General features: G+C 39.4%; 2 protein-coding genes across 5 annotated transcripts; both read right to left on the bottom strand.

Moving 5' to 3' along the window:
- Positions 1 to 9,709: 9,709 nt before the first annotated feature.
- CDKL5 (cyclin dependent kinase like 5) lies at positions 9,710 to 214,325 on the bottom strand. Of its 4 annotated transcripts, XM_059156573.1 has the most exons (19): positions 214,219 to 214,325; positions 135,384 to 135,607; positions 131,194 to 131,228; positions 75,452 to 75,497; positions 64,242 to 64,378; positions 60,404 to 60,524; positions 57,976 to 58,035; positions 53,620 to 53,710; positions 49,175 to 49,364; positions 43,485 to 43,565; positions 38,912 to 39,063; positions 33,004 to 33,970; positions 29,278 to 29,379; positions 28,668 to 28,773; positions 25,611 to 25,734; positions 17,808 to 17,907; positions 13,945 to 14,067; positions 12,685 to 12,804; positions 9,710 to 10,107 (listed from the first exon to the last, which is right to left on the bottom strand). In XM_059156573.1, the coding sequence occupies exons 2-19, from the start codon at positions 135,445 to 135,447 to the stop codon at positions 9,721 to 9,723; spliced, it is 3,006 nt and encodes a 1,001-aa protein (XP_059012556.1). In that variant the 5' UTR covers positions 135,448 to 135,607; positions 214,219 to 214,325; the 3' UTR covers positions 9,710 to 9,720. The 4 variants fall into 4 exon arrangements, with proteins under 4 accessions (XP_059012556.1, XP_059012558.1, XP_059012554.1 ...); XM_059156575.1 differs by lacking the exon at positions 13,945 to 14,067; XM_059156571.1 differs by lacking the exons at positions 131,194 to 131,228; positions 135,384 to 135,607; positions 214,219 to 214,325 and adding an exon at positions 93,819 to 93,995.
- Positions 101,728 to 108,114, bottom strand: LOC131820814 (gap junction alpha-1 protein-like). The gene is made up of 2 exons (XM_059156576.1): positions 107,914 to 108,114; positions 101,728 to 104,169 (listed from the first exon to the last, which is right to left on the bottom strand). Exon 2 carries the CDS (start codon positions 104,003 to 104,005, stop codon positions 103,085 to 103,087), a length of 921 nt encoding a protein of 306 aa, XP_059012559.1. The 5' UTR covers positions 104,006 to 104,169; positions 107,914 to 108,114; the 3' UTR covers positions 101,728 to 103,084.
- Positions 214,326 to 221,044: the final 6,719 nt, after the last annotated feature.

The raw sequence follows: 221,044 nt of genomic DNA, 5'->3' as shown, positions 1-221,044 counted from the left end.
CATATTTTCAAATTTTGATTAAGTTCAATTTATTCTTCTCTTTTTGTTCCTTGTGTTTTTGGTATCATACCTGAGAAACCTTTACCAAATCCAGATCACGAGGATTTACTCCTCTGTTTTCTTTCAAGAGTTTTATAGTTTAACCTCTTACATTTAGATCTTTGATCTATTTCGGGTTACTTTTTGTATGCAGTATGAGGTAGGAGCCCAACTTCATTCTCTGCATGTGGACATCCAGTTATCCCAGGGCCATTTGTTGAAAAGACTGTTCTTCCCCCACTGAATGGTCTTGGCATCCTTTCTGAGAACTCAACTGACCATAAAGGTGAGAATTTATTTCTGGATTCTTAATTCTAGTCCATTGATCTATACGTCTTTTATGCCAGGACCAGAGTTTTGATTACTGTAGCTTTGTAGTGAGTACTGAAATTGGAACATGTGAGTTCTCCAACGTTGTTTTTCTCCAAAAATGTTTTGGCTATTGAGTCCTGTGAAATTCCAAATGAATTTTTAGGATCAGTTTGTCAATTTCTGCAAAGCCAGCTGAGATTTCACATTGGAAACTGCTCTATACTCCAGAATTTAATAAACAATGACATATTGATATCCATAAGATGTTTATCTTCAGGTAACTTGTTTATAACAGCATATTAGTTACTTACTTCATTTAACTTATACCGAAGTATAAAACAAAACTTATTGAGGGACATCTGAAGCCTAATGGAATATTACTATTAAACATATGAACTACGTTTGTAGTACTATTTCTTTTGTGGGGAAAAATTTCAATTAAAAAAAATATACATAGGGGTGCCTGGGTGGCTCAGTGGGTTAAAGCCTCTGCCTTCGGCTCAGGTCATGATCTCAGGGTCCTGGGATCGAGTCCCGCATCGGGCTCCCCCCTCAGCGGGGAGCCTGCTTCCTCCTCTCTCTCTCTCTGCCTGCCTGCTTGTGATCTCTGTCAAATAAATACATTAAAAAAAAAAAAAATATATATATATATATATATATATATATAGTGTAGTAAAAACCCATTATTTTACCTTAGGTGAACATGTTTACTTTTATTCTCACCAATCCTAGAGCGTGAAAGTCTACACCTTCAGGAGATTTTTTTTTTTGTTTTAATTGCAGTAAAATATACATAACAGAGCGCAGATGTTTAAACTAAATGGAATGCTGTGAGCAAAGTAGTAGCACTAAGTATTGCCAAGATGAGAAAAATAATCGGAACTGATTTTGGTACTGAGTGTGAGAGAAGGTTACTTGGACAAAGCAAAGGTTACTTGGGCCTTTCAAAATAAATTCCGTCTCAGAGGGCAGAAGACCGCACCCCTGAGGTAAGTCTTTGAAGAGAGGCTGACAGAAGCCCATCTTTTTTGTCTACCTGGAAAGTGGGTACAGAGGCCTGCTGTAAAGGCTGTTGCTTCTGTGATCCCAAGAATAGTGCCAGGCTAGGTGCTTCTTAACACCGACAACTTTACAAGGCTGATGTGAGGATCAAATAGCATAAGTCCATCTGAAGAGTATTAATGGGCTCTCTAGAACTGGCAGTGCAGACCCAGTAACACTGCTTTTTAACTTCAAAGGGGTGCCAACTGAGGCACAAATAATAGCTAGCTACTCTTTATTTAGAACCTCTCAAGTGCTTTGCAGGTTACCATCTTACTAAATCCTCACAACCACTCTATGAAGTCGGTACTATGGTTATTTCCATTTAAAGATAAGGAAACTGAGGCACAAAAAAGTTACATAACATGCTAAGGCCACACAAGATGCAAGTGACAGAGCTAGGATTCTACTCAGACAATCGGACTCCTGATCTTGTGCAAGATCTTGGCCACTTCACGAGTCTCTGGACCTGCAGTGACCTGTTTCGACGAACTGCTCTATTCGCAGATCAGATCAACTACCACCTCCTGGGAGATGAGTGATGGTACATGAATGGCCGCACGTCACGAGCCCCACGTCCGTTTTCTACAGATGGAGACGCAGCAACTCCCTGCTCCATAGTGCTTGACGGTGTGGGCTTTACAGTGAACACACTAGGCTTTAAATCCTAGCCATGTGACCGTGGGCAAGTTAACATAAAGTGCATACACCTCAGTTTCCTCATCTATAAAATGAGGACACTACTCGCGTCACTGAACTGCTGGGACAAGTACATGTAATAACAGAAGTAAAAGCCTTGGCATTGCGCCTGGCCATAATAAGTGCTACAAATAGAAAAATTACAAGCCAACAGAGAGTTTGATTCAGTCCTGATAAAAAGTATAGTTGAAATCACAAGTTTCTGGGACGATAAGGAGAAACGCACAAGTGAAGAAGTTGGAGACGCGGTGCTTTTAACAATGCACATCACTGGGTTTTGGCTCCCATCCTTTGCTTAGAGAGATGAAGTTGAATATTTATATATTTATATATGTTATCACACAATTTAAGTCCCTTCCCAAATTAACAATAAGACCAACTAAGCGAATGACCAAAGACAAAACTGGGGGCCTAAAATGGGTCAGTAAATCGGCCCCCACCTCCAACCTGTTTTTGTACATAAAGTTTTATTGGAACACAGCCACATCCATTTACATATTGCCTGTGCTGCTTCTGTGCTACAATGGCATAGACCCTATGGCGCACAGAAGCTCAAATATTTGCTATCTGCCCCCCCCCCCAAAAAAGTTTGCCAACCCCCTACTCTAAAACATGAAGAAATACTTCATCTTTGCTTTCTCCATCACCCGGAGCAGGAGGCAGACATCTCTTCCCATCCTCCCAAACCACCAAGAGTGAGTGTCCAGTAACGTGCAAAGGAGACAACACAGCACTCAAGTATGAAAGAAACCAGTTTTCAAAAGGCCAGGAGGGGAAAAAAGCTTTATAAATAGGAGGAAAAAAAAGACTATCATCATTAAGTAACAGGATTTGCCCTGCTTTAACATTACTTTCTGTCCTTTAAACTGCTTTCAACTTCAAAGGCCCATTATCCCCCATTTGAAATCAAAAGAGTCCTTTACAAAGAGGGAACTAACATGGAGATGCTTGCTGTTCAAAAGCTAGGGACCACAATCCTTAAGATGGGGACAGCCTGCTCATCACATCAGTCAGTGCAAAATCTGCATTTTATTAAAGACATTTGGGAAGATCCATTCAAAAATACATTGTGCTCAGTAAAAATTAACCATTTCATGCTGATAATTAAGGTTACCACGGAATAGATATTTGTATAATATTTACAGCAACAATAGAAATTTTACAGAAGTTTAGAATGGAATACATGCCAGAAAAAACTTGATTAAGATGTACCAACACATGATACAAAGAGTTATATAAACACTTTACAAATGGTTCATAATTAGCTTGTGAGGAATTTAAATATTCAACACTTTAAATTCAGTTTGGATTCAAAAATTAAATAGGTTAACACCACATCACACCCTTGCCACAGTAAAAAGTATGGAATTACACTCTGTATTATGGATTATAAAGTCTGTGCAATTAAGAATTTCCACTGATTCTTCATCTACCACAAATTTGGATGTTACATCATTCTGGCTTATCCATATGTTTAATTTCATGCATGCGTAGGGTTCTCAAAATCACCCTGCCCTGTGTCATCCCAGATACCCCTTTGAACTTCCTAGAGATTGAAGAAGCTCAGAACAGTCTTCTAAGTATATACAGAATAACTACCTGAATTCGAAATGGCACAAAGCAATTCTTGGAGATAGGAATTAGGGGCAACTATTTTGTTTGGTTTTCTTGTTTCTGTTAATCAATCCAAGTTTACAGTGAAAAATTCACTTTTTGCAATCAAAGCTTACCCCTCCAGCCTGACTCAATCAGTGACCGAGGAGGAAATAAGGAGAGGGAAATAGACTGAGATGACTATACTCGATTGTGTACCTCTAGTGAAAATGGACTTTATACAAGCTTTGCTTTCCATTTTGGAAAATCTAAGCCATGGTGGAGAACTGAAAAGTTCTCCAAGAGAAAAAGCATCATTTTTTTTTTCCCCCTTGAAACTCTGAATGCTTTGTAACTAGAGCTTTTCACAACTCTGGAGATAAACACTTTAATCCCCCAACAGGGACAAAAGTCAAGGCATCTACCTTTTCTATTCCTGGGTTTCGTCTAATTAGCCCTGAAGCAGAGCACTAGGACAAGCTTGTCTGTGCCTGAAATGAAATCAGATCAGGCCTTTGGGAAAGTAAAATCCCAAACCAAAGGAAGTCCTGAGGAAATCTTAGCAGTCTGTCAAAACGGAAGGGATGGAGGAACAGATAAGGCCTCTTTCTCCCTGAAACTCTGTGCTGGAAGAGTAACAAACAAGGCAACTTCTAATCTGCATACAACATGGAAACCAATTTGTTTTTAAGATTCCAAAGGAGGATCAAAATATAACCCAAGGATCAAATGGGGTTCAGAGAGCTTAACCTTGTGGGTAATGAAGGGCCTTAGAAGTGAAGCCAGTTTCACTGCTGCAGTTCTCTGGCCCTAGAAATCCAACGTGCAGACTACTACAAATTTTTTCTGGCAAAACAAAAGACACACCTCCCTCAAATTTGGGAGTAAACAGTTACTGAGTGAAGATACAATGTAGGTCATGATTATCTTTAATATCCTATAGGAAATACACAGAAAGGTGGGCCGGCGCCTGGAGTGGAGATAGGTGGAGGCAGGACCAGGCCTAACGCTGATGAATTAACAAAGCACTAAGGGAAATGAATATTCACGTAGTAACTGACTTGGCACAAGTCTATGATCTTTTATAGTACATTCAATTAAAAAAGAATAGAATAGAATAGGGCAGTAGGCCCAGAGTTTCCTCGCCACCTTACTTCTACCACATTGTGTGTATACAGACAAACCGGGGACTCGTCCTGTCCCGGCTTCATTTTCTTACATTTACTCATGGTTTCGAAGACAGATTTTTTTTTTTTTTACCCAGCTGATGAATCAGACCTCAAGATATTCTATATCTCAGCTGGTTAAGGTACAAAATGAAGAAATCAGAACCACTTACAAGTTTTTGTTTTTGTAAGATGGTTCTTTAAGTCTCTGAGAGAAACTTCTCGTGAGATTCTGGCCCTGGAGATGAGCACTTAATACTAAGTGCAGCCCCTTTTAAAGAAACCATTTTAAAAAGTGTAAATCTGTTTTCTCTGCCTACACACTTTAATAGTGATGAACTGAAGGAGGCAAGGAAATATTTCAGTATGTTCTGACTTGGTTCAGTGTGATCATACCACATCCCCAGCTCACAAAAGTATGAGTCTGTGGATCTCAGTGCTCGCATGGAGCTCGGTATCCCACTATAATGTAGGAGGTAACGAACTTCTAGATATAAAAGCAGTGCTCTCCAGAAAAGTGTTGTGACCAGGAGAGAATATGCAGATTTCTGAGTCCCAGCGGAATGCTGGGAGTAAGTCGCAATGAGCGATTGCCCTTGCTGAAAGTTGGGTCACCACCCGGACCTAGGTGAACAGAAATGGACATAGCCTTCTACACACTTGAAAAGTAATCCTCTGGCCTTTAAAAAGAGTTGTACACTTATTGAGTCATTCTCAATACATAGCTAGAAGAAAATAAATGGCTTTTTTCCTTATTTACTCTAAAAACTAGTTTAAGAAGTGAGGATACTATGACGTTAACTAAGATAAGGGAAAGGGGGATAGCATTTCCTAGCGAAGTCCACTAATTTTCAGATTAGGAACATGCTAAACTGGCAAACTCTACAACCACAACATACTTTATAATACATGACGTGACTAGAAACTAACCGGCACAGCTCTGAGCTTAGAATTAAAGTACAACTGCATATGGCAAATCTTAAAGCAGGTTTTAAAACAGATTTAACCAAAGCGTACAGCACAAACACTCCTATAACAGCCACATCACAACCACCCGGAGAGAGTTTTTTTGCTTCTAATCGGTCTGTCAGATGCCAATATTTGTAAAGAGCTATTAAATGCCTTGAAGAAAAGACAATGACATTTTCTTCTGGGAGACACAGCTAGAAGCCATGGATGCCTTTGAGCAGTTGGTAAAAATCATGCCAATCTGCCAGGCTGCTGCTTGCTTCTAAATATAAGCCTCGTGGCTCGATGAAAGATTTTCTCAAGATGCTGACCTAGAATTGAAGTTCTCAAACACCTGTAAAGCCCCTCTGGTCTCCTCCCAAAGGATGTACCTTGTAGCAGGCCCAAGACAATGAAAACAAACAGGATTCCAGGGATTCAAAAAGAGTGGTAGAAGATTCTGGCAGAGAATGTGATACTGAAGAATTCATACCCGCCGTTTCTCCAGTAGCCTGGAGAGAACAAAGACAGAGCCGAGCTCCGCAGAGCAGTGAGCATGGAATCCAGGAGCGCAAGGTTTCTCGGTCTCCCCACCACTGACATTTGGGGCTGGATCATTCTTTGTTTGTGCAGGGATCCTGGGGATGCAGGACGTTCCGCAGCATTCCTGGCCCCTACCCCCCAGATGCCAGTAGCTCCCCCTACCACTGCCGGTTGTGACAACCAACTATGTCTCCCTACATTGCCAAATATCCCGGGGAGGGAGAACCGGCCCTGACTGAGAACCACTGCCACAGAGACAGCTCACCTGAGCTCCTCAGCACGGAGCACTTTTGATCTGGGGCCCCGAAGAGGCTAACCCTCAGACTGAGACCAAGCGAGGTTCAGTCAAAGTTCATTCAGAACTTCCGAGAAGAAAAACGAGGATGGTGGTAAAGCAAAAGTAGAAAAACAGAGAAACGGAGTTTCTTTTCAAAAGGAGATCGGCAATACTTCCGTAAAACAAAGTAACCCATAAGCCTTCATTTAGCAGTATTTTGTCCGTTAGGAAGTTAGGGCAGAGAGCAGAATGTGAACGTCGTAAAATTTCCCTTCCTAAGGAAAGTGCAGACTTTTGTGACTTTAAATCAAATCCTTCTTATCACGGATGGCAATTTTTGTGAAGTCAATGGTTCATCAACCAGAGGAAAACAGCAGTTAAAAGCTAAGAGAGGGCTCATTAGATTTGAAAGAAAACTTGACCATTCCCCTCGGCTAGCAGGAAGAGAACTATACATGCTAGAAATGCGGATTGTAGTTCACTTATTATAGCGTACTGAGGTCAATGAAAAGGCAGAATGGACGAAAGCGGAGACAAGGATAAAAAAGAGCTTTGATCCCTCAAAGACACTAGTTGAAAACACTGTAGATATTTTCTGGCTCAAATCTGGGAATGTACGAAAAGTATGTATTGACTCTTCATCAGTTAGGTTTACTTTGCTCTAGGTAGAAGGCAATTATTCTAGCCCTTCTTTGAAGAACCATCATGAATATAAATGTTCTGCAAACCTCTGAGATCCCAGTGTTAGCAAGGATGAGAACATGGGAAACCAGCCCCTGGGTGACGACGAGCCTCAAATGCCACGGCACGGCAATGTGACTGCGCAGTTCCTGAGCGCACAGCACAGTGAGAAGTCTTTCCGGAGGAAAAAAATGTAGTTTCTGGTTTGCAAGGAGGGGGGACACAAGGTACAGATCTAGTAGGAAAAAGAAGAGTTACACACCCTTTTAGAGTCATTAGTATCCAGGCAAAAACTGCTAAGGGTTCACGTCACTTAAATAACTGTGCAGCTTTGCCTGGGAAAAGCCAGAATTCAGAGCTACTTGAACAGTACTGAACTGGTTAAAGAAACAAGATATAAACGGAACCGAAGAGCATGCAAGCTATTGGTTTGAATCAAATCGTTTTAATGATAGTACCCAGTTGAGTTTCATTTTAGTGCCTATTATACTTATTAAAATCAAATAAAAAGCACCTTAAAATGACCTCTATATATAATCAATACACATCATTATAAGTAGTTATATAAAAATGTAATACGCACACAATTTAAGCTTCAAGGAAACGAAGACCTTTTCTTTATAATCTTTATAATCATCAGAGCTATAATTCTCAATGTCTTGGGGGAGGGGGAACAGTAACTCAGCACATTTCAATTATCACTCACTTGATTCAGGGGCTGATCCTCTCAGAATCCTGGGACAAGTAATAAATATTGAGAAATTACCCCTTGAAGGGGTGGGGGGTGGGTCTTTAAAAATATTATTGCTAAGAGACTACTTCCAAAAATCGAATTCTCTTAATAGATGATAGTGAGGTGGTTTCTGTCAAGAATGGCCCAGAGACACCAGGCTGTAACCCTTGTTGGCCACAGGCCTTGATGATGCTTGAGAGTAACTTGGGAGTCGAAGGAGATCAAATGAGGGAAAGAAGTCCCGTTCTGACCACATGTGTACTGATGTCCATGATAACCTTGTTATAAATGGACAGTCCCAGGAAGAAAGAGTGAGTATAGCAGTTTTCTCTACATCTGGAATTGCTTCAGGAGCCTTGTAAATATACTGCAAACAACAACAGCAGAACATTTGGAAATAGAAATGCCACACACGGATCTCCCACCCCACCAGCCAAGAGTCTGCGGCATCGTGCACAGGACTCAGGAGCACAGAGCTGGTTTGCAAGAGCTGCAGAAAGGTGCCTCTTGCAACCTCGCAACCTAGGAATGTTCACTGGCAAATCTTTGGTCTACACTCTACACTACCACTAAGGAGAAAAGCAGATTCTCTCAACAAAGACCCATGAGTAACCCTGGATCTATTCTCCCCTCAGGTGCAAGGAACGTCCCTGGATGCGAACAGGAGCCAACCGTGAAGACGGAGACGAGGCCTGCTAGAGTTCTCGCTGACCTAACCGACTTTCTTGCCTATGGGTTCGGGAGGAGATGCTGCATCTCATCTGCTACCAAGGATCGTATCTAGAGGCTACTGTGGGGGCCTACAAGTTGAGCATGGTTCCCACCGTAAGTCACACAAAGCCGCAATTCAACTCCCTTGATTAGAAGTATAATACTCACTTCATATCACAAATGTATAAAAATATGGCAGATATTGTCATAATGATACTTTCTTTAAGTGATTATATTTATAAAACAGACAGATATTTACCATATATATATATTTATATATAGAATAAAATACTCCTGATGCAATATATAAATGTTACTGTTTAGTTTTTATAGAAACTACTGTAGCTGTCCCACTGCTTCACAATGTTCCAAACAGCTCAAAATAACTTTACATTTAACATAAAAGGTATGATTAGAACAGTACAATATTAATTATAAATAAATGTTACAAATCCTATCAAATATGGAAGTTTAGAAAACAATTTAAGACATACAGTTAGTTCATCTGCTAACCCTTCAAAGGGATACTCTTGGATTACAATAAACCCCATATTTAGTTCAGGCCGGGAAAAAAAAAAAAATCTGTGGTAAGGGCATCAGTCGACATGAATTTTTCTATCCCTTGCAGTACCAGAACACATCCTGGCTTTCCCAAGTTCAACAGGGATTGCACTAAAGCTGGAATGTACAGGGGAGAACTTGGCAAGAATGTCTTCTTCCTCAATGGCACACTCTATGCATTCTCACACAAGATCCGCGGGGACTGGTGGTCCCTAAGGAACTCTTGCGGCTCTAAGATCCCTGACTACCATTTGTGGCCGTGAGGAGCCGGAGGGCCCCACACATACAATATTGCACTCACCTTCATAAAGCTGAAAATACTGGCTGACCACCCCAGCCCAGCCCACTCCCCACCCCCCACCCCTCCCATCCCCTTCCCACTGGCTTACCTACCCCGCCCACCCCCCCAGCACACATTACAAGGCTGTCTCTTTTAAATCATTCAGATTTGGCATTCGAGACCGATTTGTTCTGTTATAGGGGTGCCCATTTGGCCCACTCTTGGCACCCAGCTGTTCAGAGTAGGAAGGCCCCTCTGTGGCACTCCGGGTCACAGAGGACACGTGCCAACCAGAGTCCATCTGACCTGGCAGCTGGAGGGCTGGTCTGCCCTTAGGTGTGGGCTCCTGCCGGATGTTACTGCTCCCGCCAGAGGCCTGGCTCAGAGGGTGGATCCGAATTTCTGAGAAGGAATTTTTGGCTTGTTGAGTTGTTAAGGGCTGGAAGCGGGGGTCTGAGGAAGCCGGGTGATTTGAGGCTGAAGAGAGATGTAACAGCTTGCGCAGTGATTTTAACGGCTGGCTCTGAAAGAAAAGACGAGAGCGTATATAGGACTTAATTTAGAGTAGACTCGAAAGCTGGGAGAGATGGAGCCCAGATCGGAGATGACTGCGTGCAGCCAGTGGGGCAGGCCTGGGGAGGAGGGGCAAAGTCTAGCCTTAGCCTTATCTGTCCTTTTGTTCTTGTTCAGACAAGATCCAACAAGTTAGTTATCTTTAATGAAAAAGCCTAGAAATCTAGAGAAGTCTGGAGCTGGTGTGGTGGCTGATCAAAGGCTCAGGCACCTTCTATCGGGCTGTATCCCATCTTTACAGGGGGGAATCTCACGCTTCAGCCAGCAGGAAGCAGCAAAAGGAATACGCCTCTCCCTTTTTGAGAAATCCTCGCAACAGCTCCATATAAACCTGCCACTTATTTTTTCACCAGCCAGGACTCAGCCATTCAACCCCATCTAGCTAGCGGCAAGAGAAAACTGAAGAAATGGAATGTTTCGATTAGGTAGCAACACACTCGCCTAAAAACCACTACCTCCTTCTGTTCTGATCACCCCGATCTTCCCTTTCCCTTGACACTGTAAAATCTAAACGTTCCCTTCCTGTACTTTTACTTTTTTCGGGGTGGGGGTAAGATCTGAGCACTGAAAAGTGAACAAAGCAGAGAAAAACAAGCAAAAGCCCTACAGACTCTAATACAACAGACTCACAGGAGGCTTTGGATTCCTAACATGGGCTCACAGCTGCCCTGCCTGTCTCCTGGGTGGCTGCGGCGCAGATTCCACACATGCTGCACTGCGGAGGGGACTGCGCTTCAAGGCAGAAGGGAGGGTCCTGGCAGCCACCTACCCTGCACTCGGCAACTCTTCTCAGGTGACTGCTGAACCATGGCTCCCCCACCAGGGAAAGGGGCTCACTCCCCTCTCCTCCTCTATGTAATGTGCGATGAGGCTCACCATCAGAAGCGGCATGTGAAAACACCCTGAAATTCAGGGCCCTTGACAGGGACCCTGCACTCAAGATGTTCCCCTAGCCTCTGGCTACCAAGTCTCAAGGGCCATGCGTTTAAGGGCTTGGCAAAGTTTTAATAAAATGTTGATGATCTCAAGGCATACTACAAGATTTGAAGGATCAGAGGACTGAAATCGAAGGGAAATTGCTTGAGAATGGACTCAGAAATTGCTCCTAAGGAAGCATCTGCCATGGCTATTCCAAAGTCTGTCCACAGAAGCTCTGTGGTCCCCAGGGGAGGTGGCATAGTACAGTGTACATCCTAAGTGCTCCAAGTTATGTTTTTTGTTACTGAAACTGGTATGATAACACAATGAGATAACACAATGAGACTCCTGGTGATTTTTATAGCCCTGACCACCTGCGACTATTGAGCAATTACAATAATTTGGGTCCAGCTAGAGATATAAAGTAACCTGAAAAGAGCTTCTTAGCAAAAAGTAATGGCTATACAAGGAAGGTTCTAAAGCCCCATACTCTTTTTCATAAAACTGGGAAGAGAATATCAGGCTGTCACTCAAAGCCTTGTGCTCTTAGTTCAGATACATAGCCAACACCTTGGGTATCTGGTTCTCTACACCCTTTCTATGCCCTTCCCTCCCCTGAGCCGGTATTATGTTAAGAAGCAGAAAACATAGATGGTTGGCCAAATACAAGTGAAATCTGGGAATTCCCGTCAGTGGCTCTAAGTAATAGTTAAAGAAAGTAAACAACAAACCTATAAAAATAAACCCTCTTCGTCCAAATCACAGAAATCTGTGGCCATCTATAGGTATAAGCAATCCTACAGCTCTAAAAGCTCATCAGGTTGTCAGAAATTACAGTACAGAGGAATACTAGCTTTATAAAAATCATATCATCAAAAACAAGTTAAATTATGTCACTGTACTCACTAAGGGATACTGAAAAGATGCAATATTACAACATTTCCAATCCTAATAGTTGTCCAAAGGAGATACACCTCAGTTACCTCAAAAAATTTACTGACTCATTTTCTGTTTGTCCCCCTTATGGCAGATAAATGCAATTATATAATATTGCATAATATGCAGTTCCTAATACAACTGTTTGATTTTCTATCAAAAACTGTATCAACTTCAGAAGCTTATTCTTTCAAGAAAGGTTATGGTATCTGTCTTTCAAGGCCTAATTCGTATGCTGCCACATTTAACGAAACCTTCATCTTCCCACTACCTCTCACCCTCCCTTACATTTTATGGCATGCCTCACTTTTTACCATGAATTATGGTTATTTATAGATTTTCTCTCTCTCCCAAGACGTTAGTGTTTATGGGCTGGGATCACATCTTCATTATTCCCCTTACACCCCTCTAACACCTACCCCCTATCCTCCCCGACCCAGGGCTAGGTGAAGGCTAATGGAAGCTCACTTTTTTCCCATTTGGACATGGGTCACTGAAACAAGATTCATCTGGACTCCCAAGATGCATCTGCTATTCACAGTGAGGGTATATCCTGAGGAGGCTCCCAGCCTGGTCGTAACACTGAGGCTGAATTCCTCAACCTTGCCCTCTTCTCAAGCGAGATAGTCACTGCAGAGTCTAAGAATCTAGGAGCATTACAGGCACTACTCACTTGGGTCTGTAGATCAGAGATCTTCTCTGGACGCCACTCCTTCGGTCTGCTGCTCGGGGTGCTAGCAGAATGAATGGCTTTCTGTAATGTCAGTAGATCAGGGCCATCAGAATTGGGCACCTAGAGCAGAATATGGGCAAGGATTCAAGAAGAACCCCAATAAGCCTTACTTAGCTACGCAACCACACCCAAGAGAACAAAGGCAAATCAAAGGAAACCAAACCTCGACCCCACCCCCAATAAAAAAGGAAACCAAAACTCTCCCAATGTTCACAATGCAAGTGACGCCAGTTAAATTCTGCTTCCCTCTTAATAATTTTCCCTGTATTAGGAAAAATTGGCAGATGGCATGCAGCTTTGTTAAAACCTCAACCCGTAAAGCATTCCCATGCTGTTAGTGTCAGTCGCTGTAAGAGAGAGCAGTCAGGTTGGGCTGTACCAGAAACTGCTGTCGCATCCTCATCCGTACTGCAGTTAGGTTATGAACCAGTTCAATAAAACAAACATTTGCTCCTGCTGGGAAAATGATCCAAACACTGTATTTGGTGGTGCCCAACAAAGCCTAGCAGGCTTTCAAGGATACTGAAGTGGGAGAAGTATGGTTTGAATCATATTCCCAAGACACCACCGAGTAAATCTGGGTCTACCATTACACAGTATGAAAATCCTGGAACTTTGTACCACAACCTCCAGAGGAATGCAATTGGTACTTTCACCGATTTTGGTGAACACAGAATAATGCCAAATGCCAAGCAAAAGCCCTGGCTTTACACTAAGTGACCAGCAAAAGCTAGAGCCAGGCGAGGAAAAAGCAAATCACCGACTAAGAGAAGTGGAGCCTGCTGGCTCACTCAATTTGGCCAATTCAACTTGGTTTCACAGAATAAACTGCCAACCAAGTGTTAACAGACTTTGTGAGCCAAATGAAAAGACATGGTTAGTTATAAATGTTAATCAAATTCTCTACAGGAAATAAGGGATTTTATGAATGCCGTCTGCCCACAAGTGGCTAACCAGACAACCCAAACTAGCCTTTCACTAGTTTGTTTAAGTAGCCTTTTAGGCTTCAACTTCCTTAACTGATTCACGAAATCCAGAATGGCAAAGAATTGATATTTTAGTAACTTTATGGAACTGGCTCAGGTACTTAACTAGCACAAAGAGAATATGACCTCATGAAAATACAAGACATGCTGTGGTCATCAGTAAAACAAGTTTACTGGAGCAGTGTGCAGGGCTACCGTACATAAAAATGGGTACCATGGGTGGAGTGACTACAGGAAGCTTTTTCAAAGAAGAACTATGCTTTAAATGATTCTTTGAATTAAAAAGAGGAAAGAGGGATTTCTTGATGCTTGGATTCTCCCCGTTGGTGGAATCTGTCTGCAACATAAGATACAAATAAACTAATTGCAAAAAAAAAAAAAAAAAAGAAAAAAAAGAACAGAAAAGATAAAAGAAAGAAAGAAAAGAAAGGAAGAAAGAAAGAAAGAAGAAAAAGAAGGGTATTCTTACTGAAACTCCTAGCCCTTGGGAGCCCTGATACTGTTCAATGTTAACGGTCACTTAAGGAAACTCTGTGCTGCACCTAGAGGAGTTCTGTGTCATTTCTCACCTGGACATGGAGATGCCAACAAAGTAAATTCAAAACCTGCAAAAACGTCAATGTATATAAAGAACATGCGGTCATGATCCTTACCTATAATAGGAATGCCTAGAAACCTACGTATGTCTAGTCACACTGAGCTTAGGAGTAAGATTATTGTAAAGAATTGTGTTTAAAGAGCTACTAATGAACGTCAATCTTTTCCTAATTGCTAGAGAGGATCTCAGCGACTAAAGCACTGACCACGTGATCTGCCTATGGGGAAGAGGGGGAGAAGAGGATACAGCAAACACTTTTCAACATGGCCAACTCTTGAACCAGAAAACATCACATGGTCTACAATCATGAAAGAAGCCTGGTTCTATGCTGTTAAAGAAATATTCACTCCAGGAAAAGCATGTGGCACCATTCAGAATACAGGTTTTCAAAGTGAAAAAGCAGAAAGTTCAATCTTTAAATTGACGCACGATTACCAATTGAGATACTAACTAACTAGGGTACAATTACCAAGTTGGCAAAGTCACCATATGCTCTGAGGGCTTACGTAACTCTGGATATGGAACTGAAGCCAGATTTCCCAAGGCGGCCTCCAGATTTGCTTGAGTCAAAGCAGGCACCTTTGCAATACAGAATTATTTTTTGGCACCACTTTCCCCTGTTTTGGATAACTCAATTGTTAGAGAACTAGCAATATATATGAAGGTATTCAGATCACCTTGTATGAAGCCATTCAATTAAGATAGCCCATGGAAGGTTCCTGTTCCTACAATGGGATCCCGGGGAAGAGTTTAACTTACATCACTAAGGAAGCCACAGGAGAGTTCCCAAAAATCAGCGGCCAGAGGCTCTGGACCAGAGATGAGCCTGTGGCAGTGACTGAGCCCGGGGCCTGCTATTTAGGAGAACCTACCTCTGGCTCTCCTGACTGATCGTGTGACTTTGGGCAGGTTACAACTTGCCTGGGCAGTCCTCTATCAGTGAAATAAAGGTGTTACAACTAGATTTAGGACCCACTGAGGTTTAAAAATGTCCTGTTTCTCTACATGCACTGGGCACATATTTCTTTTCTTCCTTCTTTCTTCTTTCCTTTTTTTTTTTTTTTTTTTTTTTTGAGTTTGATGCAAAGGCCACAAAGCTTTAAATCTTTCTAAGCTGGTTTACCTAGTTTCCTTTTGCTGAGTTCTAGAAAGTGAAAAAAGGGTAACTTTAATTCTATTCCAATGCTTACTTGAAGGAGGCAGAGGTGACGTCACATTAGGCTTAGGAGCCTGAGGTCTGGCAAAATACAGAGAGCTCTTTGGAAATCTTACTCTACAAACCAAAGTCCTTAAAAATTTTTTTCTTCTAGGGTGGCTGGGTGGTTTAGGTGGTTGGGCCTCTGACTCTTGATTTTGGCTTAGGTCATGATCTCAGGGTTGCTGAGGCTGAGCTCTGCTTTGCGCTCTGGGCAGGTTGTGGAATGTATTTGGGGTTCTCTTGCTCCCTGTGCACCCTCTCTCTCTCTCTCCAAAAAAATTCTTTTTCTTTTAATTAAAAAATGCAGAGGCACAACTTTTGATTTGTGAGGCTTCAAGCACTGTGGCCTATATAGAGATATTTTGCAGTTACTTTACATATGGAAAATGAAATGTATACAAACCTTAAAGAAGTTTGAGTGGAGAGGATGTTGGAGAATAATTATTTTCTTATTTGCCCTAATCTATACTATTTGAAAATCTAAAATTTGAACCAGATCCTGAATAACAGAGTCAGTCAACATGTATACACTCAATTCATGCCCTGGTAAGCTAGGGACTCTAGGTTAAATGTTAGTCTAATGCAGACAGACATCAAAAACCAAGTCTATACACAAAACACCTTCAATTCCTTGGTTCCTGCTACTTTCTTCCACTTAATTACCCCACAGTGGCTACAGACCTGAGGTTAAAAACAAAAACAAAAACCTCAAAATAAAAATAACAAGGGTTAGGAGAGATAATCTAAGTTCAAAGTTCATGATGGATAAATATGTTCTACAGACAATGATAACAGTTTTATTATATTAGTACTTTAAATATTTTAAGCTTTTCTACTTCAATAAATCAGGTCTATTTTGTTCATCCCATCTAAATAATAAATGTAGCAATATTTGACTGAGTGGCATTTTGATGTGACATTTTGCTTTAAGGGAATTTCAGGTAGAGATATAGGCAGCTTTTTAAAAAACGTGAATGTTTCAGGAAATATGCAGCCATTAAAATGAAGATAATAAGATCAGTGTAGTAATATATATATTATAGGTATGTGTGATCGACAGATATACTATGAAAAGTCAGAATACAAAACTGTACAAGGATTATTATTATTTAAAACAAACTAAAAAAACACCTTCTTTCCACAAACATATGCATAGACTAAAAAGCTAGGAGGAAATATACCAAAATCCTAATGCTAGTTGTAATAGGGTAATAAGATCAGTGTGACAGGGATAAGATTAGAAAGGATCATTTTTTTTCTCAATTTTTCTAAAAGGAAATACATCAATTTCACAAATATGCAAGTGAAAGAATCATCTAGAAACATTATCTAGGAAGGTCTTTATTAATACTTCCAGAACATCTATGACCCTTACTTTGGGTATTACATTCTGTGCTAATCATCTATGTCATCTTTACTTACCACTGAGTCATAATCCTAGAATCTTTTTTCCTTTATAAAAAATGAGAGTCAATCATGTATGAAGGAGAAATAGAAACAAAGGCATTTAAAATAGCTGACTCAACACTGTCTGGCCCTGGAAGTACCATAAAGCAAAGGGGGAAGGCAGGCCTCACGTGGGTGAAGAGTCTCCTGCTGGCCTAGAGGCCTGGCTTTCCCCTGTTTCCTCACGTCACTAACCAGCAGGATCCTTGCTTGGGTGATTCAGTGATGTGATGTGCAGGGTGCCATGGAGCCAAACCTTGGTTCAGGCAGAGGGCTCCCAGGAGATTAGATTCGTTCCATTTCACAGTTCAGTCACAAGATAAACATGTCTTCCTACTAAAGCAAGCCCTGAAATGTCAAATACTATTCTCCTCTCTGTGATTATGCAGCCCAGAAATGCACTTGTCAACATGGCAACTGGAAAACCAGCCAGGGAAGAATAATGAATGATGGTTAGCTATAAATTTCAAGATTTAAGCATACAGCAAAACCATTTCCTAAGTTTTCACATGTGTTTAACCCCCAAAGAAAAAAACCCTGCAGCTTCATAGTTTCTACATGAATATAAATCCACATGGATGTTTACCGAGAGAGGTTGGTGCTCTCTCTCATCCAAATTAAATTTCTTCTATTCCTGGAGAGTCTGTGGAATCTAGAAAAGGCTCTGTGAGAGGAGGATAGTTGGATAGAATTTAGAAGACACATATACAATGTACGCATGTCAAATCTCAGTAAGAAAATAATTCACTTTCATTGCCACATCCAAAATGTCAAGTACCCACAGACTAATGCAGACTCGTGTGCCACTGTATCCAGAAAGTAGCCATCTACTTACTGTTTGAGATTTCTTCTTTTTCTTTTTCATTGACCTGAAAAAACCTTGTTTCTCCTTTTCCTTGAGTTGTTCGGAATGACTAATGTTTTCAGGACTTTTCCTAAATGGGAAGACATTTTTATCATATTGATCTTTCAATCTTTCTCCTGCCATTCTATGACAAGTACAATGAAAACTAAAAAATGCATGAAACCAGATTCAAACAGCCATGACAAATCAAGCACGTAGGTAAAGAGCCTCTAAAAAGCACAGGGGGGACTGAATCTATCAGCCATGGTTAATGATTAGCCTTTAGCACAGCTCACTTGAACTGGCCATTTGAGCATTATTACAAATGATCTGGTAACTGCGCCGCAGGACCACTTTCATGCTGTAGAAAACCTCAGCGCTGGAGAGTCTGAAAAGCACACAGTTTAAAGGATGGATGCCTTTTTCATGACTCTCCAAGGGAAATAGCTGAAACATTTTCAATATCTTTGTTTTTCTATTTACCTTTCTAAAACCAGCTCGAGAAGTTCATAATTAGTGGCTTGCCAAGATACTGAACATACAAAAAAAAAAAACAAAAAAACAAAAAACAAAACAGAAGAACAACGGTGCTACAGAAGCACTGTAAATAAAAGTAAAAATTGCCTCAAACTGAAAAATTCCTTCATAAAAACCTTGTATCTATTTATTGGAACTAATTTGAAAAATAGATCCAGTAACAACATGGACAAGATGAATGCTTCAATAGAAAGTACTTGTGGCAAAAAAGCTTCTAACTGAAAATAACGGACATTAAGCTTCATGCCACACCGACTCCATCAGGTATTTTAACACACATAGGAGGTATTAACAGACAGCAAACAGAAAACCGTGGCCTTATTAAGTTGATGACTCGTATGTTAACAAAGGCCCTGTATTAATTTCATTTACAGTCTTTAAAAAGCAGCTCAACCAGTGTTACTCTTCAAAAAGACACATTCCATGGGCTCTATTTTAAATTTTAACATATGACTGTGCAAAACCATTTTCTCAAATGATTGAATTCCTTCTATTAGCTATTCCCTAAAATCAAGAGCCAAACATTAAAGGTGAGAGTTCATTCATATTTGGTGATTTTAGAACACGCAATGATGATGAAGTTACTACAATATCTAAGAAAATAATGAGCAAGTAGCATTCTTGATGAAATCCATGTGGAGACAGTAAACAACTATATAAACTGTTACAGAACCACAGGCTAGAAAACACCACAAAGCTATCAAAAATAAATCATATCTTCAAAAAATTTCAAGTAATCTAAAGGAATACAAATATAATACTAAGTGAAAAACTACAAGATTCAAAACTTGCTACATAATATGATCCTAATTGTATTAAAAAAAAAAAAAAAAAAAAAAAAAGATGGGTGCCTGGGCGGTACAGTTGGTTAAGCATCTGACTCTCGGTTTCGGCTCAGGTCATGATCTCAGGTCATGGGTTTAAGCCCTGCGTCGGGCTCCATGCTCAGCAGGGAATCTGCTTGGGATTCTCTCTCCTTCTCCCTCTGCCCCTCCTGCTTGTGCTCTCCCTCTCTCTCAAATAAATAAGTAAATCTTCAAAATAAAAAGGAATATATGTGTACACACACTCACTTTTTAAAGGCAGGAATAAAACAAAATAAAATCTTAACAGTTACTATCTCTGGGTAGAAAGATTATTGGTGATTTATTATTTCTTCTTTTTAGTTTTAACATCAAACGTGTACTACAGATATATTAAAAAGGTTGTACAAACCACAGAAAATTTATTTGAAAACCTCAAAACTCAAGATCTAAGACAATAAGGGAAGAGACTGAAAAAGAAAGACAGATGGACAGACAGATTAAAAAACAGGAAAACATGACTCTGTGAAGGAGCAATGATCATTTCTTCTTTAAGTGTCTAGCCTAAAAGTTAATGGGAATACCAAGGAAGTAAAAATCGGGACTGTAGGCCCAAGTGGTCCTGAAACTCATTAGGACCTACAATCATTGACAGTTCCAAGTTCTGAAGTGAAAAGTTTCATAATACAACACAACCAATAAAAATAAGTAGCATTAGAACTCAGAATGATACATTTATGGTTTTGGAAGCTAGAAAACTTCAGATATGATGGCACAGGTAAGAACAGAAGAGTGGAAAGTTCGGGTTCTACGGAATACAGTAAATACAGTGTAGTTTGCTGGAATCACAAGAGCACAACTCTCAGAACTGAAAGGAACCTCACATAGCATCTAGGCTAACCACCAATACTATTTTTAATGCCTTATAATAACTTACAAAAGTTAAAGAACTATTTGCTTATGTTACAGCTTATGTCCTTCCATAAGGGGTCTGCACCTAACCTAGAAGCACAGCAAAGTATTCAGATAAACAGGGAAAAAAAAATTTTTTTAACCCAATCAGAATGTAAGTCTAACAAAATCTCCAAGGTCTGCTGAGGGTCAATATAAAAGTGCTTTCTGCCAATCCAGGAAATCTTTAAGGGGGACACATTCATCATGACTACAAGCTCGGGATGGGAATGGGCATTACTGTAGGAATGCTAACGCTGGCATGAGAGCAAGAGAAGGCTTTGAGACACTAATCCTATGAGGAACAGATCTGGAATGGGAAGAAAAGTCTCTATCCAGAAAGAAGAAAGTGAGGGAGCCAATGAGAAGGGTAATGAATGAGAAACAGCAGGAGGACAAAAAGCCCAGGGTTTGGAGTCCCCTGTGAGCATAAAATGCAGGAAGATCAGAGACCCTCTGTAGGGTCTTTTCAGAGACACTGGATAAACCAGAGCCCAAGGAAAGGAGGAATGATGAGGAAAACATCTTCAGACTGAGACTGAGAAGAAGCAGTGGGGCCAAGACTCAGGCAGGGAAAGATCCCAGAGACCAAAACAAAGAAGGAAATAAGTTACCCTTGAACTACAAAGATGAAAGCTACGAGTCGGGGCGCCTGGGTGGCTCAGTGGGTTAAGCCTTTGCCTTTGGCTCGGGTCATGATCTCAGGGTTTTGGGATCGAGCCCCATGTCCAGCTCTCTGCTCAGCAGGGAGCCTGCTTCCCCTTCTCTCTGCCTGCCTCTCTGCCTACTTGTGATCTCTGTCTGTCAAAAAAATAAATAAATCTTAAAAAAAAAAAAAAAAAAGACGAAAGGTACGAGTGAAGCATGAGTGTGCGTGTATCACGAAAGACACAAAAAGGAAGTCAGAGAGAGAAAGAGCGCAAGTGGGAGAGGGAGAGAGAGAGAGAAAGGGGAGACGAAGAAAGGAGAAGCTACATGGAAACATACACATACAGAGAGTTAGAGAAATAGAGGGAGAAAGCCCGCGAGATAGACTCAGAGAGAGGTAGAGGCAGAGAGAAGCCACCTGGAACATAGGCACCTTAAGAGCCGTGCGTTGTACAAAAGAATAAAGACAGAGACTAGATCTGTTACAACAGGTACTACACCATAACTTATCTCATCTGTGAATTCTGGACCCTATGATTATACCTGGTAGAGGCAGCAGATGGTCCAAGAGGAGCAGCACGAGAGAAGGACAAATGGACAATCACATCCATCTCAGGTACAAGACCTTTGAGAAGGACCACCCAGCTAGTCACCTGGCACATTATCCGGGGCCGATCAAACAGCTGGGGTGGGGGTAGGGGGTAGCAACCTCCCCTACTCTGGTATCCTCTAACACAACAGCTGTTTTATAAAGGGTTAAGAGGAAAGAGAGAATGCAAGACTCCCCTAAAAAAGGAAGGAACTAAAGTTGACTGAATGGAAGTCAACCAACACTTATGGAGTCCAGTGCATGCGGTGGGCCTGGTGTTAGAGGTGTCGGGGTTAGAGAGAAAAATAAAACAAGGAGTGAGACGTGAAGCTGCTCATAGACTCAAGGTGGGATACCCACAGGTTCGCCAGAGGGTCAGACTCTGGTGCTTCAGTACAGCAGCAGGACTCCTTCCCTGCTACCCCCCTCCCCTGGCCATGCGACTAAACTAGTCAGCTGAAGTCTAGGAAAACAATCAGTGAACCGTTTCATGAGTTCTGGTGGCAGGCGATAATGGCTGCCAATATATTCATAACTTAACCAGAAGAGAAAGCCTGGGGCTGTGTGCAGTGACAGCAATCCTTCACTTACCTTAATTACTGGGATTCCTATAAATGGTATTTTATACACTTTGCCTTTTTTTTTTTTTTTTAAAGATTTTATTTATTTATTTGACAGAGAGAAATTACAAGTACACTGAGAGGCAGGCAGAGAGAGAGAGAGAAGCAGGCTCCCTGCTGAGCAGAGAGCCCGATGCGGGACTCGATCCCAGGACCCTGAGATCATGACCTGAGCCGAAGGCAGCAGCCTAACCCACTGAGCCACCCAGGCGCCCCTACACTTTGCCTTTTTAAGGAAAGTTAAGAACAGCCTGTTTTAGAAATCTATATGCTTCATGGATATCTATACTACATATGAAACCATGAAGGCCAGAAATGATATTCCTACTGGGAGCCTGAGAAAAGACGAAAATACCCCTCTCCTCTCCCTGGCTATTATTTGGGATTTTTCTCCCTCTTCACACTGTATTGTTGCCCAGGATTACTTCTTGCCTGTCAACCTCAGTGCCAACTGCTAAAACTGTGCCTAAGAGTAGACAGGCTTTGGGGGACCTGGCTGGCCTCAGTCGGTTGAGCAACCGAATATTGATTTCAGCTCAGATCATGATCTCAGGGTCACAAGATGGAGAGCCACGTTGGGCTCCATGCTCAGCGCAGTCTGCTAGAGATTCTCTCTCCTTCTTCCCACCACCCCTCCCCCCGCTTCTGCACATGCATTCTCTGTCTCTGTCTCTAGAATAGATAAATAAGATCTTAAGGGAAAAATAAAAGAGTCAACAAGCTTATAGGGAGGGTGGAGGTGTTTTCCCATTAGTAAAGATGGATATGACTACATTAACTCTGTTTTTTGTTCTGAGATGTTCTGGCTTATCTCCCAGTTCTAGGCTGGACTCTGGATAGCTAAGATGGCCAGAATAGCCACTCTGGATGTTATACTACAGTATCAACTACTTTAAAATATGATGAAGTAAGTTAGTCTTTCCATTCCAACAATGAGTACACTCTACAAATATTCTCGTCCCAACAGAAATGGAACCACCATTATCAAGGAGAAACAGACTGCCCTTAGGCAAATGACAATTTAGGAAGAGCGACTCACTATGTTACCATAGCAAGGCTTGTTCATGTTTTTGTACGTTATCAAGCTGCATTTCTCTCAAATATACACAATATGGTGAATGAGATCTCTTGTTCAAGAAAAAAAAAATCAAGGTCAGTTCAATGAGTGACTTAGACCAAGTTAGACTGTGATGCCCAAAGGAGAAGGGTATCACGGCAGCATTAACATGAGGAGCAGTGGGAACAAAAGAACACTGAGATTCAAACTGGTAATTCGGAAACTCTCTCAAACTTCAAAATAGCATTATCAAAGTAGGGAGACTTGATGAAGGCTTGTCTAAAGTCTAACACCCCAATTATGCCTGCTAATTCTTTAAAAACAAAAACAGAAACTACAACTGTTTTCAGGTTTCTACATATAGCTTCCCTAAACAAGCTCTACTCAAACTGACTATCCAAAAGACAGAAACAATCTTGTTAATACTACCTATCCCACATTTGGATTTAGTTTTGGTCTGACCTACCTAATTTTGATAGAACTATGTTAATCTGTAATTGATTCTCTCTCTCTCTCTCTCTTGTTTTTAAGATTTTTATTTATTTATTTGACAGAGAGACAGCGAGAGAACACAAGCAGGGGGAGTGGGAGAGGGAGAAGCAGGCTTCTCGCCGAGCGGGTAGCTTGATGTGGGGCTTCATCCCAGAACCCTGGGATCACGACCTGACCCGAAGGCAGACGCTTAATGACTGAGCCACCCAGGCACCCCCATAGTTGATTCTCTTTTAAATCATCACCACTCCATTATGCAACATCCAATAGGAAAAACGATTTTTTCTCTACCTCCTTAGTCTCACAATTGAGACGCTATTCGCATGGCTTATGAAAGCCTCACTTGAAAACTGTCCAAGCTGGTAACTATAAGCTGTACCTGTGCTTCCAGGTTAACGTATAGGAGAGCTGGTCTACAGTCACATGGAAAACGAATGCAGCAAAGTTTCTCAGCGAAGGAGGTGGAGGGGAGACGTGTGGTAAGTCATAGTGAAGTTAGAGGACATCCATGATAAAAACTGCTGCAGCTAACAGTAACAAGTCACAGTGTGCCTGGCACTGCTCTCGGTGCTCCTGGAGTTTTCTCCCGTTTAATGATCATGTTAATCCTGGGAGGGAGGTAGTATTCGTAGGCCTATTTTTACAGATGAGGAAACTGAGGGGCAGGGGTTAAAGTCACACCAACAGAAGGTGACATTAATCAAGATGTCCAGGGGCGCCTGGGTGGCTCAGTGGGTTAAGCCGCTGCCTTCGGCTAAGGTCATGATCTCAGGGTCCTGGGATGGAGCCCTGCATCTGGCTCTCTGCTCAGCAGGGAGTCTGCTTCCCTCTCACTCTCTCTGCCTGCCTCTCTGCCTACTTGTGATCTCTGTCAAATAAATAAATAAAATCTTTAAAAAAAAAAAATCAAGATGTCCTATTTCCAGAGTCCAACCTCTTAGTCACTAATGTTAAAACTCTCATTTAATAAAATAAGGCAATGGATGTAAATGAAAACATTTATAGCTTTAAAAACATTGTTTTTACTACTGGTTTAAAAATAATGAAGTTATTTTTACCATAGGGCACAGAAGCACTAAAACCTTGATACAACCCTGCCAGCAGGGTGAAAACTGCACCCCTGCACAGGTTAGGAGCACTGACGGATGTAAAACCCTTCTGTGACTTCCAGCAATAAACACCAGAGTTGAAATCCGATAGAACGGCCCTATTCTAAATTCTCAATGTTATGGTGATGCGCCACTTTATTCCAAGTGGAGCGCTCGGTGGTTTTATAAAGTACACATCAATACCCCTCACATCTAGATTCTGGGCAGTCCTCTTTGGGCAGCTGAGAGTATTAGTAATTAGTATTAGTCTATGTTACTAATTTTTTTTTTTTTTAAAAGGTCCTTATTCCCCAGACAGATCTGCTGATGAGACTTAAAACTTGATGTAACTCTCCCTAAGTTTTTACTACGTATGATGCAAAGAAGATAACAAAGGACAAGCAACTGGCACATCATTTTAGCCTCTGACTACCATTATGTTTTTTGGTGGTAGCATAAAGGGTGTCCCTCCATTTCTTTCCATTCACCCTGAACGTACGTCAGATGGCACAGAGGTTAAAAACATAAGCTTTGGAGTCAGACTCTATTTAGGCCTAGATCCTGGCTCCCCCTCCCTGATAAGGGCTGCCCAGTGCCAGGCAAGTGTTCCTCCTTTCCGGGGCTACAGCTTCCGCATCGTGGAATGGGAGCTGCCCCCACCCCTAAGGCTGACCGTGAGGACCGAGTAAGCCAGCATACACCAAGTGCTCAACCAAGTGCTGTGATACGGTAACAAGAGACAGTGAAGATGGCATTCCTACCAGAAGAACACAGGGAAAGATACACTACCTAATGTGAGGCATTTAGTGACCCAGCAGATTTTTTCTTTTACATATTTAATATAAATGCTGAACTTAAAATAAACCATTACAGATAATGCCAAATCAGTTTTCCTTATCAACAATCTCTCTTGAGAAAGCAAGCAAGCTAAAAAGTGTATCCAGAATTCTTTGAAATCTCGAATCTCCAATTAGAAAAAAGGAGAATAAGAACAAATCAAAATACTCACCATGGATCGAATGCTGGTTGTCTTTTTGAGTGGTTCGTTCCAGAACTGCTCTCTGATGGTAGCGAAGAAACTCTGGTTGATACATTATTTTCATGGAAAGAATTGTCTGGACGAGGAGATGGCACTAAATAAAGAAAAAGTCAGTCACTGATGTACTTTTTGGCCGAAGCAGTTCTTAACTGGTTATACTGCATTTTCTTTCACACAAATAAAAACAAGTAAATCAAAACCTTCCTCTGCCCTTTATATAATTTTTGTGTTTTCTGAGGGTGGAGGCATTCCAGGGAACATTCTCCCTCCCCCTACTGATTATCACATTAACTTGCAAGGGTCAGTTAACATCAGGCAGTATATATTCAAAGCATAAATTGACTTGTCAGTTGATAAAATGAAGAACATTTTAGAATATTTAAAAGTATAAATAGGACAGACCCCCTTCACCGTTTTGGCATTCTCTGAAACAGGCTTTCTTACAACATAGACTCAACTATGCAAAATCTATTCTCAGTGAATAGATTTTCTGAAGTGACTCTTTTAACAATATGTGTGCTAGAATATATTAACTGTGCTGTAAGACTTATACTTCGGAGGCACAGAGTCAATTTTGTATTTTTTTAAACTACATTCCAAAGAAATTAGGTTATTTGTAAAAACAAAAAAACAAACCCCAAAAAACAAAAACATTTTTAAGTTCTCAATCCAGGAAAGAACAGAAAGATAACCACAACATAAGTGGGTAAATACCTTTTTTGCTCTTTGCTGTTACTATCTTCTTCTGTCACTTTCTTCTTCTTCTTTTTTTTTTTTTTTTTTAAATTTTATTTATTTGACAGAGAGAGAGAGTGAGCCTAAGCAAGGGAGCAGCAGGAGGACAGAGAGGGAGAAGCAGGCTCCCTGCTGAGCAGGGAGTCCCACGCAGGGCTCAATCCCAAAACCCTGGGATCATGACCTGAGCAGAAGGCAGATGCTTAACCGACTGAGTTACCCAGGTGCCCCTTTCTGTCACTTTCTAAGCTCGATCATAAATCAAAATATATTGCAAATTTCATCACAAAAGGAATATACAGGCTGAGTATCAAGATAAATGACACCATTTCATTTGCCTCTTGCCCAGTAGGACTAAAAACAGGAAGTATTCTGGAAATATCTGTCATTTCAATGATAACACTAAATCTTTACCCAGTTGGATTTAGAAGAATCACTGAAATGACAAATGTCTCCAGATGTTTCACCTGGTTAAATCTCTTCCTTCTATTTCTGGACTTTCTAAAATAAAAATGTTCTACTTGCCAAACCCTGAAGTGTATCACTTAAATGAAAAATGAGGGACTTTGCTGATACAAACTAATTTAATTCACTTGCAATCAAAACAAAATGGTCTTTCTTAATTAATCGAAACTTTGTTAACATTTTATGTTAAAGTATGTACTCCAGATCTCTATAGGAATAACACAGGTATGGTCCATTTTGGAAGTAAAACTCACAGTGACAGAAAAAAGACATTTGCTCATATACATTACAATATTTTACCTAACTTTAATCTGAATTAAAATTTTAGTCCTTTAAGATTCCAAAGTAACCACAGCATGAGAAAAAACCAGATGCACTAAAAGGCTTAATCAATGCCCTATGCTTTTTTCAAATGGGGCTGGGAAGGAACTAGTAGCCTACCTAAATCAATTCATATTTAGTCCTAAATAATACTTCTATACATTTATTTAGCTCAGGTTCCTAGTTGTCTCTCCAAATCAACAGAAGAGGAAAAGTCAAGGGATGTGGGCGAGGGTGACTGCAGAAGGTCATGATGACTCTTAGGAGGCTTTAAGAGGCTGAGCCTATGAAACACCCAGGACCTTGCCCCTACTCTGGTGGGCTTGCTGTTAGTCTCCCTACCAGGGGACAGAGTTCTGGAGGGGTTCTCCCTCTATTGCTATATAGCTCTTCAAAGGCGATGCCCTTCTCTGTCAACATCTCCTAAATCCATACAGCCTCCAAAGCCTCTGTTTTAGTTGTCGGTTAACCATCGAAGTACATTTTTAGGGCTGTGCAAGCACACTTGAAGATTTTCTTTCATTCAGTCAACAAATATTTATGCAACTGTCAGGCAGTGTGCTAGTCAATGAAGGTAAAAGAGGAAAACATGATCAAGGGCCTTGCAACCTTGTGGGAGAAAAATGTAGACAAAGAATCAACACCATGTAGTCTGTGTCATGTTAGAGGGCTAGACAAGGAACCATGGTTAGAACAGAGAAGAAAACATGTCACTTTGGGTGGAGAGGGATGATATCATACTGCAGAAGACTTCAAAGTGGAACCTTAAATGGGACAGAAACAAGCTAACCAAGCAGGGGGAGGAGTGTGTTTCAGGATGGAAGAGCAGCAGCTGGAGAGGATGGCAAAGGCCAGGGAATATCCAGAAAGTCATCTCGGGGAATCCGGATTTTGTTGTGATGTCAATGGGAAACCACCAGAGGACTGTCAGCAGGTAAGAGATGGAGGACTGGGGGCAGGCAGCAGGTTGCCTTGCTCTGGTTTTGCCTTGTAGCATTTATTATCTTTTACCACTCTACATAATTTTTATATTTAGTGTATAGTCTTCTCATTGTGAGAATGAGCGCTCTGTGAAGGTGGAGACCTCTGGCTGTCTTGTTCACTGACATGTTCTAAGCTAGACCAGCACTAGGCACACAGGTGACATCAATAAATACTTTAGGACTTAAGTGAATGAATGAGTGGGAAGGCCAGAACACAGCTTCACAATTACTCCGGAGACTGGTTTGATGGCAACCCTGGGAAACAGAGATCAGCTGGGAGGCTACTCAAAGAACCCAAGTCAGAAGTCATGAGGGCTTGAACTAAGAAAGTAGGGCCCAAAGCAGGGAGAAGTGCTGGAAGGCGACAGCACAGACAAGGATGGCGCTGACCTGAAGTCAAGGCAGGAAGTGTAGTGGAAGGCATGGGCTGGAGGTACAGGGGAGGGAGGGAGGGGCGGAGAGAGAGAGAGAGAGAGAGAGAGAGAGAGAGAGGACCCTGGTGGGCGCACAGGGCTGGGCTTACCTCGGTAGAAACTACCAACTCTCCTTGGAACAGGGTCATTGTACAGGTGTCTATTTTCTTTGGGGGCGGTGCCGTCATCAGAGTGGGGGTCATGATATGCTCCACCCTGAGACAAGAAAGAGGTTTATAAAAAGTTAACAGTAGAGCAATGATGATGTGGCCTATGAACTTAGAATAGTGTGTAACTGATCCAGAATTTACTCCAGGATCTTTTTTTTTTTTTTTGAAATAGATTTTATTTACTTGACAGAGAGACACAGTGAGAGAGGGAACACAAGCATGAGGAGTGGGAGAGGGAGAAGCAGGCCCTCCACAGAGCAGGGACCCTGATTCAGGGTTCCATCTCAGGACCCTGGGATCATGACCTGAGCTAAAGGCAGACCCTTAACGACTGAGCCACTGAGGCACCCCTATTCCAGGATCTTTTAAAGAGAAAACTCAGAATAATGGCATGAGGAAAACTAACTAACTTCTTATTAAACCAGTTTAAGTTATTTGTGGGAGACTAGGTATGAAGAAATTTTAAAGGATAGGCTGTAATGATGTCACATGACCACTCTTTATAGACAAGTTTTATCATAAAAGTTAGCAACTTGTGGAGAATTCAGACCTCAGACTTCTGCCTTGCGTGGAATGAAGTAGTGCCTTCTCTGGAAGATTCTTTACCAGAAGATCGAGCCACAGTCATCTCTGGAGGGAGCTGTTCTCCAGGCTGGAAGTCAAATTTAAAAGGATTTATAAGAGTGTCCTGTTCCTAGGGATGAAAATCACCTAAATCACCATGGGCTTTATTTGGCATAATTAGTACCTTCACCAGCTAAAATAAAAAATGTTAGTTGGCTAAAACACAAATTGTCCCATAAAAGAGTGAATCATCTGATGAATGTAAAATAATTCAAACAAATGTCACACAGATGGAAAGTGAAATTCTCATTAAAGTTAAGGCAAGCAAGGAAAGAATTACCCTGAAAATAGTTCAATTAATTATTAACAACAAAGAAAATTATCTTCCTAATATCTAGATAGTCATGGTTCTGTGCAGCACTCTAATTAGATTCTATTAGTTAATCCAAAATTTTTCTAGCAGATTTTTCCAAAAAGAACGATGCAGATCCAAAATTATTTTTCATTAAGAACTTAAATGGCAGATTCAGATGCAATCAAATGTTCTTTGGATAGATCATGGAAGAGAATCAGTACGCTTTATCATTTATCTTCAAATTCCCTAACTGCTGTAATTATATGTACTTAAAGTTTTCTTAATCTCCTCCAGTACTTGTATTTCATGTATTTTCTTAATCATGATCAGGACAGCACACATCTCAGGAGACACTGCCTATCTTTCAAGGAGGTGAGACACAAGCTAAGAGCAGCCTTGGTCCACAAGGGTGTTCACTGAGGGGAAAAGTGGCATCTTCTACCCTCGAGGAAAACAAGATTAAGGAACAAAACAACCAAGCCTTACTTAGATTTACACAGAGTCGTATCTTGAGCCTTACGTGATGTATCAAAAACATTTTATTTAAACTTTAAATAGGATTTGCTCTGTCTTTGTATCCCTCACTCCCTAAATGTACTATGAAAGAATATTCTGGACAGGAAATCGTCCAGGGTAGCCTTTCTTCTTCCTAATTTGTGATAAGATCTCATTTGAATTTTAGCATCTGCATACTTTACAAAGCCCTCTAGAAAAGTCTCCCAGAAAACAAATGATTTATACCTAACTTAAACTCTTAAGTGAAAGTGCCAGTTCGGTCCCCTTCCTCTTGAAGGTGGCCACAATATTTTGTAAGGGAGTGATTCTCACCATTTACTAATGGCTTTAGTCACTGCCATCTTTGTGCCTTTAAACTTACACTGTCTTGCAGCTTGGAACTGTACCTCCTGAACTGGACTTAAAATTCTGTAACAGTTGGGTCTGTGCTTAGCCCACAGTAACCATTTATAATTAGATTGTCTCCACCATGTTCACAGTGTTTTTTCTGGAACTCTGAGAACCAGTCCATTTGTCCTTTCTCCAAGTTGTAGCTTTTCATTTTTCTTACATCTCCTCTTTTATGCTACACTGCATGCTAGCACGCTCTACCTGGTTTTGACCTCCATCTAATGCCTACGGGCAGCTGCCAGGCTCTAGAGATCTTTCTAGGCCCTAGGGCTTCTCTCTTCTCTAGAGGGACTCCTCCAACCACTGTTTTGACTCCAATCATGGCTCCTCTGCCATGTGCCATTGCCTCTACTCTCAAGTATGCATCTCCTGCTCTTCCTCCTCTTACCTGGGCACCAACCAGTCTTTCCAACCTCATTGAGGATAGCTCTGTTTAGGGGCCCAGGGTCACTTCAGCCTCAACGGGTCAGCATGATACAGTGCAAAGAACGCTGGCCTAGGGACCTAGACACTGCCTCATGGTCCCAGCTCCACCTTGGACTATTTGGGTAAACTGGGGCAACCCACCTAACTTCTTAGATCCTTAGCACACTCATCTACAAAATGACTTTCGGCAAAAGCGACCTCAAACCTTGCATTTTTCACGGCAGCAACAAGGAACAAGTTGGAATCCCCACAGCACCCCATGCTGTTTAATGTCTCTATTAGCCTCCTCTTTCTTTTCTGCCCTTCTTTCCAGCCCTTCCTCAGGTCGACTCCACTTTCTCTCCCGGGTTAAGCCCCAGAAATCCCTTCTCAGACTCCACCTCCCCAGGGAGGCTTCCACAACCCCCGCCCGGACTAGGCTGTGCCTCTCTGTCTATGGCACAGTGGCCTCAAGCGCGGCACGGGCACACAGCCTCACAGTACCGCCACGACCGATCCCTGGCATGTGTACCCCAACATGCACTCAAGAGTACAGGGGCTACACCTTTGTCATCTTTCATCTTTCTCAGGAGAGCCCACCATGGGGCCTCACTCGGTAAATACCTAACACATCCTCATTCTTTAACCATCCAAAACTTCTCTCTACATCCTAGCTCAGAGCAAGAACTTCAGCTGCTCCCAGAGCCATTTCTAACAGCTCCATTCCTGATCTTTCCCTGTTCTCAACTCCTATTTATAGCCAGTGCCACAGTAATTTGCTTCTTAATTATTTCACTGTTATCATGTATAATTTAATGTTCCCTGAGAGAAGAGAAGTTTGTCAAGGGCAAGAACCCTACCTCAGACTCTTTCGAGTGTTCTGAGAACACCTAGCACAGAGAGAGTGTTAAAAATCACGAAAACAGCCCCCACTATCACAGAAGCAGCAACAATTAAAATGTGCTGGACACTCTCTGCCAGGCACGGGGCACGGTGCTTTATATGCCATGTTGGAAGCTTATGACACGACTCAGATGAGGAATCTGAGGCGAACAGGGATTATGTCACTTTCCCAAATTTACATCATTTGAAGCAGACTACAGAACTAGGACACAAACCCAGGTCAGCCTGGTTTCCCAACCTGAGCTCTTAGCTACTTTGCTACACTGACTGCTCTGCTACTGGCAACCTCCACCCCACCTTCAGCACCCAGCTTGCTAAACCTCCTATTACGTATTCCATCCATATTTTCTGGAGTTCTGACACAGAACTGTCTGATGAACCTATTTTCATATCTTCAAAAAGGGAAATACTTCCCCTTACATCAAACTCTTCTCTCCTTCTGACACTGGCTTATCTCTACCCTCATTTCTTTGATGCAGATGAATGTTTCATATCATGAAAATATAATTTAAAAAACATGTGTTCTGCTGTAGGAATGCTACTTCTTTTAAACAGGTTACTGTCAGCAGTTCTAGAGTTTGAAAAACCAGTAAGATGGAGGAAGCACGAGGATAAAAATATTGCCTTGAGATTTAAAAACAATCCAAAAGACTGCAAATTAACGTTTATTTTGGCCTGAAGTTAAATTTGCCTATAGTTCTAGGAAAATCAGAAATTTTTTAATTCAGTGAAAATATCGAGTAAGGTATAAGTAAAAGGGCCTGATTTGAGCAAATGTGGTATGGAAAGATTAGAGAAAATCTCTGTAAATCACACTAAGTTTTGAGAAAATTAAAAACTATCCCATATAATTGATGAACTCTGTAATAAATCAAAATAGGATCTTTCAAAAAAATATGCCAGAAAGGAATACTTAAGAAGCAGATTTCTAAAAACAATGTTTTTTGAGTTCTCTTGAATACTCAACAGTGGGCCTTCAATATTTTTTTTTAACAGATAGTCCTTCAAGTATTGCTCCCCCCCTCCCCAAAAAAGAAAGCACAACCTCCTACAGTAGGGAAAATTGCAGACTGACCCTATCCACACCCCTGCACCACCTTCCCATGATGAGCCAACAGATCCAGTCAAAGGTCCGAGCTGTACCTGAGGTGATAAGAGCTGGAGGCTGTTGGCCCTGGCCGCCATTCCTTGCCCTACGCTCAAGCTTCCGTCCAAGCCTTTGGCTCTCACTTTGTCCCGGGTCACGTACATGGAATGCCTATGTGGACGCTGCTGGGAAGAGAAGGGGCTAGTGTAGCCCAGCCCGTAAGAAAAGGATTCATGAGGTGCAGAGAGAGAATGGGAATGGCTGCTGTCCATGTGCTCAGGCAGCTTCAACTCCTCCATGGTTTTGGAATGCCTGGTTGCGGTTCGGCGTGAGTCCAGAGTGCCCTCACTTCGATTATTTCTCCCCGAGGGGCTGAGCAAAGTTCTTGTGTCACTGTGCCTGGTGGGAGTTGGGCTGGTGGGAGAGTTCAAGTCCAAGCAGCTGGATGGGAAGTACCTATTGGTATTGGACTCTGCAATTTGGGCCCTGGCTTCGGAAAGGTTGCTCACAGATTTGGAGTCACTCAACGCCCCGTGGCTTTTGGCCTTGGTCCTGTAGGAGGGACTCCTAGAGGACTGGGGAATAGTGTCAATGTAGCTATGCCGGCTCTGCTTTTCAGTGGGCTGCAGTGTCCCAGCTTTGCTCTGAGAGCTTTCCATGAATGAGTGTCGGTTCTGCTGAGATCTGCTGCTTGACTTGAGGTACTTTGTGCCTGGGCCTTCTGAAGGCTTTGGGTCAATATTGAAGTCAAACTCTGTCTTTGACTTGGCTTCTTTTGGGCTGAGAAGGTGTGGTATGTTATTGTTGGTAAGATCTTTGCTGGTAGAACCAGGCTGGCTGCTTGCTTGGTAGGTTTTGGTGTGCATGGGACTAAGAGTAGCTCCAGCAAGATTTCCGTTTAGGAAGCTTTCATTGGCAGGAAGACCTTCATCAGCCCGGGGCAAACCCACACCTAGGTTCTGGATGTCCTTGCTGTTGGATCTGTGGTGAGACTGCAAAGCAGCACTTTTGCTGGCTTGATTTCTATGTAAAAACAAAAGAAGGGTATCGGTTTCCTTCAATAGCAGACACACAAAAAGTATTGTTTAAAAAAAGACACACACCTGCACACACCCCTAAAACACCTGAAAGACTAAAAATAGTTACACATTCAAACATGTGCCAACAAATAACAAGTAACCACAAAGAATAAGCTGCTTAGATCAAGTCACTTTGCAACAAAGCAATGGTCCTGACCAAAATGATTTTGACATCCTTAAATGTTCAAGTAACTTTTTGCCAACAGGCTTTCTTAACTGATATTCTGGGAAAACATGTTTTTGCTATGTGGGTGCTCACATGAGTGTTTGTTATGGAATGCCTGGTAAGAAAAGGAGAGCTAAGCTGTAATGAACTCCTGGGAACTCTTTGAATGCTTGACGTCAGAGGCAACATGTAGACTTGAAGGTCATGATATTCACTGAACTTCTATTTTATTTGTAAAACTCACTGCCGGCTTCAGAGATACATACTCACAGCACATACAGACACCAGTTTCCTTTTGTCTTTAGTCTGTATCATCAAAGAATGGGAGTTCTTGCAATATACTCAATAAAAGAAAATGACGCTCTAAAACCAACCGTAAACTATGTTGGATGATCAATGTTTATGTTCTGGAGAAGTGGCAATACTTCTCCTTGTACCCTAAATAGGAATGTGTCTTTAACTGGATCCCAGGGATCGAGAGAGTTAATTTCTCTCCAGAAGACCTAATTTATTCTCTTCATCATCTCACACGTCATCATTCCAAACCGACTAAGGCTTTCTTTAGGATTTAAAGCTTCATTTCCTATCTGGCTTAAAATAAAAAATATAAATCCAGAGGAAAACCTTGTCCTCTATTGGAAAGCTGAAACACCTCACAGCAAGGTCAGTTTGTTCAACTGCAACTATATGAAGGACCAAACTATACTCTGAGATAGGAGAATGTTTTTAAATGAAAAATAATCTACATAATAAAAAGATCCCTTTTTATTATGCATTCAGAAAATTCTGCTGCAAATATCGCTATTGCTGAAGATGGTTTGACATGGGGGAGTTTTGTTCCCATCACACACTAACTGGAAAGAAAGTCACATTTTTTTGCCTTTTTAACAGTAATCTGTGAAATTAGGCCTTTCCATTTTCCCTGAGAATCCACTCCTCAGGCAACAAAGGTAAGGGCTCTTTTCCCATCCTCCTATCCTGCAGAATATTTAAAAAAGTATCTGATACCAAGCAAGCCTGTAACAGTTGTGGAAGGCCTCATCTTCTAAATTCAGTCACTAATCTCTCCTAGTTCAGTCACAACTGCAGCCTCAAATAAGGTCCCTTAAATACGAGCTAACTAAATAAATAGCAGGTCCTAGATCTAGAAAGAAACGCAAAGAAACAAAAGTTTCGGGGCGCCTGGGTGGCTCAGTCAGTTAAGTGTCGGACTCTTGATTTTGGAGCAGGCAGTGGCCCTCGATGGTGAAAACCGCTTGACATGGGGGTTCTGCGCTCAGCGGGTAGTCTGCCTCTTTCCCTCCCCCTCTTGCCTTCCCCCCACTTGTGTGCGTTCTCTCTCTAAATCAATAAATGAAAGATAAATAAAATTTTTTAAAAATTAAAAAGAAACAAAAGTTTCATCTTCTGTTAAAGGATATCAACTGACTCTAACCCCGGATCAATAAAGGGCAGTCATCATACCCTAAGGCATCAGGTTGTTTTTTTCTGTTTGTTGGTTTGTTTGCTTGTTTTTTAAAGAGAGAGAGCACGCTGGCAAGATGGCAGTGGAGAGCGGGCAGAGGGAGAAGATCTTAAGCAGACTCTGCACTGAGCATGGGCAGGAGCTCGACACCACGACCCTGAGATCATGACCTGAGCCAAAATCAAGAGCCGAGAGGCTTAATGGACTGAGCCACCCAGGTGCCCTAAAGGGATCAGGTTTTAAACCATCAGAGTCATTTGTCAACTTAAATCTTGTTAACTAAAATATCCAAGCAACTTTACAAAAACCCAAACAAAAATATGTGAATAATCTAACCCATAAATAGACCTAAGTGTGCTGGTTATCTTCCATTTACCGAACCCCCAAGCTGTCCTCCATTTTGCCCCGCCCCACTCAGGGCCTCAGGAGTCCAATGCTGCATACTGCATCACCAGGATCTCTTGCCACCGAACTCCCAGCTGCACTAAGTCGTGCAAGGGCCTGGGGGCTGTCTTCCCTCCCCCTTCCCAGCATGCACCCTAACTCGGGTCATAGCTCTGTCCGTCCAGATTACAGCTCTCACAGGGTGGCTCCTCCTGCCTGGTTCCCCTGGGCTCGCATATTCCTACTTCCTCCCCTTTCTCCTTCAGGTCTAGAGAGGGGGTAATAGCGGAGATAACACACGCAGATATTGTGTAATGCCTGAAGCTCCAAAGAAAACCAGGGAAGGATAGAGAAGAGTGAAGACAGCTGCTAAAGCTTCTGAAAGCCTTGGAAGATATGGACCTCAAAGGAGAGCACAAAGCTGCATGTTAGAAAGAACAAATTCGTAGCAACGTAAGGTACAGTTTCTAATGAGAAAAGGGAGGTTATAACGTTAAGGTAGAAACATTTATCAAAGAGTTTGGTTTCCCATAAAAGTGCAAAGAGCCTAAAATGCTATTCTGAACGCTTCTGTCTTGGTATTAATTTGAAGCCATGGAGCTTTGCACATAATTCTTTAGTAGAAAGGGCATCAAATTGTCTTCAAATTGGAGTTCTGCCAAAGCACAACAATAAGAAACTGCTCCGAAAATTCCATAGATCTCTTTGGCACACAACTGTAAGGAATCTGTGCTAAACTGCCAACCACTTAAAGAGGATTTTATATATAAACCCTTCTGAAATGGCTGGCAGAACAGTTCATCTTTTTAGTTAAAATGACTTCTCAAACTAAACATCAAAGATGCCAAGCCACATTTTTATGGAGAAGGATGGCAAAGCAGGCCCGGTGAGAGGGCAGGGCAGGCTAAAACACCACCATCCCACCAGGTCCAAGGTCAGGAGAACCTCGGGACAGTCTGAAGGAGACTCAGGCAGGGCAACGTAATGCCAAGAGAAGACACGGTATGTGAATGTGTCTCAGGGACACGGCAGCAGAGTATGTAAGTGGCAGCAGTGATGCTGGGAAGCCCGAGTTAGCCGTGGTCTTTGTAGAGTTAGTGTCCCCAGTAAGAAGGGAATCCATAGAGGAAATATGAACCACAGACAAGTGTAGAGAAAAAGACATTTCCGTACACATGTAAACTCAGCTGAGATTGTTCCTAAAGAAACCACTTAAGACTTTTCCTTTTAAAATTCTACATGGTGTTAAGACCTAAACACAGATTCTTTCATAGGTTTTATTTACTTATCATTTCTATTCTTGTCTACTTCAAAAGAAGATTTAGGTGGACTCCTTAAAGACCCATATAAATTACAGCCTATCACCACACAAATCCTCCTTGACAGATTCCCAAAGAGGGTTCCCAGGGAGAGCCTCAGACACCCACTGGGGATCTCTCAAGCCAAGTCATTAGAGGATAGATACAAAGGTCCCCTTTCATGATATGGGTTGCACCATTAATCACTACAGCATGAAGCAAAAAATTGTCATCAGTCTACTGAACTTTATATCCTTGGGATCCTTTTCCTTTGCAAATGTGAACTAGAGGAGTCAAGTGATAATTAAGGCAGAACAGAGACAAAAGTACCTGAACTGGGGAGTGATCCCAGATAAGACAGAGGCATAACTTGAACTTCCTAAATGGAAAGGAGTAACTACATGATGACTATTATTCCTTAGTGTACTAAAATCTCATGAAAACAGACAACAAAGTAAACACAAACTTGGTTAAGCGGAATTTGAATCTGCTCACAGGCCTCCCGGGGGGGCAGGGTGGGGGGAAACAAACAAAAAATCCCCAAACAAATAAAACAATCCAGCTAAGAATGGTCTATAACATATGTAAACCAATCATTCAGAAGACAGTAAAGAGAAGTAAAACACAATCACACCATCGCAGTTAGGCAGAGAAAACATAGGATAAATGGTTATTGTCAATTTATGGATATGCTCATGTATCTTGAAAAAGTACTAGATCTCGGGTTTTCAAAATTCCAATAGATTAATAACAATTATGTTATGTGGAGAGAAAATTGCAGTGAAAGGAGAAAAAGTTTATATTCAGAAAACTTCACATTAAGAATGACCATTTTCTATTTATCTTTTAAGAGCAGATGAACGAAACAATTTACTAATCCCAGAGGCTGAGCAATACAAGATGACAAGACCAGCTTCTTGGTAGAGAAGGGAAGACAGCCCCCCACCCCAGAAGTAGAGGGTTTTTTTGGGGGTTTTTTTTTTAAGATTATGCTAAAAATTTTTATTTTAAGAAATACCAATTTTAATCACCATCTACCAAAGTGACTTTACTATTTCCATATTGTTATTCTTAGGAAAAACTAACTTCTCAACTCAATGATTAAAAAAACAGAAACATACGAGCTTTCTAATAGAGCCAAACCTACTTGGTTCAGTTGCAAAGACTGTCCTAGGTGGCCTCCTCCCCACTTGTGTTCAGCATCCTCTTTTCCCTCCAGAGATTCTCTTGCCCTCACCCACCCTTTTGCCTCCAAGAATCATGCCTTGGCCCCAGCCCCATTTACGCAGGACCTTCTCATTCACGAGGCTAGAAACCCCCTTAGTTGCTAACCTATGCTACCTTTCCCAGGAAATGCATAGGCTTCCATAATATATTATTAAAGATAAGAAAGTCTTTAAGACCCACACAACTCTTTAATTATGGTTCTGAATCATGTAATAAGCATAAGGAAGATATTTTTGAATAAAGAGGGCTTTCCTTTTCTTTAATTGCATCATTTAAGCAGCCACCTCCTCCACCTACTTGTAAGACCAACACTGCATCTGTATTTCCTTAAAAGGGAATATTTACCTATTAGACAAAGTGCTGCTTTCCACGTGGTAAGGTTTTCTTTTTGCTGACCTTGAAGGGGAGCGATCCAAAAGTCTCTGGGTTTGAAATGTAGGGTGATTCAAACATTGTTCTGTCAAGTATCTGTCAGCTGGGTCCAACTTCAGTAAATTCTTAGGAAACAAAGTTAGGATCGGAAAGAACATTACAAAGTCAAATTTAAATTGTAATAAAAACCTTATTTCTTTTCCTTATAAAGGAAATGGTCATTGCAAACTATCTAGCGAACGGAGTTTAGTCCAAAAACACTTTTTAAAGAGGGTTATTTAAATTACCACATTATTGGGATGCCTGGGTGACTTGGTTAAATGTCTAAATTTGGCTTAGGTCTTAGGGTCCTCGGATGGAGCCCTGTGTCAGGTTCCATGATCAGCGGGAGGTCTGCTTCTCTTTCTTCCTCTGCCCCTTCCCCACTTGTGCTCGCTCACTTATTCTCTTTCTCTCAAATAGATAAAATCTTTAAAAAAAAATTTTTTTTAATAAAAAAATAAATTATCACATTATCTTACTGCTGTTGCCCTCTGGGGACAAGCTCTCCCAGCCCTTTTCTGAATATCGTATATACATATTTTGTTTTATAAAACCTGACTTTATGTTATATGTGGAAGTAGTGGATCCTGCATTTTTCACATACTAGTCAAAAACATTTTTTACAACGTAACAGACATTTGAAATGTTATCTTGGAAGAAGTATATATTCACATGAAACAATATACACTCATCGTTCTCCTGCCCCCTCTTGGGAGGCAGCCCATATTCTTGCACATCCTTCCATTGATATTCTGTACCTATTTCTCTCTGTTGCTTTTATTTTATTTTATTTTTAAATTTTTATTTATTTTTATTTTTAAAATTTTTTTTATTTTTAAAGATTTTTATTTATTTGACAGAGAAAGATCACAAGTAGGCAGAGAGGCAGGCAGAGAGAGAGAGACAGAGAAGCAGGCTCCCTGCCGAGCAGAGAGCCCAATGTGGGACTCGATCCCAGGACCCCAAGATCATGACCTGAGCTGAAAGCAGCAGCTTAACCCACCGAGCCGCCCAGGAGCCCCTGTTGCTTTTATTTTACCCAAATAGTAGCAGACACGCTATGGTCTGCACTTACCTTTCTTTCCAATGGACATTAGATCTTAAGAAATCATTGCATATCGGTAAAGAGCTTTTACTCTATGGATATGACTTAGGTTGTTTTTAGCAATTCTCTAATGACAAACATTTTGGTTGTTTCCTTTATGTTATTATTATGAAAATGATGCAACAAATAAATTCACAACATGTTCTTAAATGACCTAGGAAGTGTGTGGGATGGATATACCATAATTTATTCAACTAGTCTACTGTTAGACATTTAGATGGCTGCTACTTTTCACTATTATAATTAATGCTATGATAAATATCAGAAATCCTTGCATGCATACATGATTCCTTTCAGGGGTGCCTGGGTGGCCCAGTGGGTTGAGCCTCTGCCTTCGGCTCAGGTCATGATCTCAGGGTCCTGGGATCAAGTCCTGCATCGGGCTCTCTGCTCAGCAGGGAGCCTGCTTCCTCCTCTCTTTCTGCCTGCCTCTCTGCCTACTTGTGATCCCTCTCTGTCAAATAAATAAATAAAATCTTAAAAAAAAAAAAAAAAAAAAAAGATTCTGGTAACCCAAGCCACTGTTTATATGCAAGTGGATTTACATTCATGTTGACTCAGATACAATTCTAAACTTATTGTAGTTCTTGCCTCCTCCTCTTTAGAAAATAAAAAACTGTGGAAGTATATAAAAATTATTTTGGTCTCAGTGGCCAAATAGTTAACATCAAAATGGTTTCAAATGTATGATACTAGTTAAAAACAGCAAAGCTGGCTCCTGAGTAGGATTTTAAATTAGAAATACATATGACTTTTTACAATCATGACTTTCTACTAGCATCGAAGTGCTATTTTAAGATTATCAACTGTAGAAATTACTGCATATACACACAAAGAACTATTTTTATATCCATAAATATAGCTGTTAATTTTCAAATTACTTAAAAGGAGGAGGTCATTATGAGGAAAGTATAAAACTCACCAGGTAAACAGCTTCAAAATTCAGCATTTCAGGGGAAAAAAAACATTTTTTAAAAAATAAAATAGAGTCCACATAAATTACCGTGGGCTGGATCAATTCTGGTAACCTGCATCCCCTCTAAAATGGCTAATATGTATAAACAGATGCAGGATGAGATGTCTATTTTAGGTACTTATATATGGACAAAATTAACAAATCTGCTTTAGGGAATGGCATAGAGAATATATTTCTTCATGAAAGGATAAATAATGTTCTTAACTTTTCAAATTCATTTTGAAAATGGCTAAAAGACAAAAGGAATAATTCTATTTATGTAACATTCAATAACAAGGCAATATTAATCTTTGGTGATAGAACTCAGAATTATGGTTTCCAGGAGTGGGGAGGCATATGGGGTAGAGAGCCAGGGAGGGGCTCTTGAAGAGGCTTCTTGGGTGTTAATAATTTTCTCTATCTCAGTCTTGATGTGGTTACATTGATATGTTTACATTCTAAAAACTAACTGAAATGTATACATAATTTGCATATCTTATGAATATACATTTCAATAAAAATGTTTACTTACTGTTAAAGAAGTTTGAAGTTAAATATTCTAAATAGGGATTAGTTTAATTTCCAAATTGGTATCAATACAGAAAGATTCTCATTATCTTTGTACCTTTATCTGTTCTGGATTTTACCAGGTACAACACTGACCCTTGGTAATTAGAACTGGTAATGATTTAACTAAAAAAAGTTCAGTTATTTTTTTAAAAAGACAAAAGGCAAAAACCATGAAATTGTATTTAATTCAGTTCTTTTTTCACTTTATTTATATTTTTAAATTACCAAATCATTAAGCCGTGATAAATATTGATTGTGTGACAGAACAGATTGACAGAATCCAACTGAATCAAGAGATAATTTATGCCTAATTAATATGAAAAATCCTTGAGGGTTATCTTTTTAATAGCATCTCTCGATCTGTGTTCAGAACACCAGTACTGGGCACCTGGGTGGCTCAGTGGGTTAAGCCGCTGCCTTCAGCTCAGGTCATGATCTCAGGGTCCTGGGATCGAGTCCCACATCGGGCTCTCTGCTCAGCAGGGAGCCTGCTTCCCTTCCTCTCTGTCTGCTTCTCTGCCTACTTGTGATCTCTGTCTGTCAAATAAATAAATAAAATATTTAAAAAAAAAAAAAAAAGAACACCAGTACTGTAGTTACTTTTTTAAATTTTATTTTAATTTTTCAGTGTTCCAAGATTCCTTGTTTATGCACCACACCCAGTGCTCCATGCTATTCGTGCCCTCCTTAGTACCCACCACCAGGCTCACCTAACGCCCTACCTCACTCCCTTCCAAAACCCTCTGTTTCTCAGAGTCCACAGACTTTTTTAAAATAGTATTCAGTATTTAATTAAATTTGGGAAATGCTGAGCAAGACATAAATGCTTCTTTACCTGGGATTTCTGAAAGCCTTCCTAAATTAATGAATATTGTAATTCTCTACAAAAGGTGATGTGGTATGTGGCCTTTCTAAAAGCCGTGCCCAATCCCTCACCATTGCCCCGACACCAATTTGCACAGTGTTGCTCTGGACACAGAGGAACATAGTTTAAAGCACAACAAAGTTCTGAAAGTGCTCTCGGCAATTTCCAACTGTGCTAAGTGTACCTTTAAGACTGTGTGTATAATGTAACAACCCCTGATTTTGAACAATAAACTAAATGGACATACAATAAAACTGATCTATTAACAAGTGTTTTTTTGAAAGTCTACTATCAAACAACCAGCACCAGCTTATGCACTGGCTGGCTGCAATGAAAGCCAGAGAAAACAGGAAAAACTGGTTCTCGCTTAAGCAGCTGTCCATCTAATGGGAAGGAAGAGCTTGAATAAAAAACTGTGAGAATGTTTCTGGTAGTGCAGAGCAGGAGAACTTTCTGGATAGGGACAGGCGCATGAGGAGGCATGCTCAGGTGTGGTAGAAGCAGTGAATCTGCTGTGGCAAAAAAAAAAGAGAGAGACCCAGAAAAAGCCCCACCCTTAGGGAGAGAAGAGGCCAAATTAGAAAAAGGGCAGAACTAGGTTCACTTACAAAATAATCTTAAGAGAGGCCTTAACAGTCACGTTAAAAAAAAAGTTAGAACATTTCTTCTTTCAACATTCATTTTAATATTTGTTTTGAAACTTTATACCTAAGCAGCTCTTTAACGCTGAATTTGTAAGTTATTTATTACTTATATTTAAATTATTATTACTCTTTCCACTTTAGGAACATAACTGAGGTATCTCATGGTCCAGTCTACATGGAATGTTACAAAACTAGGTACTGTTGCTATTTTGATTAAACCGCATGCTTTTAACATAACCTAGTCCCCAATTATTCACTATAACACATCTATTAACGAAATACAAAGCAGGCTTTGGTCACATGTAAACAGAAAAAAATCCACAAACCAAAAGACATTTTATATAGACAACATCAACTTGTCCCACCTTCATTAAGTCAAGTAAGACGCTATTTAGAATTCCAAGGTATCTTCTCTCCAATGTCTGAGGGTGGTTAACAGCTGGAAACTGTAAGAACAGACAGGAGTGTTAGCACTCGGGGAAGGGGACACATGTGCATATGTGCTGTGAGTTCTGGAAAAGGTAGCAAAGAAACAGAAGTTACTGCCCTAGTGCCAGAGTCAAATTCATTTCATGTGTCCTTTAGTTTTATGTCTATGTATTTGAGGTACAGATTAATAGGACTAGGTATCAAATAACAGGAAAATGTATAGATAAGAGAGGATATTAAATCTAGCCAATGAAGCATGTAAAACAAACCTAACTGTAAAGATTTGAGACTATACAGTTTACAGGGTACTCTCTGTTTATATAGACACTTCAGTTATAATATAGTTTATACAGAACTTGTCTCCTTACATAGACAATTCTTAAGGCTTTTTCACAATATCATTTACTCTTGAAAATTAGAAAATGGAAAAAAAAAAGAGAGAGAGAGAGAGAGAAGGCGCACCTGAGTGGCTCAGCTGGTTAAACAGCTGCCTTCAGCTCAGGTCATGATCCCAGGGTTCTGGGATCCAGCTCTGTGTCAGGCTCCCTGCTCCTTGGAGAGCCTGCATTTCCCTCTCCCTCTGCCCCGGCCACCACCGCTCCCCACCCCAGCACCCGGCTCATGCTCTCTCTTCTCTCTAGCTCAAATAAGTAAATAAAAATCTTAAAAAGACAGAGAGAGAGAGAGAAAGTGAAGGCAGAGAGGCCAGTTCTTGAAGGGCCACAGAAATAGCAATAATGAATTCAGACACATGTTTGAACATTGCTTTTAAAATACTTTTTTAATGACCTGTTTTCAATTCCTTCCTTTATATAAGCTGGAACAGAAGGCAAACAGTCTTCTAAATTAATAAATGCATTTTTAAATAAAATGAAAAGAAGAGGTCAAATTTATTAAGGTGCTCTGTCCTCTCTGCCACCCCACATTTTGCAACATCCACGTGGATGAGAAAGTATTAGAGCCCAATGCCAGGCACTCCCTTGCAATGAGAAGTCTCCTTTGCCTTTAATACATATTTCCTTTATACCGACATAAGAGCACGTCAAAGTACCAGAATCCTTGAACATGTTCAGTACGTGGATGGGAGGACTAGTTATGGAGGGAAATTCAAACAAATCACTGAAGTTGTGATTATGACATTATCTGCACACTGAGCTAGGGACAGCAGGAATTACAGCATATGGGTCAGACCTAAACCATGCAATTAAGCAACCCACAGTCTGGCTGAGACAGCAATCAGCACTGAAGTGTGCAGCCAAAAATTCTACTTGAAGCTCGGAGGAAGGAGAGACCAAGGTGGAGAAAAAGAGACTTGCAGCTGGAGAAAAAGAGACACAGATAATATTTGAACTAGGTTTTGAAAGGTAAGAAAAATGTGAGGACAGAGAAAAGTCAGACAGCACCCCAGACAGAGGAAGTAGAAGGAAAAACACGAACTTGACACAGACACACGGGCAATAATTTTAACTAATTAGAGAAGGAAGTGATGCTATACAAGGCATTTTAGCAATTCTTCTTATTTTAAAGATGAAGGTGATAATCAGAAAGTTCAAATAACTTATTCAAAGCAAGTTACATAATTAAAAAGCAGAACTAATATTTGCATCCAGGTCTATAATCCAAACCCACACTCTTTCTGAACCTAGGCACCGCTCTCAACGGAAGTTCTTTTGGATGTTGTTGGAGTATTAAATACCAGCCCAAAGAGAGACACCTGTCATGCTGTGATAAACAACTCTGTCTGCTACATTTTAATTAATATTTTGCTCATGAAGTCTATCTTATGTTACCAGATGTCCCTTTCTTTCTTCAGAAGTAACATTTCATTGATAAGAAAATTAATGCAGAGACTGAGAAAGTATTAAAAAAATTATGATAAAAAATGACCAAACTAAGTTAAAAAAATTAATTTATATGCTTTTGAATGAAATCTACCATTCTCATGTGATAATTCAGCATATAACCAAAACTCAAACATAGAAGTTTAAATTATATCCCAACAAGTAGTTTTTCTTTCTTAATCACTTGAACAATACAATACAACGAGAGTATGTCTTTAGCAAGCTCTTACTATGTGTCAGGCACTGGTCTGGGCATATTACAGAGAACAATTAACCTTCACAACATTTTCATAGCATTTTCTACACGAAGAAACCAAGGCACAAGAAACTTGCCAAAGTCATTCATGTAAGAAATAATGGAGCCAGGCTAAGAACCCCAGCAGTCTAACTCCAGAGTCTATACCCTAGACTATGGGACAACAATTGTTAACTTTTTCAAAATAAAGCATAACAAAAGAGCAACATCTTGTTGACTTTCCAATCTCTACACAACTGAATCAAAATGCCAGGAACAATGGACTAATCACCGGTGAGTCTGTAACTCACGGAAGTTCCAGTTCCCACACTCTACATGCTTAGCTATCTTTCGCAGATATTCTCCAACAAAATGATAAAGACATTCCCCTCAAATGATGTTAAACCTCCAAAAAGATTAATCTAGTTTAAAGACCACAAACACGTTCCGACTAAATTGTAAAAATATTAAAGTTTATAAAAATCAAAGTAACACGGAAGCAGCAATTTCTCTGAGGTTATTTATAAGCGGTGCTGTCATGTGCTACCCAGTGTTTTACAGATACTACTACTTAGTGAGGAGGTCTGTGAACAAAACGGACCATACACAAATGAGGGAAAGAGATTCTTCGTTTGGCCTATCTAACCCAAAGCTACTCATTCTTCATATCCACGACAAATTTCAAATCTTCTATAAATCTTCCTCTAATGAGTCCAGTCAACTATGATTTCTAACTTTCCAGAATATTTAACACTCTCATGGTCTCAGCCATACTAAGATGTGTGTTAGAAAACAGTGCAACACGGTAAAGAATGAGGCGTTTTATAATAAGTCATATTGCTTTCCGATTATTTCATGCACAAACGTCTTAATTCTTCGGCTAGTTTGTAAGTTATTAAGGTCAGGTACCATAACACATCTGTTTACACTCTCTTCAGGCATGGAGTCTCTTTAACCAGGCAAAGAACAGGCAGCCAGCAGACCAAGCCTGATGTTCCAGAAGTTACTGTTAAAATCCTGAGGTCAGGGGCGCCTGGGTGGCTCAGTGGGTTGAGCTGCTGCCTTCGGCTCAGGTCATGATCTCAGAGTCCTGGGATCGAGTCCCACATCGGGCTCTCTGCTCAGCAGGGAGCCTGCTTCCTCCTCTCTCTCTGCCTGCCTCTCTGCCTAACTTGTGATCTCTCTCTGTCAAATGAATAAATAAATCTTAAAAAAAAAAAAAAAAATCCTGAGGTCAAATATTCAATCATTCAGGGGCGCCTGGGTGGCTCAGTGGGTTAAGCCTCTGCCTTCGGTTCAGGTCATGATCTCAGGGTCCTGGGATCGAGCCCCACCTTGGGCTCTCTGCTCAGCAAGGAGTCTGCTTCCCCCCGCCCCCCTCTGCCTGCCTCTCTGCCTACTTAGGATCTCTGTCTGTCAAATAAATAAATAAAATCTTTAAAAAAAAAATTTCAATCACTCATTATTATTCAACCTGCTAGGCACCACTCTAGATGTGCTATGAATCTACTGGTGGACATGGTAGTTCATTTCCTCAAGGAATTCATCAGTTCAGTGAGATACGTATTTTTTTGAACACAGCTATTTAAAAGAGATGGCAATGAGCACTACTGGAACACGGAAGGGGGAGTCACCCACTCCCTGGAGGAATCCAGAAAGGCTTCCTGGAGGGAAAACACTTGACCTCAGTCTGGGAGAAAAGAGGAGGAAGAGCTTTCCACGAAGTAGAGCAAGTACTAGGAGCACCACAGAAATGAAAACACAGCACTGTAGGAGCAATATGTCAAGGAAATGGTGAGAAGTTCAGTATGTTGACAAGTAGGGGGCAATGGTGGGAATGAGTGGCAGATAAAGTTGGAGGGCTAAGAGCAGGGGTTCTTAATGTTATCTATCGCCTAAGGAGTTTAAATGTAAGCAATCCCATAGAGGTTTCCAAACACAAAGGAGATACAACTGAATGTGCAATCTGAAGGACAATTATTGCAAAGGCAATGTGAAAACACTAAAGTGAAGACAGAAAGTTTGGAGAGATGCGTTCAGGAGTGATCGTCAATAGTTCAGGTAAAATGGTGCTAAGGGTGAAGGAAGCATTAGAGAGAGAGAGAGAAGGGAGGTGCAGTTGAGCTTGAGTGCTGATGATATAAATTGGCTCAATCCATCATTCAAGTACTCACTGTGTTCCTAGCTAGATGTGCTGGACTCTCTTACAGATGAAAAATACGTATCTCACTGAACTGATGAATTCCTTGAGGAAATGAACTACCATGTCCACTGTTAGAAATAACAGTAGAAAAACAAGATTTCTGCCATCGGGGAGTTTATACTCTAGTAGGTGAGAACTCAACCATTAATAATTGACAAGTAAACAAATAAACAACACGACTACATACCAGGGGAAGTGCTGGATGGAAAAAAGGGGGGAAGGGTTATGGGAGACACTAGGAGGAGGGTGGGGGCAGTATGTTGGTGGCATCAGAGAAGGGGACATTCTTGGAGCTGAGATTTACAAAGTGAGAAGGGACCATACAACAGAAGCACCTCCCTGGGAGAAGGAACCACAAATCCCAAATCCATGAAGCTGGAAAAGTCCTAAAATGTTTTTAGAAGTCAAAGAAAAGCAAAGGCAAGTGTGGTGGGAGTTTGGAGAGAGAGGAGTGGGCACCATGTCGGGTGCTCATGTGTGAGGAGGGGATGGGCCTCAAAGTGGAATGAACGGAGGTCCAGAAAGTCAAAAGAAAAAATGAAGTGCTCAGCAAAACTCAAGAAAACATGGTTTGAGAATCATGCATTTAAGAGAAAGAAAGAAAATGGCAGTGAGCATATTTTAGTGTTCTCATAATGGTCACCAATTGGCATGTTAGCCCAGAGTAGTTGAAAACTAAAAAAGTAGCTTTGGGGGTAGATGGAAGCGAGAAGCAGCCTTTGTCTGCCTACTGTAATAGTTGCTTATCTCTCATCTGGGGAAAGTTTCTACCTTATGACCCTCTTTAAGCATATTCTCTGAAAACAAGTTTTGTACAAAGTTAGCAAGCCTAGAAAAGGCTGCCCAAGACAATATACTAGTTTGAAAAGAAGATCTGATGTTTCACTGTCAACAGACAAGAAATACATGCTAGAACACAACCTTTAAATCTAAAGAATGCAAGGATTCATATTCTCCCTCAAACCATTACAAATGTTTGTTCAAATAAGCAAGTCATTTATACATTTTCATAGCTTTTAGGGATGCTTAATATTTTAGACAAAGAAACATTCTGAGAGAACCAAAGTGTAGACTGTAATAATGCATATGCTAAAACAGGGTTTGCAAAATTGGAACTTATCAATTAGGAAAAACATTACCAGCTTAGACTTTCAAATTCAGAATATTTCTTAAAATTCACAAATTCTATATAAGATTCAAAAATAAAATACTATAATGGGGATTATAAGCATCGTATTGGGAAAGGGAAGAGTATTCAATGGACAGCTTAGCATTCCATTGTGCAATGAACAATGATTTAAATACTGCTGTATTGATTCCATTTGGAGTTTTAGTAAAGCTTCTTACCCGGAGCCCATGGAATCGAGGATTACTGTAGAAGAGCTTCATCTGTTCAGATGGAAGTGGTCCTAGCACCTTCTGAATAGTAAAAAGTTGGTCAATTTCGCTTTCTCCAGGAAATAAAGGTTGTCCATCGCTAAGCTCCCCAAGAATACAGCCCACTGACCACATATCGACAGACTTTCCATAAGGAGCTCTGAAAGGCAAAGGGAGAAATTGTCTTGGCAAATGAAGAAATACATTTTAATAATTTCCAAATTATTTTGAACAGATTCATAATTTAAAGCAATTCATATATTTAAGGAACTACAAATGAGGCTGAAAAAAAGGAATTATGGATATCCAGGAAAAAATTCAGAGCACAAGTAAATAAAACTATGCTAACAAAACCAACAGTTTAATAATAATTTAGTTAATAAACTAAGTTGGAATCTACTCATATCTGGGCATATCTTGAACATGAATGGCTTAATAAACCCTAATATAGTACACATGTCTGATGAGTTAACACTTCACTTGGAAAATAAAATGCTCCCAAGAAATGCATTTTCTAGGTAATTATCCTTTAGCTCTTAAAATGTCAAAAAGTTATACCTCATCCATTTTTTGAGATCAGTCTATTAAAATGTACTACTGACTCAACGTGTCTTCTTAAACAATAAACACTGAGTACTATTTAACTTCTGATTGCCCAGAATCACAATTTCTAATAACTAAGAGTGGGCTAAGCTTTATAGTATTATTTACCTAAAACTATTTGTACCCTTTGTATATGGAGCTTTATGATAACTATTTGCCTCAAAGCATCTTTTTTCCATTTCCTTAGGGGTTTATAGTTCTCCTCTAGGATCTAAGTTTAGCAGAGGGCTCTGTTATTAATAAATGGAGGCTATATGTGAAAACCCAAGTACTCCAAAAAAGCTTTATATGTATGCCCCAATATCTATACTCTTAAATCAAATTATATGTGGCAGACAAAGAAACCATATTTTATTTCGTTTCAAACACAAATAATCCAAATTTTAAGAAGGGAAAGCCATGAGTGCCTGGGTGGCTCAGTCGGTTGGGTATCTGACTCTTGCTTTTGGCTCAGGTTATGATCTCAAGGTTGTGGAATCGAGCCCAACATCAGGCTCCATATAACGGCATGGAGCCTGCTTACTCCCTCCCTGTGCCCCTTCCCCGGCTCATGCTGTCTTTCTTTCTCTAAAGAAATTTAAGGGCGCCTGGGTGGCTCAGTGGGTTAAGCCGCTGCCTTCGGCTCAGGTCATGATCTCAGGGTCCTGGGATCGAGTCCCACATCTGGCTCTCTGCTCAGCAGGGAGCCTGCTTCCTTCTCTCACTCTCTATCTGCCTGCCTCTCTGCCTACTTGTGATCTCTGTCAAATAAATAAAATCTTTAAAAAAAAAAAAAGAAACTAAAAAAAAAAAGTTAAAAGAAGGGTAAAACAAAATAAAGTATTTGAAAAAAACACAGGATGAAATTCTAGAATGTCATAATGATACAGCAGTAATACAAAACTTTTAACAGATACTCTAAAGCACTGTTAACACTATACAGAAATGTTTCTAGGACAATAAGTCATTACAAATGAAAGTCAGTATTTTCTTTATCTCATTTCATTCCCACAAATACCTAAAGGACCATCTTAGGAAACTTCATGTACATTTTCTTTCTGTAGCTTGTTGGGGAGGGAAGGATACTGATCTTTCTTTAATACATGTATAAAAGAAAAAACTTGTGCTAGATGGAGAAACTTACAAAAAATCTCTACATACCCAAATCACGCTATTTTTCTTCTGTCAACGGATATGAATAATTTATGCAGATGGAACTATTTTGAATGTCAAGGACAAAATTTTAAGAATGTACAAAAACGTAAAATCTTAATATTAACCAACTATCAACTGATTTCAATGGGATTTTTACACAAATAATATGGTTCTTCAACTAGTAGTTGACAATCATTTAATTAGAAATATATAATTTGGCCCCAATTAATTGGAGTCCTATCTATTTTTGGTAGCTCCCACACATCTCTAAACATAACTGCAGTTTTCTGACAGGTATTATTAGGCAGCAAATACTCTGAAGGTCTATAATAAGGTTGTCCTCAGAATGAACTCATTGGGGCTATCACATAGACAAAATCATATCATAAAAAGTCCTCTACCATACATGACTCCTTGGATGGTGTTCTAAGAATGATCTACTTCATATTCATTTCTTCTTTGGCAAATCTGTCCAGTAAACTCAAATTCCAAATCCCTCCCCAAAGAAAATGGATTACGCATCTTATTAAGTCCAGACAGAGGTACACAGAAAAAGAAACAAAGACAAACACAAAAGAAAATCAATCAAAAAACCAAGTTTAAAAATTTGCACAGGGCGCCTGGGTGGCTCAGTGGATTAAAGCCTCTGCCTTTGGCTCAGGTCATGATCCCAGGGTCCTGGAATCAAGCCCCACATTGGGCTCTCTGCTCAGCGGGGAGCCTGCTTCCTCCTTTCTCTGCCTGCCTCTCTGCCTTCTTGTGATCTCTGTCTGTCAAATAAATAAAAATACTTAAAAAAAAAATTTGCACAGAAATTCTAAAATCTATCCACACAAAGAGAAATAATAAAGTGACTAACCACCATTTGTTTCCCAAGATAAAGCAAGCTTTTGATTAAAAAAAAAAAAAATAGTAAAGCTTCCAGTAACTGGTATCAATAATTCTTATACACTCTATGTCAGCAATGAATCAAGAATTACAATCAGATGGTTAACAGACACTGGGAAATTATGAATATCAAAATAAACCCTCAGTGAGTAACTTACACATACTGTCATCATGATCTTCAACAACAACAAAAAAACCACAGAGGGGCGCCTGGGTGGCTCAGTGGGTTAAGCCTCTGCCTTCAGCTCAGGTCATGATCTCAGGGTCCTGGGATTGAGCCCCGCATTGTGCTCTCTGCTCAGCAGGGAGCCTGCTTCCCCCTCTCTCTCTGCCTGCTTCTCTGCCTACTTCCAATCTCTCTCTCTCTCTCTCCCTCTTGTCAAATAAATAAAATCTTAAAAAAAGAAAAACACACAGAGAAATTTGTACTCCTACTATATAAGTAGTATCTTTTAAAAATTAAATTTCTCAGGGTGCCTGGGTAGCTCAGTAGGTTCAGTGTCTTGACTCCTGATTTCAGCTCAGGCCATGATCTCAGGGTCATGGGATCAAGACTTGCGTGAAGCTCCACACTCTGTGCAGAGTCTACTTGAGATTCTCTCCCTCTCTCTTCCTCTGCTCCCTGCCCCCACTTGAGCTCTCTTTCTAAGATAAACAAATAAATAAATAAAACCTTTAAAACTTAAATTTCTCATGACCCCTATATATATGTCTCGCACACTAAAGAGATGAAACCTATAATAAGAGTACCAGTCATCATCACTACCATATCTCATTTTATTTGCAGAGTTTGCCTTCTTTCTTCATTCTTGGATGGTTCCCAAGAAGGAAATACAATGTATGGAAAATAAGAAAGTACTACAACTAAGGTAATACAGGATTATTCATATAACTATGTAATAGAGTTCAGGAGGATAGGATCCTTCTTAGGTTCTCAAGTTTCTAAAAAGAAAAGAAAAATCTTTTCAGTAAACCCTTTTCTGGGGTTAACAGATGAGTGAAAGCACTGAAAGTGGAAGGGTGGGCACACAGTGGACAGATGTGATATTGCGGAGAAAATCAACAATGCGGTGTGTTTGAGCAGCCATTTATCATCAAACGAGGTTTCTCTATTCATAAGAAAATTGGCAACTGCTTCAGTATTTATACCATGTTTCTGGCAAAGTGATTGGATATAAGAGACACCTGATAACTGCTTGTTGAATGAATGAATGATTGAATGAACCAACAGATAGGCCAGTCCTCCCAGAAAGAGATAGAGTTTATTTCTTCATCCCTTGAATCAGGGCTTGGCCATGTAACAGGTTTTGGCTAATGAGGCGAAAACCAGGGTAACAGAGGCTTGAAAACCACCTTTGCATTGAGGCTTGCCCAATTGCTGCAGGGAATTTTTCGGCTATCACATGAAGCCACTTGGACTTGCCCACTGGAGGATGAGTCTCCATGGAACAGAGATGGTCTGTCCCAGCCAAGGCCTCATAAACCAACCATCCTCCAAATGATCTACTGAGTGACTACAGCTACCTGAGTGATTCCCATTGAGACCAAGAGAAGAACAATCCAGCTGAACTTTAATTACTGACTCCCCTAAATCACTGGCATCCAGAATTGTGAGCAAATAAAATGGTGTTTGCTTTATACCATTAAGCTTTTGGGTGGCTTGTTATACTGCAAGAGGTTAACTGGTATTTAATTAACTAAAGTTCTTATCTTCCATAGATGATCCCAAACCTAATGACACATGATCAGCAGATATATAAATGTCATTTTATCTGGGGAAGGTAACTTACCCAAGTAAGAGTTCTGGGGACCGATACCACCTGGTTGCCACATATTCTGTATAATTAGCATTATTGCCTTCTGATAGGTTCCGAGCAAAACCTGAAATACAGAAAACCCCAAAGGTATAACTGTGAAAAAGAAGCAACAATATCATGCTGGCAAGGTATTTCAGTGCTAGTAATATTTTAAAGGAATATCAAAAGAACACAATGACTGGTACTGAATGGGCTATTTATTAATGGTCCTTTCATTATTTTAAAAATGTTAGTCCCGGGGCACCTGGGTGGCTCAGTGGGTTAAAGCCTCTGCCTTCGGCTCAGGTCATGATCCCAGGGTCCTGGGATCGAGCCCCACATCGGGCTTTCTGCTCTGCGGGGAGCCTGCTTCCTCCTCTCTCTCTGCCTGCCTCTCTGCCTACTTGTGATCTCTGTCAGATAAATAAAGAAAAAATCTTTAAAAAAAAAAAATAAAAATAAAAAATAAAAATGTTAGTCCATTCGTATATCAGTTAACATATAGTGTATTCACTAAAAAAACCCGTCTCCTCCTATATTACTTTTACAAGCATTCAGAGCATACTTTTAAGTCAGCTCTCTCGATAAATGCAAATCTTGGGAACAAAATGAAGTCCCTACAAGAGCCCAAGTCAAAGCTAAAATACCCTGTCACAGATGGCCATTATATTTTTTTCCCCCAAAGGATTTTTATTTATTTACTTGAGAGAAGGGAGGGGGGAATTACGGAGAGGGAGAAGCAGACTCCCCATTGAGCAGGGAGCCTGACAGGGAACTCGATCCCAGAATGCCGGGATCATGATCTGAGCCAAAGGCAAACACTCTGAGCCAGTCATTATATTCTGATATGTGGGATTTAACATTAGTATTTGTAGATCTACTGTTGCTGATCAGCTCTAGCCATTATATAGACAACTAATAGTTGGCAATAATGGAAACTAAGCAGGCCAAAATTATTTTCATCTCCTAATGTGACAGAGAAGCATATTAGGGGTACCTTAATTACTTACTCTATCGATAACTATTTTCCCTCTAAACCCTTTCAAAAGATTTTGGGGCCAAAAAGTAAGCCAGCAGGTAAGCTAATTAGCCACCTAACACACCAAAAGCATTATGGACAGTCAGAGAGAACCAGAACATTAAAATGAGGGGTAAAACATTAGAGTAAAAAATTGGAAGAAATATTCCTATTTTCAAATGGGATTCTTCAAGATAGACAAAGGAGCCCAGTGTTATAGAGGGAAAGCAGTTGAGACATGATCACTGGGGACGCATAGGGTACAAAGAACCACATGCAATGCAGCCATGTGAAATTTCCTTACCACTTCAAATTGTCTTTCCTTTAAAAAATGATGCTGGGGGTGCCTGGGTGGCTCAGCTGGTTAAGTTTCTGACTCTTGATTCTGGCTCAGGCCATGATCTCAGGGTCCTGGGGTCAAGCCCTGAGTCTGGCTCCGTGCCCAGAGGGAAGTCTGCCTGAGAATTCTCTTTCCCTCTCCTTTTGCCCACCCCCCACTCTCTTTCTCTCCGCCCCCCCCTCAAATAAATAAATAATTCTTTAAAAACTAAAACTAAAAATAGAAAAGAAAAGAAATGATGCCCCATCAGGAATACCTTCCACTATTATTAACCATTCTATAGGCATCACATTTGTATTTACAATTTGTTTACAAATTTCAGTAATTTGGGGGTTTAAGTAGATCATCAACCCATAGAATCATGGATACATAGTAAAGGAAGCATGAGGTGCACAGAATCTCAGTACTTGATGGTAGTCACAATTATGGATAGGAAGCAAGAAATAGACCCAGAAATATTCCTGAAAATCATAATACTAAGAAAGTGCTAAAAATGTCAAGGTCAAGATCTTTTAAACAGCTGTATTTGGATATTTCTTTCTTATTCTTCTAAGCACTTCATAAGATGTTTAAAATACAGCAGGACTTGCAAAGAAGACATCCAAATGGCCGACAGACACATGAAAAAGTGCTCAACATCACTCGGCATCAGGGAAATACAAATCAAAACCACAGTGAGATATCACCTCACACCAGGCAGAATTGCTAAAATTAACCAGTCAGGAAACGAATGACAGGTGTTGGTGAGGATGCGGAAAAAGGGGACCCCTCCTACACTGCTGGTGGGAATGAAAGCTGGTGCAGCCACTCTGGAAAATAGCATGGAGGTTCCTCAAAAAGTTGAAAATAGAGCTACCCTATGACCCAGCAATCGCACTACTGGGTATTTACCCTAAAGATAAAAATGTAGAGATCTGGGGGCACCTGGGTGGCTCAGTGGGTTAAAGCCTCTGCCTTCGGCTCGTCCTGGGATCGAGCCCCACATCGGGCTTTCTGTTCAGTGGGGAGCCTGCTTCCCTCCTCTCTCTGCCTATTTGTGATTTCTGTCAAATAAATAAATAAATTCTTTAAAAAAAAAAAAAAAGTAGTGATCTGAAAGGGCAGGTGCAGCCCAATGTTTATAGCAGCAATATCCACAATAGCCGAACTATGGAAAGAACCTAGATGTCCATCAACAGATGAATGGATAAAGAAGATGTGGTCTATATATATATATATACAATGGAATAATATGCAACCATCCAAAAAACAAAAACAAAAAAACAACATCTTGCCATTTTGCAACAATGTGGATAGAACTACAGGGTATTATGCTGAGTGAAATAAGTCAATCAGAGAAAGACAATTCTCATATGATCTCTCTGATATGAGGAATTTGAGAGACAGAGCAGGGGTTCGTGGGGGAAGGGAAGGAAAAATGAAACAAGATGGGACTGGGGAGGGAGACAAATCAAAAGAGACTCTTAATCTCAGGAAAGAAACTGAGGGTTGCTGGCGGGGAGGGCGGGTAGGAGGGATGAGGTGCTGGGCGATGGACACTGGGGAAGGTATGTGCTATGGTGAGTCCCGTGAATTGTGTAAGACTGATGATTCACAGACCTGTGAAACAATAATACATTATATGTTAGAAAGAAAGAAAGAAAGAAAGAAAGAAGGACTCTTCTTTGTAATATTCCCTATAAATAGTATAAAACAATTTAAGTCCTACAAAACGTTTTTTCTCAGGCAAGCAGGTTCATAATATTCAAATTCTTTGCAAACACTGAGTGAAAACAGTTACACTTGCTTCTAATAGCCACACTGGAGAAAAGTGGTCCTTCACACAGTACGTTCTTAGAAGGCTTCTATTTCTCATTTGTTCAATCCACCTCCGAGGTACTAATCTAACTCTTGCTTATGAAAGGAGATGAATTTTCACTTATATGTAGGAGTTTACATTATACTTACGATTATACTTGAATATATGAAAAATAACATTCAGTCAAGTTGTTATTTTTTCAGCATACAGATTAGACAAAAGATTTAAGTGACTCAGAACTTAAGCACCCTAACCTATAGTCTTAAAACTTTCCTGAATTATTTCAACTTTAATTTTTAATAGCATTTAATACAGTTTTATATGTATGGAAATGAATGCACAATTTTCTACTAGGAGAGTACAATTCAAAAGCTTCCTTATAGGGGCACCTGAGTGGCTCAGTGGGTTAAAGCCTCTGCCTTCGGCTCAGGTCATGATCCTACCGCCTTAAGATCGAGCCTTAGGATCGAGCCCGGCATCAGGCTCTCTGCTCAGCAGGGAGCCTGCATTTCCCCCCACCCATTTGCCTGCCTCTCTGCCTACTTGTGATCTCTGCCTGTCAAACAAATAAATAATCCTTAAAAAAAAAAGGCTTCCTTATACACTCAACCAGGAGATGGAATATTAAACATTAATTACTAATCTCATTCATTGAACATTTAAAGGGAATAAATGGAACTGCTCTAAAAAGTCTTTGATGTTTATAGGTATGTAACCATTGCACATGCATGACACATATGTATTTACCTATGCATATTGTTAGTTAATGATCATACCTAAAATAATTTCTATCAATGTTTAAAATACCTCAAAAATATTCTTTTATTGTACCCAAAACAGAAGGCATAGTAGTGTTTCATAGAAAACTGGTTTTTTGGAATCATTAAGTACTGGGTTTATGAATATATACACATGCATCTATTTGCTTTGCGTTCTCATTAAACAAATACTGCATTATGAATTTTTAAAAAGAGTAGACAATACTATGCAAAGAGTGTACAGTAGTCACCTAACCATCCATTTTCAACACATGACCCAACAGAATATTCCTCTGCTAACTGAAGTCAAAACATAAAAAACAAAACAAAACAAAACAAAACAAAAAACCCAAACCTTTTAATAAGCCTTTAAAAGCTACCTATGTGTTATATTAAATTAATTCTACTTACAGGACTCAATTTCTTTTTAACTTACCAAAATCACACAGTTTCAAAACATCATTGTGGCTGATTAAGAGATTTTCTGGCTTTATATCTGAAGTATAAAGATGAAAAATCAATTATTAAAAAATGTTCCATGGACTGCTGATTGACACTATTGGATCACTATAACAGCATCTTTTTGTTTTTTTTTTTAAGATTTTATTTATTTATTTGACAGACAGAGATCACAAGTAGGCAGAGAAGCAGGCAGAGAGAGAGGAGGAAGAAAGCTCCCTGCTGAGCAGAGAGCCTGATGCGGGACTCGATCCCAGGACCTTGGGATCATGACCTGAGCTGAAGGCAGAGGCTTTAACCCACTGAGCCACCCAGGCGCCCCTCTATAATGGCATCTAGTTAGAAATATCCAGAGTAGGGGCGCCTGGGTGGCTCAGTGGGTTAAGCCTCTGTCTTCAGCTCAGGTCATGATCTCAGGGTCCTGGGATTGAGCCCTGCGTTGGGCTCTCTGCTCAGTAGGGAGCCTGCTTCCCGCCCCCCTCTGCCTGCCTCTCTGCCTACCTGTGATCTCTCCTGTGCATTAAATAAATAAATAAAATCTTAAAAAAAGAAAGAAAGAAATATCCAGAGTAATATGAATAGAAACCTGTGACAGGGAAAAGCAGGGTAACACATTTTTTGCTGATTCATGAAAGTTTCAACTAATTTTTTTTGAGAAACATGAAGACCCACAATGTAAAAAATATTTTTCCCTTTAAATTGTAAAGGTATTAATGTGATCTCGGAAAGGAATTTAAGAATCACTGAATCTAGGTCACCACATTTCAAGGAACTATTCTACTTTATAAAGTACTAGTAACAGAAGTTGGAGATAGAATATAAAATTTTCAGAGATAGAATATTTAAAAAATGTTCACACCTACAAGATACCTTAAAAACATATATAAGTACCTAGTATTATATTTACTAGAGGAAAAACTACATAAAAATTAGAATTTGTTGTGATTTTCTATATAATGCCTATATTTACACATCTCTAGCTTTTCTGTGTGGTTCATAATTATAAATGTGTAATGCCGAAGTTATACTGGATGAGTCAAGACAAGATTTCTCATTTTTTCCATGGATCTTCAGAAGATGTAGTGGGAGCTGAGTAGAAATATACAGAAAATGCTATTTAATTCCTGCTTTGGGAGGCATCTCACAATCCTATTTTTAGAGTACCTATCATCTGTATCAGATGGCAGAGGTAAAAATGGAAAAGGGGAAGACAGGAGGAAAATCTGAAGATTTCAGAATCATGGTTTCTACTGCTAATTCATAATCATTGATTTATTACCATATACTTAACCAAATCACAGCAACACTATAGAAATGCAGCTAAATCAGTTCTGTATTAATAGCTTCATATTGTGGTACAGACTGTTATTAATATCATTACTCTAGACACTAGCCATGTAGTTGACTTGGAGATCTCTCTATACCACCAACAACCTGGATAAGGTAAGTGATACGAAAGTCAAATCCAAAAAATATATAAAATGTCTTTTTCTAGATATACTAGGAGCTGGTATTTTTCACATGACCTTTAAGCTATTCTTAAAGTGAGACTATTTTTAAAGTGATATGTTTGAGTGTCTGTATAGGTAAATTAAAATGAGGTATTCATTTATCTGGTAATTCAAACACAAGAAGTAGATACTGTAACATTTTCTGATAAACATCTTCTGGCTCCATTATTTTATCAGTATGTATCCCATTACTGAAACTCTGGGATTCAAGAGAGCTTATCAGGAGAAGATAAATAGTGTAGAAGCAAAAACCATGCTGAGAAAGTAATTTCCCCTTTAGTACTATAAACCACCCACCACACAGCAATAAAGGACAAAATATTAACAGTTTATGGAAGCACACGCATGACATTTATGCAAGGTTGATCATGCCTACAACTCACAACGGGCTCTTCTCACTAATGGGTAGGGAAATTCAGGAACTTAATTCAGGAACTGGTTGGTTTAAGAGGGAATGGGAGGTGACTGTCAATGGGGGTCAGTGACCACCTTTAAAGCCTTATTCTAGGTGGTTTCACATTTTCTGGTCTACCAGCAGGACCAAAAGGCAACAGAGAACATCCCTTTGCTCTTTTTACCCAAGGTAAGCTTCAAAGTTCCTATTTGCTGAGTTCTTTATATCCCTAGGCATTTCTAAAGTTGAGAATAGACCTGGTTATACAAACAGAGATATCACCATAATATCCAAATAAACTTGCAATCCATCCTTTTGGTGATACAAAAGGAGACTCAGAAGGTGAACAATGTCTCATATCCTGTACTTTCAAAATGTATTTAATTTAAGTGGAATGTCAGTGCTCATAGAAGTACTCTTAAAACAGTAATATGTAAAATATTTCAATGTTAACTCTGAGGTTTTCTTAATATTTTTCATTCCAAAAATTGCATACTTACCTCTATGGACAATATCATTCTTATGGCACCAGTGAATAGCTTTGATTAACTGATAGATATAACTTTTAACTTTTTCAGGTGGAACTCCATTTGGCATTTCTTCCAGCAATTCAAGCATATTCTAAAAATTAAGTAGGGAATCATTAATCTCTACAAATTAGGTAGACCCATAAATCATGTATTAACAATTTTAAAAAGCATCTTTAGGGGCGCCTGGGTGGCTCAGTCGGTTAGGCATCTGCCTTCGGCTCAGGTCATGATCCGAGGTCCTGGTGGAGCCCCACCCACATTGGGCTCCTGGCTCGGTGGGAAGCCTGCTTCTCCCTCTCCCACTCCACCTGCTTATGCACCCTTGCTCGCTTGTTCTCTCTCTTTCTCTCTCATGAATGAATAGAATCTTAGCTAGATAGACAGACAGACGGACAGATAAGCAAGCATCTTGGATGAAAATTCACCCAATACATGCAAGCATTTTCAACAACTGTTTTGCTTTCCACCTACTATCTTTTTCATGCAGAAGCAGAATACTGTATTAAATCAAAGTTCTCTTTTAAGAGAAATTCCATTTTTACTACACCCCAGTGCTTCCCCAAATAATAACCCTGGCACTTTCCATTCTCCGTAAAACCTTTCAGGCATCACTTTAAAATAACTTCAAGGGAAAAGCAATACAAAGTAGAGATAAAATGCTGTAATGTAAAATGGAGGGGGGAAACAGTCATTTAAACACAGCCTCCTATGTACGTTTACTAGAACCTTGCAATAAAAATCAGGCCTTGAAAATATTTCTGGAATACCTGGAAAATATTCTTAAAAGAAAATGCTCCCTAAGATTAGGAGAGATCCATGCAATCAGTACAAAAATTAAGACAGGCCAGAAAATCTTGCTGAAATAAACATTGACAGACTCCCAACAAATCAAGTTCTGAAACTCTTAGTCTGGAGTCTAAAATTCATGTAAAATTTTTTTATTAAGCAGAAAATCCACTTAACCAGTCTCCACTGAATTTCCAGATTAACCACACATTTCCCATTGCCTCTGTAAGGTCAATACTTAGGTCCACAGCATGATTAGAGTTCATTTTTTGTAGACGACAATCTAGGAAAGCAGGTACAAAGTATGATCTGTGGATCTCTTAGGGGTGGTTACCAGATCTTGCAGAAGGCCCATAAAGTTAAAACTATATTCATAGCAACACTCAGCTCGTTGGCTCTTTCACTGTGTTTGTATTTACACCGATGACTCAAAGCAAGGATGGGTGAACTGGGGGCACCTTAAATCAATGCTACACACTCGCAGTTTAAAAAAAATAAAAAGACGAAACGCCAGTTTTAGTTAAGGATATCTTTTTTTGATGAAGCAGTAAAATTATTGCTTGTATTAAATTTCAACTTTTGAGCAGGTGTCTTTTTAGGAATCTACACGGTAAAATGAAGAATACACATGAAGCACTTCTGTTACATAACAAAGCAAGATGGTTGTCTTGAAGAAAATCACTTGCGTGATTGAGCTGCAAGCTCAACTAGCTGCTTGTTTCTGGCAGAACACCGTTTCTTACTTGAAAGAATGACCCACAATCAAATTCATGTTAACATGTAATGGGATTATTATTGTTATTCCTAAATGAATCAATAATTTATTTTTTAAAAATAAATAGTTACCATATAGTTACCATACCAGGTACCACCTACCTTCGTATTTATATGTGAGGAAGAAGGAAATATCTATTTGTTTAAGCCACTGTCATCCTGTATCTCTAACAACCCCCTACCCTTTGAGAGCATCACTTTCCTGCCCTCTTGAGACTCTGTTAATCGTTAGGCACTGCCGCTGATGGGAGGTCACCTTCCACTGAAAAACCACAGGGTCAGGGCAAGAACCCAGGCCTAGAGGGACACATATGGGAGCTCTGGGAGCAGCCCTGCCACTTAACAGCAAAGAGAGCTCAGACATAGAAACTGGTACACAGAGGTAATTTCCCCATTTGTTCATATTAAATTGTTATTAATCGTGAACTACCACCATGAGCAGAACAGAAATTTTAAAAAGACAAACTGAAATAGATCTGTCAGAATTTCATTATGTGGCAGTGGAAACTGCAAACTGCACAATTATTTCTTGACAACTAAAATATAATATAAAGAGTTTCTGATTTTTACAACAGTCCTTTTTTATAACTTTTTGAGAAGTATTAAATTTCAGTTTAATTTTGGTGGGGGAAGGTCCCTTAGGAAAATACCTAAATTGACAAAGGAAAAGAAACCTTAAGGGGCGCCTGGGTAGCTCAGTTGCTTAAGCATCTGACTCTTGATTTCGGCTCAGGTCATGGTCTCAGGGTTGTAGGATCGAGCCCCATGTCAGGCACCACGCTATGAGTGCAGCCTCTCTCTCTCTCTCCCTCTTCCCCTCCCCACCCCATCAAAAAAATAAAGATCTGTCCTCACTTAAAAAAAAGAAAAAGAAAAAGAAACCTTTAAGCAGATTTTGGAAAAGATACATAAAACAGTGTTTTAAAATGACAGAGAAAACTTATAATACTCTTCAAGTTTTGCTTGAAATGAAGTTACTATGTCCATTTACTTTCATTAGAAAAATAATTTATAAAGGCTGAATTAAGTCAAAAGCCACATTCCTAGTCCATCGTCTTAGCAACATTGCTTTCTATTTTGTAATGGTGATGGTGGTGGTGACACGGTCATTTATGGCACAGAAAGCAGCTGGTAAACATAAGTCTCTCCAGTCTTCACCTTCTTCAGAAAGCCTCATTTTATAATTTAGAAATTTCTCATTTTATCATGCAGATTCCTAAAAAGACATGTACTCCAGAAGTGAAATTTAATAAAAGTAATAATTTTTACTGTTGTTTTGGTAACAGGAAATCTGGAGCCACATACTCATTCATCAAGGAAACCTCTAAAAGGTCCACCTGGCTCAGTTTATTTTACTCTTGTTAAGGTAATTATTTCAGTTTTGGACAATAACCAAACACTGTAGGGCTGCTGCTCTCAAAGAAATTTAAAGACATACGTATTGATTACTGCAGCGTACACTTGCCCCTGGGCCACATATCACTGAAGTGGTCACTAATAGTTACCAATTTAAAAAAATGTAAAGCAAGTATGCTAACAACCGAAGTGTATGTACTTTTCTACTTTTCTCCCATGCTTCCAATTCCTTAGATGCGGCCGCATCTACCTCCTCATGCCTCACCTTATGCCTCCTGGCACATCTCTTTCCCTTAAAGCCAAAGCACAGGCAATTCACAAAAGGCTGCTCCATGAGCCCACTCATTCGCCACTCTAGGTCGGATTTAGGCAGTCATCCTATGCTGGCAGGCTGCTTTCCACACCTCTGTCATCCTATGTCATCACTGTCAATTTACTTGTCTCTCTCTCAGAGGCCTTGCCTAGGTTTAACTTAAATGAACCAAGTCTAAAAATTACTTGTTGAACATAGATTCTAAAACATCAGAAGCCAAATTAATTCACTGTTGAAATGTAAGATGATCTCTGTAGAGTTAAATTACACAAAATACTTCAATACATTTCAGGGCTTCTAATGATTATGGATAATAATTTCATTTTTAAAATACCAAGAGTTTGAGTACATTGACAAATCACACTAGATAATAATACTTCTTTGAAAACTGCCAGAAACAACCCTAAATAAAAAAATCAGGCAGGGGCGCGTGGCTGGCTCAGTTGGTAGGGCATGCAACTCTTGATCTCAGGGACATGAGTTCAAGCCACATGCTGGGTGTAGAGATTATTTTAAAAAAATAAAATAAAAGTTAAAAAAAAATCAGGCAAATCTCCTCACTATCAATTAGTGACTTACTTTTTCAACATACTCAAACACCAAGTACAATTTCCCCCTCCGACGAAAGGCTTCCTTCAGCTCCACGATGTTTTCCTGCTTGAGAGTACGAAGCATTTTAAGCTCTCGTAAAGTCGTTTCCTTGACTTCTTCATTTTCTAGAATGTAAACAATGGTGAATAGAGTAAAATTAAAGCTTTCAAGCTACTGTTCAAAAATTCTAAAGTGAAAACATACCAATTTCCCTTTCCACTTGGAGTACTTCTGCATAAGGAGTTCAAGGATGGAAGATTAAATACCACATTTTCTTGTTGAAAGGATCAAGAATTAGCATCTTACAGAAGAAAAGGCTTACTTGACCAGCATGCACATAATTTTCTGCTTGTGTTTTCTTATACTCCCTTTTGCAAAGTAATGTACAAACACATACCGACAGATACGACGTATAAATCCACTGTCCTTTTCATTCTAACACTACGCACTGAGAAAGAAGGAGTTTAAGAGGGTAAGAAGGAATCAGCTGTATCAGTGTGCAGAGGAGCCTCTATGCAGCATCTGTTGCAGCTGATGTTTTTAACTTTGGCCTGTAGTTTTGGCTTAAAAGAACATTTTATCGTTCAGGCTGCATGCAAGTCACCTCAGTGAGCAGAGGTCACATACCAGGCACCCACAGTGCAGCTCACAGTCAAGTTGCAGGGATTTCTAAGAGTGTCTGATCTCTCTGAATAGCAGCTGCTATAGGTTCCTGCTGTCTTCCTGTGACATGTCCATCTGCCCATCCCAGATGGTGTAGCTGTACTGGGATGCAGAACTTACGCTGAACCAATACAGCCTCCCATATCGTCAACTTCACCCATGATAGCCCCCACAGGCATGGAGAAGGACGGAAACCACATGAACTCTAATGGACGAATTGGCAGGGGAGAAGGATTAAAATAAGAGTTTTTACCATACCTTCAGATTTAGCCTAGAAGTTCTAACTACCATGTTCACATATACACATATAGGTGTGCATACACACAAGACGACAGGTTCATAATCCTTTATCTCCAACTTCAAAAATCAGTCTAAAAACTGAACACTTCTTCCAAGTTTATGGCAAGTCTCCTCAGAAGTAAAACCTGAACTGACACGAGACCACTTATATTCTTTGTTTATCCCACTCAGTATGTGGGATATGTTTATTTATTTATTTTTTTCCCCCCAAAGATTTTATTTATTTATTTATTTATTTATTTGACAGACAGACATCACAAGTAGGCAGAGAGGCAGGCAGAGAGAGGAGGAAGCAGGCTCCCTGCTGAGCAGAGAGCCTAATGCAGGGCTCGATCCCAGAACCGAGATCATGACCTGAGCCAAAGGCAGAGGCTTAACCCAGTGAGCCACCCAGGTGCCCCCTGGGATATGTTTATTTTATGTAAAGTATGTTTACTTTAGAAAAAGTACCTGATTACAAGGTGCTAAAGTAGCATGCAGTATTTGCATTCTAAATCCCCAAAGTTATAAATTCTATAACACATTTGTCCCCAAGGTTTGGGGTCATAGTCAAAATCCTAGCTTGAGAGTCTAAGTTTTGTGAGTCTCAGGTTCAGTCATATCTAACCGCCCTCAGGTTCAGGGAAGAAGAAAATGGAGTTTGGGGATGAAAGTGAGAAAGATGAAAATGTCTTCTAGAGACAAATGCTTCCTAAGCAAGATACACAAGAGAAAAGGGGCTGAATCTTCCCTCCAAATGAGGGAGAGAAGATTCTCAATCAGGAGCCAGGAGTACTTTTCAGATTATTTTCTATCCCAGCCCATTTCTCAGCCTCCGTTCAAACTGAGTTTCAAGAATAAAGAGATAGTAATAAAAACAGGGGCTTTGTAGCACCAGAGTATCTGTAATAAACAGGGAACATAAAGTCAACACTCCTTTGAGAACGGTTACACAAGTGAAATATCCCCCTTATTTCAGCAAAAACAACGGCTGGGGAATGCTGGAGCAGAGATTAGAAAAGGACAGAGAAAGATATTGCCTATCAGAAAGCAAGAACTAGCAGTACCAAGGCCAGCAGTGGCATAAGCAGTGAGCCAGTCCAGTCCACACCAGGGGGGAGGGGGGTTAACGGGGAACTGAGGACTCATAGCCGCCCTCCCCCTGCCCAGTCACGGGAAAAGAACGTGACACAGTGGGGGCCACCTGGCAATAGGGGGAATGTATGAGTTGTGATCAGGGATTTCCCAAAGTGGCTTAGAGGACTGTGGTGGGACAGAGGTCCAGCTGTTTTGCAAACTGGGGCTAAGCCAGGGACATGGTGTTCTGTGACTTTTAGAACTGCTAAAACGTAGGGAACACTAAAAAGCCTTTTGTGCTATGAGGTAGGTTCACCTGCTTCTCCGCTACCCCATCCGGTTTACTTTCAAGACTAGGGTAATCAAACTGAAGTTCACCTATCTCTAATACACAGAATGCCACACAGGTTTCAATACAAAGCAAACAATCTTCTAACAAGGCAATAACTCAATACAGACAAGTACACTGATTACTCATGACCTGGTTCCTGTCTGCTTTTCCATCCCCATCTCATGTCCTTCCTTCCCCTCCCTCACGTTAGTCTTTCAATTCCCAAAATAGCTCCAACGTTATTCTTTCGCGCTTAGGGCCTTTGAACTTGTTCCCTCTGCCTGGAACTGACATTCTACAACTCAGACTCCTTACAGGGCTGGTTCCTCTTCGGGTTTCAGTTTAAAGAGCGCTCCTCACAAGCTTTGCCCAGATCACAAGACCAAAGCAGGCTTCCATCCCTGTTATTCCTTATCATTCTACTTTGAGCTTTTCTTTCGCAGACCTTCTCACCATTTTTATTTATAGACTGTTTTGCTTACAGGTGGCTACCCCTGCTAAACTAAGAGCTCTCAGAGGACAGGCCCAAGTTCTGCTGTTCAACAATACTCACTCAGCCACCTAGGACTGCACCTGGCCACAAAGGGATCAATGAATACTTCTGACAAAAATGAGGAAATCTTCACTCATATGTGGCTAGCTTTCATTCATGGGAGGCAGCAACGTGATGGCAAGCAAGAGGTACTTCATCCTCTCAGTTTTGAGTACAATGCTTTCCATCTTACTAGAAGGTTGAGAAGGGCAGCTTTTCAGGCAGGAAGACAAACTAAATTCATTTTCCCCTATTCATCTCCATGCCTGGTAGTCTTCTGCAATATGCGATTATAAAATAGGGAGCTTCAAAAAAACTGAAAGGACTAAGGGTCAAGAACACATATATATTTAACCATTAACAACATCCATAAGCTTTGCTGGAGCTGGGTACAAATGAATGTTGCAACTAAGTCAAAAGTAAATACAGCTGGTGTATCTTTTCTAGTCAAATGCTTGGTGAATTCTTGGCACCCAAAAAGCAACTGAAACAAGGGAGCTTTGTATTATTAGCAGCTTGGGGCAGTTTCATTTTGCAAACAGACAGAGCCACCTCAGGATGGCTGAAGTCTAACGGCTTTAGAAGGAACCCTGGAGTAGGATTTGGAAGACCTGGAGTTTGAATCCTGCTAATGAACCAACACTGTGAAATATGATGTTGGGCAAGCCACTTACCTCTTCATTCATAAAGTAACTAAATAAATGGGTACCCTCCCCACCCACACAGATCCTAAAAAAACAATCCCATGGCTTTTTCCAAATCTAATAATCAATTATTTCTTTCCATTAAAATCTCATTGATTATGAGCGTGAACCTCCCTGGATTTTGCTATTCTGTGATATAGACATCATTCAAATCTATACCAACTCTCCATAAAAATGGCTAAAGAAGAAAGAGAAATGATCTTTGAAAAGCAGCTCACAAAATCACCTGGCATATGGGGCCCAAACCACCTCATTTGAGCTGCCTGTCTATTTTAGGAAATGAAGGCTTCTCTAATGTATGCCTGTCGCAGATATTAAAAGGTGAAGCAAGCACTTTGGCACTAAGAATGTAATGAATGGGAACAGGCAGGAAATGGAGTTATTAATTCCCTAAGTGCAAGCAAAATGCACACTCTTCATTACTTGGTCTATCCTATTATTTTTGTTTCTTTAAGTACTTTGGTTTTTTTTTTAAAGATTTTATTTATTTATTTGACAGAGAGAGATGACAAGCAGGCAGAGAGGCAGGCAGAGAGAGAGGAGGAAGCAGGCTCCCTGCTGAGCAGAGAGCCTGATATGGGGCTCAATCCCAGGACCCTGGGATCATGACCTGAGCCGAAGACAGTGGCTTAACCCACTGAGCCACCCAGGCGTCCCTCTTTAAGTATTTTTAAGGCTCCTGGTCTACCCTGTACTTGGACAAAACTGTGGCACCAAATGATGAGATAATGGGGAAAAGCAATGCACATTGTACGTACACATGCTTCTCACCTCAGGTTCAGAAAGCAGCCAAGCTCTTCAGCGAGGCATTGTTTAAAAGTGGTAGCACAGCCTACTGCCAGGAGCACAAAAATCCCTGCCTTCCAGTTGAAATAATCCTGCAGATTGTTTATTTAGGCTAGGCTTTCTCCAGTTTACAAATGAAGAAACCACATCTAGAAAGAGTCACTTCCTCAGGGTGAGTGAAGGGAATGCCACACTGAGTAGAAGACAGGGAGGCAGGCAACATGGTATAAGGCAGTGGGCAAGCTTTAGAGAATTAGTCCGAACACCCAAGCTCAGGTCTGCGCTCTGCTATTGCTTAGCTGAGTGGCAAAGCAACATGGTATGTGTTATGGGTAGAAGAAAAACTCGACAAAGATTTGAGGTCTGCATCTTTCCCAGTTAATTACATACTACCTGTGCAGCTTTGGGCCTTGGATTCCTTGGCTGTAAACTGGAGCTGGACTTTTCCTACATGATTCTGAAGGTCCTTCCAGCTCTAAGACCTGGTGCTTCCATGCAAGTCCTACTTATGTATATGTCAATGGACCTGGTCCTCAGTTACCAGTGAGGGTGTATAGCTTAGTACAGGCAGCAAGTCTGACAATGTTACATAAATTCTTTGGAGTGATGATTAAATGGCAGGGTAGAGAAAGGACGGTAAATAAGAAAGAAACAAAGAACTAACCTACTTTTAGCTCACCAGTCAGACAAGTTAACACACTAAAAATCAAGAAAGGAGATTCACTAAAGTAAAAGAAAACAATTCTTAAGAAAAAAAAAAACAGGAGTGAAAGAAATGCAAAGTAAGTAATAGAGAAAAATCTAAAGATGAGCAGAAACTCTATCGTAACTCTATTTTTAAGGAACTGAGGGCTCAGAAAAGATATCCAGAAATAGCTGTAACCTACTTTATGAAATCACAAACCTGACATTCTTGTATAGCCAAAGAGGCCCCCCAAAATGGACCTTTAAGTGGATACAATTGAGGAGAAAAAAGCCAACCCATCTTTGTGCAAAACCATAAGGGTACCGTATTTGAGTCTGGTTGCCCTGACTAAAGAAGGAATACCACCAAGAGGGTAATTAACATGGCCAAGGGGTCTGAATGGCGGTACTGCCACCATATATACAAAAAAAAAAAAAAAAAAAAAAAAAAAAAAAAAAAAAAAGAAAGAAAGAAAGAAAAGAAAATCCTTAAATCTTCAGCAATGAAGACTGGGTAAAGCACAAAAGAAATTTATTAAATTATGAAAGGTGCAAATATTCATCAAATCCTAGAAGAATCCCTGAAGCTTGAAAGAGTTCCATTCTGGACATTAAAAGAAATGTGGTGAAATCACGACTAGCCAGAATGCTTAGGCTTCGTTAACTGAATTCTCTGTTTAACCAAAGGTAGGAAAGTTTAAGGCCTCTCTTATAGAGAAATCTGGTTTCTTAATTTAAGGACCAAAGACTATGAACTCTTATTTTGTACCATTGTACAAAATGAGACCAGAGTTTTCTCAATCCAGAGATCAGGATAGAGCTTTCTAAAGTCTGGGTAAAAATAAGGATGAAATCAAATGGAGGAAGGAAGGGATGACCAATTAAATATTTTCTCATGTTTAAAAAAAATAAATATGTCCATTCCAAGAGAAAAAATATTTATCTACAGAAAAGATAAGCAGGATATGAAATGCAAGCCATTTTACTTCATATAAAAGTAGAGGCACAACCTATATTCCATTTTAACTATGGACTACCATACAGCTCCCTGAGAATCAGCCTCCTTGCCACATAGCAAGGCCCAGTGACCCTCCTGAACCCATCACCTGTACTTTTAGGGAAAGACTAAGAAGTCCTAAGAAGCAAAAGATGTTCTCACATCAGAAGATCCAAAGGTATGTCAAAAATAATTCCTAACAACGTGGATGGAACTAGAGCGTATCATGCTTAGCGAAATAAGTCAAGCGGAGAAAGACAACTATCATATGATCTCCCTGATATGAGGAAGTGGTGATGCAACATGGGGGCTTAAGGGGGTAGGAGAAGAATAAATGAAACAAGATGGGATCGGGAGGGAGACAAACCATAAGTGACTCTTAATCTCACAAAACAAACTGAGGGGTGCTGGGGGGAGGGGGGTTGGGAGAAGGAGGGTGGGGTTATGGACATTGGGGAAGGTATGTACTTTGGTGAGTGCTGTGAAGTGTGTAAACCTGGCGATTCACAGACCTGTACCCCTGGGGATAAAAATATATTATAGGCTTATAAAAAATTAAAAATTAATAATTTTTAAAAAAAGATTGGAGAAAGATTTAAATAGACCAGGAGAACAAAGCATTTTCAAAACTCTAAAATACTTAAGAAATCTTGATGATAAACAATTGATATGCTATTTATCAATTTAGCCATTTATTAAATCTTCTCTCAATGATAATATAGAAAATATGTGATTAGCTCATTCCTTATACCTGAAATAAAGTGTTTGTTTAGAAAAAAGAAATCCTAGATCACAGGACCTTCTCAAGTAAAATATGAACACACAATGTTTATAATTCTTGTTAATTCAAATCTATCTAGGCTAAATCATGGCTATTGGATTATTCACTAACTTGTGGATGGCAGACATTTGTATAGGTGTGTGCATGAGAATGAGCCTTCCACAGTGACAGAAGATTATCATCTGAACATCAAATCTCATTGTACAAAATTCGAATTATAGGAAGGGTAGATGAATTAGGCTAAATTTATCATTATACATAGTCCAAAAAATATCTTTCATTGGAATCATTTCTAGTAACTCTTTGGGCTGTAGTCATTTTTCCTCTTCTCAGAAAATCCAAATACTAAATAGAACTAATACTATGAAGACTCCTGGATGATTAGGTGTTTATAGCTAATGTTTCTCTGTGAGAATTTACATTAATAGAAAACTCACAGGGGCACCTGGGTGGCTCAATCAGTTAAGCGTCTGACTCTTGGTTTTAGCTCAGGTCATGGTCTCATGGGTCATGAGATCAAGCTGTGCTTTGGGCTCTGTGCTAGGCTCAGAGCCTGCTTAAGATTCTCCCTCTTCTTCTCTCTCTGTCCCTTCCCACCACTCGGATGTGTGCGTGTGCTCTCTCTCTCTTAAAAAATATTAACTGAGGGGCACCTGGGTGGCTCAGTGGCTTAAAACCTCTGCCTTTGGCTCAGGTCAGGATCCCAGAGTCCTGGGATCGAGCCCCACATTGGGCTCTCTGCTCAGCGGGGAGCCTGCTTCCTCCTCTCTCTCTCTGCCTGCTTCTCTGTCTACTTGTGATCTCTGTCTGTCAAATAAATAAATAAAATCTTTTAAAAAAATTAACTGAAACTCTACATTGATGATAATGAATAAAGAGGTAAAAGTGATCAAAATAAAAAATATATTAACTAATGAAGAGATCTCAGATAAAAATGTCATCACTCACACAAGTCCTCCACTTTAACATGAGTTTGTATCCCCACCCAGTATGTCAGTCTTAAGGAAAATCATAGACAAAAGACACTGATAAATGATCTGATGGAGTTCTAACAGCTAGTAACTGGAGAATAAAAAACTGACTAGGATGAAGACAGAGAGACGGGGACAAAAATAAAGGGAAAACTGACAAAACCCTTGTTTTGTTTTTTTTTTTTACCCTTGGTGTATTTTTTAATGAGTCTCTTTTTTTTTAATCTCCCCAAAAAGGTAACACTTGATTCTTTTTTTCTAAGGAACAGCAAATAATTGCTATTATAATCCAAATTTTGTTAACTATAAGATAAAGTAACTTATTTTTATTATTTTTGTTCCGTTTTCCCCACTTAAAGTTCCAGTCTAACTTTTTATTTACTATTAAAGTTTGGTTCCCATTTTAGAGAGGCATCTATTACCCTGGGGTAACAAGAACAGCTTGAATTAAATAGTGGTTTACCTTAAAATGTAATTTCAAAAACATTTTATATAAATTTGTGGATAAATATGAATTTAATAAGAAAATAGGAGATGATCACAATCTTTTAAAGCTAATAGAAGATAATATATACTCTCACAAAATACCGCTTTATATTATCAGTATGAGAATACTTGACTAGCCTGAATGCAAATCAGACCAAGTTCAGATTCTATTTCAGTGTAAGCGTTTTTATAGGATTATTTCATGATCTTCACAAAGATTTTTAAACACTGGGTTTAGAACATTCACTACCATAATAACAGCAGAATATTTTTAGAGTAACTAATAAATGAGATTAATAAGAACTATATGACAATAAGGAATTATGATAAAACTCTATTTTTTTTAAAGATTTTATTTATTTATTTGACAGAGAGCTCACGTAGACAGAGAGGCAGTAAGAGAGAGAGGAGGAAGCAGGCTCCCCGCCAAGCAGAAAGCCCGATGCGGGGTTCGATCCCAGGACCCTGGGTTCATGACCTGAGCTGAAGGCAGAGGCTTTAACCCACTGAGCCACCCAGGCGCCCTGAAACTCTATTTTTATTAGAACTGTCCTGACTGAAATTTAAGCTGATCAAATGGTTCAGAATAAAGTGATTGCCATAGGGGTTGAATGGACATTCCCATCTGTACTGAACTATTTATGTGCACTTCACATTCCAGAAGGGCTGCTCACCACACACGTTCCCTTAGTTCTGTTATGGGTGGGTGATAAGGCTGCATGTCCCTGAGCTCTGGTAACTGATAATGGTGTGGCAGAGATGAGGGCAGAGGGGATTCATGCTTTGTCAGCACACAGAAATGAAGGCTGATCAAATGTTTTATATAATGTCTAGATTATTCATAGACTTTCTGGATGCCACAGCTAGAAACAATGTGTCTTGCCTCAAAATTACTCAAATTCATTCAGGCACTGACTGCTTTCTACTCCTTTTTATTGCTATTTTTTTTTTAAACAGGTCTTAATCCTACCAAGCTTTCTGAAATTACACACACCTGACTTACCTTCATGTCTCTTACAGCACCTGGCTCGGTGCTCAGTAAATCTCAACAGATATGCTACTGATTACCACTCTGAAGGTATCAGGTACAAACACATGGTTTAACTGAAGCTAAGAATTGGTATGCACAGAACAGGGATTGTGAAGAATATGGCAACTTAGTTTTTTTTTCTTGTTGTTTTGTTGTTGCTTTGTTTTGTTTTTTGTTTTTAAAGCAATGGCATACGTGACCTAGATTGTACTGCCTTTCAAAAACTTCACGACAGTTATTATTTTTGGTGGTAACTGATGCTTGACGATGTGCCTTACAAGATGAATGCACAGTCAGAAGTCTTTACATGAAGGCAAAGGTTATGCTTTGATCTACTGTTGCAACCACTCTTTTTAGTAGATCACCATTTGTCTCTTGGCCACCTGTGGTTAGCCCAAAGCCACTGCTCAAAGAGCTCACTGCCAATGGTCTCAGAGTGGACTGGCCTAGGGCTATTGTTTCCTGTTGGACTACAGGTACATCATTTAGAGCAGATTGTGTTTTTTCTTTACAACAAGCTAAAAGCATTTTTTTTTTTTTTAAATTATTGCCTTCTTTTTAAGGCTGGCAAGACAATGGCTGCTAAGGGTTTCCCAGATGATGTGATGTGCTCCACATAACCAGAACATCAGAGGTGGGTTCTATCAAATACTACTGAATCTACGCCAGGACTTTATTAGTGAGCCCTTTTTGTTATTTAATGTTTGCTAAGTCTCTAAAGTAGGAGTGAGGAAACTGTTCACAAACATAGAGGCTGGTGTCTTCCAGTACTTAGTCAATGTGTGCTGATGGAGGTAGGCTATGACTGCTATTGTCATACTTCCAATTAGATAGGAAAGTTAACGCTATGCCGGTCCTCTTAGCACTACTTTTCACAAAGCAAGTTATGATTCAGTGGTAAAAAAAATTAATGTCACATTGATGCCACAAATAGGCATTTATGTGAATTTATATGAGCAGGAAAGAACAGAAAATGAAGAAACTCACGTTAGGATAATAGTTTTGTGACATTTTTGCTTCAGTTATATATAGGATGTTCTGTATGTGGATACTGGATCAGAATGTAAAAAAATATTTCTGTGGGTCTCTGTAGAAAAATTTGGGAAAATGCTGCCTAGAGCTTCTGAAAGGCCATATGTGCCTTTACGGTAAATTTCTCTACTTGTCTATATTTAGGTGACCAATAGTTTAGACTTAAAACCTAATGACTACCGAGATGCTTTATTTATTTATATTTTATACATTACTTTCTTTTTAATGTTTTATTTAAAATTTTCTTGCCCAGCATAGGGTAATTTTAATACTCCATCTGAAATGGTCTGGACGTAACCAAGGACTCCAACTACGGAATTTCTTCTTGAAAAGCTTTTATTCTTCAAATGAATTATTTTAAATATAACATCATTTTCTTCATACTATCTACATACCACTTATCCTTGTATTTCTAATTGACTGGAAACCGGAGATCACAATAACCAATTCCAAAGCCCTTCAAACAGCAATTACTACTTGTGTGAACTCACAAAAATATTTACTTCAAATTGGTCTTCTCATTTTAATAATATTTAGGAATAGCATAAATAGCATGCCTTCTACTCAGCATCTGAAGCAAGATTTCCACAATGCTGACTGTACCTTAAAATATAAGATAAATTTTCTAATATCATGAGATATGAAAAGATTCACACAAAAGGAGCCAAATGTTCCAAAGCAAAGTATGATAACAAATAAGTTATACTCGCTTTCTGAGATGGAGACTTTAAAATTTCAGGAGCAAAGTCTAGTTAGCTAGATCCTATCTCTTCCACATCCTATTCACAAGGACTAAATACAAAAAGGAAAAAAAAAAAAAAATATATATATATATATATATATACCTTCACTGTCCTTGAATTTCTTGATTGCCACAATTTCATGCGTTTCCTGCAAAAAAAAATAAAAAAAGAGGCAGAAAGTCATTTCCCAGTGTTTTCGAAACCGGGAATCCCAATTGTCTGGGGGTATATTCGGGGATAGTATAGCAAGAAACCAGAGAGTAAACAAACAGACCCTCTTCTCTCTCAGGCCCTCATTTCCTGGTTCCAAAATTCTCTTTCTTACCACCCTACAGACATTGTCAGGAAAGGAAAAAAAATAAGGGGACGAGAGAAGGGGACCAAGAGAGGGATTGGTGATAGACCATGGACAAACCAGAAGTGTCGATGTCTTGAGGCTACACAAAAATGCCAGGATGACTGACAATACAATATACCATCATTTGTTACTTCCATCTGAAACTCAGAGAAACATTTTAATTGGGCTTCTAGAGCAGAGAAAAGGCTTCTGCATGACTCGGTAGTTGATGGTAGTAGATTTCCCCTTGAAAGTTTCCTCCCTTCACTTAACTTTTTGTAACAAACCGATCTAGTTCACCAGTTCTCCCTATTGATGGTCATTTCAATGCCAAAGAGAGATAAACATCTGCCACCAAATACCAATCACTACCTCCTTCCTGCCCTTATTTTGCTCTCCTGAACAGAAGCAGTTTGTGAGCAGGACCCTACTTTAAACTGAAACATGTCAAAAAAATCCAAGGGCTGGAAAGGAAACGGAAATGCTCAGAACTACGCACCATGAGGTCACACAACTCATGTCTAATTCTGGTCTATAAAAGGAATAAAAAAAGCTTTTGGCAAAATAATATATAGATTCTTCAAAGCCAACATGTGATACAGGAAGGTCTTCTGAATGACTCAGGTCTGCTTTTTTGTAGTGAAAGTGGGTATACTTTCAGATCTGGAGGAGCAAACCTTTAAATAAAAGAGTATCCCCACATCAAAACAAAGGCTTTAAAAATGCACACAATAGCAGGCAATAATCAACAAGGTATAAATCATTAACTTATTAAAAATAAACACTTTTCTTTAGTTGTTTATAAAAGCAAAGGGGGATCATGAAAGCGGTGGTGGGATGGGGTGAGAAATGACCATTTCTTAATTTTTATGCTCAACAACAAACCCTGAGTCGTAACTAGGTCTGTAAAATCAAATCCTCTCTGTTTTTCATCTGCCCCTTGAAATAAGAAAGTATCAGCTTTCATCTTTGTTATAGGAAAAAAAAAATTCATCTGAAAGTGCTATAGGCTACTGAGGAAAAAGCTTGTTAAGAGTATTACATTTTTGTTGTTAATGGAGGACTGATAGGATTGTAGAGTACAGACAGCTTCTGGGATATAATTTTTTTGTACTTGGCCTTCCAGGTACTTTCTGATATTGGAAGTGTTTCCTTATTGGGAAGAAATAATGGCAAATTTAAAGTGATATGGGGGATATCGGCTAGAATATTAGTATAGGTAGTAGCAGGTAAGTCTGCTAGGTATGCTACGCCCTCTTAACACAGTGATAACTATTTTCATACCCTGCTCCTTTTCAACAGGCTAGCCAGCCACCGATGAATGGCATAAGATTAAGAACAAACACTATCAGGAAACTTGGCTCCAGACACAAAGAGGCAGCATGATACGCATCCTGGAAGAGAGTAAAACTGCTTACATTTTGGGGCACCTGGGTGGCTCAGTCTATTAAAAGTCTGCCTTTGGCTCAGGTCACAATCCCAGGTCCCCATATCCAGTCCCATGTAGAGCCCTGTATTGTGCCCCCTGCTCAGCAAGGAGTCTGCTTCTCCCTCTACCCCTACCCCTGCTCTCTCTCTAGTAAATAAAAATAAAATCTTACCAAACCAAACAAAACAAAAACAAAAAAACCTGCTCGCATTTCAGCTGAGACATCTTCCAAGTCATACCACCCAAGGCATTTTTTAAAATTTAACTTTAATTAATTAACATACAAGGTATTATCGGTTCCAGAGGTAGAGGTAATTCATCTGTCTTATATAATACCCAGTGCTCACTACATCACATGCCAACACATCTTTTTATTGCATCCTAAATATTAACTTTGTCTAATTTTATAAAAGGTCTTGCTTAATTCAAATTCGCCCAGGATAGGACTACAAATTTACATTTACAACAAACTTATTTACATCATCTTGAAGAAAGATATTGATTAATTTCTGGCATCTCGTAAATAGAATCCACTGTATAAAAGTTACCTGAAAATGGGTCAAATAAAATTAAGCATTTACTCTTTTATTTTTCCTTTCATCAATACCATGGAAATCCTGTTTCAACACACACACACACACACACACACTCTCTCTCTCTCTCTCTCAGTCAATACAGTTTACATATTTACTTAAAGAATGAAACAAAACAGATGAAGTTTTCTACATAAAATCAACTCAATCTTTAGTGGAAACTACATGCATTTAAGAGCAGAAGATACTGGAAAGAATTTAACATTTTACTTTTATTCAAACTGCTTAAAAAGTAATGTAAACTCATTATATAAAACATAAAACATAAAAGGCATAATAACCCTTGCTAGCATTTTGGTTTATTTTTTCCCAGTAAAATTTTCTCAAATTGGAACAGTAATATTAATATACAATGTTATATGTTTTTATTTCACTTGATATTGTATGAGATACATTTTAACCTGTCATTAAATAATTTTAAAACAATTATTTTTTAATGGATTGTTATTTAACTGTCAATACTTCAACATCTGCATCTTTATTCCCATAAATTCTGCAGGTGATATATCTGGGTCCAACAGTATGAACATTAAAGGCTCCTAATACTGCCAAAACATATACAAAAATATATCATCTCACGGTTCCCTTCAGCAATATATAAGAACACCCACTCTATAACCATAACCAATAGTAAATACAATCACTGAAAAAAGTATTCAGACATCAGTGAGGTCACAGAAGTTTTATTCTATCAACTGGTAAGTGGAAAAAAAGTCCACTAAGCTTAATGTTTTTCTTGATGATTCATGGATGTGAACCTGTTGCCAAATTTTGTTACAAATATCTTCCCCAGATTGTTGTGGTCATTAAATTATTTAGGGTTTGGTTGTTGTTGAATGTAACTTATAATTACACATTTATTGATTTGTTTATAGTCACATTTATTGATATATGCCTTTATGTTCACTACTTTTGTGTTCAAAGTCCTCACTTAGCCTGAGTATGGTTAATATTCATACACATTTATTTATTATTAAAAGATTTTATTTATTTATTTGACAGAGAGATCACAAATAGGCAGAGAGACAGGCAGAGGGGGAGGAGGAAGCAGGCTCCCTGCTGAGCAGAGAGCCCTACACGGGGCTCAATCCCAGGACCCTGAGATCATGACCTGAGCTGAAGGCAGAGGCCTAACCCACTGAGTCACCCAGGCACCCCTCATCCACCTTTATGTCTCAATATTTAAATAATTTAATTTCTTTCCTTAACCTTTATCTACCTGTCATTTAATATATGATATGGTGAAGGAATCTGTATTTAATATAATTCTAAATACTGAATCAACTTTCCCGATACTCTTTACCATGGATTTTTAGTTCTTTGTTGTATCTTAGCATTCTTACATATATACTCTATTTTCTTTCAGAGCTTTCTAGTTTAGTCTACATGATTGATCTGCTGATTCTTATGTTAGAACCAACATAAATTATTGTGACTTGTTTTATTTATTTATTTTTATTTAAGAGACAGAAAGAGCACACATAAGCACACATAAGAGGGGAAGGGAAAAGAAAGGGGAAAGAATCTCAAGCAGATTCCACATGCTGAGCCCTACACGGGGCTTGATCCCACAACACTGAGATCATGACCTGAGCTGAAACCATGAGTTGAACACTTAACCGACTGAGCCACCCAGGTGCCCCTACTGTGATCTGTTTTAAATTCATCTGGGATTATAGACCCTGGTTGTTCTTTTACCATTTTGTCTAATTTATTTTTGAGAATAGATTTTGGCTGTTTTATTTAATTTATAATTATATACCCATGAGTAATTATATGTAATCTATATTTTTTTGTATATTTTATTGCCTTCAGTCTTTACCTCTAGTCTTTGTCTACCGTGGTTTTCATATTTTTGTAGAGCTTGATTTGCATTAAGTTTTTGCTCAGTGTGCATCTTTGAATAGCTTTCTAAAGAAGTACCTATTTTCCAAGTCATTACATGTGTGCATGTCCCCACACATGATTGGCAACTTGGCAGGCATAGAATTCTTGGGAAGGCAACCTTATGCTCTCCATCTTCAGGATCCCTGTAAAGTTGTATCACTGCAAAGCCCTGGAAAGTGCCATTCACATCACAGACATTGTAGGTTTGTATGTTTATTGAAGCAATCTTCCAGTACATAGGAGTAAAAAGTCTATAACAAAATCCATGTACTTCCTCTTCTTTATATACTTTCTTCTCCTCCTAAGAGGGAGAAAATGGAGTCTGAGGTCCATCTGATTTTTGTTCCAACATACGTAACTTTGATTCTGCCTAGATCCTATTAGGGCTTTTCCTTGGAATAAAAATTTTAAATTACCAGAATATACCTAGAAGAGAGTGGGAGGGGGGGTGTTGAACTAATATTATCTGGAAATCAATGAAATTAGAAAAATTTTCTTCTAGCAACTTTAAATGCTGTTTCTACACCTGTTTTCCTAGTATTTTTCTTTTTCTTTTTTTTAAAGATTTTATTTATTTATTTGACAGAGAGAGATCACAAGCAGGCAGAGAGGCAGGCAGAGAGAGGGGCGGAAGCAGGCTCCCCGCTGAGCAGAGAGCCCGGTGTGGGGCTCGATCCCAGGACCCCGAGATCATGACCTGAGCCGAAAGCAGAGGCTTTAACCCACTGAGCCACCCAGGTGCCCCTGTTTTCCTAGTATTTTTCTCTAGAAACCTTATAACTTTTAGATTTGCTCTCTCATTGTTGCTTTGTATGTTTTATTCACTACTGCGTAAGTGCCTAGAACAGCAGGCACGTAGTAGGTTCAGTAAGTATTGCATGAGTGAATTAATCAAAACTGCTATATCAATTTTGTTCTTTTATTTCCTCCATTTTAGGTTTCTCTATCATCCTATCTCAGTTGACTTGGACTTCAATTTTTGCCTTGTTTCAGCTTGCTCTCACTATAGAGGTCATATCCTCCTGGCTCTCCTTCGGGAGACTGCATCTGCTTGTTACAAAAAAATGTTTTTAGAAAGATGCGTTGCTTCTAAATCTTCAGAGCAGTGTTTTCTTTATCTCCCCATGTCTTTTCATAGGGTACACGTCCCTGCCCCCTGCTTTTTAAAAACTCATCCCTATTAAGATGAGAAGAGATTCACTAGGTCTGGCATCTGAAAGGCTAGTTGGGGGGTTTTCAGCCACTGAGGCTTCAAATGCAGTTTGATGCACCTGAGACCAAGGTCAAAACCTGGATTCCCATCAAATTTGTTCTCATTGGGTTGGCTGGGCTGAGGCTGGATCACCTGTGCAGAGTTGTGAGAATAAGCTGTTTGCTGAAACCACACTTCCTAGCACATCCTGCTCCCTCTCCTCTACATTCACCACACCTTGCCAAGGGGGTGTATGAATCCTAGGCTGCAACTTGCTGCTTCCAATCTTTCTCTGCTTTTTGCCATACTGTATTTGGGGTGCTTAGTCTCTGAAAAGATCTGGCAATACAGGTGCTGATGTGGGCTAGTTGGGGGACGGAGAACTCCAGCTCCCTCAGGGTCAAATAATAGTTAGCGCCATGAGATGGCTGCCTGTGTCCAGCTCCAGTGGGCATGGGTCCAACCAAACCTTTTGCTACTTCATTTTGACAGTTTGGCCCAGTCTGGCTCAGAAAGTAGAATAAGGAGCATGATGTTCAAGGCTGTATTTTTCAATCCATCTCCCTGACTTTGCCAACAATCTTCAATTTTTAGTTTCTTAATTTACAGAAATTTCATGAGCTTTTTGGCTTTTTTTTTTTTAATCTCTTCATGGATATTTAATGGAGAGGTAAGAGATGACACACCAAGGTTTATTACTTGTACTACCACCCTGAGATGCTACACATAATATGGGTATAGACAAAGAAGAAAAATACATGAAAAATAGCTCTAAAGAACTGTGTTTTAAATTCAATTTATTCCCAAAAGCTTGCCATTGCCCCCACAACGTCTGCAACAGAATGTCACCAGCTGTAGTCAGCATGATAGGCATAATTTTCTACTTGTTTCAGTATCTTACTTTGTTTAAACAATGAGTTAGTTAAAAGCTGACATTTTGAACAACAAACTAAGGACGTGCTAAAAATATATAAGTAAACCATTAATGATAATTCCATACCTCACCCTTAATTTTGTCTAAAAATTGAAATTATATTATTTTGGAATGCAAAAAGATAGAGGTTCCTAAATTGTACTGCTATCTCCATGTGTGAACAAGCTATATCAAGGCATTTAACATTTACCAAAATAAATTTCCTCAGCTGAAAAAAAAAAAGATTAGAAAGAGAATGAAAAATAAATTTTATGAGTAGTAAAAAATAGAAAAATATCCAGAGGACCTATATTTCTTCCAGTATTGTCAAGATCTCCACCCCATAAAAATCATGCCTCAATCAATGAACAACCATCCTGGACACAGAGACTTGTAACCAAAACTTACTTCTGCTAGTAGTGACTGTCTACACTTACCTAGTCATTGGTTTATGGCCAGAACCAACTGTTCCTTAAAATGATGGCAAAGCAACTAATTGGTAATAACAATCATAAAATTTACTAAGTTACTTAAAATGCGGTTATATAACTTGACTTAATTATGCTCTGGAACAGTGAATTCTCTAAATTGATGATATACTTAACAAGGAACTATCAGGAATCATTACTTTAAATGTTTTGCTCTGTAATTTAAAACATCCAATATGCATCATAAAAGAAAACAGAAAAAAAAAAACAGTGATTTTAGTTTACTATTCATAGATTCATGGATTCATGGATTCCTATACAATTCATTCTGAAATTATTCCCTGATGAAGCCATTCCTTGGGAGAAATTCTTTATTTCTTAATGCAAGTAGCAGTAAATACAGTTTGACACTCAAGTACTCTAAAATATTTCAATCCGTGATGTATATGTAAATATCCCAACTGTCTTAAGTTCTTTTACAGATTGACATGTGCCTCCCTCAGCAGGAGCAGAACCCTACAAATGTAGGCACTGTTACCAGATAGGCCAATATGGTACCTGAAAAAGCAAGCTTTATTCTGATTATTTAAGTACTTTGCACCAGGCCCTGTACTCAGTGCTTCCAATGTATTATCTCATTTAATCCTCAAATCACTCTCTGAAGAGGATCCTACCATCATGCTCATTTTATAGATGAGGATAGACTGAGTTGTGTGGGGTTTTGTTTGTTTTTGTTTTCTGAGTACAGCTGACACACAATGCCACCTTAGTTTCAGGTGTATAACATGGTGACTCAACACTGAGTTTTAATGAGGTTCCGTAACTTACCCCAAGATCATATGGCTAAGAAGTAACACAGCTAAGATTTTAAACTCAGGAAATCTGATTGTGGAGGCCATTTCTCATCCATGGTCCTGCTATACCACCCTTGCCAAGCCATAGATACAAATTTTGCTGTTAAAAAGGATATATTCTGAAACATACGCACATATCTCCACACTGGGGAGGCATCACTATTTCTCATCTGTGTTTTTCTTAAAAATATGTTATCACCAATAAAAATGTTGAAATAATTTTCTAATGTCTGTTATAAAATTTATACACTTTAAAGTATGTGCAAAAATTCGTTATTTCTATCTTTTTGTTTTTAAAGATTTTATTTATTTATTTGGCAGACAGATTACAAGCAGGCAGAGAGGCAGGCAGAGAGAGAGGAAGGGAAGCAGGCTCCCTGCCAAGCAGAGAGCCTGATGTGGGGCTCGATCCCAGGACCCTGAGATCATGACCTGAGCCGAAGGCAGAGGCTTTAACCCACTGAGCCATCCAGGTGCCTCTCGTTATTTCTATCTTTATCTTTATTCTGATTCTTAGGTCACAGAAACCTTCTAAAGTAACTTAAAGAAATTACTTTTAACATTATGAGCAAAATTATAAAATGGGAGTAAATTCAAGGACAGGATACATTCCATGGCAGGTTGATACAATGAACTTGACATGCGTTTACCAAATACCATAGAAATACAAGTTATTAACCAGGATACACAAAGATGAAAACTAAATTGCTTTCCAAGAAATCTTGTTACTTGTATTGTTTATTACCTACATACTACCATTTTAAAATATTAAAAGTTAAATTAACTATTAAAGTGAAGTATTTCAGACCACATCAGGAAGAACAATCTATAGCAAAGAAGGAGAGCATTTCAGTGAGCCATCTATGAACAGTCCACTGGGCCCCTGCTTTATATGAGGTTTTATATGACATCTTAGGTTTGACAGGAGTAAATGAAGCATCTCATATACACAGAAGCTTTTGTGTTGGTATGTAATAATGCATGTCAGTAAATTAAAGTTTATGACAATAGTTTAAAAGTACAACCAATGTTATAGGATATGCCACAGGAGTTTGAAACAGATCGATCATGTAAATATACAGAAAAAGTATCAGATGTAAGTCAATAATATGTCGATTTGCTTCTGATCATTCTTTCTCTAGAGGTAACTTCTATCCTGAAACTGTTACATACCACTCCTTTGTACATTTTTATTATTACAAATGGATTTATCCATAAGCAATTTTACTACTGTTTTGAACACAGAAAATCACGTAAGTGGCATGTTACTGTGAGCGTCTTTTTGCAACAGCTTTTTGTTTTTAAGCACAACATTGTATTTCTGAGATGTAAACAAAATCTAGTTCAGTGGCACTCAACTGGGGACACTGTGCACCTTCCCACACAGCAGGGACATCCAACAATGTCCAGAAATCCTTTTGTTTGTCACAACGGGGTGGAGTGGAGGCTACTAGCATCTACTGGGTAGAGTCCGGGACTGCTGCTGAACATTCTACAGTGCATAGGACAACTCCATGACAAAGAATTACCCACTTCCAAATGTCTAAAGTTGCTGGCATCAAAAAACTGCTCTAGTTTATTTATTGTAATTGTTTTGCAGTGTTCCACTGTAAACACTCCCCCTTAAAAGAGAGAGTGACCACTTTTTGAGATCAAATAAAGCTTTAGAAAAGAATAATATACTATGAAAAGAAATTTTAGGTGAAAATGAGATGATTAAAAGACTAATTCTCCAAAACTTATTAAAGCTATTAATCATGGCACTAAAATGTCTACACTCATCTCATTTTCATAAAATGATTACTTTTATAATAACTTTTGTAATATGGCCCCATTCAAACATCATATAGTGAAATATACTAAAAGATGTATATTTTTTACCTTTTTGTTAAAAATTCAGTGACACTGTTCAGCTGGCCCAAAACAATTTGGCAGTCACACAAAGTCTACACCAATAACTAGCAAACTGCTACAAAGGTTCATAATATGGGGATATTGTTACAGGAAATACTGGTATAAATTCTAAACTGTCCATTATTTGTATGTTAAGAGCATTTCACCAAAACTCTTACATTTTAAAAAGCATTACAAGGAAAATTCACAATCAATTTACTTCAATGCTCAGCTTCTAAAAAGAAGATAGTCTCATGAAAATATTAATACATTATCTAGAACATGAGAGAGCAAGCACACAGCCAAAAAAGGAAGATGTGGGAAGTAGAATCTTAAGACTCACATAGAAAACAACTGCCTTCAAGCCAAGTCAGTAATAAAATTTCTATATAACAAAACCTAGTTTCTCATTTATTTCCATTAAAACATCATATCCCTTCTACCCTCCTCTGGGCTGGATATGCCCTCCAGAAATCTTTACTGAGATGTAAGATGACAATAAATGAAGTATAAAATATCTAGATAGAATGCCTAACCAACTACTCCCTCTTTTCCCTCTCTGAACCTGGTCCTATCTCCTGTCCCCATATCTCAGTGAACAGGTAAGTATCTAGCTAGGTATTTAGGATGACTTTTGATATCTCCCTTGTCTGTACCCCGAAATACATCCAAGAGCTATTGAATTTTGCCTCCTAAATATTTTTCAAATCGGTCCACAGTTCTTCTCTACCTGACTGCCATCCTAATTCCAGCCCTTCCCATGCCTACTTGGAGTACTACCTAGCTTCCTAACTCTTCTAATAATGTCTGCCACTGGGAGAGCCTGGTAGCCATTTGGAAATGGAAATCTGCTTTCACTCCACCACTCCCATTAAAACTGTCCCCAAACTCCCTTGCCCTAAAGACTATGTCAAAACCCCTCCAAGTGGCCAGCAAGTCCCGTCCAGGGACCACTCCAGAAATGCCTTCCAGCCTCCTCTCTCTGGGTCTCCCTAGCTTGGTGAGCCCCAGCTATCAACACCAAGAGCTCCCCTGCTGTAGTTCCTTCTACTCCTAAAAGTTTTGCCCTACTCAACCCTAAATTACCCCTGTCTCAGACCTTGGCACAAATCATCACTTACTCAGGGGAGCCCTCCCCTGGGACAGCCTGTGACTAAGTTCAAAGCCCCATATGTTCTCTTAGCAAACATCTCTTCGTAATTATTAAAGTGACACCTTCACATACTTTATGACCACCTGGATAAAGTCTGACTCTACCACTGGACTACAGGCATGTGGGTGAAAAATAACATATGACTGGTTCAAAAGTGAACTACACAAGAGAGAGGCAGATCCAGTGCAAAAGTCTCACTGTACAGCAGCGCCAATTCAAAATTTACATCTGCTGGCCCAAGTCATGCTTCTCCTTGGATAAAATTTACTAATTCCACTATAGTCTAACAGAGAAACACTTTTGCCTACCATAATTTTTTTTTAAAGGCCTTCTTTGGGATATAAGGATTTTTAAAAAAATAAAAAGATTTTATTTATTTATTTGACAGAGAGAGATCACAAGTAGGCAGAGAAGCAGGCAGAGAGAGGAGGAAACAGGCTCCCCGCTGAGCAGAGAACCCAATGCGGGGCTCAATCCCAGGACCCTGGGATCATGACCTGAGCTGAAGGCAGAGGCTTAACCCACTGAGCCACCCAGGTGCCCCAAGGAATTTTTTTTTTAAGACAATAAAACATGAGAATAAAGAATACACAAATACACATTTAAGTTTTTTAAAGAACAGTATATCCCTAGGAGACATATTAAGCTAGACCTGTCTCCTTCTTTCTTCAAAAAGTTTCAAAAAAATGAAGATAATAAAACATAAGACCTGAGGTGCCTTGGAGATCATGATCTGAGTCCATGGCAGACACTCAACCAACTTAGCCACCCAGGTGCCCCTATAAGCCACATTCTTAAGGAGACCACTGGAATTCCTACACTAAAGTCTTCAACTATTTTTACTTGAATAAAAATAAATATATCCTGTAATAGTGTGAGACTTAAGGCCACAAATATAATAAAAACCATAGAAGTCTGTGAACATTTAGTTGATAAATATAAGCAAACCCACATACCCGGAAAGCCCTTATAAGTACTTCTAATGGGCCCAGAATGCCTGTTGGTGAATCAGCATCAACCTGGACATTGGCTATTAATATCAAAGGATGTAACCATGATGAGTTAAGGAAACTAGTTCACTTAAAATGGGCATATCTTATTATATGTAAGAAGGTAGATGCTTATATGTAAATTATACCTCAAAAAGGTTGATTTAAAATGAATTATTTAAGCAGCCATCAAAAAAAAAAGAAAGAAAGAAAGACAGACAGACATCTTGCCATTTGCAATGATGTGGATGGAACTAGAGGGTATTATGCCAAACTAAATACGTCAATCAGAGAAAGACATGATCATATGATCTTGCTGATATGTGGAATTTGAGAAACAAGACAGAGGATCATAGGGGAAGAGAGGAATAAATGAAACAAGATGAAACCAGAGAGAGAGAGAGACAAACCATAAAACTCTTAATCTCAGGAAACAAACTGAGGGTTGCTGGAGGGGCATGGGGTGGGAGGGATGGGGTGGCAGAGTGATGGACACTGGGGAGGCCATGTGTTGTGGTGAGTGCTATGAACTGCATAAGGCTGATGAATCTCAGACCTGTACCCCTGAAACATACATTATATGTTAATTTTTTTAAAAAAAATACTATAAAGAAATAATTTTTAAAAATGATTTAAAAGTAACTCACCTTAAGTTATAGACCAAGATAAGCTTGCTACCCTGTTAATACTATAGATAATAAAAAGTTCAAAAAATAAAATGCAGTTATTAAGACAAAAAATGAGATATCCAAAGAAAAATTTTCACTAACTTCTATGACAGAGCAAATAGCAATCCTTTTCAATAGAGACTTTCAAAACAATTTAGCTCCGTATCTATAGATCATACAAAATTTGATATATACCTTTTTTTTACATAACCCTTCAGACATTATATACAGATGCTCTTAAATCACTTTGTCTACCAACCACACTCAGACTGTGGTTATATCCACAAATTTTTAAGAGTATATGGCAATGATGCCTGTCAAAGCATTACAGGTTAGTAATATTAACCATCATGTCTGTACTGTAATTATTGCACAATTGTATTAGAGTTTTACTTCATTTTGACCTTATTTTACAAAAATAAGCAGACAATGAGAAAATGGAAACTTCACCTCTAGTGGTCAATTGAGAAGACAGTATTAATTAGGCATGCCAAATGTAGGCAATCTACATCCTCTATCAGATAATCATAGACTTTGTGTTCTGTAGTGAACAAAGAGTACAAAATTTACATTTAATGTTGGAAATACATAATCAAAGACTAAATCTAAGATGTGCCAAGAAAATGTAACTTTTTAATTTTCTATAACTTTTAATCTTTCTTTCCAAGCTCTGACCTTGATTTAATTTGCATTCTATAGTAGCTCAGTCTTTTCTGGCTTATAGTCTCTTTCAAGTAAATGCTCAGTCCCCCTCAGATTTTCTCTCTGCTTCTACCAAGATGGCAGATGGATGTATGTATGGTTGTGGGCTGGGGTTACAGAACTTCACCGTGGTAAGGGAGGGGCTTTCAGATAAATACACGTCCTTGTGCTATCCCCTGGGACTCTGGTCTCCAAGACAAGGTTCCCTGTAGGCCTGGACCCCAGAACACTGGCTTGATATTGCCGTTGGACTCCAGGGAGACTGTGGACTCAGGTATGTGCTTTTGGCTTATAGCCCGGGTGTCTGGCCTGGTTGTTTGGCTCCTTCTCAGTTTTAATCGGTGAAGACATCCAGACTCCTCAATTTCATTTATAACGACAACCTGGTTATCAACCACAGTGTTATCAGCTTGCCCCTCAACACAGCATCCCCACTGATAGTTTCACTGGCTCTCAACCCAGATACCTGGAGTGTGCAGTGACTTTGAGATTCCTTAGAGGCCAATCACAAGCTGAAGAGAGACCCAGGAATCTTCTCTCCACCTAACCACAGCATGCCACATTTTAACTCTGCTGCTGCTGCTTCTATTGTGATGAGGCAACTTTGCAAGGCAATTTCCATCAGTTCCATAAGGGGAATGGGGTATAAGCTTCCTTCACTTGTGGCTTTATTCACCCTCAACCTACGGTCTCCCTAAATCCAGAATTTTAGTTCCCTGAGGAAATGGGAGTCAAGGGGAGAGAATGTCAAGACTTGCCTGCCCCACCTCAGCCTCTTCTGCTCACACCCCTTTGGCACCTGGAAGGACTGCTTTTCATCTCTCTTTTAAGTCTCCTAATTACTCTTTTAAGAGTAATTTCCCCTCCAAAGAGGCATTAACCCTACTCTCTAACCTGGAACCAAGATAGAAGAAAAAGTCGAAAGAAAAAAACCCAATTTACCGGCCCAAGATACATCACCAGGTATTCCACAAATATTACCTCTGTTAAATATATAAAGATCCAGGTACAATGACAAGGTGGGAAATAGGTCTATTAACTAAAATGGACTAATAGTCAACATAAAAAAAATACAGTTCAAATGAAGACAAAAATCTACTATCTTGTTTTACAAGTGATGGAGCACTTGCTACATACAGATTTCTTTACTGAAGGAACGAATGATTGTGCCTAGCTTTCTCAGGGCCATTTTTTTCCAGAAAATTGTGTAGGTACCAATAAAGTCAGCATACTTACGTTTTGCAGACACTGGTGAGTAAACAATGTACAGAATGCTAACAATAGCAGAGCTACTACAGGGTATAGTAGCTCACTGCTTCCTGGGAGTGCTAACAAAAACCAGACCCATGAGTACATACTCATATCTTCTGCTCTAGTCAGAAACATTACTGCTAAAGTGATTATAAAACCACTGCCTAAGAATGTTTGATTCTATTTTGCTCTTATTCATCAATAAGCTGATAAATCATACATCATAAATACACAATATAAAATCTATAATTCTTGATTTTTGGCCCTACTTTTTTTTTTTTTAAGATTTTATTTATTTATTTGACAGCACAAGCAGAAGAAGCAGCAGCAGGCATAGGGAGGGAGAGAAGCAGGCTCACCGCCGAGCAGAGAGCCCAAAGTAGGGCTTGATCCCAGGACCCTCGGATCACAACCTAAGCTGAATGCAGCCGCTTACCTGACTGAGCCACCCAGGCATCCCTGGCCCTACTTTTAAGTCTGCCTATGAAAGAAGAAAAATGAGAATACTGAGAACTGGTGAAGAAAGTCAAAACACCATGTTTTCTTCCAACTCATGAGAAATATGCCTGGGGTTTAGGACAGAAACATGCTTAAGGAAACTCCAACGTTCAAAAGCAACAGAAACTATGTTCCATATAATACCTTTAGGCCACTAAGGTGTAAGGTCCTCCAGCTTACTACGATGTTGCCAAAATGTGAAAGACTGACAGAGAGAGTAAGACAAACTCAGAAGCTCTCTGTTCAGACAACTGAACTGGATTACCTCTAGGGACCTCCTGTTCATACATTCCGACACATTCACACACATGCAGACCAAAATGGTACAACTAAAATCTGAAACAAGTTCGAAGTCATTACTTTTGCAGTAACCATATCCATGTAGAAAACTGAAAATTACATTCAACATAGGTAAGCAACAGTTTCTTTCTTAAAAACTTATTTTCAAAGTATCTAGTTTAGTTAAAACTTATTTTATCTTTTACGCATTGTGCAGAAAACTAGAGAATGCCAGATTCACTTTCTCTTACCATAGAAAGAGATGACTATCAAACATAAAACAGCCTAAATATTTTTGAAAGAGCAAGTCTGGTTAACCCTTATATCCAAGTACCCAGCCCTTTATCTTACATTATGATAGCTACGTAACAAAAATGTCCCCAGGAGCGAACTGTACCATCTCGTTGTATAAGCATGGAACTGTTCACCACCATCATAAAGGAAACCGAATGACCTCAAACAAGCCACCTTGAGAGCTAAGGCAGAAGAGAAGGAGAGGACAAAAATCCCAGAAGTGGCCATGCCTTTGCAACAACTGTGCAATAGAAGTCTCAAGCAGAGACTTTTGAGAGAATCAGCCAAGAAACACTATATACTCTGAACAAAATCCTTGTGTGGCTGGTTATTTGATGTCAAGAATATCACTGAGGCATTCTAGTTGAAATCCTCTTGCAGGAATATTCTCCAAAGACCTCAGTGAGGTCATCAGTTTGCACATAATGGATATTTCGTACATACTCTGCTGTCAATTGTGGGACTGGGGAAAAGAAAGATGTATTACATACCACGCAGCCCAGTAGCTTTGCAAGGCTTCCAGTAAAAGGTGTTAATTACACGCACCATCTCCTAAAAAACTTAAAAACAACAACAACACCCCAAACAACAACTACAACAACAAAAATCCTGCTCCTGTCACACCTAATTATTTGCAGTTTCTCAATTGAAACTTCACACATACTTGTTTACACTCTGCCCCCAACATTCATCCTTTCTTCATTCATTCAATCAACAGTTTTCAAGCTCCTACCCAGTGACAGGTATCGTGCTAAACAAAAACACAACAACTCAAATAGAGTATTCATTTGGGTAAGGGAGTACCCAGGCAGGTAACTTGTTTTTAGCTGGTAATTAAATCACAAGAAGCCACCCCTGCTTCTTCTGGTTAATTCTTCTTTTTTCTTTAAAACCCTTCTTTGGGAAGCACTCCAAGATCCCCCAGATTATTTTTTATGTTCCTTTTTTGTGGTCCCTAGCACCCTATCCATACCTCCAACTGGGATCTTACCATACCTACATGGGAATCTGGGGTTTGCCATTCAATCTCCCTTCCCACCTCAGGCTGTAAGATCCATAAGCCTAGGCCTTTAATGTAACTCTATGACCTAAGACCTAGCAGAAGACACTCCAAAAAGGTAGGCTAAATGAGTTAGGCACTTTAGCTGCTCTAAGTACCTCTTAAGGATCTTATAGAGACCAAGAAGAAATGCAGCCAGGGACACACAGAGACTAGAGATATGTAAATTTTAACTAAAAACATCACAGGGGGTGCCTGGGTAGCTCAGTCATTAAGCCTCTGCTTTCACCTCAGGTCACGATCCCAGGGTCCTGGGATTGAGCCCTGCATTGGGCTTCCTTGCTTGGTGGGAAGCCTGTTTCTCCCTCTCCCATTCCTCCTGCTTGTGTCCCCCCTCTCACTATGTCTCTGTCAAACAAATAAGGTCTTTTAAAAAAAAATAAAAACATCACAGACAATAAAGACTGAAAGAGTATCTTGTTAAAAAGACCAACCACCTGAGTTTTGAAATGAGTGACCTATTTGTTTCTTGATGTTTTCATGCTCTGTCAATCTATGAACTCCTCAAGGGCAGAGAACCCATTCTAACCACTATGCTGTCATGAGCCTTTTTCTTCCAGAATGTGGGCTCTCCACAATCATGAGCCACGACCTTTTTGTTCTTTATCCCAAACATCCAACAGAAATCACTACCACGGGTGCTTTAACAAATGTCTGCTTAATTAATTAACTTTAAGTTCTAAAGCTCGCTTGTGTGGTTTCTCTTGAGCTACAACTAACAAAGATCCCTTTATACATCAACAAAGAATGTATTTAAATGGCACTGATAATAAACCAATATGAATTTGAAAGATCTGCTTCAGATAAATCACATAGTGGGTAAGTGCCTATGGAAATTTAAACAGCAATGACATGAAAAATGCAAGTCAATGAATTAAGAGAAACTATACATTATTCTCTAACAAAACATGACAAATTTTATATTTAATGCTGTGTTTATAAGGAATAGAACAAACTGTTATACTACCTAGTACACAGAATATGTAAATGAAACTTGACTCCACATTTTAAATGAGAAAATTTAAATTTTCCCTGAAGAAGCATGGTAAACGGCAGCATGAATCACTCCTGAAAAGAAAAACTTGATTACATTTTAAGTACTTCATAATAAGCCCCAAAAGAATTTAAATCTAATGGCATGGATATTAATATAATAACTTGTTAATCACATCCTTCTATTTGTTCTACTAGCTGTAGTTGAAAAAAAAAGGCACCTAAAGCAATAGAAAATATCATAAATGTATATAAATGTGACAAATAATAGGTGTATATAATACAATATAATCTGGCTAAATTTTATCTTGAACTCTAAACAACCTAAGAAAATGCAGAGATTTCTAACAAAATCATTACTTCTTACTTTCTGAAACAAAGCTAAAAATCTGATTATTAGAGGGCTATGTTCCAAACAATTTAAAATACAAGATATGTACTGGTTATTTTTCGTATTCTCATTGCCAGATCTATATGGTTTCATAAGAAAGGAAACAGAGTGTTTCTAATTAGAAAGTCTTTAATTACATAAAATTACTTAATTGATACCTTTTAGAAACCCAGAAGCACTTCTTTCAGACACAATCTTGGTTTCAAATAAATGATAATAAAAGCAAAGTGAAACTCAAAGGTTGTCACACATCCAGAAGAAGGGTAAGAACTTCAGATCTAGAGCCAAACTGCCTGAATTCAAATCACGGCTCTACCACCTAGGAGGTAAGAGACCTTTGACGAGTTAAACTTCTCAGTGCCTCAATTTTCTTTTCTGAAAATTGTATCTAATGTCACTTATTCCTGAGGTTACTATTAGGACTGAATAAGAGGATACAAGTAAAATGCTCAGAACTGCACATGAACTAAATGTTATTACTATTATTACTATCATCAGGGAGAAAGTTCAAAATGCTCTACTTTCGGCATTCCCAAATCACCCAAGCATGTTTCCAAAGGAACTCAGAGAACATGGGGTTTGCTCCTGGGGGTGAGGGGAGGGGGTGTCTTCTCCTGTCCCTAGGGAGAATTAACAGTCCTTATTATTATAAAGCTCGGACTCACAAAGGCCGTAGAGCCGAACTTCCCATCCAACAGGCTAATGTCAAGGAGAGCTGAAGTTCCTCCAGGACCGGAGGGTCCTCTGAGACTGGGAGGATCATGGGGCTGGGGCTTCTGCATGAGGCAGAGGGCTGTCCAGGACTTCGGACAGTGGTGTCACTTGGCTAGGTTCCTCCAGTCTGATCACTAAGCACCATAGCCTGGAGAGCTGGGGCCAGGGAAACAATGCCCACTATAGGGTAGTGCCTGGCAAAAGGTTTAATGGTAACCAGAGCAACAAGCAATGGTAACCATGAGAACAACAAGGCACTTAAGGATTAGGACTCTTCCCATTTGGCTGGCACTTCATAAACCAGAACAGGCTTATGTCAGTCAATGGGAAGCAAAGGAGCTCCAATGCCACAAGGTATGAGCTAGATTTAGTTTCATTTCTAAAATAAAGAATTGTGTTTTCTACCTCAGTGTCATGAGGCAAATTAAAATCTATTTTCACAGGTCTTTAAACTCTTCAAAATGGTGAGGTCTCTGAAGTTAAGGATGACATCTCAGTCCCATCTATATTCCCCAGGGCCAGTCACAGCACCTAATACATGGTTGATTTCAAGAACAAACTGATGTTATCATATAAACCGGTATTTACAGAATTTTCACACACATGTGGAGACTTCTAGTTTTGGTAAAGATGGAGTAGACCCACTTCTCACAGGTCCTTCCTCTTGAAACTAAAAATCCCTACACCAAGCATAGGAAGACAAGGCAGTCAGGACTTGAAGAACATGGTGGCAGTGAGTTCCCAGGGTTTCCCCACTGTTTCCTATGTATCTCCAAAAGAATACTGGAGAAGTCTCCAACCTAGAACCGACAGGAGGCAAACATAAAGAGGTGCTAAGAAAAGTCTGTTCTCATAGCCGACAGATCAGGAAAAGGATGGGCTAACAAGAAAAAATCTTCTGGGCAACACTAGCCCTACTCCAGGCAAACATCAATGGAAAAACTGCACTACCATCCCACTGAGGTTTCAGGGGCTGAGCAGATAGACACTTTACTTTCTTTCTCTCTCTCTCTCTCTCACACACACACACACACACACACCTCCAAGGAAGCAGGCGCCAGGGCACTAATCTTCCACCCCTGTCTGGCAGAAGCGGGCACAGCTCCCATTCCCTGCCTGGTCATATTGGCAAGTCCGGTCTAGAGCTGATCTCCCATCTCCCTCCAGGCAGAAGCAGGCAACAGAACTCTGGCCCTTCTGGCACAGCAGTGTCGGCAAGATGGAGCAGAAGCAATAAGGCAGCATGAATCACCGGTCCACTTTTCTCTGGGAAGCTGTCAGATGAGGAGGTGAACATCCACCCTACCCTTCTGCAAGGAGGCAGTAGGAGTAAGAACAATGTGTGGGGGGGGGCACCCAAGCAGGAAGCTGAACACACCTAGTCAGCCATCAGGCTACCACCCAACAGGGAGGCTGCCTGCTGAACAAAACAAAATAATAAAGAGTCCAGAGTGTCGTAATATCCAAACCGACCAGGATACAATAAAAATCTATAGATCACTTACCACAACCAAGGACCATGAAAGTCACAACTTGAATGAGAAAAAACAAGACACATCACCACAGAGATGAATCAGATGTTCGAATTATCTGACAAGGATTTTAAAGCAATCTTAATAAAACTACTTCAACAAGCAACCCAGAAACACCCATGGGCAGTGATTAAAAATAGCCCTAATAAAAGCCTGCTCTCTCAAGCTAAAGGATCAGGCAAAGAGCAGCCTAGGATGACAGAAAACATTTAGACAATAACCAACCACCCTACTCTAGCTAGATGAAACAATGGCTTCACTCACATCAGTAAGGGCGAAGTGGGAAGCATGCCCAACCCCCTGCCAGGGTAGTGCCAGTGAAGGGTACATAAGAAGCCAAACTCCCATTCACATCAGTAACAAGGAGCCCCTCCCCAATAGGTATGAGTGCAGGCTGAAAGAGGAAACTCAACTACCATCCCCATCCGTGCCCTCTACCTTGCAGGGCACTGTCATAAAGGACCAGATAAAACAGAAGATTAAATAAGATAGAGAGTCTAATGACATAATATCCAAAATGTCTGGGTTTCTACAGAAAATCAATCATACTAAGAACTAGGAAAACATCAACATGAATGAGAAAAGACAATCAAAAGATGCTAACACAGAGATGGTAGAATTATTTGACAAGAATTTCAAAGTAGCCATAATACAAAGAGATAGTCTCAAAGGAAATTTTAATTACACAGGACTCAATGAATACACATTAAATCAAAATATGTGTGATGCAGCTAAAGCAATACTAACAAAGAAATTTATAGCACTAAATGCACACATTAGAAAAGAGAAAGGCCTCAAATCAGTAATATAAAGTCTTACCTCAATACCAAAAAAAGAAATGAGCCCAAAACAAGAAGGTAACAAAGATAAAAGCAGAAATCAGTGAACTCTCAAACAGGAAAAAAAACCAAAAAACAAAATTATTTAAAAATTTTAAAAATAAAATCAATGAAGCTAAAACTGGTCCTGCTAAAAGATCACAAAAATTGATAAACTTCTGGCAAGACTGCTAAAGAAAAGATAAAAACATCAATATCAGGAACAAAACAGGGGAGAGATCCCTAAAATCCCATGGCCATTACCACAAACTTCACACTCCTAAATTTCACAACTTAAGGAAGAGGCCAATTCCTGGAAAACCACAAACTACCATACATAACCAAGATGAAATAAACAATTTAAGTAGTTGTATTTGTTAAATTTGTAATTTTAAATTCCCAATAAAAAAAATCTTCAGGCTCAGATGATTTCACTAGAGAATTCTACCAAACATTTAAGGGAGAATTAATGTCCATTTTACACAATCTCTTCCAGAAATTAGAAGAGGAGGAAATACTTCCCAACTCATTCTATGAGGCTACCAACACAATGATATCAAAACCTGACAAAGCACAAAAAAATAAAGTATAGACCAACAACTCTTATGAACTCACGTACAAAAATCTTCAACAATATACTAGCATTTCAAATTCAGTGATGTATTAAAAGAACTGTACACCATGACCAGTTGGATTTATTCTAGATATGCAAGGCTGATTCAACATTTGAAAACCATGACAGGGATGCCTGGGTGCCTCAGTTAGTTAAGCGTTTGCCTTTAGCTCAGGTCATGACCCCGGGGTCCTGGGATCAAGTCCCGCATCGGGCTCCCTGCTCAGTGCTGGGCCTGCTTCCCCCTCTCTCTCTCTGCCTGTTGCTCCCCTTGCTTGTGCTTGCTCTTGGTCTTTCTCTCCCTCTGTGTCAAACAAATAATTAAAATCTTAAAAAAAGAAAGAAAGAAAGAAAACCATGTCAACAGATAAAGAAGAAAAATCATATGATCGTATCAACAAATACAATAAAAGAATGACAAAATCAAATACCAGTTTATGATTAAGAAAAAAAAACTCTGGCAAACTAGAAATAGAAGGTAAGTTTCTCAGCTTTATAAATATCATCCACAAAACCCTATAGCTAACATATTTAATGTGAAAGACCAAATGCTTTTTCCTTTTCCCAAAGATCAGGAACACGAAAGAAATGTCTGCTCTTATCACTATTATTGAACATAATATCGGAAGTTCTAATCAGAGTAATAAGCCAAGAAAAATAAATAAAAAGCATACAGATTGTAAACAAAAGAATAAACTGACACTATTTGCAGATGACATGATCATCTACACAAAAAAAATCCTAAGAATCCACTAAAACCTCCTAGAATTATTAAGTTTAGCAAGACTGCAGAATACAAGATCGAGGCACAAAAATCAATCACATTTCTTTTAAGATTTATTTACTTATTTTAGAGAGAGAAACACACAAACATCATGAGCAGGAGGGGCTGAGTGAGAGGGAGAGAGAGAATCTCAAGCAGACGCTGCGCTGAGCACAGAGCCTAATGGGGGCCTCGATCCCAAGACCCTGAGATCATGACCTGAGCCAAAACCAAGAGTCAGTGGCTTAAGGGACTGTGCCACCCAGGTACCCAATCACATTTCTATATGCAAACAACAAAAATGGGACACAGAAGTTAAAAGCAAAACATCATTTACAATTACTTCAAGGAAAGGGGTGCCTGGGAGGCTCAGTCCATTAAGCATCAGACTCTTGACTTCAGCTTGAGGTTGTGATCTCGGGGTCGTGGAACTGATCTTCATGGGGCTGCATGCTCAGCACGGAGTCTGCTTGTCTCTCTCCCTCTGCTCCTCCCACTGCATTTGCTCACGCACTCTCTCTCCCTGTCTCTAAAATAAAAAGGAGCGCCTGGGTGGCTCAGTCATTAAGTGTCTGCCTTTGGCTCAGGTCATGATCCTAGGGTCCTAGGTTCGAGCCCCGCATTGGGCTCCCTGCTCAGCGGGAAGCCTGCTTCTCCCTTTCTCACTCCACCTGCTTGTGTTCCCTCTCTCGCTGTGTCTGTCAAATTACTAAACAAATCTTTAAAATAAGTAAATAGATAAATATCTTTTAAAAAGTTACTCCAAGGGAATGAAATCGTCTCACATAAACTTAATGCAATATATATAGGATCTGTATCCTATAAATTACAAAATGTTAATGAAAAAAACTGAAGAAAGCCTAAGTAAATTGAGAAACATACTATACTCGTGTATTAGAAAATGCAACAAGATGCCAATTTTCCCCAAACTGATATATGGCTTTGATGCAATTCCTATCAAAAATCCCAGCAAGTGTTTTGTAGATATAGGCAAATTTATTCTAAAATGAAAACGAAAAGGCACATGACCTGGAATTGCTAAAGAAACTTTGAAAAAGCAGAATAAAGTGAGAGGAATCACTATACCTGACGTTAAGGTTTAGTACAGAGCTACAGAATGGTTATTGAGACAGTGTGATACTGGCAGAGGGATAAACACAGAAATCAATAGGGCCACACAGATATAGTAACTGATTTTGCCTGCAAAAGCAATTCGATTAAGGAAGAAGACATTTTTCCACAAAAGGGGGTGCGACAGCAATTGGACTCCATAGCCAAGAAAGTAAAGAGACAAGACGAGAAGGGAAATGCCTCAACCTAAAATCTCACGACTTATACAACAATTAACTCAAAATGGAACACGGACTTACACTTACTTAAATGTAAACCTATAAAACGTTTAGAAAACAAAGAAGAAAATCTTTAGGATACAGGACTAGACAAAAAGTTCTTAGACTTACCACAAAAACATAATCCGTAAAAGGAAAAACTGATAGATGACCTTAACAAGATTAAAATAATTTGCTGTGGAAAACCTTATTAAGTGATGAAAAAGCTATTAGCAGGGAGAAAATATTTTCAAGCATATCCCACAAAGGATTTTAACCCAGAATATAAATACATATACTTTTTTAACTCTTTGAACTCAATGGTACATAACAAAGAATCCAATTAGAAAACGGATAGAAGAAACAGGTATCTCACTGAAGAAGATACACAGATCCCAATTAAGCACATGGAAAGATGCTCAACATTACTAGCCATTAGGAAAATGCAAATTTAAACCACAATGAGATCATCCACACACCTATTAGAATGGCTAAAATAAAAAACAGTGATAATACCAAATACTGGTGAGCATGGGGAGGAATGAGATCACTCATACATTGTTGATGGGAATGTGAATCACTCTAGAAAAATAACATGACAGTTTCTTAGAAAACGATATATTCACTTACAACTCAGCAGTTATACTCTGGAGCATTTATCACAGGGAAATGAAAACTTTTGTTCACAAAAAAATCTGTACACAAATGTTCATACAGCTTTATTTGTAATAACCAAGCCTGGAAACAAACTAAAGGTCCTTCAACAGGTGAATAAGCAGAGGTACCTCCATACTATGGACTACTACTCAGCAATTAAAAAAAAAAAAAAAAAAAAAACCTATTGGTTCATGCTAAAACTTAGATGAGTCTCAAGGGAGTTTTCCTGAGAAAAAAGCCAATCTCAAAAGGTTATACACTGAACCATTTCCATTTAAATAGTATCCTTGAAAAGACAAAATTATAGGGACGCCTGGGTGGCTCAGTTGGTTAAGCAGCTGCCTTCGGCTCAGGTCATGATCCCAGGGTCCTGGGATCGAGTCCCACATCGGGCTCCTTGCTCAGCAGGGAGCCTGCTTCTCCCTCTGCCTCTGCCTGCCTCTCTGTCTGCCTGTGCTCGAGCACTCTCTCTCCCTCTGTCTCTGACAAATAAATAAAATCTTTAAAAAAAAAAAAAAAAAAGAAAAAAGAAAAAAAAAAAAAAAGAAAAGACAAAATTATAGAGATGAACAGATCAGTGGTTGCAAAGAGTTAGGGAGAGGGGAATGGAGGAGTGCAACTGTGGCTATCAACAGCACAAGGGAGCCTTGTCATAAAATTGTTCTGTACCTTGACTGTGGTGGTCCCGTGAATCTACACCAGTGATAAAAACCATATATGTGTGTGCACATGTATGTATATATGAGTGCATGTAAAACTGGTGAAATATGAATAAGGCCAATGGATTATATCAATGTCAGTTTTCTGGTTATAATATTCTACTATAATTATGCAAGAGGATACTATTAGTAGCAATTAATTGAAAGATATATGGAATCTAGGGGCGCCTGGGTGGCTCAGTGGGTTAAAGCCTCTGCCTTCGGCTCAGGTCATGATCCCAGAGTCCTGGGATGGAGCCCCGCATCGGGCTCTCTGCTCAGCGGGGAGCCTGCTTCCTCCTCTCTCTCTCTGCCTGCCTCTCTACCTACTTGTGAACTCTGTCTGTCAAATAAATAAATAAAAATCTTAAAAAAAAAAAAAAAAGATACATGGAATCTATTATTTCTTACCATTGCATGTAAATCTGTAATTATCAAGATACAAATTTTATTTTTTTTCAAATTTTTAAAAAGATTTTATTTATCCATCTTACACACACACACACACACACACACACAGAAAGAGATCACATGTTGGCACAGAGGCAGGCGGCGGGTTGGGGGAGGAGGGAAGCAGGCTCCCCGCTGAGCAGAGAGACAGATGTGGGGCTTGATCCCAGGACCGAGACCACGACCAGAGCCAAAAGCAGAGGCCCAACCCACTGAGCCACCTAGGTGCCCCTCAAGATAAAAATTTTAACAAAATCAAGCAAGCAATATGTGAAAATCAATGTGAAACAGGAAGTGTCCAATCCAAGATTTCAGAGGTTTCACAGTGCCCCAAAGAAACACACATCCCATTAGTAAAAAAAACTGTTTATTCCTCATGGAACAGTTTGTGAAAAGGAAATCTGAAAGACTCTTTAATGAGCCAAGAGACTGGGTTCTACAAATGAGACTGAACTGTCAGAGCAAGATGCTGTTCATTGGCAGGGTTAACATCTCGGGTGTGCCCGTACTCTCCCCTTCCTTCCACCCGGTGGGGTGGGAAGAAGCTTCTGAGGAAGAGTAGATCAATCACTTAAAAGAAAAAAAAAGAAGCTACATTTCTTGCACATCTAAGTAGTGGGAGTTCTGTAATCCTGCTATATATGATTAAAGATACTAATACTAAAACCTTCTGTAATGGAATCAATGCAATTCCATTTCTAAAACTCTAGTAGATTCTGCTTAGATTAAAATGTATCAAAGAAGAGTTCAAAAGACTAGGAAAGGGGCACCTGGGTGGCTCAGTGGGTTGAAGCCTCTGCCTTCGGCTCAGGTCATGGTCCCGGGGTCCTGGGATCAAGCCCTGCATCGGGCTCTCTGCTCAGCGGGGAGCCTGCTTCCTCCTCTCTCTCTGCCTACTTGTGATCTCTGTCAGATAAATAAATAAAATCTTAAAAAAAAAAAAAAAAAAGACTAGGAAAGATGAATGCAGCTAGAAACTCTGAGGAGGCAAACAAGCAGGTTGCGCTCTTAAAATTTTATTAGATAAAGAACATTCTCGAGAATATATGATGGACAAGGTCTACATTTGCATTTAATAAAACTTAACATGACATTAGTCTAATGTGAAATGTTAAACCATTTAGTGTACAGAACTGTTTATGTAGCTGTCGTGCAAGAACAAAGTATAAAGCTCAGCATTTTCACCATCTGTTTTAGAAAAGTCATTTGAATAAACAGATTTCTTTAGTATATATTTCCAACACATTAGTTACATAGGTAAGACTCAAACCTTTTTCAACCTTTCTTGCATTCCAAATAAAATCTTAGTACAAACATCATAAACACTGGCCATCCAAAAGACTGCCTCCCCAAAACTCATGAACAGAATATGAGTTCTAAAATAATGCTTATTACGTGGTTTATTAAGTAAAATAAAGCCAAGAACTATCAGTTACTGTAAAATTCATGTAAGATACACATTTAATAGTCCAGCTCTACGCATTCCTTTTTAAGTTTCTCACACTGAGTGCTGTTTACACAACTAAAAGTTTATCATGCAAGTATCAGTCATTACATTTCAAAACAAGGACATCATCCCTGACACCTTTCTATAAAAGAAAAAAAAAAAAAAAAATCACAGTGAATAGTACCAGTATCCGTAATAAACTAAACTGGGTAAAGAGGGGGCACTTTGGGGAGGGAAGAGTGTTTCACTTTCACAGTTGGAATGAGGTAAACATCATTCGGCCCACACCACGAAATCCATGAGAAAGGATGAAACCTGATCCCTGCATTACTTTAAAATCCCATGTTTATGAGTTTATATTGCATTTGCTTATACCAATACATGACAGATATCTATCACTTTCATATACATTGAACCATTCTCAGGAAATAGGGGAGAGAAAAAGTCCTTACTAATACACCACCTAAAGCAACTTTTACTTAGAATGTAAATTCTTCGCGTCAACCATTTCAAATACCAACTGTGTTCCTCCATCAATCCCCGGTTTCTCCTCTCCTATCCCAGACCCCCTCGTCCCAAAAGAACCCATTATGTCTGTTAAGCCTCATAACTGACATGGCTGAGTACCACCTCCTCTGGAACAAAAGTACACTCTCCACCGTACCTTCCTTTTCTTTAACAGCTGAGCAGAATCATAATGCTTTCAGGCGTATGTCTAGATCGCTAGGTCATGAAGGCTGCTGCGGGCAGAACTGCTGGCTTTGCAGAACGGCTGCTGCTCTACAATGACTACTGCCCAGTAACTACTTTTGTCATGCCCGCCCCCCACCAAAATTCTGCTTATGGGGGAAATCAAAAGGCTGTGCGTGCAAGTCAGAGGGGGTGATTCCCCCCAGCCCTATTAGATCTTGCTATGCTTTCTGTTTAGCATGGGTTTGCTCGTTTCCTTGTTTACTGTAACTGCGGCAGGAAGAACTGCTCCTGTTTCCAGAGGCCGCCCTGTCGATGGGAAGGGACATGGAGGAAAGAGGAGCAACCGATGAAGAGTCAGTGGAGGGGCTTGGCAGACCAGATGTATCAAGGTAAGACTCACTCTCTGGATCCTTCACATGACCCTTTAAGCCCCTAAAGAAGACACAGAACAACTCCATGATGTTCAGAGCAAGAGACACCAAGGACACCACCAGCATGAAGAGAATGAAGATGCTTTTCTCTGTGGGGCGAGAGAGGAAGCAGTCCACCTGATGCGGGCAGGGGTCTCGTTTGCAAGTGTAAACCGCATTCAGGCTGAATCCATAGATGTACCACTGGATCAGCAGGAAGGCCACCTCAAAAACAGACTTGAAGAAGACACTAATGGTATAGACTCGCAGCAGGCCCCTTCTCATTTTCACCTTACAGTGTTCTTCAATGCTACACTTGAACTTCTTGACTTCGATTTCGACTTCCTGCAAGTGCACGTCCATGTTGGCACCATCGTTCTGAGTGACTCTGAGTTCCTCCCCTCTCTTTTGCAACTTCTCTTCCTTGCGTATCATGTGGAATACGTGCGCCAGGTACAAGAGTGAGGGGAGGGACACAAATATGATCTGCAGGACCCAGAAGCGCACATGAGAGATCGGAAAGGACTTATCATAGCAGACGTTTTCACAACCAGGCTGCCGAGTATTACAACGAAAGGCAAACTGCTCATCTTCCCAGGCTGACTCAACAGCTGTCCCAAGTAGCAGGATTCGGAAAATGAAAAGGACGGAGAGCCACACCTTCCCTCCAGGGGTGGAGTGAGCTTGAACCTTATCAACAAGTTGGCCTAAGGCACTCAAGTCACTCATGCTGCCTGTTGGCTGTTCTTTCGCTTAAAAGAAGTGAAGAAGGCACACCAAGTGATTGCACTCCTTGGAGGATGAAGTAAAATGGAAAAGTAAGTTCGAGTACTCAACACGTTCCAAAGTTTCAAAGTCTGCTGCACCCTTTGGTCCCTTCCTCACTCTTCTTCCTAAGGAAAGATAACTGCTGAAACCTAATAAAAGCTTATGTGGATTCATTTCCACACATGGTGAGCAAATACGCTTAAGTAAGGATGTACACATATCAATAATGGGACAAATTACATAAATGAGGGGACTCAGGGGCACCTGGGTGCCTCAGTCAGTTAAGCAGCTGCCTTCACCTCAGGTCATGATCCCAGGGTCCTGGGATCGAGCCCCTCATTGGGTGCCCTGCTCAGTGGGGAGTCTGCTTCTCCCTCTCCCTGCTACTTACCCTGCTTGTGTGCTCTCTCTGTGTCAAATAAATAAAATCTTTAAAAAAAAAAAAAAAAAAGAGAGAGAGAACAACACATCTAAAGGTTTACTTCAATTCCAGAATAAAGCAATCTCCAAAGATGAAGACTGAAACACAGAAACTAATTAAAAATTCACATGCATATATTGACTAATTCATCTTCAAACGTTATCCGGGCCATCACTTCCCAAGTAGGGAATGACAGGGGTGCCTGGCTGGCTCAGTGAGTACAGGATGTGATTCTTGATCTCGGGGTTGTAAGTTTAAGTCCCGTGTTGGTGTGGAGACTGCTTTAAAGGGGGAGGGGGGACCAAATATATAATGATATTCATCTGAGCATTATTTATTCAGTGCCTACTAGATACCAGGTACTATATTGGATACTGGTCCCTATGGATGAGTAAAACAGAATTCCTGTACTTGTGCAACTTGCAAGTAACTAAAGGAAACAGATCGTTAAAAGTACAATATTTTAGGGATGCCTGGGGGGGCCCAGTCAGTTAACTATTTGACTCATGATCTCAGCTCAGGTCTTGATCTCAGGATTGTGAGTTCAAGCTGCACTGAACTCTGAGGAACCTACTTAAAAAAAAAAAAAAAAAAATACAGTATTTTATTAAACCTAAGACACAACTGATTATAAGATAAACCATTATGTTACTTACCATTTAGAAAGCGATCAAGGCATCCAGTGTTAAGAGGTGCCTCAATTTCAGAAACGTGAGGGGAAATGTACATTTTAGAATCAGTGAAAAAGTCTAAATGAATATAGAATTGCAATTTTAAGTTAAGTGCTAAGAAGTTTAAAAAAAAAAAAAAAGGTACTGACAGAAGTTAACTCAAGGAAATGCAGATCAGTCTGTATAGAGTCAGCCAGGCAAAGAGTCTGAAAACTATCAGCTGTGATGGAAGCCAGCACAGGCAAGGCTCTGGGAGAACTCACTGGACTCCGGGAGCTCAGCGGCAAGCAAACTGGTTAGTAGGTATCAAGCAGAGGTAGCACAGCCCAAGACTGGCGCTGGAGCAGGCTGCCTCAGGCATCTGCTTAGCAGCAGCAGAGACACCCAGGAGCAGAAAGCATGATTATACTGTGATAGTAGGGCAAGACTGAAGCTGAGGGGAAAATTACTAATGGCAGTTCAGGAGCTCTAGGGGTCTGTAGGAAGGCTGACACAACTGAAGAATGTACAGAGCACTACAGGGATGAGGGTTCTGTAATAAAATGGGCAGCAAGGGAGTTTTTGGTGGTGACAGAAAGAGAAGATGTCAAGAATCATGGGGGTGATCCTGAGTCTCTCTCCTAGAGAGGGTAATGGATGATCAATCCTGGCACTGTGGTCCTGAATGCTGTGGTGAATGAAGGGACATTTTGTAAGGGTAGCTGCCATCCCAGTTAGCATAAAGTAGCAAGATCATGTTTGTCCCCCCCACCATCACCCCCCCACCCCCGCAAAAGAGGAACTCCAGCTCCCTCTTTATCTGGAAATTGCAAGTCGATATCCAGCCAACAGAGGCCTCAACTTAAATCTTACTTACTGAATGTGAACCACTATCTCCATTGAAATGGGAACACATGAAAGCTTTTCTGTTAAGACCCAGTATTAAGTGCCCCTACTGAAGACCTGCTCTTCTTTCTCCATTACCTCCTGATAGCCTTATTTCTTTTTTCTTTTTTTAAGATTTTATTCATTTATTTGACAGAAAGAGAGATCGATCACAAGTAGGCAGAGAGGCAGGCAGAGAGAGAAAGGGAAGCAAGCTCCCTGCTGAGCAGAGAGCCCAATGCGGGGCTTGATCCCAGCAACCTGAGATCATGACCTGAGCAGAATGCAGCAGCTTAACCCACTGAGCCACCTAGGCGCCCTCCGAGAGCCCTATTTCTTTATAAGAAATGTCTGTAAGCAAAAGCCTAAGCAAAGGTTTCTGCCTCTAATTCAAATCATGCTAGAAGAATGGATCTTCCTTTATTTTTGAGATTTTGTTTTTTAGTAATCTCAACACCCAAGGTGGTCTCAAACACACGACCCTGAGATCAAGAGTCACATGTTCCAACAACTGAACCAGCCAGGCACCCTGGAGCTTACTTTAAAACAAACCACAACTAATTGATTATTACATGGCAAAAAAATAATTATTTTCAATCAAATCCTTTCAATACAGCATGAACTCATCATTTCTAAAAATAAGATTTACTTAGTATGTTAGGAAAAAACCCATAATAGTTAATATTTTAATTCTCACTCCTGAAAAACTTTAATTCCCAAAGATATATATTCATTTTAAACAATTAAGAAAGTTAAAAGAGAAAAATATCTCTTAAACATGAGTTTGCCAACTAATAATCTTAATACCATTCAGCTGATTTGTTTCTTGGTTTCACAACTATTCCTCACAGTAGATTCAGTGAGAAAAATAAAACTTAAAATGAAACCTAAAAAAAGGGGGCAAGGTTAATGCAATTTACAATGTCTCAATTGCCCAAGGTTGGTTACAACTATTCTCCAAGGATAAGAACTGAAGGTTCCCAAAATGCAATTTTTTAGCAAGTAATCAAATTACAAGGCTTTGAAGTATATACTGTACTTTGTCAGTTGCTTAAATTAACACATTTTAGCCAAATTGTCCTTTATCATGCAGATTCTAGAGGTAATCCTATTAGGCTAAAGTCACCAAGATCTACAGTTTATAATTAATACATTCTTCAAGGTTAATTGAAAATAAACCACTGGCAGCATAAGAGTTAGGCATTTATTCTCGTTAGTTTTTCAAATTTAAACAGTGCTTAGTCTCCAGAGATTTCAAATGCCTCAGAAAATTGAGTTACTTTTTCAAAAACAAGTAAGTAAGGTAAAGTAATAACGAGGGAAGGTTAAAGACAATAATCCCCGAAACTACTTTAGCACGGATTCTAAAAGCTATCTGATAAAAAAAACAGTGCTGGGGAGGCGAGGGGGAGAAAATCAATAATTCCAGTTAATTTAGGGTGAAGTTATTAGCAATTTTCTAGAACTATAAGAAGCTCTTAAGTTTTTCAAATATTTTGTTCCAAAAAAGTTCTTGCTGAGCACTTCGAAAATATACAGATTCAAGATTCAAAGGGATGAAAATAACTAAGAATGAGTCATCTCAGCGAAGCAAATGGTTCATAGAGAAGTTAAAAGTCTCTTGCTGAACAAATTATTTTTAAGCTGGACAAGGTATTTCCAATTTTAAAACATAAAGCATCAGGTTTCGGCCCAAAAAATAAAGTGCTTGAATATTATCACACTCCTATCCTTAGAGCAAGAGAAAAAAAAACCAAAAAAACAAAAACAAAAACAAAACAAAACAAAAAAAACCCCACCACATTGAAAATCAACTTTCTTTAGGGTTATCAGATAATTAAGGACATAAGGCAAATTGAATTCCTGAAATCTGGAGAGACAGGCAAATAGAATCACACCTAAGAACAGCTTACCTGGAGCAGGAGGCACTAGAGCAATACACTAGGAAGAAAACTTAAATGGTAATTTTGACAAAGGCTTGCAAGTAAGAACTCCTCGCGACCAAGTCTTAGGAGGGCCCTCCACACTTCCTTGGCTCTACTTCAGGACTTCCCCAGGTTCTGAACATGAAGATCCAAGAATGATCTCCTCCCCTTTTCGGTAAGAGGGTTTTTTTTTTTTTTTTTTTTTTAATTTATTTAAAAAAAAGCAACAATTTTGAATTAAGCCCAGGGTTAAGATCCGTAAAAATCGTCTCCCTTTTAAGGAAGAAGGGGAACATAACCATTTTGAAAAACACCAGGGAAAAATAACTGTTTTGAAATAAGCCTAGAACATTCTGTAAAACAAAGGCCAACACTCAAAGGGAAAATTTACCAGAGCCTTACTTATTGTCCTGGGAGAGGGGAAACTAGCCAGCTACAGCCCCTCTAGCCTTCTTGCTTCACCTAAAATGAGGGGGAGAAAAAAAGCTAAAAAAAATACTTCTGAAGGTTCCAGGCCAGGACTCAGGCCCACCAAAAGACTTAAGATTTGGTCCTAAGACTGTAGAACATTTCCTCTTCTCCATACTCTACCACCAGGTCATGAAGTTCTGATACAGTAACAGCAGATTTCAAAAGGAAAGAGTTACAAGAAGCAGACTATTTAAGCTACTAACTATTTAAGCTATTTAAAAAGGAGTTCTTAGGGAAACACAAAGACAATGGGGGAGAAAAATAAACAAACAAAAAGACACTGGAGGAAACTGAAGCCTCTGGCACCTACACATACAACATCCAGCCAGCCCCAAGTCCAATAACTTAAATCATCACACTAAATGCCCATTTACCTCAGTTTCTATTACCTCATATAGCCTATCTGGGTTTATTTTGTTTTGTTTAAAGATTTTATTTATTTATTTATTTGACAGAGAGAGAGAGAGGGAGCACAAGCAGGGGGAGTGGCAGGCAGAGGGAGAGGGAGTGGGAGAAGCAGAAGATACTTACCAGACTGAGTCACCCAAGTGCCCCCTATCGGGGTTTTAAAAAACATTAAAAAACCTGCTAAAAAGGGCGCCTGGGTGGCTCAGTGGGTTAAAGCCTCTGCCTTTGGTTCAGGTCATGGTCCAGGGGTCCTGGGATCGAGCCCCGCATCGAGCCCCGCATCGGGCTCTCTGCTCAGCAGGGAGCCTGCTTCCTCCTCTCTCTCTCTCTCTACCTGCCTCTCTTACTACTTGTGACCTCTGTCTGTCAAATAAATAAATAAAATCTTTTAAAAAAAAGCTTGCTAAGAGACATGACAAAAGGCAGTCTGAGGAGACAAAGCATGCATCAGAATCAGACTCAGATATGGCACAGATCTGGGGATTATGAAGGATAATTTCAGATAGGGAATTTAAAATAACTAGGAGTATTATGTTAAAAGCTCTAATGGAAAAAGTAGACAAAATGCAAGTACAGACGGGTAATGATGGGTAATAACCATACACAATTCTAAGAAAGAATTAAAAGAAATACTACAAGTAAAAAACACAACAACACAATGAATGCTTATTCAGTCATGCCAAGGAAAGAATTAGGGAATTTAAAAATATTTCAAGAGAAACTTTCCAAACTAAATGCAAAGAGAAAAAAGGAATTTTTTAAAGCAGAAAACATTATCTAAGAACTACAGAACAATTACAAAAGGTATAACCAGATTACCAGAAGGAAAAAAATGAGACAAAGTTAAAGAAATATTAAAAAAAAGTTAAAGAAATATTCTGCCTAAAAAGCAGAATACATTTATCTGATGGTGGACTTAGATAAGTTGTAAATATACACAGTAAACTCTAGAATAATGACTAAAAATCTTTTTTAAAGAAGTATAATGGACATACTAAGACAGGACAGAAAACAGAATCTTATAAAATGGTCAATTAAAATCAAAACGAAGAAAAAGAGGGGAGTATTTTTGTTTAAAGAGGAAAAAAAGGGAAGGGAAGTGGAGGCCTGGCCGGCTTTTAATGCCTTGATTTCAGGGTCATAAGTTGGAGCCCTACATTGGGTGCAGGGATTAGCTCTCCGCACCCCCAACAAAAAAAAAAAAAAAAAGGAAAAGAAAAAAATGAGGAAATCTGGATGACTCAACTGGCTGAGCGTCCAGCTCAATTTGGGCCCAGATCATGATCTCAGGATCCTGGGATTGAGCCCCACATTGTACTGGGCTCTGCCCTCTGCAGGGAGTCTGCTTGAGATTCTCTTTCTCCCTCTTCTTCTGCCCACATGCTCTCTTGCAAATAAATCATCTTTTTTAAAAAGTGTAATGGGGCACCTGGGTGGCTCAGTCAGTTAAGTCTCTGCCTTGGGATCAGGTCATGATCCTAGGGTTCTGGGATCAAGCTCCACACCCAGCTCTCTGTTCAGTGGGGAGCCTGCTGATCCCTCTCCCTCTGCCTGCCACTGCCCTTGCTTATGCACTCTTTCTCTCTGTCAAATGAGTAAATAAGATCTTTTAAATAAATTAAATAAATAAATAAAAATAATTTAAAAATGTAACAAATACAAAAGTTACAAAAGTAAAAACGGTTCATATTAACCCAGTCACATTAATAATTACGTTAAAATCATTACAAATGCAAATGGCTTTAAAAAGAGAGCATGCAAGTGTATAAGCAGGGGACAGAGAGGGGCAGAGTGAGGGAGGGAGAGAATCTTATGCAGGCTCCACACTCAATGTAGAGCCCAATGCGGGGCTCAATCCCACAATCCCAAGATCATGCCCTGAGCAGAAATCAAGTGTTGGTGGCTTAACTGACTGAGTCATCCAGATGTCCCTATAAAAATGGGTTTCTAAAACCACTTTAAATAAAAAGACGCAAATAGCTTAAAAGCAAAGGGATGCAAAAAGGTATACCACATTAGCACTAATCTAAAGAAAGCTGGAGTAGCTATATCAATTTTAGACAAAGCAGATTTCAGAACCAAGATAATCATCAGGAATAAAGAGGGACATTACAAAATGATACATTCTTCAAGAAGACCTAACTATCCTTAATATGCAGGCACCAAACAAAAGAGCACCAAAATACTTGAGATATATACAGATAGAACTTCAAGGAGAAACAGACAAGCGCAACATTATAGGTGGAGACTTCAACACCCACCCCTTTCAGTCACTGACACATCCTACAGGTTAAAAAAAGAAAAGAAAAAGAAAAACTGACTAAGGATATAGGTGAACTGAAAAGCACCATCAACTAAGTAGATCTACTAGACATTTATGTAATACTTCTTCTAAGCACAATACATATTCTTCTCAAGTTTACATGGAGTATTCCTCAAGGTAGACCAAATTCTGGGCCATAAAACATAACAGATTTTTAAGCATAAAAATCATACAGTGTATACTCTCATGGAACGCCCAGGTGACTGAGTCAGTTAAGCCTCCAACTCTTGAGTTCAGCTCAAGTCATGATCTCAGGGTCATGGAGCCTGCTTGGGATTCTCTCTCCCTCTCCCTCTGCCCCTCTTCCCCACTGCTCTGGTGCTCACTCGCTCTCAATAAATAAAGTGCATGCTCACAACCAATGGAATTAAACTAGAGATCAAGAACATAAAGCTGGAAAATCTCAAAACATTTAGAGATTAAGCAAGACACTTCTAAGTAAGACACAAATCAGGGGCGCCTGGCTGCCTCAATCAATGAAGCATGCAACTCTTGATCTTGGGGTCATGCGTACAAGCCCCACATTGGACATAAAGCTTACTTAAAAAAATAAAAATTAAAAAATAGCACACAAGTCAAAAGAATAAATCTTTAGAAATGTAAAAATACTTTGAACTAAATGAAAATGACAGTACAAAATTGCGTGACGCCGCAAAAGCTGTGTATAGGGGAAAAGTTTATAGCACGGGATGCATACCTGAGAAAAAAGAACAGACCTAAAATCATTAACTAAAAAAATAAAGTTTAAAAAAAATAAAATCAGTAATTAAGCTTCTATCTTAGGAAATAAGACAAAGAGGGATAACTTAAGCCTAAAACAGGAAGAAAATAATAATAAACTTTACAGAAGTAATCAATGAAATTGAACACAGGAAATCACCAGTGAAAAAAATCAATGAAAATAGGGGCTCCTGGGTGGCTCAGTGGGTTAAGCCTCTGCCTTTGGCTCAGGTCACTATCCCAGGGTCCTGGGATCGAGCCCCACATCGGGTTCTCTGCTCAGCAGGGTGCCTGCTTCCCCCCCTCTCTCTGCCTGCCTCTCTGCCTACTTGTGATCTCTCTCTCTCTCTGTCAAATAAATAAATAAAATCTTAAAAAAAAAAAAAGAAAAATCAATGAAAACAAAAGCTGGCTCTTTTAAAAGATCAGTAAAATTGATAAACCTCTAGCCAGGCTAACCAAGAAAAAGACACAAAATTATTAGTATCAGAAATGAAAGAAGAGTCATCACAACCAATCACATGGACATTAAAAGGATCATAAAGGAATATTACGTACAAATCTATGCCTATCAGTTTGGTAACTTAGCTAAACGGACCAATTCCTTGAAAGAAACAAAGTACCAAATGTACAAAAGGAATAATAGATAATCAGAATAGCATATATATGTGGAAGAAAATCAGTAATAACCTTATAAAACAAAAAGTCCCATACCCAGACTGTTTCATTGGTAACTGCTAAACATTTAAGGAGAGATTATACCAATTCTCTACAATCTCTTCCAGAAAAATCTCTTCCTTCCAGAAGTAGAGGAACAATTCTTAACTCACTCTATGAGGCCACTATTACCTTAATACCAAAACCAGATAAACTCATTAAAGAAAGGTAACCTACAGACAAATATCTCTCAGGAACAAAGATGTAGAAATCCTCAACAAATATTAGCAAAGAAAATACAGCAAAGTATAAAAAGAAGGACACATCGTGACAATATGGGATCTGTCCCAGGTGTGCAACACTGGTTCAACATTCTAAAATCAATTCATGTATCTGCCATCATCAGAGGGCTAAAATAGAAACATTGTATCATCATAGCCATTGATGCAGAAAAGCACTGACAAAAGCCAACACTCACTTGTGATAAAATCTCTTACTAATCTAGGTATAGAAAGAATGTCCTCAATTTAATAAAGAACGTCTACAAAAAAAAACCAACAGTTAACATCATTCTTAATGGTAAGAAACTGCATGCCTTCCCCTAAGCTCAGAAACAAGTTAAGAATAACCCCTCTTGCCAATTTTATTCAACATTTTACTGGAAGTCATAACACAATAAGAAAAGGAAATAAAAGGGATACAGATTGGGAAAAAAAATAAAATTTTGTTCACAGATGACAGGATTTTCCAGAAGAAAATATCAAAAAATCTACATTAAAAAACTCCTGGAACTAATAAACAATTCTATCTAGGTCACAACTTATAAGGGTAATATACAAAAATCAACTGCTTTCCCATATACAGCAATGAATAATTGGGAAAAAAAATTAAAACAATACCACTCACATTATCACACACACAAAAAAGTACTTAAGTATAAATCTAACACAATTTTTCCAAGATTTGCACGCAAAAATCTACACAGCTATGTTGAAAGAAATCAAAGATGTAAATAAATAGAGAAATACTTTGCATTCTTGGATCGGTATTAAGATGTCAGTTCTCAACTTGATCTATAGATTCAGTGGGATCCCAATCCCAGTAAGCTATTTTGTGAAACAGAAAAGAGCCCCAAAACAGACCCAACACAAACACAGCCGATCTTTGATAAAGAAACAGAGACAATCCAATGGGGGAAAAGGTCTTTTCAACAAATGGTACTGAACATCCATACACAAAATAAAGGATCTAGATACAAACCTTTTAAGTTTAACAAAACCTAACTCAAAGTGGATCATAGACCTAGATACAAAACTACAAAACTTCTAAAAAATAACCTAGAAAATCTAGGTAACTCTTGACTTCAGTGATGAGTTTTTAGATACAACACCAAAAGGCTAATAATCCGTACATACACACAAAAACTGGTACACTGGGTATCATTAAAATTAAAATTTTCTGCTCTGCTAAAGTCACTGTTAACAGAAAGAAAAGACATGCCACAGACTGATGAAAATATGTGCAAAATACATATCTCCTGAGTGATGTCACTGAAAATGGCAAAATAAGGAAATCTAGGACTTGATAAAAACAGATAATGAGCTGGCAAAAAGTGTTAGAGTCAACTTTTCTAGGACTCTTCAACTAATCAAAAAGTAAAAACAACCAGGGAAAGACTTGATAAAGGAAGTAGCTACTTTGTGATATGAGCATGATATGCATTTTAAACTGCCCACCTACCTTACCTCACATACAGTATTCATGATGAACAAGCAGACAACAAATAGAAGGCAACTTCTCAACCTGATGAACGACATTCATGAAAAACCAGTAGCTAACACCATGCATACTTGATGGTAAGAAAATGAAAGGCTTCTCCCCCGAAGATCAAGAACAAGACAAAGATACCTACTTTTGCCACTTAATAACATTATACTGGAAATTCTAACTAGAACAACTAGGCAAAACAAAGATATAAAAGGTGTCCAAATTTAAAAGGAAGGAATAAAACTATTCTCATTCATAGATGATATAATTACACATCTAGAAAACCCTAAAGAATCCATGTATTAGAGCTAACAAACAAATTCACCAAAGTTCCAGGATAAAAAATCAAAATACAATAGCCAGTAGTCCACAAAATGTTACCATATGACCCAGCAATTCTACTCCTAGGTATATATACAAAGGAATTAAAAGCAAGGACTCAAGATATTTGTCTGTGAGTGTTCATAGGAGCATTATTCACATTAGCCAAAAGTGGAAACATTCAACTGTTCACCAACAAATGAATGGATAAACAAAATGTGGTATATACATACAAAGGAAAATTATTCAGCTATAAAAAAATGAAGTTTTGATACACAGAATATAAACGAACCTTAAAAACATCATGCTAGTATAAGCCAGACATAAAAAGACAAATATTGTATCATTTCACTTATATGAAATATCTAAAATAGGCAAAACTGTAGAGAAAGAAAGTAGATCAGAAGTTACTAGGGGTTGAGGATAAGGGGGAATGGGGGAGTTATTGCTTAACTGCTATGGTTTCTTTTGGGGTGATAAGGAAAATTGGAAATAAACAGGTGACAGATAACACAATATTGTGAATTCAGTTGGTGACACCGAACTGTACACTTAAAAATGGTTAAAATGATCAATTGTTATACATATTTTATGATTTTAAAAAATAAGTAGTATTTCTTTACACTAGCAACTGATGATCCAAAATGGAAATTAAGAAAGCAATTCCATTTACAAGAACATCCAAATGAATAAATACCTAGGAATAAATCAAACCAAGCAAGTAAAAGATGAACACATTGAAAACTATGAAGTATTGATGGAAGAAGTTAAAGACGACTTAAATAAATAGAAGGTCCTACGTTCATGGATTAGAAAAATTTATATTGGTAACATAACAATATGCAAAGTCATCCACAGATTCAGTGTCATTCCTATCGAAATTCCAATGGCCTTTTTTTCAGAAATGGGAATGGTACTCCTCAAATTCATATGGAATTACAAGGGGCCCTCAATAACTAAAACGGGTTTCCTTGTGGGGGTTTTTTTGGGGAGGGGAACGAAGTTGGTAGATTAGATTCACACTTACTGATTTCAAAACTTAATACAAACCCACAGTAATCAAAACTGTGTAGCACTGGCCTAAGGACAGACACACAGAACACAGGTATAAAACTGAGAGTCTGGAAATAAACCCATATAGTGATGGTCAATTTATTTTCAACAGGGTGACACCACCAATAAATAGGGAAAAAACTCTGTGCAACAAATGATGTTGGGACAATTGCTTATCCACATTCTAAAGAATGAAAGTGGACCCCTATCTCATACCACAAATAATACCACAAATAAAAATTAACTCAAAGGGGTGCCTGGGTGGCTCAGTGGGTTGAGCCTCTGCCTTCGGCTCATGTCATGATCTCAGGATTCTGGGATCAAGCCCCACATCGGGTTCTCTGCTCAGTAGGGAGCCTGCTTCCCCACCCCACCCCACCCCCCAAAAAAATTCCAGTTAGTTAACATACAGTGTAATACTAGTTTCCGGCATACACTCTAGTGATTCTACATTTCCACACATCACCCGGCACTCATCAGGACCAGTGCCCTCCTTCATCCCCGTCTCCTGTTTCACCCACTCCTCCCACGCACCTCCCCTCTGGTAGCCGGCAGTGTGTTCTCTATGATTAAGAGTCTGTATCTGATAAAGGACTTATATCCGAAATACATAAAGAATTCTTACAACTCAACAATAAAAGCAACCCAATTAAAAAATGGGCGGGAGGGGTGGGCTAAATGGATGATGGGTATTAAAGAGGGCACACGTTGGGATGAGCAATGGGTGTTCAATGTAAATGATGAATCACTAAATTCTACTCTGGAAACCAATGCTATACTGTATGTTAACTAACGTGAATTTAAATTTTTTTAAATGGGCAAAGGACTTAAATAGACATTGTTCCAAAGGAGATATGCAAATGGCCAACAAGCACAAGAAAAGATGCTCACCATCACTAATCATTATAGACATGCAAATCAAATACACAATATACTACTACTTTATGTCACTAGGAAGGCCACAACAACAACAACAACAACAACAAAAGGAAACAAGTATTAGCAAGGATACAGAAAAATTGAAACCCTTGTACATTGCTGACAGGAATGTAAAGTGGTACAGCTGCTATGGAAAAACAGTTTTGTGGTTCCTCAAAAAGTTGAACATACAACTCCCATATTATCTATCACTTCCACTCTTAGGTATAAACCCACAAAGAACTGAAAACAGAAACTCAACCAAACTTCACAAAAGTTCACAAGCTTCACAAACTACACAAAAGTTCACAGAGGCATTATTCATGAGAGCCAAAAGATGGAAGGTGGAAAACAACTCCTATGCCATTATGGGGTTTGGGAAATACTTGTTTTTCCTTTATTACTGACATGAGTATTTTCCTCAGTTAGACTTTCATGAAGAATTTATTGATAAAATGGAAAAGGTTTCACATTATCATTTTAACTACTATCTTCTGTCAAATTTACCTCCCCCAAGCTATGTGTTAAGCTTCCTGACAAAAGAAAACAGGATCTTACATTTGTGTATTTATACATGCTAGGCTAAATTCCTCAAAAATAGGAATTACTTTTTGACTTCTACAGAGCCAGGGCCAGGCAGAGTACCTGACATTTTGTGGGCACTCAATAGATTTTGCTTGAGCAGATATTTGGTTGAATTGTACTTTATAATGCCTTGTCTAGAGCAGTACTTTAAGTACAGAAGATCCATAAAATTTTGATATTTTAAAATTAAAAAGCTTTAACATATGAAACAAACCTTTAAATTAGGAATGAGTCAAGCTCAGAAGCATTGTAGAATATCGACTATAGATAGCTTCTAATAGTATTTCAGGATTGGATTACAATTTATATAAAAATAGATCATCGTGCACTACTTTCCAGTTACTGCTTTCAACAACTGACAGTTATGCTTAACGACTTAAAAGTATCCCACCATCTGGGCATTTGTTGATTAGTTCCTTTTCTTGTATCACCAGTGAATACATAACTCAGGCCTATGTAAAAAATGATTTGCTTTCATTTTTGCTCCTGAAGTTTTGAAAGGAAGATGCATTAAAGAGCTACTGTAAATCCCTTAAGCACAGACATTTAACAGAGACTAATGAAGTTACTCATCTGAAGAAGTATAGAATGTTCTTTTCTTTGAACTAATTATGTTTTTCTGATTAGCGGAAAAGAAGACTTTAAAGTCCATGTAGTGTCCCTGCCAACTCATCCTCTAGAAGGGGACAGAGGAGTGTGTGGGGGAGGGAGGGACAAATCATTTAGGAATTGTGTCACTGTGAGAAGGTACAGAAGGTAGTCTTCTCTGTACACAATGATGGCAGAGTTACTACCAGCCAGCTCTAACTTGACCATTTCTTTATCTCGTTTACTAAAAACCAACCAAACAAAACAAATCCAGATTAGGATGATCAAAGGTAACCATGAAGCTGATAAAAACACAAAATTATTTTATTTGCCTGAAGGAGTTAGACTCCCCTGTAAATTGACATATGAACCATTATTTCTTTTATTGATAATAAGATGACAGAAACATACGTAGTTTGCTCTATATCAAAACACTAGCAGAGAGCTGAGTCCAAGATGGTGGAGGAGCAGGAGATGTTAGTTTCGTCTGGTCCCAGGAATTCAGCTGGATACCGATCAAATCATTCTGAAAACCTGAGAACTCAACCAGAGATCTAAGAAAAGAATACCTGCAGCCCTACAAAAAGAAAAGTGACCACTTTCTGCAAGGTAGGAGATGCACAGAAGTCAATCCCAGGCGATATATGTAAAGATACACTGTGGGCAGGGGAGTTGGGAGTAGAGGAGCCACCATCAGCCGGCACCAGAAAGTGATATGGCAGCAGAACACAAAACCTTAACTTTCAGAAGTCCACTCTACTGAAGGATGACCCTGCCTGAAAGGTGCTCAGGTAGTGAAGCAGGGCAGAATCCTAGGGGGGCCAGTGTGGTCTCAGGATCCTCGGGGTCATGGGAACACCGGGGGTGCCTGAGTTCCCAGGCATCAGAACAGGAAAAACAGCTGCAATCAGTGAGCCCAGCAGTGGGCTCTCAGCTAGGAGTTACCATATACCTCGAACCACGGCAGAGTCAGGCAACTCCTCCTGCAGCAGGGGCTCAGCAAGCAGCAGAACTGCCACGAAACCCTCTCCCCTCCCCTGGGAGGAGCAGCGTGGGTGCAAGCTGCAGGAGCCTGCAGGGTTTGGGGCATCTAAACAGGGTCGTGTGTCTGAGACAGAAACAGTCGCAGACTGGGTGAGCATGGAGTATAGACAGAGACCAGGAGCACAGGAATGATTGACTGCTTTTCCCTGGGGGTGCACTGAGGAGTGGGGCCCCAAGCGGTCTCTGCTCTGGGGCTGGAGACTGGGAGACTGACATTTTCATTCTCATCCTCTTAAGTGCTGTAGAAAACCTTCAAGGAACAAAAGAAACACAGAATAATCCTTAGCAGATTAGTTCATTTGGCCCCTGGCAAGGGTGGTCCAATTCCACCTGGGGCAAAGACACTGGAGGATCAGTGCAACAGGCTCCTCCCCCAGATGATCAGCAAGAACATCCTGCTAAGACCAAATTTACCAATCACAGAGAATTGCAAAACTCCAGCATTAGGGAAAAACAGTATATGGAAATTCATGGGTTTCTTTCCCCCCAGGATTCTTTAGTCTTTCAATTTTATTTTTTTTCTCTTTCACTTCCAAACAACTTCTTATTTTATCAACTGTTCTTTCTAATCTTTTAATTTCCATCATTACAGTTATATTCTATCCTTTCAATGTATTTAATTTTGTTTTTCTGTATATATAAGTTTTCTTTCTTTATAATTTTCGGATGCAATTTCTTCTAAAAAACTGACCAAAATACACTCAGGACATCATGTATTATTGCTCTGTTCTGTTCACTTGTCTGCTTATATTCTTTTTTTTCCTTTTCTCTTTAAATTTTCATTTTTACAGTTACATTCTATCCTTTCATTGTAATTAATTTTATTTTTGTACATATATAAGTTTTTCTTTCTTTACAATTTTGAGATTTAGTTTTCTAACAAACTGACCAAAATACACAAAGAATGCAGTGTATTCCTCTATTCTGTTCACCTGTCTAATTATTCCCTCTTTTTAAAAAAATGTTTAAATTTTTTTCCAGTTTCAGGTCTCTTCTACTTTGTTTAGTGTATATTTTTCTGGGGTCGTTGTTGCCATTTTAGGATTTCATTCTCTCACTCATCTATTCTTTGGACAGAATAACAAAACAGAAAAACTCATCTCAAAAAAAGAAAACAAGAAGTAGAACTGATTGTCAGAGACCTAATCGATACATGTAAGTAAAATGTTGGAACTACAGTTAAGAATAATGATTATAAAGATAAGAGCTGGGCTTGAAAAAAGCATAGAAGACACTAAAGAATCCCTTTGTGGGGAAATCAAAGAACTAAAGTAGGTATCAAAAGGATATCTTAAAGGATATTAACGAGATGTAATGCAATGTAATAAAAAAGGATATTAATGAGGTTCTTATATGATAAATGAAGAAGAATAGAGAATTAGTGATATAAAAGGCAAAATGGTGTAGAATAAAGAAGCTGAGACAAAGAGAGATAAACAACTACTGGATCACAAGGGAAGAATTTGAGAGATAAGTAATATAATAAAGCAAAATGATATTAAAACTACTGGGACTCCAGAAGAAGAGGAAAGAAAGAGGGGAGCAGAAGGTATACTGGAGCAAATCATAGCAGAGAATTCCCCTAATCTGGAGAAGGAAACACACATCAAAGTCCAAGACGCACAGAGAACCTCCCCTCAAAAATCAATAAAAATAGGTGAACACCCCGCCATATAATAGTGAAACTTGCTAATATCAGAGACAAAGAGAAAATCCTGAAAGCAGCTCAGGACAAGAGGTCTGTAACCTATAAGGTATAAATATTAGATTAGCAGACCTATCCACACAGACACTGCAGGCCAGAAAGGACTGGCATGATGTAATCAGGGTGCTAAATGAGAAAAACATGTAGCCAAGCATACTTTACCCAGTCAGGACATCATTCAAAATAGAAGAAGTGATTTAAAACAAACAAACAAACAAAAAAAAAAAAAACAGAACATAACAGGACAAACAGAAACTAAAAGAATTTGAACTCACCAAACCGGCCCTACAAGAAATATTGAAAAGGATCCTCTAATCAAAGAGAGAGCCTAAAAATAACATAGACCAGGAAGGAACAGAGAAAATATACAGTAACAGTCACTTTATAGGCAATACAATGGCACTAAATTCATATCTTTCAATAATTACTCTGAATGTAAATGGACTTAATGCCCCAATCAAAAGATGATATCAGATTGGATAAAAAAGTAAAACCCATAGATATGCTATCTGCAAGAGACACATTTTAGACACAAAGACACCTCCAGATTGAAAGTGAGAGGGTGGAAAACCATTTATCATACTAATAGACATCAAAAGAAAGCTAGGGTGGCAATCCTTATATCAGACAAATTAGATTTTAAACCAAAGATTGTATTAAAAGATGAGGAAGGACACTATATCATAATTAAAGGGTCTATCCAACAAGAAGATCTAACAAGTGTAAATACTGATACCCCTAACAAGGGAGCAGCCAATTATATGAGCCAATTAATAACAAAATTTAAAAAAAAACACTGATAATATAATAAGAGACAGTAAGAGTACAGGACTTTAACAACTCCCTCACTGCAATGGACAGAACATCTAAGCAGAAGATCAACAAGGAAATAAGGGCTTTGAATGACACACTGGACCAGATGGACATCACAGATACATTCAGAACATTCCATCCCAAAGCAAAAGAATACACGTTCTTCTCAAGTGCACATGGAACATTCTCCAGAATAGATCACATGAAAAGATCACAAATCAGGTCTCAACCGGTACCAAAAGACTGAGATCATTCCCTGACCACAATGCTTTGAAACTGGAACTCAATCACAAGAAGAAATGTGCAAAGAACTCAAATACATGGAGGCTAAAGAGCATCCTACTAAAGAATAAATGGGTCAACCAGGAAATTGAAGAATTTTTAAAATTCATGGAAACAAATGAAAATGAAAACACAACTATTCAAAATCTTTGGAATATAGTAAAGGCGGGCCTCATAGAGAGGTATATAGCAATACAAGCCTTTCTCAAGAAACAAGAAAGGTCTCAAATACACAGCCTAACCTTATACCTAAAGAAGCTAGAGAAAGAGCAGCAAATAAAGCCTAAACCCAGCAGAAGAAAATCAATAAGGATTAGAGCAAAAATCAATAAAACAGAAACCAAAAGAATAGTAGAACAGGTCAACGAAACAAAGAGCTGGATCCTTGAAAGAATGAATCATTGATAAACCCCTGGCCAGATTTATCAAAAAGAAAAGAGAAAGGACCCAAATTAATATAACCATGAATAAAAGGAGAGATCAGAAACAACACTGAAGAAAGAGAAATTATTATGAGTACATATCACGAGCAATATATGCCAACAAATTGGACAATCTGGAAGAACTGGGTGCATTCCTAGAGACATATACACTACCACAACTGAAACCAGAAGAAATAGAAAACCTGAACAGACCCCCATAACCAGCAATCAAAAATTTTCCAAAGAACAAGAGCCCAGGGCCAAATGGCTTCCCATGGGAATGCTACGAAACATTTACAGAAGAATTAATACCTATTCTTTTGAAGCTGTTTAAACAAATAGAAATGGAAGGAAAACTTCCAAACTCATTCTATGAGGCCAGCAATAGCTTGATCCCAAAACCAAAGACTTTATCAAAAAAAGGAGAATCATACACCAATATCCCTGATGAACATGGATGCAAAAATTGTCACCAAAGTACCAGTCAATAGGATCAAACAGTACATTAAAAGGATGACTCACCAAAACCAAGTGAGATTTATTCCTGGGCTGCAAGGGTGGTTCAACACCCGCAAATTAATCAATGTGATACATTACATAAATAAAACAAAGGACAAGAACCATCCTCTCAACAGATGCAGAAAAAGCAACTGAGAAAGTACAGCTCCTTTCTTGATTAAAACTCTTCAGTGTAGAGACAGAGGGAACATAACTCAGTATCATAAAACCCATATACAAAAAGCCCACAGCAAATACCATTCTTAACAGGGAAACATTGAGAGCTTTTCTCCTAAGGTCAGGAGCACAGCAGGGATGTCCATTATCACCACTACTGTTCAACATAGTACTATAAGTCCTAACCTCAGCAAACAGACAACAAAAAGAAATAAAATGAATCCAAGTCAGCAAAGTAGTCCAACTCTCAACTCTTCCCAGATGACATGATACTCTATGTGGAAAACCCAAAGACTCCACCCCCAAATTGCTAGAACTCACAGGAATTCAGCAACGGCAGGATATAAAATGAATGCACAGAAATCAGTTGTCTTTCTATACACTAACAATGAGACAGAAAAAAGAGAAAATAGGAGTCAATCCCATTTACTACAATTGCACCTAAAATTATAAGCTACCTAGGAATAAACCCAACCAAAGAGGCAAAGGATTGGTACTCAGAAAACTACAGAACACTCAAAAAAGAAATTGAGGAAGACAGAAAGAAATGGAAAAAATGTCCCATTCTCATGGATTGGAAGAACAACTACTGTTAAAATGTCTATGCTACCTAGAGCAATCTATACACTCAATGTAATCCCTATCAACATACCATCAACTTTTTTCACAGAGCTGGAACAAATTATCCTAAAATTGGTATGGAACCAGAAAAGACTCCTGAATACCCAAGGGAATGTGGAAAAAGAAAACCAAAGCTGGTGGCATCACAATTCTGGACTTCAAGCTTTATTACAAAGCTGTAACCAAGACAGTATGATACTGGCACAAAAACAGACACATAGATCAATGGAACAGAATAAACATCCCAGAAATGGACCCTCAACTCTATGGTCAACTAATCTTTGACAAAGCAGGAGAGAATGTCCAATGGAAAAAAGACAGTCTCTTCAATAAATGGTGTTGAGAAAATTGGGACAGCCACATGCAAAAGAAGGAAACTGGACCATTTCCTTACACCATTCACAAAAATAGACTCAAAATGGATGAAAGACCTACATGTGAGGCAGGAATCCATCAAAATCCTAAAGGAGAACAGAGGCAGCAACCTCTGTAACCTTGGCCACAGTAACTTCTTGCTAGACATGTCTCCAAAGGCAAGGGAAACAAAGGCAAAAATGAACCACTGGGACTTCATCAAGATAAAAGGCTTTTGCACAGCAAAGGAAACAGTCGACAAAACCAAAAGACAACTGACAGAATGGGAGAAGATATTTGCAAATGACATATCAGATAAAGGGCTAGTACTCAAATTCTATAAAGACCTTATCAAATTCGACACCAAAGAACAAAAACATAAACAGGCATTTCTCCAAAGAAGACACACAAATGGTCCACAGACACATGAAAAAATGTTCAACATCACTCAGCATCAGGTAAATAAAAATCAACATCACAGTAAGGTAACACCTCATACCAGTCAGATGGCTAAAATTAACCACTCAGGAAGCAAAAGATATTTGCAAGGATGGAGAAAGGGGAACCCTCCTAACTATTGGAGGGAATTACAACCTTGTGCAGCCACTCCAGAAAACCATCCGGAGATTCCTTAAAAAGTTGGAAATAGAGCTATCCTATGACCCACCAATTGCACTACTGGGTATCTACCCCAAAGATACAAATGTAATGATCTGAACACTGGGGCACCTGCTCCCTAGTGTTTATAGCAGGAATGTCCACAATAGCCAAATTCTGGAAAGAGCTCAGCTGTCCCCTGAACGATGAACGAATAAAGAACATGTGGTGTGAGTATATACATACTTACACACACACACACACACACACACACAAATGGAATACCACTCAGCCAACCAAAAAAGAAAGAAAGAAAGAAAGAAATCTAGCCATTGCAACAACATGGATAGAATTAGAGGGTATTGGGGCACCTGGTGGCTCAGAGAGTTAAGCCTCTGCCTTCAGCTCAGGTCATGATCTCAGGGTCCTAGGATCGAGCCCCACGTTGGGCCCTCTGCTCAGCGGGGAGCGGCTTCCCCCTCTCCCTCTGCCTGCCTCTCCGCCTACTTGTGATCTCTGTCTGTCAAATAAATAAATAAAATCTTTAAAAAAAAAAAAAAGAATTAGAGGGTATTATGCTGAGTGCAATAAGTCAATCAGAGAAAGATAATTATATGATCTCATTCACGTGGAATTTAAGAAACAAAACAGAGGATCATAGGGGAAGAGAAGAAAAAATAAAATAAGATGAAATCAGAGAGGGAGACAAACCTTAAGAAACTCTTAACCACAGGAAATAAACTGAAGAGTCGGCTGGAGGGGAGATGGGTAGGGGGATGGGGTGACTGGGTGATGGGCATGAAGGAGGGCACAGGATGTAATGAGCACTGGGTATTATGGATGTAATGAGCACTGGGTATTATGTAAGACAGATGAATCACTGACCTCTACCTCTGAAACTAATAATATGTTAATTGAATTTAAAATAAATTTTTAAAGACTAGCAGAATCTGAAATACAGAATATAATACAAAGAAGTATGATTTTGATAAGACTTTTGTAGTGCTCCAGAAATTGTTCAATAATTAACTGGATCAGCAAGAAAAGGTAGGTCAAAAGAGGAACCCACACACAAGTAATGGTTCTATGAGTGCCACTTTAAGAGTAGACGAAAGATATCTTCCCCCAATAATGCCTACAATCTGTTCCTGACCCAAAGTCCAATTGAACAGTGGCACCTTGTCAATCTCCATAACCTACAGTAAAATAAAGTCATTTAGGATAGTGTGATTACTTTAAAAAGTGATTATGTGAAATAATCTATCAATACTGAAATATTCCCAGCTGCTTATAATCTTTATTAAAAAATCTAAGCCTATCTCTAATTTTCTTCAAATGGCAGAAATTCTTTTTTAAAGATTTTATTTATTTATTTGCCAGAGACAGAGAGAGACACACAGAGTACAAGCAGGGGAGGAAGGAGAGGGAGAAGCAAGCATCCTGCTGAGCAAGGAGCCCAATGTGGGGCTCAATCCAGGACCCAGGGATCATGACCTGAGTGAAGGCAGACATTTAACCAACTGAGCCACCCAGGTGTCCCTAAATAGAAGAAATTTTGTACAGAAGAAGCAGGAATCCACATCCTACTTATATTTAAATAAGGAGGAAAGTAATGACAAAAAATAATTAATCCCATATATTCAGTTTGTCATTGCTGATTCATCTCTTTTAAGCTGTTTTAAAAGCTCAATTCACATGTAAAACTTAAATCCAAAAAAAATTTTAAGGCTTGTTTCATTTAATGTGGAAAAAACTAAAACAACATCTATTTTGTTTTAGTAGAAAATAACTGTATGGTTTTAGATTGTACACTATAAACAATCTGTTTAACTGGTGATGGTTCATTGACCTATCTCCTTCAAGTATTTGCTTTAAATAGTTCAGTTTTTTAATTTTTAAAAATAACCGAACCAGGGGCGCCTGGGTGGCTCAGTCGGTTAAGCATCTGCCTTCGGCTCAGGTCATGATCCCTAGGTTCTGGGATGGAGCCCCACATCGGGCTCCCTGCTCACTGGAGAGCCTGCTTGTCCCTCTTCCTTCTGCCTGCTGCTCGGCCCACTTGTACTCTTCACATCAAATAAATAAAACCTTTAAAAAAAAAAAATGACCAAATCACCATTCAGCTTTTTGGTAGAAAACAAAATTAATCTGAAAAACAGGAATCAGTAATTCAAAATATATACTGCTTGCTAAAAATGAACCCTCAAAGCAAAAGACACATTATGCATAATAAGTGATTAATAACCCAAGAATGCCTTTTAGTGGGCGGGAAATACGGGTATTCCTGACTAGTGAATATTTAATCACATCTATTCCTCCTCCTACTCTCAATTTCTCAACTCTTTTTTTTTTTTTAAGATTTTATTTATTTATTTGAGAGAGATTACAAGCAGGCAGAGAGGCAGGCAGAGAGAGAGGAGGAAGCAGGCTCCCTGCTGAGCAGAGAGCCCGATGGGGCTTGATCCAAGGACTCAGAGTTCATGACCTGAGCTGAAGGCAGCGGCTTAACCCGCTGAGCCACCCAGGTGCCCCAATTTCTCAACTCTTAAAAGAGAAAAAGGGCACAATCTGGATTTTCTCAACCTGCTCTCTCCTTAACCTCTTGCAATTTGGCATTCTATGTATCACTTCACTTAAAGGGGTCATCAATAAATGACAATATTAAATGAAATGCGTCTTCTCACCCCTCAATCCTTATTATCATGGATCTTTTTATGGATTTTTACACTGCTGGTGAGTACATTTTTAAAAAATCTTTCTTCCTTGCTTTCTAGATGTCTGCCTCCCATTCCTGTCAGTAGGACTATTTAAGGCATGCCCTTAACTCTGTTCTACACTCCCTCTTGGAAGGTCCATAACGTTTCATAGTTATGCTCAAGTTAGTGATTTCTGGCATCAGATAAAGCCTGGTTCCAACACTTAGCTGCATAATCTTGGCCCTAACACATAACCTCTCTAATGACTGCTTTCTTCTCTGTAAAATGGATGTAACAGCAGGGCTGTTGTGAGTAGTAAAGGGACAACATCTAGCAGAGTTAGCTGGCATATGTTAGATGCTCGATATGTGGTATTTATTATCAGGTTTGGTATTTTGCTTCCATTTTATTCTTTTTTTAATAAAAGCAAAGCTCGCTATTTCTCCCCTAAAACTTACAAACCCTTTATAAGTTTGTCAGTCATACAAATATTAGCAATGATTTTTCAGTTTACTATAAACCCTTAGGATCATCTCTAATCCTTCCACAGGGACCTGGTACTCTACAATAGCTCTCTACAGTGGTGTTCATTTTTGGTTCTATAATTTAAGTGAATTTTATTATTTACTAAATACTTCTAGGCTCGGGGCACCTGGGTGGCTCAGTCAGTTGAGCATCTGCCTTAGACTCAGGTCATGATCCCAGGGTCCTGGGATGGAGCCTCACGTGGGGCTCCTTGCTCAGCAGGGAGCCTATTTCTTCCTCTCCTGCTCCCCCTGCTTGTGCTCTCTGCTTTACAAATAAATTTAAATAAATAAAGCCTTAAAAATATAAAAATAAAAATAAATACTTCTAGGCTCTACCCCAATGTTGGATTCTTCATGCCTTTGTATAATTAGCTATCCCAAGAGCATATGTCATCTACCACTTCAAAACAAACAATAATTTCTCATATGTCAACCATAGCCACAGGAAAGGAAATATATGAATCAGCACTTCCCCATCCTAGGATCAATTAGCATTGCCCCCCAACCTCTCCCAATCAGACTGCACAAAGCTTTGTCTCCAGTTCTAATCAAATCTCCCTATGTCACTCCATTCCATTTGCCCTACTTTGTTGTAAGGATGACCTCTCTGAGCTTCTGCAAAGAAAAGTATGCTGTAAAATATGCATAAGAACTTCAAAGCAGACATGCAAATAAAAAGAGAACCAGCAATGCATATATGGAAAGTAAATGTCCAAACCAGAACTTCTTCCAAATGAGAGTGGTTCTAAGGTGCCATAAGTAGCTTAACACTTACTGCTAAGAGTTTTCATATATATGCCAATGTGCATATATACAATAAACAGAAGCTGTGAAAAGGAGTATAGTTACATTTTTCTTTTTCAGTTGTGCAGTATTTGTTTCAGAAAATTAAGAAGTATTGTCTTTGGCCTGGAATAGCCCAATACCACACTGTGTTCGCAATAAACAAGATACATTTATTTATAAGCATGACCTCTAAATTTCTTACAACAGTACACGATTTAAAACAACTTTATTTCACACTTGCTCAAATATATAATGTGCTAAGAATTATTTAATTATATATACACCCACAGCCAATCTTATCCAAAAGATCAAATTGATGCGTAAGTGATCACACATACCTACACATACGTAATCACACACACCTGATTAATACATTTTTATAAGCATTTCATTAAGTCTTTAAAAGCTATGCAAAATATACAGGTGCGATTTTTTTTTATATATATCATAGGTACAACAGGGAGGATCATATCCATCTTTAAATATAACATGAGATTTCATAATAATCCATTTGTTTGATCCCAAAGGGTAAATCTTAGAAGCATCAAATTCTCTTTTCAGATAATGCGGTAAAGACTAAAGCTCTGACTCTAGCTGAAAAGAGGATATATCTGTAACAAGTCTAATGACTAAACAGCTGCAGATTCTAAAAAGAGTTTTAGATTACTCTGAGGTAGGCACTAGTTTATGCTTTACATTTTCCATCCAGCAATATCTTTTCAGATGCATGAAAAGGGAAAAGCAACAATAGAGAGCTGGTCTGTGAGTCCCTCATTTAGTGAAGGGCAGTAAAAAGAGATATTTTTTAGATGCAATGTCATTTGCAGCAATCTCGTGGGTTATTTTTTCAAGTATCTGACTTTCTACCTCTTCAGACCATAAGCCAAAAAAAGAGCAAGAATCGGGGCGCCTGGGTGGCTCAGTGGGTTAAGCCGCTGCCTTCGGCTCAGGTCATGATCTCAGGGTCCTGGGATCGAGTCCCGCATCGGGCTCTCTGCTCAGCAGGGAGCCTGCTTCCTTCTCTCTCTCTCTGCCTGCCTCTCAGTGTACTTGTAATTTCTCTCTGTCAAATAAATAAATAAAATCTTTTAAAAAAAAAAAAAAAAAGCAAGAAATCTATGGTTTATTCATCCTTTTAATTAAAACTGCCCAAGGAATCAGAGTTCACATTTAGAGTTGATTTCCCAAGAGCAGAGATACCTGCTCTCATCTACTTTTATTATAGGCCCATCTTACTGGGACTAACAGTGTGCATTATGAGAACCAGGTACAGGTAACAAACATATATTTGCCAGACACAAGGAAAGATAAAAACAATATATTCAACTAATAAGACTTATTTTTACATAAAAGGCAAAAAGAGAGCTTAGATAAGGTTAAAAAAAAAAAGTATGGGGAAACAATGACAAGAAGAAGTGGGACAAGACTGAGAGAACACTGTTGGAAGATTTGCATTATTATCAGAAATTTTTCAACTTTAAAACTCAAAGATTAAGAACTGAAGCGTCCATTTATTATACTGCATAAATAGAGCCATGGTATAAAAGGAAATACTGTGTTTTTTGAAAGAGTCAAATTTAACAACCTATTTCCCCTGAGTAGTATCCACTGAGGAATTTTATTTTTTTAAAGCTTCAGAAATTTATTATAACTCAAGGCAACTCATTAACAGTATAGAAATTCATTAGAGAGCTTTTCATTTGTTTAATTTCCAACTGCAGTAGTATTTCTTAACAAGGTATTCAAGTTCCTATATTTATTTTGGGTATGTTTAATTCATCTTTTTAAATTCTTAATCATCTCAAATCAATAACCACAGTATACAAAACATTTTTTGAGGATTTACCGGCTGAGATCTTCAGATAACTATTACCAACATAAGATACTTTGAACACCCAATTTTAACAGGAAATTCATTAAATTAAGAAAATTATGATCTAAAACCCAAAAATACATCAACTGTCATGAAACCTTATATCCAAAACATACTATTTTGTATAGCAGGAAAGAAAAAATAAATGTAAAAATGGTATCTTCTTTATTTATGCATATGTACACACACACATATATGTTATTATAGATAGATTTGAGAGTTTAAATTATGACTTGGGCTAAATTTTTAAACTCCTTTCAGACATAAGGAATTCCATTAGAAAATATCACAAAAAACTTTAACCTTTGGTCTTAACAAAATTATAAACAAAATAGCATGAGGCCAGATACTAATACTCAGACTAAATACACCATAACAAGAAAATATTTAACCTAACATTTAAAACTGTTACAGCTGCAATACTTGCCACCTTAAAGTCAGTCCCTGAGTCAAACATGCTTATCACTGAGCAACAGCTATGGGAATCCTGAAAGAACTTCCCTGAATAACTGGTGATTAGTATAATAGTCAAATAACCTATATCATAAGATCAATTTCAAGGCTACTCAAGGGTGATCAACTACAACCAATAATGATAATCATACACTATTATCTGAAGCCCTATTTCATAACCAAACACCTATCCACTACCTTTCAAAATGCGGATTCAGATCTACCAAAGATTGTAAGTTATTGGGTCTATGTGAAAAATAATGACTGAATGAAACTCCTTTCTCATAAGTAACTTGAACATAAATCTGTCACTACCTTGATTTCTTCTATATTATCTTTTCTCTCTTCCCATTAGGAAGCTTTTCACCTATAAACAGGTCATCTGAGAAAAAACAGCATACGATTTCAAATAACTAATGACTACCTAATCATGAGAAAGCTTGTCCAAAAGTAGTCTTTTTCTGGGTTCACATGTTCATTCTACTTTATTAAGCATCATTATCATAGCCAAACAGTTTTAATTATATGCCCACATACACAGAGCAATACATTAGTTTCTAAACAGTTAAACATATACATTATTTTTTTTTTAAAAGACCATGTACTTGCCTTGTGTCTGCATTTAAGTACAACTCCATAGGCTCCTACAACAAAAAGAAATAAAAACTTAGGGGCACATAGACAAACTATAGCTCTTAGAGAAATAAAAGTTCTATTATACTTATATTGGTTATCAGTGTATGATATAATAATGATTCCTAAAATGACAATACTCTCCAGTAACAATGCAATGAGCCACACATAAACAAAATGTGGATATTAGTATATATTTTTCATAAAATGAGTATAAGCAACTCATTTACCCAACAAGTATCTTTAAATGTTTCTGTTTTTAGTGAAAACCTCACTTGAAAGATTTAAAATTTAAGCTTAAAACTACTGGAGAGGGCGCCTGGGTGGCTCAGTGGGTTAAGCCGCTGCCTTTGGCTCGGCTCGTGATCTCAGGGTCCTGGGATCGAATCCCGCATCGGGCTCTCTGCTCAGCGGGGAGCCTGCTTCCTCCTCTCTCTCTGCCTGCCTCTCTGCCTACTTGCGATCTCTCTATATAAAATAAATAAATAAAATCTTTAAAAAAAAAAAAACACTACTGGAGATAAGATTTGGACATAAGAACTTTAAGATTAAATGGAAAAAAAAAAAAAACTCAAAAGATTGAAGAAAACTTAAAATTTAAAAGCTAATTGTCTCCCAATAGTAAGCTCAGGTACCAAGCCTACCAAGTATGTTCTCACTCCTAGGAGACATTTAAGACCTCTTCCAGAATACTGGAATCTCTTTCCTGACAGGCAAAATAATATAGGCCTAAGCATTCCAATTTAGTAACCTGCAGGAGTTGCTACATTTTTGCCATAAATACTCAGTACAAGCAAGGGCACAGGCCATAAGTAGTCCAAGGCTCTCTGGCCATTTATAGCCAAGCACTTCCACTTTCCTTGGTATACTCTGATGACATTCATCAACACAGTTTGGGTTACTAATCCTCTTCCCTAGCCAGAAAACTACTTCTTTAGAGGCAGAACAGAGTTGACAGCAAGATACCCAGGAAACTAAGGTCAGAGTCATATTGTGACAACCTAATTAGCAAAATTGAATGTAATGTATGATAACTTGAGGTTTGTAGAAATGTCAAGAACACTGACAGGCAAGGTCTGCATACATCTATGACAAGCAAACTTCAGACAGATGAGATTGGGAAATGTGTCTCAAACAGAATCCAAAGACCCGGAACAAGTCTCCCTCACTTTGGTGGAGATGGATGAATCTTATTATCTTAGTCAGGATGGAATTAGCTACTACAACTGTCCAACTTATTTTCACAATCATCACCAGGCAATCCTTCAGTCCCGATTTAACTGCTAATGCCAGTTTTTCTACAGGGCAAAAGTACACTGCCCAGGCTACAGGAATGCAGAGTTTACTAGACAGTTTTTAATTTCCATAATATGTATGTATTTCTTAGCCAAAAAGCATCTAAGGTGGTTTACAAAGAAAAAATATATAGCAATGATGGTTCTGACTATAACTAAAACTGACATACACTGATTTATAGAACAGTCTAGTAGTTTAGTTAATCTGAGCTAATTCCTAAGGAGATGATCACCTACAGGTATACTAAGAAAACCAAGGATGTGATCCAGAAAAACTGGGGCCCAGAGTTTGAAACGTTCCAACCTTGTTACACCCTATGAGCTGACTGGCTCCAGTCAGTAGCTTTACTGCATTAGCTTCTAATTATAACACTTTGGGGAAAAAAAACATACAAAAAAGGCAGCTATATAACATAGTAGACAAGACATCAAGAATGAGTTTTACTGGGATGCCAGGGTAAGGCTAAGTCAGTTAAGCATCTGCCTTCTGTTCAGGTTTGAGCCCCACATCAGACTCTGCTCAGCAGAGAGTCTGCTTCTCCCTCTCCCTCTCCCTCTGTGTTCTTTTTCTCTCTCTCTCTCTAATAAATAAATAAATAAAATCTTTTTAAAAAGAAATTACTAAAACAAAAACAATGAATTTTATTTACATAATTATTATCAATGAAGAAAAGGAAAAGGAGTTGACTGGTACAGGAAGAAGGATTCATTCTTTTTGTAGGTTTCAACTTCAGATCTTAAAGCAAGTACCCAATAATTAGACTCTATTTGTTTTTGTTTTTTTTTTTTTAAAGATTTTATTTATTTACTTGACAAGGATCACAAGTAGGCAGAGAGGCAGGCAGAGAGAGAGAGAGAGAGGAGAAAGAAGGCTCCCTGCTGAGCAGAGAGCCCAATGCGGGGCTCGATCCCAGGATCGATCAGGACCTGAGCTGAAGGCAGAGGCCCCAACCTACTGAGCCACCCAGGTGCCCCAAGACTCTATTTGTTTTTAAGATTTATTTATTTATTAGAGAGAGAGAGAGAGAACAAGAGTATGGAGGGGGCAGGGGGAGTGTTACACACAGAGGGAAAGGGAGAGAGAACCCCAAGCAGACTCCATGCCCAGCACAGGGCACAATCTCACAGCCCTGAGCCAAAACCAGAATCAGGCACTTAACCAACTACATGGGCCAGTCACCCCAGACTCCATTTTAATTGTTTCTATTTATTTGAAAAGGGTTTAACTACTTAATATTAAAATCTATTAACAGCTTTGCTGCTCACAGGTACATCCTCAAAACTTTTTAAAATTCACATATATTTGAAAATTCATAAAATAAAAATTTTTATAACACTTGCTTTAAAGTCACAAATGCTAGGGGCTCCTGAGTGGCTCAGTCAGATATGCCTGTGACTCTTGATTTTGGCTCAGGTCATGATCTCAGGTTTGTGAGATCAAGACCCACACCGGGCTCCAGGCTGGGTGTGAAGCCTGCTTAAGAGTCTCTCTCTCCCTCTCCCTCTACCCTTCTTCCCTTCCCCCTCTTAAAAAAAACATAAATAAATGTTAAAAAACCATAATTATAATCACTCACACTGTTAACAAAATCATTTCTCAAAATCTCCATAAAGTTATCTTTAAATCAAAAGCAAAGATTACTAAGAAGGAAAAATCAAGGGGGTGGCTGTGTGGCTCAGTGGGTTAAGCATCTGCCTTTGCTCAAGTCATGATCCCAGGGTCCTGTGATTGGCCCTCCCCAGCTCAGGGGGAAATTGATTTCTCTTTCTCCCTCCACCCCTCCCCCACTCCACCTGGGGCTCTCTCCTGCTCTAATAAATAAAATCCTAAAAAAAAAAAAAAAAAAAAAAAAGAAAATCAGGATGACATGAAAAATGGATGACCATATTTCATCAAATTAATGATATTGTTAATCATAGGCATTAGTTCATGTACTACTGGGGGGAAAAAGATCTGCCAATTGAACCATGAAATGCTATGGATTATAACACACATCCTGATTTCAGAAATATTTAAATATAACTAAGTTGTGTGCTTCAAAATTTATAAAAATGTGGTTTGTCATTCTCAAGAAGTTATTCAGTCTACGGCCATACCACCCTGAACGCGCCCGATCTCGTCTGATCTCAAGAAGTTATTCATTTATTTACCATGTATTAAGTGAAATTTAATTTATACAAATAAATTTTAAGTTATCCAAAATCAACTTGATATAAAAATAAAATGTAACAAAAAATTATAGACTAAGAAACCCCAATCGCTGATGAAAACAATGAAATGAAGGCAGCCCTGAGGAACCTGGCTGGCTCATCAGAACAGTATGCAACTCTTGACCTTGGGCTTATGAGTCTGAACCCCACCTTCAGTGCAGAGATCACATTAAAAAAATAAAATCTTTAAAAAAAAAAAAAAAAGAAAAGTAAAGAAAAAAGAAATGAAGGCAGACTTAAGAAATATCTGATTCATTAAATTTTAAAGGGTTTTAAAATATTAACTTTCGGGGCGCCTGGGTGGCTCAGTGGGTTAAAGCCTCTGCTTTCGGCTCGGGTCATGGTCCCGGGGTCCTGGGATCGAGCCCCACATCGGGCTCTCTGCTCAGCAGGGAGCCTGCTTCCCCCTCTCTCTCTCTGCCTGCCTCTCTGCCTACTTGTGATCTCTCTCTGTCAAATAAATAAATAAAATCTTTAAAAAAAAAAAAAATTAACTTTCAGTTGAATAAAACCCAAATAGCACAATTTTATTTTTAGTATTTCACTTAAGCACATATCTGAATTAATATAGGTAAAATTAATAGGATCTGAATTGTAACTTTTTCAGTAGTAGGTATAACTATATACATTACTCAGAAACTCAAGGAATGCTAAACTTACCTTCACCTACAACCCCAAGGATCTCAAATTTATTCATCACATTACCAATGTTAGGAATCTTCATGAAGACAAACTCCTCTTTTGATGCAAGCCACAGAACATGGCATCAAGAAAGAACTTCAGAGAACGTCGTGAAGTAGAATCAAAATGCCAAAGGAAGAAATTCTCACAGGTTGGCAGGGACTTTCACATATTTGTTCTAATGTGAAGTATTAAATGATTCCCTGAAAGAGAAAACACAAAAGTCCTAAGTTTTATATTCAGCACTCTAATAATCTATCCTACTGTTTTGTACAATTTTTAAAAAATCATGTTAATGCTTCATAAACTAAAAAAAAGAAAGAAAGGAAAAAAATGACAATAAGAGAGAAGAACCCAAAATGGAACAAAAACAAATGTACCTAACTGTATTTGAAATGAATAACATAACCATCACCCCAAAGGGGAGGGTGGGAATTCACTCCAGGTAACTTTTGGAAAACCATGTTTTAACTACATACTCTCTCAAGCTAAAAACAAAAAAAATATCTATAAACAAATACCACACTTAAGATACTTGTTTTTACACAAAGATATGAAATTATGTGCATTCTCAGACTGAGCAAATAAAAATAAGTAACATTGTGGATAATAAGAGTTTGGCTTCTTATTCTCATAAAAATAAGTTACAAATATGAAAAAGGATGAAGGCTTGGAATCAGAGCTAACCATAGGAGCTCGGTTCTTAATATAGAGATGCAGAAAAAGACATAAATGTGTATAAATATATATACACACATATATATATTCCCTAGCTCTGTCTGCTGAGGAGACCTAGGAGCAATGACACTCCAGTATCCCATTACCACAGCTAGTGCACCCAAAAAAGGTACCAGTTTCCTCAGAGAAATGGCTGATTCCCAGGCAAGAGCAAGGAAAAGTACAATATGTGCCTAGGATATACTTCTGTGGTGCTGGAAAAGCTAATAATGCTCAAAGAATGACAGGAGCGTGTCTGAAGGACACAGGGGTCAGCTTGAGTCACTTCTGGTCAAATGAGAAACAACTAAACAACAAAATAAATGAAAAAAAATCGTAGATGATAAACCACATAATAAAATAAAAGCATACCAGTCCTTACTTAGATAAATAACTGAGGGGAGAAGGAAAAGCTCTGAGAGTGTAATTCCAAATAATAAATGTAGTGATGGAATTAGAAAATCACCATTTGGCAAACACCCTGTTAATAATTATTTCAGGCAAGTATCATCAACATACGCTGAAACTAGTGGTTCAAAGTTTGATGGAAAACAGGATATTATCTAGTCTCAAAGTAGCTCCACTACAAAATACCCGCGAATTAAAAAGGGAAAAATAGTAATTTCATAGTGAAGAATCCTGCCAGATACCACCTTAATTAAGTGATCAAAGCTAACATCATCAATAATAGAACAAGTCAACATCATAAACCTCCTGATAGGATACAACACATCACTTCTGTGGCAGTCCTTCCAAAAAGGTAAAACAGACAAGCCCAAACTGAGGGACATTCTACTAAGTAACTGACCTGTATTCTTTTAAAATGTCTAGGTTATAAAGGACAAGGAAGCAAGTAACTGTTCCACAAAAGAAGATTAGGAGACCTGTTAACTAAAAACAATGTATGATCCTGGACTGGATTAAACCAGGACAAAAAAATATTTTTTTATTAAAATTTTTATGAGTGATGTACATGTGACTGTAGTTAATAATATTAATATATTTGAAAGTTGTTAAGAGAGTAGATCTTCAAAGTTCTCATCATAAGCAATAAAAATTGGTAACTATGTAATGATGAATGTTAACTAGACTTACTGTGATCATTTCACAATACATACAAATATCAAATCACTATGTTGTAGACTTGAAACTAGTATGTTACATGTCAGTAACAGTTCAATTGATGAATAAGGTACAGCCCAGAATCTCTAGAAAAAGACAGTCAAATAAAAAATTTAACAAACATAAAAAGAACAAACACCAACATTTTTGGAGATAAAGTTTGCAGCTTAAACCATTCAGGAAAAAAATAATAAGTACATGTGTATGGAGGAAGAAACAAAGAATGAATAAAATGTTAACATGTGGGGAATCTGGGTCAAGGGTCTATGAAACAGGAAACTCTGTACTATCCATGCAACTCTTCTCTAAATCTGAAATTATTTAAAAATAAGTTATTTTGCTTCAAAAAAAAACTATGCTATCTTTATGAAAAATCACAGCTGTACCAACATAAAATATTGGTTTAAAAGGAAGAAATAAATCAAAACCAATAAATTCTTTGCTGCCTATGAAATTTGAAGGTTTTTAAAAATAAGAGTACCCATGTAGTGTGGAAAAGTACTGACTTAAAGCATGCCTTTTCATATGCTGATGAAAATACAAACTGAGACAAGCTTTCTTAAGAGAAGTATGCCCATAATTAAATGTTTTGAAATGTTTATAGCATGATAGAAGTATCTGACAAAAATGTACAATGATCACTCATAAAGGCAAAATATTAGTCCCTTTAAAAATTAAGAATATGACAGAAGTCCTACTGTTAATGCTTATTAACACTATTATTAAACATTATCCTAATGAGTTTTAGTGATCTCAGTAAAATAAGAAAAAATGAATATAACATATTGGATTAGAAAAAGAAGCAAAACAGAATTAACAGATAATATTGCCTAGATTAAAAATTCAAAGAAATTTACAAATTACTCAAATTATAAATGTTAACAAAGTAGTTGAATATAAGCTTAATATACAATATAAAATAACAACTGTATATATAACATTGATGTAAAAATCAATAAACAGAAAATGTAATTTTTAAAAGCACATTTATAACAAAAGAGGCACTAAAGATTTAGCATAACAAAAAATGTTCAAAACCTCTATTCAAATATAACTCTATTCAAAGGCATCCAAGAAGACCTAAACAAACAGAGTTATCTCAGCTTTGAGACTGGAAGACTCATATTAATCTATACAGTCAATTAGATTCCAATCAAAATCCCAACAAGGCGTTCTGAGGAATTAAGACAAGCTGATTCTAAAATATATATAGAAGAACAGAGTTCCAAATACTGCCAACACCCTCCTAATATGAAAAGTAGGAAGACTTGACCTTGAAGTTAAGATGTGGTAGGATGTTCTACCAAATATATTAAGGCTTAACACTCAATTACAGAAATTAAGACAGGATGGGGTATCTGGCTGGCTTAGTAGTAGAGCATGAGACTCTTGATCTTGGGGTTGTGATTTTGAGGCCCATGTTGGGTGCAGAGATTATCAAAATAAAACAAAAAGAAATTAAGACAGAGCAGTCTTCGCACAGAAACAAATTTGCTAGTGAAACTGATGTGCAAGCCTGCACAGAGACCATACTTCCGTATCCGTATGGATCCACACTCACCTACACCTTCAGTCTGTTTCCACACAGGAATCTTTAGAGTAAGTCAGATCATGTCACTGCTCTGCTCAAAACCCTCAAATGGCCTCACATATTATGAGTGAAAGTCAAAGTGCACAGGAGCCGCAAGGCCTTAAACTCCCCACCTCGGACATCGGTGACTATGCGCTCCCTTGGCTCACTGCACTCCAGCAACAATGATCTCCTTTCAGTTCAATATATGACAAGAAAGTCACAGTTATACCTAATGCTAAATAGTTCTCTGTCATGCTAATGTTTACTTTAAGTCAATATCTCATTTTTCATTCAACATTTACAAATAATGCTTTTGCCTAATAAAAGGCAACAGAAAGCAGATACTATACTTGGTTTAGAAAACTTTAGTTCATGGGGCACCTGGGTGGCTCAGTCAGTTAAGCGTCGGAATCTTGATTTTGGCTCAGGTCATGCATGATCTCAAGGTCATGAGATCAAGCCCTGCATACAGGTCCACACTCAGCACAGAGTCAGCTTGAGTTTCTCTATCTCCCTCTCACTCTGCCCCCCAACCCATGCTCACTCGCTCTCTCTCCAAAATAAATAAATAAATCTTTAAAAAAAAATCTTTAGCTCAATAGAACAAATCTTTTCGATAATACTGACATTTAGACAAAATGTCATAATCTCAGAAAAATATTAATATTTATTCCACTCATTCATTAAGCAAATAATTACTGAATGCTTAATACATTTCAGAGAATGGGACGCCTGGGTGGCTCAGTGGGTTAAGCCGCTGCCTTCGGCTCAGGTCATGATCTCAGGGTCCTGGGATCGAGTCCCGCATCGGGCTCTCTGCTCAGCAGGGAGCCTGCTTCCCTCTCTCTCTCTCTGCCTGCCTCTCCATCTACTTGTGATTTCTCTCTGTCAAATAAATAAATAAAATCTTTAAAAAAAAAATACATTTCAGAGAATGGGTAAATCGGACACACAAGACAGTGGTGAACAAGATAGACACCGTCCTTACCTCACAGGGCTTTACATTTTGCTGGGCATGGGGTGGGGTGGGGGAGTGAGGAGTAAGATTATCATCAGATACTGACACTTGTTACAAAGGGAAGGGAGAAAGGAGTGATTTCTCAGAGGCCTCTCTAAAAGTGTGAATATTTGAAGTAAAACATACCAGTAAGAAGAAGGAACCAGCTATACAAAGATCTAAGTAAGTCACATTACAGGTAAAAGAGGCTCAGAGTACTTCTGAAAATGAGTTACTCTTTCATTTTCTATAGCTGATTTGGAAGAACACCCAGAAAGCATTTCAATATCCCACTTTCTGCCAATAATGGCCTGGCTCATTTCAAAGGAACCTTGAGATTAAAAATTAAATCATTCCCACTAAGAAGACCCAGCCCCCCCAAAAGGTATGTACCTAAGTACATAAAAGAACATTTGGTCCCACCTATTCTCTATAGAAATCAAAATTGAGTAATACAAACTGAGAATCAGAATTCAAACGTGTGAGGTAAATACATAACACAGGTGTTGAGCAGTCTTTTAACTACCAGTATTCATACTGAGAAAACAGCCATATGCCAAACTGGATTTCATTACAATTTTATATGACTAACACTGAGTAATTTTTAAGACCTAAAAACTCAGATACTTTAGCTTCAACTAACTAAATAACCTAGATGAAATGTCCGTTTGAGGACAAATACAAACACTGGAGAAAATACTTTTTTAAAACAGTCTCAAAACCCCAAAGACTTAAGATTATAAAGAATTAGCTGGTTGAAATCAAAGCAAAAGGACAGGATCCAGAGATGTACTCCAAACCACCCAAAATGGTTTCAGCTCTCAGGCACTTTTAGATCCAGAAAAAAAAAAGGGGGGGGGGGAGGAAAAAATGCTCCTAAAACCTTTAAAAATCCAGAAGCAAAATTCGAAGGCAAGAGTGCCAAATTTCTATAAGCCACCACTCAAAGCAGAAACCTGAGAGCTACACTTCCGGGATAAATGGAACCAGGAATAAACCAGCCACTGGACAGACCTGAATTACAGTTTCAGGTTATCTGCAAAATAAACCATTGACTTACTGAGGTGGTTCTACATTCAGACTGGTAATGTCACTTGTATTTGCAAAGGGGGAACGTGAAAAAAACCAAGTCTCTGCAGAAAGATATCCACCTGGGCCTCACAATACTGCTACAAGTCCTCTTCCTTTACACTAAGCAGTACAGCACAAGATACCAAGATCAAGAGCCAAACAGAAATGACCAAAACAGAAAATGAGTCAGAAAGATGTGTAATATCAGAATTATCAGCAGGGCTAAACTACTACAAGCCCAAAGGTTGAGCATTTTGACAGAACTGGTAGGTCCAAAAGGTGAAAGACCAAATTTGAAAGATAAATTAGAATTCCAGAACTGAAAGAAAAACAGCAAAGGTACTCAATAGACAGTTCAAAGAGAAACCTTCAGGATATAGATCATTTTGGACATATTTTTTAAACTTGACCAAACAAACATTGTAGACTGTACCAAATAAATTTAGAATGCCTTTTTCCTCCCCCAAACATATACAAAATATTTTTAAAAACTGGTATGTCCTAGGTCATAACACAGTTCAAAATAAACACAAGGATTGAAGTACGAGGTTCTCCCTGCACAATGCAAACAGGCAAAAAATCGATCACAAAAGAAATAACTAAAGAATATTCATATGTTTGAAAATTAATACACTCTTAAAATAATCCATAAATCAGTCAAAAAACAAATCATAACAGAAAAATACGGGGCACCTGGTTGACTCAGTCAGGAGAACATGCAATTCTTTTACCTCAGGGTCGTGAGTTCAAGCGCCACATTGGGAGTGGAGCTTACTTACCTTTAAAAAAAAAAAAAATAACAAAAATATAAATTTATGGGAAGACACTGAAGCAATGCTGGGGTGGTGGGGACTGAGAGTCTTATATATGCATATATCACAAAATACTAAAAATTAAAATTAATAAACCAAGCATCAATATCAAGAGGTTAAAAAAAAAACAGAAAAATAAATCCAGAGAAAATATAAAGAAATAATCAAGAGTAAAAATTCATGAAATAGAAAACAAACAATAAGGAGATTTTTAAAAAGGGGGAAAAAAAAGAGCTGGATCTTAGAAATCAACTTTGGAACTAATAAACGGAAAAAGAATTCAGCCCAGCCAACGTCTAGTCACAGGCTTATAATATCCTGAGTAGAGAACCCAGCCACACCATCCCCACACTTTTGACATACAGAACTGATCTAATATACCGATGCCGCTTTAAGCTGTTAAGCCGGTGGTAATTGATTACAAAACAAAAGAAAACCAATACAATCGTATCGTTTCATTTATATATAGTCTTTTTTTTTTTTAAAGATTTTATTTATTTACTTGAGAGAGAGACAGTGAGAGAGAGCATGAACGAGGAGAAGGTCAGAGAGAGAAGCAGACTCCCCATAGAGCTGGGAGTCCGATGCGGGACTTGATCCCAGGACTCGGGGATTATGACCTGAGCCGAAGGCAGTCGTCCAACCAACTGAGCCACCCAGGCGTCCCCATTTATACATAGTCTTATAACAGGCAAAGCTGAACTACAAACTACATGGTTTAAGTATGCATATGTAAGTGGTGAATCTGTTTTTTAAAAAGTTAAGTGACTTTTTCTTATAAAAATCAGGATATTACTGGTAGGGAGGAGTTGAGATCAACAAGTGATAAGATAGAGGGCTTTCTGAGACACTAGGAATGCTCTATTTTCTTGAATTCAATGATAGTTAAGTAGACATTCATTAGAGTGTACATTTATTTTTTATGTATTTCTATGTTGTTATATTCCTCAATAAAACAAACTTTTAAGAAGTCCCAGAGTTAATTCTGATAATGACATCGTATATGAATAGTTTCTTGGTCATTTATATGGAAGTAAAAAGTAACTTTTTATCAAAGATAAAGCATTTCAATATTACACGAACCAAAAAATTTTAAATGACCTCTCTCTGAGGTTCCGACTTCACATAATATATGATCTCTAGTGTTGGGTATCAACAAAACCAAAAACTCTCACTGATGGATAATCCAGATGATGAACACACTCTAAAACAATGCCAGATAAGGAGCTGGTAAGAAAACTGTAAGTTTGCCTTTGATGAGAAATGATGGACATCTAAATATCTGAAGATTTTTTGAGAAAGAGGGAATAGAGCAGATATTTATTTTAGGGGGAAGAACTAAGATTAAGGTACAAATGAAAAGGAGACAGATGTCAGCTCAGTAATGACTAGACATCAATGAACCATCAATATTCATGCATTATTATAAATCTTATAAATATATATAAATATAAAAAATTATATTTATAAAAATATTTTTATAGATATAAAATATAAATTCTTATAAATATTTCTAAGATGCTTCAGGGTACAGCAGTGGGCCAGCCCACTGTAAATGCTTCAGGGTACAGCACTGAACAACAGACAAGGACGTTGCTCTCACGGAGCCTAATGAGGGAAGAGAGACAATAAACCAATAAACATGATCATTCCAGGCACTAAGTATTACAAAGGAAAGAAAACAGTCTTCCAATATTAGGGGGTAGGTGGAGGGGGGAATGCCATGACCCTCTTTTAGATAGAGTGGCCTGGGAAAGGCCTGCTGAGAAGTTGAGATTTGAGCAAAATCTGTTTAATGTAAAGAAACAAGCCACAGGAACAGGGATGGATGAAGAACGTTCCAGGAAGTACAAAGACCCACAGTTTGATAATTTCAAGGAACAAAGATGACCTGTGATCTGAAGCATAGCAGACAAGAAGGGGACCAGCAGGGGGCAGGAAGAGGCTGCTGGATGCGCTTTGGACTGGCCATGGTAGAAAAGCCATGCACTAAACTAGATGTCCTATAAGATCCCTTCCAACATGAAAATTCTAAGAATGTCTCAAAAACTTTGAGGTTTTTTTAAATTAGTATTAACTTTATAAACAAGTAACAGAATAAACTTTGAAGTGGATGTGTTCCACACTAAGAGATACACCTAGAATTAAGCAAACTTGCCTGTGCACTGGCAAGCAAGTACCTACAAGAACTGACAAAAACGGAAGGCTTATAATTTATTTTATGTATCATTAGTACTGAATTTAAGAGTTGCCTGGGCCTTGAATGTTTCCTTTGTGCTGAAATTATAATCTTCATCTCAACAAGTCTTTTCTTCCCAAAGAGAGTACAAAATCCGTTGAATCATGACTTTTGTTCTCATCTCTGGCATTGTTTTTATACATACAAATAAGAGAACCATTTTGTCACTCAAAACTGCACAGGAACAGGGAGGCTGGGTGGCTCAGTTGGTTAAGCAGCTGCCTTCAGCTCAGGTCATGGAGACCCGCACCCGCACCGGGCTCTCTGCTCAGCAGGGATCCTGCTTCTCCCTTTCTCTCTGCCTGCTGCTCTGTCTGCTTGTGATCTCTCTCTCTCTCTGTCAAATAAATAAATATAAATAAATAAAATATTTTTTAAAAACTGCACAAGAATGAATTTGGTACATGACAAAACTTGTAACAACATTTAAATGGTTTGAAAGCATCTTAAAACTCATGATCGATCCATGTATAAACCATGTCTATGGAAAGCACAGCCTTGCAATAAAAAAATCCTAATTACTCTCCTTAGAAAATTTCTCCATGTTGCATGTAAGTGAGGAGAAAAATGCACTAGTTTTCCTCCTGGATGTGACCACATCGCCCATAATTAATAATTTTGCTTTATTCTACCAAGAGTGGAAAAAGAGATTTATCAATCCATTCTCTATAAATCAATTCCCATTATTATATCCAACTGCTATTTGACTATCATGAGTAAAGTATACACAGTTTAATAACATAAACATTTTAAACTTCCAAACATATACCTTACCTCCCCACTCTTTACCTTCACAATCTATCCACAAGGTAGGAAATTCAGTAAAAACTCAATGGATCTCCTTCTAACCAGCTACCTGATATTCTGCCTAAGCACTGCCAATGCTACAGAACTCTTTAGTTTTCTGAGACTCCAAAGGCCTCAGGATTCAAACTGAATAAAAGAGCTAAACTCAGATCAGAGAAATTCAGGGTTTAAACTAATACTGTCCTATTTTTTTTAAGCTTTTACTTAAGTAATCTCTATACCCCACGTGGGGCTCAAACTCATGACCATGAGATCAAGAGTCCCATGCTCTTTCAATTGAGCCAACCAGGTGTTCCAATAATGTACTATTTAAGATACGCTATTGGCTAAAAATGTTTTGAATGAATAGAATACATAAGTATCAACTTTATCATGGTTTCCATGGGCTAATTTGTTCTAACCTCCAAATTCCAAGTAACTGATTTTAAAATAAACTTACAAAAGTTGGGGACCACCTAGATATTGCTGAGTTGATGTGGATCAGAAAATAGAACTAAGTTATTGTTCTACTAAAAAAACAAAACAAAACAAAACAAAAACACAACAACAACAAAAAACTAACATTCACCTGAAAAAAGACAGAAGGAACTGAAGGCCAAGACTGAAGAACACTCACAGGATTTAAATGAAATCAAGACCATTGGCCTAGCTACATTTCATCCCTGAAATGCTTTAAGACTTCGGAGATGAGATTGCAGAACCTTAGTGGTATTGAGTAAGTCCTACAGAAAAGATGAGAAAGATCGGCCTAGAGCAAAACAGTCACATTTTTCAGAAAGGGTAAAATGGTACATTCTGTAAACACTGCATCTGAGAACTTCTAATGAAACAATCATTCAATAAATGTCTTGAGTGCTAGCCATATGCTAGGCACTGGAACAGATACTAGGAATATATCAGTAAAGGAAACAGACAAGACTCCTTATTTTATGGAGTTTATTAAAGTATCACGCAATAAGCATAACATCGCAAATATAAGTCCTTTGGAAAAGAGACATAATGTGCTACAAGGGCTTGTAATAGGGTTGCTACCTATTAGGGAAGGTCGGCTTTTCCAGAGAAAGTATCCAGTGAGCTAAGACCTGTAGGAAAATTAAACATAAACTTATGGAGGATGAGGAACGCTCCAGGAGAAAACAATTTACGTCAAAGTCCTAAGTCAGAAGGGAACATGACAGAAATGAGAGACTCAACAGCAGTGGGGATGAGGTAGTTAATAACCTAGTACCAGGTGCAACTGGAGAAATAGATTAGGTTATTTTATATAGTTATCTTTATCATAAGACACAAGGAGACACAGGAGGGTTTTGAACACTGGGAGGAGTGGGTTCAGGGGCTGGTATGACAATCAGATGATATGTGTTTGGAAAAAATCATACAAGATACAGAGAAGCAAATGTCTCATTACATGGAAGAGAAGATGCCAGTTTGGGGGCATAACAAGTAGAAAGCCATAGCAGGCATCCAGGTGAAGAATTAGGGCAGGATGGACTTAGTTGGTAGATATAAAGAAAATGAATAGATTAAGAAATACTTTTGGAGGGGAAACCAATACAACTCAGGATGGACTAGAGCCGGGAAGTGTAAGAGAAAACAAGGACAGGCGCATGGCTGGTTCAATGGGAAGAACATGTGACTCTTGATGTTGGGTTATGAGTTTGAGCTTCACATTGAGGGTAGCTTACTTTTAAAAAAAAAAAAAAAATTGCAAAGCCTTATTCCAAATCTCTGTACTCTGTACCATCTCATAGTGCCTACACCCAAAGGGGAATAAATCTTAAAAAAAGGGCGAGGGAGAGAGAAAGCAAGGAAAACTTCTTGATTTGAGTTTGGTCTATGAGTAGATGGAGGTTGTTTCTTGATTGAGGAAAAAAGAAAAGCAGATTAAAGGAAGGGAGGAGAGAGGAAATCCGGAATTCTACTTTAGCCGTGTTAAGTTTGCATTGAAATACCTATAAAATGAAATAGACAAAAACCAAAGGGAAAAGAAAAATCAAAAACTGAGGGAAAGAATTTTCAACTTGTATCACAAAGAGTTAATATCCTAACACATAAAAGATTCCTACTACTCAACAAGATAAGCAGAAACCTAATTTTTAAAATGGGTACAGTACAAGACACCTGGGTGGCTCCTTTGGTTAAGCGTCTGACTCTTGATTTCAGCTCAGGTCATGATCTCAGAATTCTGGGGTGCTGGGATCAGGTCCCACATCAGGATCGTGCTCAGCGCTGAGTATGCTTGAGGATTTCTCTCCCTCTCCCTCGGCCCCTCCCCCTGCTCACTTTCAGGCACTTTCTCTCTCTAAAATTAATAAATCTTTTTGAAAAATAAAATGGGTGAAGTACTATGAACAAATAGTTCACAGTAACGGAAACACAAATGCCTCTTAAACACATAAAACATTACTCAACTTTACATATAATAAAAACTGAAGATTAAAACTACACTGAGATTCAGGGTGCATGACGGGCTCAGTCAGTAGAGCATGGGATTCTTGATCTCAGGGTCATGAGTTCAAGCCCCATGTTGGTTGTAGAGATTATTTTAAATAAAGTAAATATAATTGTCTTTTAAACTACAGCAAGATTCAATTTCTCAGATTAGCAAAAAACTAAATTAACATACCATGTTGATGAGAGCATGAGGAAATTATGCTTATTCATACATTGCTGGTGGGAATGTGTATTAATGTAATTTCTGGAGGCTAATCTTATACCTTTCAAAACTAAAAAAAAAACATATTCTAATGACACAGCAATTAAATTTCTAGAAACTAATCATCAGAAACACACACACATACAGAGATAAGCATACATAATTCTCAGCAGTATTGTTTGTAAAAGTAAAATGGAAACAACCTTTAAGTATGCATCAATAGGGGCCTGGTTAAATGAACTGCGGTACATCCATTCAAATTTTTTTAAGCTAGAGAATGAAGGGAAATATGTCTATTTCACAAATCTGAGTTTTCACGAATTTTCTAATAAATCGAAATTACATTTAAAATTATATTCTAAGTATGGAGCACCTGTGTGGCTCGGTTGTTAAGCGGCTCCCTTCAGCTCAGATCATGATTCCAGCCTCTTGGGATGGAGCCCCACATTGGGCTCCCTGCTCAGTGGGAAGCCTGCTTCTTCCTCTCCCAACCCCCTGCTTGTGTTCCCTCTCTCACTATGTCTCTCTCTGTCAAATAAATAAATAAAATCTTTTTTTTAATTTAATTAATTAATTAAATTGTATTCTAAGTAAATACCATTTATATCTATCTTGTATACTGGTCCTACATAAAATTATATTTGAAAAAGGATATTTATTGCTATTTTTTGAAAGTCTGAAAAATCTACTCATTGAAAAGTATAAAAGTACATGGTTGAGTTTACTGGACCTGAAGATATCAAGTGTTTTCAAACACTGCCAATAATTTGGAAAATTCACAAAAGCTGCTTCAGGCTAAACAGTGTTAATGCTGTCACTAATTAATCTTCTTTATTATTTATCCAGATTCCTAATCCTTGTAATTGATGTGACAGTAGACTGGAGATTACATCAGAGAGATTCTAAAGCCTGGGTTTTTCTCACCAAGGCAAAGTATCAGACTCATAGTTGACCTTGACAACTTTCATTTCCTCAGTTAAAACAAGTAAAGCTCCTCTGTTGGATGATCTCTGAGGTCCCCTGTAGCTTTCAAATCCCACCATTTCATTTCTAAAATCTCAGAACCTCCCAAACTGAAAATAAGTGTCAAAATCATCAGTTCCTAAGGGACCAGGATAAACCACATATACCCTCCCCTCCTCTCTCTTTTCATTAGCTTCCAAATCACTTACCAAAGTAAGTTTCAAGAGCAGATAAGTACAATCAGCTTAGAACAAGGAAAGGAACAACATGATTACCTTCCAGCCTATTTCAGAAAAACTGCAAAACCAAATAAGTAGAATGCTGCTAGCCAAACATCTGGTGATTAAACTATTCCTGGGAGGGTCACTTATATTAATGGGAAAAAACAAATAGTAATGATAACTAGACAGCAGCAACTTTGCAAGGCATGAAAAAGTCTGGGATATTTTCCAAATGGGTTGGGAGGAAGTTATTTTTATTTAGAGATATTTGTGTCCTATTTAAAACAAAGAAGAAACTTAAGAAAATCAAGCTAAAGATCTTAAACTTCCTCAGTCAGCTCTCTGTCCTGCTAACTTTAGAAGAGTAACAATACTTTGACCAAACAATAACAGTAAAAATTACAAGCAATCCATCAAGGAGATTAATTGATGAAAGCACTCATTTAAATTCAAAATATCTGAGGGGTGTCTACGGGGTAGAGTTGGTTGAGGGTCAGACTCTTGGTTTCAGCTGGGGTGGTAATCTCAGTCCTAAGATCGAGCACAACCATGGGCTCCGGGCTCAGCCTGGAATCTGCTTGGGATTCTCTCTCCTTCTCCCTCCACCCTTCCTGCTCGCTCTCTCTCAAATAAATAAATAAATATTTTTTAAAAAGAGAGAGATCTAAACAACTAATAAGTAACAAAAATTTTAAAATTTTAAAAGAAATTAAAATGAAAATTTAGTATGTTAAAAGGAAAGATAGATTCTTTCCTTCAAGGAAATTAACCAAAATCATGGTTAACGGGACTTTTGAATTATAGCTCTCCCACATACTAACTTAATGTTGAGGTGAAGCTTTGGTTTGTTTCCATTTATAAACTGGGGTTATGTTACCCTGACACCAAATATGTGGCATCTTCCAACACCAATTCTCCAGCACCAACTGGGTGTCCCTACCTTCCATTCTAAGGCTAACAACCCAGACTCCACAGGTTTAAAGGGCTGGTTCCACAGACTTAACTTCAGACAACAGTCACAAGTCCCAGGTCCCCAGGCCACCTGCTCTTATGTCCAACTTGGCTAAAACTTTGGCGGTTCCCATCAACTCTTCGTCAGGTTTGATAATTTCCTAGAATGACTCACAGAATTCAGGATAACACTCACTTACTAATGTGGGGAACAGAGACAAAATATAAGAAAAAAAATTAAACTTATTATACACAGCCCATTAACAAGTACTTAAGACAGGCTGAGTGAGCTTCCTCTAGGATCTCAACAGCTAAAATGTGAATACTTTGCTAAACGGCAAAAGGCAACCTTAGCTTGATATTAGCCCAACCTCTAGGATCCTGTAAAAATCCCTTTGGAAACTTCTTTATCTCTACCCACCCCCATCCCCCTAGATCCCCCACCCCTGACAAGATACGTTAGCAATCATCCTCCAAACATATGGCTCACTGATAGACATCTGAAGGGTCTCATGACTAAGGCTTTACTATACAAGAATGACCCCTCAAGGTCCTGGAAACCCTGTATCCAAATTCCTTAGGGACTTACCCTAACCCTAACCTCCTCCCAACCTGAAAGTATATCAGCAGCAGCTCCTTACAACCCAAGTACAGCTCTTTCTGCCAAGGTCCTTTCCCGGTGCTTTAATAAAAGCACCCTTTTTGCACTGAAGACAACTCAAGAATTCTTTCTTGACTATTTGCTCCCAGACCCCAACATTTCACATCACTCACCATTGCCGGTTTATTATAAAGTATACTTAACTCAAGAACAGCCAAGTGGAAGAGATGCACAGAACAAAGTATTGGGGGGTGGGAGGAAACACAAAGGGCTTCCATGCCCTCTTAGGGTACACCGTCCTCCAAGCACATCACTGTGTTCACTAATCCAGAAGTTCCCCAAACCCAGTTCTTTAAGGGTTTTTTTTTTTTTTTTAAAGATTTTATTTATTTATTTGACAGAGAGAGATCACAAGTAGGCACAGAGGCAGGCAGAGAGAGAGGAGGAAGCAGGCTCCCCGCTGAGCAGAGAGCCCGATGCGGGGCTCGATCCCAGGACCCTGAGATCACGACCTGAGCCGAAGGCAGCGGCTTAACCCACTGAGCCACCCAGGCGCCCCTCTTTAAGGGTTTTTATGAGGGTTTCATTATGTAAGCATGATTCACTAAATCACTGACCAGTGATAACCCAGCTCAATCTCCAGCCTCTCTCCCCTCCCCAACGGTAAGGGGTAGGAGAAGGGAGCTGAAAGTTCTAACCTTCTTGGAGCACCTGACTGGCTCAATCAGTAAAACATGTGACCCTTGATCTTGGGGTTGTGAGTTCAAGCCCCACTTTGGACGAAGAGCTTACTTGAAGGAAAGGAAGAAAGAAAGAAAGAAAAGAAGGAAAAGAAAGAAAGAAAGTCCGTCCGTCCTAAACTTCTCATCATGGCTTATCCTTCTGGTGACCAGGCCCGATCCAGAAAGTTATCTAGGGACTCCGTCAGGAGTCATCTCACTAACGTACAAAAGACACTATCACGCAAGAGATTAAGGTAACATTTTTAAGACAAGAACAGAATACTGAATAGACAAGGGGTAAAGGCATTCAAGGCATACTAGGCAAAGTCTGTGCTAAAATAGGCAAAAAAAAAAAAAAAAAAGGACTATTTGTAGAATTCAAGTCATTCTGCTTCCCTGAAATTAGGACACAGGTCCAGGAATGGCAAGAAATCAGGCTAGGACTGAATCATAAAAAGCCTTATATACCAAGCCACAGGTATGTTTCCCTATATATATATATTTTTTTTAAGATTTTATTTATTTATTTGACAGAGAGAGAGATCACAAGTAGACAGAGAGGCAGGCAGAGAGAGAGGGAGAAGCAGGCTCCCTGCCGAGCAGACAGCCCAATGCGGAGCTCAATTCCAGGACCCTGAGATCATGACCTGAGCCGAAGGCAGAGGTTTAACCCACTGAACCACCCAGGCACCCCAGTTTCCCTATATTTAAAGATAGAATTCAACTACATACAGTACTAGACCTCTGAAGTCCTCTGCCAGAGACAACAGTATATCAAGATTAGTCTTTTAGGTGAATACTTACCAGTGTTGTTTCAGAAAAATCACCATGGAGGCAGCAAGAGGGTTAGGGAAGAAACACTAGTCAGAATGCTACCGGATTGACAGAGGCCAGGCACAAAAGGATGAAAATCTAAACTAAAGGAGCTACAGTAAGAACAGAGAAAGGAGGGTAGACTTAAGATATTTAGAAGATGTAGTCAGAGGCGCCTGGGTGGCTCAAGTTCGTTAAGCATCTGCCTTCGGCTCAGATCATGATCCTGGAGTCCCTGCTCAGTGAGGCGTCGGCTTCTCCCTCCCCCTCTGCCCCTCCCCCCACATCATGTTCTCTAGCTTGCTCACTCTCTCTCTCAAATAAGTAAATAAAATATTTTAAAATTATAAATTAAAAAAGAAGAAGAAGTAGTAGTAGTAGTAGTAGTAGTATTCAAAAGACACAGTGACAGGGCACCTGGGTAGCTCGGTCAGTTTGGCCATGGAACTCCTGGTCTCAATTTGAATCGTGAGACAGAGCCATGAGCCAAGAGACCAGAGTCAGGAGACCGGAGTCAGGAGACCCGAGTCATGCTCTGTGCTCAGCAGGCGGTGTGTCTGAGATTCTCTCTCCCTCTCTCCCTCTGCCCCTTCCCTGCCTCCCGCAGGCGCACACATGCACTCTCTAAAAGATTTTTTTATTTTTTTTATTTTTTATTTTTTTAAAAGATTTTGTTTATTCATTTAACAGAGAGAGAGGTCACAAGTAGGCACAGAGGCAGGCCGAGAGAGAGAGAGAGAGAGAGAGAGAGAGAGGAGGAAGCAGGCTCCCTGCTGAGCAGAGAGCCCCATGCGGGACTCGATCCCAGGACCCCGAGACCCTGACCTGAGCCAAAGGCAGAGGCTTTAACCCACTGAGCCACCCAGGTGCCCCAAGACTCAATATTTTAAATGTTAAAAGAATCCTGAGAATTCTTAATCTAAAAAGGGACCCAGTGATTCCAACAAAGAAATAAAATTTAAAAACACATAACCATTATTTATAGGAAGAGCACATGACTTACTCTTTTTGGACTAAGGTTGTTATATCATTTTACTATCAAAAACTTAATTTCCAGGGCACGTGGGTGGCTCAATCAGTTAAGCGTCTGCCTTCAGGTCAGGTCATAATCCCAGCGTCCTGGGATGGAGCTCCGCACATGCAGTTTCCTGTTCAGCAGGGAGCCTGCTTCTCCCTTTCTTTCTCTGCCTTTCCCCTGTACATGCTCTCTCTCTCTCTCTCAAATAAACCTTAAAAATTTTTTGTTTTAATTCCCCACTGCCTACCCAAAAAAGTCTAAATTTCTAAGGCACAAATGTCAAGGAAAATAAAAACAATCTTTCACTCGCTTGCGCTCTCATTTATTCATCCTTCAACAAGTACCTACTGAATACCTATGAAGTAGGTCAGAGATAATCTCATCTAACCTTATTTTACAGAGGGGAAAATTTAGGCTCAGGGTAATATATTATTTAATGTAAAATTAACTATAACCTTTGGCAATTGCTTTCCTGTGAATTTGACTTTACTCTTTGGCAATCACCCACTTTCTCCTCTTTTAAGAATCCTTGGCTCTGAACCAACTACACTTACTCATCAACACCTGGAACATGCCTTTCACATTCCCACTTCCATGCTTTTGTTCAGATCATTTCCACACACCTAGTCCCAGTCTTTGCTGACTGAAATGTTAGCCATCATTTTTCAAAAATCAAGTAAACTGTAACTTCCTTTCTATTCAGCACAGTTAAAAGTTATCCTCTATAAAATCTATATAAGCTCATCTTCAAAAGAATAGTCTATAAAATCTTACAGCACTTACATGACTTGAATCATATACTTAAATATTATTGTTTACATATGTTTACATGCATGTCTATCTCCCTTAGGTTAATCAAAATTTCTTAGAAACTAGATACCATCCAGCCATACCTTTATTAAATGCAATGTCTAGGCCCTGCATATAAAATAAGTACTCAGAAAATACTTTTTTTAAATTTCTAAAACAAAATAGTCAGATAAAATTCAGGTATTTCCAAAGCTTTGGGTGGGATGTTCATTTTCATTCCTATCAAATATTTTGTTAAGTATCAAAATAAAATTCAATCCACATTTTAACTCTTCTCTGCCTGTAAACAGAGAACTTAATAATGACCCACATTTCCAAAATAAAAATTGACTATGCATATTTCTAACAGTAACTGCAGACAATGAACTTGTAAATAATATTACTGTCAATTACCATCTGTATATAGATTATCCATAGTACATTTTCCATTACAGAGCCACAGTACTTGTGTTTATTTCATGCAAATAATACGTAAAGCCCCGTGAAATACAAATGATCATCTTTCTGTTTAAGGAATCACAGAATCTAAAACCTAAAATAAACCCTACCTAGTCATTATATGAAGAAACAAAGCTTATATCCAGGTCTCCTGATCAGCCTATTAAGGAGGAGCTCTGCTCTAGCTTCACTGAAGGGCCATTCACAACATAGTTAAGTAGGAAAATTAGAGAGCTTCCTAGTGTCCCCAGAGCCTGCTTTCCAAAATGTTATCATCATTTTCCTTGAAATAACTCCCAGTTTACTTAATCACAAAGGACTCAATATTTTAAAGAAATCCATGCACTGGGGCACCTGGGTGGCTCAGTGGGTCAAGCCACTGCCTTCAGCTCAGGTCATAATCTCAGGGTCCTGGGATCAAGCCCCGCATCTGGCTCTCTGCTCAGCAGGGAGCCTGCTTCCCTCACCTCTCTCTCTGCCTGCCTCTCTGTCTACTTGTGATTTCTCTCTGTCAAATAAATAAATAAAATCTTAAAAATAAATAAAGAAAGAAAGAAATCCATGCACATTCAAAATGTAAATATTGTCTATTATCTACTTTGAATTATTCAAACATATCCTTAACTCTGTCAACATAGGTTAAAATAAAAATAGTTAATAATTTTAAAAACCAAAAGTGAATTTTTCATTTCTACACTTTAATATATCCTATCTTAGAAAATGAAAAATCATAGTGACTGAGTGGCTCAATCAGTTAAGGACCTGACTCTTGATTTCAGCTCTGTCATGACCTAAGAGTTGTGAGATGGAGGCCCCCATCAGCTCCATGCTGGGTGTGGAGCCTGCTTAAGATTCTCTCTCTCCTTCCCCCTCCCCTCTCTTAAAAAAAAAAAAAAAAGGAAAGAAAGAAAATGAAAAATTATTATTTTAGTAATCCAACACTAACTAGATTGATGAATAATCAGGTCCAGTGCACTCTTTATTGGCACAAACCCTTCCCCTACCTGGACCCTCCTTCTATTCTTCTGACAATCAGGGAGTCTTCTGACGAGAGGATGTCAACCCTCAGTAATGGTGTGACCATGGACAAGTTATTTAACCTTTTAAGCCTGTTTCCCCATTCACTAAGAGGGACTAATACTACCTACTTATAGGCTAATGGGGAGGATTCAAGGTTATGTAAGTAAAGCCTCCCATGCTCGGAAAACACATAATAACAAACAACTGTTATTATGTAATTAAATAATAACACTAATTTGACATAATAAAGTAAGAGGCTAGTAACTCTAAAAAGTGGGATTTGTCATCTCAATTATGAGCCGGCACTTGAAAAGATTCCCCAGTTGAGACAAGTAATTTATGTCAAGACCTAAAAAGAATAATAGATTCATGAAATGTCATTAGCATTTAAGAGCAATATTTTTGTTGAAGTAAATAAAACATTTTTAAAGCAAGTAATATCTTAGTCTTGCAGTTCCAATGACAATTAAATTTATTTGCAAAGCTCTGTTATTTAGTCAGATAGTATCACTGGAAAATTTTGTACTCACCCTAAACAATTTAGAATGATGCTAAATCCAGAACCATTTCTGAAACTGCACTGTACTATCAACACTACTGATAATACAAAGTCGTATAAGAAAGATACCTTCCATTAACTGTATAAAGTAAAACTCCTTCCATTGTGCCAGGACAAAAACCAAGAATTGACAGGATGATGAGCATCGATAACCACAACTGCTGAGATATTTTTGCAAAGCATTTGATTTGGAGTAAAAGCAAATGCACTTCAATTACCTTTAGCTCTAAAAGGTTTCAAGAAAGAAACCAAAGAAATGAGACAAACACAAAAGGTATAGTTAGGGGACTACAAATAGAAGTACTTTCCTTTAACTATGAAAATGATTCCTCATTTTTGAAAGATAAAACACAGAAAGGAGAGGTGAGTTACAAAGCCTAAACTCTAAAGAATGTGCTAGCAATTAATTACTGTCAAAAGATTTTTTTTAAAGGTAGAGGCAATAAATTATTATTTAGAGCAGGTGAAATACCTTTAATGAACGCTGTTTCCATAAACCATTATCTTATTCCAACAAAATTAAACCAAACAGGAGAAGCACTTCTGGAATGCTGGTGTGAGGAACTCCATATGGACCTCTTCCCCAGCAAAACAATCTTAAATAATGAAAATTATATTTACAATCTCTCCAAATTGCCTTAAGGGCATTTGCTTTAGCAGCAAACACAGAAACTTTTTTTTTTTTTTTCAAGAAAATCTACTGAATCCTGGCGAAAACAGTGAATCTGTGGTATCTGAGCCCCAACCCACCTCCTTACTCCACCCCTATCCCCAGCTCTACTCCAGGTGGGTGTAGCCAGGAAGACATGGCATCCTCTAACCCCAGCTCCCAGACTAGAGCAGTAAAGAAAAAACAGAGAAACAAAAAGGACATAAAATATATAGAAAACTGGGACGCCTGGGTGGCTCAGTTGGTTGGGCAGCTGCCTTCGGCTCAGGTCATGATCCCGGCGTCCTGGGATCGAGTCCCACATCGGGCTCCTTGCTCCGCAGGGAGCCTGCTTCTCCCTCTGACTCTGCCTTCCACTCTGTCTGCCTGTGCTCGCTCTCACTCTCTCTTACAAATAAATAAATAAAATCTTTAAAAAAAAAAAAAAAATATATATATATATATATAAAACTAAAAGCAAAATAATAGATGAAATCCAGTCATTATATCAATAAAAATATTAAATGTGAAAAGATTAAACAATCTAATCAAAAGGTACAAATTGTAAGACTAGATAAATAAGAGCCAACTATATGCTATCTACAGGAGACACACTTTAGATTCGAAGATACAAATAGGTTGACAGTTTAAAAGATGAATAAAGACATATCGTGTTTTAGAAAGTTAGAATGGCTACATTAAAATCAGACTAAATGGACATTAAGACTAAAACTATTAGCTAGAAACCAAGGAAATCTGAATAAAACATGCACTTCAATAATAACCAGTATCAGTAATCCATAACCAGTCATCAATAGTCAATTACTAAATATAAACATTTTATACTGTTAAAAGGGTCAATCCATCAGGAAGATATAAAGATTATAAATATACACACCAAAACTGAACCAAAGAAATAAGAAAATTTGGATGAGCACAAGAAAGATATGGATAATAAGGGATCAAATACAGAAAAAATACTCATGGGGACCTATCTTTTGTTAGTATATCAATACCTAAGTCTGATTCCAAGTTTTGCCTGATAAAATGTTTTCTAGTCTTGAGTTATATAAGTTAACTAAGGGATGCTAATGTTGCTTCTATTATGAATATATTACAGGAATAAAATCTAAAAACTATTAATATGAATAAACATCTCTATAAAACATTTTTTAAAGACTTTATTTATTTGACAGAGAGACTGAGGGAGCCAGAGAGCACAAGAGGGGGGAATGGCAGGGGGCAAGGAGCCTGATACAGGGCTCCATCCCAGGCCCCTAGAATCACAACCTGAGCCAAAGGCAGACTCCCAACTGACTGAGCCACCCAGGTGCCCCATAAAACATTTTTTTAAATTTGAGCATTAGAAAATAGAAATAACTATAACTACTTCAGTAGTTATTTACATTGCCCTTTCCAAGAAAAGCAACAGATCAACTCTGGAACATTAAAATACGACCGTCAATTTTCATTTGTATTAATACTAAATATTAAAAAGGCTCAAATGTATTACAAATAATGTACATAGTACATGAGAGGGGAAAAGTAGAGACGCTCTTTTTCCATTTATCATTTTCTTAAAATGTTAAAAATTACACAGTTTGAAATATGTAAAAACTCACCACATTGTAGGGAAATTGTGTTTCAATATGTAAAATCTTAGTTATTCAACTTCTTTAGACAAGTTTGATCAATAGGTTCTTGAAAATCGTAGAGGCCACTTTTAGACAGCAGTCTTGAGTAATGGAAACTTGAGCAAGGCAAAGGGCCCGCAGTGACCACCACTGGGCTGAATACGAACAAGCTCATTAAGTGACGGACCTTGAAATAGCGATAGGTCCAAACTAACCAATGGGCTACTTACAACCAGACATAGCTACCACAAAAGGGAAAATTCCATGTCTCCATACTTCCTCACTCCACGCTATAACTGTGGCCCGTGACCATAGCCTCATCACAGGTTGTCTCAATTTGCTGTCCTGCCTGCTTCTTCCTTGCAGTGTATTCAATAAACTTAACTCCTTTGTTCTGCCTTCAGTGAAATTCTTTTACCACCCACACTGCTGGCCCCATCTGATAGGGATGCCCCACAGAAATCATGCACTATCTTGTGTTCACTTCTAATTTTGGAATAGAAAATACCTAAGCCCTGAATTGCCTCTCCACGTAAAGTACCTATGAGCAAGGATTCCATTTTCACAGTTCTGCATTTCCTCTGTGCAGCAAAACAAACTTCCACCTTTATCTTCATCTACCACTAATTCTATGACCTTGGGTAAGTCACTTCTCTTTAATCAATATGCTAGAAAAGGATCTTGACTGTAATATTATAGTATGTACACTTTAATCTTTAGGTATTCAAAATTATTGAAGATGCTGTAGGGGAGAAAACTTTGCCAACCTAAAATATGCTTCTGGGGCACCTGGGCAGCTCAGTACATTAAGCATCTGACTCTTGATCTCAGCTCAGGTCTTGATTTCAGGGTCATGAGTTCAAGCCCCCGATGCGGCTCCACAATGGGCATGGGGCCAGTGTTAAAAAAGAGAGAGAGAGAGAACCAACAGGGTTTGAGTTCAGAAACACCTCTTAATAGGGTGGTTGCTTTTCATGTTGTTATGTTTTCTAGGAGATGAGAAAGTACATCTGTGTTCTGAAAAGTTCTCCAAAGGGACAAAGGCTGAAATCTTTGAAAGCCCTTCAACTTAAATTCAGTGTGCTTCTCAATGTGACCCTGCTAGTTATTTTTGAGAAACTGCAAACACAAGTAGAAGTCACCTTTATGTGGGGTCTCGGTGGCTCTGTCGGTTATGCATCAGCCTTCTACTCAAGTCATGATCCCAGAACTGGGAAGGAGCGCCACATGGGGCTCCTTGCTCAGCTGAGAGTCTGCTTGTCTCTCTTCCTCCCCTGCCCCTCCCCCAGCCGCGTGCCATTCTCTCTCTCTCTCTCTCTAATACATCTTAAAAAAAAAAAAAAATGAGTCACCCTTTGTAAAAGACATTTACAAGGGGAATGTCCATTTGTAAGGGTGTCTCCAAATCTGGACCTGAAAAGGGGGATGACTAAATCTCTAGAAACTGTTACCAGTGCAGACAGCCTGGACTGAAATCTGCATAACAACCCTACCCTTGTTTACAGTGTTTTTCCTGGTCATCTCCCATAACTGACTCCCTATCCCCAATGTCTATTGTCTTTGGCTGAAGATGGTATTTAAGGTAATGGCTTCAGCCATTTCAGAGTTACTCACTTCTCCTGGGTCTCTCCCAAGTTTACAGTTTACAGAAGTTATACATATTATTAAACCTTGTTTGATTAGTTCTTCTTAATCTGCCTCATGTCAATTTCATTCTTAGACCAGCTAGAATTACCTTTAAAAGTAGAAGTAAACTTTTCTTCCCCATATTTCCTAAATTTAGTGATACCACTGAACTTGTAAATCAGGAAGCACTGTTGCAAGGTGGGGAGGGGAGTGGTTTAGAAGAGATAGAAATTTGGAAACTAGCAAAACAAGTAGAAGAGTATTGCAAAAGGCCAGGTAAGAGCAAGTAAGGACCTTAACTAAGGTAGTAAGAGTGATGAGAACAAAGGCAAAAGAAATGCAGATAAAATTAAATTTCCTTACAACTTGCAGCCCACTGACAAATACTTGAGATAAGCAGAGTATTACATTCCTCAAAGAACTCACAACTGTCTTAATGCTTTGCTAAAGGGAAAAAGCAATCCTAGCTTGACAACAGACAGATCTTATGGACTGTAACTCTTCTTCAACATATGAAAATTCTTCCGGAAAATTTCTTTGTCTTTACCCCTCCCCTGCAATTTAAAAGTATGTAATTACTTTGCACAATCCCAGGGCAGCTCTTACAACTGAGGGGTCCTGTCCCCCAAGCTTTAATAAAAACACCTTTTTGCACTGAAACCACCTTAAGAAATCTTTCTTTTTTTTTTTTTTTTAAAGATTTTATTTATTTATTTGACAGAGAGAAATTACAAGTACACTGAGAGGCAGGCAGAGAGAGAGAGAAGGAAGCAGGCTCCCCGTTGAGCAGAGAGCCCGATGCGGAACTCGATCCCAGGACCCTGAGATCATGACCCGAGCCGAAGGCAGCGGCCCAACCCACGGAGCCACACAGGCGCCCCTTAAGAAATCTTTCTTGATTGTTCGCTCCCAGCCCACATCATAATAAGAGCAGTGATGGAAATGGGATAGTTTTCAGAGAAATAATTAACACATATCATACTAGACCATGAAGTGAATAATCACTGCCAGAAATGCCTATAAATATGGATAAAATCTAATCGGATACTGTCAAAGAGAACAAAAATGATTATTTTAATCTGTAGAGACTTTATTTTCTTAGAATTAAAGTTCCCTTGATGGCCTACTTTTTGTACACCATCCTCTCCCTCTAGGTCTTTAAAAAGACCACAACTCTTACACTTAAATAACATTAGATGCCAGAGACTAAATTAGGCAAGAAGTAAAAATGAAATTTTGTTTTAAACAAAGGATCTTTATAGTCTAAGAAGTAAAAAGCATTGGTTTCACACACCTTACTTACAACTAGGATTTTTCTTGACCACTGATTAAAGGTAACGTACCAAAATGAAATATTGGAAAGAAGGGGCACACAAAACTCTTTTGTAAAGCCATTACCTTTTGTACAGTATATTATTCTACTTCCTTCCTTTTAGTCACAACAAATAACGTGAGGCATCTGCACAGTCTCTGTGAACTAAGCAAGGGATGAAGCTAGGGATCCTGGCTGCCTAAACAATGTCTATTTTAAAGGATATACTGTTAACCCTACAATAACTCCTGCACAGTCAAAAATGCATGTGTGACTTTGACTCCCCAGAAGGCTTACTAAAAATATACACAGTTGATTAACACATTTTGTAGATTATATGTATTACATTCTGTATTCTTAAAGTAAGCTAGAGAAAAGAAAACGTTATTAAGAAGATCATAAGAAAGAGGGCCTGGGTGGCTCAGTTGATTTAGAGTCTGTCTTTGACTTGGGTCATGATCCCAGGGTCCTGGGATGGAGTCCAGCTTTGGGCTCCCTGCTCAGCTGGAAGCCTGCTTCTCCCTCTTCAACTGCCCCTCCCCCTGCTTATACATGCGTGCTTTCTCTCTCAAACAAATAAAATCTTTTAAAAGAGAGAGAGAAAGAAAGAAAATCATAAGAAAAATACACTTACAGTACTAAAATCTATTGAAAAAATCCATGCATAGATGGACCTGTACAGTTCAAACCCATGCTGTCCACAGGTCATCTCTAATTCACAATAATTACCTGCCTTTCATATCCTAATAAATAGTCTTGAATTGTGTGCACAACGTGGCACATACAAAAAAGTGCTTTATGTTAGCTTTATTTTTCCTTTTGTTTCATGAAAGCATAGAAGCATCTGCCCTGTTAAAATTCAGTTTTGATTTGCATATAAAGAAAATTTTCTAATAACCCATAAAATGAGTATTATTTATGCCTTTTAATACAGATTCCTAATTATAGCCAATATGTCCATCCACAGGAGGAAAGCCGAAGAAACATTCCAAAATTCAGAAAATAAGCTTAGTATGAAAGGATACTTCATTGCCAACTTGAGCCAAATTGTTCAAGATTAATGTACCAAATAGATGCAACATCTTATTGTCTAATGAGATAAATACAAAAGGAACAAACTGGGCACCTGGGTGGCTCAGTGGGTTAAGCCACTGCCTTCAGCTCAGGTCATGATCTCGGGGTCCTGGGACCCACATGGGGCTCTCTGCTCAGCGGGGAGCCCGCTTCCCTCTCTCTCTGCCTGCCTCTCTGTCTAGTTGTGAACTCTCTCTCTCTCTCTCTCTCTCTCTGTCAAATAAATAAATAAATAAATTCTTAAAAAAAAAAAAAAAAGGAACAAACTCCTTATCTTTCAATTTGTATCATCACTTTCCCATCTTGTCAAATAACAGAAAGTACATTTTTTAAGCTACATGGTGTACATTATGATTCATGGATTTATAGGATATTTTTATACATTCTCCTAAGCAACATTAGCATTTTATTTTAGGGCTTATGACCTAAACTACACATTTCCAGAAACCTTGATTGTCTAAGTTTTCTCTATATAGGATGCCAATTATTATTTCCCAGGACCCCACATTCCTTTAAAAAAAAAAAAAAAGAAGAATTCCACCCACGGTCTCAAAAGCCATTCCTACATATCACTGGACACTAGCCCTTCACCACAGCTTACTGAACTACAAAGTCCATGGCTGATGCCAGAACTATTATATTCTCCTTTCTGGGAGATGTAAATTCAAACTCAAAGACCAAGAGAGTACTTAGCTATTAAAGGGCTGAAGAAGTTCCTGTAAACTCAAAGGCTTAAGCTGCTATTTTAAGGGAGCTGTAACATGCTACCTGCAAGTGAATGAGTGAGAAATTTGAAAATGACTTAAAGAGAAGCAATTCTGGGGCGCCTGGGTGGTTCAGTGGATTAAGCCTCTGCCTTCAGCTCAGGTCATGATCTCAGGGTCCTGGGTTCGAGCCCTGCATCAGGCTCTCTGCTCAGGGGGAGCCTGCTTCCCCCTCTCTCTGCTTGCTTGTGCGTGTGCTCGCGCTCTCTCTCTCTCTGTCAAATAAATTTAAAAAATAAAATAAAATAAATTTTTTTAAGAAGAAGAAGAGATTCTCCAATCCTTGAGAAGAAGAAAAGGAAAATTAAATGGGAAAGAGACAAATGAACCACCCCCAACACATACATTATGGACTATAAGAAGGAGATAAATGAAAACTATTTTCAGCACTTTCTATCTTTTATCATGTCCTTCCTCTCTTACCCTTTCAGATCATCCATTTAAAAAAATACTAATCCAGAGCTAGCAGGCATGTATGCTACACGTGCACTGCAGAAGACAGAAGGCAGACCTGGAACGAAAAGGATGTAGTGGGAGTCTGAGAATAGCAGACCACTTAATTTTGCTGGCTGAATGTATCAATCTAGCTGACAAAATTTTGAAACTCTGTATTTCAAAGAATCTAGAAGTTCTCAAATTAAAATGTCTTGTAAAAGGCTACTTCCTTTTATTCACCATTAGTAGAATGGAGTATGAACATATCAGAAAGTCAACACAATCTAATGACACATTTGGTTACTTTTAACCTCACATCCACCAAAGACTATGTAGAACTATTCATATTTAAATTTTGTACAGGTTTCTTTCCCAAAACTTGAACATTTTCTGACCTGGAATTCATTTCTTAGGAGTGTAAAATTTTAATGACAGGGAAAATCAGTGAATATAGAGAAATTAGATAGTAAAATACACTAGGAAAAGGCCATGCTATTAATAAAAAAAAAAAAAAGTTATCTGAAGTACAGCATTTTAAATTCTCAAGTGACAATAGCATAGTAACATTTCCTCAGTAAATACCATAAGAAAATGGAAATCTTGAGGCTCAAAGTATTGTAACATCCCAACCATCTACTGATGAAACAAGGCCAAAAGAGATTACCAGAATGGGAAACTCAATGTATTGGATCATTCTATTGTGAACTTCATCAAGCTAGAACCTGTTTCCCAGAATTCCCTTCCCTCTATGGTACATCAAGTTAGAGATGGCCAAACTCTTGGAAGGTCTGTATGGTTAGACATGGTGAGAACAAACGTAGATGCACCTGGCAGGTTTCAGCTTGTCCTTACCTTCATCTTGTCCCCTCTATGTCCAGCTCTTCCTCCTGGACCCACCAAGAAGTAGTGGGTTTTGGACCCACCAAGGAAGTAGCTACACAGAGGAAACAAACAGCCTCCCACAGACATCTCCACAATCACCCTCTTTGCATTCCTACTTTGCGTTCCACTTTGATGGCTCTACACGCATGGCTTGTTCAGATTTTCCCAGTAAGCTCTGACTCATACACCTGTATCAGCGCTTCAGGAAAATCTATTAGTTTTTTTGTTTTTTGTTTTTTGTTTTTAATCTGGGGTGGTAGAGGGGGGTAAAGGGAGAAGGAGAGAATCTTAAGCAGGCCTGGCTCACAGCTCAATCCCACAACCCTGAGATCATGACCTGGGCAGAAACCAAGAGTCAGACACTCAACTGACTGAGCCACCCAAGTGCCCCAGTTACTATGTTTCTTATCCATCCCCTTCCTGCTTTTCACATCCCCAGCAATTCTACAATTTGTATATAGTCTGCTTCCTATAATATATCCCTTATCCCAGAACACTCACAGTAGTTCTATTTCTCAGAAAGAATCTTGACTAATATACTCAAAATTTGCCAATTTATAACCCAGCAGTATTAAGAAGAAGGATTTAAGTACTGAAAGTCATTTCCCCATTACTACTAAGCTGAATTTTTCCTGAGATAACCAGGTTCACTCCACCAATTTACTTCTATATGTGAGAAAAGTTCAGTGCGTTCTATCAAGGGATTCCTAAAGGCACTGCTCTGTTCCTTTTATTTCCCTACATATAGCACATTTTTAAAACTTACTAAATAATCCAAATTATAGTATTTATTCAAAGTCATTTTACCAAGAATGTTAATATTTATTTTTTAAGTGTTGTTTAACCAATTTGTCATTTGAGAACTTGCTAAAAGAAGATACAAATGGGTAAAAAATCAGTAATTCTTAAAATATCTTCTCTGAAATGGGCCCATGAATACAAAATTTCAAAAACGCAAAACCCGTAAAAGAGAAATGAATATATACTAAGCACTCAAGTCCTGAACTACACACTCGTAAGTCTGGATTCAATGATTGATTCTTTTGTTAAGTCAACTTTTCTAAAGATTCCCCAAGCTCTATTTGGAACTTAACAACCTTAACCACCTAACAGATTTTCATACAGCTTTTATAAATTATTGACTATTTCCTTCATAACTATGACATTAAAATGTCCCTTAGTTAGCCTACCATATTCAAGGGCATGAAAACAACTCACAGTTGAAAAGACATTCTGCCATGAGTAAGAACCATAATTAAATAAAGTCAGGTACTGATCTCTAAAGCACTACTTATGACTGAGAAAATTTATTAGAGTTGACCCTTGAAAAGCACAAGTCTGAACTATGTCCACTTCTACACAAATTTTCTTTAATATTTATGTATTTATTTATTTATTTGAGAGAGAGAGAGAGAGCATGTGCACAGGCGCAGGCAGGCAAAGGGAGAAGCAAGAAAATCTCAAGCAGACTCTCCACCAAGTGCAGACCCCAATGTGGGGCTTGATCTCATGACCCTGAGATCATGATCTGAGCCAAAACCAAAAGTCAGACAGAACTGACTGAGCCACCCAGGTGTCCCTACACAATTTTTTTTAAACTAAATATATTGGAAAATTTTGTGGAGACTTAGGACAATTTGAAAAACGGACAAACCACATAGCCAAAAATATCAAAAAATTAAGAAAAAGGTGCGTCCTGAATATATAAAATATACCTACATACTAGTTTATTGTATCATTTACTACCATAAAATACACACAATCTATTATAAAAAGTTAAAATTTGCCAAAAAGTTATGCACGCACAGATCATACATGGTGCTATTCACAGTTGAGAGAAATGTAAATAAATGTAAAGATACAGTAGTAAATCATAACTGCATAAAACTATAGTACATACTGTACTACTATAATAATTTCCCAGCCACCTGCTATTGCTTTTGAGGTGAGCTCCACTGCTTATCTTCTTAAAATGCCATGTGACACGAAGCATCTCCTTGTGAGCAGCTCATCCCTCCAGCGAACTGTTTATCACAGAAAAAAAGTAATCTCTCAAAGTTCTCACGTAGTGTTTAGGGCAATACTGTAAATCATGAATAACACCATGGAACCCATAAAAAGTGCCACTAGTAATGCTGGAAGTGTTCCCAAGAAGCAGACAAAAGTCATGACATTACAAGAAAAAGTTGAATTGCTTGATACATACCACCTAGACTGAGGTGTACAGCTGTGGCTGCCCAACAGTTTAAGATAAATAAATCCAGCATAAGGACCACTATAAAGAAGGAAAAGAAAATTCATGAAGCCACCACTATAGCTATACCAACAGCTACAGAAATCTCACACTTTTTGTAAAATAGCTTTTTATTTCATATCGAAAATGCAGCTTTGGGGCACCTCGGTGGCTCAGTCAGTTGGGTGTCCGACACTTGATTTTAGCTCAGATCACAACCCTGGCCAGGGTTGTGAGATGGAGGCACCTGTCAGACACCGAGCTGGGCATGGAGCCACTTGGGATTCTCTCTCTCCCTCTGTCCCTCCCCACCTACTCAGGCTCTGGAAGGAAGGAAGGAAGGAAGGGCGGGCGGGCAGCTTTTATGTGGGTGCAGTATTGCTATAGACTCTAATATGAATCACGAAAACACCAAGCCATCATATGACAACTTAAAGCAGAAGATAAAGGATCTAAAGCTAGAAAATTGAATGCCAGCAAAGGATAGTTTGATGACTCAGAAAGAGGTTTGGTTTTAAAAATGTCTGGACAGGGCACCTGGGTGGCTCGTGCGTTAAAGGGTCTGACTTTGGCTAGGGTCATGATCTCAGGGTCCTGGCTCCAGGCTCGGCAGGGAGTTTGCTTTTCCTCGGCCTCTGTTTTTGCTCCTCCCCCAGTTAGTGCTCGCTCACACTCGTTCTCTCTCCCTCTCTCTCATGTGTGCACACGTTCTCTCTCAAATAAGTATTTTTTTTTTAAATGTCAGGATAGGAGTGCCTGGGTGGCTCAGGTGGTTGGGTGTCTGCCTTCAGCTCAGGTCATGATCTCCAGGTCCTGGGATCCAGCCCCATGTCAGGTTCCCAACTCGGCAGGGAGTCTGCCTCTCCTCCTGTTTGTGCTTCCTCTGTCTCTCTCTTTCTCTCAAATAAAGGAATAAAATATTTGGGGGGTGGGGGGGAAGAAGTCAGGATAACAGGAGAAACAGCTTCTACTCATCAAGGTGCAGTAGCCAAGGTCCCAGATGCCATTAAAAAAATCATGAAGGATTAAAGATAAGGAGCACAGATAGTGAGAGTCCCACTCTTCTTTAAAAAGTTGAATATAAACAAATTGATGAACATTTTAGTAACCTGACAACTTATTCACACGGAAAACATAGTTCTTTCAGGTTATGCCAAATAAATAAATAAATAAAGGAAGGAAGGAAGGAAGGAAGGAAGGAATGATTGATTGATTGATTCTGGGTATAGCCTTTGAGGTGAGTTTTTGCTCAGAGTAATGTTGTCAAAAGACTAAAGAAACAGACTAGTCCAGTGGTACAGAGCATAATAAAAAGCCTTCTGAGCAGAAGTCTACATCAGTTCCTTTCCTGTGTTTGTTAAACAAAGTATAGCTGAACTGTTGGCATTGAAAGTAGAGAAGGAACTAGAAGATAAGCAAGCATGCAGCTTTCAATACTGGGTAGTATGTGGATCAAAAGGTAGATGAGGGAGGCAGGGTGCTGGATTAGAGCGGCAGAAATGTTAAGCCAATGAGAGAAAACATTAGGAAAAGCAATCTAGATTCATGATAACAAACGAATTTTCTCTTATAAAGCAGAGATAAACAGTAAAGAGTAGGTAGGGCCAACACTACCTTACTTGCCTTTTTTGGCCATAAAAAGTTTATTAAAATAATTTCATTTTAGGAGAACATTGATAGCCACTGGACCTTGGATTCGGGCCTCATGGTCACTGTCAAATAGGTTCAAGAAACTAGATTATCAGTTCACTTACATACCTATTATCTGTTCCCTGCTAGAATGTAAGCTTCACAAACATAGGTCTGTTTTTTGAATCATAAGGAAGAGAGTGGTGGTGAAGATGAAAGAATGCATGTAAAGCCCTTAGGGTTGACCATGGGCATTGCTTAACTAAACGAGATTGAGTTTACCTACAGCCAATGAGTATCTGGCAGATTTGAACTTTTGCACTGACTCTTGTCAAGTGTAAATTTTTGAAAACTTTTATATAAAGTTGATTATAAAAAAAAAAAAAAAAAGAGGAAGAAGGGTATCTGACTGAACAGGTTTTTAATGCAGACAAAAGTGCCCTCTTCTGGAAAAAAAATACCACAAAGGACATTTATTAGTAAGGAAGAGAAGTAAACACCAGAATTTAAGTCAGGAAGGGATAGGCTATCTCTGTCTCCTACAGTGCAGTTAGGTGAATGATCAGGACTATCCTTATCTATGAAGCTTCTACCTTCTACCCTCACCAGACCTTGAAGGGAAAAAATAAACATCAGCTGCCAATCTTTTAGCTATACAAGAAGGCCTAGACAAAGACAACGCTTTTTCTGGACTGATTCCATAGATGCTTTGTCCCTGAAGTCAGGCTGGTAAGGGACTGGCGTGCCTTTTAAAGTCCTTTTGACTGGGACACCTGGGTGGCTCAGTCATTTAACCATCTGCCTTCTGCTCAGGTCATGATCCCAGGGTTCTGGGATCAAGTTCCTCATCAGGCTCCTTGCTCAGTGGGGAATCTGCTTCTCCCTCTGCCTGCCACTCCTTCTGCTTGTGTGTGTGTACACTCTCTCCCCCCTCACTCTCTGATAAATAAATAAATCTTTTAAAAAAATAAAGTTCTTTTAACATTTAACAATGAGCCCCTGACTACCTACAACACAAGTTCAACATCAAAGGTGCTGAAGTAGTCTACCTACCCCCAAATACAACATCTCTATCTCAACATCCAACCTCTAGATCAGAGGGTCCTAAGGCTCTTAAAGGTTCATTATACACAGTATTGTCAACACTACGGAAGCAAACCCAGATATAAATCATCTCATCAAAGTCTGGAAGGATTACCCTATTGTAGATGCCACCATTATAGAAAAAGGCATGAAAACCATCAAGCCTGGAAAAAAAAAAAAAAATTTTCCTTCCAGAGAAAACTGTGTTGAGATGTTGTTCGTGACTCCACACAGGCTTTACAACAGAGCCAATCAAGGAAACCATGAAAGAGATTGCTGATATGGGGGGAAAAAAAAAAAGTGAAGGGTGAAGAATTTCAAGATCAGATCTTGGAAAAATTCAAGAGCTAACAGATACCACATCAGCGGAATTAATAGAAGACAACTTGATGGAGAGGAGTGCCTCCAAACCAGTGCCAGATGATGAGGAAGATGACGTAAAAGAAGCAGTACCAGAAAACAAACTGACATTAGACAATCTGGCAGAAGGGTTCTGATTTGACTTAAAACTCAGACTTTTCTATGATGTGGGCACTGAAACTAAATCAAACGGTAGAAGGATTAGTACCATACTGAGACATTTTTAGAAAAATGAAAAAGCAACAAAGTCAGACAGAAATTACGATGTATTTCCATAAAGCTACACATGGAGTGTGCCTGCATCTCTTACTTCTTCTCCTTCCATCTCTTCTCCCTTTTCCACATCTCCCACCCCTGAGACAAGACCAATTCCTCCTCTTCAGTCTACTCAACACAAAGACCACAAGGATGAAAACCTTTATGATGATCCACTTCTACTTAAGGAATAATAAATAATGATCATGCCATACAGTTAATAAACTTATCTATTGTGTGGCTTCACAGGAACCTCTAATAACCATAAGTCAGGAACCATATGAGATGTTTTGTGTCTTCATCATTACCTAAGTATTCATCATGTAGAACACCGTGTGCAAGACTTGTATGGAAGTAGATAGCCTATCCTGAAATAGACACAAGATGAGTGATATTTAATATAAAATTAAATAATGTATTAGTTTTCTTACTGTTTTATAACTTTTATAAATTCAAAGAATTACATTACTGTACAGTATTGCCTCCCTCATAATTGGAGAAATTAGCCTATCATCACAAGTAAGCGGTTTTTTAAAAATGTAACAAAGTTGGGGCGCCTGGGTGGCTCAGTCAGTTGGGCAACCAACTCTTGATTTCAGCTCAGGTCATGATCTCAGCGTTGTGGAGTCAAGCCCACCATCAAGCCCCATGCTGGGTGTGGAGCAGCCTGCTTAAAGATTCTCTCTCCCTCTGCTCCTCCCCACTGTGCTAAAAAATAAGAATAATAATAAAATAAAATAAAAATGTAACAATGTCTCCAATACTGCCTGTTTGGCCTCAAATAAGACAATATTGATACAGGTAATGAAACAGATGATTCAGCTTATAAACAGATGTTATAAACTTGCAGTATCAATAAATACATGACAGTACTAGGAACATATTTTCTCTTTTGATTTTCTTCTTTCTTTTTTCTAACTTAAGAAAACAGTAATAATACATATAGCACACAAAAAATTGACTCTATGTTATCAATAAGGCTTCCTGTCAACAGTAGGCCATTAGCAGTTAAGTTTTGGGGAAGTTACAAGTTACTAGGAGAATTTTATACTAAGGGAAAGAAGGGGTATCAGCATCCCCAACACCCAGGTTCTTCAAGGGTCAACTGTGTATATGAAAACCCAGCCCTATATTAACCTAGAATATGTATAGAAGGAAAGATTAGGAGATATTCTCTTGTTTCACAAAAACATGTGCTTCACAATTTAATTTATTTGAGAGGAAGATTCCAAAGAAGTGATTAAAGTTATTCTGTCTAAAAAAAATTCTGAGAAACAGAAAACTTTATAAGCTAGTGTTATTCTATAAAAACACATATAATTATTGGAGTGCCTGGGTGGCTCAGTGGGTTAAAGCCTCTGCTTTCGGCTCAGGTCATGATCCTAGGGTCCTGGGATCGAGCCCCGCATCGGGCTCTCTGCTCGGTGGGGAGCCTACTTCCTCCTCTCTCTCTGCCTGCCTCTCTGCCTACTTGTGATCTCTCTCTGTCGAATAAATAAAATCTTTAAAAAAATAATTAAAAACAACAACAACAACAACAAAAACACATATAATTATAAAAGCCAGCACTTGTGCTTACTAAAGACTCAGTATTGAATCTCTATCCACAAAATGGTATACAGTTTACAATTTGATTGGAAAGGATTTCTTTAACCTCCTGCAAAATTCTCAACACAAGAAAGGAACATACAACTAATAAAATGATTCACTAAACCATCAGTGGAATAGTACATAGCGTTTGATTCTATGTAATTTCCTATAAAATCCTAAAACATTTGCTACATTAAATTTTACTTACAGTGCCAACACATTTTGAAATGAATAAATAATATTCTGAATTAATTAAGGTCACAATTTTATTTAAATTCAGTCAGTCTCACACGCCCCATCCATTTTGCTGGTTATAATTATGACTACATATTTTTTCAAACTGGAAAACTGCAAATTGAATTCAAATACAGCATGCTCCAAAATTTGAATAAGATTTTCCTCCAAACTTGATCTTTAAAATTTTTTTATTTAGAGGGATAATGAAATTATTTAACCTGCTAGATTGATTAAAAATAGTAATTTTTTAAATGAGCACATTGGAGTCATTACTTGCAAGCTTTGAAAAGTTTTCTAAAGTCTTAATGACAGTTCCCATACATATGACATTAACTGAACACTTACCGTGCGTAAAGCACTGTGGAAGACATGGGAGTGGGGGTGTCATTCCACAATGTTAATTACAGTTTCAGCTTTTGTTTGTTCACTCCCATGATTCACAAAATAGTCAACAGAATCCTTGCTCATTAGAATTGCCTTTTTTGCTGGTTCATCTCTACAGATCCATGTTACTGTTAATATTCCAGAACCAGGATGGCATGGATTCCCCCATAGGGATGTTCCCGCAGAAGATGACTATTTGAAGTTGCAATGACTTTCCCACGACTGATCAACATCTGCTGACTCCCATGATGACAATAGCCCAAAGACTCCTCCAGCTCATAGAGCATGCATAACATTGCCAGAGGACAAGCTATAAAACTCTGATTCCTCAGCTGCAATTCACCAAGTAGTCAACTTGGAATTTTCCTGTGAAACACTACCTGACACCTGCCCACATTGACACTCACATACCATTTCTCTCCCCACACAATTTCAAGACTCTTTTCTTCAGTTGTTTCTGTGAGTACCACACAGTACTACCCTAGCAAGCCAATGCCCTCTGCAGAAGTGGAGAATTCCCTGGGCTATTTCTGGTATGAGGCTTTTAAAATGATGCTTAAGAAAACCTGGTACAGGGGCGCCTGGGTGGCTCAGTCAGTTAAGCTGCTGCCTTTGGCTCAGGTCATGATCCCAGGGTTCTGGGATTGAGTTCCACATCATGCTCCTTGCTCAGCAGGGAGCCTGCTTTTCTCTCTGCCTGCCACTCTGCCTGCTTATGCTTTCTCTCTCTGACAAATAAATAAATAAATAAAATCTTGAAGAAGAAGAAGAAAACCTGTTACATCAGAAGTACCTGTGACTCCACTACTTAGAGGAATTCTTTAAACTACTGATAAGCTTTCATATATATACAAGTCTTTGGGATACATTAAGAATTCTCAGCATCACAATTAAATTTTAAACACTTAAAGATTTCATAAAATTTATGTATACTGACTGTAGGAACATTTATGATGTTTCAAAAGATACTACTACCTTGCATTGGGCCTCATGAATGTTGAGGTTCTAAGAGATTTGGGTTTAAATTCAAAGGTAATTCAGTCTTGAGAATGAGATATAGTTTTAATTTTTCATTTAGGAAGAATCTGTGTTTCCAATAATGCTAGATGACTCAGGCAAACCCTACCGCTACAAACGAAGAAAGGACAAAAAGATGACAACTGAGAATGAAGGGGAAAAAGGGATCACTATTCCCATACCACACATAGAAAAAATCTAAAATAATCTACAAATAAACTATAAGAAAAAAATGGGTTTACCAAAGCTGAGGAATAAAAAAAGTTAACATTCAAAACTTAACTGTATTTGTTTATGCCAGCAATAAAGTCAGAAAGTGTTTGTAAACTTATTTTTTAAGATTTTTATTTATTTATTTGAGAGAGAGAGAGAAAGCACGAGTATGGGGAGAGGCAGAGGGAGAAGCAGGCTCCCTGATGAGCAGGGAGCCTGACAAGGGGCTGGATCCCAGAACATGGGATCATGACCTGAGCTAAAGGCAGACGCTGAATCGACAGAGCCACCCAGGTGCCCCAGAAAATGAATTTTTAATAGCAGTTACAATACCATCAAAAAATATCAAATTTCAGGGCATGGGGCAGGCTCAGTCAGTGGGGCACGTGGCTCTTGATCTTGGGGTCATGAGTTTGAGCCCCATGTTGGTTGTAGACATTGCTTAAATAAACAAACTTTTAAAAACACATGTATGAAATTTCTAGGAATAAAAATAAAAGTGGAAAAATCTTTACACAGAAAGCTATAGAGGAGCGCCTGGGTGGCTCAGTGGGTTAAAGCCTCTGCCTTCAGCTCGGGTCATGATCCCAGGGTGCTGGGATCGAGCCCCACCTTGGGCTCTCTGCTGGGCAGGGAGCCTGCTTCTCCCTCTCTCTCTGCCTACTTTTGATCACTTGTGATCTCTGTCTGTCAAATAAATAAATAAATAAAATCTTTAAGGAAAAAAAAGTCTGAGAAAGCTATAGAAACAGTATGTTACAAAATTTAAGGAAACCTAATAACTAAAGGGATATTCCGTGTTCTTGAGGCTTATGGTAGTGAAGATGTCAATTCTATCCAAATCGATTTAGATACCCAATACAATCCCAATCAATCTGAATAAGTTTTTCAATAGGGAGTTGTAGGTTTATTCAAAAATATATATAGACATGCAAGCAGCCAAGGAAAACAAGATAGTCTTGAAGAAGAACAAAAAGATTTTCTCTCTAGGTATCAGGACTTAATATAAAACACAGTCATTAAGACAGTATATGGGGAGGGAAGGGGGACAGATGAAAATAAAGAACAGAAAGAATAGAAAGCTGAGAAACAAATCATACATGAAACAAATGGATGCTTGCTGTACAACAAAACTGCCACCACAGACCAGCAAGTAAAGTTCAATCTTTGCCTATAAGTGGTGCTAAGTCAGTTGGATATGCCCAGGGAAAACAAAATTAAACTTGACCTCTACCTCATAATATACATAAGCATTCATTTCAGGTATATTATAGATCTCAATGTAAAAGTCAAAACAGAAAGCTCCTAAAAGATAATGTAGAGAATTATTTCCCTGGGCATACAAGAAGCAACAACCATAAAGGAAGGGCAGATAAACTGAACTATATTGAAATTAACAACTAGGGTGTCAGGTGGCTCGGTCAGTTGGACATCCGACTCTTGGTTTCAGCTCAGGTCATGGTCTCAGCATTGTGATATCAAGCTCTTCTTGGGACTCTGTGCTCAGTGGGGGAGTGTGCCTGACATCCTCTCCCTCTGCCCACTGCCCTGCTTGCGCACACACATTCCCTCTAAAATAAATACATCGTTAAAAACAAAATTAAGGGTGCCTGGGTGGCTCAGTGGGTTAAGCCGCTGCCTTCGGCTCAGGTCATGATCTCAGGGTCCTGGGATCGAGTCCCGCATCGGGCTCTCTGCTCAGCAGGGAGCCTGTTTCCTCCTCTCTCTCTCTCTCTCTGCCTGCCTCTCTGCCTACTTGTGATCTCTCTCTGTCAAATAAATAAATAAAATCTTAAAAAAAAAAAAATTAAGAACTCCTATTCACCAAAAAAAGAATGACTACTTAAGCCACGAAGTAAAGCAGATATTATTACATACACAGTTTCTTTTTTTTTTTCTTTTAAGATTTTATTTATTTATTTGACAGAGATCACAAGTAGGCAGAGAGAGGGGGGAAGCAGGCTCCCCACCAAGCAGAGAGCCCGATGTGGGGCTCGATCCCAGGACCCCGGGATCATGACCCGAGCTGGAGGCAGAGGCTTTAACCCACTGAGCCACCCAGGCACCCCACACACAGAGTTTCTTAAAATGGTCAACACAAGAGGTGCCTGAATGGCTCACCGAGTTAAGCATCTGCCTCCCACTCAGGGATTGAGACCTATGTTGGGATCCCTGCTCCACAGGAAGCCTGCCTTTCCTTCTTCCTCTGCCTGCCACTACCCTTGCTCATAAATAAATAAAATCTTTAAAAAAAAAAAAAAAAAAGCTTCTGGATTGGATTTAGGAAGAGTGGTATGCTCAGAGAGGGCATGGAAGCTCTGTGCCTTTTCTCCATACCTTGCCTTATAACATACATTTCCATCTGACTGTTCCATAGTTATATACTTTTATAATAAACCAGTAATCTAGTTAAGTAGAATGTTTCTCTGAGTTCTGTGAGCCACTCTAGTAATAATCAAACCTAAGGAGGGGGTCGTTGGAACTTCAATTTATAGCCAGTCAGTCAGAAGACCAAGTGACCATACCTGAACTTATACTATCCTCTGAAGGGGGTTATGACAGGGCAGGCAGAGGCAATCTTTTAGGACTGAGCCCTTAAATCTATGGGATCTGATGCTATCTCCAGGTAAAAAGTGTCAGAATTTAGTTGAATTGCTGGACACCCAGGTGGTTACCTGGAGAACTGCTTCCTAGTGTTGGAAATACACACCACACATACCACCCCCACCCCCCCACACACACAGGAATAGGGTACAGAATCCTTGTTGATGATCAGAAGTTGGAATAATCCCAGAATTGTAGTTAGCATCTTACAAATTTTCTTGCAAAAAGGCAGGAACAGACATAAACAGTCCTTTCACAAAAGAAATACAAATATCTAACCTACAAAAACCTTCCACGCTCAATAGTAATCAAATAAAAACAGAGAAATAAATCATTTTTAACCTAACACACTGGTAATAATTAACTGACAAATATCTAGTGCTCTTTCATAGGTACAGGAATATGTGAACTCATTCACTGAAGGCAGGAATATAAAGATTTCTGGAGGATAATCTGGCAGTAAGTATGTCAATATTTTAAATTTATGAGTACCATTGGATTCAAAAACTCATCCTACTACTAGAGATTTATGCTAAGGAAAATATCAAATGAGCAAAGAAGGATATTGCAAAGTATGCAACTGCTGCAGAGCTGTTCAGAATAATCAATCAACAATAAAAAACAACCTAATGTTGGTCAATGCAGGACTGATAACGTAAATGATGTCACATAATATGGAGAATCACACACTATTTAACTATATTTACTGATATAGAAAAAGAGCTGTAATATCTTAAGGAAAAAAATCGTGCTATAGAACACAGTATATTCTGTCAATGAAAAAATCTTTTTTTCACAGAAAGAAATGAGCAAACTATTCTACATCTTTGCTTGTTGCTTAACAAATTCAATTCCCTGGTAATGGAGCCTGGGTGGCTCAGTCATTAAGCATCTGCCTTCAGTTCAGGTCATGATCCTGGGGTCCTGAGATCAAGCCCCACGTAGGGCTCCTTGCTCAGCGGGAAGCTAGCTTCTCCCTCTCCCATTGCTCCTGCCTGTGTTCCCTCTCTCACTGTGTCTCTCTCTGTCAAGTAAATAAATAAAATTTAAGAAAGAAACAAAGGAAGGAAGGAAGGAATTAATTAATTCACTAATTAATTCAGCCTCCTATTTAAAAGAATTTTGGAACTAGGTATTGAGTTCCTATGTTTGAGACCATTTTATACCCAGTTTAATTGGTTCTTATAATACACTAGAATAACCTTGTTATTCTAATAAAAGCCACATGTTTCTTTTTTTTTTTTTTTAAGATTTTATTTATTTGAGAGAGAGACAGAGAGAGCTTGAGTTGGCAGGGAGGAGGAAGAAGAAGCAGCAGACTCCTGCTGAGCAGGGAGTCCCAACACGGAGCTCCATCCCAGGACCCTGGGATGGTGACCTGAGCTAAAGTCAGATGCCCAACCAACTGAGCCACACAGGCACCTCCAAAATGTTTCATCTTAAATATAATTGGGGTTCTTATCCAAAACCACTGTTGGCAAACAGGGCATCTCATACTGTTTCACCACAGATTTCCACTATAACACCTGAAAAGGAGAGGAAGTTTTTATGTCCATGTGAAATGAAATTGCTACCTTTACCAATTAGCTGCTTATAGAAACAATGTTTCCAAAATAAAAAATCCAATTTTTTTTAACATTTATTTATTTGACAGACAGAAGTCACAAGTAGGCAGAGAGGCAGGCAGGGGTGGGGGGGGGGGCAGGCTTCCTGCTGAGCAGAGAGCCCGATGTGGGGCTCGATCCCTGGACCCTGAGATCATTACCTGAGCCCAAGGCAGAGACTTAACCCACTGAGCCACCCAGGCGCCCCCAAAATCCAATTTCTAAACCTATGATAAACTGCATATAATCCTTCATACATGAAACATTGACAGGTGTTCAAGATCAATTTAATTTCCCTAAGGAATTTTCAGAACTGTGTAATTCCATGTATTCAAAACTGAATTTAAATCTATGGATACTCCAATATTTAAACAGAAAAATGTACTGCCTCTATCTAAGGTGGGATTTGAGGTAATGCTGCTTTCTTCTTCACTTTCCCTAGTGTCTAAATTTCTTGTAATGAGTTTATATCATTAGGGGAAGAAGCTATCCGTTTTTAGAAAAAGTGATCTTCCTCTATACCCCAATTCCTGCAGCATGTGGCATCTCCATCTTTTGCCTGCACTGCATCAGTAGACACCACTATACTCTCCCCCAACACCACATTCAATGCCTCGGCTTCCTCTCAGATCATTGCCTCTGTCTGGATACCTACCCAGCTGGCTGTCAAGGATTATCCAGCCCAGCCATATTTACTCCTGGGCAGCAGTCTCCTTTCTATTCCCAAGACTACTCCTCCCTTATTTTATCTCCCAGCTTCCAAGGATCTTTGAGTTTTAATTCACCCTATAAGATTCTATCAGCTTACAGATGCTTAACATCACTAACAGTCAGAGAAATGCAAATCAAAACCACAATAAGATATCACCTGACACCAGTCAGAACAGCCAAAATCAAAAGGACAAGAAATAACAAGTGCTGGAGAAGATGTAGAGAAAAGGGAACCCTTGTCCACCACAGGAATGTGAACTGATACAGCCACCATGGAAGACGTTATGGAGGTTCTTCAAAAACTTAAAAAACTAAGGGCACCTGGGTGGCTCAGTAAGTTAAAACATCTAACTTCAGCTCAGGTCATGATCTTAGGGTCCTGGGATCAGGCCCCACACTTCAGACTCCACACTCAGTGGGAAGTCTGTCTGTCCCTCTCCCTCTGCCCCACCCCCTACTTGTGCTCTGCCTCTCTCAAATAAATAAAATCTTTTTTAAAAAATAAAAAAATAAAAATACCGGGCACCTGGGTGGCTCAGTGGGTTAAGCCTCCGCCTTCGGCTCAGGTCATGATCCCAGGGTCCTGGGATTGAGCCCCACATCGGGCTCTCTGCTCAGCAGGGAGCCTGCTTCTCCCTCTCTCTCTGCCTGCCTCTCTGCCTATTTGTGATCTCTCTGTGTCAAATAAATAAATAAAATCTTTTAAAAAAAATAAAAATAAATATAAGTATTATATGATTCAAGAATTCCACTACTGGGTATATACCCAAAGAAAATGAAAACACTAATTTGGAAAGATATACATCATTATGTTTACCGCAGGACTATGTACAATAGCCAAGATATGGAAGCAACCTAAGTGGCCATCAATAGGCAAATGAATGAATGTAGTACACACACACACACGACAGAATACTACAGAGCCACAGAAAAGGCTGACCTGGGTGTCACAGTCAGTTAAGCGTCTGCCTTCCTCTCAAGTCATGATCTGAGGGTCCTAGAATCAAACCCTGCATCGGGCTCCCTGCTCAGTGGGAAGTCTGCTTCTCCCTCTGCCTCTCCCCACTGCTCTGGCTCATTCTCTCTCTCTCTTAATCTCTTTCTCAAATAAATAACTAAAATCTTTTAAAAATTAAAAAATAGGCTTTGTGTTCAATGACTTTACCCAAATGTAATGTTCTGTGCATATTTAATGTAGGCTAAGTTAAACTATGATGTTCAGTAAGTTAGATGTATTAAATGCATTTTCTACCTAAAATATTTCCAATTTACAGTGGGTTTACTGGAACATAACTCCACTCTAAGTCAAAGCAGTTAAGTATACTTTCCTCACTCACGACTTCATCAAGCAATTCCCTTCCTCTGGCATATGCAAAACACCACCGCAGTTGAGATCCTTCCAAGATCAACCTCATAAGCCAACACCCCTACATGGACCCGAACATGAGTACCGTCCCCTCAGTGCAACCCAAGTAAGATGTCATATGGAGGTCCCACAGCACTTTCACTGAAATTGGCAATATATTTGGTCTTGTATTACTACGCTTATCTCCTATATCCATTAGACTAGGATTATATGGTTAAGCGACTCATCCTCGGGATGCCTGGGTGGCTCAGTTGGTTGGACGTCCAACTCCTGATTTAAGCCTAGGTCATGATCTCAGGGTTTTAAGATCAAGCCCGGAGTAGGGCTCTGTGCTAGGTGTGAGGCCTGCTTAAGATTATTTCTCTCCCCATTCTCTTTTAAGGAAAAAAAAAAAAAAAAAGAAGAAGAAAGAAAAAGAAAGGAAGGAAGAAAGAAAGAAAAGAAAAAAGAAACTCATCCTTATGGGTGTTCGGACATGGAGATGCATAGGACAGAATCTTGCAAATAAGAACTCAGTTTGAAACTTCCTGAACTGATCTAGTAACACTGCAAAAGGATCTTGTTCTTTATTCAACTACAGACTTCACATTGTAAGCCTTCAAACAGTAGCTAGTCATATCAATGCCATACAAAGTACACCAGTTCCCATAGCAAAAGGCAACAGGAAAACAGCCCTCAAAACAATTTACAAAGGCAGGAAAAAGTTTCTTCAAAGAACTATGAGTCCTGAAAGTCAATCAAGACAGTTAACAAAGGAATTTTATCTAGCATTCTATCTAGAATGCTTAGTTTTTGTACTCTTTTAAAGCCATCTGAATGCTAGGATAGGTCTGTATTATTTTCAGATTTATTTGGAAATGACCCCAAAGATCTGTGACATATAGTGATTAAAGACTTAACTCACACAGGCTTGCGGAAATAGCACATTCAGACAGTAAATATACCTAGATGATAAACTTTAATCTTTTGTATGGTACCAAAAAGAAAGCAACATAAACTGGTAGAGCTACTTTACAGTCATTTGGTATAATGTACAGATGCTATGGTTTAGCAATTTTCCTCCTAGGTATGTACCCAAGACAAAGGAAAGCATCTTCCCACTAAAACACATACATAGTAGTTTATCTGCATTAGCCACAGCCAAGAAATTGCCTAAATATCCATTAACAAGAGAATGGAAAAATTGTTTTACCATAAAACTGATTTTCCAGGGGCGCCTGGGTGGCTCAGTGGGTTAAAGCCTCTGCCTTCGGCTCCAGTCATGATCCCAGGGTCCTGGGATCAAGCCCCGCATCGGGCTCTCTGCTCAGCAGGGAGCCTGCTTCCTCCTCTCTCTCTGCTTGCCTCTCTGCCTGCTTGTGATCTCTGTCTGTCCAATAAATAAATAAAATCTTTTAAAAAATAAAATAAAATAAATAATAAAATCCTCCAAATCCTAAGGACACCTGGGTGGCTCAGTCAGTGAAACGTCCAACTCTTGATCCTCAGCTCAGGTCTTGATCTCAGGGTTATGGTTCAAGCCCAAGGTTGGGCTAATAGTAACAGCAAAATAAAAAAATAAAAATCCTCCAAATTCTCAAAAATTTAAAAATAGAATTATACAATCCAATAACCTCACCTCTGGGTTTATATCCAAAGAAAGCGAAATCATACCTTCAAGAGATATCTGCACCTCCATGCTCATTGCAGCATTACTAAAATAGCCAAGATATGGAAACAATCTAAATGTCTATTGATGGATGAATAAGGAGAATGTGGTGTGTATATCTTTACAATGGAATACTATTCAATTATTTTTAAAAGAAGGAGGAAATTCTGCCATTTGCAACAACCTAAATGAACATAATGGGCACTATACTAAGTGAAACAAGCCAGAGAAAGACAATACTGTATGAGATCACATATATGCAAAATCTTTAAAAAAAAAAAAAGTTAAATTTGTAGAAACAGGGTAGAATGGTGATTGCCAGGAGATAGGGAAGTGGAAAAATGTTGGTCCAAGGGTACAAACTTTCAGTTATAAGATAAATAAGTTCTTAAGATCCAATGTATAGCTTGGTTAGCTTGCTTAATAATACTGTATTGTTGGGGCGCCTGGGTGGCTCAGTGGGTTAAAGCCTCTGCTTTCGGCTCAGGTCATGATCCCAGAGTCCTGGGATCGAGCCCCACACTGGGCTCTCTGCTCCGCGGGGAGCCTGATTCCCCCTCCCTCTCTCTCTCTCTGCCTGCCTCTCTGCCTACTTGTGATCTCCGTCAAATAAATAAATAAAGATCTTTTAAAAAATAATAATAATACTGTATTGTTTACTTGAAATTTGCTAAGAAAAATCTTAAGCATTCTCACCAAAAAAAAGTAACTGTGAAGTGATGGGTTTATTAACTTGACTGTGGTAGGGACGCCTGGGTGGCTCAGTCCTTAAATATCTGTCTTCACCTCAGGTCATGATCCTGGGGTCCTGGGATCGAGCCCCACATTGGCTCCCCGCTCAGCGGGAGGCCTGCTTCCCCATCTCCCACTCCCCCTGCTTGTGTTCCCTCTCTCTGTCAATTAAATAAACAAAACCTTAAAAAAAAAAAAAAAACTTGACTGTGGTAATCATTTCACAATGTATACATGTATCAAGTCATCACACTGCACACTTTAAATATATACAGTTTGGGGTGCCTGGGTGGCTCAGGTCATGTTCCTGGGGTCCTGGGATCAAGCCCCGCATCGGGCTCCCTGCTCAGCAGGAAGCCCACTTGTCTCTCTCCCACTTCCCCTGCTTGTGTTCCCTCTCTCACTGTCTCTCTCTCTCTCTAAAATAAATCAATAAAATCTTTTTAAAAATAAATACATACACACCATCTTTTTTGGGGGGGTGGTCAATTATACCTCAAAAAGCTGGGAAGAATAAAAAGGGTCCCCGGGTGGTTCAGTTGGTTTAAGTGTCTGACTTTGGCTTGGGTCATGATCTCAAGGTCCTAGGATCCAGCCACACACTCAGCTGGGAGTCTGCTTATCCCTCTCCCTCTCCCTCTGTTCCTACCCCCACTCATGCTCGCTGGCTCTCTCGCATGTTCTTTCTCAAATAAATAAAATCACTTTTTTAAATGTTTTAAATAATAAAATAAATTTTTAAAAATCCCTCTTCAAAAAAGGTCACTAGGATACACTGAATAAAACCAGCAAAGCTACCTCCTGTTACGAAAATGCAGAGAGCCTTTCCTCCTTCTATCCCAACTCTTTAACACTCCAGTTATTATTGCTCGGTACTTACTACTTACTGTTCCAGGCCCTGAGGTAAAACCGACAAAACAAAGAAGAAAAAGAGAAAAAGACAAGTTCCCTGACCTCCCAGAAGGAAGAATTACATAAGATAGTAATGGCAGCAAGTAACTGACTAAAGCTTTTCCAGCTCACCAGGTACAACTGTGGAACCACACTCTACAATTAGAATCATAAACATTTTGCAGTGATGGGGCTATTCTGTATTCACACTGTCCAGTACAGTAGCCACTAATCAAGCAACTGGTTACTTGAATTGTGGCTAGTGTGACAGAAGAACTGAATCTTCACTTTAGTTAATTAACCTTAAATTTAATCAACTTAATGTCTAATTAAAGTTTAAATTTAAGTATCCACATGTGGCTAGAAGCTACCCTATTTGACAGTGTAATTCCACACATACTTCTATCATAATACGTACCACTGATATATATTATAGTTCCCCAATTATAAGATTCTTCTAGTTATAAGCACCATCGATTTGATAGCTCTTGAAAGAGGAATAAAAACTACATTAAACATACATGGCTAACTTAAGATTCATCTGGATTTCAGAAATGCTAAAGCCTGGGGAGGCAAATGCTCTTTATAACAAAGGAGATTCAGTAGCTGTGTTTTCTAGGCCTTCTTCCCCTTTGAAGTGAGCAGCCTGTGGAAAATGACTCCAAAATACATCCGGGCTACAACAGCACCCAGCACAAAGAGGTGTTCAATAAACACTGTTGCAATAAAGTGCCAGATAAAGTGTTTCTCCCTCCTGCCGGTATTCTTACAGCAAGGGCTGAATCTGTAATATTTGTATTTCTAGCACCTACAGTGATATATAATATGCACTCAGTATTTTTTTTAATTGGCATGCACTGATGAGAGTGGTAGGAATGGCTTGACTCCAAATAACATTTTGAAGATAGAAGCAGCAGAACCTGCTGACCAGAGTGTGGAATTAAAGGCAGAACTCTAGTACCATGAACAGAAAAAGGAATGTCTGAAAGAGGAACTGAGTTTGGGGAAAGAAGCTAAATTTAAAAGATTATGTGGTACCTACTACTTATAAAACTATATACTAGGAATTTTTAGAACTACAAAGCTGCAAATTGCTCTCAGAAGTTATAGTCCAGGGGTGCCTGGGTGGCTCAGTGGGTTAAAGCCTCTGCCTTCCGGGGCGCCTGGGTGGCTCAGTGGGTTAAGCCGCTGCCTTCAGCTCAGGTCATGATCTCAGGGTCCTGGGATCGAGTCCCACATCGGGCTCTCTGCTCAGCAGGGGGCCTGCTTCCCTTCCTCTCTCTCTGTGATCTCTTCCCTTCCTCTCTCCTACTGTGATCTCTCTCTGTCAAATAAATAAATAAAATCTTAAAAAAAAAAAAAAGCCTCTGCGTTCGGCTCAGGTCATGATCCCAGGGCCCTGGGATCGAGCCCCAAATCCAGCTCTCTGCTCTGCAGGAAGCCTGCCTCCTCCTCTCTCTCTGCCTGCCTCTCTGCCTACTTGTGATCTCTGTCTGTCAAATAAATAAATATCTTTTTTAGAAAAAAAGTCATAGTCCAGTAAAGGGCATGTATGTATGTAACTATAGTGCAGAGAGAGAGAGAGAAAAAAATGCTCTAAGAGGGACAATGATGAAATGGTGTGGATATGTAGAGAGAGAAGCCTATTTCCAAAAGCTCAGGGTGAGAGTTAAAACAATAACGCACTATACCAAGAGCAGAAAAAGGAATGCAGCCAAAGGCAGAATGTTAAAACAAAGATACTGCAGGGGAAGAAGACTAGAAGTGGGAGTAGAAGACTCAGAGTACGTGACAGAAAAAAAGCAAGGAGAGGTTGAAGGACATGCAGACGGCCGTCCATATGCCATAAAGCAACAAATACGCACTGAAAAGCCCTAACTGGTGTTAGCAGTCACAGCCCAGTTCAGGTACTATCTATCTTGAACACCACACAAATTTCTCCAGCCCCTAATTACTCTTGCCTCTCCATATATCCCACTATCCTACTAAAATACATGTTCACAGACAAGAACCATGTATTATTAAACTCGATGCCTTTGTAGAAATAGCACAATCCAAGAAATACCTTGGATATATGGAATATAAAAACTCAAATGAGTATAATTATACTAAAATATTTTCTGGACTGAATTTATACATATTAATGGCTTATTTTCTCATGGCACATCAATGAAAACTGTATCTCAGCAAGACTGCGTTGTACCATCTGTTTAAATGGACAAAACTTGGGGCGCCTGGGTGGCCCAGTCTTAGGCGGCTGCCTTCAGCTCAGATCATGATCCCCGGGTGCTGGGATCAGGCCCCTTATCAGGCTCCCTGCTCAGCCAGAAGGCTGCTTCTCCTTCTCCCACTTCCCCACTTGTATTCCCTCTCTCACTGTCTCTGTCAAATAAATAAATAAAATCTTTAAAAAAAAAAAAAAAAGCCAAAACTTTTCCATTCAATTTGTTGGGCACCAACTATGAATCAGACATGGTGTACAAAAGCTCCTCAAAGGAAGAGCTCATAGAAGAAGCAAACAGGTGAGTTACCTAAATGTGAGAAACGCAGAAAGGCATGTGAAGTGTTTTACATGCCCAGAAGAGGTGGAAAATACTTATGTCCAAGACAAAAGGGAAACTCCACTTGGGGAAAAGGCCTCACAGCAATCTTAACTTGTACAGAGTGGTTTTCCCCAGGTACTCTGAGTAATTCAGTTATCTCTTTTTTTTTTTTTTTTAAAGATTTTATTTATTTATTTGACAGACAGAGATCACAAGTAGGCAGAGAGGCAGGCAGAGAGAGAGAGAGAGAGAGAGGGAAGCAGGCTTCCTGTAGAGCAGAGAGCCCGATGCGGGGCTCGATCCCAGGACCCTGAGATTATGACCCGAGCCGAAGGCAGCAGCCCAAACCACTGAGCCACCCAGGCACCCCTCAGTTATCTCTTTTATACTATTTTTTTTAAGTGTTATTCATGGAAAATGGACTTTCTAAAAAGTATAAAATGTACTACAAAAGTCCATTTGCACAGTGCACTCAAGCCATACTGGCCTCCAGCATTTCTCTTAACAGAACTAACAGTTACCAACTCCCCATTACTTCTCTGAAACAGATTGGCTGATGCCAATAGTTCAAATGTTTTTGGCTAATAGATAACTTCACACTTCTGCTCCCTTAAATGGAGCTGCTGCATGCTTAGCATCCAAGAGTCAGTTTCATTTCTTTCCCAAAACTACATCCAACTCCTCTTTAATTGCCAGCACATCGTTTTCAACTAAACAGTATATAAACCAGTTAAAAGAAAGTTGCAGTTTCTGTGAAAATTAGGTCGGATGCTTTGGAAAGATGTGATAAAGATTATGAGTCAAGTTAAAAATGTGACTATTGGTGGCGGGGAGGGACTGGCTGGCTCAGTCATGCATCGCTTGATCTCGGTTGTGAGTTCAAGCCTCACATTGAAGGTAGAGTTTACTTCAAAAAAGTGACTCAAATTAGTTAAGGATTAGATAACGTTTAAAAAAAAAGAAAAGAAAAAAGCTGTTAGAATCTGTAATTCTGCACTATATTGTTTCATAAGTTATCTTAATTACTGTTCCAATTTCAAGAAATCAAAACCTCAAAACATTAGCAAAGAAACATATTCTTTATGACAAAGTATTTGTTTTATGTGCATTCTTACATAATTACTTAGAACTTGACCATTTTGGGAGGCACCTGGGTGGTCAGTTGTTACGCATCTGCCTTCAGCTCGGGTCATGATCCCAGGGTCCTGGGATTGAGTCCCACATTGGGCTTCCTACTCAGCAGGAAGCCTGTTCTCCCTCTTCCACTCCCCCTGCTCATGTTCCCCTTTCTAGCTGTGTCCCTCTGTCAAAAAATAAAACAAAATAAAATCTTCAATTTAAAAAAAAAAAAATAAAGAACTTGACCATTTTTTAAAATTCACTTTCCAATTATGGACTTCAAACTATCAAATAATGATTACCAAATAAACCATACAAATTACAACAGCTATAAATGTTCAAAGAGTGCTCATTTTACACTGGAGAGGTTATGTTTTACATAGGAACGTGGATTTGAAATAGGTCTGGAAACACGTATGGGGTTATAGTTATGTTGTGTGAGCAAACAGAAGAGAGCACATTCCAGCAAAATTTGGTTAAATACACTTAAGGATTACCATAAATAAATGATGATGATATTATATAATTTGCAAAGTGCTTTCACATTTACCATTTCACTGACTGGATATCAAAACAACCCAGTGAATTAATTTACAACCCAGAGATTCATACTTTTGAAACGAGACAGAAAAAGGATATCTAGTGGGGCACCTTGGTGGCTCAGTTGGTTTAGTGGCCAACTCCTGGTTTCAGCTCAGGTCCTAACCTCAGGGTGATGAGACTGAACCCTACGTCAGGCTCAGCGGTCAGGGGGTATCTGCTGCAGAATTCTCAATCAATATCTCTCTCTCTCTCTCTCTCGGCCCCTCCCCCCCCCCACTCTCACTTTCTCTCAGTCTCTCACAAATAAATAAATAAATAAATAAATCTTTAAAGAGAAAAAAGGAAAAGGATATCCGATCTAAACTCCATATTGTAAAAGAAAAGAACCCTGGTTATGGTTAGATCTCCCAGGTTTTTTAATGCAAAGCTAAGAAACTTCAATTTCAGCCTATAAACACTGGGAACTTACTACAAGTTTTGTTACTTTTTTTTTTTTTAAAGCAGTGACTTAACAATAAAAAACTACTTGAATTAGAATACTGGCCAACACAATCCAAGGAAAATGGAACACTCATCATTCATTTATTAATTTATTTATTCATTCCACAAATATGTACTAGATAAGTACTCTATGCAAGTCACTATTGCAAATGTTAGCAATACAGTAGTGAACAAAACAAAGCAGATCCTGCCCTCATGGAACTTGAAATCAAAAAGATATAAAAAATTCCTGGGGCACCTGGTGGCTCAGTCATTAAGCATCTGCCTTCGGCTCAGGTCATGATCCCAGGGTCTTGGGATGGAGCCCCGCATTGGGCTCCCTGGTCAGCGGGAAGCCTGCTTCTCCCTCTCCCACTGCCCCTGCTTGCTGTGTCCCCTCTCTTGCTGTGTCTCTGTCAAATAAATAAATAAAATCTTTAAAAAAAGGAAAAAAATGAGATTAATTTATTTTAAAAAGATATAAAAAATTCTTGTAGAATAAAATCTTTCAAATAAAATCAGATGGGCACAGGTTTTCAAATGTGAAGAAATAGTAACAACAGCTATAACGTACTGCACTTTTGTGCTCACTGCTGATCTAGCTGTTTTATTTACATTAATTTATTTAATCCTCACAAGAACCTTTTTTGGTCCTTCACTACCAGAAACCTCATTTTACCAACAAAGAACCTAATACAGAAATTAGTTCCCTAGCCAGTAAGTGGCAGAATTGAAACTCAAACCCAAGCAGTCACGCTCCAAAATTCCCACAGTTAGCCACTATGGAATAGCCTTAGCAGGTAACAAATAGCTTAAATTTGTGCCTTGGGAGCACTTCCATACATTGGATATAATGCTAAGTATTTTTACATACATAATCACATTTAATCCTAATAGTATTAAAAGATATGAAAAGGGATGCCTGAGTAGCTCAGTTGGTTAAGCATCTGCCGTCAGCTCAGGCCATGATCCCAGGGTCCTGGGATTGAGCCCCGCATCGGGCTCCCTGCTCAGGGGGGAGTCTGCTTCTCCTCCCTCTGCCTGCTGCTCCCCCTACTTGTGCCACTCTGACAAATCAATAAATAAAATCTTTAAAAAATTTATAAAATAATAGTCCCAGAGGAGCACCTGGCTGGCTCAGTAGGGGGAGCATGTGACCTGATCTCAGGGTTGTGAGCCCCCCACTGGGTGCAGAGATTACTTTAAAAAACAAAACCTTTAGGGCTGCCTGGGTGACTCAGTAGGTTAAGCATCTGCCCCCAGCTCAGGTCATGATCTTCAGGTCCCAGAATTGAGCCCAAAGTCGGGGCTCCCTGCTAAGCAGGGAGTCTGCTTCTCCCTCTCCCTCCACCCCTCCCCCAGCTTCTGTGTGCACTCTCTCAAATTAATAAATAAAATCACTCATAAGTAAATAAATAAAATCTTAAGAAAGAAAAGAAAATAGACCCAGAGTCATCATAAACCTCGTCCCTGGACACCAGCTAGGAAGAATCAAAGCAAGGTTTTCCCAACCCTTCCCAAAGGCTTATCTTTATAAAACAATAGCTTATAAGCCTCACTGAATGCAGCCAAAGTAAAAATAAATAAATAAATAAGCTGGGAAAACCAACAATCTGAACAGATATATCTATTCATAAAATTTACAAAAAGAAGTGACTTTAGCAAGGCTAAAACTAAACAGTGTTCCATGTGCAGAGTGAAGATGTGTTACTACTACTTTCTGCAGTGGATGTCCCATCACCAATCTCTTACAGGATCTTATCATTTTTACTAAGAGCCCTTATTTCACTATCCAAACCAACCAACTACAAAAAGCTAAATACAGAGCAAACTCTGGCAAGTTAATCACTAATTCTATTCAAGTTTGTATATTCGCTAGTTCATCCACTAAAAAAATTTGCCCTCAAATCTCCAGAGCCTAATTATAATGGCTACTTTTTCTACTTTACTAGAGATTAAGTCAAAAACCTATTAGCAGCAGAGTCATACATACTTAGAGTACAAAAAACTGGGCAATTTTCCCTAGCCCCAAACTTGGGAAGCCCCTTGTAGCTGTTACAAGGACTAGAAAGGTAGGTCTTGGAAAGAATCAGCACCAGGGCAAAAATTTAACCTGGCGGGGTGCCTGGCTGGCTCAGTCAATAGAGCACATGACTCTTGATCTTGGGGTCATGTGTTCAAGCCCACGTTGGGGAGAGAGATTACCTAAATTAATTAATTATAAAGCTTTAAAAACATTCAATTGGCAAATACAGTCAGTATCAACACAAAAATCTCCTCCTCTCAAAGCCCTTTTTCATTATGACTAAAACAGTGTTGGGGCGCCTGGGTGGCTCAGTGGGTTAAGCCGCTGCTTTCGGCTCAGGTCATGATCTCAGGGTCCTGGGATCGAGTCCCGCATCGGGCTCTCTGCTCAGCGGGGAGCCTGCTTCCCTCTCTCTCTCTCTCTGCCTGCCTCTCTGACTACTTGTGATTTCTCTCTGTCAAATAAATAAATAAATAAAAATCTTAAAAAAAAAAAAAAAAAAAAAAACAGTGTACCATTTGTCTTCCAACTTTTAAGGTCTTCTCCATCAACCAGTGAATTTTAAAATTTATATTGACCACTTTAGCAAAATAAATTACAAAGGGAGAGAATAAAGCAGTAAAAAGTAGAGATGCAATTTAGTGGCTTAACATACCACTCAATAAAAGAGGATTCATTATTCAACAAATATATATATTCAGCATCTACTAAGGCTGGAAATACAATGGTTAGCATGCTTCTACATCCTAATATATCCTATTTTTATCCTGGCTAGAAGCTGAGCAGATCACCCTTCAGGACCTCCATCTATAAAATGGAGATAGCTATTCTTATAGAAATGTAATGGATTAAATGTGGCACACCGACCTTTAAAACGTTCTGTACTCAAACAAAACACACTTTAAAGACCAAAAGGTTTTCAGAATGGCATGTTTGAAAAGAAAGAAAAAAAAGCAGCAGTAGCCTAGAAAAGTAAAAATATATATAGTAAGCTAATGTTTATTCCTGGACAGGAAGAAGCCTTAACATCTCTGTATCCCTCAAGGTATCTGGCCTACTGCCCTTCATTTAACAAGAGTTCAGTAAATACATGTCACTTTTTCTTCTTCTCTCCCTCTCAGGTATGGAATACTGTATTTATTTTAATAATCTGGCAAAGGAAAAAGAATGCACAGAAGTAACTAATATTTACTGGTGCCTATTATATGTCAAGTTACTATGTTGGGGCGCCTCGGTGGCTCAATCGTCAAGCATCTGCCTCCAGCTCAGGTCATGATCCTGGGGTCCTAGGATCAAGCCCTGTGTCAGGTTCCCTGCCCAGCAGTGAGCCTGCTTCTCCCTTTCCCACTCCCCCTGCTTGTGTTCCCTCTCTTGCTGTCTCTGTCAAATAAATTAACAAAAATCTTTAAAAAAAAAAAAAAAAGTTACTGTGTTGGGCACTTTGTCTATGTTATTTCAATTAATTTTCATAGCCACCTTGTGAGATATTATTATTAATCACAAAACTAGGAGTGGATTTTGATTTTCTAAGAATCAGGTCATAATAAATCTAAACAGAGAATGAGCAATGGATCTTAATTTGGCAGCATTTGCTTATTTCATGTTAAAAGAAAGAACTGAGGGGCGCGTGGGTGACTCAGTCAGTTAAGCGTCTACCTTCTGCTGAGGTCATGATCCCAGGGTCCTGGGATGGAGCCCTACATTGCGCTCCCTGCACAGTGGGATGCCTGTTTCCTCTCCCTCTGCAGCTCCCCCTGCTTGTGCTCTGTCAAATAAAAAAACAAAATCTTAAAAAAAAAAAAAAAAAAAAAACAAGGGAAGCCTAGGAAGGAGTATTTTTTTTTTAAAAAAGCCTTTAACATGAAAAGAAAATGTACCAAAAAAAAAAAAAAAAAAATACAAATGGCCAATAAATAAATTTGGTAAATATTCAATCTTAGAGGTAATTTTTTTAATCCAATGAATAATAGAGAGAAACTGGCCACATTGGTCAAAATAGTAGACATTTTTAACTGTCAAGCTTTCCTTTAGGTAAATTAGTGGTGCCTCCTTCACACCCTTCACAGACATGGCAGGATCTCGTCAGTGTCATCTATCCTTACCCCAGTGAATATCAAGGGGCATGTAAGACTAGTATCCTAAAAACATGATCAAAGACATATGCAAGGATTCCCTTTAAAAGGCAATCTTTGCAATAAACAAACACACAAATGAATAGACATTTTTTGCCATGTTTACAATAGAGGGAAAAAAGGAGAACCTACATGAGATAGAGAGCACTGAAGTTCTACTTCAAAAGGGCTGACCAAATATGTGTTTACCTTTCCCTCTAAAACCCAATGAAATAAGCAAAAGAATTATAAAAAGGGGTGCCTAGGTGGCTCAGTCAGTTGGGCATCTGACTCTTGATTTCAGCTCAGGTCTTGATCTTAGGGTCCTGAGTTCTGGCCCCACCCAGTGTGGAGCCTACTTTTAAAAAAGAAAAAGAAAGGGGCGCCTGGGTGGCTCAGTGGGTTAAAACCTCTGCCTTCGGCTCAGGACATGATCCCAGGGTCCTGGGTTCGAGCCCCACACTTCGGGCTCCCTGCTCAGTGGGAAGCCTGCTTCTCCCTCTCCCACTTCCCCTGCTTGGGTTTCCTCTCTCGCTGTGGCTCTCTCTGTCAAATAAATAAATAAAAATAAAATCTTTTAAAAAAGAAAAGAAAAATAAAATATAAAATTTTTAAAAACCAGAGCAGTCCTGGGAATGCACAAAGTGCCCCATCTCTGCAGCAGGCTGATCAGAGAGGAACTCCGAGGAACCATGAAGCAGATTAAGACCGAATGGGCAGCAGGGGCACCCAGCTGGCTCAATTGCAAAGCATGCAACTCAATCACAAGTTAGGGAGTTCAAGCCCCACACTGGGCATGGAACCTACCTAAAAAAAAAAAAAATTATGGGTGGCAAACCTAAGTGGAGCCGAAACACCCACATCTTCATGTGGGCCAATGAAAGAGAGCACTCTCAAAAAATACATTTTGGGGGGCACCTGGATGGCTCAGTGGGTTAAAGCCTCTGCCTTCAGCTCAGGTCATGATCCCAGGGTCCTAGGATCGAGCCCCTTATTGGGCTCTTTGCTCAGCAGGGAGCCTGCTTCCTCCTCTCTCTCTCTCTCTCTCTCTCTGTCTGCCTCTCTGCCTACTTGCGATCTCTGTCTGTCAAATAAATAAATAAAATCTTTGAAAAGAAAAAAAAAAAAAGGAAATGGCTTAATGGTTAACCACATACATGAAAAGCTATTAAAAAACCTTCACCCATGTCCACTCCCTGCCCTCTTTCTATAAGACTACTGCTAACATTTCTACCCCATCCTGGCTCAAAATCACAGTTCAGAAAAGGAATACTCAGTAACACTGAGGCCACAGAAGTGGGAAAAGATGTCAATAAACTGTAGCTTCCATGAGGAATAGGGAGGCACCTATTTCTAAAGAGGTAGCAACTGTACAGAAAAACACTGCATTCCAGGCAAAGGAGAGAGCATAAGCAAAGACAGCAAATTTGGGATGTCTGGGTGGCTCAGTCAGTTTAGTGACTGCCTTCAGCTCAGGTCATGATCCTGTGGTTCTGGGATCAAGCCCGTGTTGGGTTCCCCACTCAGCACAGAGTCTGCTTCTCTCTCTAACCCTCCCCTCAAACCCGGCCTGTGCTCACTCGCGGTCTCTCTCTCAAAAATAAATAATAAAATCAAGGGGCTTCTGGGTGGCTCAGTCACTAAGTGTCTGCCTTAGGCTCAGATCATGACCCCAAGATCCTGGGATCAAGCCCCATACTGGGCTCCTGCTCAGCAGGAAACCTGCTTCTCCCTCTCCTACTCCCCCTGCTTGAGTTCCCTCTCTCACTGTCTCTGTCAAATAAATAAATAAAATATTTTAAATAAATAAAATCTCTTTTTAAAAAAAGACAGCATATTTGAAACAGAATTTTATGCAGAATTCTACATATCCAAGCATAGTGTTTAGGCTGACAGGAAAAGTATAGGAGGCTGGAGAGGTAGATAGAGAACATACCAAAGACAGCCTGACAGGCCACATAAAGGAATTCAGTCTTTATCCTTTCTCTTTCTCCTGTCAACAAAAGAACATAACTGTAGGCTTTCAGACAAATCAGTGATGTAATCAAAATCACATTTTATATCATACTAGCAACTGTAGATAATGTATCTGAACAAGACCCAGCTATCTACCTTAGGAGCCCGAGTGGATGATAGAGCCAGTAAGAGACTTTTTTCTTCAATTAAGGAGGACAAAGTCTGAGGAAAGGATGCTGTACTTCAATGAGACATGCTCATTGTAAGGTACTTGTAAGAATACCCAGGTGTAGATTTCCAGAAGGTTACTAAAAATGAGACTGGGGGCTAGGGAGCCTTGGTGACTCCATCAGTTAAGCGTCTGCCTTTGGCTCAGGTCATGATTTTAGGGTCCTGGGATAGAGCGCCACGTCGGACTCACGTCCAGCTCTCTGCTCAGCGAGAGCCTGCTTCTCCCTCTCCCTGCCGCTCCCCCTGCTTGTACTCTCTCTCTGTGTCAAATACATAAATAAAATTTCAAAAAAAAAAAAAAAGAATGAGTCTGGGGGAAAAAATGGGGAAGAGTTTAGAAATTTAGAAAAACATCTGCATAGAACTGAACCTTTGGGTGTAACTGAAACAATGACCTATGATAACACTTGGCCAAGAAGTCAAACCCAGGTTAACAGCAGTGTTTATGGAGTAAGTGGATCACAGCAAGCCAAAAGAGGTTGCAGATAAAGAAATGAGAGAGGAGGACATGGAGAACAAAGATGCCAAGGGAACACACACACTGTTTCAAGGAGATAGTGATTAACAGTGTCAGGTGCGACAGAAATGTCAAGTAAAATTAGAACGGAATGAATCTACTGACTGCAGCACACAAGAAGTCACAGATGATCTCAGCAAAAACAGTTTAAATAACATTGGGGGGCGGGGGCGCCTGGGTGGCTCGGTCGCTTAAGCGTCTGCCTTCAGCTCAGGTCATGATCCCGGGGTCCTGGGATCCAGTCCCATGTCAGACTCCCTGGTCAGTGGGAAGTCTGCTTCTCCCTCTCCCACTCCCACTGCGTGTGTTCCCTCTCTCGCTGTGTCTGTCAAATAAATGGATAAAATCATTTTTATAAATAAGTAACATTGAGAATGGGAAGTCCGAGAGCAAGAGCTGACGTTTGAGAAGTGAATGAGAAAAGGTTAGACTTAAAAAAATAAATAAATAAAGAGAAAAGGTTAGACTACATATAAAACACGCTCTCAGAAGTGCAGAGAAGGTTAGAAAGCTAGGAGAGGAGTGAACAAGTGGCTTAGAGAAAGTTTTCTAGGACAAGAATCTTAGGAATAAGATCAGAGAAAAAAAAAAAGAAGTCACAAAGCGAGACTAAGGATATAACAAGGTTACTCAACCTCAGCACAACCAGCATTTTAGAACAGGTAAATTCTTGGCTGTGGGAAGCTGTGCTGTGCCCTGTGAGATGTTAAGCAGCGCCCCTGGCCTCCTTCCCCCAGATGCTAGGAGCACACATACCACCACCCCATGCTGTCACCTTCACACAGGTCTTCAGAGACTGCACAATGTCCCCTGGGGGCAGAAGGGCCACAAGGATACAAGATGAGGAGGAAGAGGGAATAACGGATGGAAAAACACAGCTATGGAAGCATCACTGAAGCTGAGGGCATCAGGCAAGGGACTGGCCTGGAACAGCAGAAGCACCTCAGCTTCTGAGACAGGAGAGAAACAACAGCTCTGGAGAGAGAGGGACTGATAAATTTGCAGATGAAGCCAGAAGCTGCAGAAAATCCACCAGAAGGCTCTCAATATTCTCAGAGGGATGAAGGCAAGGTCGTGTGCTGAGTATGAGAGCAGATGATCTGCTGGTCTGAGAAGTCTGAGAAGAGTGGCCTGACTTTCTAACAATTAATAGGGCCCAGTAGCTGGCAGGTCACAACCAGAAAAGTCCAAATAAGGCTGGAAACTACCAGACTCCCTTCTTTCACTGAGAATGTTAAAATGCACCTCCCCATATGTGGAAGTCACCTTCTACATACCAATCACAAGCCCAAAGAGCTCACAAGTCTATTCAAATTTCAACTGCATCATGGAAAGAACAGAATCCTAAGGATTACCTGGGAAACTAACCCTTTTTTAAAAATAACATACATAGTTCCTATCACATAATATGAACTGTGTGTTCTACACAACTCATGTCTAAATGAACTTTTGGTGAATAATCTATTCAAATTAAAGAATGCCTGTGGTTGCAATTACTTCCTAGTTCTTAACTGGATGAAATACTTCCTGACCAACAGTCAGGAAGAACAGAATAGAAAAGAGTGGCTGCAAAGACAAGGGCTTATTAAATGAGATTCTTCCTTGTCACAAGACAAAGACCTTCCTCTTCCTTGTCACAAGACAAAAAGACCTGCTCACTCCTGTTTTCTAAACCAACAGCTGCAAACTCAAATGATTATTCGAACAGGAAAGCAGAGATGTTGCCTCAAGTCTCTGCATGGGAAAGAAGCTGGAAGCGAACCACCAGCATAAAGCCAAGAGATACAAAGGGCTGTCCTTGGATGAATAAGAAAAAAGAAAACTCACACACAGAAGCCCAGGTCTGTGTGTTGAAGGAATGACCAAAACAAAAGGGAAAACCCATCTTTCCTCTACCATAGATAAGGAGTCAAATTCACACTACTTTCCAGTTATCAGAAATTCATCTAAAAATAGATTGAAAACTGCCAGGAACAGTGAATCCAGAGTCCCATTAGAGGAAAATGCAAAACCATTCAAAGAAGCATCCCACAAGCCAGGCACAAGCAAACACTTCCCAAACTGTTACATGTTACAAACCCTGACAAGCAAAACTTGGAACAAGGAAGGAGGGGCACACAAATCAGAGATTTCCCTCCTCAGGAACTACAACTAATAACCCAAAGGAAACAAACATAATTATATTTTTTAAATGTTCAATAAATAAGAAGAAAATGCCCTTATGAAAATCTAAAAGTAGATCTGTACACATCAAGTTTTACACTGGGCACCTGGGTGGCTCAGTCTGTTAAGCTTCTGCCTTCGGCTCAGATCATGATACCAGGACCTGGGGGAATCAAGTCCCACATCAGACTCCCTGCTCACTGGGGAGTCTGCTTCTCCCTCTACTCTTATCCCCTGTTCATGATCTCTCTCTTTCAAATAAATAAGTAATATCTAAAAAAAAAAAAAATTTTTTTTTTTTGCATGTAGGGGCAACCTGGGTGGCTCAGTTGGCTAAGAGTCTGCCTTTGGCTCAGGTCATGATCCCAGCGTCCTGGCACTGGGCTCCTTGCTCAGTGGGGAGCCTGCTTCTCTCTCTCCCTCTGCCTGTCCCCCAGCTTGCGCGCTCTCTCTCTCTCTTTCTTAAATAAAATCTTAAAAAAAAAATTAGGGGTGCCTGAATGGCTCAGTCGGTTAAGTCATGATCCCAGGGTCCTGGGATCACGCCCCACATCTTCACATTGGGCTCCCTGCTCAGCGGGGAGCCTGCTTCTCTCTCTCCCTCTGCCTGCCGCTCCCCCTGCTGTGCTCTCTCTGTCAAATAAAATATATATATATTTTTTTAAAGTAAAATAAATTTAAAAATAAATCTTAAATTTTAAAAGAATTTACATTTGAAAAAATAGCCAAGTGTTTTTAGTGAAAATTCTCAATAAATGGTTTAACCAAATGACTAGACATCGCTAAAGAGAAATTAGTCAACTGTAAGATGTGTGTCAGAAAATCACCTATAAGTAAAAATGGAAAATATTAAGCAACAGGGAGGACACAATGAAAAGATAAAATACATATCTAAATAGTTCCAGAAGTGGAAAATGGAGAAGCAATATTTCAAAAGATAATGGCTAAGATTTTTTTTTTTAACAACTATAGGCATCATGAGTCTTCAGACTGATAAAGTATACCAAATAAAAGCAAAACAAAAACAAATCTAGAGATATCACGAACTGCAGATCAAAAACAAAGAGAAAAACCTTAAAGGTAGCCCAAGGGAAAAAATAATTACCTACATATAAAGAAATAAAGCCTGAACTGGTGAAAGACTTCTCATTAACAAGAATTTTTTTTTTCATTAACCAGACTTGTCAAAATACAAGGGAATAATGTTATGAAACTGCTGAGGGAAAATAATTGTCAACGTAAATTCTGCAGCCAACTGAAAAATGATTCAAGAGAAAACATGAAGTAAAGACATTCAGAAATACCAAGATCAAGTTTATTACTAAAATGCCCTTAGTGAAAGAACTACTTAAGAACATTCTTCATAAAAAAGGAAACTGAACTCAAAATGGAGAAATGGGGTGAATGAAGAATGGTGAGCTAAGAAATTTGGAAAACATGTTGATGAGTAAACATGCACTATTTTTATAGGCTTAAGGTGCCTTAGATAAGACAAAACTAAAGCATAAATAACTAACATGGAAAAGGGGATGAGGGTTAGAAGGTAAACCACTCTAAAACATGTGCCTTATTCAGGAGGCTAGAGATATTAAGTTGAGACTTCGTTAAATGTGTGTGTTAGAAATTTTAAGGATAACCAAACTTCTGTCTTCCACCCTGGAATAAGAAAGCTGAAAGGAACATAGCTGCCCACACTTACAATGAAAAAGAGCTGGACTGATTTCAAATTCATGACTTTCTTTAAACCCATCACAGAACAACCAATTGGCTCAAAATCTTAGGAGAGGGGCCTGCAAGGAGACAGGAGACAGCCTTGCACTCACCTGGGGCAGACTGCAGCTGGACACTGAAGAGTGCAGCTACAATAATTGGCAAGTTGATAAAAACCCAACATGGCTTTGCTGAAGGGACAGTGAAACCACTGGGGAGGTCAGAGAAATTGGGGAGACCCCAACCTTCTGCAGGATCTTCCTCCACCAACCCCACCAGACACTCACAGAGAAGAGCGAGCTCTGAGGATGCCAATTGTGATGCAGACCCGGTGGTGGGGTGGGGGAAGGGAACTGCAACAATGCCTCAGAAGCCAGAGTAGTCAGATCCTTCTCTCCCTATCTCAGCTAAAAAAGAAAAGTCTCATCAAGGCCAGTAAGTGCTGGTAAAAACTCAATGCAGCTGGGGAAAGGGATGGGCACCCTACTCCTAGAAGAAGGGCAGATTACACATAGAGCCCACCACAAAAGCCAGGGTTGGGGCAAGGCTTTGGGACACTGAAGAAGCCTAAACCCGAGGAGAGGTTTATCCAGAACAACAATCCCCACCATCAATCCCCACCTCTACGCTAACTAGCTTCCGGTAACCAACTTCAAGTAAACAGCAGAATACTACTGGCAGAGGAACAGGAGAAAACAAGATCACGTAAGGAGACCCTCTCTGTGCCACAGTTCAAAAGAAACACCTGAAACTCAAAATAAACCAAACCCCGGGGTGCATATGTGACTTAGTCCATCAGGCATCCAACTCTTGGTTTCAGCTCAGGTCATGATCTGAGGGTCATGGGATCAAGCCTTACATCTGGCTCTGCACTCAGCTGGAAAACTGCTTCTCTCCCTCTGTCTCCCCACTCACATAAGCGCACATGCACACACTTTCTCTCTCTCAAATAAATCTTTTTAAAAAAAATAAATTAAATAATAAAAATATATGTATATAAAAAATATATGTTTATAAAAAATAAAAATAAAAAAAAATAAATTAAATAAATAAACCAATTCCCACCCCAATCACAAACTATTTCTACGTGAATTTGAAGCCTGAGGTACACTAAGGGTAAACACGGCAACAAACTCAAACCCAGCCCAACCCCTGACTAATTCAAAGCCTTGCCCAAATGCATAGCACAAGGAAAAATGTGCCCATTTACAGACATAAAAATTATGTACCTCAGTCTCTACTATTCTACAAAATAAGTCAGCCTTGCAACAAGGAAAAAAAATCACAAGATGTAAGAAAAGGCAAAGAAAAAACAACACTCAAAAAAGACAAAGAATGGGAGCACCTGGGTGGCTCAGTGGGTTAAAGCCACTGCCTTCGGCTCAGGTCATGATCCCAGGGTCCTGGGATCGAGCCCCCATTGGGCTCTCTGCTCAGTGGGGAGCCTGCTTCCTCCTCTCTCTCTGCCTGCTTCTCTGTGATCTCCGTCAGTCAAATAAATAAATAAAATCTTAAAAAAAAAAAAAGACAACATATCAAAACTGTACACAGACTCAGATTTTGGAAATATCTACAGTGAAATTTAAAATATTATGAGTAACATGTTTAGAGCTCTAAACTAAAAGAAGAACATGCAAAATCAGAGATAATTCAGCAGAGAGATGCCAACTGTAAGAATAAAATGAGGGGTGTGTGACTGGCTCAGTTGGTAGCACATGTAACTCTCAGTCTCGAGGTCCCGAGTTCAAGCCCCATGTTGAGCTACTTAAATAAATAAATAAACAAACAAACATACATAAAAGTGCTAAAAATGAAAAACACAGTTAAGAGAAATGAAGGGGGGCGCCTGGGTGGTTCAGTGGTTTAAAGCCTCTGCCTTCAGCTCAGGTCATGATCCCAAGGTCCTGGGATCGAGCCCCACATTGGGCTCTCTGCTCAGCAGGGAGCTGCTTCCCCCTCTCTCTCTGTCTACTGTCTGTCAAATAAATAAATAAAATCTTTAAAAAAAAGAGAGAGAAATGAAGAGTTCCTTCAACAGGTTCTTCACTAGACTCAACTCAGCGAAGCAAAGAATCCATGAACTTGAAAATTAGTCAATAGGCATGACCCCAACCAAAATACTGCAAGAAAACATAGTGAAAAACAAAACAAAAACATTCAAGAAGGTTCTAACATACTGATAAATGGAATCTCAGAAATAGAAGAATGGGACGAAAGAAATATTTGAAGAAATAATACCTGGAAATATTCCAAAATTAATAAGATACCTAACCACAAATCCCAAATGATCAGAAAATAGTAAGACAAATACCCTTCACCCCATAAAATTTATTGCCAATACTCAGCACCAACATCACTTGAGGCTGAATTCCACAAGCTCTGCCATTGTTACTCATTTAAAAAAAAAAAAAAAAAATCAAGTGGGGGCCAGATAGTTGAGTTCCAAGAGTATGTGACTCTTTTTTTTTTTCTTTAAGATTTTATTTATTCATTTGACAGAGATCACAAGTAGGCAGAGAGGCAGGCAGGTGGGGGGGAAGCAGGCTCCCCACTGAGCAGAGCCCGATGTGGGACTCAATCCCAGGACCCTGAGATCATGACCTGAGCCAAAGGCAGAGGCTTTAACCCACTGAGCCACCCAGACATGTGACTCTTGATCTCAGGGTCGTGAGTTTGAGCTCCATGTTCAGTGTAGAGATTACTCAAATAAATAAAACTATAAGAAAAAAACAACAACACAAAATCAAAACACCTCTGTTAATATGACCACTAGGTCATCAATTCAGCCACATATGATGGCCACCTCACAATGCTCTCCTCTATATATATAAGTCTCACTCTGTGTAAATGACTGTTGAAACCTAGGTCACAAACCTACATCCTAGCTGTAAGAGATTGAGGATGTGAGTTTTCTGGGCAAGTGAGACCCATAATATGAGAAATTACCAAAATGTAGAGAAGATATTTAAAAGTCTAAGACAGCATGCTTAAAAACAAGGGGCACCTAGGTGGTTCAGTCAGTTAATCATCAGAGTCAATTTTGACTCAGGTCCTGAGCTCAAGGTTGTAAGATCGAGCCCCACGTTGCACTCCACACTCAGTGTAGAGTCTCCTTGAGATTCTCTCTCCCTCTCTCTCTCTGCCCCTCCCTCAACGTGCACACACATGCACTCTCTCTAAATAAAGAAAAATCTTTAATAAATAAATAAAAACAAAAACGGGCGCATGGCTAGCTCAGTCGGAAGAGCATGTGAGTTGATCTCAGGGTTTTGGGTGCAACCCCCACCAGGGTATACAAATTACTTAAAAATAAGTAAGCTTTTGGAGCACCTGGGAGGCTCAGTGGGTAAAGCCTCTGCCTGATCGCAGGGCCCTGGGATCAAGCACCGCATCAGGCTCTGCTCAGCGGGGAGCCTGCTTCCCCTCCTCTCTCTCTCTCTGCCTGCCTCTCTGCCTACTTGTGATCTCTGTCTGTTAAATAAATAAACAAAATCTAAAAAAAAAAAAAAGCCAAACCTCAAAGCATATTATAAAAAAATAAATAAATAAGTAAACTTTTTTTAAAAAGCTATGTTTAGGGGCACCTGGGTGACTCAGTCAGTTAAGCATCCAACAATTCGTTTCAGCTCAGGTTGTAATCTCAGGGTTGTGAGAGCGAGCCCTGCATGAGCCTTGGTGCTCAGCAGAAAGTCTGCTCAAGATTCTCTCCTTCTCATTTCCCCCTCACTCCCCTCCACCCCATGTGTGAACACATTCTCTCTAATAAATAAGTAAATAAAATATTTTTTTAAAAAAAATCATGTTTGGGGTGCCTGGGTGGTTCAGTTCGTTAAGCAACTGCCTTCGGCTCAGGTCATGATCCTGGAGTTCTGGGATCGAGTCCCACACAGGCTCCCAGCTTCACAGGGAACATGCTTCTCCCTCAGACCTTCTCTCCTCTCATCCTCTGTCTCACTGTCTCCTTCTCAAATAAATAAATAAAATCTTTAAAAAAAAAAAATCATGTTCAAAAAAATTAAAGATTAGATAAAAACAAGGGGCACCTGGGTGGTATAATCAGTTGGGTGTTTAACTCTTGTTTTTGGCTCAGGTTGTGATCTTGAGGTCATGAGACTGAGTCCCAGGTCAGGTTCTGCACTCAGATGTGGGTTTCTCTTTCCCTCTCCCTCTGCCCCTCCCCTACTCCAGCACACTCTCACTCTCTCAAATATTTTTTGTTTTGTTTTGTTTTTAAAGATTTTATTTATTTATTTGAGAGCGAGAGAGAGAGCACAAGCAAGAGAAAGGAACAGAGAGGGAGAAGCAGGCAGCTGCGCAGGGAGCCCAAGAGGGGCTAGATCCCAGGACCTGGGATCATGACCTGAGCCAAAGGCAGACACTTAAACAACTGAGCCACCTAGGCACCCAGTAAATAAATCTTTAAAAAAAAATTTTTTAAAGGCGGGGCGGGGGGGGGCTGGGTGGCTCAGTTGGTTAAGCGACTGCCTTCAGCTCAGGTCGTGATCCCGGAATTCGGGATCAAGTCCCATATCAGGCTCCCAGCTCCATGGGGAGTCTGCCTCTCCCTATGACCTCCTCCCCTCTCATGCTCTCTCTCACTCTCTCTCTCCAATAAGTAAATAAAATATTTTTTAAAAAATAAAATAAAGGGGGGCACTTGGGTGGCTCAGTGGGTTAAGCCACTGCCTTCGGCTCAGGTCATGATCTCAGGGTCCTGGGATCGAGTCCCACATCGGGCTCTCTGCTCGGCAGGGAGCCTGCTTCCCTCTCTCTCTCTCTCTCTCTCTGCCTGCCTATCCATCTACTTGTGATTTCTCTCTGTCAAATAAATAAATAAAATCTTTAAAAAAAATAAAATAAAATAAAATAAAGGGGTGCCTGGGTGGCTCAGTGGGTTAAGCCGCTGCCTTCGGCTCAGGTCATGATCTCAGGGTCCTGGGATCGAGTTCCGCATTGGACTCTCTGCTCAGCAGGGGGCCTGCTTCCCTTCCTCTCTCTCTGCCTACTTGTGATCTCTCTCTCTGTCAAATAAATAAATAAAATCTTTTTTAAAAAATAAATAAATAAAATAAAACAAAATAAAAATGCGGGCACCTGTGTGGCTCAGTTGGTTAAGGAGCTAAGTCTTGATTTCCACTGAGGTTGAATCGGGTTCTGTGCTCAGGGGGGAGTCTACTGGAGATTTTTCTCCCTCTCTCTCCCTCCTCTGGCTATCCTCCACTCTCTCCTCTAAAATAAATAAATAAACCTTTAAAAAAAATTAAAATAAAATAAAAATTAAACAACCTTTCATCTAACCAGCTAATGTTGTAGAGTGGATTCTTTAGTGAAGTCACAGCAGAGGCCATTTTACAAGGCACATATTTTATCTCACTATGGGAACACATTTAAAACCAGCCTCCCAAATAAAATCTTTTTTAAAAAAATGTGGTGGGGGGGGGACGCATGCCTGGGTGTCGAAGTTGTTAAGTATCTGCCTTTGGCTCAGATCAGGATCCCAGTGGCTTGGAATGGACCCCCATATTGGGCTCCCTGCTTGGTGGGAAGCTGCTTCTCCCCTTCCCACTCCCTCTGCTTGCGTTCCTTCTCTCACTGTCTCTCTCTGCGCCAAATAAATAAAATCTTTTTAAAAAATAAAAATTTTTTAAAAATAAAATAAAACCAGCCTCCCAGGGTGCATGGCTGGCTCACGCAGCAGAGCTGCAACTCTTGATCTTGGGGTCTTCGGGTCATGAATTTAAACCGATGTTGGACGTAGAGATTACTTTAAAGAAAAAAATCAATAATAAATAAAACCAGCCCCCCAATCTGAGGGACATGAACAGTAATCTGGAGGTGTGTGAAGTCTTTTGGTAAACAAGCAAAACCTTCACAGAATGTCAATTTTTGCTTAATGTACAATGCAGATATATAGAAGCACACCTATGCATGCATACATGAGTTTGTTATGGAGCAGAACATAGCATTTCAATGAATTCATGCAATAAATCATGAAAATACTTAAAAGAAATGTCACTCTTCTAGTTGTGAATTTTGGCCTCCCCCTCATCTGTCATACTGTAAATGGTGGTAGAAAAGTTTCAGGGGTGCTACAGGGAGCCATTAGCACCTAGTTACACACCAGTGTGGATCCAACACACAGTTATGTCCAAGAGCACTGACTAGATACAAGATAAGCACGTCTTTTGGGCTAGCAGAGAGGAAGATCCACTAGATAGATATTTGACAGAAAGGAGAAGCCACGAGACAAGGAAGGCACTGACACGAGGAGATAGGGAAGGGGGTCAGAAAAGATGTACCTTTCATAAGAGAAGTATTTGTCGAGCATTTCCTATGTGCCAGGCAATGCCCTAGATGCTGAGGCTACAACAGTCAACACCATGCCTCCAGGAGCTTACAGCAGAAAACTGATACTAGCCATTTATCCATTTTACCAAAGGCCCACCCCTATTTAAATTCCTAGTTTCAGGAATTTCAGACACTGAATTTTCCTATGTGAAAGTGAAAATGGACAGAGAAAAAAGCCAAAAGATGGCCATAAAGAAAGAAAAGATAAAAACATCAAAACAAAGCATGAGTGGTTCATTTGGTCAAGAATCTGCCTTCAGTTCAGGTCATGATCCAGGAATACCAGAAGTGCCAGGATGGAGCTCCCTCTCCCTCTGCTCCTCCCTCTGCTTGTGCTCTCTCTCTCTCTCTCTCTTTCTCAAATGAATAAATAAAATAAAATCTTCATTTTAAAAAAAAAAAAAGGCATGCAATACATAAATCCATGTTACTTCTTGCTATTTTCCCAATTTTATATGCTCATTCTTCGACCCATATCTTTGAATACACTATCTGCTGGAAAACCCCTTCCTTTCACTTAACATTCTGGGCCTCCTTTAAGACTCTTCACCGACACTCAAGTATCACACTGCCTTCCCAGGCCCCTTAAGTCTGCATTAAGTGAACCACTTCTGGCCTAGAGTACCAGCACCCAGTATTTCCATCTGAATATGCATATCACCCTGCACTGTGGTCACGGCTCTTTGCCTCTTCTGCGGGATTACAAACTCCATGAGGGCACAACACTACAGCTTGGCTTTGTATCTCCATCACCTACCATGAAGCTGACACCAAGATTTTCAAATCATCACCCTTTCATTAAGTCAGAGAAAGACAAAGGAGGCCTTCCCTTCCCAACCCTGGACAGAAGGACAGACTCAAGAGCACAGCTCCAAATCAAGGACAATCACTGGATGCTAGAGAAACAACTAGCACAAAAACCTCACCGTCAAACTCAAAGAGCTAAAACGAGGCAACTCTTCTAAAATAAATGTTCTGGGGGGCACCTGGGTGGCTCAGTTGTTAGGCATCTGTCTTCGGCTCAGGTCATGAGCCCAGTGTCCTGGGATCAAGCCCCACATCTGGGCTCCCTGCTCAGCGGGAAGCCTGCTTCTAACCCCTCCATCTCCCACACCCCCTGCTTGTGTTCCCTCTCTTGCTCTCTGTCAAATAAATAATCTTTTAAAAAAATAAAATAAAATAAAAGTCCTGGGCTGAATAGGAAGCAAAAAAGTAATGTCAAAAACCACTGCAAATTTCAAATTACCAGCACAGGGGTGGGGGGGCGGGGGGAGGAGCGTTGACTAAGGCAACACAGAGAGAATACAGAGCAGGTATAGAATGGTTCAGAAAAAGCCTAAGAACTCAAGGCCAAAGTAAGCTAAGTTAGAGGCTGCATCAAAATAAATTTCAAAAGAAATACTTGAAGAAGGAGGTGATGCTATAGTTATTCTTTGTATATATGTGGAGGACAAAACCAAGCAACAGCATTCTCCACAGGCACAAACAGCTTTACACCAAAAAAGACTTCATTACTCGATCATAAAAGCAAGCAAAAATTTTGCATGGCTGATGAATTCCAAAAAGAAGTGAGCATGTAGGAACACATACTGTAGAACAAGAAAGAAACAAATCAGCATATATAAAATAAAACCTTTGTAGCACTTTTATACACATAAGCTCACTTGAACATAAAAAGCTCAACAGAGACCAGTTTAATATAAAAGATAAGGTCACAGAATGTGAATCAGATTTGGAAATGGCACTTAATGGCCAAAGATCCGTATTCCTACACAGTATTAACAAAATTCTCTAAAAACATTATAGGTGCCCAAATGAGATTTCATAACATATGAAATAGCATAAATGCTGAAAATATTAAACTAGGCCTAAGACATTATATTTGAGGGGAAAAAGAATAAAGCAAGTTTAATGCTGATATTTAATGAAACATTTCATTTAAACATTAAATACCTTGAGCAGATTAAAAGTGTGGGGGGTGGCAGTGAAGAATTTTAAGTTTAAATATGGAAGAGAGCTGACACTATTAGAAAAGAAATTAACTCGGTTATAAATAGAAATGACATTCCTATATAAGGTTAACAGAATGGTGAAGGATAAAAGGAGACTTTAGAAAATCAAGGGTAATTTCTACAAAAACAATGAAAAGACTATCACAGATGACACTCAATCAAAGAAGCAGTTGCAAAAATTTTAGTGAGATGAGGGAAGAATATTTTACCTCGCACAGATTATGACCTTTCTGGTAAATTATCAAGGTTCCATTGAGCTAAAACTCTGGGGTTTTGTTTTGTTTGGGGGAGGAGGAGGGAGCATTTCATTTCCTGTCACACCCCTGCTTAAAACCTTCAAGAGTTTGCCAGAGGCCTTTGGACAAGCTCAAAAACCGAGTAGATGGCCTCCCAAGCCTTTTTAGAATTTGGCCCTTGCCTAACTCTGCTTCACCACTTGCTTCTCTACTTTGCAAGTCATTTTGGATTTATTTTCAGTTCTTTAAAAGGTTGTTTTTCAAAAGCCTCTATCTCTCTCACCCTGCCTGAGGGCATTTGTACCTGATGGCCAGGAAAACTTACTTCCCCAACTAGACAGGCCCTTCTCATCCTTCCGGTCTCACTTCAATGTTAACTCCCCAGTGCAGCCTTCCTACCTGCTCCCCGCAAGGAGAGATTCCAATCCCTACCCTGTTACATAATCCCATAGCGCCTTGTATTTTGCTTCTGACTCAACTTGAAACTATAAATTCTTTAAGGGCAAGGCCTCCTTATAAAGTGGTGGGGGGGGTGGGGGAGACTGGTGGCTCAGTCAGTTGAGCATCCCACTCTCGGTTTGTTTGTTTTTTTTTTTTTTTTTTAAGATTTTATTTATTTATTTGACAGAGAGAGAGCACAAGTAGACAGACAGGCAGAATGAGAGAGAGAGGAAAGCAGGCTCTCCGCTCAGCAGAGAGCCCGATGCGGGACTCGATCCCAGGACCCTGAGATCATGACCTGAGCCGAAGGCAGCGGCTTAACCCACTGAGCCACTCTCGGTTTTGACTCAGGTTATGATCTCACAATCTCAGGGTCATGGATTAGAGCCCCAAGTAGGGCTCCAAGTTCAGCATGGAGTCTGCTTGGATTCTCTCTCTATCTCTATCTCTCTCTCTCCCTCCCTCCCTCCTCCCCCCGACCCCTCCCCCAGCATGCACATGGCTCTAATAAATAAATCTTAAAAAAAAAAAAAAAAAGAGGGCACCTGGGTGGCTCAGTGGGTTAAGCCTCTGCATTCTGCTCAGGTCATGATCTCAGGATCCTGGAATCAAGTCCCGTATTAGGCTCTCTGCTCAGCAAGGAGCCTGTTTCCTTCTCTCGCTCTCTCTGCCTGCCTCTCTGCCTACTTGTGATCTCTCTGTCAAATAAATAAAAAAAATATATTTTTTAATTTTTTTAATTAAAAAAAAAAAAAAGAAAGAAAGAAAGGGCAAGCCTTCATCTTTTACCTATCACCCTATCCATCTTCCACCACAGTTTGGTACACAGAAGATAGTATTTGTTAAATGAAGGACAGATCCACAGGATGTAGGACAGGTTATTTTAGAAAGAAAAAATTGATAAAGTATGAAATACCAATCTGCTCAAAATTAGATTTTGTCTACCTCAACTGTTTTCCATTATTAACAATTAAAACAAAACCTTCTTTTGGAGGGGAGCCTTTTAATTTGCAATACTAATCTTAAAATTTTAGTGGTAATATTACTAATAACAATTATAGTACTAGCAGGGCACCTGGCTGACTCAGTCAGTACAGCATGCAACTCTTGATCTCAGGGTCACGAGTTCAAGGCCCACACTGGACACAGAACCTACTTAAAAAAAAAAAATTACAGTACTAGTAATTAAAGTTAATACATTCTGTGAGAGACTAATAAACCAGATGGGGTGTGTGGATAAATTCTAGGATATGAACCAACTTTTGTAATCTCTGAAAAATTCTATCAGGAAACTAGTTTCCACCCAGCTAGTATCAGAGTGATTGGGCAAACCCAAGTCAGTAAGCTGTGCTTCAGCTATTACTTATCACCATTTTTTATCTGCCATATCTTCCTTAAGTGAATGTATGTGTGCTTAATCTGATTATTACGATAGGATCTTACACTGCCAAGAACCTAATCTTCAGGCATAATACAAAAGACAAATACAAAACTGAGATATAAAATTGCAACTTATCTAGGGCCTGTGGCTGGTTCAGCTGGAAGAACATGTGATTCTTGATCTCGGGGATTGTGAGTTTGAGCCCCACACTGGGCATAGAGATTACACTAATAAATAAACTTTTAAAAATAATAAAGTTGCAACTTACAAAAAAGGGGGGTAGTCCTTAAAAATAATTAAATAGATAAAATATTCATCTATGGTTTTTTTAACGTCCAGAAATTAAAGTTGGCACATTCAAAATGCCTATTTCCCTCTAATCAAAAAGGTTACACTGTCAGAAAGCACTTCATTATGTAACTATTTGACATTAGACCTTTCTCTTACAAAGAATACAAAGTAACAACAGAATCATACAGCCATAGCTGTTAAACGGTTAAAAAAAAAAAAAAAAGTAAACCTACTTCAAACCAGTTATAACTGAATTTACAGTAAACCATTATTATCAGAGCAGTGCTGTATCCAATCTGTTTGTTATTAAAAATCCAGACAAAATCTGCCACACAAGGAGTTATTGATTTACCTGCCTGGCACTTGTAAGGGTCACTTTCTATAGAGAAACATTCAACTAAAAGCAATGAAAGTTTGTTTCCAAAACACTTTATACTTCCAATCAAAGAATTGCCTTCTTCTGTTCTATTATGTGTACCCAAAAAACATCCCTAAACTATCCTATCAACAATGTCCATCTACACATGCAGTACACTGAGCAAAGGTGAGCAACTGGGAGCGTGGAGATCAGCCTATGCTGTACAAGTCGTTCCCAAGGTAGCTTTACTCCCACATCTATTCTTTCAGGGTAACTAAAAAGAAAATGATGCAGGCAGGAAAACAGCTGTAGCTACGGTACCTTGCAGGTTGTGTCTAAATCCCACAAGCGACTGTTTAGCTCTCTTAATGATGGGTCTTGTAACACACACACATAATCACAAGACGCTTCAAGTAGCAGAAAATTCTACTTTCAAGCAGAAACATTTTTGTCAGAGTCCAACTTCTATGTATTAAGAAGCAACAATGACACGTCTCTGTAAACTTCATTTACCTCCAGGTTTTATTTCACTGAAGTCATAACAATTACAGAAGAGATACCCATCTGCAAATTGTAGTGGCTGCCATTTAGAGTGCATCTAAACCACAAAACTGAATTCAAGGAGTATCTTCACCACCTTTATTAGTGTAGCAAATTTAATCAAAGTCAGTCAAAAGTTACAGTGGAACATGCAGAAACATGAAATACCAAGTAGTTAATTAGAAACAGCTACATCATTTTGGGTGTAAATAATTATGTACAACCTTCATTTATGAAAAAACAGAATTAATGACCCCTCATTATAAAAGTCTACACTTCTAGGGGCACCTGGGTGGCTCAGTGGGTTAAGTCTCTGCCTTTGGCTCAGGTCATGGTCTCAGGGTCCTGGGATCAAGACCTGCATCGGGCTCTCTGCTCAGCAGGGAGCCTGCTTCCCCCCTCTCCCTGACTGCCTCTCTGACCACTTGTGATCTGTCAAATAAATAAATAAAATCTTAAAAAAAAAAAAAAAGTCTATACTTCCAGTTGCCCTATCCATAAGTGCTGATGGACCTGAGTCCAGCCTCCTCCCACATGACTGAAGGTCAGGCGGCCTTACCAATGTAGTTAACTACAGGAGGCATATTTAGACCTCTAATACCACCCCAGAAGTGACTTTTCAGTAGGACCTCAACATATGTTTGCACAATCAGATTCCTAAAGAGAAGCAGAAAGCATGTTCTGAAGAATACAAGTTCAAGTCAGACATATCTGGATGAAATTGCCTCTGCTACAGCCTAGCTGGGTAATCTGAGCAAATTATTTTCTCTCTGAGCCCATCTGATCAAATGTTTAGGAAAATAAGGAAAATATCTACCTCACACAGGTATTGTGAGAACACACATACACACATCTATCCATGCAAATGAATTATTTACTATAGTATCTGGTCTTCAGTAAGGCTCAGTAAATACTTCGTTATAATTTAATTATTATAAAGACTACCCAAAAGAGAGACCACTCCCAAAACAGGACCTTAATTAGAACTATTTCCAACACAAATGTTTCTAAGAGCTTAATTCAAAATGTTGACAATCAATTTCAAAGACCTGAATGGGCTAGGTCCTTTATTTTAACCTTGTAAGTAATTTTCTGTTAATTCTGAAATCTTAATTGTCTAAATGTTATCAGGTTCTTTAGGTAGAAACTCCTCACTCAGCTCTCATACCCACTGAAAGAACTGCACCCAACTTCATATCTCAGTATTATGAAGTAAATGTACAAACTTGAATGAGAAATGAAGCCAAACCTTTGAGTAATCTAGCCATCATGTGCTGCTGTATATGAAGGAAACATTCTAGAAATTATCAATAATTTAAATCCAAACACAAAAATGATGCATTGTCAATAAAACATTTCTAATGTTGAGTTTAAGATTGAATTGGAAATCCCTCCCAAACAGAAAGTTTAAACTTAGTCTTTTAATTGCAGTGTTTTCCTAAGTTGCAATATGTGACCCAATTGACAACATCAGATGATAAAGAACCTTTGAGATTCTATCTCCTCCTCTACCAAGGAATTTGATGCTACAAACAAATAAAACAACCTTTGGAATCAAAAACAATCAAATTCTGAGTAAACAGCCTTTTACTATGTAGTAAGTAACTCCACACTTAAAATTTTGCTATTCTCATACCAAAGTTAAGGGTTATCTAAAAGATTTCCCTCATTGGGGCGCCTGGGTGGCTCAGTGGGTTAAAGCCTCTGCCTTTGGCTCAGGTCGTGACCCCAGGGTCCTGGGATCCAGCCCCGCATCGGGCTCTCTGCTCAGCAGGGAGCCTGCTTCCTTCTCTGTCTCTGCCTGCCTCTCTGCCTACTTGGTATCTCTGTCTGTCAAATAAATAAATAAAATCTTAAAAAAAAATATTTCCCTCACATTTTGGGTCTGTGTATGTGGGTGGTTTCTTTCAAATGCCTTATTATTTAGTATCAATTTATCACATGAAAAAGTCTTGTCCCCACATTTACGGCCAAAAATAAAGCACTAAGCTAACATACCTTCTCAAACCTAGAAGAAATGAAAGAGATAACTACAAGTTATCAGAATGGAAGGGGAAAAAAGGTGAACTTTTAACAGACGTTTATTTTCTTGGTTCACTTCCTTACAAATTTCCTACACCCATATTCTTAGATATAGCTGAATTTTCTATCACAAAGTAAACTGAAACACAAATCATAATGAAAGGTTAAATTTCTGCAACAGAAGCCACTGTCATTTCCAACAATGCAACTATTGTTGAGAGTCTCTCACAGATTCTTGGACACAGTGGTGAAGCAAGACTGGGAGGGGGCATACTTGAAGGAATTTCTCCACTTCTGTATTTTAGTTTTTAATGGAACAATACTGCACCTTCAAAGTAGAAATACCATGTAAAATCTGGTTCTCATTAAATGACTTCCTTAACCCCATGCAACATATCTGGAACAGAATACAACTGATTCGCAATCAGTCAACCTTCTATTACTCATCTATGTGAGATGGCCCTGCAATTTCCCTCCATGGGAGCCTTTTCTTCTAAAACCCCGGGGAATACTGTAGATGCCACACTCTGATTTAAATGACTGCAAGAAAATTGCAGTGAAAATAATGGCAGATTTAGTCTGGGGAACTTGCATAAGTCTCAAAAACCTGAAATAAGGGGTAAAAAAAACCTTCCACATGCCCCTAAATCATGTCTAAATTATAAATCTGACCAGGAAAAAAGAAATTCTCTCTGGAGAAAGAATATTTATTTCTAATGTTTTTTAACATATCAAGTTTTGTTTTAAAAACTAATTAATCTTAGGAAACATGCCACATCCGCAAACCTAGAATACAAGACGCACAAATATATACACACACACGCATCAAATTAATCACTGCATTATGTTTAAAAGGCAAGACAATTCAACAAGATTTGACACTCCAGTTGAAGACCCTCCAAACTCTTCTGAAATGGTCGATTATTTAACACTCTCGGAATGATTAACTTTATTTAGCATGCCTCTTTTGGAATTTTATTATTTAATACAGCCAAACCGATTTTTTTTTTTCATCTTAATTAGGTTTCCTTGTACTTGCGAAATGCTCAGCATACACTGTGCTGGCAGCTTTAGTTCTGCAGCTTCTTTCTTCTGGCTCGTTCCCCCCTCACCCAACCCCCCAACCCCCCACCCTGAAAAAAAAGATTTCCTTCCCAAATGTTCTCTTCTCTGCATTTGTCAACAGAAACACCCACTGGTGGTGTCAAACTGGTAATACTGCTGCAGGCTTCCTTACTCCTGTTCCAGCGTGAACGCCAAAAATGCTCAAACCTAAAATAGTACTTTTAATAAAGAAATTAGAAAAATTGCTAAGATACTCAAGTACCATGTTCTCAAAAAGAGGCACACCTTTTTAAAATATGTATTATTCATGAACCGTAATCGGGTTGCTAAATAGAAGATTATACTACCCCCCCAACACTAAACACACAAGTAAACATAGGTTCTTCACATTTTGCAATTAAAATGTTTTAAAACACTTAAGTTAAAAAAAAATTTACATCTAAATGTCGTTCACATAATTCCGAATAGCCTCCGTAAAGATGCCTTTTTTGTAACCCAACAGCAAGAAAGGCGCAAGCTGGAAATGTTACCTAAAACGACAATCCTATTCTATACATATTTACGCCTCCCGTTCCAGCCAAAAGCTCTCAGACAAATTAATTTGTGTAATCTCTTACATTAACTACATAACCATTACGTCCAAACAAACCTAGTTCAGATTAACAGACGGAAATTATTCTGTGTCTGCAATACTTTCTAAAATCAGCCTAAATTTCAGCCAATTAAAATAGATTGTGTTAACAGAAGACTGATCTGCAACTACTTAAATATCACAGCATCCGCCTAATCTCTCTGTGGAGATACTAAGGTCAGGCATCAGTGCTTTAACACTCAAGTGAAGCGAAGAAAGAAAAAGGAAAAAAAAAAAAAAAACCCTCAAGGAAGATCTGCCTTTACACAGAAATACGTTCGGGTTATTTTTCCCCCAACGTGGGCATAAAACGTGTCAATGCGAGAAGGACCTGTTCGTTTGGAAATGGTTCCAAACCCCAGGATTTCATTTCTATGAGGGTCCAAAGGCTACGAAGGTCTGGGAAGCGGCCAATTTCTGCTTCTCCCCACTATGCCAGTCGGGAACTTCACAGCAACGCCTGAAACTTGTTGGGAGGAGGCTGGAAGAGATGCGGGGCAGGCGGCGGGTCGTTCGCCCACCCTCGCGGGCAGCCAAGGTCAGTCAGCAGAGCCCGGGCTCCGGCCCCGGCTCGCAGCCCCGGCGAGTCCCGGACTCCCTCCGAACTCGGGCTGGGGGCTCCGCCGCACAGGCTCCTCCTCGGCGCCGGCGGGAAGGGGCTTCCCTCGCCGCAAGCCCGGGGGAGCTCTCGCCGCGGGGGCGGCGGGGCGGGGACGCCGCAGACCCGCTGCTGAGGGGAGCCCCGCTTGGCTGCCGCGACTCGCCGCCCCTCCTCATATCCTCTTGTCTCCCCACGCCCCAAAATTCAGACCCAAACTCTCGCCGGGGAAGCCCTTCCACTGGCGCAATGGGGCACTGAGGAGGGGCCACTCCGAGCTGGAGCACCCTCGCCGCGTCGCCCTGTTCTGGGGAGGACCTGCGCCGCCGCCCCTTCTCACGTCTGCCCGGGGGGACCGGGTGGGTCCCCTGTCTCAGAAGAAGATGGGTGGCGCGAAACCGAAGTGGGGCACGAAGATCTGATGGGCGGGTGGCGGCTCAACTACTCACCCAGCCGAGTCCCCCACCTCCAGCCGGGGACCCCACAGCTCCTGAAGCCGCCGTCGCCGATTTACCTTTCCCAGTGGCACGGACAACTAATGGAAACCTCCGGCCCCGCCCTCTCGCCGAAGCGAACGCGCAGCCTAATTTGCTAACTGGCCCGCCCTGGCCGTCCCGTTCGGGCCAATAAAGAAGCTTCGAACACCCAGCCAGGTCCCGCCCCTGCCCCTCCCACTTCTGGTAGAAACCTATGCGGAAAGAGCGCTCGTCCTCGAGCTCGGGCCTGCGCGCCCCGCCTGTGCCGCTCGTGCTCGGCCCCAGAAAGTCTAAGAGGGCTGGCTTCTTGTATAAGCTCGCCCGCGCGCGCTCACGCGCGCGCCGCATCCCCTCGCGGGCCAGGTTTGGTTGTCCAGCCAGACCCCAGCAACCTGGGCTGGGAGGCTGGGAGAGGCGGGGCCCGAGCCTCGTGCGGTCGCGGGGAGGGGGTTGGTGGGGGAGGGTAGGAGGCGTGGGGGAGGGGGAGGGGCGGGGAAGATCGTGACTAAGAAAGGGGTGGCTGCGGGGGGTGGAGGGCCAAAGAGGCCCGGGAATCCGCCTCTCACTGCGGAAAAAAAAAGGGGAATCCTGCCTGCGGCACAGCTATCCTGGCCTCCCTCCAGAGGGACACGTGCGGGGGGGCCGGGAGGGGTGGGTCGTGGAAGAGCGCAGAGAACACATTTGGGGTGGGAGCCGAGGCACTACTTGGAAATAAAGGATGGAGGACGGTTTATCTCCGTCTTTGGTAAAAATGATACCGAAGTCCATTGCAGCTTCTGCCCAACTGTTGGCAGCTGTTCGTGCACACTCACACGCGCTCATATACACACATTCACACATAAGCTCATCCATCAGCCTGCGGTCCCTTGGGTGAATTTGGAGCAAAGAACTAGTAGCCTGAGGATTCCTTACACAGCAGCTGGATGCATGCAAAAGGCTGTTGCAGCAGAGGCATCAACCCACAGTTCAGGTCCAATGCTCCGCCACACAAGATTCCCCAGCTGGCAATGAAGTCATCCACCCGACCAGCAGAAATGTAAAAAGATCTTAACACCTACCAAGGATCAGGTTTCCAATGAGGATAAGGAGATGATGAAATGGAAAGGGATACATTTCCAATGCCACTTTTTGAAAATTAAGAAAAAAAATCATCTTGTTTAAAGGCATTGTGGACAAATCTCTGTAAAGCTGCATAGTAATTTCCACTTAAAGCAAAGAAGGAAAATGGGGTTTTTTTCTGGTTTGGGAAAAGCACAGAAAAGCAGTCTATGAGGTCATAGCAGCCACCAAATGAGAAATAAGCAGTACTGTGCAGTAATGGGAAATAGATACCTTGGATTAAATCCACTTAATCTATTCCTGTCGTGAATCTGGTAACAATATATAACAACATGCTGGGTTTGGCCACTTGTGGTGCCAGGACACTAGGGTTTTCTTTTTCATAGCATGATGAATATTTGATGAGGAAATGAAGGTGCCTGTTTTCCCTTCAGCTTTTCAGGAAGCATATTAGAAAATTTTTTAGGTAGGAACAGTGAATTAGCAGTGAGGGGAAAATGAAGTCAGAGCCAACAGCAGATCTCTGCAGAGTCTCCTGCCTCCTCCAGATGCAAAGTAACAGTGCGGTGACCTAGAGCATCACCCAAGCGGAGCCAGAATTCCTGGGCCAATCGTGCCATTTTCATCCCTGTGTGTTAGCACCTTCGAGCATGACTTCTGAATCAAATGAAGAATGGTTTATCCATATAGACTGAGAAAAACCAATAACTGAATATTCATTGATACAGGTCCAGTTTAGTTTTAAGTGGTAATATTAGATGTTTGATAATGTGCCCCCACATATATGTAACCATGACCTTCCACTTAGGTACATTTACTTTGATCTGGTTTTGAGGACTTGGTGAAGGGTTTCTTGGAACCACATCCAGTTCGGTTCATGGCAATATTGATCAAAAGTATATATTTTCTAGGCCAGTAAGAGTTAAAAAGTACCACTGCCATTTAACTGAGCTCTTTTCTTATGTAGAAAGAACACTAATACTTAACCACTGAATGAATGCCTGCTCTGTGCCAAGAATTTTACATACATTTAGAGCTGCCAGATAAAATACAGGAGGCCTGTTAAATTTGAATTTCAGATAAGCAGTAAGTAACTTTTTAGTGTAAGTATGTATTTTTATCCTGGATACATGTGGAACAAGGGTAGAAGACTAAATAAGCTTTCTAATCATTGTCCAAAAAATCATTTTTGAAATTGCCCCTCTGGGCCCAGACCTCATAACAAAATTGGAATCTGGGAGAAAAGCTTAAGAACCAAATCAATGTGTCCCTGTGTAGTGTTTGTAGAAAGAGGTGCCCATACTTACACTGAAAAATCTTTTGCTTTTTATCTGAAATTCAAATTTAACTGGGAATCCTGTATTTTTTTATTTGGTAAATCTGGCAACCCTACATATATTATCTCTGGGGCTCATGATTCTCTGAAATATCTTCTGTTAGGTCACCTTTTTCTAGATGAAGCAATAGCTTCAGAGGTTCTCCGGCATCTATTTGTTTCATCCTCCTTCTAATAGAACCCCAACTGTGTTCAGGTATCCACACTGCCAGGGTGGAAAGTGTTTATCAGTCAATCAGTGACTAAGTCCCAATTAGACTAAAGGAAAGGACTTAACATCCTGTGATTTGAGGGAAACATTTTCCTTTCTACCCTGCTGGATGAACAAGGAAGCAAGAACCTGAGTTGCCTCTGGCAGCCATTTTGTGATTGGAAAACCAAACTTTGGTCAAAGTCCATACACTACATAAGGCAGAGTTGAAAAATAGAAAAAAGAAGCAAACAAAAAACCTGGGTTCTTGATGACAACTCCGAGTTGCTTAATTAAACAAATTCTGCCCTTGCCTTGCATTTAAGACCGATGAGTCAAGGTTTCTGTTAGATGCCTCAAGACTATCCCACTACATAGCCCATGTGTGCTACTCATTATTGGTCTCAGTAATAAATGAATAAATGTCTAGCAAGATGTAAGACAATGTGGGGCGCCTGGGTGGCTCAGTGGGTTGAAGCCTCTGCCTTCGGCTCAGGTCATGATCCTGGGGTCCTGGGATTGAGCCCCCCGCATGGTGGGGGGGGGGGTCTCTGCTCAGCAGGGAGCCTGCTTCCTCTTCTCTCTCTGCCTGCCTCTCTGCCTACTTGTGATCTCTGTCTGTCAAATAAAATAAATAAAATCTTTAAAAAAAAAAAAAGATGTAAGACATTGTTATTCTGGTTACACATTGGATAGGTCTGGAAGACTAAATAACCTTCTAATCATTGTCAAAAAGCATTTATGTTAATACTTACCTGGCAGAGAAGATACCAAGATCACGAGGGTGGTTCTCTCGGAGCGAGTCTTGTCCACTACACTCAGGTCATTCTGATCCCAGCGATTTCCCCAAATGTGGGAAACTCAACTGAAACTTCTGTTGGTGTGCTGGGGGGGGGCGGGGGTAGGGGGTAGGGGGAGTGGCAGTGACACAAAGCATATGTGAAATGCCTGTTGGGCTTAGACCTCATAATGCAATCAAGATCTAGGAGAAAAAACTTAAAAATCAAATCAATGTGTAAATTTTTTAAAGATTTTATTTCTTTATTTTGACAGAGAGAGAGAGAAAGAGTGAGCACAAGCAGGGACAGTGGGAGAGGGAGAAGTAGGCTCCCCACTGAGTAGGGAGCCAGATGGGGGGCTTAATCCCAGGACCCTGGGATGGCAGATGGCAGAAGGCAGATGCTTAACCAACTGAGCCACCTAGGCCCCCCATTGTGTAAATTTGTAGGTTTTGTAGGAAGAGGTGAGCCTTAGTTATTCCTTGGCCCTGCTCAAAGCTTAAACCAGACTGTCACATCTTACATGTTTTCATTTAAAGTTCATGCCATTTGGGAAAATGTCATTTTAAAAACGCGAATCCAGTACCTTATTTTAAACTATTAAAACCTCTACCCTATCCTCCAGGCACTAAGTTTAACCACAAACAGTGTGGAACGCACAGAAATGTCAGCCTCAAAAGACTCAAGAGGGAAAACCACACCAGAATAGAATACCATACGAAAGTGGATGGTTAGCAAAGCAGTGTAGTTAAGTGTAGTTAAGTGGCTAAAACTATAGACATATAGTTATGTCCCTGGACAAATTGGTCAACTTCTCTGTGCCTCAGTTTCTTCCTGTATAAAACGGGTAGATGATGATAATAATAGTTCTCACCATGGGACACCTGGTTGGCTCAGTTGGTTGAGCAGTTGAGCGTCTGCCTTTAGCTCAGGTCATATTCCCAAGGTCCTGGGATTGAGCCCTGCATCGGGCTCTCTGCTCAGCAGGGAGCCTGCTTCCCGCTCTCTCTCCATCTACCTCTCTGCCTACTTGTGATCTCTCTCTCTCTCTCTGTCAAATAAATAAATAAAATCTTTTTATTTTTTTTATTTTTTTTTTTTTAAGATTTTATTTATTTATTTGACAGAGAGAAATCACAAGTAGGCAGAGAGGCAGGCAGAGAGAGATAGAGAGGAGGAAGCAGGCTCCCTGCTGAGCAGAGAGCCCGATGCGGGACTCGATCCCAGGACCCTGAGATCATGACCTGAGCCGAAGGCAGCGGCTTAACCACTGAGCCACCCAGGCGCCCAATAAATAAAATCTTTAAAAAAGAAAAAAAGGATTAGCTGTTGCTGAGCAATATCATTTCTGGGGGTGGTATAAACATGAAGCAGTTTACTTTTCTCAATCACTACTTTGAACCATGTATTTTTTTATGTATAAATGAAATATAATGTCCCATTAGTTTCAGGTGTGCATCATAGTGATATATTTTTATACACTGTGAAATGATCACCCCAATAAGTCTAGTTAGCCTCTGTCAATATACGGTTAATACAATATTACTAACTGTGATACACACACACCCTCACATATATTTCCTATGGTGTATAAGACATCACCATATTTATTTTATAACTGGAAGTTTATACCTCTTAATCTCCTTCACCTATTTCACCTAAGAACCATGGTTTTTTTGTGGGTTCTTTCTTTCTTTCTTTCTTTCTTTTTAAGATTTTATTTATTTATTTGACAGAGATCACAAGTAGGCAGAGAGGCAGGCAGAGAGAAGAGGAAGCAGGCTCACTGCTGAGCAGAGAGCCTGATGCGGGGCTCGATCCCAGGACCGTGGGATCATGACCTGAGCCAAAGGCAGAGGCTTTAACCCACTGAGCCAACCAGACACCCCTAGGACTACGTTTGTTTGTTTGTTTGTTTGTTTTAAGATTTTATCTATTTATTCAACAGACAGAGATCACAAGTAGGCAGAGAGGCAGAGAGAGAGAGAGAGGGGAAGCAGGCTCCCTGGTGAGCAGAGAGCCCGTGTTGGGATTCCAGGACCCCGAGATCACAACCCGAGCTGAAGGCAGAGGCTTTAACCCACTGAGCCACCCAGGCGCCCCAAGAACCATGTTTTTATGGAAGATTTGCCCTTCATGTCCCTTCTCATATTGCACAGTTTTTCTGACTTTATATTCTTTTTCTGCTATTGAAAATCAATCCAGGGTGCCTTCTCAGGTCATGACCCTCTATACCTTCCCTAGGCATTTCCCTCTAGCCCCTCATCTTGGCTGTAGTTGACCTCTGTGTAGAGGGCATCTGAATGACAAGTGTAAATCCTCCTTCCAGTTCCCATCCCCAGAATCACCACCCACAGCCTGTAGCTGTCACTTCTCCAACAGAAGCCCTCCTAAGTGGAGGCAACAGGAAAAATCTCTCTCAAGATACTTTACCCATTTGTCAACAACACACCAAAAACAAGCCAGAATCTCCCAAGGTTAACTAAATAAAAGTGAGAGTTCCAATAACTCAAAGAACGACTCCAGCATCCTGAAAGCATGTTTCCATGTTTACTGCCTGGATCTGAATAACAGTTTCACTGGTTCAAGTAGCGTGTGACCTTGAAGTTACTCTCTCTGTGTCTTGGTCTCCTCATCTGGAGTAGGGGAATAATAACAAGGTTTTATGAGGATTAAGGTAGGGTTAGATGAGTTCACGTATGTGAGGTGCTTGAAGCAGTTCTGGCTCAAGAAACTGATCGATAAATGCTAATTGCTATCATTATACACCGGGCATTGTGTATATATCATCTCCTTTAATCCTCGTATTGACTCAATGAGTGATGTCTTAGTTTGGGTTTCCCCAAAGGCAGACCCTGAGACAGTGATGTGAGTGTAAGTAGTGTTATTTGAGAGCCGATCCCAAGAAACACCAGAAGATGAGTGGGCTAGGGAGACAGGGAAGAAAAGGAAGCCAGTAAGATGTATGTTAGCACGGCACTTAGCGCTGTGGGCGCCTGGAGCTCAACAGGATTTGCTGGGGACTGCTGGGAGATGATGTAGAACCTTCTCCCCTTCCAGGAGAGAATACGTTAGTGTCTTAAACCAGATGAAACCATATTTCCCTAGGTAAACAACAGTTTATTCATCTTCCTTTAGAAATAATATTAATCAGTGGAACCTGGTTGGCTCAACTAGTTGGGCGACCAACGCTTGATTTCAACTTGGATCATGATCTCACACCAGGGGCTTGATCATGAGATCAAGCCCCGTGTTGAGCTCCATGCTGAGTATGGAGCCTGCTTGGGATTCTCTCTCTCCCCCTGCCCCTGGGCTCTCCCGCACTCTCTCTCTCTAAAAAAAAAAAAGAAGAAGAAGAAGAACAACATTAATCAATATTTATTGAGCATTTTACATGGATTATGTCATTTAATCCTCATGATATCCATATAAAGT

The sequence above is a fragment of the Mustela lutreola genome, chromosome X (assembly GCF_030435805.1).
Source record: "Mustela lutreola isolate mMusLut2 chromosome X, mMusLut2.pri, whole genome shotgun sequence".
Classification (NCBI taxonomy): domain Eukaryota; kingdom Metazoa; phylum Chordata; class Mammalia; order Carnivora; family Mustelidae; genus Mustela; species Mustela lutreola.
This window is presented reverse-complemented; position numbering and strand designations above follow the sequence as displayed.

What these genes read in the sequence shown, in the direction of transcription:
- LOC131820814 (XM_059156576.1), bottom strand. Translation starts at nt 104,005, where the DNA reads ATGAGTGACTTGAGTGCCTTAGGCCAACTTGTTGATAAGGTTCAAGCT.
- CDKL5 (XM_059156571.1), bottom strand. Translation starts at nt 93,935, where the DNA reads ATGCAGAAGCCCCAGCCCCATGATCCTCCCAGTCTCAGAGGACCCTCC. An exon ending in TCTTACTTGACTTAATGAAG is followed by an intron (nt 39,064 to 43,484) that starts GTGGGACAAGTT and finishes TTGTTTCCTAAG; the next exon opens with AATTTACTGAAGTTGGACCC. An exon ending in CTGTAGTCACTCCACCCATG is followed by an intron (nt 12,805 to 13,944) that starts GTACCCATTTTT and finishes ATTCTGCTCTAG; the next exon opens with GTGCCCAATTCTGATGGCCC.